General features: G+C 45.8%; 3 protein-coding genes and 1 long non-coding RNA gene across 4 annotated transcripts in view; 2 read left to right on the top strand and 2 right to left on the bottom strand.

Moving 5' to 3' along the window:
* Positions 1-20,506, top strand: part of LOC117367629 (zinc finger protein 493-like) — a 34,374-nt gene extending 13,868 nt beyond the window's left edge. The window contains exons 6-7 of the mRNA XM_033960377.1: positions 2,307-2,414; positions 16,574-20,506. Coding sequence (XP_033816268.1) covers positions 2,307-2,414; positions 16,574-18,861 — 2,396 coding nt within the window. The 3' untranslated portion in view covers positions 18,862-20,506. The remainder of the gene's footprint in view (positions 1-2,306; positions 2,415-16,573) is intronic.
* LOC117367669 (zinc finger protein 493-like) overlaps positions 1-96,964 on the bottom strand; it is a 156,069-nt gene extending 59,105 nt beyond the window's left edge. The window contains exons 1-7 of the mRNA XM_033960451.1: positions 96,589-96,964; positions 89,168-89,294; positions 88,283-88,396; positions 88,065-88,178; positions 67,217-67,345; positions 49,842-49,949; positions 43,592-45,475 (exon numbers count right to left, since the gene is read on the bottom strand). Coding sequence (XP_033816342.1) covers positions 43,592-45,475; positions 49,842-49,949; positions 67,217-67,345; positions 88,065-88,178; positions 88,283-88,396; positions 89,168-89,294; positions 96,589-96,648 — 2,536 coding nt within the window. The 5' untranslated portion in view covers positions 96,649-96,964. The remainder of the gene's footprint in view (positions 1-43,591; positions 45,476-49,841; positions 49,950-67,216; positions 67,346-88,064; positions 88,179-88,282; positions 88,397-89,167; positions 89,295-96,588) is intronic.
* Positions 96,965-132,828: 35,864 nt separating this feature from the next.
* LOC117368584 lies at positions 132,829-277,008 on the bottom strand. Its single transcript, XM_033962314.1, is given in 19 exon segments — positions 132,829-134,527; positions 134,530-137,655; positions 146,944-147,051; positions 176,397-176,525; positions 187,089-187,202; positions 187,307-187,420; positions 188,329-188,455; positions 210,150-210,219; positions 213,374-213,501; positions 224,000-224,052; positions 225,589-225,780; positions 225,886-226,006; positions 235,046-236,901; positions 247,003-247,110; positions 254,596-254,727; positions 270,656-270,766; positions 270,871-270,951; positions 271,696-271,822; positions 276,811-277,008. Coding segments are annotated over 19 exon segments (6,990 nt in total). The 5' UTR covers positions 276,871-277,008; the 3' UTR covers positions 132,829-134,294.
* LOC117367673 lies at positions 210,306-218,667 on the top strand. The gene is made up of 3 exons (XR_004540815.1): positions 210,306-210,615; positions 213,445-213,546; positions 217,592-218,667. It is a non-coding gene; the product is annotated as an uncharacterized LOC117367673 (long non-coding RNA).
* Positions 277,009-288,358: the final 11,350 nt, after the last annotated feature.

The raw sequence follows: 288,358 nt of genomic DNA, 5'->3' as shown, positions 1-288,358 counted from the left end.
CGGAATCTATCCCCTTTTAACTTTAGAGAGTGCCCTCTCGTTCTCTGTACCTTGGAGAGGGTGAACAACATGTCTCTATCTACTAAGTCTATTCCCTTCATTATCTTGAATGTTTTGATCATGTCCCCTCTCAGTCTCCTTTTTTCAAGGGAGAAAACGCCCAGTTTCTCTAATCTCATACTGTAGAGCAATTCTTCCAGTCCCTTAACCATTTTAGTCGCTCTTCTCTGGACCCTTTCGAGTAGTACCGTGCCCTTCTTCATGTAAGGCCACCAGGGCACACCATGGCCTGGTACACGACATGATAACCTTCTCCGATCTGTTCGTAATCCCCTTCCTAATCATTCCTAGCATTCTGTTCGCCCTTTTCGCAGCCGCCGCACTTTGCACAGACGACTTCATTGACTTGTCGACCAGTACTCCCAAGTCTCTTTCCTGGCGGGGTCTCTCTGAATACCGCACCGAACATCCTGTATTCTTGTATAAGATTTCTGTTACTGACATGCATCACCTTACATTTACCCACATTAAACCTCATTGGCCATGTCATGGCCCATTTCTCGAGCGTGTTTATGTCACGTTGCAGGTCCTTGCAAACCTGCGTCTTCACTACTATGAATAACTTTGTATCATCTGCAAATTTAATCATCTCGCTCGTCGTACCAATTTCCAGGTCGTTTATAAATATGTTGAAGAGCACAGGGTCCAAGCACCGAACCCTGCGGCACCCCACTTGTGACGTTTTCCCAGTCCGCATATGATCTATTTAACCCTACTCTCTGTTGCCTATCAACCAACCAGTTTTTAATCCACATGAGTATTTCCCCCTCGATTCATGGCTCACAATTTTTTGAAGTAGTTGTTCATGTGGGATCTTGTTAAACACCTTCTGAAAATCCAGAAATACAATGTCGACCGGATCGCCCTTGTCTATCCGCCTGTTTACTCCTGTGAAGAAGTGTAGCAAGTTCGTCAAGCAAGATCGTCCTTTGCTGAAGCCGTGCTGGCTGGTCCTCATCAGATTATGTCTGTCAAGGTGATCAATGATGCGGACCCAGGAGATCAAGAAATCAGATCATCTTTTTGTCCTTCTAGCAGGTCCTCGTAGGGGGAATGGCGCTTCCAAGGCTACCAATGCGCTCTGGATCAAGGAGACTATTGCTTCCGCTTATCTTCTTCAGAAAAAGACTGTTCCGGACTTTCTCAAGGCTCATTCTACTCGGGGTCAGGTAGCTTCTTGGGCTGAGTCTTTGCTGATGCCTCATGTGCATATTTGGTCTTCTCTACATTCCTTTGTCAGTCACTACCGTGTGGATGTTCAGGCTCGTCGGGACGTGGTGTTTGGTACGCGTGTTATGGTGTCGGCCTTCGGGGGTCCCACCCTTAATAGGGACTGCTTTGGTACGTCCCGCTCATAAGATTAATCCTATACCGGTCTGGAGAGTGCTAAAGATGGAAAAAATTAGGTTCTTACCTGCTAATTTACTTTCTTTTAGCTTCTCCAGACCAGTATAGGAACCCAACCTTTCTATTTTCGTGTTCTCGCATGCAGATTTTCATTTTTCGATCGGTTTCTAGTATTTTTCTAGGGCCGGGGAGATTAAGAACAGTGGCTGTGGCTTAGCTGGCGAGCTATGGGGACCTTTCCTATTTGCATTTGTTCCTTTGCATTTTCCAACAGCATTTCTGGTTTTATTTGTTGATACTCCTGTTCGGAATCTTGTTTGTTTTTCTGTATATAGTTCTTAGTTCTGCTTGGCTATTCGGCTGACTGAGGTAATTGGGGAGGGGCCACATGATATGTACAGTTCCAACGTTTTGTCTCAGTCTCCACCTGCTGGTCATGATGAGATATATACCTGCTTGTAAGATTAATCCTATACCAGACTGGAGAAGCTAAAAGAAAGTAAATTAGCAGGTAAGAACCTAATTTCTCCTTATCCAGGGACAGCACAACCCACCCACCTCCCTTGGTTGGCTTCTTAGCTGGCTATCTAAACTGAGGAGACGCGCGCCCTGCATCAGGCAGAAAGGCACTCGCACATGCGTGGTGCGGTCAGTCGTGAACTTTCTAAAGTTCTTCAAGCAAGATTGCTTGTGCAGCTTGTCCGTATTGGGGCTCTGTGGATAACGTCACCCACATGTGAGAATATCTGCCTGCTGTCCCTGGATAACACATGTTAAGGTAAGTAACTGGTTTTTCAAAGGTCATAAAAGTCCCATCGTCCAGTTTTAGCCAAGTTTTCACTTTCTTATATCTTGGGCTTTCTTTTAAATTTTGAAGTTATTTTTCATTTTTCTTACAGGCAGCCAAAGTTACCCTGCTGACCTCACAGGAAAGAACCTGAAAAAGGAAGATGATTCTGCCATTGACCATCTGGGGGGAGCAGAGGAAGATGCTGATATCAAGAGTGGTGAGCAGAAAAGTTGAAAGGGGACAGATTCAGAACGAATGCTAGGAAGTTCTTCTTTACCCAGCGTGTGGTGGACACCTGGAATGCGCTTCCAGAGGGCGTGATAGGGCAGAGTACGGTACTGGGGTTCAAGAGGGAATTGGACAACTTTCTGCTGGAAAAGGGAATAGAGGGGTATAGATAGAGGATTACTGCACAGGTCCTGGACCTGTTGGGCCACCGCGTGAGCGGACTGCTGGGCACGATGGACCTCAGGTCTGACCCAGTAGAGGCATTTCTTATGTTCTTATGTTCTTATGAGCAAATAATTGCTAAGTAATAACTTCCTTAGCGCCGGCAGCAGATGAATCCAGAAACTAATGGGATAGCATACATCTACCAGCAGGTGGAGATAGAGAACTGACTCGCAGGTGTACTGTATATCTTGGATAGAGTCCCTCCTGGCCAGTCAGTATGCTCTTTTTTGCAGCAGAATGCAAACCCGGACGGAGGGAGAGAGATCTCTGGAGGTGGCTAAGCCCAGGTGACGTTGGCCCAACCACAGTTTGGTATGGGGGGAGGTCAAAAAGGGGCCAAGAGGCGCAGAGTGCTTCCCAAGGCTGATGAATTCTCCAACCCTGAGATCTCTCTTCCTCTGTTCGGTGCCGGAGGGGGGGGGGGAGGCTGGGGTGCAGGACATGGATTTAGAGGAGGCTGAGGGGGACAATCCCTCGGCATTCCGCCTGTTCAATAGGGAGGAACCGGCGACCTTTATTTATAAGGCAATGGAATGTCTGTACAGGAGGGGGGGCAGTGCCCAATTCCCTTATGGTTGGCACTGGGAAGTCTCCTAAAACCTTTCATGTGCATGAGACCCTGCAGGAGTTAATCTCAGAGCAGTGGGCTACGCTAGTCTCAAGGTAGCTAGGGCTATGCATTTGTTGTATCCGATGGCTCAGGAGAAGCAAGACAGGTTTAGGCTTCCAAAGGTGGACGCTGGTGACGGCCATAACTAGAAAAACTCCTCTACTGGTCAATGGGTATGTGACTCTGAAGGACCCTTAGGATAGGAAGATTGAGTCGTCTTTACGGTCTTCCTTTGATGTGGCAGCCCTTACTCTGCAGGCGGCTGTGTGGAGTTCTTATATGGCACGAGCTTGTCTACAGTGGATCCAGCTGTTTACGGATAGGATGGTGGAGTCTGGCGGGGCTCTGCCACCAGAATTTCCAGATGTGGAGTCAGGGCTGGCATATCTGGCGGATGCCTTTTATGGTATTGTTAAGGCTTCAGTGAAGCTGATGGCTCTATCGGTGGTGTCCAGTTGGCACCTATGACTGAGGTATTGGACAGCGGACGCTGCCTCTAAATTGCGCCTGGTGCAGCTTCCTTTTAAAGGCCAATTATTGTTTGGAGAGGACCTGGATAGGTTGGTGAAGGATTTTGGAGACTCTAAGTCTCAGAGGTTGCTGGAGGATAGGTCTAGAGGTGCCCTTCGATCCCCTTCATCTAGGCCACGTTTTCGGGATACCAGGAGGTATAGCCCAGGGAAGTCGGCATTTAGGGCGTCCTATACTGCGGCGTACTGTGCCAGGGACAGGGTTTTACAGAAGCAGCCTTCGCGCCCTGCCAAGCCCTCGGCCTCATGGCCAGATCATTCCCAGTCCTCACAGCCTGCACAATGACGGGCTATTGGCTCCTTCCACAGGTTGAAAGGGGGGAGGGTGGGTGGCCTCATTACTGGCGGAATGGGCCAAAGTTTTGTAGGGCCAGGAGGTCCTCTTTCTAGGGCTCAAAGGTTATGAATAAGAGTTTTTCTTTCCCATTGCAGATTCTTCCTGGGCATACCTGTGTGCAGGGGCCAGACAAGAGGTAGTGGGAAGTTTGCTGGTGAGCCCTGGGAGCGGTAATTCCAGTTCCTTAAGGGCAGAGGGGCCAAGGGTGCTATTCCTTTGCCGCAATGGTCCTCAGGTGATTCAATTAATTCCTCATGAAGCTAGGCCTCAAGGTGATATGTCATTGGGTTCCCCGGTGGTGAGTTCCCTGAACTCAAACAGACGTGAGGAGCAGGCTTGGGAGTGGGGAAGGCTCCTGAAGGGGTTCCCTCTCTGGCCGGTGAGAGGACAAGTATTGTTTCGACTGGATCGCTTCCCGGGCGCAGCAGGATGGATAGATCTGGGTGGTCCGCACCCTTTATGTTAGACACCTCGGAGGAGGTGGTCACAGGACATGCCATTTCGGTTTCCGGGGGCACCCGTATGCTTCACGCAAGGTCTGGTTCAGGGGGAAAATCCCTACCGCTTTGGTCTTACTGCCTGGCTATTGAAAGGTCGAGGCTGCAGCGTAGGGGATATTCTGAGCAGGTTATCTCTACTCTGTAACAAGCAAAGAAAAGGTCTACCTCTATGACTTATGCTAGGATCTGGCGGGTGTTTGAGGCTTGGTGCGCTCAGTTAGGGATTTCTCCCTTTCAGGCTTCCCTGTCACAGATTCTTTCCTTCCTGCAAGAGGGGGTTACTAAAGGGTTGGCCTACAATTCCCTTTGGGTGCAAGTGGCCTGTTACAGAGGGAAGATGTCTAATTCGGCATTAGGGTCTCAGCCAGATGTGAACCACATTCAGCCACCTTTGCGGAGGCCATGTCCGGATTGGAGTCTGAAGGCATTGCTTGGGAGTTTGCAAGGGGCTCCTTTCGAACCTTTGAGTAATGTGATGCTCAAAGATGTTACTTTGAAGGCGATTTTTATCCCAGGACAAGCAGGCAGCCTATTCTCACATATGGGTGACGTCATCCACAGAGCCCGGATGCGGACAGCCTCACAAGTAGACTGCTTGTAGAAACTAGAAGTTTTGAGTCAGCCGCACTGCGCAGGCACGAGTGCCTTCCCGCTCAGCGCAGGGCGAGTCTCCTCAGTTCTCAGTTTTCCGCGGATCCGAGAAATCCATCTTTGACTCTCTGTGTTTAACTTTGTTATTTCGTGCCTTCTCTCACCGCGGTTTCTGTTTATTTTCTTCACAAATCGCTGTGTTCTTTTCTTTATTTCTCGTTTAAAAAAATAATAATAATTTTAATTTAGTTTCTTCCGTTCGATTGGCGGGGCAGGCTGCTCGGCCGCAGTCCATGGGCTTCAACTTTGCTGTGGCTATTTTTCCTCCTATATCCCGGCCAGCGACGGGCTTCAAGAAGTGTAGCCAGTGCCAGCGTGCGATTTCCCTCACGGACCCACACCGTTGGTGCCTCAAGTGCCTTGGGCTGGACCATCAACCGAAGTCATGCGAGCGCTGTGCTACTCTTCAACCTCGAGCCCTTAAACATTGTCGGATTTTAGTGCAGAAGCTTTTCAGGATGGATTCTTCAACCACACCCTCGACTTCGAAAGTAGCCTCTGTTCCGCCTTCAACTGAGGGTCCTCCTGCCTCCACGACTCCAACCTCGAGCCTCATCAGACCTTCCTCGTTTGCAGCGGCTCTTTCCTCGAATACACTTGCTGTCTCTTCCCCTGCATCTTCAGGTCAGATAGCTCAGCAGAAAGTTCCAGTGGTGGTAATCAAACTTGCTAAGACTTCCAAGTCAAAACACATTTCCACTGCCACTTTGGAACCTCCAGTCAAAGCAGATGGTCCGGTTTCAGACGCGGATTCATCCTTGTCGGCTTCTTTCCAGACCATGTTAGAGAAGAAATTTATTCAGTTCCTAACTAATATGGAACTGAAACTAGCTACTCTAATCCAGCCTGGGCATTCTGCAGACTCCCACGAGGTCGAGCCTCTTCCTATGCCTCCGGCTGAAGCTACACACTGTATGCAGGGAGCAGAGCACAGTGCCGGACGGAAACTCAATGCCCGACAGTATGGTGCACGACCTACTGGAGCGCTGGTCCAGGACCTGACAACTAAGTTTCAATACCGAAAAATGTAAAGTCATGCACCTTGGCAGCCAAAATCCATGCAAGACTTACACCCTTAATGGTGAGATACTAGCGAGGACTGTAGCAGAATGTGACTTAGGGGTGATCATCAGTGAGGACATGAAGACTGCCAAGCAAGTGGAGAAAGCTTCATCTAAGGCTAGACAAATCATAGGTTGTATACGTAGGAGTTTCGTCAGCCGTAAGCCCGAAGTCATTATGCCATTGTATAGATCCATGGTGAAATCCCATCTGGAATACTGTGTACAGTTCTGGAGGCCGCATTACTGCAAAGATGTGCTGAGACTTTAGTCAGTCCAGCGAATGGCCACCCGGATGTTCTCGGGACTCAAGGATCTCCCGTATGAGGAACGGCTGAAATAATTGCAGCTATACCAACACGAGGAACGCAGAGAGAGGGGAGAAATGATCGAGACGTTCAAATATCTCATGGGCCGTATCGAGGTGGAAGAAGATATCTTCTTTTTCAAAGGCCCCAAGGCAACAAGAGGACATCCGTGGAAAATCAGGGGCGGGAAACTACATGGTGACACCAGGAAATACTTCTTATAGAAACATAGAAGATGACGGTAGAAAAGGGCTACAGCCCATCAAGTCTTCCCACTCTGCTTACCCACCCCCTGTCTATGCCCTAGTGACCCAATTTCCTTATCTTGACCCTCGTAGGGATCCCACATGGGTATCCCATTTATTCTTAAAGTCTGGCACGCTGTCTGCCTCGATCACTTGCACTGGAAGCTTGTTCCAATGATCAACCACTCAGTGGCGTACCAAGGGGGGGGCGGGAGGGGCGGTCCGCCCCGGGTACCAAGCCCTGAGGGGGTGCTCCCGGTCCGGTCCAGTTCCCCCCCCCTGCGCCGGGTGTCGCGTCTGGAAACAGCCTGCAGCAAGATCGCGATGCCAGAGATCTTTGCCTGCTTCGACTGTTTCCTCCGCCACGGTCCTGCCCCTCCTCTGATGTCAGAGGAGGGGCGGGACCGCGGCGGAGGAAACAGCCGAAGCAGGCAAAGATCTCTGGCAGCGCGCGATCTTGTTGCAGGCTGTTTCCCCAGGGCAGTAGCGTACCAAGGGGGGCGAGGGGGAGGTCCATCCCGGGTGCCGCCTTAGGGGGGGGGGTGCACAGCTGGCCCGGTCCCTATCGCGCTTCTACCCTCCCAGCGAAAGCAGCATCGGCGCCATTATCGAAAAAGGTAATGGCGCCAGGCCTTGGAGCACCAAGGCAGACCGCTTCTCCCCCCTCCCAGCCGAAACCCCGCTGACCATCCTATCTCTCCCCCCCCCAAGTGAACCTTTCCGACCCTCCCAGCGAAAGCAGCAAACCTCCCTCCAGTAGCGTCGGCTTTATCCTCCCTCTGCCGCATCACTGATGACGTCATCAGTAACGCGGCAGAGGGAGGAGAAAGCCGCGAAGGAGGTTTGCTGCTCTCGCTGGGAAGGTCGGAAAGGTTCACGGGGGGGGGGGAAATAGGAGGGTCAGCGGGGGTTCGGCTGGGAGGGGAGAGAAGCGGACTGCCTCGGTGCTCCATTACCTTCTTCGGGCAGCAGCAGTGTTTACAATTCGCTGCTGTTGCCGGCTTCAGGCCTTGTTCTCTGCCGGGTCCTGCCTACTTCCAGTTTTCATGAAGACAGGACCCGACAGAGAACAAGGCCTGAAGCGGGCAACAGCAGTGAATTGTGAATGCTGCTGCTGCCCGATGAAGTTCAGGACATCGGGGAAGGAGCAGGGAGAAATCGGCTGCTGGCTTGGGGGTGAGGGTAGGGAAAGAATCGTGGAAGTGGAGAAATCGGCACGATGGCTTTGTGCGGGCTAAGGGGAGAGAGAAAGAAAGGAAAAAATAAAGAGGGGGGGCCAGGAGGAGAGAAAAAGAAAGGCAGAAATAAAGAGGGGTCAGGGGGAGAGAGAAAGAAAGGCAGAAAGAAAGAGGGGGACCAAGGGGAGAGAAAGAAAGGCAGAAATAAAGAGGGGGTCAAGGGGGAGAGAAAGAAAGGCAGAAAGAAAGAGGAGGGCCAGGGGGAGAGAGAAAGAAAGGCAGAAAGAAAGAGAGGGACCAAGGGGAGAGAAAGAAAGGCAGAAATAAAGAGGGGGGTCAAGGGGGCGAGAAAGAAAGGCAGAAAGAAAGAGGGGGGCCAGGAGGAGAGAGAAAGAAAGGCAGAAATAAAGAGGGGAGCCAGGGGGAGAGAGAAAGAAGAAGGACCAGAAGAAGGACCAGAGACTCATGAAATCACCAGACAAAAAAGTAGGAAAAATTATTTTATTTTCAACTTAGTGATCAAAATGTGTCCGTTTTGAAAATTTATATCTGCTGTCTATATTTTACACTATGGCCGCCTTTTACTAAATCGCAATAGCGTTTTTTAGCGCAGGGAGCCTATGAGCGTTGAGAGCAGCATGGGGCATTCAGCGCAGCTCCCTGCACTAAAAACCGCTATCGCGTTTTAGTAAAAAGGGAGGGGGAATATTTGTCTATTTTTGTATAGTTGTTACTGAGGTGACATTGCATAAAGTCATCTGCCTTGACCTCTTTGAAAACCCGCGGAATATAAATGATAATTAACATTTTCTCTGCGTACAGCGTGCTTTGTGTTTTTAAAATTTTATTGTTGGTAGATCATTTTGACTTGGCCACAAAGGTAAGGGGGAGGGAGGGAGGGGAACTGCTGAAAGACATCTAGTAATCCTTGCAGGCTTGACTGCAGGGAATTATTTTTGTAAAATCATGTTTTGTTATGTGACTGGCATTATCTAGACTTTAATTTCTATGAATGAATAGAATGAAAATGATATAAAATTACTTGCTTGTTTTTATGTGCGTGCGCTGAAGGAAAGTGGAGAGAGAGTGGGCTGAGGATGCTGAAGGGAAATGGGGAAGAGAGTGGGGAGAAGACGCTGATTTATAAATTGACAATTGTACAGAATATTGTTTCTTTTTATACTTTAATATAAACAATTCAAGGCTTGTGTGGATGAAATCAGGTGGTTTGCGGGGATGGGGACCGAGCTTACAGGGATTAGTCCAATAAAATGGTATTTTTTTATTTCTCATTATTTGTTTTATTTTTATTTATTAATTTATAAAGTGGTGATTGTTATGTATCAGTTTTTTCAAATTTACATCTACTGTCTTTATATTTTGCACTGTATTAGAGGACATGTGTTACTGTTTTTTGTGGTGTTGCATTGTATCCAGGGTCTGGTTTCTTGGCGGATCAGTTTAACTTTTGTCTACATATTTCTATTTTTAGTTTGTGATTATTCCATTTTGGGCGAGGGTGTATCTCTGTTCTGTGTGTATGAAAAAGACATAGTTTTCAGTTGGCATTGACTACAGGACCAATTGACTGTGCGGGATCTGGCTTGTTTAGTTTTACAATGTATGTGTTGGTGTTCTAGTGCTCACTGCAGTGTTTAAGATGCAGCCTTTTCCTAGGTACACTCTTGTGGTGCGATATGTAGATTGGTACTAAAAATCATATTTTTCATATAGATGGGGGGGGGGGTGTCAAAAAATGATGGGCCCCGGGTGCCACATACCCTAGGTACGCCACTGCAACCACTCTCTCTGTGAAGAAATACTTTCTGGTGTCGCCATGAAATTTTCTGCACCTGAGTTTGAGCGGGTGCCCTCTTGTGGCCAAGGGTCCCTTGAGAAAGAAAATATCATCTTCCACTTCGACATGTCCCGTGAGTTACTTAAATGTTTCGATCATGTCTCCCCTCTCTCTTCGTACGAGAGACCCTTGAGCCTCGAGATCATCCTGGTGGCCGTCCGCTGAACCGATTCAATTCTGCGCACATCTTTATTGTAATGTGGCCTCCAAAATTGCACACAGTACTCCAGATGAGGTCTCACCATGGCCCTGTACAACGGCATTATGACTTCAGGCTTTCAGCTGACGAAACTTCTATTGATACAACCCAATATCTGCCTTGCCTTAGATGAAGCCTTCTCCACTTGATTGGCAGTTTTCATGTCTGCACTAATGATTACTCCTAAATCTCATTCTGCTGAAGTCCTAGTTAAAAGTTTCTCCGTTCAAGAAGTACGTCTTGTATGGATTTCCGCTTCCGAGGTGCATGACCTTACATTTCTTAGCATTGAAGCCTAGCTGCCAGGTTGAGGACCACCGAAAGGGTGGTTGATCGCTGGAATAATCTTCCACTACAGGTAATCGAGGCCAGCAGCGTGCCTGATTACCTGTAGTAATGGGATCGTCAGTGGGATCTCTTCACAGAGAAAGGTAGGGGAGGGTTATTGGGGTAGGCAGACTTGATGGGCCGTGGCCCTTATCTGCCGTCTATTTCTATGTTTCTGAGTGTTTGGTCTGGCATCTATGCACTCAAAGCAAGGAGTAGATTCTTTGCAAGTGCCTCAACAGGAATCCTCACACTCCATACAAGGAGCAGAGTCTTTGGGAGTGCCTCGAGATTCCTCCACCAAGCCTTCCGAGCTTTGATCCACAGCTTCTAGCCCTATAAAATTCCTTGGTAGCAACGTCTGCTTCCATCTCCGAGGCAAAGTCTCCTTGATCTTCGAGATCTGCTTCCAAGCACTACTCTCACCGGTGATCGAGACCTTCCTCGAGGCATACCTCCAGGCATAGCTCTTTTTCCAAAGAGCATCTTTCTTCAACTAAGCCTCGCTCTACACCTTCCAGCTCTACTAGATCACTAACTCCTCGATCGAGGTTCCCGCTTTCAGACCTCGAAGACTCAGCGGCTTCTATTGCTTCGTCCAAGTTTCTTATTCTTTTGATGCTTATTTTCCTACCGAAGCTTTATCTTTAACCCAGGCTGCCTTGACGTCCTTGAGTCCTTCTCGAGGCAAGGCATTAGCGGATCAGCTATCTTTCTCTTCTTTTCTTCGTCAGATGGCTGCTGACCTGGACCTTCAATTGGATGCTAGTTCTAAATAATCTAAGGAGTACCTCGAAGTCATGCATCTTCCTCAACCTCCTGCAGAGTCACTTAAGCTTCCTCTTCACAAGCTTTTATCTCAGACTTTTACACAATGCCTGGAGACTCCTTAAGCAATTCCTGCTGTCCCAGGCAAGTTGGACTCCAGGTATAAAACTCTCCATTGCAAAGGATTTGAGAATTCGCAGTTTAGACGTCGCCTCTACCAAAATGCCATGATGTCCTCCAAAGTCCTCAATTACAATTTTCATTTTGTCACTTATTTCAAGTTCCTCATTGATCTTCTTCCTAAATTTCTCAGCTATTTAGATACTCAAAAGCACTTTGAATGTCAAGAAGTCATAGCTACTCTGTCACAACTCAGATTACATCTACTTCAGTCTTCTTATGATGCCTTCGAGTTGTCAGCCAGGGTGACTGCTTGTTCTGTAGCAATGCGCCGCCTAGCCTGGCTTCGCACCATTGACATGGACCCTAATCTTCAGGACCGCTTGGCTAATATTCCTTATGCAGGCAATGACCTCTTCGATGAATCTATTGAGGCAGCCACCAAGAAATTGTCTGAACATGAAAAATCCTTTGCTTCTATTGTCAGACCAAAGCCTAAGCTAGCTCCTGCCAAGCCTGCACACCCTCCTCCAATTTTCCAGAGGCGTTTTGCTCCGAAAGCAGCTCCTTACACTTGTCCGCCTCTCAAAAAACAGCAGAATCAGAAGCAACAGAAATCTCAACCTTCTGCTGCACCTAAGGCTGCGCAGCCTTTTTGACTGTTTAAAACAGAGCATAACCTCCACCGTTCTGTCTCTGACCTCTCTTCCCTCCATTGGAGGTCGTCTCCATCATTTTTACCACTGATGGGAGACAATCACATCCGACCTCTGGGTGCTGTCAATCATCAGGGAAGGATACTCTCTTCATTTCACTCAGGTTTCATCAGAGCTTCCTCCAAGAGAGTATCCTTCCAGTCCATCCCAGACTGTCCTTCTTATTCAGGAAGCTCAAGCTCTGCTTCGTCTCCGTGCCATCAAACCAGTTCCTTTAGAACAGCAGAACAGGGGTTTTTACTCCTTTACTTCCTTGTTCCGAAGAAGACGGGCGATCTGTGACCCATTCTGGAACTCAGGGCTCTCAACAAATTTTTAGTCAAAGAAAAATTTTGAATGTTGTCCCTGGCGTCCCTTTATCCCCTTCTGGATCTGAACAACTGGTTATGCTCTCTGAATCTCAAGGAGGCCTATACTCATAGTCCCATTCATCCGGCCTCCCGTCAATATCTCAGATTTTGGGTGGGCAATCTGCATTATCAATACAGAGTGCTGCCCTTTGGCCTGGCTTCATCTCCCAGAGTGTTCACCAAGTGCCTGGTAGTGGTAGCAGCAGCTCTAAGGAACCATGGTCTTCAGGTATTTCCCTACCTAGACGACTGGCTCATCAAGGATTCCACATCTCAGGGGGTTATTGTAGCGACCCAACGGACTTCATGGTTCCTACAGAGGTTGGGATTCAAAATCAACTTTCCCAAATCACAACTTCAGCCCTCTCAGAATCTACAATTCATCAGAGCTGTTCTGGACACTATCCAACTCAGAGCATTCCTTCCGCAACAACATCTGGAAGCTCTCCTTCAACTCTGTCATGCAGTGTCTTCCCGCTCTTCAATCTCAGCGAGACACATGATGGTACTACTAGGGCACATGGCCTCCACAGTACATGTGACTCCTTTTGCCAGACTTCATCTCAGAATTCCTCATTGGACCCTGGCATCACAGTGGACGCAGGCGTGCGACCCACTTTCGACACATTGCAGTCACTCCTTCTTTAAGACAGTCTCTCCGCTGGTGAATGCTCTCTTCCAATCTCTCCAGAGGCTTACTGTTTCAAACACCCCCTCATCAGAAGGTCTTCACAACAGATTCCTCGACCTAAGCTTGGTGCGTTCCTCTCGATGATCTCCATACTCAAAGCCACTGGACCAGTACGGATCGTCAGTGTCAAATCAATCTGTTGGAACTCAGAGCGATCTTCAATGCTCTCAAAGCTTTTCAACATCTTCTTCAACACCAGGTAGTCCTCATTCGGACGGACAACTAAGTCGCCATGTACTATGTCAACAAACAGGGAGGGATGGGATCTTCCTCTCTTTGTCAAGAAGCTCTGAAGATTTGGGACTGGGCAATCCGCCACAACACCTTCCTCAAAGCTGTCTACATTCAAGGGGCAAAAAATTGCTTGGCAGACATCTTGAGTCGTCTTCTGCAACCTCACGAATGGACAGTCCATTCCTCACCCCTTCATCACATTTTTTCGCAGTGGGGAATACCTCAGATAGATCTCTTTGCAGCTCCCCACAACCACAAACTGCCTCAGTTCTGCTCCAGGATATATTCTCCTCATCGCCTCGAGGCAGATGCTTTCTTACTGGAATGGACAAATCTCTTCCTGTATGCATTCCCTCCATTCCCTCTCATTCTCAAGACTCTTGTCAAGTTGAAGAACGCTCATGCCACCATGATTCTGATTGCTCCTCGGTGGCCGAGACAACCTTGGTACTGCCTTCTACTTCAACTCAGCAGCATGGAGCCATATCTTCTACCAGTCTTTCCGTCTCTGCTTACACAGAGTCAGGGATCTCTGCTTCATCCCAACCTGCAGTCTCTACACCTGACAGCTTGGTACCTCTCAACATAACTTCTCTTCAATTTTCCCAATCTGTACAAGATATTTTAGAGGCTTCTAGGAAGTCTACCACTAGACAATGCTACCACCAAAAATGGACTAGATTTTCTACGTGGTGCATCTTTTGCGATAAGGAGCCTCAACATTCCTCCTTATCTTCTGTTCTAGATTATCTTTTGCACTTATCCACCTCTGGCCTCAAGTCTACATTGATACGAGTCCATCTCAGTGCAATTGTTGCTTTCCATCAGCCTACTGAAGGAAAATCCCTCTCTGCTCATCCAGTAGTTTCCAGATTCATGAAAGGACTTTACAATGTCAATCCTCTCAAACCGCCTCTAGTGGTTTGGAACCTCAATGTTGTTCTTGCTCAATTGATGAAGCCTCCATTTGAACCAATGTCTACGGCTCATCTTAAGTATCTCACTTGGAAAGTGGTGTTTCTCAATGCCTTCACATCTGCTCGACGAGTCAGTGAGCTGCAAGCTTTAGTAGCTGATTCACCTTTCACTGTGTTCCATCATGACAAGGTGGTCCTCCATACTCATCCTAAATTCCTACCTAAAGTGGTTTCAAAATTTAATCTTAACCAATCCATTGTTCTTCCAGTGTTCTTTCCAAAGCCTCATTCTCACCCTGGAGAATCAGCCCTTCATGTTCTGGACTGTAAATGTGCTTTGGCCTTCTATTTGGAATGCACCAAACCACACAGAACTGCTCCTCAACTTTTTAGTCTCCTTCGATCCAAACAAGTTGGGACATCCAATCTCTAAGCGTACCATCTTCAACCTAATGGCTGCTTGCATTTCTTTCTGCTATGCCCAGGCTAGATTACAACTACAGAGTCGAGTCACAGCCCATAAAGTCAGAGCAATGGCAGCTTCAGTAGCTTTCCTCAGATCTACACCTATTGAGGAAATTTGCAAAGCTGCTACTTGATCCTCGGTTCATACTGCACCTCTCACTATTGTCTGGATACTTTCTCCAGACAGGATGGCCATTTTGGCCAGAGAGTATTACAGAATTTATTCTCCTAAATTGCCAACGCTCCCACCATCCCATTCTGGTTAGCTTGGAGGTCACCCATATGTGAGAATAGGCTGCCAGGGCTTCCAGAAAGCACAACAGGTGTTATCCAAGGACAGCAGGCAGCTATTCTCAAAACCCACCCATCTCCCCTGGTTGGCTTCTCTTCTAGCTATCTGAACTGAGGAGACTTGCCCTGTGCTGGGCGGGAAGGCACTCACGCATGCACCGTGCGGCTCACACGAAACTTCTAGTTTCTACAAGCAAGTCTGCTTGCGAGGCTGTTCGCATCTGTGCTCCGTGGATGATGTCACCCATATGTGAAAATAGCTGCCTGCTGTCCCTGGATAACGCCTGTTATAGTAAGTAACTGTGCTTTCTGGTAGCCCTGGCATAGTCCAGGTGTGTGTCTGAATTGCAGCCGTTGGCCTCCTGGGATCCGTTCTTACGTTTCTCAGAGGCTGGAGTTTTGATTTGGACGGTTCCTTCCTTTCTTCCTAAGGTAGTGTCACCTTTTTATGTCAATCAGTTCCTCTTCCTACCGTCGTTCAAAGAAGAGGATTGGGGGTTGCGGTTTCCTGCTTTGCATTTGCTTGATGTACGGAGAGTGCTCTTGCACTATCTTCAGATTACTAATGATTTTCTGTGTTTGGATCATCTTTTTGTGCTCTTTTTGGATCCTAGGAAGGGTCTAGCGGCTTCCAAGGCCTCGGTGGCTCATTGGGTCCGAGAAGCTATCGCTTCCGCATATTTGTTGGTGGGCAAATAGTTGCCGGAAGCTCTCCATTCTCACTCGACAAGGGCAATGGCTACGTCTTGGGCTGAGTCCAAGGGATTTTCTCTGGAAGAAGTTTGTAGGGCGGCCACTTGGTCATCCTCGAACACATTTTCTAAGCATTACCGCTTGGATGTGGCGGAGTTTGCAGAGGCATCCTTGGGTGCTTCAGTTATTGCACAGGTGACATGTTTGTCCCAGCCGAGTTGAGGTGGCTTTACCACATCCCACTAGTCTCTGGATTCATCTGCTGCCGGCGCAAAGGAAGGAAAAATTATGTCTTACCTGTTAATTTTCTTTCCTGTGGACGCAGCAGATGAATCCAGAGCCCCACCCGATCGGAATTGTTCAAAGATGATTTTTATCACAGGTTATGTTCATGGTTGGGGTCAAGATATTCTTTTGCTTATGGAAAAGAAGTTTGTTGAGGTTCAGCTGCTTTATCCGGATGCTTGGGCATTGAGCAATACTGACTGGCCTGGAGGGACTCCATCCAAGATATACACCTGCGAGTCAGTTCTCCATCTCCACCTGCTCGTAGATGTATGCTTTCCCACTAGTCTCTGGATTCATCTGCTGCGTCTAAAGGAAAGAAAATTAATAGGTAGGACATAATTTTTCCATCCTTGCTATGTGCTGTGGAGTATTTCTGAATTTTAACATAGACATTTTGGTTAGTGAATATAATCAAAGGGAATCATTGCAGAGACTGGAGGGGAGGATGAGATGTTCAGAATCATCAAATGAGATCAGGATGGTCTGTTTTCATGTGCCATTGCTCACCTGTCTACAAACAAATGAATTTAAAGACTGTTCTACCAGCTGTATAATTTACGTATATGCTTTCATTTTTATCTGACAGATGATGGATTTCGGAATAAGAGAATGAGAGTATGTTATGGGCAGCAGAAGGAGGAATGGACATTTAAAGACCCTTCAAGAGACAGCCCAGATTGTTCAGCTGATAATGTACCTAGCATGAAAGAAAATACCTTAACAGGAAAGAGCTTGAATGTATGTACTGAACAAGAGAGAAATTTCACCAACTGTTCAAATCTCAGACAAAATGAGAGAATCAGCAGGCAAAAAAAAATTCAGAGAGAAAACAATCTGTTCCAGTATAGGGAGTGTGAAAATTCATTTACATATAAATCACAACTTATAATTAATGAAAAAGTGCCTAAAGAAATAAAACCATCAAAATGTTCTTTACCTGATGACAACTTCAGACAGGTATTTGAATTAATCAACGTTAGCAAGAAACAAGTGCATGAAATGAACCCCAAGGCAGCAAAGCTATTTAAATGCTCTGAATGTTATAAAAGCTTCAATCAAAAAAGTGACCTCATACTTCATGAAAGAATCCACACAGGAGAAGAACGATATACATGTTCTGAATGTGGAAAATCCTTCAAAAATACAACTAGCCTCGTAACTCATAAAAGAATCCACACAGGAGAAAAACCATATACATGTTCTGAATGTGGTAAAAGCTTCAATTATAACTGTGAACTCGAAACTCATAAAAGAATCCACACAGGAGAAAAACCATATAAATGTTCTGAATGTGGTAAAAGCTTCAATTATAACTGTGAACTCGAAACTCATAAAAGAATCCACACAGGAGAAAAACCATATAAATGTTCTGAATGTGGTAAAAGCTTCAATTATAACTGTGAACTCGAAACTCATAAAAGAATCCACTCTGGAGAAAAACCATATAAATGTTCTGAATGTGGAAAATCTTTCAAAAGTACAAGTAGCCTTGTAACTCATAAAAGAATCCACACAGGAGAAAAACCATATAAATGTTCTGAATGTGGAAAATCCTTCAATAATACAGGTAGCCTCGTAACTCATAAACGAATCCACTCTGGAGAAAAACCATGTAAATGTTCTGAATGTGGTAAAAGCTTCGATTCTAAGTATAAACTCGGAACTCATAAAAGAATCCACACAGGCGAAAAACCATATCAGTGTTCTGAATGTGGGAAATCCTTCAATAATACAAGTAGCCTCAGAATTCATAAAAATATCCATACAGGAGAAAAACCATATCAATGTTCTGAATGTGGGAAATCCTTCAATAAAACAAATAGCCTCAGAACTCATAAAAGAATCCATATTGGAGAAAAACCATATAAATGTTCTGAATGTGGTAAAAGCTTCAATAATACAGGTAGCCTCGTAACTCATAAACGAATCCACTCTGGAGAAAAACCATATAAATGTTCTGAATGTGGAAAATCCTTCAATAATACAGGTAGCCTCGTAACTCATAAACGAATCCACTCTGGAGAAAAACCATATAAATGTTCTGAATGTGGAAAATCCTTCAATAATACAGGTAGCCTCGTAACTCATAAACGAATCCACTCTGGAAAAAAACCATATCAATGTTCAGAATGTGGTAAAAGCTTCAATTCTAAATATAAACTCGAAACTCATAAAAGAATCCACACTGGAGAAAAACCATATAAATGTTCTGAATGTGGAAAATCCTTAAGTAATAAAAGTAGCCTTATAATTCATACAAGAAGCCATACAGGAGAAAAACCATATAAATGTTCTGAATGTGGAAAATCCTTCACTAATAAAAGTAGCCTCAAAATTCATACAAGAATCCATACAGGAGAAAAACCATATAAATGTTCTGAATGTGGAAAATCCTTCAATAATACAGGTAGCCTGATAACTCACAAACGAATCCACACGGGAGAAAAACCATATAAATGTTCAGAATGTGGTAAATTCTTCAATAATACAGGTAGCTTCATAACTCATAAACAAATCCACTCTGGAAAAAAACCATATCAATGTTCAGAATGTGGTAAAAACTTCAATTCTAAATATAATTTTGAAACTCATAAAAAAATCCACACAGGAGAAAAACCATATCAGTGTTCTGCATGTGGGAAATCCTTCAATAATACAAGTAACCTCAGAATTCATAAAACTATCCACACAGGAGAAAAACCATATCCATGTTCTGAATGTGGGAAATCATTCAATAATACAAATAGCCTTAGAACTCATAAAAGAATCCACACAGGAGAAAAACCATATCAGTGTTCTGAATGTGGAAAATTCTTCAATAATACAGGTAGCCTCAGAACTCATAAAAGAATCCACATGGGAGAAAAATCATAAAAATGTTCAGAATGTGTTAAAAGTTTCAATAGTAAATATAAACTCGGAACTTATAAATGGATTCACACTGGATAAAAGACATATCATTGTTCTGAATGTGTTAAAAGCTTTAATGGAGCAAGTAACCTCATTACTGATAAAAGAATTCATACTGGTGAAAAACCATATAAATGTTCTGAATGTGGTAAAAATTTCAATACTAAATATAAAATCAGAACTCATGAAAGAATCCACACTGGAGAAAAACCAATGTTCTCAATATGATAAATCTTTCAGTAACACAGTTAGACTTATAGGGTCTGATTCTACAAACAGGCATCCCAACAACTCCACAAAAACCTATACCAGGTAGTGTAAGGTTTTTTGGAGAAAGAACAGAAAGAAATCACCCACAAATGTTCCCTAACCAGTAAAGAATTCAGCAAGACAACGGCCTTAATAACAACATATTAACAGACAAAGAGACAGGGGAAACAGGAGATACAAGGGAAGTGTTCAAACCCATCATAGAGATCCAGGTGAAGAAACTTCTCAGAAGATGACGCTGAGCTCACCATCCCTCGACACAAGCCCGATACACTCGATGAGCGAGCTCAAAGGCCCAGGACTCTCCTACTTCACGGACCTTATCGATGAATCATTACAGTCTAGACATGTTCCACTTAAATGAAAACTCTGTCATGAAGCCCATCCTGAAGAGTAAAGAAAATGACATAGCAGATCCTTTCAACTACAGATCAGTAGCCAACTAACTGTGGATATCTAAACTAATAGACAAACTAGCTTGCCAACAAATATCAAACTTCCTAAAAAAAAACTCATCAAAGCTGAACCAGGCTCAATCAGGGTTCAGAAGACACCTGAGCACAGAAACCATGCTAGTAACAGAACACCATCCTAAAGGAAAAGTACAGCTGGGGTTCTTGGACCTCTCAGCAGCCTTCAACCTAGTCCAACAAACACTGCTAAAATCAAGATGCATAGAATTTGGCCTCAAAGAAGTCATGGCATGGATAGAGTCCTTTTTTTTTCCAAAAGACTAACAAAGGTAGAATGGCAGGGGAGCACAAACAACTGGAAAGAAATAGACATGGGGTACCATTGGGATCCACTATGTCACCCATACTGTTCAACATCTTCCTCCAACCGCTGGGGAAATTCATCAGAAAACTGGAATGGGAATGCTACATCTATGCTGATGACGTCCAATTGATCATCCCACTGAAGAAACAGGACATGAAGACTAAACAGTGGATCAAGACAGACCTAGAGAAAATCTTCGGATGGTGCCAAGCAAATGGACTATTCTTTAGCACTCTCCAGACTGGTAGAGGTTAATCTTACAAGTGGGGTATATATCTCATCATGACCAGCAGGTGGAGACTGAAACAAAACTGTGGAATAGTACATAAGAGGTACATTCCTCTATTCCTATCAGTCTTCTTTCAGTCTCCAGCAGGTGTGAATGAGCTGTACCCATCTCCCTTGGTAGGACTGTTAGAATTTATTTAGGGTTTCTAGTTTCCATTTTTGGCCGAATTGAGCTTGGGTGGGCCCTGTTGGGTCCATTCGACCTTGGGGGTGTTAAACCCGGCAGGTCATAGAAACATAGAAATAGGTGGCAGATAAGGGCCATGGCCCATCAAGTCTGCCCACCCCAATAACCCTCCCCTACCTTTCTCTGTGAATAGATCTCACGTGACGATCCCATTTTGTCTTAAAATCAGGCACGCTGCTGGCCTCGATTACCTGTAGTGGAAGATTATTCCAGCGATCAACCAACCTTTCGGTGAAGAAGTATTTCCTGGTGTCACCGTGTAGTTTCCCGCCCCTGATTTCCACGGATGCCCTCTTGTTGCCATGGGGCCTTTGAAAAAGAAGATATCTTCTTTCACCTCGATACGGCCCATGAGATATTTGAACGTCTCGATCATAAGAACATAAGAACATAAGACTTGCCTCTGTCGGGTCAGACCGGAGGTCCATCGTGCCCGGCAGTCCGCTCACGCGGCGGCCCCTCAGGTCCAGGACCTGATAGTGCTCCTACCCTAAAACTCACATATGCTTTTCGCTTTTGTCCTGTAGTGTAACCTTCTATCTATACCCTGTAATCCCCTTCTCTTTCAGGAAGTCATCCAGTCCCTTTTTGAAACCCAGTATTGTACTCTGTCCTATTACCTCCTTTGGAAGCGTGTTCCAGGTGTCCACCACCCTCTGAGTGAAGAAAAACTTCCTTGCATTCGTTTTGAATCTGTCCCCTCTCAGTTTTTCTGAGTGACCTCTTGTTTTTGTTGTCCCCGCTAGTCTGAAGAATCTGTCCCTATCCACCCTCTCTATGCCTTTCATGATTTTATATGTCTGTATCATGTCTCCTCTCAGTCTCCGCTTTTCCAGGGTAAAGAGCCCCAGTTTGTCCAACCTTTCGGCATATGAAAGGTTCTCCATTCCCTTTATCATCCTAGTTGCTCTCCTCTGGACCCTCTCAAGTATCGCCATGTCTTTCCTAAGGTACGGCGACCAGTATTGGACACAGTATTCCAGATGCGGTTGCACCATTGCTCGATACAATGGCAGGATGACCTCCTTCGTTCTGGTAGTGATACCTTTTTTGATAATGCCCAGCATTCTGTTCGCTTTCTTTGAGGCCGCTGCACATTGCGCCGCTGGCTTTATTGTTGTATCCACCAATACCCCCAGGTCTTTTTCTAGGGTGCCTTTCCCCATCTCCCTTCCTCCCATCGTATAGCTGTACATGGGGTTCCCTTTCCCGATGTGCAAGACCTTACATTTCTCCACATTGAAGCTCATCTGCCATCTTTTTGCCCACTCGCACAGTTTGTTCAGGTCGCTCTGTAGTTCTTTGCATTCCTCAACAGTTTTGACCCTGTTGGAGAGTTTTGTATCGTCCGCGAACTTGATAACTTCACATTTCGTGCCCGTTTCCAGATCGTTAATGAATATATTGAACAGCAGCGGTCCCAACACTGACCCCTCTCTCTGCGTTAGAGAGTTGCGCGGGGACAGAAATCCCACCTGTCCCCGTGAGGAATCCCTCCATCCCCACCCGTCCCCGTGAGGAATCCCCTCCGTCCCCGCCCGTCCCTATAAACTTCAGAAATAGTTATTTCATTTAATTATGCTACTGAATTAAAGGCTCTGGTAGAAACCCATTTACAAATAAGCAAAAAGACTTCATTAATTTGGAAATATTAATTGGGAAGAATACATACTTTGTAAACGAGTTTCTACCAGAGCCTCTTTTGTTTATTAATTTTTATCAACACAACTAATATACTACTTTATCCTGAAGCAAAAAAGAAATAGAATTCTTTTCCTACCTTTGTTGCCTGGTTTCTGCTTTCCTCATTTTCTCATTCAGTTCCTTCCATCCACTGTCTCTCTTCCTTCTGCGTCTTCCATTTGCTCTGTTACTGTGCCTCTCCCTTTCTCCCCCCTTCCAAATTGGTCTGGTACCCATCTTCTTCCCTCCGCTCCCCCCATAGTCTGGCATCTCTGTCTTCTTCCCTGCCAGCGTCTTCTCCCCACTCTCTCTTCCCCATTTCCTTTCAGCGTCCTTCTCCCCCCCATCTTCCCCATGTCCTGTCAGCGTCCTTCTCCCCCCTCTGTCTTCCCCATGTCCTTTCAATGTCCTTCTCCCCCCCTCTGTCTTCCCCATGTCCTTTCAGTGTCCTCCCCATGTCCTTTCAATGTCCTTCTCCCCCCTCTGTCTGCCCCATGTCCTTTCAGCGTCCTTCTCCCTCTCTGTCTTCCCCATGGCCTTTCAGTGTCCTTCTCCACCCCTCCCCCACCCCGTCTTCCCCATGGCCTTTCAGCGTCCTTCTCCACCCACCCCCCTGTCTTCCCCATGGCCTTTCAGCGTCCTTCTCCACCCCTTTGTCTTCCCCATGTCCTATCAGCGTCCTTCTCCCCCTTCTGTCTTCCACAAATGCTTTCAGTGTCCTTCCCCCCCCCCCCCCCGTCTTACCCATGGCCTTTCAGCGTCCTTCTCCACCCCTTTGTCTTCCCCAGTGCTTTCAGCGTCCTTCTCCCCCTCCTCTCCCGCCCCGGGTGCAGCACAGCCGGCCAGGTCCCCTTACTTTTGTGCCGACAACAGCCCCGGTCTGACAAACCTCCCTGCCCTTAACCGCGAATCTAAATTTCCTTCTTACAGCTGCTATAAGAAGGTAATTTAGATTCGCGGTTAAGGGCAGGGAGGTTTGTCGGACCAGGGCTGTTGTCGATCGGTCGGGAAAACGCCACCAAAGTAAAGGGACCTGGCCGGCTGTGCTGCACCCGGGGCGGGGCGGACCGCCCCCCTCCCTTGGTAGCCACTCGAGCCGCGAGGCTACTCCTCCTTACCTACCCTGCCTTTAGCACAGAGCCGAACGGAAGTCTTCCCGACGTCAGCGCTGACGTCGGAGGGAGGGAGGGCTTTGTGTAAGCCAGTCCACATCAGGCATATTGAGGTCACCTAACAATACTGTGTCCCCATGCAAGGTGATATTCTCTATATCCGGGATTAATTCCATATCCAGGTCATCCTGTTGTCTTGGGGGTCTGTATACTACACCAAGATACAGGCATTTGTCCTTCCCCCTGGCCAAATTCACCCAAAGGGATTCCCCTGTGTACCTGACGTCTGCAATTCTGGTGACTTTAATGTCATCTTTAGTATAAAGTGCTACCCCTCCTCCCATTTTGCCCTCCGTGTCTCGGCGAAGCAAGTTGTAACCCTGTATGACCATGTCCCACTCGTGGGAATCCGTGAGCCAGGTCTTTGACTCCTTTAGTGCAATTTGTAATGTGTGTACTCCTCCTAGACCCAGAATTACAGCGTGAACTTGCCCCAGACTCGGAAATGTGTACACTCTCCCTCGACCCAGAATTACAATGTGAACCTACCCCAGATTCGGAACTGTGTGTACCCACTCCAGACCCAAACCCAGAAATGCAATGTTTACTTACCTCAGTCTCAACAAAGTATTGGCAGCTTGGCTCACCAGGTAGGTTAATGTACCATCCCCCAACTTACCTAGTTTAAAGCCCTGTGAAGTAGGCGGGCTAGTCGGTGTCCAAAGATGTTCTTTCCTCTTGTGGTCAGGTGTAGCCCGTCTGGTCCCTGTAGTCCTTGTAATGCCTCTCCATGGTGCAGGAACCCGAAGTTCATCTCCTAGCACCATCCATGCAGCCAGTCTTTAGCCCTCTGGATGCGATCATCCCTGGCTCTACCCTTGCCCCTCACTGGGAGGATCGAGCAGAAGACCACCTGTGCATCCATCCTCCTCAGCTTCTCACCCAGAGCTGGGTCCCTCCCCCCATTTCCTCCACCTCCCCACATTTTTTTTAGAGGAGCCTCAGCAGTAAGCCTTGTGCCCTAATTCAAGCAAGGCATATTGCTTTGAGAGCCTGTGGAGTCTGTTCTGTAAACGAAAAAAAAAATCCTGAGGTAGTGCTGGTCTGAAGGGTTGCTTTCCCTTTAACTATGCTGTAAATTACTGTATTTTTTGACTAACCGCATATGGAACAATTGAGAACTTCTCAGGGGAAGTGGTGTACAATTTGGTCTAGATGTGAGGCACTTGTGGCCGGCCTGAAAACAGCTGTTCGGGCCAGTGCGGTCGTGGAGCTCCGTTGGCAGAGCCTGTAGGCATCCAGGGCTCCCCGGCCTTAGTGCCTCGCAAGTCGGCAGAGAGTAGTGGGGAAGCCCGGTTTTCCCCCACTGCCCCCGGAGGGATTCCCTCTCAGCTGATTTTTGTTAACAACTGATGCCGGCTTGCCTGCTTTAGAGGCCAAACAAATGGACTAGATGCTAACAAGGACAAAACAGAACTATTTCTAATTAACAAATCGGGAGGAAATAGCCCAAGATACCAACTAATCCTGAACAGAAATACCATAAAATCATCCACGGAAGGGATGACGAACCTAGGAGTATGGCTGAACCCAAACTTAAGCATGCTACAGATCAAACGCATTATGAAAAACCCTTATGGCAAACTCTACTGGGTTAGAGGACTTAAACCCTCCTCCACCCATCAAGCAATGCCCGACGTAATAATAACCCTGGTACTCTCAATCTTTGACTACTGCAATGCAATCCTGCTGGACATTCCAAAGTACATGATCAAGCTGATTCAAATGGTACAAAATGCAGCAGCAAGATTTCTGCAGGGAAAATCGAGGCAGATGGGTGCCACCCTGCTACTGAAAGAGTTACACTGGCTCCCGATTGAAAGCAGGATGAAAATCAAGATCTTGTTGCTGACACACAGAATCGTTCATCTCTCAGAAGCGCAATATCCAGCAGCCAGACTTCATTACCATACACCAGCACATTCCCTGCTGAAAATATCCTCCTTCAAATACAAAAGAGTCAGGACAAGAATGTTCTCAGTGATGGCTCCAAGGTGGTGGAACTCCCTTCTGAAGGAATTAAACTTGAAAAGGACACTGGAAAGTTCAAGAAAGGGATAAAGAAAATCCTCTTCACAGACTACTTTAACTAATAAGGCAACATAGAGGAGATAGCTAGCTATTCCCCAAAGAACACGAAACAGGTATTATGTGTGCAAATAGGTAGGATTTAGTATGAACATAGTATACGCTACTAGTATTCTATACTTAAGATGATTTACTAGGGGATAAATGTATCTGTATTGAAAATCAACGCTGTATTGTAACACCATTGACTCCCCCCAGTCATTAGTAGTATTATAGAAGTTTACAATAAACTATATCAATGTTCTAAATATGATAAAAGCTTTGATCAGAAAAGTAATATTACATGTCATAAAGAATCTATAGTTGAGAAAACCATATAAATGTTCTGAAAGTGATAAAAGCTTTAATTATAAAAAGTCACCTTAAAATTCACTAAAGAATACACAGTGGAGAACTAAGCATATTATTTTATTAACATGATCGGGGTTAGCAAGATAATAGATTTAGTGGGGAATTAAAATGGCGGACAGGAAGATTGTTCTTTTCCTCTGTCTGTAAAATGGCTGGACTGTGTTAATAAGGTATGTCAGACCAGCAGAAGGCATTTTGCTGAGTTCGCTGATAAATTGGTAATTACCGGTAATCATGTGTTTGGTTTGGACTGGAACATAGTGTCATGTAGAATATCCAGTGGGCTGAAGCAAGAAACAGACAAGACTAGCTGAGTCATGTCCCCTCCCCCCCCCCCCAGAAGTTGGGTCGAGGTGACCTAGAACTGTGAAGAGTTCTGAAGACAGGGGAATTTACATGATGTCAAATGAACCAATTTTAAGAAGAGGGTGTAAGGGAGTTACGTATGCTATCTGATGGAGGTTGGCTGGTGTTGTGTATTTTGTTCCCCACCCTTGGAGAGGTTGTGCAAAGAAGGACATGGGCCCTGAAGACATGTATGCATGACTTTGGAACTTTCCACCCATCACATGGTCTAAAATTCATGCACAAAAGTCTATTCATGGAAGAGGGGGGAAAGGCTGCTCGGAAGAGCCTGGTTCTTGTTTTGGATCCCCTTTTTCTTCAGGGATCCTGAGCCGTTTCATAGAAAGAAAATTGGGTAATGTATGGGTTCTTTGATCTGATTTAAAAATTTAGTATAGAAAGAAACTGGTTTACTTATAGATTAGATATCCATAGGATAAGAGGTAATTATCTTAGAAAAGTTTTACTGTAATCTCAAGCCTCCAGTAATGCAAATTCTTGGTGTGTAAATTAATTTTCCTTGTAATTATCAAATGGATCTTCTCAATAAAACCAAATTGATTATTTAAGCTTACTTCTGGTTTCTGCTGTCATGTTTGGGTATATTCTTGATATTAACTCTGCAATAAACTTGACTTCTGGTGAAAAAGGTAAAGAACCTGCAATAAACTTGGTAAAGATAAAGAACCTCTCAAATTAGTGAAGACAAAATGTAGCTCATAATCAAAAGAGAAAAACGTCCAAAAACCGGCCTAAGTCGGCACTTGGACGAACATTTCTCAAAAACGTCCAAGCGCCAAAAATAAAAACGGGTTTTGGACATATTTCTAAACGACCTAGGCCTTCATAGTGCCGCTCAACGTCCAAAGCTAAACGGGGCGTTTCGGGAGGCGTGTCAAGGGCGGGACGTGGGCTGGCTTAGATTTAGTCGTACAGCATGTATAACCGAAAATTATACAGCCCAGGATCGACAGAACTTGGACGTTGTGACTTAGACCAGTGTTCTTCAACCTTTTTACACCTATGGACCGGCGGAAATAAAAGAATTATTTTGTGGACCGGCAAACTACTAAGACTGGAATTTAAAAAAACATTTTCACCCCGTCTCCACAAGTTCAATCCCCTCAAACCATCTGATCTCATCCGCACAAGCCTCAGTTATGATTTTATATTGAACATATTTTATTAAAGTATAAAAAGAAACAATATTCTGTACAATTGTCATTTTATAAATACAAATATACAGAGCAAGGACCAACCTCCCCTTCACATATATCCCCTCCACTATCAAGAAAACTGAACAAGCCAAATTATTACAGAATGCTACACAGAAATATCATGCTAACAGAATACTGCAGTCGCACATGACAGGAATAGTGTTAGGGGAGTGCTGGAAGCTAAAGAAGCACTGCCTGGGCTTTGCAGTCCCCAGTTATGTCTCTAGCAGGATATATAGTTCAAATCTGATATATTCTAATGACAAAATAGAAATAAAATTATTTTTTTCTACCTTTATTATCTGCCCATTTTGTTCTGCTTTCTTCTGTCTTTTCTTAAATTTCTTTCCAAGGTCTTCAATCTATCTGCCACTTCTGTCCCTTCCTGTCTTCTACCTATTATTCCAATATCCAGAACCTCCTTTTTCTTCTTACTGCATCCATCCTGTGTCCAGCATCTCCCACCTACTCCATCAAGTCCAACTCAGTCAAGTCTGCTTTTTTCCTTCACCCTACAACCTCCATGTCCAGCATCTTCCTGTGTTCTTTTTTTTCTTCCCGTTGTTGAGCCATCCAGCCAACCCACCATCTTTCCCCATCCCAGTGCCTCCCCTCTTTTCCCCATCTTAATCCAGCAGATACCTTCCATCACCCTACTCCCTCCATTCCTTATTCAGCATCTTCTCCTTGTCTCCCTATTCCCCCTTCACCATGTCCAGCATATCCCCTCTGTCTCCCTACTCCCTCTACCCATGTCTAATATCTGACTTCTGTCTTCATACTCCATCCTCATGTTCAGCATTTTCCATGTCTCTCTGCCCCCTTGCAAGGTCCAGCATCTATCTTTGTGTCCCTATTCTTCCAATTCCCACCTAGTTCCAATAACTATCCTCCCCCAAAGGGATCCACCATCTTCCTTCTGTCACACCAATCCCCCCTCCTGGGTCTACCATCCCCTTCCAACAACACCTATATCACATTTTCCCTCTCCTCATAATCCAGCATCTCTTATTTCCTCCATTGGCTGCTGGCCCCGATCCACTCTTCCAGCACTCGATTGCTATTAGCCCTGTCTTCGACCCCGGTCCTGCTAAACTTGGCAGCAAAAACAAAGACAAACCCTACCCTACCTTCAATTATGGTCCCGCTAAATCAGACGGCTAGAATGAAGACAGAAGCCGCGGGACCTTTCCTCTTGCCTGAATTGCTATTCGCTACAAGCTCTGCCGGTCTCAATCCTGCCCCTCAAAAACAGGAAGTCACTTCAGAAGGGGGCGGGATCAAGATTGGCAGAGCCTATAGCGATGCAGGCAAGAGCAAAAGTCCCACGGCTTCTGTCTTTTTGTCGGCCGTTTGTACCAGTACCGCAGGTGATCTTAACGCCAGCCCTGGAAGGGAAAGGGGAACAGATGCCCGACAGGAAATTTAATTTGTAGATCTCGCCGGCCCTGCACAGACCAGCAGAAATTTTCTGCGGACCAACACCGGTCCGCGGACCAGCGGTTGAAGAACTGTGTCACAAAAATCCACCTAAAGTCACCAGATAAGCACTGCAAACACATAACACAGATCCAGACATACTACCCCAGTGATCACCAACCTCCCCCCCCCCCCACACCCCCAGAAAAGTTTTATTCCCAACTTTAAATTTCAGCCTCAGACCATCATCACCTGGCCGCCTGGCATAGGAAAGCCTAGTCGTCCAGCCCAGAGGCAGCTTAAGTCATCTTGGGAGTGGGTTAGGGACCCATAGAGAGGAGGACCCATGCCCATAAGCCTCTGTAATCACTGCATTGATACTTAAACATGTGCACTGCCCTATACACCCCAAAAACCCTTTTTTACTGCCATATAAGTGGCTCCTGAAGCCATAAGGGCTATTAGGGTGGTAGATAAGTGGGTCTAGGGGATTCTGGGGGTGGTTTGAGGGGCTCATCGTCACCTATAAGGGAGCTGTAGTGAGGTAAAGACATGGCACCCTTTTTGTGAAGTTCACAGCAGTGCCCTGTAAGGTACCCCACTATTTGGGTGGCATGTCTGGGTATGCAGTCCATCATTTTGCAGACCCCTCCCACATCCAACAGGGCTTGTTCTAGGTGTTTTGGACTTGGACGGAAAGTTGGATGGAAATGTGGTATAAAGATCGACTAATTAGTGTCTGGGACGATCAGATCGGCAGGACGTATAATTAGATGATTTTCGAAAGTAAAAACAAGTTGGACGTATGTTTTGAAAATGTATCTTAGGCTCTTTTTAACTTTGGACGACTTGCGAGATGGACGTAAACAGACTTAGACATCCCTTTCGATTATGCCCCTCCACGTGTTCAAAAAATATAAATCAACCAAGAATAAACACAAAAAATTAGGGTATTAACTAGGAAGGGGAAAGACCTCAAATGTCCCCGTGCCCAAAGGTCATGGCATAGTTCAAGGGCACCTCAGGGAGCATGGGTATTATCATAGGTCTAAAAAAACTCTCCTGTGTAAAATAATATGTGCTTAAGGGACATCCAAAAATGGGGAAGCAGGTAGAGGATGATATAGGCACACCACAGGAGGGGGATGAGGACGAAACGGACATACCACAGGTGGAGGAGGAACCGAACGAGGCTCGGGGATTGGCAGCCCATGAGGGGTTCGGCAGGAGCATCAAACCACGAGGAAAACCAACAGAGAAGGTAAACAGCCGGGACTTAATTTGCCTATACACAAATGCTAGGAGCCTAAGAACCAAAATGAGAGAGCTAGAATTTATAGCCAGTAAGGAGGACCTAGACATAATTGGAGTCACAGAAACATGGTGGTCTGAAGACAACAAATGGGATGTGGTCCTACCAGAGTACAAACTCAATAGGAGGGACAGGACACACAAGAAGGGTGGAGGAATAGCGCTATATATAAAGGACTCCATCTCTTCAACCAGGATGGAAACAACAGTAAGGGCTGATGGCTTGGAATCATTATGGGTTAAGCTGACAGGAGGAAATGGAGCAGACATAAAATTGGGACTATACTATCGCCCACCAGGACAAGCGGAAGCAAACGACCAGGACCTGGAGGCTGAACTGAGGCAGGTATGCAAAAATGGAAGTGTGGTGGTAATGGGGGATTTCAACTACCCTGGAATAGACTGGAGTATTGGACACTCAAATTGCACGAGAGAAACAAAATTCCTGGAGGCGGTGAGGGACTGTTTCATGGAACAACTGGTCACAGAACCAACACGAGGAGATGCCACTCTTGACCTAATCCTCAACGGGCTAGAGGGACCTGCAAAGGAGGTGGTAGTACTAGCACCACTAGGAACCAGTGATCACAACATGATCCAGTGCAAGCTAAAAACAGGAACATCCAAGGTGAAAAGAACCACAACGACAGCACTCAATTTCAGAAAAGGAAACTACGAGGCCATGAGGAAAATGGTGGGAAAGAAGCTTAGCAACAGCTCAGGGAAGATGGTGACCGTTGAGGAAACCTGGGCCTTACTCAAGGGCACGGTGCACGAAGCACAAAACCTGTACGTCCCCAGGTTTAGGAAAGGGTGCAAAAAAAATCGAGCAAAAAACCCGGCGTGGATAACAAATGCAGTGAAAAAGGCAATAAGGGACAAAAAAGCATCTTTCAGAAAATGGAAAAAGGACCCAACAAAGGACAACCAGAAGGAGCACAAAAGGCAACAAAAAGACTGTCACCGAGTGGTTAGGAGAGCAAAAAGAGAATACGAGGAGAGACTGGCGGGGGAAGCAAGAAACTTTAAACCATTCTTCAGGTATGTGAAGGGGAAGCAACCAGCCAGGGAGGAAGTGGGACCATTGGACGACGGAGACAGGAAGAGAGTGGTAAAGGAGGAAAAAGAGATAGCTGACAGGTTAAACAAGTTCTTCTCGTCAGTCTTCACGAGAGAGGACACATCCAATATCCCAGAACCCGAGGAGATCATAAGCGGAGACCATGATGAAAAGCTGGTCCAACTAGAGGTAAGCCGAGAGGATGTCCTCCGACAGGTGGACAGACTGAAGAGCGACAAATCACCTGGACCAGACGGCATCCACCCAAGGGTACTAAAAGAACTGAGAAACGAAATAGCGGAAACACTTCGCCAAATATGTAACCTATCCTTAAAAACTGGGGTGATCCCAGAGGACTGGAAAATAGAAAACGTCACGCCCATCTTTAAGAAGGGATCAAGAGGTGACCTCAGTCCCTGGAAAGATGATGGAAGCACTGGTTAAGGACACAATCTGCACACAAAGAAAACAATGGACAACTGAAGGCGAGCCAGCACGGCTTCTGCAAGGGAAGGTCGTGCCTCACGAACCTACTGTATTTCTTTGAGGGAATAAACAGCCAGATGGATAAAGGGGAATCCATAGACATCATTTACCTTGACTTCCAAAAAGCCTTTGACAAGGTACCTCACGAACGACTACTCAAGAAGCTGTGGAACCACGGGGTGCAAGGGGATGCCACCGATGGATCAAACACTGGCTGGCAGGCAGGAAACAGAGGATTGGAATAAAGGGACATTACTCAGACTGGCAATGGGTCACGAGCGGAGTTCCACAAGGATCGGTGCTGGGGCCGCTCCTGTTCAATATATTTATTAACGACCTGGAGACGGGGACAAAATGTGAGATTATTAAATTTGCTGATGACACCAAACTCTGTGGCAGGGTTAGAACCACGGAAGACGGCGAAGATCTACAAAGGGACCTAACGAGACTGGAAGAGTGGGCAAAAAAGTGGCAAATGAGTTTTAACATTGAGAAATGCAAGGTCATGCATGTAGGGAAAAAGAACCCAATGTTCAGCTACAAAATGGGGGGATCATTGTTAGGGGTGAGCAACTTTGAAAGAGACCTGGGGGTGATGGTGGACACAACATTAAAAGCATCGTCACAGTGTGCGATAGCAGCAAAGAAAGCGAACAGAATGTTGAGTATTATTTAAAAGGGTATCACAACCAGGACGAAGGAAGTCATCATGCCGCTGTATCGTGCAATGGTGCGCCCGCACCTGGAGTACTGTGTCCAGTACTGGTCACCGTACCTCAAGAAGGACATGGCAGTACTTGAGGGGGTCCAGAGAAGAGCGACTAAATTGATAAAAGGTATGGAAAACTTTTCATACGCTGACAGGTTGAAAATGCTGGGGCTTTTCTCCCTAGAAAAGAGGAGACTTAGAGGAGACATGATAGAAACCTTCAAAATCCTGAAGGGCATAGAGAAGGTAGACAGGGACAGATTCTTCAGACTGTGGGGAACCACAAGTACTAGGGGTCACTAGGAGAAATTGAAAGGGGACAGGTTTAGGACAAATGCTAGGAAGTTCTTTTTTACCCAGAGAGTGGTGGACACATGGAACGCGCTTCCAGAGGTTCTGATAGGCCAGAGCACAGTACAGGGGTTCAAGGAAGGTTTGGATAAGTTCCTGAAGGATAAGGGGATTGAGGGGTACAGATAGAAGCAGAGGTAGGTTATATAAATGGTCAGGAACCACTTCACAGGTCATAGACCTGATGGGCCGCCGCGGGAGCGGACCGCTGGGCGCGATGGACCTCTGGTCTGACCCAGTGGAGGCAACTTCTTATGTTCTTAAGTGAAAACATTTTTTTGAAATAAAATTTAAGTAAATTTTCAAACAAGCATCAAGGCAATTCAGCCCACAAGCACACCAATCACAGTGCTGTGTTAGAAAAAACTCCCTAAAGAAAGACGGGAGATATACAAGAAAGTCTGATTGAATTCAGAGATCCAGCCATGCAATCAAATATTAGCATAAGTTAACCCACATGATCCAGCAGCAAAATGGTGAATAAAAGGCACTTATTAAGTTTCAAGTTTACAAATTTCTGCTTCAATGCCCCAAATCTTCTCCCGTGACAATTGTAAAGCTCTTTTAACCATGTCCTGCATGTCTCATTTGTCCCAAAGTCTCATGCCTTCTTCAGCAACTTTCCAAGCTTGCCAGGCATCATTTCTCATCTCCCTATTGGGCTGTAATTCTTTTCCCACTTCTGTCTGTATTCCTGTCTGCACTAGGTCACCTGTACATTTTGAAAACATACATCCAAATCTTACTGTTCTTGGATATGGAGTTCTTCCATTTGACATTACAGTTGCAACATTCCCTGCCTTGTCTCTCATTCTAGGATTGAAAGAACCTTTGTATCGTGACAAATTCCTTATCTTACCCAGTAGTTGAGCCACCTGGCCAGGGCAATAACATTTCTTGGATCTCTGGACTCAGTCCGCGTGCTAAGTCACACTACTCCACTGTCATCCGCTGGAGCTCCGCTAGAGTAGACGCCCATGCTGGATGCGGCTCACATACTTCAGTCGTTCTACACACAGTATCTGATGATAAATCTCCTGCAAGTAAAAGCCAAATTACATCAACTTTCAAATAGCCCTCTGGATCACATGATCCCCGACTAAACATCATGGTGTAATAGCGGCAATTCTGTAGAGCCAAGTCCTCCCCCAGCCGGAGCAGGTAATGTAATAGAGTCCAGCTCCTATTTTCAAGTGCTTCTGAGTGTCTAGAAACATCTAATGCTCTCAAAACTTGGTACCTCAGTGTTTCTGGAACTGCCAGTCTGATAATCATTTCAGTTTCTTTTCTGTCAAATCTTTGGCATCTCTTGTTCCCAATAAGGCTGTGAGCTCCTGTCATAGTCTTGAGAGAATAAGGGGGCTCACGGCAGCCATTTCCTATGAGTGATCTGCACAGGGCAGAAGCGTAGGAAGATCACTAGACCACCAGGTAAGGCTTAAGGGGGGTCTAAGAAAGCTTAAAAATAGCCCCAAAATGAAAATGGATCTAAAAAAAAAATTGCGAATAACCGAATCCGCAGATGCTGAAACCATGGATTTGGAGGGAGAAGTGTACTGACTTTTAAAACAAGAAACACTGGTCAGCCGGAATTTATTAATAAACTCTTGATACCGTATACTTTATCGCGTCTTCTTCATTCCTCAGATCAAAATCTATTAGCAATCCCATATAAATACTAGAAGAAACACTATCTTTTCAGTAGTTGCCCCTTCCCTCTGGAACTCAGCACCGAAGACATTAAGAGAGATAACCAACCTTGAGAAATTCAAGTCTTTTCTTAAGACATTTCTTTTGAAAGATGCTTTTCAAGTTTGAGTGTCCTTTTAAGGATTTTAAAACTTTTCTCTTTCATTAGTCCTATTGTATTGGACTTATTTGGTTTTAACCCCTTCCTTTTCTTTCCCCCTTTGTACCTCACTTTCCTTTAACTACTGTAGTTCTTCCCATCGTTCCATTTGTACCTTTTTGTCCAGTAGTGTACCTTATCTTTTGTTAAGTTAAGTTAATTGAATTACCTGTTTTACCCTATTTTTTTTTATTGTGGTATATAAAATCAATAATAAGTTAGTAAACTTGATAAGTGCCTTTTATTCACCATTTTGCTGCTGGATCATGTGGGTTAACTTATGTTAATATTTGATTGCATGGCTGGATCTCTGAATTCAATCAGACTTTCTTGTATGTCTCCTGTCTTTCTTTAGGGAGATTTTTCTAACACAGCACTGTGATTGTTTCCTTGCGGGCTGAATTGCCTTGATGCTTGTTTGAAAATTTACTTAAAAAATGTTTTCAATTAAGCACTTTCACATATTATTTTACCCAGGAGGGTTTTTTTAGACCTATGATAATACCCATGCTCCCTGAGGTGTTTGCAGTGCTTATCTGGTGAATTTAGGTGGGTTTTTGTGACTTAGACCATGTTTTACATGGTCTAAGTCACAACATCCAAGTTCCGTCGATCCTGGGCTGTATAACTTTCGGTTATACATGCTATACGACTAAGTGTAAGCCAGCCCACATCCCGCCCAACTCCCGCCCTTGACACGCCTCCCGAAACGCCCCGTTTAGCTTTGGACGTTGAACGGCACTATGAAGGCCTAGGTCGTTTAGAAATACGTCCAAAACCCGTTTTTATTTTTGGCGCTTGGACGTTTTTGAGAAATGTTCGTCCAAGTGCCGACTGAGGCCGGTTTTTGGACGTTTTTCTCTTTCGATTATGAGCCCCATATTGTCTTCACTAATTTGAGAGGTTCTTTGCCTTTACCAAATTTATTGCAGGTTCTTTACTTTTTTCACCAGAAGTCAAGTTTATTGCAGAGTTAATATCAAGAATATACCCAAACATGACAGCAGAAACTAGAAGTAAGCTTAAATAATCAATTTGTTTTTATTGAGAAGATCCATTTGATAATTACAAGGAAAATTAATTTACACACCAAGAATCTGCATTACTGGAAGCTTGAGATTACAGTAAAACTTTTCTAAGATAACTACCTCTTATCCTATGGATATCTAATCTATAAGTAAACCAGTTTCTTTCTATACTAAATTTTTAAATCAGATCAAAGAACCCATACATTACCCAATTCTCTTTCTCTTTCAGGATCCCTGAAGAAAAAGGGGATCCAAAACAAGAACCAGGCTCTTCCGAGCAGCCATTTCCCTCTCTTCCATGAATAGACTTTTATGCATGAATTTTAGACCATGTGATGGGTGGAAAGTTCCAAAGTCATGCATACATGTCTTCAGGGCCCATGTCCTTCTTTGCACAACCTCTCCAAGGGTGGGGAACAAAATACACAACAGCAGCCAACCTCCATCAGATAGCATACGTAACTCCCCTACACCCTCTTCTTACAATTGGTTAATTCGACATCATGTCAAGTCCCCTGTCCTCAGAACTCTTCACAGTTCAAGGTCACCTCGACCCAACATCTTGGGGGGAGGGGGGAACATGACTCAGCTAGTCTTGTCTGTATTGTGCTTCAACCCACTGGATATTCTACGTGACACCATGTTCCAGTCCAAACCAAACACATGATCATTTACCAATTTATCAGCAAGCTCAGCAAAATGCCTTCTGCTGGTCTGACATACCTTATTAACACAGAGTCCAGCCATTTTACAGACAGAGGAAAAGAACAATCTTCCTGTCCACCATTTTAATTCCCCACTAAATCTATTATCTTGCTAACCCCGATCATGTTAATAAAATAATATGCTTAGTTCTCCAATGTGGATTCTTTAGTGAATTTTAAGGTGACTTTTTATAATTAAAGCTTTTATCACTTTCAGAACATTTATATGGTTTTCTCAACTATAGATTCTTTATGACATGTAATATTACTTTTCTGATCAAAGCTTTTATCACATTCAGAACATTGATATAGTTTATTGAAAGCTTCTATAATACTACTAATGACTGGGGGGAGTCAATGGTGTTACAATACAGCGTTGATTTTCAATACAGACACATTTATCCCCTAGTAAATCATCTTAAGTATAGAATACTAGTATCGTATACTATATCCTAAATCCTACCTATTTGCACACATAATACCTGTTTCGTGTTGTTTATTGTGCTCCTAATGGGGAATTGCTAGCTATCTCCTCTATGTTGCCTTATTAGTTAAAGTAGTCTGTGAAGAGGATGGTCTTTATCCCTTTCTTGACCTTTCCAGTGTCCTTTTCTAGTTTAATTCCTTCAGAAGGGAGTTCCACCACCTTGGAGCCATCACTGAGAACATTCTTGTCCTGACTCTTTTGTATTTGAAGGAGGATATTTTCAGCAGGGAATGTGCTGGTGTATGGTAATGAAGTCTGGCTGCTGGATATTGCGCTTCTGAGAGATGAACGATTCTGTGTGTCAGCAACAAGATCTTGATTTTCACCCTGCTTTCAATCGGGAGCCAGTGTAACTCTTTCAGTAGCAGGGTGGCACCCATCTGCCTCGATTTTCCCAGCTGAAATCCTGCTGCTGTGTTTTGTACCATTTGAATCTGCTTGATCATGTACTTTGGTATGCCCAGTAGGATTGCATTGCAGTAGTCAAAGATTGAGAGTACCAGGGTTATTATTACGTCGGGCATTGCTTGATGGGTGGAGGAGGGTTTAAGTCCTCTAACCCAGTAGTTTGCCATAAGGGTTTTTCATAATGCATTTGATCTGTAGCATGCTTAAGTTTGGGTTCAGCCATACTCCTAGGTTCGTCATCCCTTCCGTGGATGATTTTATGGTATTTCTGTTCAGGATTAGTTGGTATCTTGGGCTATTTACTCCCGATTTGTTAATTAGAAATAGTTCTGTTTTGTCCTTGTTAGCATCTAGTCCATTTGTTTGGCCTCTAAAGCAGGCAAGCCGGCATCAGCTGTTAACAAAAATCAGCTGAGAGGGAATCCCTCCGGGGGCAGTGGGGGAAATCCGGGTTTCCCCACTACTCTCTGCCGACTTGCGAGGCACTAAGGCCGGGGAGCCCTGGATGCCTACAGCCTTTGCCAACGGAGCTCCACTACCGCACTGGCCCGAACAGCTGTTTTCAGGCTGGCGCAAGTGCCTTACATCTAGACCAAATTGTGCACCACTTCCCCTGAGAAGTTCTCAATTGCTCCATATGCGGTTAGTCAAAAAATACAGTAATTTACAGCATAGTTAAAGGGAAAGCAACCCTTCAGACGAGCACTACCTCAGGATTTTTTTTTTTTTTTTACAGAACAGACTCCATAGGCTCTCAAAGCAATATGTCTTGCTTGAATTAGGGCACAAGGCTTACTGCTGAGGCTCCTCTATAAAAATGTGGGGAGGTGGAGGAAATGGGGGGAGGGACCCAGCGCGAGACCTGCCGGGTTTGACACCCCCAAGGTCGAATGGACCCCTAACAGGGCCCACCCAAGCTCAATCCGGCCAAAAATGGAAACTAGAAACCCCAAATAAATTCTAACAGTCCTACCAAGGGAGATGGGTACAGCTCACTCACACCTGCTGAAGACTGATAGAAATAGAGGAATTACCTCTTATGTACTATTCCACAGTTTTGTTTCAGTCTCCACCTTCTGGTCATGATGAGATATATACCCCACTTGTAAGATTAACCTCTACCAGTCTGGAGAGTGCTAGTCCATTTGCTTGGCACCATCCGAAGATTTTCTCTAGGTCTGTCTTGATCCACTGTTTAGTCTTCATGTCCTGTTTCTTCAGTGGGATGATCAATTAGACATCATTAGCATATATGTAGCATTCCCATTCCAGTTTTCTGATGAATTTCCCCAACGGTTGGAGGAAGATGTTGAACAGTATGGGTGACATAGTGGATCCCAATGGTACCCCATGTCTATTTCTTTCCAGTTGTTTGTGCTCCCCTGCCATTCTACCTTTGTTAGTCTTTTGGAAAAAAAGGACTCTATCCATGCCATGACTTCTTTGAGGCCAAATTCTATGCATCTTGATTTTAGCAGTGTTTGTTGGACTAGGTCGAAGGCTGCTGAGAGGTCCAAGAACCCCAGCTGTACATCTCCTTTTGGATGGTGTTTGATGACAAACAAGTGTTTGTTGGACTAGGTCGAAGGCTGCTGAGAGGTCCAGGAACCCCAGCTGTACTTCTCCTTTTGGATGGTGTACTGTTACTAGCATGGTTTCTGTGCTCAGGTGTCTTCTGAACCTTGATTGAGCCTGGTCCAGCTTTGATGAGTTTTTTTTTAGGAAGTTTGATATTTGTTGGCAAGCTAGTTTGTCTATTAGTTTAGATATCCACAGTTAGTTGGCTACTGATCTATAGTTGGAAGGATCTGCTATGTCATTTTCTTTACTCTTCAGGATGGGCTTCATGACAGAGTTTTCATTTAAGTGGAACATGTCTAGACTGTAATGATTCATCGATAAGGTCTGTGAGGTAGGAGAATCCTGGGCCTTTGAGCTCGCTCATCGAGTGTATCGGGCATGTGTCGAGGGATGGTGAGCTCAGCTTCATTCTTCTGAGAAGTTTCTTCACCTGGATCTCTATGATGGGTTTGAACACTTCCCTTGTGTCTCCTGTTTCCCCTGTCTCTTTGTCTGTTAATATGTTGTTATTAAGGCCGTTGTCTTGCTGAATTCTTTACTGGTTAGGGAACATTTGTGGGTGATTTCTTTCTGTTCTTTCCCCAAGAAACCTTACACTACCTGGTATAGGGTTTTTGTGGAGTTCCAGCTTCAAGGATCTTTTTTGAGAGCAAATCCCTCTTTTCTTATCTTCTTGAGGTAAATTCTGTTGACTCTAAGCCAGGCTTTTCTGGCTTCTTCATCTTTGTCTGATTTTCTTTTCTTTCTTTTTAACTTCATGATTTCATCTGAGGGGTGAACCCATCTTTTCTTTTGATTGTTTTTATCATTTTAATGGGGTTACCTCCTCTAGACTACAGTCCAGTGACTCGTCCCATAGACTCACCCATTCTGTAAGGTCTTTGATCTCAGGTTTTACTTCTCTGAGATGTGTCTCCAGTCTGTTTTTGAATTTAATGCTGTCTATGAATCCTCTCCCTATTTTCAGTTTTGTTCCAGATTGTTTCCTATTTTCTGATTGTCTTATTACGAAGGGTACTAAGTAGTGGTCTATCTATAATACTTTCATAGAGATGGGGTTGCAGTCCCCTAAATCTTCCTCTCTGCCAAACAGTACATAAAAACTGCCATCTCCCCGGATCAGACTTTCAGCCCATCAAGTCCAGTGATCCGCAAACGCGGAGGCCCAGCCAGGTGCACACCTGGCGTAATTTTAGTCACCCATATCCCTCTATGTCTCTTGTAAGGAGATGTGCATCTAGCTTGCTTTTAAATCCTAGAATGGTGGATTCCACTATAACCTCCTCTGGGAGAGCATTCCAGGTGTCCACCACTTGTTGCCTTGAAGCAGAACTTCCTGATATTTGTCCTGGACTAGTCCCCCCTCAGCTTCAGTCCATATCCTCTTGTCCGTGTCACATTGGACATTGTAAATAATTTTTTTTCCTGCTCTATTTTGTTGATTCCTTTCAGTATTTTGAAAGTCTCGATCATATCCCCTCGCAGTTTCTTTTTCTCAATGGAGAACAGTCCCAGTCTTTTAAGTCGTTCCTCGTATTCCAAGTTCTCCATACCTTTTATTAGCTTCGTTGCTCGTCTCTGCACCCTCTCCAGCAGTTTTATATCCTTCTTTAGGTTGGGAGACCAATGTTGGACGCAGTATTCCAAGTGTGGTCTGACCATTGCCCTATAAAGCAGCATTATAACTTTCTCCGATCTACTCGTGATTCCCTTCTTTATCATGCCCAACATTCTATTTGTTTTCTTCGCCGCCGCCACACATTGTGTTGACGGTTTCAGGGTCCTATCTATCAGTACACCCAGGTCCTTTTCTTGTTCGCTCTTACCCAGAGTTGCACCTCACATTCTATACTCGTGTTCCTTGTTCATTCTGCCTAAATGCATTATTTTGCACTTTTCCACATTAAACTTCATCTGCCATTTCTCCGCCCATTTCTCTGACACAAGTCACTCTGGAGTTCCTCGCTATCCTTCTGCGATCTGATTGCCCGGCATAGCTTTGTGTTGTCTGCAAACTTGATGATCTCACTGGATGTTCCTTCTTCTAGGTCATTGATGAAAATATTAAATAAGATGGACCCAAGTACCAAAGCCCTGGGGCACACTGCTAGTCACTTTCTCAGAGTCTGAGAACTTCCTATTTATGCCCACTCTCTTTCTGTTCTCCAGCCATTTGCCTATCCATCTTAGTATATCTCCCTCTATTCCATGGCTTTGTAGTTTCCTGAGAAGTCTTTCATGTGGAACCTTATTGAACACTTTCTGGAAGTCCAAGTATATTATGTCTACCGGTTCTCCACTATCAATTTGTTTGTTCATGGTCTCAAAAAATTGAAGTAAATTCATCAAACATGATTTCCCTTTCCTGAAGCCGTGTGGACTGACTCTCATCAGGTCGTGTGTATCCAAGTGCCAGACTACGCTATCTTTAATCAGTGCTTCAACTATCTTTCCAGGGACAGACGTAAGACTCACAGGTCTGTAGTTGTCCGGTTCTCCTCATGATCCTTGTTTGAAAATTGGCGTGACGTTCGCTATCTTCCAATTGTCCGGTATCTGTCCAGTTCTAATCGACAGGTTGGCAAGTTTTTGCAAAAGCTCTCTGATTTCAACCTTCAGTTCTTTTAAGACTCTTGGGTGAATTCCATCAGGTCCAGGGGATTTGTCGCTTTTAAGATTGTCAATCTGGTAGTATATCTGGTCCAAGTCCACTTCTACTATGGTGAGGCTGTCCTCTATTACTCCTTTGAACACTTTCACTGCTTTTGGTATTGCTTCAGTGTCCTCCTTCGTAAAGACAGATGCAAAGAAGGAATTTAGTCTGTCTGCAATTTGTTTATCTTCCTTGATGTACCCTTTTCTTTCCTGGTCATCCTGCGGTCCCACCGCCTCTTTTGCAGGTTTTTTTCCTTTTACGTATCTAAAGAAGGGCTTGAAATTTTGGGCCTCTTGCGCTATTTTCTCCTCATAGTCCTTTTTGGCATCCCTCACCGCCTTGTGACATTTCTTCTTATCATCTTTGTGTTTGTTCGAAGCTTTGGTTGTTTTCGTGCGTTTCAATTTTTTAAAGGAGTCCTTCTTTTCTTTTATGGCTTCCTTCACCTCTCTAGTAAACCATGCCACTTCTCATTTGCTTTTAGTTTTCCGTTCTTTGGAAATCCACAGAATGTTTATCCTTTAGCGTGGGTTTTCTCATTCACTGGTTGGTGTAGTCTTAGACCTTCCAGTTGTTGGACTATTTGTTGGGTTTTTTGGCATGCAGGGTCCTCTACATGTAGATTAAAATCATCACATACTCAGAATGAGGAGATTCTTAGGTTTATTTCTGTGATGAGGTTTACAATGTTTTCCCACTCTTCTGTGTCTAAGTGTTGGATAACATATAACAACATTATGCCAACTTGCTTTTTTACTATCTATCTACAGCTTGCCACCTCTTTCCCTCACCCCTCCAGTATTTCCCTAACTCAATCCATTTCCCCCATCATGTTCCCTCCTTTTATTTATTCCCTCCTTCCATCATGTGCCCTCTACCCCTTCCATCTAGTACCTTCTCCTCTCTCTGTCCACTTCCATCGTCTGCTCCCCTCTTTCTCTCCTCCCATGTGCCCACTGTGTTTGTGTTTCCTACTCTAAGAAGTAGACATTCTGCTCCTGTTGGCTGGGTAGTTTTCATTTGTTGGAATCCCAGGTTGGATTTGTTTATTACTGCTAACCCCCCATCTATTCTATTTTGAAGCATGATGTGGTCTGGTAGGCACGCCTCACTTTTGACGACCAGGATTGAGCCAGGATTCTGTTACCAGTATGAAGTCCAGTTTTTGTTCCTCTGTTAAGTCTGCGATCTGAGTTCCCCTTCTTATTCATGGATCTTGTGTTTAGTAGGCCTCCTCTCCATGGTGTATTTTGGTTTTGTGCTTGCTGGTTGGTGTGTGTTAGTTATTTGGTTTTATTTTTCCTGTATTCCTATAATGTGGATTCTTTCATGTGTTCTGAGTTTATCTTTAGGATTGAAGCATTTACCACATTCAGAACATTTATATGGTTTTTCTACAGTGTGGACTAATTTTATGAGTGATGGGGCAGATTCTGCATAGGACGCCAGTTTTAACAGCCACCTAAGAAACTGCTGAGAATCACACACCGGCTTCCTATACAGAATCGGATCTGTCCTAACAGACAGACACCAATCCCCACCTAACTGCCCAGATTCTCTAACTGGTACCCATGTCACAGGCACCAGTTAGAGAATCATACTAGCTTGATCGATGGATCCCTTGCTATCAGCTAATCATGGAAAGGAATCCCACTGCTGCAATCAGCTGAGCAGCTGAGGCAAGGGACCCCCCACAAGTCCTGCTCAAATCGACATGAGGGATGCCAACTCCCTCCTGCCTCTGAAGCCTCAAACACCCCACAAGCAGCTGGGCAGGCGAGATGCCAACTCCCACCTGCCCTCAAAGTTCCGAATCCCTCACAAAGCAGCTGGGCCTACATTTCAGGCATCTGTTGTAGGCATAGGGAGATGCCTAGGGCCACTTAAGCTCTCCCAAGGCCGTTTTTGGGCGAAAGCATGTCCAGCCTTGAGCAAACTTAAATGTCCCAAAGCATCTCCCTCATCTGCGACAAACAATGTAGGTTCCCTGATTCAAAGTTTTTTTTTTTTTAAATGCATCCAAATTGGCTGCTAGAGAGTGGTAGGACCCCTACCACTGCCTAGTTGGGATGCCTGTTTGTAGAATCAAACCCTATAAGTCTAACTGTGTTACTGAAAGATTTATTATATTGAGAACATTGGTTTTTCTCCAGTGTGGATTCTTTCATGAGTTCTGAGTTTATATTTAGTATTGAAACTTTTACCACATTCTGAACATTTTTATGATTTTTCTCCCATGTGGATTCTTTTATGAGTTCTGAGGCTACCTGTGTTATAGAATGATTTTCCACATTCAGAACACTGATATGGTTTTTCTCCTGTGTGGATAATTTTATGAATTCTGAGGCCACTTGTATTACTGAAGGATTTCCCACATTCAGAACACTGATATGGTTTTTCTCCTGTGTGGATTCTTTTGTGAGCTCCGAGTTTATATTTAGCATTGAAGCTTTTGCCACATTCAGAACATTTATACGGTTTTTCTTCTGTGTGGATTCTTTTATGAGTTGTAAGGCTATTTGTATTATTGAATGATTTCCCACATTCAGAACATGTATATGGTTTTTCTCCTGTGTGGATAGTTTTATGAATTCTGAGGTTACTTGTATTATTGAAGGATTTCCCACATTCAGAACATTGATATGGTTTTTCTCCTGTGTGGATTTTTTTATGAGTTTCAAAATTATATTTAGAATTGAAGCTTTTATCACATTCTGAACATTGATATGGTTTTTCTCCAGAGTGGATTTGTTTATGAATTATGAAGCTACGTGTATTATTGAAGGATTTACCACATTCAGAACACTTATATGGTTTTTCACCTGTGTGGATTCGTTTATGAGTTATCAGGCTACCTGTATTATTGAAGGATTTTCCACATTCAGAACATTTATATGGTTTTTCTCCTGTGTGGATTCTTATATGAGTTGTGAGGCTACTTCTATTATTGAAGGATTTTCCACATTCAGAACATTGATATGGTTTTTCTCCTGTATGGCTTCTTGTATGAATTATGAGGCTACTTTTATTATTGAAGGATTTTCCACATTCAGAACATTTATATGGTTTTTCTCCAGTGTGGATTCTTTTATGAGTTTCGAGTTTACAGTTATAATTGAAGCTTTTACCACATTCAGAACATTTATATGGTTTTTTTCCAATATGGATTCTTTTATGAGTTCTGAGGCTATTTGTTTTATTGAAGGATTTCCCACATTCAGAACATTGATATGGTTTTTCTCCTGTGTGGATAGTTTTATGAATTCTGAGGCTGCTTGTATTATTAAAGGATTTCCCACATTCAGAACATTGATATGGTTTTTCTCCTGTGTGGATTCTTTTATGAGTTCCGAGTTTATAGTTAGAATCGAAGCTTTTACCACATTCAGAACATTTATATGGTTTTTCTCCAGAGTGGATTCGTTTATGAGTTACGAAGCTACCTGTATTATTGAAGGATTTTCCACATTCAGAACATTTATATGGTTTTTCTCCTGTGTGGATTCTTTTATGAGTTACGAGGCTACTTGTACTTTTGAAGGATTTTCCACATTCAGAACATGTATATCGTTCTTCTCCTGTGTGGATTCTTTCATGAAGTATGAGGTCACTTTTTTGATTGAAGCTTTTATAACATTTAGAGCATTTAAATAGCTTCGCTGCCTTGGGGTTCATTTCATGCACTTGTTTCTTGCTAACGCTGATTAATTCAAATACCTGTCTGAAGTTGTCATCAGGTACAGAACATTTTGATGGTTTTATTTCTTTAGGCACTTTTTCATTAATTATAAGTTGTGATTTATATGTAAATGAATTTTCACACTCCCTATACTGGAACAGATTGTTTTGTCTCTGAATTTTTTTTTGTCCAGTCAAGTTTGACTTACTGATGAACATTTCCTCACATGTAGTACTCTGACAAAGTTTCTGCCTGCTGATTCTCTCATTTTGTCTGAGATTTGAACAGTTGGTGAAATTTCTCTCTTGTTCAGTACATACATTCGAGCTCTTTCCTGTTAAGGTATTTTCATTCATGCTAGGTACGTTATCAGCTGAACAATCTGGGCTGTCTCTTGAAGGGTCTTTGAATATCCATTCCTCCTTCTGCTGCCCATAACATACTCTCATTCTCTTATTCTGAAATCCATCATCTGTCAGATAAAAATGAAAGCATATATGTAAATTATACAGCTGGTAGAACAGTCTTTAAATTCATTTGTTTGTAGACAGGTGAGCAATGGCACTGTGCTTTCAAGGCCCTAGCAGTAGCCCACAAGAGAATTTATGCCACCACCCCCTCCTACATAAAATCTAAGCTTCCCATCTACACCCCCACTCGCTCCCTCCGCTCAAAATCAGAAATACGCCTATGCATTCCCCCTGGAAGGTCCCTCCTCTCAGAAACTGCCCGCAAACGATCCTACAGCCACTTCATCCCACATCTCTGGAATAAACTCCCCCCCAACTCAGGCAACAGAACTCTTTATTGACATTCCGTAAAATGGTAAACTAAACCAAAGATCAACTAAAGATCAAACTAAAGATCTCCCTCAGTCTACACCCCCCCTTAAACCCCACCTCTCTCTTCTCTCCCCTTTAACTTCTCCTAAATTTCAGTATAGTCCTCTCTTAGTCTGTACTCTGATAAATTGTCTGTACTCTGAAAAATTGTTTGTACCCTGATAAATATTGCACAATTTTGTATGTCCAAGCACCTAAACCTATTGTACATCTTATTTGCCTAATTACTTCTACTGTGTATGTTTACTTGTAGACCGTTCTGAGCTACTGGGAGAACGGGATATAAATCTAAATAAATAAATAAATAAAATAAAAATGAAAACAGACCATCCTGATCTTATTTGCTGGTTCTGAACATCTCCTCCTCCCCTCCAATATATGCAATGATTCCCTGTACTCTGATTACATTCACTAACCAAAATGTCTATGTGATAATTTAGAAATACTCCACAGCACATAGCAAGGATGGAAAAATTATGTCCTACCTATTAATTTTCTTTCCTTTAGACGCAGCAGATGAATCCAGAGACTAGTGGGATAGCATACATCTACCAGCAGGTGGAGGTAGAGAACTGACTCCCATGTGTATATCTTGGATGGAGTCCCTCCTGGCCAGTCAGTATTGCTCAATGCACAAACATCCGGATAAAGCAGCTGAACCTCAACAAACTTCTTTCCCATAAGCAAAAGAATATCTTGACTCCAACCATGAACATAACCTGCGATAAAAATCATCTTTGAAAAATTCCGATCGGATGGGGCTCTGGATTCATCTAAAGGAAAGAAAATTAACAGGTAGGACATAATTTTTCCTTCCTTAGCGCCGGCAGCAGATGAATCCAGAGACTAGTGGGATGTAGCAAAGCCACCTCAACTCGGCTGGGACAAACATGTCACCTGTGCAATAACTGAAGTACCCAACGACGCCTCCAGGCGCTTTGCCACATCCAAGCAGAAAATGTGTTCGAGGACGACCAAGTGGCTGCCCTACAAATTTCTTCCAAAGAAAGCCCCTTGGACTCAGCACAAGACGTAGCCATTGCCCTTGTCGAGTAAGAATGGAGAGCTTCCGGCAACTGTTTGCCCACCAACAAATATGCGGAAGCGATAGCCTCTCGGACCCAATGAGCCACCGAGGCCTTGGAAGCCGCTAGACCCTTCCTAGGACCCAAAAAGAGCACAAAAAGATGATCCAAACGCCGAAAATCATTAGTAACCTGAAGATGGTGCAAGAGCTCTCTCCGTACATCAAGCAAATGCAAAGCAGGAAACCGCAACCCCCAATCCTCTTCTTTGAATGACGGTAGGAAGAGGAACTGATTGACATGAAAAGGTTACACCACCTTAGGAAGAAAGGAAGGAACCGTCTAAATCAAGACTCCAGCCTCTGAGAAATGTAAGAACGGATCCCTGGAGGACTATGCCTGCAATTCAGACACACACCTGGACTATGCCAGGGCTACCAGAAAGCACAGTTACTTACCATAACAGGTGTTATCCAGGGACAGCAGGCAGCAATTCTCACCTATGGGTGATGTCATCCACGGAGCAAGGATGTGAACAGCCTCGCAAGCAGACTTGCTTGTAGAAACTAGAAGTTTCGAGTCAGCCGCACCTGCCCAGCGCAAGGCAAGTCTCCTCAGTTCAGATAACTAGCAGAGAAGCCAACCAGGGGAAGTGGGTGGGTTGTGAGAATAGCTGCCCAGGACAAGCAGGCAGCCTATGGATGTGGACTTACGACCCCCCAGGAACCACCGAATACAAAAGATGGGGATCATCGTGGGAGACTCCCTCGTACGGCATGTGGACAGATACACCGCAGGAGGGAGAGAGGATAGAATCGTCACCTGCCTTCCGGGAGCGAGAATGAAGGACGTGGCCAACAGGATCTCCAGGATCATAGACAGCGCCAGAGGAGAGGACACTGCTGTGCTTATCCACGTGGGAACCAACGATGTGAGCAGACGGAAGTATGACAGGGAAGAAATGAAGGGCCAGCTCTGCTCACTCAGAAGAATACTGAAGATCAGGGAGGTGAAGGTGGCCTTCTCCGAGATCCTCCCGGTACCAAGAGCGGATGGAAGGAGACAAGGGGAACTGCAAGCAATCAACGCTGGATGAGACGATGGTGCGAAGAGGAAGGTTTTGACTTTGTACGCAATTGGGCAACGTTCTGGGGAAGAAGCAAGTACTACAGGAAGGATGGACTGCACCTCAACGAGGAAGGAGCAAGAATATTGGCAGGCAACATGAAGAAGGCCATTGAGAGGGCTTTAAACTAAAGGACAGGGGAAAGCCAACAGTCGACCACCAGTCGATGGCCCGGGCGACAGGATGTCCCAAAGAAGGAACTATGGACAACTATTCAGACGCAGGTGGGGACATGCACAAATCATATAAGAGAGACAACATAGGAGCAGAAAAGGATACCGTGAAAAAACCAAGGGAGACTGTTAAGCTTAAAGATTCCAAGAAGGTAACACACAGGGAACTCAAATGTATGTATACGAACGCTAGAAGTTTGAGAAACAAAATGGGGGAACTTGAAGCAATAGCAAAAAACGACGAACTGGAAATCATTGGCATAACAGAAACCTGGTGGAATGAGGAAAACAAATTGGATACAGTACTACAGGGATACAAACTGTACAGAAGAGATAGAGTGGGGCAGAAAAGTGGAGGTATTGCCCTATATGTTCGTGAAGAAGTAGAATCTGTGAGAGTGACTATGACAGAAGAGAAAAAGAAGGTGGAATCCTTCTGGATAAAGATTCCCAGACGCAACGGTGCTGACACAAAGATTGGCCTTTACTTCCGACCGCCAGGACAGGGGGAGGAAACGGACTCGAAAATGATTGAGGAAATTAAACACAAATGCAAGACAGGTAATGTTGTAATCTTAGCGGATTTCAACTTTCAGGGGATAGATTGGGACCTGGGAACCTCAACTTGTGGCAAGGAGGCAATGTTCCTGTAGGTGCTAGGGGACTGCTTCCTGGAACAATTGGTGGGGGAACCAACAAGAGAACACGCCACCTTGGACTTGGTCCTAAGCAGCATTATGGGGCCGGCTAAAGATGTAGAAGTCACAGTCCCACTGGGGACGATCAATCACAACCGGATCAACTTCAAACTCGATGTCAGGAAGGGGAAAGGCACTAAAGCCTCAACCACGACTTTAAACTTTAAAAGGGAAAGATACGATAGCATGAGAACCATGGTAAAACAACGGATCAAGGTTGGGATGAAGCAGAGATCCCTGACTCTGTGTAAGCAGAGACAGAAAGACTGGTAGAAGATATAGCTCCTTGCTACTGAGTTGAAGTAGAAGGGAGTACCAAGGATGTCTCGGCCACCGAGGAGCAATCAGAATCATGAGCGTTCTTCAACTTGACAAGAATCTTGAGAATGAGAGGGAATGCTCTGAGATTAACTCCTGCATGGTCTCATGCACATGAAAGGTTTTAGAAGACTTCCCAGTGCCAACCATAAGGGGATTGGGCACTGCCCCCTCTCCTGTGCAGACATTCCATTGCCTTAGAAATAAAGGCCGCCAGTTCCTCCCTATGGAACAGGCGCAATGCCGAGGGATTGTCCCCCTCAGCCTCCTCTAAATCCATGTCCTGCACCCCAGCCTCCCCCCCCAGCACCAAACAGAGGAAGAGAGATCTCAGGGTTGGAGAATTCATCAGTCTCGGGAAGCACTCTGCGCCTCTTGGCCCCTTTTTGACCTCCCCCCCATACCAAACTGTGGTTGGGCCAACGTCACCTGGGCTTAGCCACCTCCAGAGATCTCTCTCCCTCCGTCCGGGTTTGCCTTCTGCTGCAAAAAAGAGCACACTGACTGGCCAGGAGGGACTCCATCCAAGATATACAATACACCTGCGAGTCAGTTCTCTATCTCCATATGCTGGTAGATGTATGCTATCCCATTAGTTTCTGGATTCATCTGCTGCCGGTGCTAAGGAAATTATTACTTAGCAATTCTTTGCTCACCACTCTTGATATCAGCATCTTCCTCTTCTCCCCCCAGCTGGTCACTGGCAAAATCATCTTCCATTTTCAGGTTCTTTCCTGTGAGGTCAGCAGGGTAACTTTGGCTGCCTGTAAGAAAAATGAAAAATAACTTCAAAATTTAAAAGAAAGCCCAACATCTAAGAAAGTGAAAACTTGGCTAAGACTGGGACGATGGGACTTTTATGACCTTTGAAAAACCAGTTACTTACCTTAACATGTGTTATCCAGGGACAGCAGGCAGATATTCTCACATGTGGGTGACGTTATCCACAGAGCCCCAATACGGACAAACTGCTCAAGCAATCTTGCTTGAAGAACTTTAGAAAGTTCACGACTGACCGCATCACGCATGTGCGAGTGCCTATCTGCCTGATGCAGGGCGCACTTCTCCTCAGTTTAGATAGCCAGCTAAGAAGCCAACCAAGGGAGGTGAGTGGGTTGTGCTGTCCCTGGATAAGGAGAAATTAGGTTCTTACCTGCTAATTTACTTTCTTTTAGCTTCTCCAATCTGGTATAGGATTAATCTTACAAGCAGGTATATATCTCATCATGACCAGCAGGTGGAGACTGAGACAAAACTTTGGAACTGTACATATCATGTGGCCCCTCCCTCATTACCTCAGTCTGCCGAATAGCCAAGCAGAACTAAGAACTATATACAGAAAAACAAACAAGATTCCGAACAGGAGTATCAACAAATAAAACCAGAAAAGATGTTGGAAAATGCAAAGGAACAAATACAAATAGGAAAGGTCCCCATAGCTCGCCAGCTATGCCAGCCAAGCCACAGCCACTGTTCTTAATCTCCCCGGCCCTAGAAAAATGCTAGAAACTCATCGAAAAATGAAAATCTGCATGCGAGAACACGACAATAGAAAGGTTGGGTTCCTATACTGGTCTGGAGAAGCTAAAGGAAAGTAAATTAGCAGGTAAGAACCTAATTTTTTCCATCTTTAGCACTCTCCAGACCGGTATAGGATTAATCTTATGAGCGGGACGTACCAAAGCAGTCCCCATCATGGGTGGGATCCCCGAAGGGCCGACACCATAACATGCGCACCAAACACCGCGTCCCGACGAGCCTGAACATCCACACGGTAGTGACTGACAAAGGAATGTAAAGAAGACCAAATATCCACAGGAGGCATCAGCAAAGACCCAGCCCAAGAAGTTGCCTGACCCCGAGTAGAATGAGCCTTGAGAAAGTCCGGAACAGTCTTTTTCTGAAGAAGATAAGTAGAAGCAATAGTCTCCTTGATCCAGAGCACAATGGTAGCCTTGGAAGCGCCATTCCCCCTACGAGGACCTGCTAGAAGGACAAAAAGATGATCTGATTTCCTGATCTCCTGGGTCCGCATTATTGATCACCTTGACAGACACAATCTGATGAGGACCAGCCAGCACAGCTTCAGCAAAGGATGATCTTGCTTGACGAACTTGCTACACTTCTTCACGGGAGTAAACAGGCGGATAGATAAGGGCGATCCGGTCGACATTGTATATCTGGATTTTCAGAAGGCGTTTGACATTCATGAACAACTACTTCAAAAAATTGTGAGCCATGAAATCGAGGGGGAAATACTCATGTGGTTTAAAAACTGGTTGGTGGATAGGAAACAGAGAGTAGGGTTAAATGGATCATATGCGGACTGGAAAAACGTCACAAGTGGGGTGCCGCAGGGTTCGGTGCTTGGACCCTGTGCTCTTCAACATATTTATAAACGATCTGGAAATTGGTACGACGAGCGAGATGATTACATTTGCAGACGATACAAAGTTATTCATAGTAGTGAAGACGCAGGTTTGCAAGGACCTGCAACGTGACAAACACGCTTGAGAAATGGGCTGCGACATGGCAAATGAGGTTTAACATGGATAAATGTAAGGTGATGCATGTCGGTAACAGAAATCTTATACAAGAATACAGGATGTTCGGTGCGGTATTCAGAGAGACCCCCCAGGAAAGAGACTTGGGAGTACTGGTCGACAAGTCAATGAAGTCGTCTGCGCAATGTGCGGCAGCTGTGAAAAGGGCGAACAGAATGCTAGGAATGATTAGGAAGGGGATCACAAACAGATCGGAGAAGGTTATCATGCCGTTGTACCAGGCCATGGTACGCCCCCATCTGGAATACTGCATCCAGCACTAGTCGCCGTACATGAAGAAGGAAACGGTACTACTCGAAAGGGTCCAGAGAAGAGCGATTAAAATGGTTAAGGGGCTGGAGGAGTTGCTGTACAGTGTGAGATTAGAGAAACTGGGCGTCTTCTCCCTTGAAAAGAGGAGACTGAGAGGGGACATGATCGAAACATTCAAGATAATGAAGGGAATAGACTTAGTAGATGGAGACAGGTTGTTCACCTCTCCAGGGTAGAGAGATCGAGAGGGCACTCTCTAAAGTTAAAAGGGGATAGGGCCGAGGGAGCCGATCCAAGATGGCCGAATGCTAGTAGGTCTGAGCACACTCTCCCCAAGCTCGTCTCATTTATTTTACTTTTATTGGTAAAATTCTACCTTTAGCCATGCTGAAGAGGAGAGGAAGGAGTGCTGGTGGAGCCTCACAACGCCAACAATATCGCCAGGGAGTTCCCTGCAGGAGGCGCGCAGTGGCGGTGAGTCTGCGTTGTTCTCCATGGGGCCAGAAACATCCTTAAGCCCCGTGAGAGCACCTCCCCCACGCCCTCAGTCTACCAGTTCGCCGCAAGCGGAGGTACTCCCGGAAGTTGGAGTTTACCTCCTCCCGGAGGCTCAGGAGATCCAAGGGGGAACTGTGTTGCCGGGGCCCTTGCTGCTGCAGGGAAGCTCGAATGCAGAGACTGAGGAGGAAGCGAAGGGGGAAGCAGGAACCGAACATGACGATGGAAGAGACAGTTTGCCAGAGGGTGAGCTAAATAAACCTAAGTTACACTTTCTTCAAATAGAGAAGCCCCAGGAGGTAACATTGGACTCTTTGTGGGATTTAGTGGCTAACTTGGCAAAGTCCATAAGTCCACAATTACAACTATTTGAAAATAAAATTAATAAACATGAGACTGACATTAAAGACTTAAAAAGTGAAATTGAGGACTCTAAGACCTCAATACAGAATGTATTTCAAGATATAAAGGTTTCTAAACAAATTATTGAGACACTAATTAAAGACAATACTGATTTAAGAAGGAAAATGGAGGTAATGGAAAATTTTTCACGGAATAACAATCTTAGGCTGATTAATTTTCCTAAGGTACCTATGATAGCCCCTAGAGAAAAGCTTAAGCGTTATATGATTGAAATATTGGAGCTTTCTGAAGAAACATTACCACCATTTACAAAAGTTTATTACCTTCCAAATAAAAAATTGCAACAGCAACAACAACAACAGAATATGGGACAGGACTCTATGAACTTATCTAATATCCTGGAAACATCTGATAAAGAATTGGCGGAACCAGCAACTTTACTTATAACAGTAGCGCTCGCGCCAGATAAAAACTGGTTGCTGAGACTTTTCTTTAAGAATAAACAAAAATAATTTTTAGGTTGTAAAATACAGATGTTCCCAGATTTGGCCAAGGAGACCCAGCGGAGGAGACGTGAATTTTTGCTAAGGAAACCTGGTGTTATGGCTCTAGGGGCTACATTTTATTTGCGACATCCATGTAAATGTGTAATTAACTATCGTTCACATAAATTTGTCTTCTTTGAGCCATCTCAACTGACAACCTTTCTATCAACTTCATGTTTGGAGAAAGATGGAACATGAGTGCTTAGATTAAGGAAAGGTGTATTTTCAGTCTACTAGTTATAATTTACTTAATTTAATTTCTCTCAGTACATTCTTGTACTAAACTTACTTGTTTTATAAAGAAAAATACAAAAACAAATATTGGAATATACTCACAAAAGTTAATCCATACACACAGCTTTGAACCCTTTCTGGTAAAGTCAGCCTGCATCTTGGCTATCAGCATATGCTGAAAAGTCTTTGTTCCCTGTCAGAACAGAAGGAGGGGCTACTCCTCCCCAGAGTTCCACAAACTCTGATTTTGCCTATCTAGTCTTTTAATACATTTTCAAAGTAAAATATATATTCTAATCTACAGTTATTACCTGAAGCTGCATAAGTTTATTCCTAGTTTATAGTTTTAATGGCTTACTAAAATTTACTAAAACTTAATTCTGGATCTATACAATATTACACATGTGTATCCAATTAGTGTTTCAAGCTGCAAAATCATGGCCTCTTGGAATGTAAGGCAACCAGGTCAAAGGCCAACCCCTGTCTGCCTATAATTTCCCTAGGGATCTCCCTTCTAGGCTCTCCCTTCTAGGTTCTTTCTGCCTCCCTATCTTCATGTCTCATCTAGGTACTCCACCCCGGCCCACAAAATCTATCACCTACCGCAAAAAAATCACGAGCGAATTGTTCTGGACCCAATTTCTTAACCAACTTCCCCCTTCTCCTAAACACGCAGACCCAGAGTCCAACTGGCATAATTGGGTTACCCTTTCCAGGACTACCTACCTTGCTCTGGCCCCTTTATCTACAAAATCTATCTCCCACTCCCACAAAGCCCCCTGGTACCTTCCATACCACAGGGAACTAAAACAGAAATGTCGAGCCCTGGAACGGAAATGGAAAAAATCGAAATCCCCCTCAGACAAACAATCCTGGCAAGACAACATCAAGTACTATAACACAATACTAAAAAAAAGCAAGAAAGAACTTCTATGGAGATAAAATCACCAGATCAAAAAATCAAAATAGTACTCTGTTCCACATCTGGCGAAACTTAACCTCAAAAAACGACTCCACCTCTCCCCTCCATCCGCAAATGGACTTAGCCAAATTTTTCAATGAAAAGATTTCCACCATAAGGAGCTCTTTCCCCTCAGCAGTCTCTTACAATTCTCTTCCTCCCAATGACTCAAACCCTATCCCAGCGGATAGATCCTGGACGACATTTGAACCCATATCTGAACCCCAGATCTCTAAACTCTGTCTCAGACTGAAATCCTGCAAATGCATCTTAGATCCCTACCCATCCCACCTCTATGAAAACATTCCTGCACAGGCCATCTCCTCCCTTATGAGACTTATTAACTCTGCTCTACTATCAGGCTTGTTCTCCACAAAAATGGGCCACATTGCCTTGTCACCTATTCTGAAAAAAGCTGATCTCGACCCCTCCTTACCATCAAACTACCGCCCCATAGCAAATATCCCTCTACTTACCAAACTTCTAGAAACCATAGTTGCTACCCAGCTCTCTTCCTATCTCGAGTGATTCTCCATTCTTCACCCCTACCAACATGGCTGCAGACCGAGCTTTAGCACTGAATCCCTCCTAGTTTCCCTAATTTCAAAGGTACAACTACACTCACGTAACAAATTCGCTGTCCTATTACAATTCAATCTTTCTGCTGCTTTTGATGTCGTCCACCACGACATACTTCTTTACCAACTTTCCGAGATTGGAATCGACTCCACCGTCCTAATGTGGTTCTCAAACTTCTTACACTCCCGCTCCTATACCGTCAACACAAATGGCACCATGTCCACTCCTTGGACTCCATCTTGCGGTGTCCCTCAAGGATCACCCCTTTCCCCTATTCTCTTTAACATCTACATGTCCTCCCTGAAACTCTTTCAACTATCCCCCCTGGAAACAATCTACACTTACGTAGATGACATCCTTGTCCTCCTTGAGACTGACCAGAACCTCACAAACCTCCACGAAAACATTACAGCTTGCATAATGAGACTCCGTGCCTGGTCCCTCTCGGTACAGATGAAACTAAACGAATCAAAAACAAAACTACTTTGGCTCGGCCCAAAATTCGAACACCTGCCCACCCTTTTCGCACTACCCACAGGCGATACACTCCAGCTCGAATTCTCATGCAAGGTCCTTGGTATCATTATCGATTCTTCTCTCTCCCTCAATGACCACCTCAACTCCTTGGCAAAATCATGCTTTTTCAGCCTCCACATGCTGAGGAAAGCTAGATCCTACTTCAGCCAACAACACTTTGCCATCCTTGTCCAATCCATCATCCTCTCCAAACTAGATTACTGCAACGCCATCTACTTAAATCTATCAAAAAAAAGTCTTCTAAGACTCCAGCTAATCCAGAATACTGCAGCCAAACTGATCTTCTCAAAACGCAAATCTGACCATGCCTCCCCACTCCTTGCCAAACTTCACTGGCTCCCAATAATCCCCAGAATCCATTTCAAATGTTCCTGCCTGGCTTTTAAGATCATTCATGGTATCCTCCCTCCTCTTATCCCACTGTCTTTCAACTCCTCCAGTCCCGACTCCTCCAGAACTGCCCAAAGGTATAAACTAGCCTTCCCCTCCCTACGCGGCATCCACTATGCAGGCAAACTGGGAAAATACCTTCTCTTCAAAATCACAGGTCTTTGGAACGACCTCACCTCCCCGTTGCGGAACCTGAGCTCCCTTCAGTTATTCCGCAAACAACTGAAAACCTGGCTTTTCAGCAAATTGTAACTCTATCCTTCCCCCCCTTTCCCCCCCCCTTTTTCACATAATAAGAACATAAGAAGTTGCCCCCGCTGAGTCAGACCAGAGGTCCATCTTGCTCAGTGGTCTGCTCCCGCGGCGGCCCATCAGGCCTACTGCCTGAACAGTGGTCCCTGATTAATTTTGTAATTTACCTCTAATCCCATCCCTATAATCTACCTTTACTCTTATCTGTACCCCTCAATCCCTTTGTCTTCGAAGTACCTATCCAAAGCTTCTTTGAACCCCTGTAGTGTGCTCCTGTTTATCACATCCTCTGGTAGCGTGTTCCATGTATCTACCACCCTCTGTGTGAAAAAGAACTTCCTGGCGTTTGTTCTAAACCTCTCCCCTTTCAATTTCTCTGAGTGCCCCCTTGTACTGATTGATCCCCTTAATTTGAAAAATCTGTCCCTGTCTATTTTTTCTATGCCCTTCATGATCTTGAAGGTTTCTATCATGTCTCCTCTAAGTCTCCGCTTTTCCAGTGAGAAAAGCCCTAGCTTTTTCAGTCTGTCAGTATATGAGAGGTCCTCCATGCCCTTTATTAGCTTAGTTGCTCTTCTCTGGACCCTCTCAAGTACCTCCATGTCCTTCTTGAGGTACGGCGACCAGAACTGAACACAATACTCCAGGTGTGGGCGCACCATAGCACGATACAGTGGCAGGATGACTTCCTTTGTCCTGGTCGTGATACCCTTCTTAATGATACCCAACATTCTGTTTGCTTTCCTTGAGGCCGTGGAACACTGCGCCGACGCCTTCAATGTTGTGTCTACCATCACTCCCAGGTCTCTTTCAAGGTCGCTCACCCCTAGCGCTGATCCCCCCATTTTGTAAGTGAACATCGGGGTTTTTTTCCCTATATGCATGACCTTGCATTTCCCTATGTTGAAACTCATTTGCCACTTTTTGGCCCATTTTTCTAGTGTTGTCAGATCTTTTTGGAGATCTTCGCAGTCCTCCATGTTATTGACCTTGCGATATAGTTTGGTGTCATCCACAAATTTAATAACCTCACATTTTGTTCCTGCTTCCAGGTCGTTAATGAATATATTGAATAGGAGCGGTCCCAGCACCGACCCCTGTGGAACTCCGCTCGTGACCCATTGCCAGTCTGAGTAATGTCCCTTTACTCCAACCCTCTGTTTCCTGTCCGCCAGCCAATTTTTGATCCATCGGTGGACCTCCCCTTTAACCCCATGGTTCCATAGCTTCCTTAGTAGTCTTTCGTGTGGCACCTTGTCGAAGGCTTTTTGGAAGTCAAGGTAAATGATATCTATGGATTCCCCTTTACCCCCTCAAAGAAGTATAATAAGTTCGTGAGGCATGACCTGCCCTTGCAGAAGCCATGCTGGCTCGACTTTAGCTGCCCATAGTTGTCGATGTGTTCCCAGATGCTGTCTTTAATCAGTGCTTCCATCAGCTTTCCCGGGACCGAGGTCAAGCTCACCGGCCTGTAGTTTCCTGGGTCTCCCCTTGAGCCTTTCTTGAAGATGGGCGTGACATTTGCTATTTTCCAGTCTTCCGGAATCTCTCCAGTTTTTAGGGATAGGTTGCATATTTGTCGAAGTGGCTCAGCTATTTCGTTCCTTAGTTCCTTGAGTACCCTTGGGTGAATGCCATCCGGACCTGGCGATTTGTCGCTCTTTAGCATGTCTATCTGCCTGAGGACATCCACCTTGCTCACCTCTAGCTGGACCAGATTTTCATCCTGCTCTCCTTTTACGATCTCCTCGGGCTCCGGAATGTTGGTTGTGTCCTCCCTCGTGAAAACTGACGTGAAGAACTTATTTAGCCTGTCAGCTATCTCCTTTTCCTCTTTTACCACTCCCTTTCTGTCCCCATCATCCAAGGGTCCCACTTCCTCCCTTGCTGGTTGCTTCCCCTTAACATACCTGAAGAATGATTTGAAGTTTGTTGCTTCCCCTGCCAGTCTCTCTTCATATTCTTTTTTTTGCTTTCCTAACCACTCGATGACACTCCTTTTGGTGTTTTTTGTGTTCCTTTTGGTTCTCCTCTGTTTTGTCCTTTTTCCATTTTTTGAATGATGCTTTCTTGTCACTTTTCGCCTTTTTCACTGCATTTGTTATCCACACTGGGTTTTTTGTTCTATTTTTTCTGCACCCTTTCCTGTACTTGGGGATGCATAGGTTCTGTGCTTCTTGCACTGTGCCCTTGAGTATGGTCCAGGCATTTTCCACGGACTCCATCTTCCTTGCGCTGTCGTTGAGTTTCTTTCCCACCATTTTCCTCATGGCATCATAATTCCCTTTTTTGAAGTTAAGTGCAGTCGTTGTAGTTCTTTTCACCTTTGATGATCCAATTTCTAGCCTGTACTGGATCGTGTTGTGATCGCTGTTTCCTAGTGGGGCTTGTACCGCCACCTCCTTAGCGGGTCCCCCTAGTCCGTCGAGGATTAGGTCAAGAGTGGCATCACCCCGTGTTGGTTCCATGAACAGCTGTTCCATGAAACAATCCCTCGTGACCTCCAGAAATTTGGTCTCCCTCATGCAGTTTGAGTGCCCAATACTCCAGTTTATTCCCGGGTAGTTGAAGTCTCCCATCATCACCACACTTCATATTCTGCTCTTTTCACTGGTTTTCAGCATTATATCTGCTTAATTTCTCTTCTCCTCCCTGTTTCTTACTAAAAAAAAAATATAAAAAAGCACAAAAAAATCCTTCTCTTTCCTCTGTTAAATCTTATTTCTTCTTCCTGCAGTTTTGTTTAAAATACTGTGTTTTAGGTGGTATAGAGCCTATATTTCTGGTGTCTGTGGCTCAGGGGGACTAAAGTAGGGAAAATCCTGTTATAAATCCTGTGTTTTAGGGTAGCACTGATAGAACCTGCGTTTTTGTTTAAAATACTGTGTTTTAGGTGGTATAGAGCCTATATTTCTGGTGTCTGTGGCTCAGGGGGACTAAAGTAGGGAAAATCCTGTTATAAATCCTGTGTTTTAGGGTAGCACTGATAGAACCTGCATTTTTGTTTAAAATACTGTGTTTTAGGTGGTATAGAGCCTATATTTCTGTCTTACCAGTATTCAGCCATTGTTTTCTGCTGATTAGGTGGAGAAGGGAGGGGTTCTGTTTTACTTCTAAGGTTAATTGCATTATCTTTGGGACATTGCTGAAACAAGGCTGCCCTGTGAACTTCTAAAAGCTAAGTTACCATTTCATATTCTGCTCTTTTCACTGGTTTTCAGCATTATATCTGCTTAATTTCTCTTCTCCTCCCTGTTTCTTACTAAAAAAAAAATATAAAAAAGCACAAAAAAATCCTTCTCTTTCCTCTGTTAAATCTTATTTCTTCTTCCTGCAGTTTTGTTTAAAATACTGTGTTTTAGGTGGTATAGAGCCTATATTTCTGGTGTCTGTGGCTCAGGGGGACTAAAGTAGGGAAAATCCTGTTATAAATCCTGTGTTTTAGGGTAGCACTGATAGAACCTGCGTTTTTGTTTAAAATACTGTGTTTTAGGTGGTATAGAGCCTATATTTCTGGTGTCTGTGGCTCAGGGGGACTAAAGTAGGGAAAATCCTGTTATAAATCCTGTGTTTTAGGGTAGCACTGATAGAACCTGCATTTTTGTTTAAAATACTGTGTTTTAGGTGGTATAGAGCCTATATTTCTGTCTTACCAGTATTCAGCCATTGTTTTCTGCTGATTAGGTGGAGAAGGGAGGGGTTCTGTTTTACTTCTAAGGTTAATTGCATTATCTTTGGGACATTGCTGAAACAAGGCTGCCCTGTGAACTTCTAAAAGCTAAGTTACCATTTCATATTCTGCTCTTTTCACTGGTTTTCAGCATTATATCTGCTTAATTTCTCTTCTCCTCCCTGTTTCTTACTAAAAAAAAAATATAAAAAAGCACAAAAAAATCCTTCTCTTTCCTCTGTTAAATCTTATTTCTTCTTCCTGCAGTTTTGTTTAAAATACTGTGTTTTAGGTGGTATAGAGCCTATATTTCTGCCTTACTAGTAGTCTTACTTATAGTCCCACCAACCCCAGGGACCACTATTCATATATAGAGACCCATATAATCAGGACTTCACAACCAATCAAGATGACCTTTATTCTATGCAATCACTGTGGTGCTTTAATTCCAAGACATACTATTTGGAGGCTTAAGGCTTGCCCCATCTGTCTTCAACTTGCCAGTATTAAGGAGGAGCTCTGCAAACTTAAACAGGAATTGAATACAATTAAAGCAGCTTCCATCACTCCACAAAATCATACCAACTTACCACCTCTACCTCAAAGAATAAAACAGCCCAGGAATAAATGGGTCACAGTAGGCTCAGGAAGACTGCGACATGTAACACAGAAACATCCACCTTCACTAATATTACCTCTACAGAATTCCTTCGCTCCACTAGTGCACTGCGATACTCAGGAAAACAGAAGGGAGGTGGGACTGGAACCAATGAAGGAAACTCAAGAGAACAAGAGCACCCTAAGTACAAATAAAAAAGCCAAAAACAGAAAACTATTACTGTTGGGGGATTCCATCATCAGAGGCATTAACCTTGGAACACAGGGCGAGGAGTCCAAAATAGTGAAATGTCTTCCAGGATCCTCAGCTACCAGGAGTTCCAGGCAAATACTGACTATAGTTAAGGAAGAAACTAAGGATTTTAACACTGATGTTGTTATCCATCTGGGAACAAATGACCTGGCCAACAACTCCACACTTGCAGCACAGAAAGCTTTTCGGGAGCTTGGTGAGGGCGTGAAACCTTTTGTAAAGACTTTAGCTTTTTCTGAAATACTGCCTGCATATGGAAAAGGAGAGCAAAGAGTGAAAAACACAGAGGACTTTAATAGATGGCTCAGAGCCTGGTGTCATCAAGAAGGCTTCAGGTACATAGGAGGATGGGGAAATACATGGAAGGACAAGAAGCTATATTGCACTGATGGGCTACATATTACTACAGCAGGAAAAAGAAACCTTGCAGAGAAATTTAGACAATATTTTTCCAGGCATTTAAACTAGAAGGTGGGGGTGGTGTATGTACGAAGGACAATTATAAAGACCACCCCCGGCAAAAGAAAAGATGTGATAGTAGTAAAGGCTGCAACATAAGCAATATCAGCAACTCATTTCTTAGTATTGCAACGGAAAGTGAAACGACACAAAAATCCATACGAAGAAGGAGATTATCGCTGAAAAATAGCTGGAAAGCGATGACCACAAATGCTCGCAGTCTAAGCAACAAAGTTCATGATCTGCAAGCCCTGATATTAGAGGCAGATCTAGATATTGTTGCTATCACAGAGACATGGTTCAGTGAATCACATGGATGGGATGCAAACATACCGGGATATAATCTTTTTAGGAAGGACAGAGATGGTCATAAAGGTGGAGGAGTAGCTCTCTATGTAAAGATCAATATCCAAGCGACCGAAATGCAAGGGACCTGGGGAGAGGAAGAAGCGATATGGATTGCTCTGAAAAGAGAAGATGGAACTTCTATCTACGTGGGTGTAGTCTACAGACCTCCGACTCAATCGCAGCAAATTGATAAGGATCTGATTGTGGATATCCAAAAGTTTGGAAGGAAAGAGGAGGTTCTGCTGTTGGGAGATTTCAACCTGCCGGATGCGGACTGGAATGTTCCGTCTGCGGAATCGGAAAGAAGTAGGGAGATTGTGGATGCCTTTCAAGAGGCTCTGCTCAGACAAATGGTGACGGAACCCACAAGGGAAAAAGCGATATTGGATCTGGTCCTCACAAATGGAGAGAGTATCTCTAATGTTCGAGTGGGTGCTCACCTGGGTAGTAGCGATCATCAAACGGTTTGGTTTGATATAACGGCTAAAGTGGAGAGCGGCCGCACGATACTTAAAGTCCTAGATTTCAAACGTACGGACTTTAATGCAATGGGAAAGTACCTGAAGAAAGAGCTGTTAGGATGGGAGGACATAAGAGAAGTGGAAAGACAGTGGTCTAAGCTGGAAGGAGCGATAAAAATGGCTACAGACCTTTATGTGAAGAAAATCAATAAAAACAAAAGAAAAAGGAAGCCGATATGGTTCTCCAACCTAGTGGCTGAGAAAATAAAGACGAAAGAGTTGGCGTTCATGAAATATAAAAAAACCCAAGAAGAGGAGAGCAGAAAGGACTACAGGGTGAAACTGAAAGAAGCCAAGAGAGAGATACGTTTGGCGAAGGCACAGGCGGAAGAACAAATGGCTAAAAATGTAAAAAAGGGAGATAAAAATTTTTTCAGATATATTAGTGAAAGGAGGAAGATAAAAAATGGAATTGCTAGGCTAAAAGATGCTGGGAACAAATATGTGGAGAGTGATGAGGAGAAAGCAAATGTGCTAAACAAATACTTCTGTTCTGTGTTCACAGAAGAAAATCCTGGAGAAGGACCGAGATTGTCCGGCAAAGTTACACGAGAAAATGGAGTAGATTCTGCGCCGTTCACGGAGGAGGGTGTTTATGAGCAACTTGAAAAACTGAAGGTGGACAAAGCGATGGGACCAGACGGGATCCATCCCAGGATACTAAGGGAACTCAGAGAGGTTCTGGCGAGTCCTATTAAAGACTTGTTCAACAAATCTCTGGAGACGGGAGTGATTCCTGGGGATTGGAGGAGAGCGGATGTGGTCCCTATTCATAAAAGTGGTCACAGGGATGAAGCAGGAAACTACAGGCCGGTGAGCCTCACTTCAGTTGTTGGAAAAATAATGGAAGTGTTGCTGAAAGAAAGGATAGTGTATTTCCTTGAATCTAATGGGTTACAGGATCCGAGGCAACATGGCTTTACAAAAGGTAAATCGTGCCAAACGAACCTGATTGAATTTTTTGATTGGGTGACCAGAGAGCTGGATCGAGGACATATGCTAGATGTAATTTATTTGGATTTCAGCAAAGCCTTTGATACAGTTCCTCATAGGAGGCTGTTGAACAAACTTGAAGGGCTGAAGTTAGGACCCAAAGTGGTGAACTGGGTCAGAAACTGGCTGTCGGACAGACGCCAGAGGGTGGTGGTTAATGGAAGTCGCTCGAAGGAAGGAAAGGTGACTAGTGGAGTCCCTCAGGGTTCGGTGCTGGGGCCAATCCTGTTCAATATGTATGTAAGTGACATTGCTGAAGGGTTAGAAGGAAAAGTGTGCCTTTTTGCAGATGATACCAAGATTTGTAACAGAGTAGACACCGAAGAGGGAGTGGAAAATATGAAAAAGGATCTGCAAAAGTTAGAGGAATGGTCTAATGCCTGGCAACTAAAATTCAATGCAAAGAAATGCAGAGTAATGCATTTGGGGATTAATAATAGGAAGGAACCGTATATGCTGGGAGGAGAGAAGCTGATATGCACGGACGGGGAGAGGGACCTCGGGGTGATAGTGTCCGAAGATCTAAAGGCGAAAAAACAGTGTGACAAGGCAGTGGCTGCTGCCAGAAGGATTCTGGGCTGTATAAAGAGAGGCGTAGTCAGTAGAAGAAAGAAGGTGTTGATGCCCCTGTACAGGTCATTGGTGAGGCCCCACTTGGAGTATTGTGTTCAGTTTTGGAGACCGTATCTGGCGAAAGACGTAAGAAGACTTGAGGCGGTCCAGAGGAGGGCGACGAAAATGATAGGAGGCTTGCACCAGAAGACATATGAGGAGAGACTGGAAGCCCTGAATATGTATACCCTAGAGGAAAGGAGAGACAGGGGAGATATGATTCAGACGTTCAAATACTTAAAGGGTATTAACGTAGAACAAAATCTTTTCCAGAGAAAGGAAAATGGTAAAACCAGAGGACATAATTTGAGGTTGAGGGGTGGTAGATTCAGGGGCAATGTTAGGAAATTCTACTTTACGGAGAGGGTGGTGGATGCCTGGAATGCGCTCCCGGGAGAGGTGGTGGAGAGTAAAACTGTGACTGAGTTCAAAGAAGCGTGGGATGAACACAGAAGATTTAGAATCAGAAAATAATATTAAAGATTGAACTAGGCCAGTTACTGGGCAGACTTGTACGGTCTGTGTCTGTGTATGGCCGTTTGGAGGAGGATGGGCAGGGGAGGGCTTCAATGGCTGGGAGGGTGTAGATGGGCTGGAGTAAGTCTTAACAGAGATTTCGGCAGTTGGAACCCAAGCACAGTACCGGGTAAAGCTTTGGATTCTCGCCCAGAAATAGCTAAGAAGAAAAAAAAAAAAAAAAAAATTTTTAAATTGAATCAGGTTGGGCAGACTGGATGGACCATTTGGGTCTTTATCTGCCGTCATCTACTATGTTACTATATGTTACTATGTTACACTTCTGCTTTTGCATACCTGCCTCAGTTCAGCCTCCAGATCCTGGTCGATTTCTTCCGTTTGTCCAGGTGGGCGATAGTACAGACCCAATTTTATGTCTGCTCCAGTTCCTCCTGGTAGCTTAACCCATAGTGATTCCAAGTCGTCCGCCCTTACTGTTGTTTCCATTCTGGTTGAAGGTATGGAATCTTTTATATATAGCGCTATTCCTCCACCCTTTTTGTGTGACCTATCTCTCCTGTAGAGTTTGAATCCTGGTAAAGCCACATCCCATTCATTGTCATCAGTCCACCACGTTTCTGTGACTCCAATTATGTCTAGGCCCTTTTTGCTGGCTAGGATTTCCAGCTCTCCCATTTTAGCCCTTAGGCTCCTAGCATTAGTGTATAGGCAAAGTAAGTCCCGTTTGTTCGCCTTTCTTGCTGTTTTTCCTCGTGGTTTGGCGCTCCTGGCCCCCTCGTGAGTTGCCAGACCCCAAGCCTCGTCTCGGTCATCCTCCTCCTGTGGTGTGTCTGTTTCGTCCTCAGCCTGTTCCCCTGTTTTTGGTTGTCCCTCTGGATTCCGTTGTTCTCTATTAGTGCTGCTTGCCAGTTTTATTTGTGCACAAGACCCCTGCAATTCTCCCTTAGGTCCTTTTTCAAAAAGTTCCCACTCAGACCTGAGCCCTCTTTTACAGTGTCCTTGCTCAATACCTTTGGACCGGGTTCCCTGCATTGTGTCCTTAGGTTCTTTTTCCAAAAGTTCCCTCTTAGTCCCGATCCCTTTTTTACAATGTCCTTGCTCTATGTCCATGGCCCTGGGCCCCTGTGTTGTATCCTTAGGTCCTTTTCCCAAAAGTTCCCACTCAGTCCCCAGCCCTCTTTTACAATGTCCCTGCTCAGTATCCTTACTTGATACTTTTGTCCGATGTGTCAGATCGACTGTCGGCTTTCCCCTCTTCCTCAGTTTAAAGCCAAATCAATGATGCTCTGGACGTTGCGTGCCAGCATCCTTGTCCCAGTCGTGCTCAGGTGCAGTCATGTAATCCTTTTTTCTTCCTCTCTACCTACTATTTTAAGTTCTTGTAAACCATGTCGAGCTCCATACTCATGGAGATGATGCGGTATATAAACTTAAGGTTTAGATTAGATTAAATTAGATTAGACCAGACTGAACACACATTTGAACAATGAAACCTTATGAAACGTAAGCTTTGCCATCTGGAGTAAATTTGCTATAGCGCTTATCAATCACGCTAATGTCCTAAACTGCATTCCTTTTCCTTCAAGTACACAGCACATGTGGGTTTAGCAGTTTCCTGAGCTTTCTGAAGCCACTGTTGTTTTTGCTTCTTTTGCAGTGGTGGCCTGGAAGCAGAAGATTTAGAAGTATATCGCCTCTGATATGAACAGGAATGTTTAGCAGATTGCTTTGAAGCAAGAGGCTTAGACTTTGTTCTGCTCAAAGAATTCCAAGCCTTTTCATGTTGTGTCAATCATTCCAGGGCGCAGGACAGAATCGTGCCAAAATAGGCGGCTGAAATATAGGCCCGGAAATCCAGTCCTACATTTTAGCCACTTATCTTGGCCACTAGACCACAGCAGCTGAGAGTGACAGGGTGTTCCGGCAGGAGGGATTGGGTATCCTTCTGCCTGGGATGTTTGGGGAAGGTGCTAGCAGGAGGGAATGGGCATCATCCCTCATGCTGGGTTTGTTGTGGGGGTGGCGGCAGGAGGGATTAAGCACCCTCCTGCCAGGGATGTTAATGAGGAGAAGGGTGCCAGCAGGAAGAAGTGGGCATTTCTCCTGCCGGCTGATTTGCAGTGGAATTTGGGGGTTCCCTGCTGCAGCCGCTCTCAGACAATCATGGAAAGGGAATTACCCCCTCCCCCATCAGCTGATAGGCAGGGACTCCTCAAAGCTGCAATTCTGTAACCAGCGCCCAGAACGTGGGTGCTGGTTACAGAATCGTGGCTTTGAGGGAATCCCTGACGCTCAGTTGATGGGAGAGGGGGGAATTTCCCTGCCTTGACTGGCTGCTGCGGTCTAAGCAAAGATAGGCGGCTGAAATGTAGGCCACGGTTTCCAAGGCCTACATTTCAGCAGTCTATCTTGGTGTGATTCAAGGCTGGGAAGCCGCTTTAGATCGCCTAATGCTACTTTGAAGGTTGGCTACGCCTAGTTTGGCATTCTGCAGCCTAAAGCCATGATTCCTGTGGCCATTTTAGCCACTTTTTATTTAGGCGTCGGTAGGCATTTCAACCCAGCCTTTTCTGATCGTTGGCAGGGCGCCAACCTATGCCTATATTTAGGTGCTAGTTGTAGAATTTCACCCTAAGTGTCAATAGATGATGAAGGGAAGAGACAGATAGGAAAGTGCTGGGGGAGAATGAGAAGAAATTAAAGGCAAAAAGGCAGATCTAATAAAGAAAGGAGAAAAGTAGAAATAAGGGAGATAGAGCAAACATATTATCCTCATAACAAAGGTTAGAAGCAGGAGCAGTGATTATAGCACCTCATTCTAACAGTACCTGGGCCAGAGGAGGCGTCTTTCTTGTAGAAAAGGTTTGCATTACCCTATTTCTCGCTTTAATCTAAGTTACATCACCTGCTTCCTGCAGTTCCTCACATGTGCCTGTGGGGGTCAGATTTCCTCTTTCCTCAGGTTCCTGAGGCTCAGTCTTGAATCTCTCTTGCTCAAATCGGATTAAAATGTCAGGCGTGACATTATGGGAGCCTGTTATATGACAAAGATAATACGTTTATTTATTTATCAAGTTTCAAATTTATTTTAATTTGATGATTCGCTTAATTTTTACTAAGCGAGTTACAATATTGAAAAAAAACAACAACATTTATTTTAACATAATGTTTAAAAATTTTAAAACAATACGGATTTATTAACCACCTTTATGAAAAGATTCACCCAAGGTGGTGTACAGCAGTTATAATTCAACACAAACTTACAATTTTATTAACAGCATAACAGTAGTAAAAAGAACAAATATAAACATAAATACAATGAATGAGGTAAATTCAAAATCAGCAAAATGAAACGTAATAATTCGACTACCATGAAATTTCAAACATATACTTATTGACAGCAATGAAATTCAAATAAGAGAAAGAGGAGCAGATTCCTGAGGGCATAAAATATCTGAGAGCAGAGGCTCAGCTGTACTGTTTCCAGTTTGTATATTCTGACTTTAGCTCTCTGGCTCGTCTCTCTTTTTTTATTTTTTATTTAGAAGATTTAAAATTTACCATGAGGCACTTAGGACAGACTCCTACCCTACATCAGGGGAGCCATGGGAGTGTAAGATAAGTTTGTTTTTTCTTTGGTATACGGACTTTGTTTGTAACATAGGGAAATGAAAGGGTAAGGTAAAGATGTTTACACCTGTAGCTTCTGGACCAATGGACAGACGTTTAGTTTCTAATAATCTCATGAAACCTTCACTTGACAGAGCTGAATCGATATCGGGAGCCTCTCTTGATTTCACCCCTCCTGTTACTTCTGAGGGATTAGGATCAGAAGGCGTTCCTAAAATAGCTTCATTGGAAGCTCCCGATTCTCAGTTAACTAAGGGAGTTACAGATTTTAAACTTCCTCAAATGCTTCCTGGTATAGAGCTAACTGAGTTTTTGGAAGAAACACTTCAGGAAGTTACTTTAAAAGATATTTGGAAATTGAATTCCAGGATGGAGAATATATTAAAGTCAGTAACCAATCAAGTTTAGACCTTTTCTAAGGAAGTGGTTGAAAAGTTGAGGAATGTGGATTCTAACATACAAAAATTAGATAAGCAAATGTTACTTGCTGAAAAACAGGTTTCTAATCTCCAATTTATTCTCTGCTTCATCAACAAAAGACTCTGACGTCTTAAACGTGAAATGATGGAGAAAACCGCGAGGATTAAGAACCTGCATTTAATTAATTTAACACATACACACCTGATCTCTCCAGAAATCCTTTTTCGGAGGTTTGGAGACTGCGGGCACAATGCAATTTTGTATTATTATTTGTCTCAAAAAAAGAAAATTGTTGGTGAACAGGGTAAAGACCAGCTTGTCTCAACTGAATTTAATCTTACTGAATTTTTAGAAGATTCACTTGATGCAATCTAGGTCCACCTTACTGGTTTCATGTGTAAACGAATCAGACACTATTTTTATCTTATTGGAAGTCGACTCTGATCTCAGCAATTTGGCTTCTAGTATAGATTGCTGTATTTCTAAACTCCAAATGTGGGCATTGTTCATCCAAATGAAATTGAACGCTGCTAAAACCAAAATTGCTTTGGGTTGGACCAAGATTAGAAAAACTTCCTACTTCTGTTATACTGAATCCACATAGATTTTTCCTCTAGAGTATTGGGTATTATCCTTGATTCATCACAAACAGTTAAATTCTTTGACAAAAAAGTGTTTTTTTAGTCTATGTATGTTGAGGAAAGTTAGATTATTGTTCCATCAAGAACATTTTTCAGTATTGGTACAATCTATAGTGCTTGCCCAGCTAGACTATTGTAATTCAGTCTATTTAGGCATTAAACAGGGCATTCTAAACCGACTTCAGCTGATACAAAATATGGCAGCTAAGCTTATGGTTGAGAAAGCTTCACTGGCTTCTAGTCCGCTTCAGGATTCAATTTAAATGTGCATGTATTATCTTTAAGCTTCTCTATGGAATATTTGATCCTTTAGTTCCCTTATATTGGAACCCCTTCAGATCTTGCCATTTAATAATAATAATAATTTTATTCTTATATACCGCCAAAGCCATAGTAGTTCGAGGCAGTTTACAACGAAGAAGAGCTGGACAATCAGCGAATGTAGGTACAATGTAAAGTCATCAAAATACAGGTAAGCAGGATGCAGAGGTAAGGCATAGGAGATCTTGGGAAACAATTCGGTTAGAGTTGAATAGATGAGACTTAAGAGGTCTTAGGTTACAAATCGGTTAAACAAGTTTGTTTTACTAATTTTCTGACACTTAGGTAGGATGAGTAGTGTGTGATAATATTTTCCAGCCATTCGTTCAGTTGACCTGCTTGGAAAGCAAGTGTTCTGTTCAGGTATCTTTTGTAACAGCAGGGCTTTAGTGTTGGATGGTTAAACAGATGTACTCTGTGTGTTGGAAGAGCAATCTAAGTTGAAATGGGGAACTAAGTACATGGGGGCCGAACCAAGAATGGATTTGAAACAGAGACAGGCAAATTTGAAAAGCACTCTTGCTTCAAGGGGAAGTCAGTGGAGTTTTTGATAATAGGGCCTTATGTGTTCCCATTTTTTTAACCCGAAAATCAATCGGATTGCTGAATTTTGGATGATTCGGAGTCTTTGAAGGGTTTTATTGAAAGACCCCAAATAAATGATGTTACAGTAGTCGAGTATGCTTAGAATGGAGGATTGCACCAGTAAGCGGAATGAGATTGCATCGAAGTACTTTCTGATGGTTCTTAGTTTCCATAATATTGAGAAGCCTTTTCTGACCAGTGAGTCAGTGTGTGCTTCAAGGGTAAGGCAGCGGTCCAGAGTCACTCCCAGAATTTTTATGGAATTTGTAATAGGAAAGACTTGACCATTCAAGGAAATTGATGAATCTTTGATTTTGTCGTTTGGACTAGCCAGGAAGAATTTGTTTTTTTCTGAATTGAGTTTCTATTTGAATTTGGCCATCCATAGTTCGATTTGCTTTAAGATAGATGCAGGTGATTCTTCGTTTTGGGAGTTAGATTTGTTAGGGGAAAACTATGGTGATGTCGTCAGCATAGATGTAAAATTTGATTTTTAAACTTTGCAATAGATTTCCCAGTACGGCCAGGTAAATGTTGAAGAGTGTGGGGGAGGGGGGGAGCCCTGCGGGACTCCACATGAGTTTACCCAGCTGAAGGAATGAGTATTGGCACTGTAAACTTGGTATGATCATTAACTCAAAAAACCCTGGAACCATTTTAACACATTACCAGAGAGACCAATTGACTCCAAACAGTCCAAAAGAATAGCATGGTCAAGTCGAAGGCATTACTTAAATCAAATTGCAGGACTAGTGCACTTGAGCCCTGGCTAAATAAGCTGTGGAGGAAATCTAGCAGAGAGGCAATAATAGTTTCAGTGCTATGCCTGGGGCGAAAGCCTGACTGGCTGTCATTTAGTATGCTGAATTTATCCAGATAGGTTACTAAATCCTGGTTGACCAGAATTTCCATCAGCTTAACAAAGAAGGGAATGCTTGCGATGGGTCTGTAATTTGATGTCAGCTTGACAGATTCTTTGGGATTTTTTACAATCAGTGTGATCAGGATCTGGCCTAGGACTTCAGGAAATGTACCCGACAGAAGTAGAGAAGAGAGCCAAGTGTGTAACTTGGCTTTGAAGGAGACCGGGGCAACTTTCATAACATTTGGTGGGCAACAGTCTAATTTGCAGTAGGAATCAGCGTATTTTGAGTAAAACTTGCAGAATTGTTGCCAGGTGGGGGTGGTAAAATTGTTCCAGATCATATCTGCCCTGGGTTCGTCTTTGAGTTGAGCAACTGGGTAGTTCAAATGATTGATTGTGACGACCGATAGGGTGGATCTCAGGTTGGAGATTTTGTTGTTGAAGAACTCAGCCAGTTTTTTTATACTCTTTTAATTTTGTTCTCCAATTCACTCTCTCTTTACTATCTCCAGATTTCAGCCATTGTCTTTCAAGTTTTCGTAACTCCCGTTTCACCGTTCCTAGTTCAGCGTCAAACCAGCCATCCAAATCTTTGTTTCTAATTTTCCTTGATTTTATGGGGGCCATTTTGTTTAGAATCTGCGTGCTCGTGTTGGTCCAGGAGTCTACCGTAAATGAGTCGAGGTCTGGGTTGGAAGAGATGTCATAGTGTGACCAGAATTCCATGGGATTTACCAAGCCTCTAGTGGATACCACTTTCTTTTTCCTTTTTACCACCTTGGGATTGGATGGGGGACGTCTTGTTTGCCAGCTAAGTTGGAAATTACATAGTCGGTGGTCTGACCATAAGGAATCAGTCCAAGTGGCTTGATCCCATAGAATCTTGGGATAGACTAGTTCTTTGGAGGAGAAGGTTACTAGGTCTAGTTGATGACCTTTTTGATGGATCATTTCTGGGTTCGGCACAAAGAAGTCTAGAGAAGTGATGAAGGATAGTAAATCTTTAGGGTCACTCTGTTGTACCTGTTCTAGGTGAATGTTCAGATCGCCAGTCAATAGGTTATAGGGACCTGTAATTGAGTTTGTGAGAAGGAATTCAGAGAAGATGTATTTAGCGGTGGTCCATTTCTTAGGAGGGATGTAAAATGGCGTGATAATTAAGCCATCTTCTAACTGGTCTGACTAGAGTTTGCAGGAAAAAATTTTGAGATCCGTTGAGGATTTTGAGGCTAAGATGGTGGACTCGAATGAATCTCTTGCTATGATGGCTAGTCCTCCCTCTCATCCCCTAGTTCTGGGTTGAGATATAATTTTAAACCCAAGTGGAAGACACTCACAAATTATGATGTCATTATCGGAGATCAACCATATTTCAGTTAACAGAACAAAGTCAGGGTTGGTCTCCTCTATCCAATCTTTAACTAGCTGAGATTTGTTCCTGATAGATCGGATGTTTAAGCAGAAACCTTGACCCTTTTGGTGGAGGGGGACGACAGCAGGTACTGAGTAGGAAACTTTCCTCAACAATCAGTGTTTTAAAGAATACACAGAGAGATAAACTACCTTTCCCTTCTATAGGAAAGCTTAGTCAATCTTTTGCCTTCAATGTGGTAGAGATGTGGAATGGACTTCCTGACACCATTAGACTGATAGGCCAGCTACAACAATTTCATAAAGCCCTGAAAACTCTGTTTACACAAAACTTAAATGGTTTAACTATAGTATCAAAGAATTGACAATAATCCAGCTTTTTTTTTTATATATATATTCTCAGTAGGAGTATACTGTATATTCTTTGCAAGCTTATGAATGCTCAGTGGCAACAATACCTCAGAGAGATATGATAAAAAGGTATATGATAGAAATATTGGACCTATCGGAAGAATTGCTTCCACCACTTTCTCAGGTTTATTATCTGCCCACACAAAGGGTCCAAGGACAACACCAAGAACCACTACCATCGTCAGAGGTCCAACAGAATTTAAATGTTTCATTGATGTTGGAACAGTCGGATAAGGAAATAGCGATGCCTGCAACTTTACTTCTTACTGATGCCTTGGCACCAGACAAAAACTGGTTGCTGAGACTTTACTTCAAAAATAAGCTAAAAGAATTTTTGGGATTTAAAATACAAATATTTCCGGATCTGGCACGAGATACCCAGAAGCGTTGTCGTGAATTTCTGATTTTGAAGCCGGGAGTTATTGCCCTTGGAGCTTCCTTCTTTTTAAGACACCCATGTAAATGTGTGATATTATATCAAAAGCAAAAATATGTCTTCTTTGACCCTATACAGCTGACAACCTTTCTGTCAGCTGCACACCTGAAAGCTGGGACAATGACAACATGAATGCTCATTGTTTAATTTGATCACTTCCTCCAGCTGACTATATCCCTGTTTTTCTTCTTCTATAATATTTCAATGATTCTTTTTGGCACACTGCTTTACATCTTGGATCCATGAACTGAGGACTTGAGGAGGAGATTATGATTACCGTATTTTCGCGGATATAACGCGCGCGTTATACGCGTTTTTACCTACCGCGCATACCCCTCGCGCGTTATACGCGTGAGCGCGGTATACAAAAGTTTTTCTACATAGTTCCCACCCCGCCCGACGCCCGATTCACCCCCCCCAGCAGGACCGCTCGCACCCCCACCCCGAACGACCGCTCGCACGCGCTCCCACCCGCACCCGCGATCGGAGCAAGAGGGAGCCCAAGCCCTCTTGCCCGGCCGACTCCCCGACAATATCGGGCCAGAAGGGAGCCCAAACCCTCCTGGCCACGGTGACCCCCTACCCCCACCCCGCCCGACGCCCGATTCACCCCCCCCCCAGCAGGACCGCTCGCACCCCCCCACCGAACGACCGCTCGCACGCGCTCCCACCCGCACCCGCGATCGGAGCAAGAGGGAGCCCAAGCCCTCTTGCCCGGCCGACTCCCCGACAATATCGGGCCAGGAGGGAGCCCAAACCCTCCTGGCCACGGCGACCCCCTACCCCCACCCCGCACTACATTACGGGCAGGAGGGATCCCAGGCCCTCCTGCCCTCGACGCAAACCCCCCTCCCTCCCTCCAACGACCGCCCCCCCCAAGAGCCTCCGAACGCCCCCCCCCCCAGCCGACCCGCGACCCCCCTGGCCGACCCCCACGACACCCCCACCCCCCTTCCCCGTACCTTTGGTAGTTGGCCGGACAGACGGGAGCCAAACCCGCCTGTCCGGCAGGCAGCCAACGACGGAATGAGGCCGGATTGGCCCATCCGTCCCAAAGCTCCGCCTACTGGTGGGGCCTAAGGCGCGTGGGCCAATCAGAATAGGCCCTGGAGCCTTAGGTCCCACCTGGGGGCGCGGCCTGAGGCACATGGTCGGGTTGGGCCCATGTGCCTCAGGCCACGCCCCCAGGTGGGACCTAAGGCTCCAGGGCCTATTCTGATTGGCCCACGCGCCTTAGGCCCCACCAGTAGGCGGAGCTTTGGGACGGATGGGCCAATCCGGCCTCATTCCGTCGTTGGCTGCCTGCCGGACAGGCGGGTTTGGCTCCCGTCTGTCCGGCCAACTAGCAAAGGTACGGGGAAGGGGGGTGGGGGTGTCGTGGGGGTCGGCCAGGGGGGTCGCGGGTCGGCTGGGGGGGCGTTCGGAGGTTCTTGGGGGGGGCGGTCATTGGAGGGAGGGAGGGGGGTTTGCGTCGAGGGCAGGAGGGCCTGGGATCCCTCCTGCCCGTAATGTAGTGCGGGGTGGGGGTAGGGGGTCGCCGTGGCCAGGAGGGTTTGGGCTCCCTCCTGGCCCGATATTGTCGGGGAGTCGGCCGGGCAAGAGGGCTTGGGCTCCCTCTTGCTCCGATCGCGGGTGCGGGTGGGAGCGCGTGCGAGTGGTCGTTCGGGGTGGGGGTGCGAGCGGTCCTGCTGGGGGGGGTGAATCGGGCGTCGGGCGGGGTGGGGGTAGGGGGTCGCCGTGGCCAGGAGGGTTTGGGCTCCCTTCTGGCCCGATATTGTCGGGGAGTCGGCGGTCCTTCGGGGTGGGGGTGCGAGTGGTCCTGCCGGGGGGGGGGGGGCAGGGCAGGGCGGGTAAACGGAGAGTCGGGACAGCGCACGGAGAGTCGGGGTGGCCAGAGGAGAGTCGGGGCGGGCGAAAGGAGAGTCGGGGTGGCCAGAGGAGAGTCGGGGCGGGCGAAAGGACAGTCGGGCAGCATGCACGTTATACCCGTGAGCGCGGTATACAAAAGTTTTTATACATAATATTGTGGTTTCTGCGCGCTATACCCGTGTGCGCGTTTTACACGGGTGCGCGTTATATCCGCGAAAATACGGTACTTTTGCTGTGATAGTGATTAATGTTACTTTGGAATTTTATTTTTCTTTATTGCTTCTCCTTTCTATACAAGTGTATACTTGATATGTTTTTGAAAATTGATAAATACATAAATTAATTAAAAAAATAAAAATGAATGCTCAAAAACTGTTGCACTGAAAGAAATCACAAAAAGCACAGTTACTTACCGTAACAGGTGTTATCCAGGGACAGCAGGCATATATTCTCACATGTGGGTGACGTCATCTACGGAGCCCCGGCGCGGACAGCTTTTCAAGCAAACTTGATAGAAGTTTCAAGTTTGCACACTGCACCACGCATGTGCGTGCCTTCTCGCCCACTAGAGGGCGCATCCCACCTCGTGGTCCTCAGTTCCATAACTAGCAAGGAAGCCATCCCCGGGGAGGCGGGCGGGTTGTGAGAATATATGCCTGCTGTCCCTGGATAACACCTGTTACGGTAAGTAACTGTGCTTTATCCCAGGACAAGCAGGCATGATATTCTCACATGTGGGTGACCTCCAAGCCAACCAAAAAAGGGTAGGTGGGAGGATGGCAATTTATGAAAACAGGTTACGTAACACCGACTGGCCAAACCGGCCATCGTTTCTGGACAAGGTGTCCAGACAGTAATGAGAGGTGAATGTATGAACCGAAGACCAAGTGGCAGCCTTACATATGTCCTCCATCGGGGTGGATCGGAGGAAAGCTATCGAGGCTGCCATCGCTCGGACCTTGTGCCCCGTGACTCGACCCGGGGGAGGAAGGCCAGCCTGAGCGTAGCAAAAGGAAATGCAAGCGGCCAACCAGTTAGACAGAGTGCGCTTGGAAACTGGGTGCCCTAATCGATTGGGATCGAAGGACAAAAACAATTGAGGAACCTTCCGATGAGGCCTGGTGCGTTGAAGATAAAATGCCAACGCCCTCTTACAGTCAAGCGTGTGAAGCGCCGTCTCGCCTGGATGGGAGTGGGGCTTCGGGAAGAACACAGGAAGGACAATGGACTGATTGAGGTGGAAGTCAGAAACAACTTTAGGTACAAACTTAGGATGGGTGCGGAGGACCACCTTGTCGTGATGAAAGACAGTGAAAGGAGGGTCCGCAACCAAGGCTTGCAACTCCCCAATCCGCCTGGCGGAGGTGAGGGCAATTAGAAACACCGCCTTCCAAGTCAGAAATTTCAAGAGGGACTTGTTAAGTGGCTCAAACGGGGGTTTCATCAGTTGAGCCAGAACCACATTCAAATTCCACACGACGGGCGGAGGCTTAAGAGGGGGACAAACCCTGAGTAACCCCTTCATGAAGCGTGTCACCAAGGGATGGAGTGACAGAGGGCGTCCCTCCAGAGGTTGGTGGAAAGCAGAAATCGCACTGAGATGAACCCGCACCGAAGTGGTTTTCAAGCCGGAGCGCGACAAATGAAACAAATATTCTAAAACCGAGGATACCGGAACTGATACCGGATCCAGGTGAAAAGACGAGCACCAGGTGGAAAACCTGGTCCATTTCTGCGCATAGCAAAGCCTCGTCGAGATCTTGCGGGAGGCTTCCAACACCTCCTTCACCGATTGAGACAGGTCCGGAGGAGTCAGGGAACAAGAAACCAGGCTGTCAGGTGCAATGACTGCAGATTGGGATGTAACATGGATCCTTGACTCTGAGACAGCAGAGAAGGAGTGACAGGCAGGGGAAGAGGCTCTCTGGCACTGAGCTGGAGCAGCAGGGAGAACCAGTGCTGACGCGGCCACCGAGGTGCTATGAGAATCATCGTGGCCGAGGACGATTTTAGGTGTACCAACGTTCGCATGATCAGAGGGAACGGAGGGAATGCATACAGGAACCTCCCTTCCCAGTCGAGTAGGAAGGCATCCGCTTCCAGACGGTCCTGCGAGTACATCCGAGAACAATATAGTGGTAGTTTGTGTGTCTCCGGGGAGGCAAACAGATCCACCTGTGGCGTTCCCCAGCGAGCGAAAACCTCGCGTAGAACTGCTGAGTGTAGAGTCCACTCGTGCGGTTGCAGAAGTCGACTCAGTTTGTCCGCCAGGCAATTCCGTTCTCCTTGGATGTAGACCGCCCGGAGGAAGATGTTCCGGGAGGCCGCCCACTCCCAGAGGCGAAGAGCCTCGGAGCAGAGGGGCCATGACCCCGTTCCCCCCTGCTTGTTCACATAATACATTGCCACCTGATTGTCCGTGCGGACGAGGACCACCTGGTCCTGCAATATGTGAACGAAGGCTCGAAGTGCTAGGAAGATGGCCCGCAGCTCTAGCACGTTGATATGACACTGACGGTCTTCTGCCGACCACAGGCCCTGCGTGCGAAGACCGTCGAGATGGGCTCCCCACGCGTACTCCGAGGAGTCCGTGGTCAGGACCTTGCGAAAAGGCGGAGTGCGGAACAATAGTCCCATGGACAGATTTGAAGAGTCTGTCCACCAACGCAGCGATTTCCGCAAGGGCGGAGTCACCGAAATGAGGCGAGACACCGGGTCGCACTCCTGACGCCACTGGGACGCGAGGGTCCACTGGGGGATCCTCAGATGTAGCCTCGCAAACGGCGTGACATGTACCGTCGAGGCCATATGGCCCAGCAGCATCATCATGCGCTTGGCCGACACCCTCGATAGTTGAGAGACCTGGCGGCTCATCCGTACCAAGGCTTCCAACCGCTGGGTCGGCAGGTAGGAGCGTAGGCGCACCGTGTCCAGCACCGCACCTATGAATTGAAGAGACTGCGACGGCCTCAACTGAGACTTTGGAAAGTTTATCTCGAACCCGAGAGTTTGCAGGAAGGTAATAGACTGTCGGGTCGCTGAGATAACCCCCTCCCTGGTCGGGGCTTTGATGAGCCAATCGTCCAGGTAAGGGAACACGTGGAGTCCCCGTGACCTGAGGGCTGCTGCAACCACCACCATGCACTTCGTGAATACTCGTGGGGACGCGGCCAGGCCGAAGGGCAGTACCCTGTACTGGAGGTGGAGGTCCCCCACCTGGAATCGTAAGAATCTTCGACAGGCGGGGTGCACCGGAACATGGGTGTATGCTTCCTTCAGGTCGAGGGAGCACATCCAGTCCCCTTCCTCCAAGAGGGGATACAGAACCGGGAGAGATAGCATTCGAAACTTCTCCCGGGCCAGGAATTTGTTGAGCTTCCTGAGGTCCAATATGGGGCGCAGGTCCCCGGTCTTTTTTGGGACCAAAAAGTAGCGGGAGTAAAACCCCGTACCCCACTGGTCCTTGGGGACCGGCTCGACCGCCCGAAGCTTCAAGAGGGCTTTGGCTTCGGTTATAAGGGTCGGCAGCTGCGAACGGTTGCAGGGGACTAGACTCGGGGGACTGTCCGGCGGCGAGGACACAAAGTTGAGCGAGTAGCCCTCGGAGACGATCCGGAGCACCCAAGCGTCTGAGGTAATCCCGGTCCATGCCTCCCGGAAGGACCGGAGACGGCCCCCGATAGGAAGGGGTTCCTGTGAAAGTGCGGAGGGGAACCCGCCCCGTCCGCTCAGCCCGTCAAAAGGAAGGCGCTGGCTTAGAAGGGCCCTGCGCCGGGGCTTGGGTTTGTCCCCCTCTGCCTCGCTGAGACGGACGTCTCGGAGGCGGTCTCGAGAAAGCCGGGGTCGACTTCTGAGGGTATCGGCGCGGCGGAGGCCGAAAGGGTTTCTGAGGCGGGGGCCTAGGTTTGGGGCGGACCAGGGATGCTAGAGAGCGCTCCTGTTCCGACAAGCGTTTGGTCGCCGCATCCAACGACTCGTCGAATAACTCGGACCCCACACAAGGCAAGTCTGCCAGGCGTTCCTGCAGGTTTGGGTCCATGTCGAGGGTGCGAAGCCAGGCCAAGCGGCGCATGGCCACCGCGAGGGCCGACACCCTCGAAACCAGCTCAAAGGCGTCGTACACTGCATGGAATAGGTACAACCGCAATTGAGACAGGTTGGACATAAACTTGTCGAATCCTGCTCTTTGGGAGTCCGGTAACGAGTTTCGATATTGAGGAAGATCCTTCACCATACCCCGCAAATAGGAGGAAAAGGTGAAGGCGTAATTTAGAACCCTGGTGGCCATCAGGGAATTTGAATAGAGGCGACGGACAAACTTGTCCAGGGTCCGCCCTTCCCTGCCTGGTGGAACCGTCGCAGAAACCCGTGAGGGCTGTGATTTTTTAAGAGCTGACTCCACCAGAAGGGACTGGTGTGAGAGCTGCGCCTTATCGAACCCTTTAGGAGGAATCGTTCTATACTTCGATTCCATTTTTGAAGGTACAGACGTGACTGTAAGAGGGTTTGACAAGTTCTTCAGCCAGGTCTGCAGAAGGACGCTGTTGAGAGGGAGTCTAGGCACCTCTCTAGGAGGAGTGGGGAGGTCCTGTTCCTCCAAAAATTCTTTGGAATACCGAGAACATACCATCTGGTCAATCCCCAGGGCTTGGGCCATGTCCTGAACGAAGGATGAAAATGAGGACGGCCTAGCCTGGGGAGACGGGGTTCTCGACCGCCCCAACGAGGAGAGGGGGGAGGCCTCATGGGAATAATGAGGATCCCTAACCGATCCCGAATCCCAGGATCCCCTCTCGAGGGCCCTCGAGGGGGAAGGGGAAGTTGTCCTCCTCGCAGAGCCCTTGGGTGAGGACCCCTGGGTTCGTGGGACACTTTCCCGTTTCCTCGGCGAGGCGGCCCGGGAAGACTTCCCACGAGGTGAGCGGAGGAGCCTCGGATTGTCGAGGCGCAACTCCGACACCTGCAGCGCCTCGCCCCCGAACGACGAGGAACGGTCGCGCCGAGGCGAGCCTCGAGGTCGCTTAGACTTCCTCGATCGACGCCCTGTCCGAGGTCGCGTCGAGGGCGAGGCGTGTCTGGAAGACCCGGAGGAAGAGGAGGAAAGACGGCGCACTCTGCGCAACTTTTCTTTGGGCCTTACACTCCGCTCAGGGGGTTCCCCCGAGGTCGAGGTCCGGGGCGGGGCCGAGACCGAGGTGAACGGGGTCACTGTACCCGAGACCGAGGTCGCCGAGGCCGGGGCTCCCGCGGTCGAGGGGGCCGAGGCCGGGGCCTCCGAGACCGAAGGCGCTCCGGTCGAGGCCGCCGGGACCGCAGCACGCTGCAACACTTCCAGGGCTCCCGATAGCTCCGATGAGATCAGAGCTCGGAGGAGATCCTGGAAGGCCGGAATCCCCACGAAGGTGGGGAGTTCCGAGTCCGGGGCACACTCCCTGGAGGGCGACCTCGGTCTCGAGTATTCCCTCGGGGTGTGCGGAGTCGAGGTCCGATGCGGGGCCGGGGTCGACCCACCCGCTTTGGCCTGACTCGAGGATGGCTTCTTTGCTGAAGGGGATGGAACAGAGGACTTACCCGAAGCTTGCTTCACTGACGACGCCTTCGAGGATGAGGGTCGGGGCGAGGCCGAGGCCCCTGAGGACGCCGAGGCCGAGGTCAAGGCCGGGGCCGAAGCCGGGGCCGACGTCGAGGCCTTAGGCGGCGCGTCGACGGCGAACAAATCCGCCATTCTGGCCTTGCGGCGACGTAGGGCCCTGTTTTGGAAGGTAGAGCAGCGATCACACGACTCTGTCGGATGTTCGGGCCCCAGACAGACAATGCACCACCGGTGAGGGTCAGTGATGGAAAGCAACCTCTCGCACCGGCTGCACTTTTTGAATCCCGTAACAGGACGGGACATCCACGAAGAAAAAGAAGAAGGCCGGGAACGTACCGACGTCCCCGGCCACGGCTTCCGGGAGCCCCCGGAGCCAGACGAAAACGAAATACTTTTTTTTTTTTTTGAAAAGAACCGAAAAGAAAAAGGCAGTACCGCGAACTAATTCGATGGAAAAACAAACTAAACGCGGCAGCTAGAAGGCAAAAACACTGGAGCTCAGATCCACAGGGCTTTCTTGCTCCGCGGAAAAATTTGAACTGAGGACCACGAGGTGGGATGCGCCCTCTAGTGGGCGAGAAGGCACGCACATGCGTGGTGCAGTGTGCAAACTTGAAACTTCTATCAAGTTTGCTTGAAAAGCTGTCCGCGCCGGGGCTCCGTAGATGACGTCACCCACATGTGAGAATATCATGCCTGCTTGTCCTGGGATAATCCTTTTTTCTCTTTGTTATCTGTACCTATGAGCTCAGTGTTACAACTGCTTGTGCTGGCTTTGGAATTTCCTTCCCCCCTCCCTGCTTGCCTGTAAGATGACACCATGTATAAGAAATGAAACTTCGTTTTCCTCAGAAACGAAACTTAGCTTTCTTCAGAAAGGACACCAATAACTAGCTTGTAAATGTGCATGCACAAAGGGGGGGGACTATAAATATGTGCTTGTCTACTGAATAAACAGGACATCTCTTTGGATATGCAAACAGTCTGCAATGTGTGTTTATTCTTTCTAAGGAGACTGTCGCCAGATGCATCTGACTTACAGACAGCAGAGAGTGTGAGGCAGCATTGGGAACTGACCCTTTTCACTCTCTTTCTTATGTACTCTAATCTTAATTACATGTGAACCGAGTCGAGCTCCGTTGGGAGATGACCCAGTATATAAATTGAAGACTAGATTAGATTAAATTTTGGTTATGAAAATGTATTTCAGAAATAAAGAGGCTAAGTTTTGAGGAGAAATTAGGTTCTTACCTGCTAATTTTCTTTCTGTTAGCTTGTAGACTGGTATAGATAGTCCTTATGAATTGGTTATATGCGTCACTGCTACCAGCAGGTGGAGACTGAACACAAAGTTGTATATCAGGCTAGAATCTGCCTAGCAACTCAGTCTGCCGAATAGACAAGCAAAACCTAGGAAAGACTTCAACTGAAAACAGTACAACACACTCCGAACAGGAGTCATCACGTGCTAGATCCCAGAGAGCAGTGTCTCAGCCCAGTGGCTTTCAGTTGATAGTGCAGTCTTGGGGTCAGCCCCTCATGGACCTGATGGCCACAAGTGTCAATGTCAAAACACCCCGCTTCTTCAGTCGTCGCAGAAACGGTCAGGCTGAGGGCCTGGATGCTCTGGTTCAACCATGGCCAATGGAGGGGCTCTTGTATGTGTTCCCTCCATGGCCATTAGTGGGCAGAGTTCTTCTCCACATAATTTGCCATCTGGACCTCATGGTTCTGGTGGCTCCAAATTGGCCTCAACGACCATGGTACGGGGATCTGGTAAGGCATCTGGTGGCGGATCCTCTTCGTCTGCTCTCTTGGACAACCTAACTCAAGCAGTAGTGTACCAAGGGGGGGGAGGTCCGCCCCGGGTGCAGCCTTAGAGGGGGTGCACAGCTGGCCCGGTCCCTATCGCGCTCCCACCCACCCAGCGAAAGCAGCATCGGCGCCATTACCGAAAAAGGTAATGGCGCCAGGCCTTGGAGCACCGAGGCAGACCGCTTCTCCCCCCTCCCAGCCGAACCCCCGTTGACCCTCCTATCTCTCCCCCCCCAAGTGAACCTTTCCGACCCTCCCAGCCAGAGCAGCAAACCTCCCTCCAGTAGTGTCGGCTGCTTCGCGGCTTTCTCCTCCCTCTGCCGCATCACTGATGATGTCATCAGTGACGCGGCAGAGGGAGGGAAAGCTGCGAAGCAGCCGACGCTACTGGAAGGAGGTTTGCTGCTCTGGCTGGGAGGGTCGGAAAGGTTCACTGGGGGGGAGATAGGAGGGTCAGCGGGGGTTCGGCTGGGAGGGGTGAGAAGCGGTCTGCCTCGGTGCTCCATTACCTTCTTTGGGCAGCAGCAGCTTTTACAATTCGCTGCTGTTGCCGGCTTCAGGCCTTCCTCTCTGCCGGGTCCTGCCTACTTCCTGTTTTCATGAAGACAGGACCCGACAGAGAAGGCCTCAAGCGGGCAACAGCAGGGTCTGGTTTCTTGGCGGTTCAGTTTAACTTTTGTCTACATATTTCTATTTTTAGTTTGTGATTATTCCATATTGGGCGAGGGTGTATCTCTGTTCTGTGTGTATGAAAAGAACATAGTTTTCAGTTGGCATTGACTACAGGATCAATTGACTGTGCGGGATCTGGCTTGTTTAGTTTTACAATGTATGTGTTGGTGTTCTAGTGCTCACTGCAGTGTTTAAGATGCAGCCTTTTCCTAGGTACACTCTTATTGTGCGATATGTGGATTGTTACTAAAAATCATATTTTTCTTATAGATGGGGGGGGGGGGTCAAAAAATGATGGGCCCCGGGTGCCACATACCCTAGGTACGCCACTGAACTCAAGGTCCCTTTCCAATGTTCGATCCGGGTCCCTTTTGTCTTATGTCTTGGCTCTTGAAAGGGGTCGCCTAGGTAAGAAGGCAGATAAAGTGATATCAATTCTCTTGGGGTCCCGGAGGCTTTCCACCTCTTGGGCTTCTGTAAGGGTTTGGGGTCTATTTGAGGAGTTCTGTGATGCACGTGGTGTGGTCTCTTTTCGCGCTTCCCTTAGAGTTCTTGCAGGATGGCCTGGATTGGCAGGATGGCTACTAGCTTGGTCTTCTCTCTGGGTTCAGCTTGCGGCCTTGTCACCTTTTGGGGGTTATTGAAAGGTCAGCGTTTGACTGCCATTTGCTTCTTACGGGTGGCCATGTTGCTCAAGCCTCCCTTATGACCCTCTGTTCCATCTTGGGATCTGAATCTGGTTCTGTCAGTTCTAGTGTGCCCTCCTTTTGAACCGTTGGGCGACTGCTCTTTGACCTTACTCTTAAAGTGGTCTTCTTGATGGCTAATACTTCAGATAGACGTGTTTCTGAGCTGCAGGTTTTCTCTTGTAGGGCTCCTTTTTTGGAGTTTTCTAGGGAGCGGGTTATCTTGAGGCCTGTTTCTTCCTTTCTACCAAAGGTAATTTCTTCTTTTCATGTCAATCAAGAAGGTCCTCCCGGTGTTGGATAGCCGGGAGGGCTCTTCCGAGCAGAGACAGCTGCGCAAGTTGGATGTCACTTGGATTCTTCGCTCTGATGTGCAGAGGACCCAGGATATCAGGAAATCAGGTCATCTCTTTGTCCTTCTAGCAAGTCCTCTTAAGGGAGATAGCGCTTCTAAGGCTACTATTGCGCGCTGGATCAAGGAGACTATTGCTTCCGCTTATCTTCTGAAGACGCCTGTTCCAGAATTTCTTAAGGCTCATTTCACTAGGGGTCAGGCAGCTTCTTGGGCTGAATCTTCTCTGGTGCCTCCAGTGGATATTTGCAAGATTACAGTTTGGTCTTCTCTGCATTCCTTTGTAAGATACTACCATGTGGATGTTCAAGCGCGTCAGGACGTGGTATTCGGTGAACGTGTTCTAGTGTCGGCCTTTTGGGAGTCCCACCCTTAATGGGTACTGCTTTGGTACGTCCCATTAGTAAGGACTATACCAGTCAACCAAGCAATACAGAAGGAGAAATTAGGTTCTTACCTGCTAATTTTCTTTCTGTTAGCTTGTAGACTGGTATAGTCCCCCACCCTGTCTGGGTTTTTGTTTTGCTCACGTGCAGGTTTTGTTTTTTCTGTGGGTTCTAGAATTTTTCTAGGGCCGAGGAGAAGTAAGAGCAGCAGCTATGGCTTAGCTGGTGAGCTGTGGGGATGTTTTCTATTCCAGGATTAAGTTCTACACATGTTCCAACAGTAGTTTATAAGTATTTGTTGTTTATTCCAAAACGAAAGGGAGCTTCCGGCACCTGCTATTGTGTGAGCATAATGTCCCAAATATCCTGATGCATAGGAAAAGAGCGGGAAGCAGAGCGGATCCCCTTAAGCAAGGGGTCCACCGTACGCGGGAGCTCCGACACGGTGTCCGCAAAGTGCAAAACCGAGGAAGGCTGAAGAATTAACTCATGAAGCTCTTCCTGCTGAAAAATGTGCACCACAGAAACATCTTCGCCAGCAGGAGGGTGCTCGAACCCCTCGCTAGCAGAATCTGACCCCCATGAGGATCCTGGAAATCTTCCCAAGGATCCATGTCCTCATCAATTACATCTTGCTCCTCTGGGCAAAAATCCTCATCCCAACAGATCTTCGGGCGCTTGGATGAGAGAGGAGTAGAGTGTGTGTGTGTGGGGGGGGCAAAACCACCGCTGTATGGAGCCGCACCAGGGAAGACAGAGGGCCACCCACCCCAGAGTGGACAAGGTACCTCCAGCTGCCAGCACATAAGCTTTACAAAATGCTAACATAAATTCAGGGGGGAAAACCCCCGGCGGCCCCAAGGGACTCCCTGCCCCAGCAGGGGACCCTGCCATACCTTGCCCCTGTATGTCCAGAACAGGGGGAAAGTCACCTGAGGTAACAGAAATGAAGGATGAGGTTCCCGCCGAAATTGGACCTGAAACCACCAAAATCTGAGCTCCTAAGGCCTGTTGTGTCTGAAAAGCTTGGGACTTTTCTAATGCTGATGCCGAGAAACCGACCGACACGAAAAGAGAATCCTCAGCCACTCCGGCAGTAAGGGAATCCTTCGCAAGGTACATGCGGTGGGGTGCTATGGCTGCCGGCAACCACTGCCAATGAGACTCCCCCACTGCCCCGGCCTGCACAACGCTTGCACAGACCGGCCGCGAGTACCTTGCGTCTGGAGCACAATGAGCATTTCTTTTATTTTTCCCTTAAAAGTGCTCATTGTGCTGAAAAACGCCCTAGCTGTAATAAAAGTGCCAGTTAGATAAGAAAAACCAATACAAATGGCAGTTTTAAAGGGATTTGAGCCCTTTAGACTGGAACAACTCAGGATTTTTTTTTTCCACTTACTCAGAACAGACTCCAGGGCTCTCAAAGCTGGAGGGCTAACCAACCAGGGGGCTAGGCCTCCAGCTGAGGCACCTCTACAAAAATGGGAGGTGGAGGAAGTTGGGGGGAGGGATCCAGCACGAGACCCGCCAAGTTTAACACTCCCGAGGTCGGATGGATCCCCAAACAGGACCCTTCAAAGCTCTATCTGGCACAAAAGGGGAACCCAGGAGTCCAAAACAAAATTCTAACAGTACTAAGAGGGGAGCTGAATTAGTCTTACCATAAGAACATAAGAATTGCCGCTGCTGGGTCAGACCAGTGGTCCATCCTGCCCAGTAGTCCACTCACACGGTGGCCCTCAGGTCAAAGACCAGTGCTCTAAATAAGTCCAGCCTCACCTGCGTATATTCCAGTTTAGCAGGAACTTGTCCAACTTTGTTTTGAAACCCTGAATTGTGTTTTCCCCTATAACAGATTCCGGAAGAACGTTCCAGTTTTCCACCACTCTCTGGGTGAAGAAGAATTTCCTTATGTTTGTACGGAATCTATTCCATTTCAACTTTTAGAGAGTGCCCTATCGTTCTCCCTACCTTGGAAAGGGTACTAAGTATATTCCCTTCAGTATTTTGAACATTTCAATCAAGTCCCCTCTCAGTCTCCTCTTTTCAAGGGAGAAGAGGCCAGGTTTCTTCAATCTCTTACTGTACGGCAACTCCTCCAGCCCCTTAACCATTTTAGTTGCTCTTCTCTGGACCCTTTCAAGTAGTACCGTGTCCTTCTTCATGTACGGCGACCAGTGCTGGACGCAGTATTCCAGGTGAGTGCACACCCATGGCCTGGTACAGTGGCATGATAACCCTCTCCAATCTGTTCGTGATCCCCTTTTTAATAATTCCTAGCATTCTGTTCGTCCTTTTTGCTGCCGCCACACATTGCATAGACATGCATCACCTTACACTTATCCACGTTGAACCTCATTTGCCATGTTGCAGCCCATTTCTCAAGTATGTTTATGTCACGTTGCAGATCTTCGCAATCCTCCTGCATCTTCACTACTCTGAATAGCTTAGTATCGTCCGCAAATTTAACCACCTCGCTCGTCGTACCAATTTCCAGATCGTTTATAAAGATGTTGAAGAGCACGGATCCAAGCCCTGTGGCACCCCACGGGTGATGCTCTTCCAGTCCGAGTATTGTACATTTATCCCCACTCTCTGTTTCCTATGCTCCAGCCAGTTTTTGATCCACGTGAGTATTTCACCCTCGATTCCATTACTTGCAATCTTCCGAAGTAGTCGTTCATATGGAACCTTGTCGAACGCCTTCTGAAAATCCAAATAAACAATGTCGACTGGATCGCCCTTGTCTATCTGCCTGTTTTAACAGAGACTGAGGAAGAATGAGTTGCTGGGCAGATTCTAGCCTGATATACAAGTTTATGCTCAGTCTCCACCTGCTGGTAGCAGTGAGGCATATAACCCATTCGTAAGGACTATACCAGTCTACCAAGCAATACAGAAAGAGCGATTGTTCACGCTCTCCGAGATGGAGAGAAAGAGAGGGCACTCTCTAAAGTTAAAAGGGGATAGATTCCGTACAAACGAAAGGAAGTTCTTCATCAAGAGAGTGGTAGAAATCTGGAACACTCTTCCAGAAGCTGTTATAGTCGAAAGCACCCTCCAGGGATTCAAGAAAAGGTTAGATAAGTTCCTGCTGAACCAAAACGTACGCAGGTAAGGCTAGATTCATATAAGGCACTGGTCTTTGACCTAAGGGCCGCCACGTGAGTGGACTGCTGGGCACGAAGGACCACTGGTCTGACTCAGCAGCAGCAATTCTTATGTTCTTATGGTATTTTGATCTTTTCATATTTTTTGGTTCATAATAAAAGTTTGTCTCAGTTCTCATTAACTTTAATGCAGACTTACAGTAAATTAACTAAAAAGTTAATGAACTGCATTGCATGCAAACTTGTACAAATCAATCTATTAATATTAAAATGCATTAGTGTAAACTGCATTATGCACTGTGATTTACACTAATCCACCACCAATACAAAAACTCCTTCAACCTGCATCCTGTTCCCTCCATAACAGAGCAGTCTCCTCATCACCACCATTTCTTTTAACAATACAGATTTCTCAGTCCCATGACATTAAGATGAAGGATTTTGCCTGTCAGTTGCCTCCTCCATCTCCAGGGCAGCCTACACCATTGAAAGTAGGGAAAAAACCAATGAGAAGAAGAGAGGATAATGACCTTTTATCCCTCCAGCATTAAATTACTGAATGGTCCAGGCTGGAGGAATTTTATACTTACTTGTTACAGGAAGGTGAATTTGTTCAGATGTTTCCGATTCAGGAGGATCCATGAAGGGGAGATCTTCCTCTTGCTTAACACTCAGTGAGAACACAGACGTTACAACAGGAAGGCCTGTAATGAGGAAATACATTTACAAGGATTCACCAAGGATATACATTTAAGTCTCCAAATGATATGAAAATACAGAGGCCTTTAAATCCTAAACATTTACTTACCCTTCATGGAGTCATGTTGGTTTTCTTTTCCTTCCCACTCAAAGTCTTGAGTGAAATATTTCTCATCTTCCTTTTTAATCTTAAATATAACATCAGGATTAACAATTGAGTAACCTGTTAATAAGGAGGAGGAAAATGACATTTAATTGTATATAGAAACCCTATGGAAGTATCATCTGTTTCCTGTTCTGAAGAAGTACTGCATGAAAGTGTGCACGGAGGAGTGTGTGGGTGGAGGAAGATGTGAGTATTTGTCTGATAAAACTTCGAGAGAAGAGGCAGCTACAACCCGACACTTGATTATGCATAAACCTTGGAGATGTGATGCAGACATTTCTCTTCATAGTCCTCCTAGATGGAGGCATTGCAGATGTTAGTCTTCTCGTTGATATCTACTACCATTCAAAAAGGGTTACACATTGGACAGTACGGTTGACTAGTGTGCAGATGACATGTGATGTCCTCACACAGAATTTGAGTTCACAGGAAGAACTCTGAATGGTAAATCCTCCTCCTGGTCTTCTGTACCAAACTTTTGTTCTATAGCAGGGGTTCTCATTCCAGTCATGGGGACATACCAACCACTCTGGTTTTCAAAGTATCCACAATGGATATGCATAAGAAAGATGTAGGCAGAGCATGCAAATTTATCTCATGTATATTCATTGTGGGTATCCTGAAAACCTGACTGGCTTGGGGGTGACCCGAGCTGGTCATGGATGAAGCCTCTATTTTAAGGTCTTTCACTGGCTCCTGTTAGACATTGGATGGCATCAGAAGCTAAGTTCTAAATGTCAGATGCCCATGGAACCAGGTACTTGTGATTTCTATCTCACTGATTTCCTAATGAGCCTGTGTGGTAGATGATAGAGAAGAGATATTTACCTCGTGACAAGAGGATCCCATGAACCTCCTTGATGACTTTCTTGTAAAGCTCCTTCTGCCATTCTCCCAGAATGTTCCACTCCACTTCCCAGAAATAAGCAGCGACATCTTTGAATGTGACCAATTTCTAGAAAAGGAAATAGGACACCCTCAGCCACAGTTTCACTGGGTTTATTAGACTGTTATGTGAGTTCTGTCAGTGAGATCAGATCGCACTGAACGGCGGGGATGATGGAAACACAGCCTTTTGTAATTTATACCCAAATGTGTGAACTTCTTCTCTTTTGCTCTGCTTTCACCCATAGGTCTGTGTTCATATAAAACTATTGTCAGGGAAACTAGTCCCAATACCCAAGAAATTTCCTTTATCAAGCAAAATGTACCCAAAATAACAACAGAAACCACAAATAAACTTAAATAATCAAATTAGTTTATTGAAAGAATTTTTTTAATATAACTCTATATCAATCGCAATTACAAACCCAGAAAGTAGAGTCAAGAGAGTACAATCAGACCAGAAGTCCACATAACATAGATCAACATACCCTTTGCAGTAAAATGCCCACCACCTTCCCAGGTTGCTATCAAAATATCCCACAACACAAACATCCCCTAGGTCCCACCGTACACTTCCCCCTCCTCCCTTCCCCCACATCCAACTCCCACCCCCCCAAAGCAAAACAAGTGTCAACACTAGTCAATTCCTGTCCCCCCACAACAAAAGAGGCTAGGCCAACATCATATCCATACAAACACTGCCTTAACCTACCCTAACAGTACCCTCCTCATTTCTATTATCTACCTACCCCCCACCTCTAAATACCTACCTCAAATATCTAGAAATTGTTGCCATCTGCACATCAACAAAGCAGAAAGTCTATATTGCTCATCCCCCCCCCCCCCACACACACATTTTTCGCGTATAGCGTGAGTGCCATGGTGAAACAACAGATCAAGAAAAAGATGGGCAAAGTCAAAACAGTAGAACAGGCATGGTCCCTTCTGAAAAATACTATCATGGAAGAACAAAGCCTCTACATTCCGCGGTTGTCCAAAGCAAAGAAAACCAAAGGCAAAAGAGAACCAGCGTGGCTTACTAAAGAGGTGAAGGAAGACATAAAAGAAAAGAAGGACTCCTTTAAAACATGGAAACGCACGAAAACATCCAAAACTTGGAACAAATACAAAGATGATCAGAAGAAATGTCACAGGGCGGTGAGGGATGCCAAAAAGGACTATGAGGAGAAAATAGCGCAGGAGGCCAAAAACTTCAAGCCCTTCTTTAGGTACGTGAAAGGGAGAAAACCCGCAAAAGAGGCGGTGGGACCACTGGACGACCAGGGAAGGAAAGGGTACATCGAGGAAGACAAACTAATTGCAGACAGACTAAATTCCTTCTTTGCGTCTGTCTTTACGAAGGAGGACACTGCAACAATTCCAGAAGCAGTGAAAGTGTTCAAAGGAGTAACAGAGGACAGCCTTACCACAGTAGAAGTGGACTTGGACCAGATTTACCGCCAGATTGACAAAGTCAAAAGTGACAAATCTCCTGGACCAGACGGAATTCATCCAAGAGTCTTGAAAGATGTAAAAGTGGAAATCGGAGAACTATTGCAAAAACTTGCCAACCTGTCAATCAAAACAGGACAGATACTGGACGACTGGAAGATAGTGAACGTCACGCCGATATTTAAAAATGGATTGAGAGGAGTGCCAGGCAACTATAGACCTGTGAGTCTCAACGTCAGTCCCTGGGAAGATGGTTGAGGTGCTGATTAAGGATAGCATAATCCGGCACTTAGACGCACACGACCTGATGAGAGCCAGCCAACATGGATTCAGGAAAGGGAAGTCATGTTTGATGAACCTACTTCAATTTTTGAGACAGTGAACAGACAAATTGATAATGGAGAACCAGTGGATATTATATACTTGGATTTTCAGAAAGCGTTCGACAAGGTTCCACGTGTAAGACTTCTCAGGAAACTGCAAGACCATGGAATAGAAGGAGATATACTAAGATGGTTAGGCAAATGACTGGAGAACAGAAGGCAGAGAGTGGGCTGGGCATAAATGGGAAGTTCTCAGACTGGGAGAATGTGACTAGCGGTATGCCCCAGAAAGCACGCTCCTACCATCTCATACACCACTGGACCACCAGGTTTAAGGGGTGTTTAAAAAGGTACTGCGGGGAAGATTGCATGCAATCGCTGCTGCCAGAGTAGTAAGGCGGAACATGGGGATTGGGAAAAGCAGGTGGAGAGGAAAGAAAGGGACTGCATTGGAGGAGGGAAAGAGGGGAAAAGATGCCAGCATCGAGGGGGTGGGGGCAGGCCAGGAAGATATGTGGCCTTGAGGTGAGGTGAAATGGGGTGGGGGAGGGAATCTTTAGAAGAAGGGAAGAGACAGGGGAGAAGCTGAACATGGGGAGAGATAAAAACATAAAAGAGAGATGCTGGGCGAGGAAAGATCACAGGGTCAGGGATGCAGACTGTCAGTGGTAGACAGGGAGAGGGTAGGAACAGTGGAACATAGAGGCAATGCTAGAAAATGGAGATTAGGACACCGAGGGACAATGCTGGAAAAGGGGCAGATGGGGACATGGAGGTAGGATAGGGACAGGGACAGAGAAGGAAGATGCTGGGTAGGGCAAATAGGGGTGCAGAAGGAGCAAGGATGATGGACCTTGGAATAGAAGAAATGTCAGAGGGACAGGAGACCCTGCACAAACAGAAGAAACAGATAAAAACAGAAGAGAGACACATGGAGAAAGTAAATTACCAAAAAAAAGTTCAAACAACAAAGGTAGAAAAAAAGTATTTTATTTTGCATTTATTAATTTAAATGTTAGCTTTTGGAAATAAATATCTCTGCTATCTTGCATTTTTTTTTTTTTTTTAAAGGTACTGCAGGGCAGGGGTGTTTTAAAAGGAAGGGCGGGCGGATGCGGTGTATGTATGTGTTTTAAAAAAAAGGGTATTTTAAAACGGTACCGGGGGGAGGAGGAAATAATTGTTAGTCGGCTGGGACAGATCCCTCCTGTCCTAGCTTACCACTAGACCACCAGAGGTGAGGGGGGTGGCAGGTTACATTTCAGGCATTAGGACGGGGTACAGAGCCTGGCAGGGAAGGGGAGACAGGATGCAGAGCCTAGCAGGGAAGGGGGGACATGGTGCAGTGCCTGAGTGTGGGGTTGGGTGAAGAGCCTGGCAGGGAGTGAGGGAGGCTGGGTGCACAATTTGGTTCAGAATGTTTTTTTCTTGTTTTCCTCCTCTAAATCTAGGGTGCGTCTTATGGTTAGGTGCGTCTTATGGAGCAAAAAATACATAGAAACATAGAGTATGATGGCAGAAAAGGGCAGGCGGCCCAACAAGTCTGCCCACTCAAGAACCCTCCCTCAGTAAGTCTGACCTCCCTCAACAAATCTGCCCACTCAAGAGTCCTCCCTCCCATGAGAATCCATCTTATAAGCATAGCTCTGTAGCGACCCCACTTGTCTGTCCCATCGTCTCTTGAATTCAAGCACGCTACTGGCCTCGACCACCTGGCGTGGTAGACCATTCCATTAATCAATCACCCTTTCTGTGAAGAAGTATTTCCTGGTGTCTCCCTTAAATCTTCACCCTTTAAGTTTTAGCGGTCACTGTGGGACCTGTAAGAGAAAAGATTTCTTCCTCCACTTCAATGCGGTCCGTGATGTATTTGAATGTTTCTATCATGTCCCCCCTTTTTCTGCGCTCTTGAGAGAATATAAGCGCAGTCTATTCAGACGTTCTTTATATGGGAGATCTTTAACTCCTGAGACCATCCTAGTAGCCATTCTCTGGATCGATTCCATTCTCTTCACATCCTTTTGATAATGCGGCCTCCAGAACTGGACACAGTACTCCAGGTGCGGTCTCACCATGGACCTGTACAATGGCAGTATGACTTCAGGCTTTCGGCTGATAAAGCTCCTTCTGATGCAACCCAGCATTTGTCTAGTCTTTGCCAAAGCTTTTTCCACCTAATTTGCAGCTTTCATGTCTTCCTGGATGAGTACTCCCAAGTCCCTTTCTGCAGTACCTAGTCCCTTTCGGGGTTTTTTCAAAGAGGTCAAGGCAGATGACTTTAAAATATGCAATGCCACTTCAGTAACTACTATAGAAAACTAGACAAATATAATGCAACATATAGACAGCAGATATAAATTCTCAAAACTGACACGTTTTGATCACTAAATTGAAAATAAAATCATTTTTCCTGCCTTTGTTGTCTGGTGATTTCATGAGTCTTTGATTGCACTGCCTATCTTTCCCCTCGTTAAAAGGCGTCATGTATGCAGGTAAATTAGGGAAATCCCTTTTCTTCATATTCACTGAGCTTTGGAATAACTTCCCTGACCCGCTGCGGAACCTAGGCTCATTCCAATTATTCCGAAAGCAATGGAAACCTGGCTTTTCTCCAAAATGTAAAGCTATCTATTTAAAATGTAAAGCTAGCTATCCTCTTCATAACCTCTAATTTCTTATTATGTCCTTCCCTCATTTATTGAATTATCTGTAAACCGTGCCAAGCTCTATCTTTATAGAGATGGTGCGGTATACAAACTTAAGGTTTAGTTTAGTGTTGCCAATATTTCTTTCTGTCTCCTGCATGCTTCCTCTCCTCCGGACCTCATTCCATTCCCCAACCAACATCTTTCTCTGTCCCTCCACGAGTCCAACTTTTCTTCCTCTCTCCTCCACCCCTATTGGCAACATGTCTCCCTCTCTCTCACTGTCCATCTGTCTTGAGAGATCCAGGCATCTCTCCCACCCTCTACTGCCATATCCAACATTTCTCTCTCTCTTATCCCCTGGATCATGCGCAGCATTTCTCACCACTGCCCACCAGCCCCATGCCCATTTCTCCTTCTATCACCCCTCTTCAGCACAATGCTACATCTCTCCCTCCATCACTATGTCCAATATTCCTCCCCCTTGCATCTCTTTCAATCTGTCCGTTCCGTCTCCACCACCAAATCCAACATTTCTCCCTCTCATCCTTCTATTCCCCATGCATTTCTACCTCACTCCTTTCTGTGTGCCCGATTTTCCTCTTTCTTCCTTTCCCCATGTGCCACCATCTTTCCCTCTCACATACTCATGCTCAATAGTTCTCCCTTTCTATTCCCTCCCTCCTATGTCCCATGTTAGTGCCCCCTTCCTACCTCCCTTGTGTCCCATGTTCATGCCCCCTCCCTTCCTTCTGTGTAGGGGTAGGCCCCGCTGTGACACGAAATAAAAAAGAGACAAAATTTTAAAATTATAACTTCTGGTGGAATTTGATATGTCATATTTACAAAATGGAGAGAACAATAGCTGTACAAAAAATGGAATTCTAATAAATTTAAAGAGATATGGGGGCCATTAACAAAATATTGCAATGAGTAGATACCATTTTACATTATAAATACAATTTAAGGTAGAAGGGATGGGAGGGGGGAATTTGAATTTATGAAATGATTAGATCACTAGGAAAGATTATTGGTGTGATATATTTGATTGAATGTAAGACTGAAGGAGGGAGGGATGGGATAAAATTTTTATCTATTAGTATCATAAATGATAAAATTTCAAATCTTATTTAATATCTTCATCAATGACCTAGAGGATGGAACATCCAGTGAGATCATCAAGTTTGCAGATGACACAAAGCTATGCCGGGCCATCAAATCGCAGAAGGACAGTGAAGAACTCCAGAGTGACTTGAGCCGATTGGAGAATTGGGCAGATAAATGGCAAATGAAGTTTAATGTGGAAAAATGCAAAGTGATGCACTTAGGCAGAAAAAATAAGGAACACAAGTATAGTATGTCAGGTGCAACTCTGGGAAAATATGAACAGGAAAAGGACCTGGGAGTATTAATCGATAGGACACTGAAGCCGTCGGTGCAATGTGCGGCAGCAGCAAAGAACGCAAATAGAATGCTAGGCATGATAAAGAAGGGAATCACGAGTAGATCGGAGAAAGTCATAATGCCGCTTTATAGAGCGATGGTCAGACCACACTTGGAATACTGCGTCCAGCATTGGTCTCCATACCTAAAGAAGGATATCATACTGCTAGAGAGGGTGCAGAGAAGAACAACAAAGCTAGTGAAAGGTATGGAGAACCTGGATTACGAAGAAGGACTTAAGAGACTGGGGTTGTTCTCCCTTGAGAAAACGAAACTACGAGGGGATATGATCGAGACATTCAAAATACTGAAAGGAATCGACAAAATAGAGCAGGAAAAAACGTTATTTACAAAGTCCAATGTGGCAAGGACAAGAGAACATGGGCTGAAGGTAAGGGGGGACAAGTTCAAGACAAATATCAGGAAGTTCTGCTTCACGCAACGAGTGGTGGACACCTGGAATGCCCTCCCAGAAGAGGTAATTGTGGAATCCACCATTCTAGGATTTAAGGGTAAGTTAGATGTACATCTCCTTATGAGTGGCATGAAGTGACATAGATAGGGGTAGGCTAGATGCACTTCTTTTTACGAGAAGCTTGGAGCGATATGGGGACCAAAACTATGCCAGGGTACACCTGGCGGGGCCTCCGCGTATGCAGATCACTGGACTTGATGGACCTAGGGTCTGTTCCGGAGATGGCGCTTCTTATGTTCTTAAATGATGTATTTATTGGCAAATGTTTAATATATATGTATTTGTTGTAAGATGAAAAATGAATAAAGAATTTAAAAAAAAGAAAAAAAAGAAAATGTGCAAATAACACAGCGACCCTGGAAGAAAAAAATACAGAAGCCGCAGTGAGAGAAGGCATGAAGTAGAACTAAGTCTAGCGCAGAGTGTCGAAAGAGGACTTCTCGGCTCCGTGGAAAACAGAACTGAGGAGACGCTGAGGAGGCACGACCTACGTTGGGCATGAAGGCACTTGTGCATGCGCGGTGCGGCAGTTATGAACTTTTTTAAGTTTTACAAGCAAGTATGCTTGCAAGGCTGTCCACATCGGGGCTCCGTGGATAACGTCACCCACATGTGAGAATATGCTTCCTGCTTGTCCTGGGATAATATTGGGGGATTTTCTACTTTAATAAAACAAGTTCAGTATAAAACTATTTGAGGCTTGTGCGGATAGGATCAGATGGTTTGCGGGAACGGGGCAGAGACGGGGACTGAGCTGACGGAGACAGGGACAAAATTTTTCCCTGTGTCATTCTCTAGTCATTAGCGTGTGCCAATGCAGTTAGCGTCCCTTGATAAATTCTCCTTAAATGAAGTAAACCTGGAAGTTCTAGGTGGTCCACAGCAATCAAGCATAGTCATACAATACAAATCATCAATCTGCCTCCAATAGGTTAAAGTCTAATACCAATAACCAAAAGGGACCAAAAAGGAAAGAGAAGGAAAGGCTGGAAGAGCTGCACAAGAGGAGAAACAAGAATTTCTTACCTGATCAGAAACCAGGGCAGCCATTTCCTCTGAATTTTGCAGCTGCTGGGATGGATTCATTTCCCTGTTCCTGGAATGACGAGTAAAACAGGAAGAGGCTGAGCCAATTCTTGAATCTTCTCGTCTGAGTCTCCCAGGGATTTCCAGTTGCAAGACACAAATTTCTCTGCTTTGTCTTCGGAATCTTTTCTGTTCTTTGTAGCTCTGCAGACACTAGAGGAAGAAGCAGCCACAGAGCATGTGCAGAGCTCTTCACCCCACCCCTCCTGCCGAGGTCATCCTGGAATATCCCTCCTTAAGGTGGTTGTGTAGAGAAAACACAGCACATCTGCTGCCTGTTATCTGCTATTTGTACAGTTCTACCTTACGGAGGTGGGACATTCCAGGATGATCTGTGCAAGGGCCCAGGAGTAGTTGAAGAGCTTTGAGCATGCTCAGTTCCTTTCTTTGTCCTAAGTTTAACTTTGTTCATGTGGAGATCACGTGATGCACTGAGCCAAGGCAGAAGCAGGCTGCCTGAGCTCCCGGGCCCCGAGTCCTGAAGCGCCCTGTTACTAGCCTTTGGAGGTGAGCCGGGAGACAGTGCTTTGCAGCGCTTGCTGTGCACAATATATGGACAGATTTCTGTCCTCTCCTGCGTCGCCAATGTCCACCCGCACTCAAAAAAAGGATCGGGACCGCCCGCAGCACGGCGCTGACAAAATGGCGCCGGTCACCTCCACAGCTGCGAGTCAGCAAATAGCGCCGGAAGCGCTGACGGCCCTTACTCAAGCAGTAACCGTGGCAATGCAGCCCAGCATAGAAAAACTTTCTGAACAGCTCCAAAAGCTTGAAAATCTACTTATGGAGACTACTAGCCGCACCACAGCGCTGGAGACTCGGGTTTCCAGCGTCGAGGATACACAGCAGGCACATGACACCATGTTACAGGAAGTGCAGGCTCTGACTCAAAAACAAGCAGAAAGACTGGATGATCTTGAAAATAGATCCAGAAGATCTAACTTACGTTTTTTTGGGGATTCCGGAAACAGTACCCGGTCCTAAGCTCCTGCAGGTGCTGGAGGCCTGGCTGACCAGTTCCTTCCCTTGAAGGAGGGCCTGGGGCCTATTCGATTGAAGAGAGCACACCGGCTAGGCCGAGAACAAGCAAGAGAGGCGAGGCCTCGCATGGTAATAGCCAAACTTTTAAACTATAACCATAAAGTGGAAATCTTGCGCAAATATAAACAACTTCGGGAGACTTTAGCATTTGAGGAGTCTGAGGTGCGCATTTTCCAGGACTACTCTGTGGCCCTAACGGAGCGCAGGAAGCAATTCTACCCACTTTGCTCTTCTTTGGCTGAAAAAAAAATACGCTTTCTCTTTTTATATCCAGCCACTTTAAAAATTTACCATCAGGGACGCTGGCAGGTATTTGAGGCCGTGGCTGAGGCGGCCCTTTATGTGAACACTCAGGTGTTGCCCCACATGAAAGAGCACATGGTGTGCTTCCTTGTTTGTCACATGCTCCTGTGTGCCTGTGGCATTGTAGATGCACCGGGATCTCCTGGTTTGGGGGAAGCCTGGATCTCAGATAATATGGCTGTTACTTGCTATTCTGGTTTAAGTTTGTTTACAATTTTGTGTTTTTTCCTGTTCTAGTTCAGAAATTGATAAACTGTATATTTGAGCTCATCCTAACGTTCATTTGCTCTGCAGACTGCTCTTATGACTATTGTATTTACTGTATGGGAACTCGGGGCCCGGAGTGGCATTGTTTTGTGATCTTTCACACCTTTGGGACCGCCTAGGGCGAACCTGAGGCTGTGATCACAGCCATGCAATTGGGGAGAAGGTTGGGAAGGGAGGGGGGTTGGGGTTCCAGGGGGGGGAGTCCTTGGCCTACGTGGTTGCTGGTATTCTTTCGATTATTGGGAAGGGTGGGATTAGACCCTGCTGCGAGACTCCTGCACCTGACATTTACCATGGTACTGGTGCTGCTCGGGCAGGTCCTGAGCGTCATGTGGCTGCCCTGGGTATGGCTGGGAACCCGGGGTGGATTTTTTCCGCACTTAGCATTTTATATGTTTGTACTAGCCCCTTTTATATCTTCTGGCTAACACTTTGAGAATAGTATCCTGGAATGTTTCGGGCATTACCTCTCCCATAAAACGAACAAAAATTTTAACACAGCTCAAATGACATAAGGTCGACATAGCCTATCTGCAAGAAACCCGACTTACAGACTTGGAACATCAGAAATTGAGGAGGTCCTGGGTAGCCACAGTGCATGCAGCATCTTCAACTCATAAGCGGGCAGGGGTGGCGATACTGATTAGTAAGACATTGCCTTACACTGCGAAAGTAGTAGCCTCGGACCCACAGGGCCGCTACCTCTTGCTGCAGCTGTCAGTAGGCACATATTCCTTTTACTTGATGAATGTATATGCACCTAATACCTATGACCATTCCTTCTTTGAGGGTCTAACTGCCATGCTTCTTGGGCGGGTTACTGATCCGGTATACATTGCAGGGGATTTCAATCAGGTGTTTGATCGTTCTCAGCCGGGACCTGGTGCGCGTATATCTCATACCAGAGGCCTGCCCTATCTTTGCGCCACTTTAGATCTGGTGGACCTGTGGAGAATTCTCCATACCACTGAACAGGATTACACACACCGCTCCAGAGCACATAACACACAATCTAGGATAGATTACATCCTTACAACGCGCAGAGCATTTCTAAATGTAGATGCAGCGGTAATAGGCCCGGTGGTGATTTCAGATCACGCAATGATCTGGCTAGATGTGAATGTGGGCTTTGGTTTACACGGACCTGTACGTTGGCGCTTCCCTCGTTATCTATTTTCTGATGACCATTTCAAAACATACCTAACGACTAAATGGGGTGAATTCCTAGACTTTAATGGTCAGCAATAGCAATAGCAATGATCCGACACTGTTTTGGAGCACGGCTAAGATGGTGCTCAGAGGAGATTGTATAGCTTATATAGCTTATGTAATAGCGTGTAATCGCTGTTTGTCCCGGGGAATACTGCGGTTGGAAAAAGAACTAGCAAGCGCTAAGTGTCAGTACACCCTGTTCCCGACCTGCCACGCTAGGGAACACTTAGCTTCCGTGGAAACGACCCTCAACTCCTATATACATGAGCGCACGGTGAAAATGCTCTTGTATCAAAAATTTTGCTACCATCGCTATGGAAATCGGGCAGGGAAGTTATTAGCCCGCTTGACTTCCCAGGTGCGGGGTCACCGTTATGTTTTGGGATTGAGGGATAGTACGGGCCAATTTCAACACACTACTGAACACATTGCACAAATTTTTCAGTCCCACTTCGGGAAGATATATGGGTGCCGGGACTCGGGAGCTGAACCCCTTAAGGACTATTTTACGGATTCTGGTTTACAGCTGCTCTCTGACTCGGATGTTAGGTTTCTTAATGCACCCATCACCCCTAAAGAACTACATAAAGCTATCCACAATCAACAAAATTTTTCAGCTCCAGGGCCAGATGGCTTTACGGCAGAATTTTATAAACTGCTCTCAGGGCAGCTTAGTCCTTTTTTAAGGGACTATTACTCCCAGGTAATCCAGGATGAACATTTCCCAGGAGAAGCGAATGAGGCTTTAATCACGTTGATATCGATGCCTGGCAAAGACAGTTCTGCTCCCGAGTCCTATCGCCCAATTTCTTTGCTGAATGTAGACCTCAAAATTCTGTCCAAAATCTTAGCTGATAGATTAGCGACCTTCTCCCCGATGTGATTGCATCCACACAAGTCGGCTTTGCACAGGGTAGACAAGCAGTACACAACGTACGTAAAGCATTGATAGCCTTAGCGCACACGCAATTCCATCACACTCCTATGCTTCTACTCAGTTTGGATGCGGCACAGGCGTTCGACCAGGTCAACTGGACGTACCTCTTTGAAGTGCTAAATTGTATGGGGATATCTGGCTGGTTCATCTCGACATTACGCACTTTATATTCCACTCCAACAGCAAGACTACTTGTCAATGACATTATTACTGACCCAATACCTATTGAGAGGGGAACTCGACAGGGCTGTCCCCTGTCACCCCTCTTATTTCTATTGTACCTCGAACCCTTTCTTCGCACAGTGTCTCAGGACCCCGACATAGTGGGTGTGGACTTTGGGACTCATTCACTCAAAGTGTTGGCCTTTGCGGATGACCTATTATTTTTGCTAACTGACCCCGCTCACTCTGTTCGATATTTATAGCACTAAGCCGGAAGGTTTCAAAAGACACCAGGACCCCCTTTTGAAGCACATCTCGAAAAGTATGCAACCCCAATTGTGCCCACCGCACAAAAGTAGAACTCTCCCCTCCAGCTGGGAACATGGGCTCCTCCCGCACCGCACCAAAAATCGACGGGACCCCCCCCCCCAACGTCGACGGATATCACACCACACTTTCAAAAGATGTTCCAGAAATGGGTTCCCCGGAACCGCTAACCTCCTAGCACCAATGGAAGAAGACCAAAGCAAATATTTCAAACAGGGGCGACCCACAAACTGTTGTTCCATGCGCACCGCCAACTTATAATCTGCAATCTTCCAATCAAGTAAAAGCCGTAATTGAGAGGCCCGGAAATACCAAAACAAATTCGGCACCGCAAGCCCCCCACTGGACCTGGCCGCCCACAAAATGACCCTAGAGATACGAGGAGGTCTCCCCTGCCAAATAAAACGAAAAAACAGAGTATGCAACTGTTTCAAAACTAGAGAAGGGACCGAAATCGGTAACGTTTGGAAAAGAAAAAGCAAGCGGGGTAGAACATTCATTTTAAGAACTGCTATGCGACCCCACCAGGACAACCAAAACCCATTCCAGCGTTGAATATCATTCCGGATCTGTTGAATAATCCGCGCATAGTTAACTGTATACAATTGGGATAAATCCGCAGGTAAACGAATCCCCAAGTAGCGGATAACCCCAGGAGCCCAGCGGAAAGGAAACCGGACAGCCAAACGACATTGGTCCTCTTCCCCCAAATTAACACTCAACATTTCAGATTTATCCATATTCACCGTAAATCCCGAAACCCGCCCATACTCCAAAAAAAGATCAACAAGAATCGGCAATGAAACCTCCGGGTCCCGAACATACAGCAACACATCATCGGCGAACATTGCTAAACGATGTTCAAAATCTCCAACCGTCACCCCCAATAAATCCCCATGTTCCCGAATACGAATGGCCAAGGGTTCCATAGAAAGAGCAAACAACAGAGGAGATAAGGGACAACCCTGTCGAGTGCCTCTCTCTATGGAAAAAAATTCGCTATAAATCCCATTAATACGCACGGTAGCCCTAGGAGCCCTATAAAAGGCTTGCACCCAAGCCAAGAAGAAAGAGCCCAACCCCATCCGATGCATCACCTGCCATAAAAATTCCCACGCAACTTGATCAAAAGCCTTCTCTGCATCAATCACCAAAAAGGCAATTTTTGCAGAAGTCCGCTGTGTGGCCCACAAAAGATGTAACGTTCGTCTAATATTATCACAAACCTGCCGCCTTTGAACAAAACCAGATTGATCCAAATGTACCAGAGAGGGTAGTACCCTACCCAAACGAAGAGCCAAAACTTTCGCTAAAATTTTTGCATCAGTATTCAATAACGAAATCGGTCTATACGACCCACACCCAATAGGATCTCTGCCCGGCTTAAGCAAGACCGAAATCCCGGCCTCCCCCATCGAGTTGGGCAACGGGGAACCACCCCGTACCCCATTCGCCACGCGGACCAACAATGGAGCCAGAATCTCACGAAAAAGTTTATAAAACTGATTAGTATACCCATCTAGCCCAGGTGATTTACCCAACTTCAAATTAGTAATGACTCCCAGAACTTCCCCTAATTCAATAGGCTCATTAAGCAAATCTCTATCAGTGTCCGAAAGCTGTGGCAGCCATAACGCAGAAAGATACCCCTCAATGGCAATGGAATCTCACCCCACCGAAGTCCGATACAAATCAGAATAATAATCGAGGAAAACGGAGCTAATAGCCGAATCAGTACAATGCACAGTGCCCGCAGAATCCCGAATCTTTGTAATAGTCGCTCTTGCCTGCTTCAGCTTAATAAGTTGAGCCAATCGAGATCCAGGTGTGTTTTTTTTTTTTTTTTTTTTTTTGATTTATAATTTTTATTCATTTTCAAATTTTACATAAAGTGTACAAAATATTAAAATACAATTGATGAATACACAATATCACTTTTATATCTAATACATCATATTTTAAATATATTTTATCCCCTCTCCCTCCCCCCACCCTTCTAGTACTTTCCAATCATACATTACATATTGTATATCATATTATATCATATTATGTAAAAATTATTTTCACTACCCTCCCCTTCATGTGTGTCACAAAGAAGATATTATTATACAGGTGTGTTATTATACTCATTAACAGTTTGGCGTAAGCGCAACCGCAAGAACTCATACTCCTCCATCTGCAGTAAGGAAAGTTCCACACATACCTTAACAAGATGTTCATATACTAAGGGGTCCTGGTGTCTCTGATGCAACTTCGTCAACCGCTCCAGCTGTTCATGAAGTGCCAAAGAACGCTGCGCCCGCAGACGCTTTCGGCGAGCACCCCATTTAATAAAAACACCCCGTACTACCACCTTCAGTGCATCCCACAAAGTCGCATCAGTGACCGTATTGTTATCATTATTTTGAAGGTACTGATCCACGGTCGCACCCACCTCTCGAATTACAGCCGGATCTTTCAATAAAGACTCATTAAGTCTCCAAAAATGATGGCCCTCCCCATCCCAGTAACCTGCACAGGCTACCCACACCGGCGCGTGATCAGAAATTTGGATAGCGCCAATTTCGGCCTGTCGAATCCCGTCCCATGAATTACGATGAACCCATACCCCATCAATTCGCGCATATGATCTATGTGCATGAGAGTAATGAGTGTAAGAGCGCTGCGCTGGATGAGACAACCTCCAACTGTCTACCAAGCCCAGAGAAGAAAACAAAGACAGAAGAGCCTTTCTAGAGGCCCTAGTCGGAGAACGAGTCCCACCCACAGAATGATCCAGATGAACATCCGGTGTAACATTAAAATCCCCACCAAGATAAACAGAGCCTTTCACAAAACCTACCAATTCAGCTCTAAGGGACCCAAAATATTTTGCTTGACCTGTGTTGGGACCATACAGATTTATAATAGTGATGGGACGGCCCTGTAAGGTAGCCACTATAGCCAAACATCTCCCCGCCCCATCACGAAAGACTTGTTGAACCACTAGACCCAGTTCCTTTCTAACCAATATGGCTACTCCTCCCACCCTCTTCCCCGGTACCGACCCCTGGTGGGTCCAGATTTGATCAAAATAGGGAGATTGTAGAACTGCCACATCATGAGGCCTCAAATGTGTTTCCTGGAGTAAACAAACATCCCATTTCAAGCGTACCAACTCTTTATATACAATACTGCGCTTACCCGGACTATTAAGTCCATTAACATTCCACGAACCTACAGTGAAGAGCTTATCACCCTCCTTCCTCTTCCCACCCCCCACCCTAACCCCCCCAGAACCCACCCCCTCCCCTGCACTGCATCGAACCCTGAGCCACAGGATTCGCCAGCGTGTAGAAAGTGCAATCCTCCCCCAAAGGCAATCCCCCAAAGTCAATGAAACTCCCAAAGAATGCATCCACCAACAGTCACAATATGCCACTCCACCCCCCTCCACCCTGCACTCAACTTCCAAGCACTCCCCCAACCCACCACACCCCATACTTGCAAACCATGAATCCCACCAAAGCCCAAACCCAAACAACCAGATAACCATACAACCTTAAACTCGCACTTTGGTAATAGTGTGTAATAAACAAAAAAGCACCAGTCCAAGGGAGCATTTATTGAACCAATGTCTCCAACACCATCAGGTAGTTCCATGGGGCCTGCTCTCAACAGGCCCAGTCAAAGCCCGGTAGCAAGGCAGACCAAAAAAGTTTTACCAGTGTCCAAACACCTTCAGGTCTGGGGCTTCGCAGATTTCTTGCCAGAGCGCAACGCGGTACTCCAAGTCTCGCCTTGCGCGGAGGTTGATGCAACAGCCGGAGGCCTTTCCCCTTCCATCAGAGTCCCGCAGCCCAGGGCTCTCATCTCCGCCCAAGCTTCAGACACTGTGCTCACTCGCCGAGATGTGCCATTAATGGTCATCCACATGCCGAAGGGGAATAGCCAACGGTATTTATGGCCCCCAGAGCGCAACACTTGCGTGACATCTTAAAACGCTCTGCGCTTCTGCAAAGTAGACCATGCCAAATCCTGGAAAACTCCCACGGCCAGATCTTTCCATCGGAGAGCTGCTTGTCTGTGGCCAGCCAACAAAATCCGTTCCTTCAACGTAAACTTCCCAAAGCAGGCAATTATATTTCGTGTGCCCTGGGCCCTGACAGCTCCCAGACTGCAGTGGGCCCGCACCAGAATGATAGAATCAGGGACTTCAGCTCCATCAGCTCTCAGCAGATGTGCACAAAAGGCTCTTACTACCTCTTTACTGCCCCGAAAAGTTTCCTTTTCAGGGATGCCTTTGAACCGCAGATTGCATCTCCGAGAGCGGTTCTCCAAGTCTTCAACTTGTGTCTGAAGGTCCCGGAGCTCAGTCGATAGGCGGCCTGTAACATCAGTGGTAGTGGATACCGCTGTAGTAAGAGTAGCCACGTGGTCCTCTGAAGCTGAAACACGAGCTCCCAGCTCACTGACCTCTGTCTGAAGCTCTGCAATCGCCGCTCTCACATCTCCCCGTACCCCAATGATTTCAGCTTTCAGCTCCTTAAACCAGTCAGCCATAGACTTTCTCGGTACCTCTCCAGCCTCCCCCCGCTGATCTGATATGCCTTCGTCTTCCGACTCAGACTGAGTCGCCGGTCCGGCCGCCATCTTTTTTTTCTCCCCCATGCCACTCATCGCCTCCGGGCCCGATTTCTCCGGTGGATCGCCGAAAAATTTTAACTTGTCCAGGCGTTTACGAGTCGCCATTAGTAGGGGGACTCTGGCAGCCTAAAATAGTGGCAAATAAACGACACCTTGGAAGCGTCAATCGCAATCTGCAATAAAAGCCCGACGGAGCTTCTGCTTCACGCTGCCATTCAGTGAGATGACGTCACTTCCGTCCTTCAATATTTGATACTTTTAGCCGCCCATTTAAAAGGAAACCTGTGTTTCAACCAAATCTTATCACCAAGAGGCACCGACAGATTAAGAATCTCAGATTTATCCATATTCGCCTTAAAACCAGATATCTGGCCAAAGCAGTCAAGCTCCTCCACAATCCCCGGGAGAGAACTCACTGGGCACTTGATAGTAAGCATAATATCATCTGCAAAAAGCAGCAACTCAGTAGAGACCGCACCGTGAGTAAAACCCCTGATGTCCTGACGGAGACGAATATGATTGGCGAAAGACTCCACTGCCAAAGCAAAAAGAAGAGGTGACAAGGCACAACCCTGTCTAGTCCCTTGTCCTAATTCAAAAGACTCCGTATAGCCACCCTTAATCAACAAAGAAGCCAACGGTTTAGTATATAATAATTGCACCCTCTATACCCATAGTTGACAGAGTACTCAATAAATACGGCCAATACACCCTATCAAAGGCCTTCTCTGCGTCAATTCCCAACAACAATGTTGAAGGGCCACCCTGCTACACCGACCAAATTAAGTGCAACAAACGGCGAATATTATCAAAAGACTGTCGCCCAGCTATAAATCCAGTTTGGTCATCACAAACCAGGCGCGGCATATGATGTTGCAACCTGCAAGCTAAGATCTTAGTAAAAAGCTTATAGTCCGTGCTCAACAGCGAAATAGCTCTATACGAGCCACAGCTAGCCGGATCCTTACCAGGCTTCAATATTAAAGTCACCCCAGCCAAACGCCACGAGTGCGGCAGCTCATCAGCCTCCCCAAGGCCATTGAACATTGTGGTGAGAGGGCCCACCAAAATATGTTTAAACTGCTTATAAAAGCGATTAGAAAACTCATCCAAACCGGGAGCTTTACCATTAGCCAAAGTCGAGATTGCCCAAAGGGTCTCTTCCTCTGTTATCGGAGCCGAAAGCTCCTCGGCCTCTTCCACTGTCAAGCTTTGCACTTGGGCCCGCTCTAAATAGTCATCTATAGAACCTTGTGCCACCCAGGGTTCTATAGATGACTATTTAGAGCGGGCCCAAGCTTTGCACTTGGGCCCGCTCTAAATAGTCATCTATAGAACTCTGGGTGGCACAAGACTCCAGAGTATACAAAGCCTTATAAATAGCCTCTGAAGAGTGACAAAAAGCCCCATCCCCAGAGCGAACCCCAGGAATAAAGTTCCGCAGCCTCTTCTTTTTTAACTTAAAAGCCAACAATCTGCTTGCCCGATTACCATGTTCAAAATTACCATGTTTTTGCTGCAAACATTGCAGCTAGGTAGAAATCTCCTTCAATTGCAACTGTCGCAAATCCTGTCTTGTCTGTTCTAAGCGAGTCAACAGCGAAGTACTCCCAGAGGCCTGTTTATGGGCACGCTTCAGAAAAAGAAGCTGTTTATGCAAAGCTTCCAATTTCCGACCCTTTTCCATCCTCTGAAAAGATCCAATGGAAATAACCTGACCCCTCAACACCACCTTCAAGGCCTCCCAAAAGGTATTCGGGGAAACCTCCCCAGTCCCATTGAGTCGAATATAATGGCATAACTCTGTCTCAACTCTAAGCGCTGTGACAGGATCGGTCAACAAGCCATCCCAAAAACGCCAATATCTTTGACCAAAGGGAGACGAAGTGGGAAGCAAATCAAAACAGACCGGGGAATGATCGGACCAGACTCTCGGCTCGATGGTGGCCTGAGAAATTTGAGAAAGCAAACACTTGCTTACCCCCAAAAAATCAATGCGGGAATAGGAGTTATGCACCCCAGAAAAATAAGAATAATCACTAGTGGAAGGATTAAGATGTCTCCACGGGTCTACCAAATCCCAAGCCTCCCACAAAGCTGTCAACCGCTTTCGATCTGCCTTACCATATTGGACTATGGTGGTTGAATTATCCAGGGAGGGCTCCATGGTCACATTAAAATCACCCCCCAAGATCAAATGCCCCTCAACTTCCTCTCGAAGGGCAAGATCCAAAGCATCAAAAAAAACTGGCTTGCTCCAAATTAGGAGCATAAACAGTACACAGCGTATAGAGAACATTTGCAATTTCAACCTTTACCAACAGATAGCGGCCATGAGCATCACGAATCACATGTTTAACCAGGGGATTCAAGCTGTCAGCAAGTATAATACCCACCCCATGTTCCTTAGCACCTGAGGTTTCGGAAGCAAAATAAACATGTGAATACTTCGGATGTTGCAGCAGAGATTCAGCTTGTGGTTTGAAGTGGGATTCCTGAAAGAACCCTACCCCAGCCTGAAGCCACTCAGCCTCCCTAAACAATAGCTCTCATTTTCGTGGCACATTAAGACCACGGACATTTAAAGAGAAAAAAGTAAGCCCCCTAGCAGTCATCACCCAGCATCAATACTCAAGCCCACTATCACACCAGCCCTCAAAGAGCAAAGAATACCACCCACAGTCCCCAAAACCCCCAATCTCCCTTTCCCCCACCCAACCACCCATCCCCAAGTAAAAGGCCACCAACCATAGGGCAAACAGAGGAAGCATGTCACCTGTAGGCAGCTAACACCACATCCCCACCTCACACTGTGCACATAACCCCCCCCCCCAAAAAAAAAAAAAAAACCCAGAGTTGTAGCCACGCTGTAGCCCAGACCAGGGCTCTACAGCACCCCAAGTGGCAACACCAAAATAGAACATCAACATGTGACCCGAAATGGAGTCACCCTGCAGGACTGGATTCCAAACAGGAACCAAAAATCAAAGATATCACAATTAGAGTTCATAGAAAAATAATACAATTTTATTCATTCCTTCATAAGAGGTAAGTAATTCTTCAATACAGTTGCAAAATTGTCAGTATTCTCCCAAACAGCAGCAAAACAAAAATGCCAAAAGAAGCAAGAAAATAAATAGCACAAAATAAAGTCCACACTTGCTCTCAGTACTATTTTAGTCCCAGCTGTAGCTGAGGTTTCAGCTCTCCTCCGAGCTAACCCTGCCTGCTCCCAAGCAGGTAGTTCCATAAACAAAATAAAGCTCAGGGTACTGGTTCTTCAAATCACAGTGTTTAAAGTTAAAGCCTCCGGCAGACTCCAATATTACTGCTGGGTAAAGGAGAGTGTCACAGGTTCTGCAAAGTAAAGCCTAAGGACAGGCTTTCAAAATTCCCTCCCTGGGTGTTAGCAAAACCTCTCCCCACTATGACACTCTTAGCTTTGCAAAAACTCAAAAATAGGTCAACACAGGCAAACAGTCCAAACACTCACTTTTTGTGACTAGCAATCAGGTTCACCTGCATGGGCTCAGGAGAGTCAGGAACACATTCTGCAAAACTTTCTTGATAATCCATGGGTTGTTCCTCCTCAGAAACAGGCAGCTCCTCAGCTTGTCCAGCTTCTAATAGCTCCATGGGTATGGGTCTATTGCTCCTGCTTGGCTCGGGGAACTCCTTAGGGAGGAAAGGTTTGAACCTTCTCCCTAACTGTCTTCCATGTCTGCTCTCAACTGCTGGTTTAAATACTCTGGGGCAACGCCCTATTCTGGTTGAGTCAGCAGTGTTCCAGGGTCCTCTTGGGCTCCCCCGGTGGCAACTTGGGTATAGTTCACCTAACTCCTCCTTAGGCAATTCCAGTTCCCTCTGGTGGTCAAAGGAGATATTGTCAGTCTCCGGCACCTGAGGGACCTTGGAGTTCCCCTTCCGGGTTTTCATTTTTACTTTTCCCCCGGACCTAACAGGGACCTTGGCAGGCATCGTGTCTGACTGGTCACAGAGTGCAGAGAAGAGAAGTTCCACACAACGCAACAAATAGTACATAGGAGCAATGTCCTACTGCTGCTCAGAACCAAAGTCCAAGGCTAACAAAAGAATCAGCCAGAGGGCCCGGGGTCAGACCCCGAATGACTTTGCAAGCGCCTGCCATTGCGAGGGATCCGGCGTCAGTGCTGAGAAGATGCCACAGAAACCACCTCCGACATTTCCAGCACAGGGTCCGCAGGCTCACCAATCAACCTAGCTGCTCGAAGCACTTGAGTGGCCTCCTCCACCTTGACCACAGAATGCTGTTGATTAGCCACTTGGAAGGAGAGGCCAAAGGGGTAACGCCAACGATAGTGGATATGGTGAGATTGCAGACATTTTGTGACCTCATGGAAATCACGCCATTTTTGTAGCGTAAGGGCCGATAAATCAGCAAACAATTCCACCTTTGAATTGTCCTGCATAATGTGCCCCATTTGCCTGGCAGCCTGCAACACCTAGGACTTCACAGGAAAGAGTAAAAAACAGGCCACAATATCACGGGGTCGATCTCCCACCCGGGGCCCCAAAGCCCGATGAATCCTTTCAAAGTCCAGGGAAGGGACCTCCGTTTTAGGGCACACTGCTTGCCAAAATTTAGTGCAAATCTCCACCAACAGTTGTTGGATATCCTGAGCCTGCGCAGTTTCCGGGACTCCGCAGGCGCGAATATTATTGCGCCTGCTACGGTTCTCTCCATCTTCCAACCTACCTCTAGTGAATCCATGTTGACTCCGGTCCTGTAATCCATGGGATTCCAGAAACTTGACCATTCTCTGTTTTAAAAGCATTTCCATTAATTTGCTTACCACAGAAGTCAGACTTACCGGCCTGTAATTCCCTACTTCGTCCTTACTTCCACTTTTATGGAGAGGGACCACATCCGCCTTTCTCCAGTCCTCCGTTACTACTCCCGACTCTAGAGACTCAGTGAAAAGGTCAACAGAGCTATCAGAACTTCCCTAAGTTCCTTCAGCACCCTCGGATGTACACCATGTGGCCCATCGCTTTGTCTGGCTTTGTTTTAGCTAGTTCCTCACGAACACAACCTTCTAAAAATCGATCAGGGTCTATTACTTCTCCATCCCTATTCACGTTTGTCTTCTGCAGTCCTGCTCCTGGCGCTTCAGCCATGAACACAGAACAGAAATATTTGTTTAAGCAATTCAGCCTTTTCTTTATTAGCTTCTACATATTTCTCCCCTTCACCTTTGAGTCTCATAATGCCACTTTTGTACTTCCTATCACTGATATATCTAAAAAATGTCTTGTCTCCCCTTTTTACCATGTCAGCTAGTTTTTCTTCCATTTGCATCTTTGCTTTCCTGACTACACAACCAGCCTCTCTTAACTTTTCCAGATATTTTTGCCTATCTTCCTCTTTCTGCGATCTTTTGTAGTTTATGAAAGCTAACCTCTTATTCCTTACCTTCTTAGCTACTACTTTTGAGAACCAAAGTGGCCTTCTTTTCCTCTTACTTTTACTTACATGCCTCACAAAAAGGTTTGTCACCCTTACAATTGCTCCTTTCAGTTTTGCCCACTACATTTCTACTCCTTCCAGACGTTCCCATCCAGACAATAATTCCATGACGTAAACCCCCATCCGAACAAAGTTAGTTTTTTTTAAAGTCCAGAACCTTTACTTTTGAATGAGCCCTGTCTATACCCATCTTAATATTAAACCGTACCATGCAGTGATCACTGGATGCCAGATGATCACCCACTGTAACATCAGAAACACTTTCCCCGTTTGTAAGCACTAAGTCCAGTACGACCCCATCCTATGTGGGTTCTATTACCAACTGCTGGAACAGTTCTCCTTGTAGAGAATTCAGGATCTCCCCACTTGTAGAGAACACTGAAATAGGGATACCCCAATCAACATCCGGCATGTTAAAATCACCTTTTAGCAAGACTTCCCCTTTTTTAGATATGACCTGAATGTCTACTATTAAATCTCTATCTACTTCTTCCATCTGTGAAGGAGGCCTTTATATCACACCAATGTAAATATATTCACCATTCCCTCTTTCCAAATTGATCCACAGTGCCTCTTCCTTGCCCTGAAGATTGTGCATTTGTGTGGCTTTAATATGATCTTTGCCAGGGAATTTGGTATTCAGTTCCACTCTATCCTCTTCTCCTTTGGAGTGTGTGTTTTTGTTAGTAGAAGGGAGTTGTATTATTATTTTAATATGATCTTTAACATATAACGCTACTCCCTTTCCTTTTCTCCCTTCCCTGTTTTTCCTGAACAGATTATAGCCTGGTATAACTACATCCCAGTCATGGTTTTCCGTGAACCACGTCTCTGTGATCGCCACTATATCCAACTCCTTTTCTTCCACCACAGCTTCTAGATCCAGAATCTTGTTTCCCATACTTCGACATTAGTATATACTGCTTTCCATGCATTGCCTCCTTTTCCCATCCATGTAGAGGCATTCGGTAATTTACTTATCTGAGGACTTATACTCACCCAGGAGCTTTGATCACCCTGTCCCATCACTTCTAGTTTAAAGCCCTCTTCAGTAGATTAGCCAGCCTGCCACTGAAGACACTTCTTGTCTTCTTTGATAGATACACACCAAACTTGTGTGAAAGGAATGAGAATTGATGAGTGGGCATTCTAATGGCCTCTAAACTTCTGCTCAATGCCCCAAATCTTCTCCCGTGACAATTGTAAAGCTCTTTTAACCATGTCCTGCATGTCTCATTTGTCTCAAAGTCTCATGCCTTCTTCAGCAACTTTCCAAGCTTGCCAGGCATCATTTCTCATCTCCCTATTGGGCTGTAATTCTTTTCCCACTTCTGTCTGTATTCCTGTCTACACTAGGTCACCTGTACATTTTGAAAACATACATCCAAATCTTACTGTTCTTGGATATGGAGTTCTTCCATTTGACATTAGTCGCAACATTCCCTGCCCTGTTCTCATTCTAGGATTGAAAGAACCTTTGTATCGTGACAAATTCCTTATATTACCCAGTAGTTGAGCCACCTGGCCAGGGCAATAACAGCATGTGGATTGAGTCCAGAGATCCAAGAAATAAGTCACACTACTCCGCTGTCATCCGCTGGAGCTCCGCTAGAGTAGACGCCCATGCTGGATGCGGCTCACATACTTCAGTCATTCTACACACAGTATCTGATGATAAATCTCCTGCAAGTAAATGCCAAATTACATCAACTTTCAAATAGCCCTCTGGATCACATGATCCCCGACTAAACATCATGGCATAATAGCGGCAATTCTGTATAGCCAAGTCCTCCCCCAGCCGGAACAGGTAATTTAATAGAGTCCAGCTCCTATTTTCAAGTGCTTCTGAGTGTCTTGAAACATCTAATGCTCTCTCAACTTGGTACCTCAGTGTTTCTGGAACTGCCAGTTTAATAATCATTTCAGTTTCTTTTCTGTCAAATCTTTGGCATCTCTTGTTCCCAATAAGGCTGTGAGCTCCTGTCATAGTCTCGAGAGACTACGGGAGCTCACGGCAGCCATTTCCTATGAGTGATCTGCACAGGGCAGAAGCGTAGGAAGATCGCTAGACCACCAGGTAAGGCTTAAGGGGGGTCTAAGAGGGCTTAAAAATGGATTAAAAAAAAAAATTGCGAACAACCGAACCCGCAGATGCTGAAACCACGGATTCGGAGGGAGAAGTGTACTGACTTTTAAAACAAGAAACACTGGTCAGCCAGAATTTATTAATAAACTCTTGATACCGTATACTTCATTCCTCAGATCAAAATCTATTAGCAATCCCATATAAATACTAGAAGAAACACTATCTTTTCAGTAGTTGCCCCTTCCCTCTGGAACTCAGCACCGAAGACATTAAGAGACATAACTAAACTTGAGAAATTCAAGTCTTTTCTTAAGACATTTCTTTTGAAAGATGCTTTTCAAGTTTGAGTGTCCTTTTAAGGATTTTAAAACTTTTCTCTTTCATTAGTTCTTTTGTATTGGACTTATTTGGTTTTAACCCTGTCCTTTTCTTTCCCCCTTTGTACCTCACTTTCCTTTAACTACTGTAGTTCTTCCCATCGTTCCATTTGTACCTTTTTGTCCAGTAGTGTACCTTATTTTTTGTTAAGTTAATTGAATTACCTGTTTTACCCTATAACTTGATAAGTGCCTTTTATTCACCATTTTGATGCTGGATCATGTGGGTTAACTTATGCTAATATTTGATTGCATGGCTGGATCTCTGAATTCAATCAGACTTTCTTGTATGTCTCCCGTTTTTCTTTAGGGAATTTTTTCTAACACAGCACTGTGATTGGTGTCCTTGCGGGCTAAATTGCCTTTATGCTTTTTTGAAAATTTACTTAAAAAATGTTTTCACTTAAGCACTTTCACATATTATTTTACCCAGGAGGGTTTTTTTAGACCTATGATAATACCCATGCTCCCTGAGGTGTTTGCAGTGCTTATCTGGTGACTTTAGGTGGATTTTTGTGACTTAGACCATGTTTTATATGGTCTAAGTCACAACGTCCAAGTTCCGTCGATCCTGGGCTGTATAACTTTCGGTTATACATGCTGTACGACTAAGTCTAAGCCAGCCCACGTCCCGTCCTCGACACGCCTCCCGAAACGCCCCGTTTAGCTTTGGACGTTGAGCGGCACTATGAAGGCCTAGGTCGTTTAGAAATACGTCCAAAACCCATTTTTATTTTTGGCGCTTGGACGTTTTTGAGAAATGTTCGTCCAAGTGCCGACTTAGGCCGGTTTTTGGACGTTTTTCTCTTTCGATTATGAGCCCCGTATTGTCTTCACTAATTTGAGAGGTTCTTTACCTTTACCAAGTTTATTGCAGGTTCTTTACCTTTTTTACCAGAAGTCAAGTTTATTGCAGAGTTAATATCAAGAATATACCCAAACATGACAGCAGAAACCAGAAGTAAGCTTAAATAATCAATTTGGTTTTATTGAGAAGATCAATTTGATAATTACAAGGAAAATTAATTTACACACCAAGAATCTGCATTACTGGAGGCTTGAGAATACAGTAAAACTTTTCTAAGATAACTACCTCTTATCCTATGGATATCTAATCTATAAGTAAACTACCGGTTGTTTCTTTCTATACTAAATTTTTAAATCAGATCAAAGAACCCATACATTACCCAATTCTCTTTCTATGAAACGGCTCAGGATCCCTGAAGAAAAAAAGGGGATCCAAAACAAGAACCATGCTCTTCCGAGCAGCCTTTTCCCCCTCTTCCATGAATAGACTTTTATGCATAAATTTTAGACCATGTGATGGGTGGAAAGTTCCAAAGTCATGCATACATGTCTTCAGGGCCCATGTCCTTCTTTGCACAACCTCTCCAAGGGTGGGGAACAAAATACACAACAGCAGCCAACCTCCATCAGATAGCATATGTAACTCCCCTACACCCTCTTCTTACAATTGGTTCATTCGACATCATGCCAATTCACCTGTCCTCAGAACTCTTCACAGTTCAAGGTCACCTCGACCCAACATCTTGGGGGGGGGGGACATGACTCAGCTAGTCTTGTCTGTTTTTTGCTTCAACCCACTGGATATTCTACATGACACCATGTTCCAGTCCAAACCAAACACATGATTACCGGTAATTACCAATTTATCAGCGAACTCAGCAAAATGCCTTCTGCTGGTCTGACATACCTTATTAACACAGAGTCCAGCCATTTTACAGACAGAGGAAAATAAAAATCTTCCTGTCCTCCATTTTAATTCCCCACTAAGTCTATTATCTTGCTAACCCCGATCATGTTACTAAAATAATATGCTTAGTTCTCCACTGTGTATTCTTTAGTGAATTTTAAGGTGACTTTTTAAAATTAAAGCTTTTATCACTTTCAGAACATTTATATGGTTTTCTCCACTATAGATTCTTTTATGACATCTAAAATTACTTTTCTGATCACAGCTTTTATCACATTCAGAACACTGATATAGTTTATTGAAAGCTTCTATACCGCTACTAATGACTGGGAGGAGTCGATTCAGAGCGGTTTACATGAGCTTCTGTAATGGTGTTACAATACAGAGTTAGCGTTTTCTGAGATGGTCACATTTGTACTATAATCAATCATCCTATGTATTTGCATACATTTATAACATAATCATCCTACATATATACACATACCAGTATCTTGTACTGTGTTCATACTAAATCCTACTTATTTGCACACATAATTCCTGTATCATGCTCCAAGTCAGGGATCTCAAAGTCCCTCCTTGAGGGCCGCAATCCAGTCGGGTTTTCAGGATTTCCCCAATGAATATGCATTGAAAGCAGTGTATGCACATAGATCTCATGCATATTCATTGGGGAAATCCTGAAAACCCGACTGGATTGCGGCCCTCAAGGAGGGACTTTGAGACCCCTGCTCCAAGTCATGTTCCTAGTGGGGACCAGCCAGCTATCTCCTCTGTTGATTTATTAGTTAAAGTTGTCTGTGAAGAAGGTGGTCTTTATCCCTTTCTAGAACTTTCCAGTGTCCTTTCCAAGTTTAATTCCTTCAGAAGGAAGTTCCACCACCTTGGAGCCATCACTGAGAACATTCTTGTCCTGACTCTTTTGTATTTGAAGGAGAGTATTTTCAGCAGGGAATGTGCTGGTGTATGGTAATGAAGTCTGGCTGCTGGATATTGCGCTTCTGAGAAATGAACGATTCTATCAGCAACAAGATATTGAATTTCACCCTGCTTTCAATCGGGAGCCAGTGTAACTCTTTCAGTAGCAGGGTAGCACCCATCTGCCTCGATTTTCCCTGCAGAAATCCTGTTGCTGTGTTTTGTACCATTTGAATCTGCTTGATCATGTATTATCCCAGGACAAGCAGGCAGCATATTCTTGACTGATGGGTGACGGCACCGATGGAGCCCCGGTACGGACAATTTTAGAGTGATTGCACTCTAAGAACTTGGAAAGTTCTAGCAGGCCGCACCGCGCACGCGCGAGTGCCTTCCCGCCCGACAGAGGCGCGCGGTCCCCAGTTTCTTAGTTTCCGCGGAGCTAAGAAGACGCACGTTTCAACGGCTGTTGAAAACTTTTTTCTATTTTCGCCTTCCCGCTCGCGTAAACTCGTTGGGAAATATTGTTTCCCTCATTTTATTTTATTTTCTTTGTTAAAAAAAAAACAAAACTTAATTCATTCTTCTTTCATTTTTTCGGTTTCGCCCCAGCGGGGCCTGTTGCCACCATCGAGGCCTCGGCGTTCGATTTGGCTGAAGCCGTTTTTACATTCATGCCCCCTCAACCCGGGTTTAAGAAGTGCCAGCGGTGCGCTTGACCAATTTCACTCACAGACCCGTACAACTGGTGTCTACAGTGTCTTGGTCCTGACCATCGAGCGTCTACCTGCACCCGCTGTGCGACTTTAAAAAAGAGAACTCTGAAAAATCGGCAGATCCAGCAGCAGTTATTGTTTGGTGCCGAGATGTCTGACTCTGCGGCACCGGCACCGACATCAGCCCCGTCTCAGTCGGCACCCACCTCGTCGACACCGCGCGATACCGCGCCGGCGTCGCATCCCTCAGGTAAGCCGGCTAAGAAGCCTTCCCCGTTGGAGCGTCCTCTGGTCTCAGTAGCAGCGAGCCCAGTCCTGCTGACCTCGAGGCGACCTCGAGGCTCCGCCCCAATAGAGGTGAGCCCCTCGACCTCGGGTTCCTCATCCTCGGGGCGTAGAGCGGCATCACAGGTACCGCAGAAGAAAAAGGCGGTACCAGTGCCTTCGCTGGACGAGCGGATCGCCGCTGTCCTCCAGGTGCAGCTTAAGGAACAGTTACAACAACTCCTTCCTGCACTTTTGGCACCGAGCCTTCCGGTCCCGGTCCGGTCTGAGCCACCGGTACCGACAGTGGAGCAGCCCCTTCTTTCGGCATCCACTTTGTCGGTACCGCTACATTCTACTTCCTCGGTCTCCATGCCAGTCCTCGCACCGGAACCGAGAGCTCAACACCAGGCTGTTCAGATTTCGGCACCGATGCAGCCCTTAATGTCTCCCGGTACCGTGTCTATGAGGTCAGGTAAGTCGACACGCAAATCCCGACACCTGGAACCCTCCACACCGGAATCTCGAGACCGCAGTTTTCAGGTTCGGGATCCTGATCTGTGGGGTGACTCAGAGGACCCTCTTCTCTCTGAAGGGGAATGTTCATCTGGTGATGAGGATCCTTCTGCTTTAGACCCATCCTCTAGACCAGATGTAACCTCTTTCTCATCTTTTTTAAAAGAGATGTGTGACTCTCTCTCTATTCCCTTGGAGGCTGAGTCAAAGAAATCCAAAGCTTTTCTTGATGCACTGGATTTTGACCAACCTCCAAGGGAATATCTCAAATTACCTCTCCATGACATCTTGAGAGAGACGTTTTACAAGAATTTAGAGACACCTTTGACCATACCTGGAGCCCCCCGCAAGTTAGACTCCTTATATAAAGTCATCCCGATTCCTGGGTTTGACAAACCACAGCTCCCACATGAGTCTCTTTTAGTGGAATCCACTCTAAAGAAATCCACGGGAGCTAGTGTATACGCCTCAGTCCCTCCTGGCAGAGAAGGTAAAGCCATGGACAAATTTGGCAAGAGGTTGTACCAGAATGCGATGTTAGCCAACAGGTCAGGGAATTACGCTTTCCACTTCTCATTCTATCTCAAGCATCTCGTACAAAATCTGACTGCTTTTGAGAAGTACCTCCCTGACCGTAAAAAATCTGCCTTTCGTCAAACTTCTTCATCGCTCTTACAACTTCGAAAGTTCATGGTCAGGTCGATCTATGACACCTTTGAGCTGACCTCTCGGGCCACAGCTATGTCGGTGGCCATGCGCCGACTGGCATGGCTCAGAGTGTCAGAACTTGATGTCAATCATCAGGATCGACTGGCTAATGCATCTTGCCTGGGGGATGAGCTGTTTGGAGAATCCATGTACTCCACTACTCAAAAGCTTTCGGCTCATGAAACTAAGTGGGATACTCTCCTCAAAACAAAAAAGAAGACCCCACCTACCAGGCCTTTTCGTCAGCAATCGACCTACCAGCGTCGATTTGTGGCTCGTCCTTTGCCACCGGCAGCTCAACAACCCAGGCGTCAGAGGCAACAACAAAGGCAAAACACTAGACCTGCACAACAGCAACAACAGGTGAAGCCTCCTCCTCCACAAAAACCTTCACAACCCTTTTGACTTGGTTCTCCAGGACATAGCCAGTATCCCTCCATCTGCCCATCTTCCGCTGCCTATAGGAGGACGCCTTACCCATTTCATAAGCCGTTGGGAAACCATCACCTCGGACCAGTGGGTCCTCAACATCATCCACCACGGCTATCTCTCAACTTTCAAACTCTTCCTGCCCAAGGTCTACCAAAAGAGTCTGCTTTGAACACTCCTCAGTCTTCCCTCCTTCTTCAAGAGGTTCAATCCCTCCTCCTTCTGAACGCCATAGAGGAAGTTCCTCTAGATCAAAAGGGGCAAGGATTCTACTCCCGTTATTTTCTAGTTCCCAAAAAGACAGGAGATCTCAGACCCATCCTAGATCTTCGCGATCTAAACAAATGCTTGGTCAAAGAGAAATTCAGAATGCTTTCTCTGGCCACTCTTTACCCTCTTCTCAATCAAGGCGACTGGCTATGTTCCCTCAATCTCAAAGAAGCATACACTCATATACCGGTCAATCTGGCCTCCAGACAATACCTACGCTTCATGATCAATCGTTGTCATTACCAATACAAGGTGCTGCCCTTCGGTCTTGCCTCCTCTCCAAGAGTGTTCACCAAATGTCTGATTGTGGTGGCTGCCTTTCTACGCTCTCACCACCTTCAGGTCTTTCCTTACCTGGACGACTGGTTAATCAAGGCCAATTCATCTCAGACTGTTCTCCTGGCCACCAACCAAACCGTTCTGTTTCTTTAACTTCTGGGGTTCGAGATCAATCTACCCAAATCTCATCTCATCCCCACTCAGAGACTTCAATTCATCGGAGCTGTCTTGGACACAGTCCTCATGAGAGCGTTCCTGCCATCCAACCATCTTCAAACGCTTCAATCTCTATGTCAGCAGGTGCTTCCACAACGTTCCATCTCTGCCAAGCAAATGATGATACTCTTGGGTCACATGGCCTCCACAGTTCATGTCACACCCTTCGCACGTCTTCACCTGCGCGCTCCTCAATGGACCCTAGCTACCCAGTGGTCCCAAGCGATGGATCCTTGCTCACGTCACATATCTGTGACATCATCTCTTCGTCAGTCTCTACAATGGTGGTTGATATCCTCAAATCTCTCCAGAGGTCTTCTCTTCCATCTACCTCCTCATCAACTTATCATCACCACCGATGCCTCCCCTTACGCCTGGGGAGCTCATTTGAACGAGTTCCAAACTCAAGGACTTTGGACAGCTCAGGAAATGAAGCATCACATCAATTTCCTAGAACTCATAGCGATGTTTTATGCCCTCAAGGCCTTCCAACATCTTCTCTTTCCTCAAGTCCTCCTGCTGTGCACAGACAATCAAGTTGCGATGTACTACATCAACAAACAGGGTGGGACAGGCTCTCGCCTCTTGTGCCAGGAAGCCCAGAAGATCTGGATTTGGGCCATAAATCACCATCTATTCCTGAAAGCTATCTACATTCAGGGAGAAAAGAATTCCGTAGCGGACAAGCTCAGCAGAATTCTCCAGCCTCACGAGTGGACACTCGATCCTTTCACTCTACAGTCCATCTTCGCTCAATGGGGCACTCCTCAGATAGACCTTTTTGCAGCTCCTCACAATCACCAGCTGCCCCTTTTTTGCTCCAGACTTTACTCTCCTCACCGTCTGGCAGCGGATGCATTTCTCCTCGACTGGTCCAATCTGTTCCTGTACGCTTTCCCTCCTCTGCCTCTCATGTTGAGAACCTTGTTCAAGCTCAAGAGGGAACGAGCCACCATGATTCTGATTGCTCCGAGGTGGCCCAGGCAACATTGGTTCTCCCTTCTACTTCAACTCAGTTCCAGAGAAACCTTTTCTTCTTCCACTGTTTCCTTCTCTGCTTACACAGCATCAGGAGACCCTTCTACATCCCAACCTCCAGTCTCTGCACCTGACAGCTTGGTATCTCTCGGGCTGACTTCTCATGATATTCTTTTGTCTCAGCCCGTTCATTCCATTCTAGATGCCTCCAGGAAACCAGCCACTCTGCAATGTTACCATCAGAAATGGACACGATTTTCTTCCTGGTGTCTTCTTCATCATCTTGATCCCACTTCCCTGGCAGTGGAGACATTGTTGGATTATCTGCTTTCTTTGTCTGACTCTGGCCTTAAGTCTACTTCCATCAGAGTCCACCTCAGTGCCATTGCTGCTTTTCATGAGCCGGTTCATGGAAAACTTCTCTCAGCTCATCCCCTGGTGTCCAAGTTCATGCGGGGTCTTTTCAATGTGAAACCACCTCTTAAAGCCCCTCCTGTTATCTGGGATCTCAATGTGGTTCTTTCCGCCTTAATGAAGCCTCCATTTGAACCTTTGGCTACCACTCCTTTCAAGTTTCTCACTTGGAAAGTTATTTTCCTTATTGCTCTTACCTCTGCCAGGAGGGTCAGTGAGCTACATGCACTAGTTGCAGATCCACCCTTTACGGTCTTTCATCATGACAAGGTGGTTCTGCGTACACATCCAAAGTTTCTCCCTAAGGTTGTCTCTGAATTCCATCTCAACCAATCCATTGTTCTGCCTGTCTTCTTTCCGAAACCTCACTCTCATTCTGGGGAACAGGCTCTGCAGACTTTGGATTGTAAGAGGGCTCTAGCTTACTATCTAGAGCGTACGAAACCCCACAGATCAGTTCCCCAACTCTTTCTGTCCTTTGATCCAAATAAATTGGGACGTCCTGTTTCTAAACGTACGTTGTCTAATTGGCTAGCAGCGTGCATTTCATTCTGTTATGCTCAGACCGGACTGACACTGGAAGGTTCTGTCACGGCCCATAGAGTCCGAGCGATGGCAGCATCTGTAGCTTTCCTCCGTTCCACTCCTATTCAGGAAATCTGCAAGGCTGCTACTTGGTCCTCAGTTCATACTTTTACATCTCATTATTGTCTGGATGCATTCTCCAGACGGGATGGACACTTCGGCCAATCTGTTTTGCAAAATTTGTTTTCCTAATGGCCAACCTACCCTCCATCCCTCTTTTTGTTAGCTTGGAGGTCACCCATCAGTCAAGAATATGCTGCCTGCTTGTCCTGGGATAAAGCACAGTTACTTACCGTAACAGGTGTTATCCAGGGACAGCAGGCAGATATTCTTGCGTCCCACCCACCTCCCCGGGTTGGCTTCTTAGCTGGCTTATCCTAACTGGGGACCGCGCGCCTGTCGGGCGGGAAGGCACTCGCGCGTGCGCGGTGCGGCCTGCTAGAACTTTCCAAGTTCTTAGAGTGCAATCACTCTAAAATTGTCCGTACCGGGGCTCTGTCGGTGCCGTCACCCATCAGTCAAGAATATTTGCCTGCTGTCCCTGGATAACACCTGTTACGGTAAGTAACTGTGCTCTTTTGAATGTCCAGCAGGATTGCATTGCAGTAGTCAAAGATTGAGAGTACCAGGGTTATTATTACATTGGACATTGCTTGATGGATGGAGGAGGGTTTAAGTCCTCTAACTCAGTAGAGTTTGCCATAAGGGTTTTTCACGATGCGTTTGATCTGTAACATTATGCTTAAGTTTGGGTTCAGCCATACTCCTAGGTTCGTCATCCCTTCCGTGGATGATTTTATGGTATTTCTGTTCAGGATTAGTTGGTATCTTGGGCTATTTCCTCCCGATTTGTTAATTAGAAATAGTTCTGTTTTGTCCTAGTTAGCTACTAGTCCATTTGCTTAGCCGCTAAAGCAGGCAAGCCGGCATCAGCTGTTAACAAAAATCAGCTGAGAGGGAATCCCTCCGGGGGCAGTGGGGGAAAACCGGGCTTCCCCACTATTCTCTGCCGACTTGCGAGGCACTAAGGCCGGGGAGCCCTGGATGCCTACAGCCTCTGCCAACGGAGCTCCACGACCGCACTGGCCCGAACAGCTGTTTTCAGGCCGGCCACAAGTGCCTCACATCTAGACCAAATTGTGCACCACTTCCCCTGAGAAGTTCTCAATTGCTCCATATGCGGTTAGTCAAAAAATACAGTAATTTACAGCATAGTTAAAGGGAAAGCAACCCTTCAGACCGGCACTACCTCAGGATTTTTTTTTTCGTTTACAGAACAGACTCCATAGGCTCTCAAAGCAATATGCCTTGCTTGAATTCGGGCACAAGGCGTACTGCTGAGGCTCCTCTAAAAAAATGTGGGGAGGTGGAGGAAATGGGGGGAGGGACCCAACACGAGACCTGCCGGGGTTGACACCACCAAGGTCAAAAGGACCCCAAACAGGGCCCACCCAAGCTCACTCCGGCCAAAAATGGAAACTAGAAACCCTAAATAAATTCTAACAGTCCTATCAAGGGAGATGGGTACTGCTCACTCACACCTGCTGGAGACTAAAAAGCACAGTTACTTACCGTAACAGGTGTTATCCAGGGACAGCAGGCATATATTCTCACATGTGGGTGACGTCATCTACGGAGCCCCAGCGCGGACAGCTTTTCAAGCAAACTTGCTAGAAGTTTCAAGTTTGCACACTGCACCACGCATGTGCATGCCTTCTGCCCACTAGAGGGCGCATCCCACCTCGTGGTCCTCAGTTCCATAACTAGCATAGAAACCATCCCCGGGGAGGCGGGCGGGTTGTGAGAATATATGCCTGCTGTCCCTGGATAACACCTGTTACAGTAAGTAACTGTGCTTTATCCCAGGACAAGCAGGCATGATATTCTCACATGTGGGTGACCTCCAAGCCAACCAAAAAAGGGCAGGTGGGAGGATGGCAATTTAGGAAAACAGATTTTGCAAAACTGACTGGCCAAACCGGCCGTCACTCCTGGATAAAGTGTCCAGACAGTAATGAGAGGTGAATGTATGAACCGAAGACCAAGTGGCAGCCTTACATATGTCCTCCATCGGAGTGGATCGGAGGAAAGCTATCGAAGCTGCCATCGCTCGGACCTTGTGCCCCGTGACTCGACCCGGGGGAGGAAGGCCAGCCTGAGCATAGCAAAAGGAAATGCAAGCAGCCAACCAGTTAGACAGAGTGCGCTTGGAAACTGGATGTCCTAATCGATTGGGATCGAAGGACAAAAACAATTGAGGGACCTTCCGATGAGACCTGGTGCGTTGAAGGTAATACGCCAACGCCCTCTTACAGTCAAGCGTGTGAAGCGCCGCCTCGCCAGGATGGGAGTGGGGCTTAGGAAAGAACACAGGAAGGACAATGGACTGATTGAGGTGGAAATCAGAAACAACCTTAGGGACAAACTTAGGATGGGTGCGGAGAACCACCTTGTCATGATGGAAGACGGTGAAAGGGGGATCCGCAACCAAGGCTTGCAACTCCCCAATCCGCCTAGCGGAGGTGAGGGCAATCAGAAACACCACCTTCCAAGTCAGAAATTTCAAGAGGGACTTGTTGAGTGGCTCAAAAGGGGGTTTCATCAGTTGAGCTAAAACCACATTCAAATTCCACACGACAGAAGGAGGCCTAAGAGGGGGACAAACCCTGAGTAACCCTTTCATGAAGCGTGTCACCAAGGGATGGAGTGACAGAGGGCGTCCATCCAGATGTTGGTGGAAAGCAGAAATCGCACTAAGATGAACACGCACCGAAGTGGTTTTCAAGCCAGAGCGCGACAAATGGAATAAATAGTCCAAAACCGAGGATACCGGAACCGATACCGGATCCAGGTGAAAAGACGAACACCAGGTGGAAAACCTGGTCCATTTCTGCGAATAGCAAAGCCTCGTCGAGATCTTGCGGGAGGCTTCCAACACCTCCCTCACCGATTGAGACAGATCCGGAGGAGTCAGGGAACAAGAAACCAAGCTGTCAGGTGCAATGACTGCAGATTGGGATGTAACATGGATCCTTGACTCTGAGACAGCAGAGAAGGAAAGACAGGCAGAAGAAGAGGCTCCCTGGCACTGAGCTGAAGCAGCAGGGAGAACCAGTGCTGACGCGGCCACCGAGGTGCTATGAGAATCATCGTGGCCGTGGACGATTTTAGATGTACTAACGTTCGCATGATCAGAGGGAAAGGAGGGAATGCATACAGGAACCTCCCTTCCCAATCGAGAAGGAAGGCATCCGCCTCCAGACGATCCCTCGAGTACATCCGAGAACAATACAGTGGTAGTTTGTGTGTCTCCGGAGAGGCAAACAGATCCACCTGTGGCGTTCCCCAGCGAGCGAAAACCTCGCGCAGAACTGCTGAGTGTAGAGTCCACTCGTGCGGTTGCAGAAGTCGACTGAGTTTGTCCGCCAGACAATTCAGTTCTCCTTGGATGTAGACCGCCCGGAGGAAGATGTTCCGGGAGACCGCCCACTCCCAAAGGCGGAGAGCCTCGGAACAGAGGGGCCAAGACCCCGTTCCCCCCTGCTTGTTCACATAGTACATTGCCACCTGATTGTCCGTGCGGACGAGGACCACCTGGTCCTGCAATATGTGAACGAAGGCTCGAAGTGCTAGGAAGATGGCCCGAAGCTCTAGCACGTTGATATGACACCGACGGTCTTCTGCCGACCACAGGCCCTGCGTGCGAAGACCGTCGAGGTGGGCTCCCCACGCGTACTCCGAGGAGTCCGTGGTCAGGACCTTGCGAAAAGGAGGAGTGCGAAACAGTAGCCCCATGGACAGATTTGAAGAGTCTGTCCACCAACGCAGCGATTTCCGCAAAAGCGGAGTCACCGAAATGAGGCGAGACACCGGATCGCACTCCTGACGCCACTGGGACGCGAGGGTCCACTGAGGGATCCTCAGATGCAGCCTCGCAAACGGCGTGACGTGTACCGTCGAGGCCATATGACCGAGCAGCATCATCATGCGCTTGGCCGACACCATCGACAGTTGAGAGACCTGGCGGCCCATCCGTACCAAGGCTTCCAACCGCTGGGTCGGAAGGTAGGAGCGCAGGCGCACCGTGTCCAGCACCGCACCTATGAATTGAAGAGACTGAGCCGGCCTCAACTGAGACTTTGGAAAGTTTATCTCGAACCCGAGAGTTTGCAGGAAGGCAATAGACTGTCGGGTCGCTGAGATAACCCCCTCCCTGGTCGGGGCTTTGATGAGCCAATCGTCCAGGTAAGGGAACACATGGAGCCCACGAGACCTCAGGGCTGCCGCAACCACCACCATGCACTTCGTGAAAACTCGTGGGGACGCGGCCAGGCCGAAGGGCAATACCCTGTACTGGAGGTGGAGGTCCCCCACCTGGAATCGTAAAAATCTTCGGCAGGCGGGGTGCACCGGAACATGGGTATATGCTTCCTTCAAGTCGAGGGAGCACATCCAGTCCCCTTCCTCTAAGAGAGGATACAAAACCGGGAGAGATAGCATTCGAAACTTCTCCCGGACCAGGAATTTGTTGAGCTTCCTGAGGTCCAGTATGGGGCGCAGGTCCCCGGTCTTTTTTGGGACCAAAAAGTAACGGGAGTAAAACCCCGTACCCCACTGGTCCTTGGGGACCGGCTCGACCGCCCGAAGCTTCAAGAGGGTTTTGGCTTCGGTCAGAAGGGTCGGTAGCTGCAAACGGTTGCAAGAGACGAAACTTGGGGGACTGTCCGGCGGCGAGGACACAAAGTTGAGCGAGTAGCCCTCGGAGACGATCCGGAGCACCCAAGCGTCTGAGGTAATCCCGGTCCATGCCTCCCGGAAGGACCGAAGACGCCCCCCGATAGGAAGGGGTTCCTGTGAAAGTGCGGAGGGGAACCCGCCCCGTCCGCTCAGCCCGTCAAAAGGAAGGCACGGGCTTAGAAGGGCCCTGCGCCGGGGCTTGGGTTTGTCCCCCTCTGCCTCGCTGAGACGGACGTCTCGGAGGCGGTCTCGAGAAAGCCGGGGTCGACTTCTGAGGGTATCGGCGCGGCGGCGGCCGGAAAGGTTTCTGCGGCGGGGGCCTAGGTTTGGGGCGGACCAGGGATGCTAAAGAGCGCTCCTGCTCCGACAACTGCTTGGTCGCCGCATCCAATGACTCGTCAAATAACTCGGACCCCACACAAGGCAAGTCTGCAAGACGTTCCTGCAGGTTTGGGTCCATGTCGAGGGTGCGAAGCCAGGCCAAGCGGCGCATGGCCACCGCGAAGGCCGACACCCTCGAAACCAGCTCAAAGGCGTCGTACACTGCATGGAATAGGTACAACCGCAATTGAGACAGGTTGGACATAAACTTATCGAATCCTGCTCTTTGGGAGTCCGGTAACGAGTTTCGATATTGAGGAAGGTCCTTCACCATACCACGCAAATAGGAGGAAAAGGTGAAGGCGTAATTTAGAACCCTGGTGGCCATCAGGGAATTTGAATAGAGGCGACGGCCAAACTTGTCCAGGGTCCGCCCCTCCCTGCCGGGTGGAACCGCCGCAGAAACCCGTGAGGGCTGTGATTTTTTAAGAGCAGACTCCACCAGAAGAGACTGGTGGGAGAGCTGCGCCTTATCGAACCCTTTAGGGGGAATCGTCCTATACTTCGATTCCATTTTTGAAGGCACAGACGTGACTGTAAGAGGGTTTGACAAGTTCTTCAGCCAGGTCTGCAGAAGGACACTGTTGAGAGGGAGTCTAGGCACCTCTCTAGGAGGAGTGGGAAGGTCCTGTTCCTCCAAAAATTCTTTGGAATACTGAGAACCTACCATCAGGTCAATCCCCAGGGCTCGGGCCATGTCCTGAACAAAGGATGAAAAAGAGGACGGCCTAGCCTGGGGAGACGGGGTTCTCGACCGCCCCACCGAGGAGAGGGGGGAGGCCTCATGTGAATAATGAGGATCCCTAACAGATCCCGAATCCCAGGATCCCCTCTCCAAGGCCCTCGAGGGGGAAGGGGAAATTATCCTCCTCGCAGAACCCTTGGGCGAGGACCCCGGGGTCCGTGGAACACTCTCCCATTTCCTCGGCGAGGCGGCACGGGAAGACTTCCCACGAGGTGAGCGGAGGAGCCTCGGGTTGTCGAGGCGCAACTCCGACACCTGCAGCGCCTCGCCCCCGAACGACGAGGAACGATCGCGCCGAGGCGAGCCTCGGGGCCGCTTAGACTTCCTCGATCGGCGCCTCGTCCGAGGTCGCGTCGAGGGCGAGGCGTCCCGGGAAGACCCGGAGGAAGAGGAGGAAAGACGGCGCACTCTGCGCAACTTTTCTTTGGGCCTCACACTTCGCTCAGGAGGCTCCCCCGAGGTCGAGGTCAGGGGCGGGGCCGAGACCGAGGTGAACGGGGCCACAGTACCCGAGACCGAGGTCGCCGAGGCCGGGGCTCCCGAGGTCGAGGGAGCCGAGGCCGGGGCCTCCGAGACCGAAGGCGCCCCGGCCGAGGTCGAGGCCGCCGGAACCGCAGCACGCTGCAACACTTCCAGGGCTCCCGACAGCTCCGATGAGATCAGGGCTCGAAGGAGATCCTGGAAGGCCGGAATCCCCACGAAGGTGGGGAGTTCCGAGTCCGGGGCACACTCCCTGGAGGGCGACCTCGGTCTCGAGTATTCCCTCGGGGTGTGCGAAGTCGAGGTCCGATGCGGGGCCGGGGTCGACCCACCCGCCTTAGCCTGAGTCGAGGATGGCTTCTTTGCTGAAGGGGATGGAACAGAGGACTTACCCGAAGCTGGCTTCGCTGACGACGCCTTCGAAGACGAGGGCCGAGGCGAAGCCGAGGCCCCCGAGGCCGAGGTCAAGGCCGGGGCCGAAGCCGAGGCCGACGTCGAGGCCTTAGGCGGCGCGTCGACGGCGAACAATTCAGCCATTCTGGCCTTACGGCGACGGAGGGCCCTGTTTTGGAAAGTTGCACAGCGATCACACGACGCTGTTGGATGTTCGGGCCCAAGACAGACAATGCACCACCGGTGAGGGTCAGTGATGGAAAGTAACCTCTCACACCGGCTGCACTTTTTGAATCCCGTAACAGGACGGGACATCAACGAAGAAAAAGAAGAAGGCCGGGAACGACCGACGTCCCGCGGCCACGGCTTCCGGGAGCCCCCGGAGCCCAACGAAAAACAAAATATATATTTTTTTTTTTTAAAGAAAAGAACAGAAAAGAAAGCAGCACCGCGAACTAATTCGATGAAAGAAGAAACTAAACGCGGCAGCTAGAAGGCAAAACACTGGAGCTCAGATCCACAGGGCTTTCTGGCTCCGCGGAAAAAATTGAACTGAGGACCATGAGGTGGGATGCGCCCTCTAGTGGGCAGAAGGCATGCACATGCGTGGTGCAGTGTGCAAACTTGAAACTTCTAGCAAGTTTGCTTGAAAAGCTGTCCGCGCTGGGGCTCCGTAGATGACGTCACCCACATGTGAGAATATCATGCCTGCTTGTCCTGGGATAAGAAGACTGATAGGAATAGAGGAAGGTACCTCTTATGTACTATTCCACAGTTTTGTTTCGGTCTCCACCTGCTGGTCATGATGAGATATATACCCCACTTGTAAGATTAACCTCTACCAGTCTGGAGAGTGCTAAAGAATAGTCCATTTGCTTGGCACCATCCGAAGATTTTCGCTAGGTCTGTCTTGATCCACTGTTTAGTCTTCATGTCCTGTTTCTTCCGTGGGATGATCAATTGGACGTCATCAGCATAGATGTAGCATTCCCATTCCATTTTTCTGATAAATTTCCCCAGCGGTTGGAAGAAGATGTTGAACAGTATGGGTGACATAGTGGATCCCTATGGTACCCCATGTCTATTTCTTTCCAGTTGTTTATGCTCCCCTGCCATTCTACCTTTGTTAGTCTTTTGGAAAGAAAGGACTTTATCCATGCCATGACTTCTTTGAGGCCAAATTCTATGCATCTTGATTTTAGTAGTGTTTGTTGGACTATGTCGAAGGCTGCTGAGAGGTCCAAGAACCCCAGCTGTACATCTCCTTTTGGATGGTGTTTGATGACAAACAAGTGTTTGTTGGACTAGGTCGAAGGCTGCTGAGAGGTCCAGGAACCCCAGCTGTACTTCTCCTTTTGGATGGTGTACTGTTACTAGCATGGTTTTTGTGCTCAGGTGTCTTCTGAACCCTGATTGAGCCTGGTCCAGCTTTGATGAGTTTTTATTTTTTGGAAGTTTGATATTTGTTGGCAAGCTAGTTTGTCTATTAGTTTAGATATCCACAGTTAGTTGGCTACTGATCTATAGTTGGAAGGATCTGCTATGTCATTTTCTTTACTCTTCAGGATGGGCTTCATGACAGAGTTTTCATTTAAGTGGAACATGTCTAGACTGTAATGATTCATCGATAAGGTCTGTGAGGTAGGAGAGTCCTGGGCCTTTGAGCTCGCTCATCGAGTGTATTGGGCATGTGTCGAGGGATGGTGAGCTCAGCTTCATTCTTCTGAGAAGTTTCTTCACCTGGATCTCTATGATGGGTTTGAACACTTCCCTTGTGTCTCCTGTTTCCCCTGTCTCTTTGTCTGTTAATATGTTGTTATTAAGGCCGTTGTCTTGCTGAATTCTTTACTGGTTAGGGAACATTTGTGGGTGATTTCTTTCTGTTCTTTCCCCAAGAAACCTTACACTACCCGATATAGGGTTTTTGTGGAATTTCCAGCTTCAAGGATCTTTTTTGAGAGCAAGTCCCTTTTTTCTTATCTTCTTGAGGTAAATTCTGTTGACTCTAAGCCAGTCTTTTCTGGCTTCTTCATCTTTGTCCGATTTCCTTTTGAGTTTTCTTTTCTTTCTTTTTAACTTCATGATTTCATCCGAGGGGTGAACCCATCTTTTCTTTTGATTGGTTTGTATCATTTTAATGGGGTTACCTCCTCTAGACTACAGTCCAGTGACTCGTCCCATAGACTCACCCATTCTGTAAGGTCTTTGATCTCAGGTTTTACTTCTCTGAGATGTGTCTCCAGTCTGTTTTTGAATGTAATACTGTCTATGAATCCTCTCCCTATTTTCAGTTTTGTTCCAGATTGTTTCATATGTTCTGATTGTCTTATTCCAAAGTGTACTAAGTGGTTGTCTGTCTATAATACTTTCATAGAGGTGTGGTTGCAGTCCCCTAAATTTTCCTCTCTGCCAAACAGTACATAAGAACATAAGAACTGCCATCTCCAGATCAGACCTTCAGTCCATCAATTCCAGCGATCTACACACGCAGAGGCCCAGCCAGGTGTATACCTGGCGTAATTTTAGTCACTCATATCCCTCTATGCCTCTTGTAAGGAGATGTGCATCTAGTTTGCTTTTAAATCCTAGAATGGTGGATTCCACTATTACCTCCTCTGGGACAGCATTCCAGTTGTCCACCACTCGTTGCGTGAAGCAGAACTTCCTGATATTTGTCCTGGACTTGTCCCCCCTTAACTTCAGCCCGTATCCTCTTGTCCGTGTCACATTGGACATTGTAAATAATTTTTTTTTCCTGCTATATTTGTCGATTCCTTTCAGTATTTTGAAAGTCTCGATCATATCCCCTCACAGTCTCCTTTTCTCAAGGGAGAACAATCCCAGTCTCTTAAGTCGTTCCTCATATTCCAAGTTCTCCATACCTTTTATTAGCTTTGTTGCTCATCTCTGCACCCTCTCCAGCAGTTTTATATCCTTCTTTAGGTTGGGAGACCAATGTTGGACACAGTATTCCAAGTATGGTCTGACCATTGCCCTATAAAGCAGCATTATAACTTTCTCCGATCTACTCATGATTCCTTTCTTTATCATGCCTAACATTCTATTTGCTTTCTTTGCTGCTGCCGCGCATTGTGCCGACAGTTTCTGGGTCCTATCTATCAGTATACCCAGGTCCTTTTCTTGTTCGCTCTTACCCAGAGTTACACCTGACAATCTATACTCGTGTTCCTTGTTCTTTCTGCCTAAATGCATTACTTTGCACTTTTCCACATTAAACTTCATTTGCCATTTCTCCGCCCATTTCTCTGACCCAAGTCACTCTGGAGTTCCTCGCTATCCTTCTGCGATTTCACTGGATGTTCCTTCTTCTAGGTCATTGATGAAAATATTAAAAAAGATGTGCCCAAGTACCGAGCCCTGGGGCACACTGCTAGTCACTTTCTCCCAGTCTGAGAACTTCCCATTTATGTCCACTCTCTTTCTGTTCTCCAGCCATTTGCCTATCCGTCTTAGTATATCTCCCTTTATTCCATGGCTTTGTAGTTTCCTGAGAAGTCTTTCAAGTGGATCTTTGTTGAACGCTTTCTGGAAGTTGAAGTATATTATGTCCACCGGTTCTCCACTATCAATTTGTTTGTTCACGGTCTCAAAAAATTGAAGTAAATTCATCAAACATGATTTCTCTTTCCTGAAGCCATGTGGACTGGCTCTCATCAGGTCATGTGTATCCAAGTGCCGGACTATGTTATCTTTAATCAGTGCTTCAACCATCTTTCCAGGGACAGACGTAAGACTCACAGGTCTGTAGTTGCCCGGTTCTCCTCTTGATCCTTGTTTGAAAATTGTTTATCTTCCTTGATGTACCCTTTTCTTCCCTGGTCATCCAGCGGTCCCACCGCCTCTTTTGCAGGTTTTTTCCTTTTACGTATCTAAAGAAGGGCTTGAAATTTTGGGCCTCTTGCGCTATTTTCTCCTCATCGTCCTTTTTGGCATCCCTCACCGCCTTGTGACATCTTTGTGTTTGTTCCAAGCTTCGGTTGTTTTCGTGTGTTTCCATTTTTTAAGAGTCCTTATTTTCATTCATGGCTTCCTTCACCTCTCTAGTAAGCCATGCCAGTTCTCTTTTGCCTTTAGTTTTCCTTTGTTTGGAAATCTGTGGAATGTTTGTCCTTTAGCGTGGGTTTTCTCATTCACTGGTTGGTGTAGTCTTAGACCTTCCAGTTATTGGACTATTTGTTGGGCTTTTTGGCATGCAGGGTCATCTACATGTAGATTAAAGTCATCACATACCCAGAATGAGGAGATTCTTAGGTTTATTTCTGTGATGAGGTTTACAATGTTTTTCCACTTTTCTGTGTCTAAGTGGGGGATAACATATAAAAGGTGGTGGAGAGTAAAACTGTGACTGAGTTCAAAGAAGTATGGGATGAACACAGAGGATTTAGAATCAGAAAATAATATTAAATATTGAACTAAGGCCAGTACTGGGCAGACTTGCACGGTCTGTGTCTGTATATGGCCGTTTGGTGGAGTATGGGCTGGGGAGGGCTTCAATGGCTGGAAGGGTGTAGATGGGCTGGAGTAAGTTTTAACAGAGATTTCGGCAGTTGGAACCCAAGCACAGTAGCTTTGGATTCTTGCCCAGAAATAGCTAAGAAGAAAAAATAAAAGAATTTAAATTGAATCAGGTTGGGCAGACTGGATGGACCATTCGGGTCTTTATCTGCCGTCATCTACTATGTTACTATGCCCACTGTGTTTGTATTTCCTACTCTAAGAAGTAGACATTCTGCTCCTGTTGGCTGAGTAGTTTTTATTTATTGGAATCCCAGGTTGGATTTGTATATTACTGCTAACCCCCGATCTATTTTATTTTGGAGCATGATGTGGTCTGGTAGGCACGCCTCACTTTTGACAACCGCACTATTGAGCCAGGATTCTGTTACCAGTAGAAAGTCCAGTGTTTGTTCCTCTATTAAGTCTGCGATCTGATTTCCCCTTCTTATTCATGGATCTTGTGTTTAGTAGGCCTCCTCTCCATGGTGTATTTTGGTTTTGTGCTTGCTGGTTGGTGTGTTAGTTGTTTGGTTTTACTTTTTCTATATTCCTATAATGTGGATTCTTTCATGTGTTCTGAATTTATCTTTAGGATTGAAGCATTTACCACATTCAGAACATTTATATGGTTTTTCTACAGTGTGGACTAATTTTATGAGTGATGGGGCAGATTCTGCATAGGACGCCAGTTTCAACAGCCACCTAAGAAGCTGCTGAGAATCGCACACCGGCTTCCTATACAGAATCGGATCTGTCCTAACAGACAGACACCAAACCCCACCTAACTGCCCAGATTCTCTAACTGGCACCCATGTCACAGACACCGGTTAGAGAATCATACTAGCCTGATCGATGGATCCCTTGCTATCAGCTAATCATGGCAAGGGAATCCCACTGATGCGATCAGCTGAGCAGCTGAGGCAAGGGACCCCCCACAACTCCCGCTCAAATCGACATGAGGGATGCTAACTCCCTCCTGCCTCTGAAGCTGGGCAGGCGAGATGCCAACTCCCTCCTGCCATCAAAGTCCCGAACCACTCACAAAGCAGCTGCGCCTACATTTCAGGCATCTGTTGTAGGCATAGGGAGACGCCTAGGGCCACTTAAGCTCGCCCAAGGCCCTGTCAAGTTTCAAGTTTATTAAAATTTTGATTTGAACGCAATATCAAATAATTCAATGCGTTTAACAATAGTAATTATGGGGGGACAAATAACAACCATTAGAACAATAAACATACAATCTTATCTATAGTTATTTGAAGATACATAAGAAATACAAGGATAAACTACATTTGTTTAAAATAAAATAACCAAAAAGAAAAAACATTTAGGGAAGAACAACATCAGGAGAGATATTAAAAAGTTTTAAAGAAACTTGGTGTAAAAGTAACTGGGTGAAAGCATGGCCAGCCTTCAGCAAACTTAAATGTCCCAATGCGTCTCCCTCAACTGCAACAAACGCCTAAAGTGTAGGTGTCCCAGAGTTTGTTGTTTAAAAAAAATGCATCCAAATTGGCTGCTAGACAGTGGTAAGGAAAGATTTATCATATTGAGAACATTGGTTTTTCTCCAGTGTGGATTCTTTCATGAGTTCTGAGTTTATATTTAGTATTGAAATTTTTACTACATTCAGAACATTTATATGGTTTTTCACCAGTATGGATTCTTTTATCAGTAATGAGGTTACTTGCTCCACTGAAGCTTTTAACACATTCAGAACAATGATATCCAGTGTGTATCCTTTTATAAGTTCCAAGTTTATATTTACTATTGAAACTTTGCCACATTCTGAACATTTTTATGATTTTTCTCCCATGTGGATTCTTTTATGAGTTCTGAGACTACCTGTATTATTGAAAGATTTTCCACATTCAGAACACTGATATGGTTTTTCTCCTGTGTGGATTTTTTTATGAGTTCTGAGGCTACCTGTATTATTGAAAGATTTTCCACATTCAGAACACTGATATGGTTTTTCTCCTGTGTGGATTCTTTTGTGAGTTCCGAGTTTATATTTAGAATTGAAGCTTTTATCACATTCAGAACATTTATATGGTTTTTCTCCAGAGTGGATTCGTTTATGAGCTATGAAGCTACCAGAATTATTGAAGGATTTTCCACACTCAGAACATTTATATGGTTTTTCGCCCGTGTGAATTCTTTTATGAGTTATCAGGCTACTTGTATTATTGAAGGATTTTCCACATTCAGAACATTGATATGGTTTTTCTCCTGTGTGGCTTCTTGTATGAATTATGAGACTACTTGTATTACTGAAGGATTTTCCACATTCAGGACATTGATATGGTTTTTCTCCAGAGTGGATTCTTTTATGAGTTGTGAGGGTACTTGTATTATTGAAGGATTTTCCACATTCAGAACATTTATATGGTTTTTCTCCTGTGTGGATTCTTTTATGAGTTGTGAGGTTACTAGTATTATTGAAACATTTTCCACATTCAGAACACTGATATGGTTTTTCTCCTGTGTGGATTCTTTTATGAGCTCCGAGTTTATATTTAGAATTGAAGCTTTTGCCACATTCAGAACATTTATACGGTTTTGCTGCAATATGGATTCTTTTATGAGTTCTGAGGCTATTTGTATTATTGAATGATTTCCCACATTCAGAACATGGATATGGTTTTTCTCCTGTGTGGATAGTTTTATGAATTCTGAGCTTACTTGTATAATTGAAGGATTTTCCACATTCAGAACACTGATATGGTTTTTCTCCTGTGTGGATTTTTTTATGAGTTTCAAAATTATATTTAGAATTGAAGCTTTTACCACATTCTGAACATTGATATGGTTTTTCTCCAGAGTGGATTTGTTTATGAGTTATGAAGCTACCTGCATTATTGAAGGATTTTCCACATTCAGAACATTTATATGATTTTTCTCCAATATGGATTCTTTTATGAGTTCTGAGGCTACTTGAAGTATTCAACGATTTTCCACATTCAGAACACTTATATGGTTTTTCTCCTGTGTGGATTCTTTTATGAGTTATCAGGCTACTTGTATGATTGAAGGATTTTCCACATTCAGAACATTTATAGGATTTTTCTCCAATATGGATTCTTTTATGAGTTTTGAGGCTACCTGTATTATTAAAGGTTTTCCCACATTCAGAACACTCATATGGTTTTTCTCCTGTGTGGATTCTTTTATGAGTTCTGAGTGTAGATTTAGAATTGAAGCTTTTACCACATTCAGAACATTTATATGGTTTTTCTCCCGTGTGGATCCGTTTATGAGTTATCAGGCTACCTGTATTATTGAAGGATTTTCCACATTCAGAACATTTATATGGTTTTTCTCCTGTATGGATTCTTTTATGAGTTACGAGGCTACTTGTATTATTGAAGGATTTTCCACATTCAGTACATTGATATGGCTTTTCTCCCGTATGGCTTCTTGTATGAATTATGAGGCTACTTTTATTATTGAAGGATTTTCCACATTCAGAACATTTATATGGTTTTTCTCCAGTGTGGATTCTTATATGAGTTTCGAGTTTATAGTTAGAATTGAAGCTTTTATCACATTCAGAACATTTATATGGTTTTTCTCCAATATGGATTCTTTTATGAGTTCTGAGGCTATTTGTTTTATTGAAGGATTTCCCACATTCAGAACATTGATATGGTTTTTCTCCTGTGTGGATATTTTTATGAATTCTGAGGCCACTTGTATTATTGAAGGATTTCCCACATTCAGAACACTGATATGGTTTTTCTCCTGTGTGGATTCTTTTATGAGTTCTGAGCTTATAGTTAGAATTGAAGCTTTTACCACATTCTGAACATTTATATGGTTTTTCTCCTGTGTGGATATTTTTATGAATTCTGAGGCTACTTGTATTATTGAAGGATTTTCCACATTCAGAACATTGATATGGTTTTTCTCCTGTGTGGATTCTTTTATGAGTTCCGAGTTTATAGTTAGAATCGAAGCTTTTACCACATTCAGAACATTGATATGGTTTTTCTCCAGAGTGGATTCGTTTATGAATTATGAAGCTACCTGTATTATTGAAGGATTTTCCACATTCAGAACAATTATATGGTTTTTCTCCTGTGTGGATCCTTTTATGAGTTACGAGGCTACTTGTATTATTGAAGGATTTCCCACATTCAGAACACTGATATGGTTTTTCTCCTGTGTGGATTCTTTTATGAGTTTCGAGTTTTGAGTTAGAATTGAAGCTTTTACCACATTCAGAACATTGATATGGTTTTTCTTCAGAGTGGATTCGTTTATGAATTATGAAGCTACCTGTATTATTGAAGGATTTTCCACATTCAGAACAATTATATTGTTTTTCCCCTATGTGGATTATTTCATGAAGTATGAGGTCACTTTTTTGATTGAAGCTTTTATAACATTCAGAGCATTTAAATAGCTTCGCTGCCTTGGGGTTCATTTCATGCACTTGTTTCTTGCTAACGCTGATTAATTCAAATACCTGTCTGAAGTTGTCATCAGGTACAGAACATTTTGATGGTTTTATTTCTTTAGGCACTTTTTCATTAATTATAAGTTGTGATTTATATGTAAATGAATTTTCACACTCCCTATACTGGAACAGATTGTTTTGTCTCTGAATTTTTTTTTGTCCAGTCAAGTTTGACTTACTGATGAACATTTCCTCACATGTAGTACTCTGACAAAGTTTCTGCCTGCTGATTCTCTCATTTTGTCTGAGATTTGGACAGTTGGTGAAATTTCTCTCTTGTTCAGTACATACATTTGAGCTCTTTCCTGTTAAGGTATTTTCTTTCATGCTAGGTACATTATCAGCTGAACAATCTGGGCTGTCTCTTGAAGTGTCTTTGAATGTCCATTCCTCTTTCTGCTGCCCATAACATACTCTCATTCTCTTATTCCCAAATCCATCATCTGTCAGATAAAAATGAAAGCATATATGTAAATTATACAGCTGGTAGAACAGTCTTTAAATTCATTTGTTTGTAGACAGGTGCGCAATGGCACATGAAAACAGACCATCCTGATCTTATTTGCTGGTTCTGAACATCTCCTCCTCCCCTCCAGTCTCTGCAATGATTCCCTTTACTCTGATTACATTCACTAACCAAAATGTCTATTTGAAAATGTAGAAATACTCCACAGCACATAGCAAGGATGGAAAAATTATGTCCTACCTATTAATTTTCTTTCCTTTAGACGCAGCAGATGAATCCAGAGACTAGTGGGATAGCATACATCTACCAGCAGGTGGAGATAGAGAACTGACTCCCATGTGTATATCTTGGATGGAGTCCCTCCTGGCCAGACAGAATTGCTCAATGCCCAAGCATCCAGATAAAGTAGCTGAACCTCAACAAACTTGTTTCCCATAAGCAAAAGAATATCTTGACTCCAACCATGAACATAACCTGCGATAAAAATCATCTTTGAACAATTCCGATCGGGTGGGGCTCTGAATTCATCTGCTGCATCTAAAGGAAAGAAAATTAACAGGTAGGACATAATTTTTCCTTCCTTAGCGCCGGCAGCAGATGAATCCAGAGACTAGTGGGATGTAGCAAAGCCACCTCAACTCGGCTGGGACAAACATGTCACCTGTGCAATAACTGAAGCACCCAAGGACGCCTCTAGGCGCTCTGCCACATCCAAGCGGTAATGCTTAGAAAATGTGTTTGAGGACGACCAAGTGGCCGCCCTACAAAATTCTTCCAGATAAAACCCCTTGGACTCAGCCCAAGACGTAGCCATTGCCCTTGTCGAGTGAGAATGGAGAGCTTCCAGCAACTATTTGCCCACCAACAAATATGCGGAAGCGATAGCCTCTCGGACCCAATGAGCCACCGAGGCCTTGGAAGCCGCTAGACCCTTCCTAGGACCCAAAAAGAGCACAAAAAGATGATCCAAACGCCGAAAATCATTAGTAACCTGAAGATAGTGCAAGAGCACTCTCCGTACATCAAGCAAATGCAAAGCAGGAAACCGCAACTTCCAATCCTCTTCTTTGAACGACGGTACGAAGAGGAACTGATTGAAATGAAAAGGTGACACCACCTTAGGAAGAAAGGAATGAACCGTCCAAATCAAAACTCCAGTCTCTGAGAAACGTAAGAACGGATCTCTGGAGGACAACGCCTGCAATTCAGACACACACCTGGACTATGCCAGGGCTACCAGAAAGCACAGTTACTTACCATAACAGGTGTTATCCAGGGACAGCAGGCAGCTTTTCTCACATATGGGTGACATCATCCACGGAGCCTGGATGCGAACAGCCTCGCAAGCAGACTTGCTTGTAGAAACTAGAAGTTTCGAGTCAGCCACACCGTGATTGCGCGAGTGCCTTCCCACCCAGCGCAGGACGAGTCTCCTCAGTTCAGATAGCTAGTAGAGAAGCCAACCAGGGGAGGTGGGTGGGTTGTGAGAATAGCTGCCTGCTGTCCCTGGATAACACCTGTTACGGTAAGTAACTGTGCTTTATCCCAGGCAGCTTATTCTCACATATAGATGACCTCCAAGCTAACCAGAATGGGATGGTGGGAGCATTGGCAATTTAGGAGAATAAATTTTGTAATGCTCTCTGGCCAAAATGGCCATCCTGTCTGGATAAAGTATCCAGATAATAGTGAGAGGTGCAAGTATGAACTGAGAATCAAGTAGCAGCTTTGCAAATTTCCTCAATAGGTGTAGATCTGAGGAAAGCTACTGAAGCTGCCATTGCTCTGACTTTATGGGCTGTGACTCGACTCTGTAGTTGTAATCTAGCCTGGGCATAGCAGAAAGAAATACAAGCAGCCATCCAGTTGGAGATGGTATGTTTAGAGATTGGATGTCCCAACTTGTTTGGATTGAAGGAGACAAAAAGTTGAGGAGCAGTTCTGTGTGAGAATGAGGCTTTGGAAAGAACACTGGAAGAACAATGGATTGGCTAAGATTAAATTTTGAAACCACTTTAGGTAAGAATTTAGGATGAGTATGGAGGACCACCTTGTCATGATGGAACACAGTGAAAGGTGGATCAGCTACTAAAGCTTGCAGCTTACTGACTCATCGAGCAGATGTGAGGGCAATGAGAAACACCACTTTCCAAGTGAGATACTTAAGATGAGCAGTAGACATTGGTTCAAATGGAGGCTTCATCAATTGAGCAAGAACAACATTGAGGTCCTAAATCACTGGAGGAGGTTTGACATTGAAAAGTCCTTTCATGAATCTGGAAACCACCGGATGAGCAGAGAGGGATTTCCCTTCAATAAGCTGATGGAAAGCAGCAATTGCACTGAATGGACTCATATCAATGTAGACTTGAGGCCAGAGGTGGATAAGTGCAAAAGATAATCTAGAACAGAAGATAAGAAGGAATGTTGAGGCTCCTTATCGCGAGAGATGCACCACGTAGAAAATCTAGTCCATTTTTGGTGGTAGCATTGTCTAGTGGTAGACTTCCTAGAAGCCTCTAAAATATCTCTTACAGATTGGGAAAATTGAAGAGAAGTTATGTTGAGAGGTACCAGCTGTCAGGTGTAGAGACTGCAGGTTGGGATGAAGCAGAGATCCCTGACTCTGTGTAAGCAGAGACGGAAAGACTGGTAGAAGATATGGCTCCTTGCTGCTGAGTTGAAGTAGAAGGGAGTACCAAGGTTGTCTCAGCCACTGAGGAGCAATCAGAATCATGATGGCATGAGCGTTATTCAACTTGACAAGAGTCTTGAGAATGAGAGGGAATGGAGGGAATGCATACAGGAAGAGATTTGTCCATTCCAGTAAGAAAGCATCTGCCTTGAGGCGATGAGGAGAATATATCCTGGAGCAGAACTGAGGCAGTTTGTAGTTGTGGGGAGCTGCAAAGAGATCTATCAGAGGCATTCCCCACTGCGAAAAAATGTGATGAAGGAGCGAGGAATGGAGTGTCCGTTCGTGAGGTTGCAGAAGACGACTCAAGTTGTCCGCCAAGCAATTTTTCACCCCTTGGATGTAGACAGCTTTGAGGAAGGTGTTGTGGCGGATTGCCCAGTCCCGATTCTTCAGAGCTTCTTGACAAAGGGAGGAAGATCCCGTCCCTCTCTGTTTGTTGACATAGTACATGGCGACTTCGTTGTCCGTCCGAATGAGGACTAGCTGGTCGTGAAGAAGATGTTGAAAAGCTTTGAGAGCGTTGAAGATCTCTCTGAGTTCCAACAGATTGATGTGACACTGATGATCCGTACTGGTCCAGTGGCCTGGAGTACGGAGACCATCGAGATGAGCGCACCAAGCTTAGGTCGAGGAATCTGTTGTGAGGACCTTCTGATGAGGGGGTGTTTGAAACAGTAAGCCTCTGGAGAGATTGGAAGAGAGCATCCACCAGCGGAGAGACTGTCTCAAGGAAGGAGTACCTGCAATGTGTCGATAAAGTGGGTCGCAAGCCTGCATCCACTGAGATGCCAAGGTCCACTGAGGAATTCTGAGATGAAGTCTGGCAAAAGGAGTCACATGTACTGTGGAAGCCATGTGCCCTAGTAGTACCATCATGTGTCTCGCTGAGATTGAAGAGCGGAAAGACACTGCATGACAGAGTTGAAGGAGAGCTTCCAGATGTTGTTGCGGAAGGAATGCTCTGAGTTGGATAGTGTCCAGAACAGCTCCGATGAATTGTAGATTCTGAGAGGGCTGAAGTTGTGATTTGAGAAAGTTGATTTCGAATCACAAACTCTGTAGGAACCACGAAGTCCGTTGGGTCGCTACAATAACCCCCTGTGATGTGGAATCCTTGATGAGCCAGTCGTCTAGGTAGGGAAATACCTGAAGACCATGGTTCCTTAGAGCTGCTGCTACCACTACCAGGCACTTGGTGAACATTCTGGGAGATGAAGCCAGGCCAAAGGGCAGCACTCTGTATTGATAATGCAGATTCCCCACCCGAAATCTGAGATATTGACGGGAGGCCGGATGAATGGGACTATGAGTATAGGCCTCCTTGAGGTCCAGAGAGCATAACCAGTCGTTCTGATCCAGAAGGGGATAAAGGGAAGCCAGGGACAACATTCAAAATTTTTCTTTGACTAAAAATTTGTTGAGAGCCTATGGTGAGACCTCATTTGGAATATTGTGTGCAATTCTTGATGCCACACTACCAAAAAGATGTCCTGAGAGTAGAGTCGGTGCAACAGATAGCCACCAGGATGGCCTCGGGGCTCAAGGATCTATCGTATGAGGAAAGGCTGAAAAATTTACGGCTGTACTCACTCGAGGAACGTAGGGAGAGAGGAGACATGATTGAGACTTTTAAGTATATTACCGGCCGTATCGAGATGGAAGAAGAGATTCTCTTTCTCAAAGGACCCTCAGCCACAAGAGGGCATCCGCTCAAACTTAGGGGCGGGAAATTTCATGGCGACACCAGGAAATATTTATTCACCGAGAGAGTGGTTGATCCTTGGAACGAGCTCCCGGTGCAGGTGATCGAGGCAAACAGCGTGCAAGAATTTAAGAGCAAATGGGATGCCCATGTGGGATCCCTTAGAGGGTTAAGCCAAGGGAACCTGTCACCAGGAGTGGGATCCCTAGGATAGTAGACTTGGGGGTAGGTCAGTAGAGTGGGCAGACCTGATGGGCTATGGCCCTTATCTGCCGCCATCTTCTATTTTTCTGTTTCTATCATAAGAAGACTGAAGTAGATGTAATCTGAGTTGTGACAGAGTAGCTATGACTTCTTGAAATTCAAAGTGCTTTTGAGTGTCTAAATAGCTGAGAAATTTAGGAAGATGATCAATGAGGAACTTGAAATAAGAAACAAAATGAAAATTGTAATTGAGGACTTTGGAGGACATCATGGCATTTTGGTAAAGGCGACGTCTAAACTTGTCCATGGTTTTCCCTTCCCTTCCAGGAGGAACGGTAGCATAAACTTTGGAAGGATGGGATCTTTTCAAGGAGGACTCCACAAGCAGGGACTGATGAGACAACTGCAAATTCTCAAATCCTTTGCAATCCAGAGTTTTATACCTGGAGTCCAACTTGCCTGGGACAGCAGGAATTGAATAAGGAGTCTCCAGGCATCGTGTAAAAGTCTGAGACAAAAGCTTGTGAAGAGGAAGCTTAAGTGACTCTGCAGGAGGTTGAGGAAGATGCATGACTTCGAGGTACTCCTTAGAGTATTTAGAACCAGCATCCAATTGAAGGTCCAGGTCAGCAGCCATCTGACCAAGAAAAGAAGAAAAAGATAGCTGATCTGCTAATGCCTTGCCTCGAGATGGACTCACGTCGAGGCAGCCTGGGTTGAAGATAAAGCTTCGGTAGGAAAATAAGCATCAAAAGAGTAAGGAGACTTGGACGAAGCAATAGAAGCCGCTGAGTTCTCAAGGTCTGGAAGCGGGGACCTCTATCCAGCTCTAATAGAGCTGGAAGGTGTAGAGCGAGGCTTAGAAGGACACTCTTTGGAAGAAGAGCTATGCCTGGAGGTATGCCTCGAGGAAGGTCTCGATTGCCAGTGAGAGTAGTGCTTGGAAGCAGATCAAGGAGACTTCTCCCCGGAGATGGAAGCAGACGTTGCTACCAAGGAATGGATAGGGCTAGAAGCTGTGGATTGAAACTCAGAAGGCTTGGTGGAGGAATCTCGAGGCACTCCCAAAGACTCTGCTCCTTGTATGGAGTGTGAGGATTCCTGTCGAGGCACTTGCAAAGAATCTACTCCTTTCTTCGAGTGCATAGATGCCAGACCAGACACTCGCAGAGACTCTGCTACATGCATAGAGTGTGTAGCTTCAGCCGGAGGCATAGGAAGAGGCTCGACCTTGCGGGAGTCTGCAGAATGCCCAGGCTGGATTAGAGTAGCTAGTTTTGGTTCCATATTAGTTAGGAACTGAATAAACTGCTTCTCTAACATGGTCTGGAAAGAAGCCGACAAGGATGGATCCGCATCTGAAACCGGACCATCTGCTTTGGCTGGAGGTTCCAAAGTGGCAGTGGAAATGTGCTTTGACTTGGAAGTCTTAGCAAGCTTGATTACCACCGCTGGAATTTTCTGCTGAATTATCTGACCTGAGGATGCATGGGAAGAGACAGCAGGTGTATTCGAGGAAAGAGCCACTGCAAACGAGGAAAGTCTGATGAGGCTCGAGGTCGGAGTCGTGGAGACAGGAGGACCCTCGGTCGAAGGCGGAACCGAGGCCACTTTCAAAGTCGAGGGTGTGGTTGAAGAATCCATCCTGAAAAGCTTCTCCAATAAAATCCGACGATGTTTAAGGGCTCGAGGTTGAAGAGTAGCACAGTGCTCGCATGACTTCTGTTGATGGTCCAGCCCAAGGCACGCTGGCACTGGCTACACTTCTTGAAGCCCATTGCTGGCCGGGACATAGGAGGAAAAATAGCCGCCGCAAAGTTGAAGTCCATGGGCTGCGGCCGAGTGGCCTGCCCCGCCAATCAAACGGAAGAAACTAAATAAAATTTTTTTTTTTTTTTAAACGAGAAATAAAGAAAAGAACACAGCGATTTGTAAAGAAAATAAACACAAACCGCGGTGAGAGAAGGCACGAAGTAACAAAGTTAAACGCAGAGAGTCAAAGATGGACTTCTCGGCTCCATGGAAAACTGAGAACTGAGGAGACTCGCCCTGCGCTGAGCGCAAAGGCACTCACGCATGCGCGGTGCGGCTGACTCGAAACTTCTAGTTTCTACAAGCAAGTCTGCTTGTGAGGCTGTCCGCATCCGGGCTCCGTGGATGACGTCACCTATATGTGAGAATAGGCTGCCTGCTTGTCCTGGGATAAAAATCGCCTTCAAAGTAACATCTTTGAGCATCATGTTACTCAAAGGTTCGAAAGGAGCCCCTTGCAAACCCCCAAGGAATGCCTTCAGACTCCAATCTGGACATGGCCTCCGCAAAGGTGGCTGAATGTGGTTCATCCCCTTAAGGAACCTGACCACATCTGGCTGAGACTCTAATGCCGAATTAGACACCTTCCCTCTGTAACAGGCGATAGCCGCCACTTGCACTCAAAGGGAATTGTAGGCCAACCCTTTAGCAACCCCCTCTTGCAGGAAGGAAAAAATCTGTGACAGAGAAGCCTGAAAGGGAGAAATCCCTAACTGAGCGCACCAAGTCTCAAACACCCACCAGATCCTAGCATAAGTCATAGAGGTAGACCTTTTCTTTGCCTGTAACAGAGTAGAGATAACCTGCTCAGAATATCCCCTACGCTGCAGCCTCGACCTTTCAATAGACAGGCAGTAAGACCAAAGCGGTAGGGATTTTCCCCCTGAACCAGACCTTGCGTGAAGCAGATGGGTGCCCCCGGAAACCGCAGTGGCATGTCCTGTGACCACCTCCTCCGAGGTGTCTAACATAAAGGGCGCGGACTACCCGGATCTATCCATCCTACTGCACCCGGGAAGCGATCCAGTCGAAGCAATACTCGTCCCCTCACCGGCCGAGTGGGGACGAGGGATCCCCTTCAGGAGCCTTCCCCCCTGCCAAGCCTGCTCCTCACGTCTGTTTGAGTTCCAGGGAACTTATCACCGGGGAACCCAATGACATATCCCCTTGAGGCCTAGCTCCATGAGGAATTAATTGAATCACCTGAGGACCATTGCGGCAAAGGAATAGCACCCTTGGCCCCTCTGCCCTTAAGGAACTGGAATTACCGCTCCCAGGGCTCACCAGCAAACTCCCCACTACCTCTTGTCTGGCCCCTGCACACAGGTATGCCCAGGAAGAATCTGCAATGGGAAAGAAAAACTCTTATTCGTAACCTTTGAGCCCTATAAAGAGGACCTCCTGGCCCTACAAAACTTTGGCCCATTCCGCCAGTAATGATGCCAGCCGCCCTCCCCCCTTTCAACCTGTGGAAGGAGACAATATCCCGTCATTGTGCAGGCTGTGAGGACTGGGGATGATCTGGCCATGAGGCCGAGGGCTTGGCAGGGCGCGAAGGCTGCTTCTGCAAAACCCTGGACCTGGCACTGTACGCCGCAGTATAGGATGCTCTTTATGCCGACTTCCCTGGGCTATACCTCCTGGAATCCTGAAAACATGGCCTAGATGAAGGGGATCGAGGGGCACCTCTAGACCTATCCTCCAGCAACCTCTGAGACTTAAGAATCTCCAAAATCCTTCACCAACCTATCCAGGTCCTCTCCAAACAATAATTAGCCTCTAAAAGGAAGCTGCACCAGGCGCAATTTAGAGGCAGCGTCCGCTGTCCAATACCTCAGTCAAAGGTGCCAACTGGACACCACCGATAGAGCCATCAGCTTCACTGAAGCACTAACAATACCATAAAAGGCATCCGCCAGATATGTCAGCCCTGAGTCCACATCTGGAAATTCTGGTGGCAGAGCCCCGCCAAACTCCACCATCCTATCCGTAAACAGCTGGATCCACTGTAGACAAGCTTGTGCCGTATAAGAACTCCACACAGCCGCCTGCAGAGTAAGGGTTGCCACATCAAAGGAAGACCGTAAAGATGACTCAATCTTCCTATCCTGAGGGTCCTTCAGAGTCACATATCCCTTGACCAGTAGAGGAGTCTTTCTAGTTATGGCCGTCACCAGCGTCCACCTTTGGAAGCCAAAACCTGTCTTGCTCCTCCTGAGCCATCAGATACAACAAACGCATAGCCCTTGCTACCTTGAGACCTGACTCTGGTGTAGCCCACTGCTCTGAGATTAACTCCTGCATGGTCTCATGCACATGAAAGGTTTTAGGAGACTTCCTAGTGCCAACCATAAGGGAATTGGGCACTGCCACCCCTCCTGTGCAGATATTCCATTGCCTTAGAAATAAAGGCCGCCAGTTTCTCCCTATGGAACAGGCGCAATGCCGAGGGATTGTCCCCCTCAGCCTCCTCTAAATCCATGTCCTGCACCCCAGCCTCCCCTCCCCAGCACCAAACAGAGGAAGAGAGATCTCAGGGTTGGAGAATTCATCAGCCTCTGGCAGCCTCTTGGCCCCTTTTTGACCTCCCCCCGATACCAAAATGTTGTTGGGCCAACGTCACCTGGGCTAGCCACCTCCGGAGATCCCTCCCCCTCCGTCCGGGTTTGCCTTCTGCTGCAAAAAAGAGCATACTGACTGGCCAGGAGGGACTCCATCCTAGATATACAGTACACCTGCGAGTCAGTTCTCTATCTCCACCTGCTGGTAGATGTATGCTATCCCATTAGTTTCTGGATTCATCTGCTGCCGGCGCTAAGGAAGTTATTACTTAGCAATTCTTTGCTCACCACTCTTGATATCAGCATCTTCCTCTTCTCCCCCCAGCTGGTCACTGGCAGAATCATCTTCCATTTTCAGGTTCTTTCCTGTGATGTCAGCAGGGTAACTTTGGCTGCCTGTAAGAAAAATGGAAAATAACTTCAAGATTTAAAAGAAAGCCCAACATCTAAGAAAGTGAAAATTTGGTTAAGACTGGGACAATGGGACTTTTATGAATTCTGAAAAACCAGTTACTTACCTTACATGTGTTATCCAGGGACAGCAGGCAGATATTCTCACATGTGGGTGATGTTATCCGCAGAGCCCCAATGCTGACAGCTGCACAAGCAATCTTGCTTGAAGAACTTTAGAAAGTTCACAACTGACCACACCACGCATGAGCGAGTGCCTTTCTGCCTGATGCAGGGCGCGTGTTTCCTCAGTTTAGATAGACAGCTAAGAAGCCAATCAAGGGAGGTGGGTGGGTTGTGCTGTCCCTGGATAAGGAGAAATTAGGTTCTTACCTGCTAATTTACTTTCTTTTAGCTTCTCCAGTCTGGTATAGAGAGTTGCGCGGGGACAGAAATCCCACCCGTCCCCCACCCGTCCCCGTGAGGAATCCTACCCGTCCCCACCTGTCCCCGCGAGGAATCACCTCCGTCCCCACCCGTCCCCTCGAGGAATCCCCTCTGTTCCCACCCATCCCTACAGAAATAGTTATTTCATTTAATTATGCTACTGAATTAAAGGGTCTGGTAGAAACCCATTTACAAATAAGCAAAAAGACTTTATTAATTTGGAAATATTAATTGGGAAGAATACATACTTTGTAAACGGGTTTCTACCAGAGCCTCTAATGTTTATAAATTTTTATCAACACAAGTAATATACTACTTTATCCTAAAGAAAAAATAAATAAATAAATAGAATTTTTTTCCTACCTTTGTTGCCTGGTTTCTGCATTCCTCATGTTCTCATTCAATTCCTTCCATCCACTATCTCTCTTCTCTCTGCGTCTTCCATTTGCTCTGTTACTGTGCCTCTCCCTTTCTCCCCCCTTCCAAATTGGTCTGGCACCCATCTTCTTCCCTCCGCGCCCCCCATAGTCTGGCTTCTCTGTCTTCTTCCCTGCCAGCGTCTTCTCCCCACTCTCTCTTCCCCATTTTCTTTCAGCGTCCTTCTCCCCCCTCTGTCTTCCCCATGTGCTTTCAGCATCCTTCTCCCCCCGTCTTCCCCATGTCCTTTCAGCGTCCTTCTCCCCCTCCGTCTTCCCCATGTCCTTTCAGCGTCCTTCTCCACCCCTTTGTCTTCCCCATGTCCTTTCAGTGTCCTTCTCCACCCCTTTGTCTTCCCAATGTGCTTTCAGCGTCCTTCTCCCCCCTCAGTTTTACCTTAAGCGTCTTTTCCTCTCCACTCCACCTTTCCTCCCTTTCTTCTTCCCTGCCCCTTACCTTTGTGGCGCTTCCCCTCCCGACTGACAACAGAACAGGCCAGGTTCGACAAACCTCCCTGCCCTGTAGCCACAAATCTAAATTACCTTTTGACAGCAGCTGGAGTATTGAAGCTGCTGTAAGAAAGTAATTTAGATTCGCAGCTACAGGGCAGGGAGGTTTATCGGACCGGGCCTGATGTTGGTCGGTCGGAGGAAGAGCCACAAAAGTAAGAGGACCTGGCCGGCTGTGCACTCCCCCCCCATGGCTGTGCCTGGGGCGGACCGTCCTCCCCGCCCCCCCTTGGTACACCACTGCCGATCGCAGCACACAGCCAATCGGAACAGAAGTCTTCCTGATGTCAGCGTTGACGTCGGAGGGAGGGACGGCTTTGCTTAAGCCCTCCCTCCGACGTCAGCGCTGACATCGTGAAAGACTTCCGTTCCGATCGGCTGTGTGCTGCGGTAGGGCAGGTAAGGAGAAGATGAGCCTCGCATCCAAGCCCGCAGGAACCCTGCGCCCCTCGGAGGCATCCCCACGGGATCCCCACGACCCTAGGGGGCGTCCCCACAGGATCCCCACGACCCTAGGGGGCATCCCCATGGGATCCCCGCGACACGAAGGGGGAATCAGCGGGGACAAGACGATCTGGTCGACATTGTATATCTGGATTTTCTCTCTGCCTTTACAGCTGTATTTTTATGCTAAGTTAAGTTGTGTGTCGCCTGTATAGGGAAGTGTGCTTTGTAAATGCTTCCTGGGGTTCCTTTGTTTCTTAATGAGTTTTTCTGAATTTTGCTTGTTTTCTAAGTGGAAATAGTATTTAAAAAAAGTTGTGTCATTTGCCCCAGGGGATCTAGGAGATTATAATGTGTAATTGTGAATAAAATGCTGCCGATAGAGGCAAAAAGAAGGCTAATCCATTATTATCTAATGGTATACAGCATTTTCATGATAAATAGAATCGAAAAGCAGTAATTAAAAATGAATCATGGACATGGCCCAGAGAAGGGTCTTTATTATGGTCAGACTTACGCACTGCTCGGGGGAGTCTACGAGATTTCTGCAGGTACTGCCCTGAGCGTGGGACTGCTCACTACCTGACCTCTGATTTTGCCAGGGGTCGTTTCTTTCAGTGAATGTAATCCTGTCGGGCCCGTTAGGAGGCTGAGAATCCCTCCGCCGGTTCCCCCGCTGTCCGTCCTGCCCAATGACTCTGTGCCCGCGCCCCCTCTGGTTCTGGTTGGTGCTCAGCTGGAGGTGATCCAGGACAGTTCTGCTCTGCAGTTTGCCCATTCCCTGCCAGATCATTTTCTAGCTTCTCCTTGTCATGCACTGTGAAAGAAGCAGGTTTTTAGTCAGATCCTTAAAAGATTTCTAGATCTCAAAGCTGTGGTTCCAGTGCCCCCTCTGGAGTCAGGCACCGGCAGATAATCGATTTACTTTGTGGTGCCCAAGAAAGAGGGGACTTTTCGACCCATCTTAGTTTTGAAGGGGGTCAACAGAGCTCTCACAGTTCCATCTCTTTGCATGGAGACTCTGCAATCGGTGATTCTGGCGGTTGAGCTGGGGGAGTATCTAATCTTTCTTGACCTACTTATACATTCCAATCCGGATCTCCCATCAGCGCTTCCTTCGTTTTGTGATCTTGACCCAGCACTTTCAGTTCTGTGCGCTCCCTTTTGGTCTGGCCACAGCTCCCCGGACGTTCACCAAGTTATGGTGGTCGTTGCGGCGGCCTTGCAGACAGAGGGCATTCTCGTGCATCCTTCCATGAGAGCACCTGGGTCACGGCTCAGGTGGTGGAGTTCCTGCAGTCACTTGGATGGGTTGTCAACCTTGCCAAGAACCGGCTGGCCCCCTTGCAGGACCTGGAGTATCTTGGGGTGGTGTTCAACACCTCCTTGGGGAATGTCTTCTTCCCAGTGGCCTAGGTATGCAAATTACACTCTCAAATGCGCCTGCTTATGACTTTCCGGTGTCCTCAGGCGCAGGATTTCCTCAACGTGCTGAGGTGGGCTTGGGTCCACATGTGCTGAGGTGGGCTTGGGCCCACATTGGGGTCAGCCCCTAATGGACCTGATGGCCACAGGAATCAATGCCAAATCTCCCCGCTTCTTTGGTTGTCACAGAAATGGTCAGGCCTAGGATCTGGATGCTCTGCTTCAATTATGGCCAACAGAGGGACTGTTGAATGTATTCCCTCCATGGCCATTAGTGGGTAGAGTTCTATTCTGCATTATTTGTCACCGGGCCTGGTGGTTCTGGTGGCTCCAGAATGTCCCAGGAGACCGTGGTACACGGATCTGGTAAGACATCTGGTGTCGGATCCTCTTCCTCTGACTCTTTAGCATGATCTTCTGACTCAGGGCCCCATTCCCATGTTTGATCAGAGTCCCTTTTGTCTTATGGCTTGGCTCTTAAAAGGTATCACCTAGATAAGAAGGGGTATTCAGACAAAGTGATCTCCACTCTCTTGAGGTCCCGCAGACTTTCTACTTCTCGGGCTTATGTGCGAGTTTGGCGTATATTTGAGGAGTGGTGTATGGCACGAGGAGTGGTTGCTTTTCATGCTTCCCTGCCTAACATCTTAGAGTTCTTGCAGGATGGCCTGGACAGGGGCCTGGCTTTGTCTTTTCTCCAGGTTCAGCTTGTGGCCCTTTCACCCTTTTGTGTGTTATTACGGGGTCATCGTCTAATTGCCATAAGAACATAAGAATTGCCGCTGCTGGGTCAGACCAGTGGTCCATCATGCCCAACAGTCCGCTCCTGCAGCGGCCTTTAGGTCAAAGACCAGTGCCCCAACTGAGACTACCCTTACCTGCGTACGTTTTGGTTCAGCAGGATCTTGTCTAACTTTGTCTTGAATCCCTGGAGGGAGTTTTCCCCTATAAAAGACGTGGTCGCACTACGAAGAAATCGGTTTTGGACGGCATAAGTAAAAATCGCATACAAATTTCAGTGAGCTTTCACCTCCAGTTTAACTGCTTCTGTTTGTCGGTTCCCTGACGCAGGTCCAAAACGTGGCATGTCGGAACCAGCTACTTCTTTAAGTTAAGTGAAAGTTTTTTCAACACTTTACATTTTCCATCAAAGGCTAAGTATAGCTGTAGTAGCTAGCAAAACAACAGTTAAACTCAAACCTGGAGCAATTTGTTTGAACACTGCAATGATTGGGTGGTGAGGAGGAATATTATGCCTTCATGTCTCTGAGCAGAGTTTCATTTAATATACATATTGACAAGTATTATGTTTAAAATTTCATGATTGTCTTTCATGAAGTGATTTTTTTATGAAGTGACTTTTTCATATTCAAGCATATATTTTGTGGTCGCAAATTAAGCAGGGTAATCTGACCTAAGCGCGCCCTAAAGCGATAGTCCCATCTGGGGTGCCACTTGAGCAGCTAGACCTGCTCTTAGGTGTGCAGGAACAATGACAATGGTGCAAATATTTCCAACCAGATATTTTTTATTAACATTATCAGATCAACGTTCAAGAGGCCTTTGCATCAGGAGTCATTGCAGACGCGCAAATATGGCATTTCTGTCAACGAACTCGACTCTATACTAGTTTGTGCATTCATATATACCTTACATGATGACATCCCATCACTAACATCTAACTGGTCAAAAATATTTGATTCCATATAAGGCTTGCTTTATACCTTCATGTGGGGGTGTCACAAAAGCATTCCTTAAAAATTATATTCTTATACCTAACAAGTTACATTCTTGTACTAAGCTTACATGTTTTATAAAGAAAAGTACAAACACAAATAATGGAATATACTCACAAAAGATAATCCTTACACACAGCTGTGAACCCTTTCTGTTAAAGTCAGCCTGCACAGTGGCGTACCTAGGGTATGTGGCACCCGGGGCCCATCATTTTTTGACACCCCCCCCCCATCTATATGAAAAATATGATTTTTAGTACCAATCTACATATCGCACCACAAGAGTGTACCTAGGAAAAGGCTGCATCTTAAACACTGCAGTGAGCACTAGAACACCAACACATACATTGTAAAACTAAACAAGCCAGATCCCGCACAGTCAATTGGTCCTGTAGTCAATGCCAACTGAAAACTATGTCTTTTTCATACACACAGAACAGAGATACACCCTCGCCCAAAATGGAATAATCACAAACTAAAAATAGGAATATGTAGACAAAAGTTAAACTGATCCGCCAAGAAACCAGACCCTGGATACAATGCAACACCACAAAAAACAGTAACACATGTCCTCTAATACAGTGCAAAATATAAAGACAGTAGATGTAAATTTGAAAAAACTGATACATAACAATCACCACTTTATAAATTAACAAATAAAAATAAAACAAATAATGAGAAATAAAAAAATACCATTTTATTGGACTAATCCCCGTAAGCTCGGTCCCCATCCCCGCAAACCACCTGATTCCATCCACACAAGCCTTGAATTGTTTATATTAAAGTATAAAAAGAAACAATATTCTGTACAATTGTCAATTTGTAAATCAGCGTCTTCTCCCCACTCTCTTCCCCATTTCCCTTCAGCATCCTCAGCCCACTCTCTCTCCACTTTCCTTCAGCGCACGCACATAAAAACAAGCAAGTAATTTTATATCATTTTCATTCTATTCATTCATAGAAATTAAAGTCTAGATAATGCCAGTCACATAACAAAACATGATTTTACAAAAATAATTCCCTGCAGTCAAGCCTGCAAGGATTACTAGATGTCTTTCAGCAGTTCCCCTCCCTCCCTCCCCCTTACCTTTGTGGCCAAGTCAAAATGATCTACCAACAATAAAATTTTAAAAACACAAAGCACGCTGTACGCAGAGAAAATGTTAATTATCATTTATATTCCGCGGGTTTTCAAAGAGGTCAAGGCAGATGACTTTATGCAATGTCACCTCAGTAACAACTATACAAAAATAGACAAATATTCCCCCTCCCTTTTTACTAAACTGCGATAGCGGTTTTTAGCGTAGGGAGCTGCGCTGAATGCCCCACGCTGCTCTCGACGCTCATAGGCTCCCTGCGCTAAAAAACTCTATTGCGGTTTAGTAAAAGGGGGCCATAGTGCAAAATATAGACAGCAGATATAAATTTTCAAAACGGACACATTTTGATCACTAAGTTGAAAATAAAATCATTTTTCCTACTTTTTTGTCTGGTGATTTCATGAGTCTCTGGTCCTTCTTCTGGTCCTTCTTCTTTCTCTCTCCCCCTGGCTCCCTTCTTTATTTCTGCCTTTCTTTCTCTCTCCTCCTGGCCCCCCTCTTTCTTTCTGCCTTTCTTTCTCTCTCCCCCTGGCCCTCCTCTTTCTTTCTGCCTTTCTTTCTCTCCCCCTTGACCCCCTCTTTATTTCTGCCTTTTTCTCTCCCCTTGGTCCCCCTCTTTCTTTCTGCCTTTCTTTCTCTCTCCCCCTGACCCCTCTTTATTTCTGCCTTTCTTTCTCTCTCCTCCTGGCCCCCCCTCTTTATTTTTTCCTTTCTTTCTCTCTCCCCCTAGCCCGCACAAAGCCATCGTGCCGATTTCTCCACTTCCACGATTCTTTCCCTACCCTCACCCCCAAGCCAGCAGCCGATTTCTCCCTGCTCCTTCCCCGATGTCCTGATGTCCTGAACTTCATCGGGCAGCAGCAGCATTTACAATTCACTGCTGTTGCCCGCTTCAGGCCTTGTTCTCTGTCGGGTCCTGTCTTCATGAAAACTGGAAGTAGGCAGGACCCGGCAGAGAACAAGGCCTGAAGCCGGCAACAGCAGCGAATTGTAAACGCTGCTGCTGCCCGAAGAAGGTAATGGAGCACCGAGGCAGTCCGCTTCTCCCCCCTCCCAGCCGAACCCCCGCTGACCCTCCTATCTCCCCCCCCCCCGTGAACCTTTCCGACCTTCCCAGCGAGAGCAGCAAACCTCCTTCGCGGCTTTCTCCTCCCTCTGCCGCGTTACTGATGACGTCATCAGTGATGCGGCAGAGGGAGGATAAAGCCGACGCTACTGGAGGGAGGTTTGCTGCTTTCGCTGGGAAGGTCGGAAAGGTTTACTTGGGGGGGGGAGAGATAGGATGGTCAGCGGGGTTTCGGCTGGGAGGGGGGAGAAGCGGTCTGCCTTGGTGCTCCAAGGCCTGGCGCCATTACCTTTTTCGATAATGGCGCCGATGCTGCTTTCGCTGGGAGGGTAGGAGCGCGATAGGGACCTGGCCAGCTGTGCACCCCCCCCCCCCCTAAGGCGGCACCCGGGATGGACCTCCCCCTCGCCCCCCTTGGTACGCTACTGCCCTGGGGAAACAGCCTACAACAAGATCGCGCGATGCCAGAGATCTTTGCCTGCTTCGGCTGTTTCCTCCGCCGCGGTCCCGCCCCTCCTCTGACATCAGAGGAGGGGCAGGACCGTGGCGGAGGAAACAGTCGAAGCAGGCAAATATCTCTGGCATCGCGATCTTGCTGCAGGCTGTTTCCAGACGCGACACCCGGCGCAGGGGGGGGGAAACTGGACTGGACCGGGAGCACCCCCTCAGGGCTTGGTACCCGGGGCGGACCGCCCCCCCCGCTCCCCCCTTGGTACGCCACTGAGCCTGCATCTTGGCTATCAGCATATGCTGAAAAGTCTTTGTTCCCTGTCAGAACAGAAGGAGGGGCTACTCCTCCCCAGAGTTCCACAAACTCTGATTTTGCCTAACTAGTCTTTTAATACATTTTCAAAGTAAAATACATATTCTAATCTACAGTTATTACCTGAAGCTGCATAAGTAAATTCCTAGTTTATAGTTTTAATGACTTACTAAAATTTATTAAAACTTAATTCTGGAGCTATACAATAATACACATGTGTATCCAATTAGTGTTTCATGCTGCAAAATCATGGCCTCTTGGAATGTAAGGCAACCAGGTCAAAGGCCAACCCCTGTCTGCCTATAACTTCCCTAGGGATCTCCCTAGACCAGGCTGGACACACATTTGAACAATGAAACCTTATGAAACTTAAGCTTTGCCATCTGGAGTAAATTTGCTATGGCGCTTATCAATCACGCTAATGTCCTAAACTACATTCCTTTTCCTTCAAGCACACAGCACATGTGGGGTTTTTCCAAATCAATATGATACAGGTCTTTTCCCCTTGTCTTTTGGTTCTATACACCTAGTTTTATCCAATTTTCTGATTATATATTCTCACCTGCTCTTGGATTAGGCCCTATCTATCAACAAGTTTTTCTAACTAGTGAATCCTATGCAATGTGAGAAAGCGTAATGGCTAAATTTTGATTTCATGTTTGCTCATTTCACCAAAACCACCTGTCCATCTTAATAAGCTGCCCCCCCCCCCCCCGACTATTTAAGGCACAGAACCACTTCAGCGGCAGGAAAAGACCGAGCTTCCGTGCAAAGGTTTGCCGGTCGCATGGCACTAGCAGCTGGGAGTCTTGGACACCAGCAACCGCTGCTAAGACTTTCACAACCGCACCGGCCCGAACAGCTGTTTTCAGGCCGGCCGCAAGTGCCTTGCATCTGGACTAAATTGTGCACCTCTCATAACATCATACTTCTTAACCATGAGTTCTACGCGGTTTACGAAAGATTATAAACTAAAAACATTTTAAGAATGACAGAAAGAAATTACTATTTGACCAAGTTTTCAGATGAGTTCTGAAATGTTTATAAGAACAGGCTCCAAGCAATAACAATCGAAATTCTCTGTCGTGTGAAGCTGCTTAGAATGCTAAAGTATGGTCCTGAAATTTCTTACTTTTACAGCCCTGTAATGACGGAAAGGTGAATAGAGCATGAAACTTTCTATTATTTTTATATGATGCTAGAGAGAATCTGTTAATCATATAAAACGGAGCGGTACCATACATGATCTTATAGCAAAAACAACCCAACTTAAACAAAACACGAACCTCCATTGGCAGCCAATGCAATTCACAATAAACTGGAGTCACATGATCATATTTTTAAAGACCATAGATCATTCTAACCGCTGTATTCTGAACCAGTATGAGTCGTACCATGTCTTTCTTGGGAATTGTTAAATACACAATATTACAATAATCCAAAAGACTCAATAATAAAGATTGTACCAGAAGTTTAAAAGCAGAAAACTCAAAAAAAGGTTTAATGGTACGCTCCATACATGACCTAGCTGAAAGAAAAGTGTCAGTTAGTTGAAAAATACAGTAATTTACAGCATATTTAAAGGGAAAGCAACCCTTTAGACTGGCACTGCCTCAGGATTTTTTTCCCCCCCACAGAAAGCAATGTTACTTATCGTAACAGTTGTTATCCAGGGACAGCAGGCAGCTATTCTCACTAGTGGGTGACGTCATCCAACGGAGCCCCGATGCGGACGTCTCACAAGCACACTTGCTTGTAGAAAACTTTAGAAGTTTCCAGTCGCCCGCACCACGCATGCGCGAGTGCCTTCCCGCCCGATGCACCGGGCGCGTCTCCTCAGTTCAAATAGCTAGCAGAGAAGCCAACCCAGGGGAGGTGGGTGGGACGTGAGAATAGCTGCCTGCTGTCCCTGGATAACAACTGTTACGGTAAGTAACATTGCTTTATCCCAGGACAAGCAGGCAGGTATTCTCACTAGTGGGTGACCTCCAAGCTAACCACAATGGGATGGAGGGAAAGTTGGCAACTTAGGAGAATAAATTTTGCAATACTGTTTGGCCAAACTGTCCATCCCGTCTGGAGAAAGTATCCAGACAATAATGAGAAGTGAAAGTATGAACCGAGGACCAAGTGGCAGCTTTACAAATTTCCTCAATTGGTGTCGATCTGAGGAAAGCTACAGAGGCTGCCATTGCTCTGACCTTATGGGCTGTAACTTTACTGTGAAGGGGTAATCCAGCCTGGGCATAGCAGAAAGAGATACAAGCCGCCATCCAGTTGGAGATGGTACGCTTCGAGATAGGACGTCCCAACTTGTTCGGATCAAAGGATATGAAAAGTTGAGAAGCAGTTCTATGTGGCTTGGTGCGCTCCAGGTAGAAAGCCAAAGCACGTTTACAGTCCAGAGTGTGAAGGGCCGATTCCCCAGGATGAGAATGAGGCTTTGGAAAAAACACTGGAAGAACAATGGATTGATTGAGATGAAATTCCGAGACCACTTTAGGAAGGAATTTTGGATGTGTGCGCAGCACCACCTTGTCATGATGGAACACAGTGAAAGGAGGATCCGCAACCAATGCTTGAAGCTCACTGATTCGACGAGCAGAAGTGAGGCCAATGAGAAACACCACTTTCCAAATGAAATACTTCAGAGGGGCCTTGTTAAGAGGTTCAAATGGAGGCTTCATAAGTTGAGAAAGAACAACATTGAGGTCCCAAACCACTGGAGGAGGTTTGAGGGGAGGATTGACATGGAACAGTCCTTTCATGAATCTGGAAACCACAGGATGAGCAGAAAGAGGTTTCCCCTGAAGAGGCTGATGAAAAGCAGCAATTGCACTCAGATGGACTCGGATCGATGCAGACTTGAGGCCAGAAGACAGGTGCAAAAGATAGTCCAAAAGAGAGGACAAGGGGGCATGTTGAGGCACCTCGTGATGAGAAAAGCACCAAGTAGAAAATCTAGTCCATTTTTGGGAATAGCATTGTCTAGTAGCAGGCTTCCTCGAAGCTTCCAAAACATCCCACACAGCTTGTGAAAACTGAAGGGGAGCAATGTTGAGAGGAACCAAGCTGTCAGGTGGAGAGACTGCAGGTTGGGATGAAGCAGAGACCCCTGATGCTGTGTAAGCAGCGATGGAAACACTGGTAGAGGGAAGGGCTCCCTGCTGCTGAGTTGAAGTAGAAAGGAGTACCAAGGTTGTCTGGGCCACCGAGGAGCAATCAGAATCATGGTGGCACGGTCGGACTTTAGCTTGACTAGAGTCTTTTGAATGAGAGGAAACGGAGGAAACGCATACAGAAAGAGATTCCTCCAGTCCAGAAGAAAAGCATCCGCCTCGAGGCGATGAGGAGTGTAGATCCTGGAGCAGAACTGAGGCAGTTTGAAGTTGTGGGGAGCTGCAAAGAGGTCTATCTGAGGCGTTCCCCACAGAGAGAAGATGTGATGAAGGGGTGTGGAATGGAGGGTCCATTCGTGAGGCTATAGAAGACGACTCAAGTTGTCCGCCAAGGCATTGTCCACCCCCTGAATGTAGACAGCTTTGAGGAAGGCGTTGTGTTGAATCGCCCAATCCCAAACTTTCAGCGCTTCCTGACAGAGGGAGGCCGAGCCCGTGTCCCCCTGCTTGTTGACATAATACATGGCGACTTGGTTGTCCGTGCGAATGAGCACCACCATGTCGTGAAGGAGATGCTGAAAAGCATGGAGAGCATTGAAAATCGCCCTGAGTTCTAGCAGAGTGATGTGACACAGTCGGTCCGTACTCGTCCAATAGCCCTGAGTGCGCAGACCATCCAGATGAGCCCCACAAGCATAAGTTGAGGAATCGGTCGTGAGAACCTTCAGATGGGGAGGCGTGTGAAACAGCAAACCTCTGGATAGATTGGAACAGGTCATCCACCAGCGAAGAGAATGGGCGAGGGCAGGAATGACCTGAATGTGGGAAGACAGAGGGTCGGAGATCTGCGACCACTGCGAAGCCAGGGTCCACTGAGGGATTCGGAGGTGAAGTCTGGCACAAGGAGTCACGTGTACTATAGAGGCCATGTGGCCCAGCAGGACCATCATGCGTCTCATTGAAATGGACGGCCGAGAGGCCACCGCACGACAGAGGCGGAGGAGAGCTTCCAGACGTTGTGGAAGAAGAAAGGCTCTGAGCTGAATGGTGTCCAGTACAGCTCCGATAAAGGGAAGAGTATGGGAAGGCTGCAGATGAGACTTTGGAAAGTTGATCTCGAACCCCAGACTCTGTAGGAACCAGATAGTCTTCTGGGTCGCCTGGATGACCCCTTGAGGCGTGGAAGCCTTGATGAGCCAGTCGTCGAGGTAGGGGATCACCTGGAGACCATGGTTCCTGAGTGCTGCAGCCACCACAACCAGGCACTTGGTGAAGACTCTGGGAGACGATGACAGGCCGAAAGGAAGCACTCGGTATTGAAGATGAAGATGTCCCACCCGAAATCTGAGGTACTGACGGGAGGCCGGATGGATGAGAATATGAGTGTAGGCCTCCTTGAGATCCAGAGAGCATAACCAGTCATTCTGCTCGAGGAGGGGGTAGAGAGAAGCCAGGGTCAGCATGCGAAACTTCTCTTTGACCAGAAATTTGTTGAGGACCCGGAGGTCCAAAATAGGACGTAGGTCGCCCGTCTTTTTCGAAACAAGGAAGTACCGGGAGTAAAAACCCTTGTTCCGTTGGTCCACAGGGACCGGCTCGACGGCCCAAAGCCGGAGCAAAGCCTGAGCTTCCTGAAGAAGAAGGGCGATCTGGGTCAAGTTGGAAGGATACTCTCTTGAAGGATGTTCCGGAGGAACTCGATGGAATTGAAGAGAGTTTCCTTCTCTTATGATGGAAAGGACCCAGAGGTCGGTTGTAACAGCCGTCCATCGATGATAAAAATGATGGAGGCGACCCCCCGATGGGAAAAAGAGGGGAGGGCAGAACGATGGTAGTTATGCTCCCTACGAGACAGTCAAAAAGGCTGAGGAGCCTTGGGAACAGCGGAAGGCTGTGGCTTTTGCTGTAGTTTCTGCTGATGTGGCCTCTTCACAGGCTGGCGGATTGTGGGTGCCTGCTTCGGAGGGTAGCGCCGCTGATAGATCATAGGCGGGCGAGATGGACGAGAAATAGCAGGCTTAGGTTTCTGACGGAGAATGGATTGGAAAGACTTCTCGTGCTTCGACAGCTTCTCCGTCGCTGCCTCAATGGACTAGTCAAAGAGGTCAGCTCCCACACAGGGAATGTTGGCAAGCCTGTCCTGTAGATTCGGGTCCATATCAATGATCCGAAGCCACGCCAGGCGGCGCATGGCCACCGAACAAGCCGCTGATCTTGCAGCAAGGTCAAAGGCGTCGTAAGACGATTGCATCATCTGCAGACGAAGTTGGAACAACGACACCAGAACCTCCGAGTACTCGAAGTGAGCATGAGAGTCCAGGTATGGCAGAAACCTCTGGAGAACAGATAGAAAAAACTCGAAGTAGGTTGTAAAATGAAAACTATAATTGAGGACTCGAGAGGCCATCATGGAATTCTGGTAGATTCGTCTGCCAAATTTGTCCATGGTCCTACCCTCCCGGCCAGGTGGAACGGAGGCATAGACCTGGGAGGGATGAGACCGCTTCAGGGAAGACTCCACCAGAAGGGACTGGTGGGAGAGTTGTGCACCGTCGAAACCCTTATGGTGCACCGTGCAGTACCTGGCCTCCAACTTCCCGGGAACAGCTGGGATGGAGTAGGGAGTCTCGAAGCACCTCATGAAGGTCTGATCCGCAGACGAAGAGACTCAGCTGGAGGACGGAGAAGATGCATCGTTTCCAAATACTCCTTGGAATACTTGGACACCAAGTCCAGGGTAATATCAAGGTCCACCGCCATCTGGCGCAGGAAGGATGAGAAGGACAACTGGTCAGCCAGAGCCGGGCCTCGAGAAGGACTCGATGAAGTCGAGGCGTCCTGGTCCACAGAGGCCGAGGAATGGCAGGGTGAGAACGATCCCATGGCGTCCTCGAGCTCCGGCATAGGAGGCGGCGAGTAAGCTGGTGGAGAGTAGTCTCGAAAAGAGTGCTTCGGATGAGGCGAGGCGTGCCTCGATGAATACCTCGAGGAATGTCTCGATCGACGACCAGAGCTGTGTCTAGAAGCGGGTCTGGAGCGTCGAGGCGATCGCTGTTCAGACGAGGCATCCATCGAATAGATGGCACTCGAAGCTGTAGAGCGAAGCAGAGGATGCTGAGACGAAGCCTCGCGAGGAACCGGCCAGGGCTCGAGGTTCGGCATCAAGGACGAAGGATCCACTCCAGATGGGGAGTAGTCGAAGCCAGGTCTCGAGGGCCTCAAAGGCAGCACGGGCAAAGACTCTACTCCCCCTGAAGCATGCCCCGAAGCCAGACTTGACACTTGCCGAGACTCTGCTCCCAGCAATGAGAGTGTACATCGAGGGGGTACTGGAGGCAGCTCGACCTCGCGGGAGGCCTCCGCTTGCCCAGGCTGGATTTTAGAGAGGAGCGTCGGCCCAATTTTTGTAAGAGCTCGACAAATCTCTGCTCCATCAGGGCATGGAATGATGCCGGCAAAGAGGGATCCGCATCTGCAATGGGACCTCCTGCACGGACATCGTGGGCTCGGCCGCGAAGGGGCTTGGGCTTAGACGCCTTGGGCACCCGAAGCACCAGCGGAGTAATAGGAGGCTGTGCTACCTGACCTGAGGAAACATCGGGAGGCACCGCAGGCGTCATCGGGGTCGAAGCCGGGATGAACGAGGCAGGCTTGAGAAGACCCGAGGTGGAAGTCGAGGCAGAAGTCGAAGGAGTGGCACCCTGCGACGAGGGCAGCTCCGCGGAGGCCTCCATGTTGAACAGCTTCTCCCACAAAATACAGCGACACTTGAAAGCACGTGCTGTAAGTGTGGAGCAAGGCCGGCACGATTTCGGAAGGTGTTGAGGCCCGAGACACTGGATGCAGCGGTGGTGCGGGTCCGTCAACGAAATCGCGCGCTGGCACTTGACACACTTTTTAAAACCGGTGACAGGCCGGGACATAGGCCGAAAAAGCTCCGCCGCAAGATTGAAGTAAGAAATTTAAAATGAGCCAAGTCAATAGGTTCAAAAGGAGGTTTCATCAGTTGAGCCAGAACCACATTAAGATCCCATACAACAGGAGGCGGTTTGACAGGTGGATGGAGATTAAAAAGACCCTCCATAAAACGAGAAACCAGAGGGTGTGCCGAGAGCGGTTTCCCATCCAAAGGCTGATGAAAAGCAGCAATTGCACTAAGATGAACTCTAATAGATGTGGATTGAAGACCCGACTGAGATAAATGAAGCAAATAATCCAGAACGGAAGCCAAAGGAGAAGATTTTGGCTGCAGACTATGAGTGGAACACCAAGTCGAGAATCTGGTCCACTTTTGACCATAACATTGACGAGTGGACGGTTTTCTAGAGGCCAGAAATACATCCTGAACAGACTGAAAAAATTTAGCAGAATCTGTCAAGTAGAAAGGAACCATGCTGTCAAATGAAGAGACTGCAGGTTTGGATGAAGTAAAGACCCCTGACTCTGAGTGAGCAGAGAAGGAAAAACTGGCAGAAGAAGAGGTTCCTTGATGCTGAGTTGAAGAAGAAGAGAAAACCAAGGTTGACGGGGCCACCGAGGCGCTATGAGAATCATCGTGGCATGGTCCGACTTCAGCTTGACAAGGGTTTTGAGAATCAGAGGGAAAGGAGGAAAGGCATAGAGGAACTGACCCCTCCAATCCAGAAGAAAAGCATCCGCCTCGAGACGAAGAGGCGAGAAAATGCGGGAACAAAACAGAGGTAGTTTGAAGTTGTTGGGTGACGCAAAGAGATCCACCCGAGGAGTCCCCCATCGAGTGAATACTTGACGAAGTGTGGGGGAGTTGAGCGTCCATTCGTGAGGCTGAAGCAGACGACTCAATTTGTCTGCAAGGCAATTCTGAAGGCCCTGAATATATACAGCGCGAAGAAGGATGTTGTGAGAAATCGCCCAATGCCACAACCTCAGAGCTTCCTGACAAAGGGAGTGTGAACCCGTCCCGCCCTGTTTGTTGACATAATACATCGCTACTTGATTGTCCGTCCGAACAAGGACTACTTGGTCGTGAAGGAGGTGAAGAAAAGCTTTGAGAGCAAGAAATATCGCTCTGAGTTCCAACAGATTGATGTGACATCGACGATCTGTGGCAGTCCATAACCCTTGCGTACGGAGACCATCTACGTGGGCTCCCCATGCGTACTCGGACGAATCTGTTGTGAGAACTTTCTGATGAGGAAGATGGTGAAACTGCAAACCTCTGGAAAGATTTGAAGAGAGCATCCACCAGCGGAGAGACTTCTTTAATGAAGGCGTCACCGCTATATGACGAGAAGGTGGATCCAGGGCTTGTTGCCACTGGGACGCCAGTGTCCACTGAGGGATGCGAAGGTGGAGTCTTGCAAAGGGAGTCACATGCACCGTAGATGCCATATGTCCTAGAAGGACCATCATTTGTCGAGCCGTGAGAGTCGACAGGGAAGTTACGTGATGACAAAGACGCAAGAGAGTGTCCTGACGATTGAGGGGGAGGAAAGCTCTCATGCAAACAGAATCCAATACGGCGCCAATAAATTGGATCGATTGGGTTGGAACCAACTGAGATTTGGGAAAGTTGATATGGAACCCCAGACTTTGAAGAAAAGAGATAGTCTGAAGGGTCGCTTGAGTAACCTCTGGAAGAGAAGAAGCTTTGATAAGCCAATCGTCGAGGTAAGGAAAAACTTGAAGTCCCCGCGCACGAAGGGACGCAGCTACCACGACTAGACACTTGGTGAAGACCCGGGGAGAGGTTGCCAAGCCAAACGGAAGAACCCTGTATTGAAGGTGAAGGTTCCCCACCTTGAACCGGAGATATTTGCGAAAATTTGGATGGATAGGAATGTGAGTATAAGCCTCTTTGAGGTCCAGTGAGCACATCCAATCTCCCTGATCCATGAGGGAGTACAGAACCGGAAGAGAGAGCATGGGAAATTTCTCTTTGACTAGAAATTTGTTTAGAGCTCGGAGATCCAGAATGGGTCGCAAATCCCCCATCTTCTTTGGAACTAGAAAGTATCTGGAGTAAAACCCCAGGTTGTGTTCGGAAGGAGGAATCTCCTCCACCGCTCGAAGGCGAAGAAGCGCCTGAGCCTCCTGAAGAAGAAGGGGGAGTTGCGAGAAACTGGAAAGATACTCTCCTTGAGGGTGATCTGGGGGCACCTAAAGTAGGCGCAGATAGTTTCCCTCGCGGATGACCGTAAGGACCCAAAGGTCCGATGTAATGGTTTCCCAGACAGAAGAAAAAAGGGAAAGGCGACCTCCGATGGGTAGGGAGGAGTTTGGATGCAAGGAGGTTGAAATGCTCACCACTGGACCGTCAAAAAGACGGAGCTGTTTTGGTTGGAGCAGGCGTCTGGGACTTTTGAGGACGTTGTTGCTGGGGCCGTCTAGGTGGAGGCCTAGAGAAAGCCGGCGTGGACTTCATCGGGTAGCGACGAGCTGGAGGTTTGTAAGCTCTAGTCGCAGAAGGTTTTGGTTTTGGACGAAGAAGAGAGGCGAAGGAGCGTTCATGCTCAGAGAGCCTTTTAGTAGCCGCCTCAATAGAGTCATCAAAAAGCTCAGAACCTAGGCACGGCAGGTTCGCTAAACGATCCTGTAAATTGGGATCCATGTCCACTATTCTGAGCCATGCAAGACGTCGCATGGCTACTGCAAATGCCGAGACCCTGGAAGAAAGCTCAAAAGCATCATAAGATGCATGCAACATGAAGAGACGCAATTGAGATAGAGATTGAATAATGTGTTTATATTCAGAAAGGCGTTCTTTGGGCCAGTCTGGGCAAAAGGATGACAACTGCTTCAAAAAATAATTAAAATATGAAGTAAAGACATAGTTGTAATTCAAAATTCGATTTGTCATCATTGAATTTTGATAAAGTCTGCGCCCAAACTTGTCCATAGTTCGCCCTTCGCGCCCCGGTGGGACTGTTGCAGACACCTTAGAAGGATGAGCCTTCTTCAGGGACGATTCCACCACTAGAGACTGATGAGAAAGTTGAGATTTCTCGAAACCTTTGCAGGGAACAGTGCGATACCGAGACTCCAACTTCGATGGAATCGCAGTCTCGAAGATCGAGACCGATGCTTCGATCGAGACAATGAATGTTTAGCAACCCGTTCAGGAGAGGAATCCTGACGAGGAAACCTTAGATCGAGACCTGCGACGAGGAGACCGTCAACGAGGTGCAGACTGCTGTTCAGGCTGGAGTTGCGAAGACAGAATCGAGGCCGGGACCAACTGAGCCACTATCGAGGAAATCTGCGTAGTCAAAATTGACTTAAGCATGTCCTCAAACATGGGGACGGAGACCAAGGGACTTGGAGTCACAGGTGGTCTCATGCGTTCCAAGGAGGGCGACCTCGAATGAGAGTATTCCCTGGACTTGGAAGCACGTTTTGAAGATGGTCGAAAAGACGGAGTCGAACCTGGAGCCCCAGGTTGCGTGGACGCAGACTCCGTCGGCTTCTTAGGTATGGTACCTGAAAAGGAAGCAGGAGACTTACCCCCTAATCCAGGCTTCGAGGACACCGCCGAGGCCTTCGAGGCCGAGGACCCGGAGGTCTTCGAGGCCGAGGCCTGTCGAGGCGGCGAGGTCGAGGTTTTAGCACTCGAGGATTGTCCCGAAGTCGAGGGTTTAACAGATGCCTCGACCGAGGCCACAGCTTTTTCAGGCTCCATGCGAGGGAAAAGTTCTAAGAACCTGTCGCAGCGGCGCTTGAAGGCACGAGGTTGATGAGTGAGGCAGCGAAGACAATCTTCGGGGCGATGAATCGACCCGAGACAGATCATACACCGACTATGGGGATCAGTGATGGAGATAGTCCTGCCACACTGATAACACCTTTTAAACCCGGTAACAGGCCGGGACATAGATAGGACAAAGTCCGTGTCGAGAACGAGGAAGAGAGGCCTAGGCCTCAATCTCCCAACTCGACGTCAAATAAAACACAAAAGGATTTTTTTTTTTTTAAAAGAAAAGAAAAGAAGGAGAACACAGCGACCGAAAACAACAAAAAGTACTCAGCCGCGGTGAAGAGAAGGCACAACGCTACGGGAACCAAGTCGACAAGTCTTCTCAGCTCCGCGGAAAACGTTGAACTGAGGATCCTCACAGGAGATGCGCCCCCTAGTTCGGGCGGGAAGGCACGCGCGCATGCGCGATGCAGCACTCGAAAGCTCGAGATCTTCAAGCAAGTTTGCTTTCGAGGCTGTCCGCTGCGGGGCTCCGTCGGTGACGTCACCCATGTGTGGGAATATGCTGCCTGCTTGTCCTGGGATAATGTCCTGTTTTTGCTGAGATAGGAACGCCCTGAGTTGAATCGTGTCGAGCAGGGCCCTTATAAATTGTAGAGTTTGAGAGGGTTGAAGTTGTGATTTCGGAAAATCGACGTCAAACCCTAACTGCTGAAGAAACAGGATTGTTGACTGAGTTGCTGAGAGCACCCCTTGAGGAGAGGCGTCTTTATGAGCCAATTGTCGTGTCCAAGCCAGGCTGGAAGACTTGAATAGCGGGGCCAAAAGAATTACCAGAATGGAATCTCTCTCCCAACATAAAACTAGGCTAGAGACTCCGTTCTGTAAATTCAAATAACAGACATGAGGAAAAGCCATGTAATAAGCCAGTGGCGTACCTAGGGTATGTGGCACCCGGGGCCCATCATTTTTTGACACCCCCCCAAGTAAAAAAATATTTTTTGTAATGACCATGAAACGGAATAAATGGTCAGAATAGAAACAGGCAGTGAAAATTTTCTTATATTCCAAACATAACATAACATAAATTATGTCTGAATTGTCATGACATCAGAAGTACATATGGAGTAGTTGCAGGTGATGCTTGGGACAGTTCTGATTGTGTAAGTTCGGTTTTATGTGTTTTTTGAATAGAAGGGTTTTTATTTCTTTTTTGAAGGTTTTGTAGTTTGTGGTCGAGGTCAATAGGTTGTAGAGTTGGGGGTCGAGTGTTGCAGCTCGAATGGCTAGGAGGTTGTCGAACTGTTTTTTTCTTTTGACGTTTTTGGTTGGAGGGTGTGTGAATGGTGCGTGAGTTCTCCTATGTCTGTTTGAGATGGATTGAATTATTTAGCTGAAGAAATTAGTTACCCCCTCATCCCACACACATTAATTCTCTTCCATTTTTGTTCCCATTATAAAAAACACTGATAAGTTCTCAGAAAAAAAATACATTAAAATAAGAAGTGAAAACAAAGGCTCTTACAGATGAGAACATAACATAAGAATAACCTAACTGGGTCAGACCAATGGTCCATCATGCCCAGTAGCCCATTCTCATGGTAGCCAATCCAGGACCCTAATACCTGGTCAAAACCCAAAGAGTAGCAACATTCCATGCTACCGATCCAGGGCAAGCAGACACTTCCCCCATGTCTTAATAACAGATTATGGACTTTTCCTCCAGGAATTTGTCCAAATCTTTCTTAAAACCAGCTACACTATCTGCTTTTACCATAACTTCTGGCCACTTCATTTTTAAGTTTAGATCTTTCCTTTCAAACAGAGACCTTGCTAGATGTCAAATACAGCACAAGGTAACTTCACATGGACTAAGTTGTGCAGGAAATGTGAATCTCCTCATACACCCACCATATAGTGCAAAAATGTGCAAAGGTCTGTTTTTTTTCTTTCGATCACTACATAGCCTAATGCCACACAAGCAGCGCTGTTACAAACATATTCTGTAGGTCAATGCTAAGGATAACAAAGTTTCCTTCCTTGGACCAGAAGGAGATACTGATAAACCACTGGAAGAGATCCCAAAACAACACCCAAAGACCCACTCAGTGTGTGAACCAGTTGAGTGGAGTGGACTAACTGGGGGGGTGGAAATGGGCTCGGAGTTTGCTCAGCAGAATTTCCCAGACCACCTCTTCCTCTCAACACATTGACATGCTGCCACCACCACCACTAGGAACACCTCACTGGGTAGGCCAGCTATGCTATAAACTTTATAAAACACATTATTATATTTTCTTACTAGCTGATGCCCCGGCGTTGCACGGGTATTTAATAATAGCAATAACACTGTAAATGGATTCAAATAAAGATACTTTATAGTGGTGAATGAAAGTATTTTTTTACAGCTTAATAAAAAGTACAATATTCAAATTATAAAGTGAAATATTTGACAAAATGAATACAATACAACTAACGCAAAACGTGATTATAAACAACAATTTTAGTTTCACCTCCTGGAGCAAGAACATATAAATTCTTGGGTGAACCCACCCTTGAGCAAGCAAAATAGAGTTGTGGGCCGTGAGACCCCCAGAACATATCACCCCAGGTAGTGAGGGATCTGCATACCAAGTTTCGTCCAAATCGGTCAAGCCGTTTTTGAATTACAGTGAGAATGGCAGCTTTTTACATATTTTCCATTGACATGAATGGGTGAAACCAGATTTTCTGTTTGTAGCTCCGCCCACGTGTGCAGGAGGGCTGCGAAACCCCCAGAACATATCAACCCAGGTAGTGAGGGATCTGCATACCAAGTTTCGTTCAAATCGGTCAAGCCGGTTTTGAATTACTGTGAGAATGGCAGTGTTTTACATTTTTTCCATTGACATGAATGGGTGAAATCTGATTTTGTTTGTAGCTCCGCCCACGTGTGCAGGGGGGCCGGGAGACACCCAGAACATATCACCCCAGGTAGTGAGGGATCTGCATACCAAGTTTCGTTCAAATCGGTCAAGCCGTTTTTGAATTACTGTGAGAATGGCAGCTTTTTACATTTTTTCCATTGACATGAATGGGTGAAATCTGATTTTATGTTTGTAGCTCCGCCCACATGTGCAGGTGGGCCACGAGACCCCCAGAACATATCATCCCAGGTAGTGAGGGATCTGCATACCAAGTTTCGTTCAAATCGGTCAAGCCGTTTTTGCGTGATCGCAGCACATACACACACACATACATACACACATACATACCTCCAATTTTATATATATAGATAAAGCACATATTTTAACTGAACTCTCTGACATCCTCAGCCTTTCCATTCACAAAAATAGAAGGAAGAAAAGTTCCCATTTCCTGCTGTCTCATGTCCCCGGCCTATACAATATTTTTTTTCTGCAGACCCTTCAAAAGTCTGACCAAATCCTCGTTTCACTTGCATTATAAAGTACTGAGGATGCCATCTCTCCCCAATCCCAGATCCTAAAGTCTAAGACAGTAGCGCAAACTAATGCTGCCAGATTCAGGAAAAAAAATTTCGATTCGATTCAGCCTATTGAATTGGTTTTTCAAATCGATTTTCCTGCCCAGTTGGGTGATTTTTTTCAAAACTCCTGGTGGGTTTTATAGCTTTTTCACCCCCTTTGGCTTCTCCTAACCACACTGGCGCTGTGGTGTAAATAAAATTAAGAAACAAAAAGGACTTTTCCTCTCTCTGTTAAATCCTAGCTCACGTTTGCAGTCCAACACCAGCTCTGGCAGGATACACATTTCAAATCTGACATATTGTAATCACAAAACAGAAAATAAAATTAATTTTTCTACCTTTTGTTGTCTGGTTATATTTCAAATCTTGTTGGTCCAAGGCTCTGGTTTTCTTCTGATAACTTGCTTGCCAGGGTCTCCTTCTTTCTGCATGCTAACCATCCATCTGCCAACTCTGTCCTCCCTTTCCATTTCCCTTCCCTCCCCAGGAAGTCTGGTATCTTTCCTTTTTTTCATCTCCCTCCACAGATCCACCTTTTCTTAACTACCCTTTCATCCGGCAACTCTCCCTCCTTCCCCACCACCCCAGAGTCTACCATCTCTCCCTTTCTTTTCCCAATTACCCTCCTATCCAGTATCTCTATCCCTCCTCCACACCATCCCTTGTATCCAATTTCTCTCCCTTTCTGTTCCTTCTCTCCCTCCCTAAATACCATGGTCCATCATCTCTCTCCCTCTCCTCTATTTTCAGACCCATTATTTCTTCCCCCCCCCAAAGTTTGGCATATGCACGTCTCTTTGAACACCCCCTTCCCTCCGTGTACTTCTAAACCAGGGTCCCCCCCCCAAAGGCCTGTCCCCCCTTAAAGGTCTGCCTGTCCCCCTTGAAGGCCTGTCCCCCCCCTTGAAGGCCTGTCCCCCCTCCTTGTAGGCTTGTCCCCCTCTTGAAGGCCTGCCTGCCTGTTCCCCCCCTTGAAGGTCTGTCCCCCCCTTGAAGGCCTGCACCCCTTTGAAGGTCTGCACCCCCCCAAAGGCCTGTCCCACCCCCTTGAAGGCCTGTCCCACCCCCTTGTAGACCTGTCCCCCCCTTGTAGGCCTGTCCCCCCGAAGGCCTGCACCCCCCCCCGAAGGCCTGCACCCCCCCGAAGGCCTACACCCCCTGAAGGCCTGTCCCCCCCTTGAAGGCCTGTCCCACCCCCTTGTAGGCCTGTCCCCCCCTTGAAGGCCTGCCTGCCCCCCCCTTGAAGGCCTGCACCCCTTGAAGGTCTGCACCCCCCCCGAAGGCCTGTCCCCCCCTTTGAAGGCCTGCCTCCCCCCTTGAAGGCCTGTACCCCTTGAAGGTCTGCACCCCCCCGAAGGCCTGTCCCCCCCCTTGAAGGCCTGCCTCCCCCCTTGAAGGCCTGCCTGTCCCCCCCTTGAAAGCCTGCCTGCCTGCCCACCCCACCCTGAAGGCCTGATGCCCTGACCCACCCCGAAGGACCGCTCGCTCCCCTGGCCTCCCCGCACCACCTATGAAGCAGCCGCAGCAGGATCGCGACGTCAGCGATCCCTGCGCTGCTTAGGCGCTGCTTCCTGCGCCGCGGTCCCGCCCCTCCTCTGGGACCGCGGCGCAGGAAGCAGCGCTCAAGCAGCGCAGGGATCGCTGACATCTCGATCCTGCTGCAGGCTGCTTCATAGGTGGTGCAGGAAGGTCAGTGGGGCGAGCGGTCCTTCGGGGGGGGGGAACTGAACGGCAAGGCCGGGAGCACCCCCTTAGGGCTGGCACCCGGGCGGACCGCACCCCCCGCCTCCCCCTTGGTACACCACTGTAATAAGCAAATAGGTTTTATTAATAGTTCTCCTATGTCTGGGGAGAGCCAATACAGGCCATCACAATTTCAGTGCTCTCCAAAGGGAGAAAGCAAGGACAAACAGATTTATACCCTATGTGACATCATTTGTAGTAATTATCATGCTTTAGAATACAATGGCACAGTTGATCACATGACTTCCTTTCCAAGAATGCCTTATGTCAATGTTACATTTAAATCCTTAATTTTAATGTTAAGTCCATTCTAATGTTAAGTTTTTAAACCCAGCAGGTGGCAGTGTTTCACTTTTTCTCCATATAACTTCTAAATCACTTTTGATCTCTGACCTTTTCAGACACCAATCATATCAGTAAAAGGCCTGCATCCTGCAGACACATCCTAACTTTTGTATGACCTCCCAATTAGCATTGTATGTTCCACTCCATTCCACTCCACTCCACAAGAAAGGCTCAAAGATGGAGACAGCAAACTACAGACCAGTGAGTCTAACATCGATAGTGAGCAAACTAATGGAAACTCTAATCAAACACCAATTAGATAAGATCCTGGATGAGGAGAATCTACGGGATCCCCGACAACATGGATTTACTAAGGGGAGATCCTGCCAATCCAACCTGATCAGCTTCTTTGACTGGGTGACAGGGAAGCTGGATATTGGGGAGTCCCTGGACATCGTGTACCTGGACTTTAGCAAAGCATTCGATAGCGTACCACACCGCAGATTACTGAGCAAGATGAGTTCTATAGGATTAGGTGACACATTGACGAAATGGGTTGGGAGCTGGCTTGGAGGTAGGCTCCAAAGGGTGGTGGTGAACGGCACCCCCTCCGAAATGACGGAGGTGATTAGTGTAGTACCACAGGGCTCAGTCTTGGGCCCAATCCTATTCAACATCTTTATAAGAGACTTGGCAGAAGGGCTTCGAGGTAAAATAACATTATTCGCCGATGACGCCAAACTGAGTAATGTAGTGGGCAAATGCACAACAGACGAAGATTCAATGCCCGACAACATGATGCACGACCTACTCCTACTGGAGCGATGGTCTAGGACATGGCAACTCAACTTCAATGCCAAAAAATGCAAAGTTATGCACCTGGGCAACCAGAATCCATGCAAGTCTTATACCCTTAATGGCGAGATCCTAGCAAAAACGGTAGCAGAACGAGACTTGGTGGTAATCGTCAGTGAGGACATGAAGTCTGCCAATCAAGTGGAGCAGGCTTCGTCCAAGGCAAGACAAATCATGGGCTGCATACGAAGGGGTTTCGTCAGTCGTAAGGCGGAAGTCATTATGCCATTGTATAGATCCATGGTGAGGCCCCACCTGGAATACTGTGTGCAATTCTGGAGGCCGCATTATCGCAAGGATGTGCTGAGACTGGAGTCGGTGCAAAGAATGGCCACCCGGATGGTCTCGGGACTCAAGGATCTTCCATACGAAAAACGGCTTGACAAATTACAGCTATACTCGCTCGAGGAGCGCAGAGAGAGGGGAGACATGATCGAGACGTTCAAGTATCTTACGGGCCGCATTGAGGCGGAGGAAGATATCTTCTTTTTCAAGGGTCCCACGACAACAAGAGGGCATCTGTTGAAAATCAGGGGCGGGAAACTACGAGGTGACACCAGGAAATTCTTTTTCACTGAGAGAGTGGTTGATCGCTGGAATAATCTTCCACTACAGGTGATTGAGGCCAGCAGCGTGCCTGATTTTAAGACCAAATGGGATCGGCACTTGGGATCTATTCACATGGCAAAGGTAGGGGAGGGACATTAGGGTGGGCAGACTAGATGGGCCGTGGGCCCTTATCTGCCGTCTATTTCTATGTTTCTATGTTTCTAATTTATAAGGAACAGATTCTCTCTGTAAAACTCCAAGTTTCCTGCTCCTCTGTGAACCTTATCTTTAGATCTCATGGATGTATATGAACAATGTGACTCTTAAGACATAGGCAAATTTATGTACCAAAGTCAAACTTAGCTAGAATACAGATCCAGCAATTTAAACATCAATCTTTAATTACAATGCCTCGGACTTTTCCACTAGAGCTCATTTTAATTCCCTAAACTTTAATATATTCACTTAATTTTGATTCATTCATAACCTCAGTTTTCATATCATCTGTGACACCTATCACACCTGTAAATTTCAGGAAATCTTCAAAAGTTGAGATAGGGAAAAACTTGTAACCCTTGATCTCTTAAGCTGCTGCCACTACTGTCAAACACTTGGTTAGAGTATATCAGATGTCCAGATTTTCTCAGATGTCTTTTCAAAACCCGGCACTTTGTCCAGGTTTTGAAAAGCTTCCGACATTGGGACGGCATCTGGGAATGCGCGGATGCGTCCCGACACACGAACGAGTTAAGGGGAGTGGGGATGGGGGCAGGACCAGGCGTGGCACGGGCAGAACTGGGTGGGCCTAGGGGTGTGGCCATGGGTCCGGATTTTCCTTCAGGAAAATCTGATAACCCTACACTTGGTGAACACTTTTGGAGAGGAGGCCAGGTCAAAGGGCAGAACTTTTGTATTGAAAATGTTGATGGGCTATCTGAAATCATAGAAATTTTCTGTGAGCAGGATGAATCGGTATCTATAATAATAAAACCCTAGCCGTGCATGCGCACTTGAAACTCCATGCCTCTGCATGCGCAATAGAATAGAACTGCCGAGCAAGGGAAGCATCTCAGTGCAGTGGTGGCAGGAATCGCCGAGCAGGCCAACCCCCCATTCATTACCCAAAGCAGCAGTGGCAACGCTGTAAACAGGCTGTTCATGGCAAGCCCTGGCAGGGCCATTCCTCAGCCGCAGCACTTCGAACAGCTTTTTTACAGTGCTGTCACTGCTGCTTTGGGTAAGGAATGGGGGCTTGGCGGGTCAGGATTACTGCCGCTGCTACTCTTTAGGGGCACAGAGGGAGGGAGGAGGGGTTGGTAGGTCAGGACCGCAGCTGCCACCTCGGGTATGTAATGGGGGTCCAGGAGGCCAGACCGGTGGGGGCAGTGGACCAGATGTGTGTGAAGGGTTCATCTGGGTGAAGGGCTGGGGAGGGGCAGCCTGCCCAAAGATTCAGTGCAGTGGCCGGGGAGGAGGTAGATGGGGGAGTCAGGAGCTGGAGAGAGTGGTTTGAGGATACCATTGAGGGGTGGGGTTTGAATTGGTGCAGGCTCTGGTGTTGGGGTGCGGTTGGGTGAAAAGGGTTAAAGTGGCAGATGTTGGAATGGAGAGGGAGAGAGTTGCAGTACCGTGGGGAGGGGCAGGGGAGAGATGAGAAATTGGTCTTGGGGTGGGGTATAAGAGTAAGGGTAAAAAAGGAAGAGAAGCTGTGTGGGGGTGGAATATAGGGACAGGAAGAATGGCCTTGGAGGCAATGGAAGGAAAGATAGATAGGAATGGAGCAGGGACTGAAAGGGTGATAAATGCAGTAGAGGATTGATGAGGGCCAAAAGGGTACAGAGGACTAAGGAAATGGTGATGGATAGCGCCGGGAGCCAATAGAAGAAAGAAAGACATACATAAAGACAGGGGACAGGGAGAGAGACAGAAAGAAAGACAGGGGGCAGGGAGAAAGACAGAAAGAAAGCTGGAAAGAAAGAAAGACAGAAAGAAAGGAGGCAGGGAGAGAAAGAAAGAAAGATAGATGGGGGCAGGGAGAGAGACAGGAAGAAAGATAGACAGCGGGAGGGAGACAGAAAGAAAGAAATTAAAGGTCGAGAACTGGATGTAGACCTCCCATCTTCTTTAGGATGAGAAAATACCTGGAGTAGAACCCCTGACTTTTTTCACATTTAGTTGAAGAAGAAACTCTATTTCCTGAAGAAGGGATGTCTGCTGAGTGTTGAAAGAGAACTCTCTTGAAGGATGATTTGGAGATATTTTGACAAAATGAAAAGAATAACCCTCCTTGATGACTTTGAGAACCCGCAGGTTGGTTGTTATGAAAGTCCAAAGTTGATGGTAGAATTAGAGACAACCTCCGATTGGTGAGGAAAAGGCTGAGAGAGAGGAACAGCAGCTAAGCTTTCTCAAAGCACAGGAAAAGGATTTAGCAGTTTCCTGAGCTTTCTGAAGCCACTGTTGTTTTTGCTTCTTTTGCAGTGGTGGCCTGGAAGCAAAAGATTTAGAAGTATATTGCCTCTGATATGAACAGGAATGTTTAGAAGATTGCTTTGAAGCGTGAGGCTTAGACTTTGTTCTGTTCAAAGAATTCCAAGCCTTTTTGTGTTGTGTCAATCATTCCAGGGCGCCGGACAGAAATGTACCAAAATAGGCGGCTGAAATGTAGGCCCGGAAATCCAGGCCTACATTTTAGCCACTTATCTTGGTCACTAGACCGCAGCAGCTGAGAGTGACAGGGTGTTCCGGCAGGAGGGATTGGGTATCCTCCTGCCTGGGATGTTCGGGGTGGTGCTGGCAGGAGGGATTGGGCATCATTCCTCATGATGGGTTTGTGGTGGGGGTGGCGGCAGGAGGGATCGGGCATCCTCCTGCCAGGGATGTAAACGAGAAGGATGCCAGCAGGAAGAAGTGGGCATCTCTCCTGCCAGCTGATTTGCAGTGGAATTTGGGGTTCCCTGCTGCAGCTGCTCTCAGACAATCATGGAAAGGAAATTACCCCCTCCCCCATCAGCTGATAGGCAGGGACTCCTCAAAGCTGCAATTCTGTAACCAGCACCCAGGACCTGGGTGCTGGTTACAGAATCGCAGCTTTGAGGGAATCCCTGACGCTTAGCTGATGGGAGAGGGGGGAATTTCCCTGCCTTGACTGGCAGCTGCGGTCTAAGCAAAGATAGGTAGCTGAAATGTAGGCCACGGTTTCCAAGGCCTACATTTCAGCTGCCTATCTTGGTGTGATTCAAGGCTGGGAAGCCGCTTTAGATCGCCTAATGTTACTTTGAAGGTTGGCTACGCCTAGTTTGGCATTCCGCAGCCTAAAGTAGCTTCCTAGCCATGATTCCAGTGGTCATTTTGGCCACCTTTTATTTAGGCGTCGGTAGGCGTTTCAAGCCTGCCTTTTCTGATCGTTGGCAGGACGACAACCTATGCCTAAATTTAGGCACTGGTTGTAGAATTTCACCCTAGGTGTCAATAGATGATGAAGGGAAGAGACAGATAGGAAAGTGCTGGGGGAGAATGAGAAGAAATTAAAGGCAAAAAGGCAGATCTAATAAAAAAAGTAGAAAAGTAGAAATAAGGGAGATAGAGCAAATATATTATCCTCATAACAAAGGTTAGAAACAGGAGCAGGGATTATAGCACATCATTCTAACAGTGCCTGGGCCAGAGAGGCGTCTTTCTTGTAGAAAATATTTGCATTACCCTATTTCTCGCTTGAATCTAAGTTACATCACCTGCTTCCTGCAGTTCCTCACATGTGCCTGTGGGGGTCAGATTTCCTCTTTCCTCAGGTTCCTGAGGCTCAGTCTTGAATCTCTCTTGCTCAAATCGGATTAAAACGTCAGGCGTGACATTATGGGAGCCTGTTATATGACAAAGATAATACGTTTATTTATTTATCAAGTTTCAAGTTTATTTTAATTTGATGAGTCACTTAATTTAATTTTTAATAAGCGAGTTACAACATTGAAAAAAAAAACCAAAACCATTTATTTTAACATAACATTTAAAAATTTTAAAACAATAGGGATTTATTAACCACCTTTATGAAGAGATTCACCCAAGGTGGTGTACAGCAGTTATAATTCAACACAAACTTATAATTTTATTAACAGCATAACAGTAGTAAAAAGAACAAATATAAACATAAATACAATGAATGAGGTAAACTCAAAATCAGCAAAATTAAACTTAATAATTCGACTACCATGAAATTTCAAACATATACTTATTGACAGCATTGAAATTAAAATAAGAGAAAGAGAAGCAGATTCCTGAAGGCATAAAATATCTGAGAGCAGAGGCTCAGCTGTACTGTTTCCAGTTTGTATATTCTGACTTTAGCTCTCTGGCTCTTCTCTCTTTTTTTATTTTTTATTTAGAAGATTTAAAATTTCACTGGTTTTTCTAAGTGCCGTTCTTACCATGAGGCACTTAGGACAGACTCCTACCCTACATCAGGGGAGCCATGGGAGTGTAAGATAAGTTTGTTTTTTCTTTGGTATATGGACTTTGTTTGTAACATAGGGAAACGAAAGGGTAAGGTAAAGATGTTTACACCTGTAGCTTCTGGACCAATGGACAGACATTTAGTTTCTAATGATCCCATGAAACCTTCACTTGACAGAGCTGAATCGATATCGGGAGCCTCTCTTGATTGCACCCCTCCTGTTACTTCTGAGGGATTAGGATCGGAAGGCGTTTCTAAAATTGCTTCGTTGGAAGCTCCCGATTCTCAGTTAACTGAGGGAGTTACAGATTTTAAACTTCCTCAAATGCTTCCTGGTATAGAGCTAACTGAGTTTTTGGAAGAAACACTTCAGGAAGTTACTTTAAAAGATATTTGGAAATTGAATTCCAGGATGGAGAATATATTAAAGTCAGTAACCAATCAAGTTTAGACCTTTTCTAAGGAAGTGGTTGAAAAGTTGAGGAATGTGGATTCTAACATACAAAAATTAGATAAGCAAATGTTACTTGCTGAAAAACAGGTTTCTAATCTCCAATTTATTCTCTGCGTCATCAACAAAAGACTCTTTGAATATTCATCTTAAACGTGAAATGATGGAGAATACTGCAAGGATTAAGAACCTGCGTTTAATTAATTTAACACATACACACCTGATCTCTCCAGAAATCCTCTTTCGGAGGTTTCTCAAGGAGATTTTAGGTTAACTGCGGACACAATGCAGTTTTGTAATTACTGTATTATTATTTGTCTCAAAAAAAGAAAATTGTTGGTGAACAGGTTTAAGACCAGCTTGTCTCAACTGAATTTAATCTTACTGAATTTTTAGAAGATTCACTTGATACAATCTAGGTCCATCTTACTTGTTTCATGTGTAAACGAATCAGACACTATTTTTATCTTATTGGAAGTTAACTCTGATCTCAGCAATTTGGCTTCTAGTATAGATTGCTGTATTTCTAAACTCCAAATGTGGGCATTGTCCATCCAAATGAAATTGAACGCTGCTAAAACCAAAATTGCTTTGGGTTGGACCAAGATTAGAAAAACTTCCTACTTCTGTTATACTGAATACACATAGATTTTTCCTCTAGAGTATTGGGCATTATCCTTGATTCATCACAAACAGTTAAATTCTTTGACAAAAAAGTGTTTTTTTAGTCTATGTATGTTGAGGAAAGTTAGATTATTGTTCCATCAAGAACATTTTTCAGTATTGGTACAATCTATAGTGCTTGCCCAGCTAGACTATTGTAATTCAGTCTATCTAGGCATTAAGCAGGGCAGTCTAAACCGACTTCAGCTGATACAAAATATGGCAGCTAAGCTTATGGTTGAGAAAGCTTCACTGGCTTCCAGTCCGATTCAGGATTCAATTTAAATGTGCATGTATTATCTTTAAGCTTTTCTATGGAATATTTGATCCTTTAGTTCCCTTATATTGGAACCCCTTCAGATCTTGCCATTTAATAATAATAATAATTTTATTCTTATATACCGCCAAAGCCATAGTAGTTCGAGGCGGTTTACAATGAAGAAGAGCTGGACAATTAGCGAATGTAGGTACAATGTAAAGTCATCCAAATACAGGTAAGCAGGATACAGAGGTGAGGCATAGGAGATCTTGGGAAACAATTCGGTTAGAGTTGAAGAGATGAGGCTTAAGAGGTCTTGGGATACAAATCGGTTAAACAAGTTTGTTTTTACTAATTTTCTGACACTTAGGTAGGATGAGTAGTGTGTGATAATATTGCCCAGCCATTCGTTCAGTTGACGTGCTTGGAAAGCAAGTGTTCTGTTCAGGTATCTTTTGTAACAGCAGGGCTTTAGTGTTGGATGGTTAAACAGATGTACTCTGCGTGTTGGAAGAGCAATCTAAGTTGAAATGGGGAACCAAGTACATGGGGGCCGAAGCAAGAATGGATTTGAAACAGAGACAGGCAAATTTGAAAAGCACTTTTGCTTCAAGGGGCAGCCAGTGGAGTTTTTGGTAATAGGGTGTATGTGTTCCCATTTTTTAAACCCGAAAATCAATCAGGTTGCCAAATTTTGGATGATTCGGAGTCTTTGAAGGGTTTTTTTGAAAGACCCCAAATAAATGATGTTACAGTAGTCGAGAATGGAGGATTGTACCAGTAAGCGGAATGAGATTGCATCGAAGTACTTTCTGATGGTTCTTAGTTTCCATAATATTGAGAAGCCTTTTCTGACCAGTGAGTCAGTGTGTGCTTCAAGGGTAAGGTAGCGGTCCAGAGTCACTCCCAGAATTTTTATGGAATTTGTAATAGGAAAGACTTGACCATTCAAAGAAATTGATGAATCTTTGATTTTGTCGTTCGGAATAGCCAGGAAGAATTTGGTTTTTTCTGAATTGAGTTTCAATTTGAATTTGGCCATCCATAGTTCAATTGGCTTTAAGATAGATGCCAGGTGATCCTTCGTCTTGGAAGTTAGATTTGTTAGGGAAAAGACTATAGTGAGGTCATCAGCATAGATGTAAAATTTGATTTTTAAACTGCAATAGATTGCCCAGTATGGCCATGTAGATGTTGAAGAGTGTGGGGGATGGGGGGAGCCCTGCGGGACTCCACACGAGTTTACCCAGCTGAAGGAATGAGTATTGTCACTGTAAACTTGGTATGATCATTTACTCAAAAAACACTGGAACCATTTTAACATATTACCAGAGAGACCAATTGACTCCAAACAGTCCAAAAGAATAGCATGATCAAGTCAAAGGCATTACTTAAATCAAATTGCAGGACTAGTGCACTTGAGCCCTGGCTAAATAAGCTGTGGAGGGAATCTAGCAAAGAGGCAATAATAGTTTCAGTGCTATGCCCGGGGCGAAAGCCTGACTGGCTGTCATTTAGTATGCTGAATTTATCCAGATAGGTTACTAAATCCTGGTTGACCAGAACTTCCATCAGCTTAACAAAGAAGGGAATGCTCGTGATGGATCTGTAATTTGATGTCAGCTTGACAGATTCTTTGGGATTTTTTATAATCGGTGTGATCAGGATCTGGCCTAGAACTTCAGGAAATGTACCCGACAGAAGTAGGGAAGAGAGCCAAGTGTGTAACTTGGCTTTGAAGGAGACCGGGGCAACTTTCATAACATTTGGTGGGCAACAGTCTAATTTGCAGTAGGAATCAGCGTATTTTGAGTAAAACTTGCAGAATTGTTGCCAGGTGGGGGTGGTAAAATTGTTCCAAATCATATCTGCCCTGGGTTCGTCTTTGAGTTGAGGAACTGGGTAGCTCAAATGATTGGTTGTGACGACCGATAGGGTGGATCTCAGGTTGGAGATTTTGTTGTTGAAGAACTCAGCCAGTTTTTTTATACTCTTTTAATTTTGTTCTCCAATTCACTCTCTCTTTACTATCTCCAGATTTCAGCCATTGTCTTTCAAGTTTTCTTAACTCCCATTTCACCGTTCCTAGTTGAGTGTCAAATCAGCCATCCAAATTTTTGTTTCTCATTTTCCTTGATTTTATGGGGGCCATTTTTGTTTAGGCTCTGCGTGCTCGTGTTGGTCCAGGAGTCTACTGTAAATGAGTCGGGGTCAGGGTTGGAAGAGATATCATAGTGTGACCAGAATTCCACGGGATTTACCAAGCCTCTAGAGGATATCACTTTCTTTTTCCTTTTTGCCACCTTGGGATTGGATGGGGGATGTCTTGTTTGCCAGCTAAGTTGGAAATTACATAGTCGGTAGTCTGACTATAAGGAATCAGTCCAAGTGGCTTGATCCCAGAGAATCTTGGGATAGACTAGTTCTTTGGAGAAGGTTACTAGGTCTAGTTGATGACCTTTTTGATGGGTCATTTCTGGGTTCGGCACAAAGAAGTCTAGAGAAGTGATGAAGGATAGTAAATCTTTAGAGTCACTCTGTTGTACCTGTTCTAGGTGAATGTTCAGATCGCCGGTCAATAGGTTGTAGGGACCTGTAATTGAGTTTGTGAGAAGGAATTCAGAGAAGATGTCTTTAGCGGTGGTCCATTTCTTAGGAGGGATGTAAACTAGCGTGATAATTAAGCCATCTTCTAACTGGTCTGACTGGAGTTTGCAGGAAAAAATTTTGAGATCCGTTGAGGATTTTGAGGTTAAGATGATGGACTCGAATGAATCTCTTGCTATGATGGCTAGTCCTCCCTCTCATCCCCTAGTTCTGGGTTGAGATATAATTTTAAACCCAGGTGGAAGACACTCACAAATTATGATGTCATTATCGGAGATCAACCATGTTTCAGTTAACAGAACAAAGTCAGGGTTGGTCTCCTCTAGCCAATCTCTAACCAGCTGAGATTTGTTCCTGATAGATCGGATGTTTAAGTAGAAACCTTGAACCTTTTGGTGGAAGGGGACATCAGCAGGTACTGAGTAGGAAACTTTCCTCAACAATCGGTGTTTTAAAGAATACACAGAGATATAAACTATCATTCCCTTCTTTTAAGGGTAGTAAATCTATAGGAAAGCTTAGTCAATCTTTTGCCTTCAATCTGGTAGAGATGTGGAATGGACTTCCTGACGCCATTAGACTGATAGGCCAGCTACAACAATTTCATAAAGTCCTGAAAACTCTGCTGTTTACACAAAACTTAAATGGTTTAACTAAAGTATCAAAGAACTGACAATAATCCAGCTTTTTTTTTCTATATACTCTTTGTAGGAGTATACTGTATATTCTTTGCAAGCTTATGAATGCTCAAAAACTGTTGCACTGAAAGAAATCACAAAATCCTTTTTTTCTCTTTGTTATCTGTACCTATGAGCTCAGTGTTACAACTGCTTGTGCTGGCTTTGGAATTTCCTTCCCCCCTCCCTGCTTGCCTGTAAGATGACACCATATATAAGAAATGAAACTTCGTTTTCCTCAGAAACGAAACTTAGCTTTCTTCAGAAAGGACACCCATAACTAGCTTGTAAATGTGCATGCACAAAGGGGGGGGGGGACTATAAATATGTGCTTGTCTACTGAATAAACGGGACATCTCTTTGGATATGCAAACAGTCTGCATGTGTGTTTATTCTATCTAAGGAGACTGTCCCCAGATGCATCTGACTTACAGACGGCGGAGAATGTGAGGCAGCATTGGGACCTGACCCTTTTCACTCTCTTTCTTATGTACTCTGGTCTTAATTACATGTGAATCGAGTCGAGCTCCATTGGGAGATGACCCTGTATATAAATTGAAGACTAGATTAGATTAGATAAATTTTGGTTATGAAAATGTGTTTCAGAAATAAAGAGGCTAAGTTTTGTGGAGAAATTAGGTTCTTACCTGCTAATTTTCTTTCAGTTAGCTTGTAGACTGGTATAGATAGTCCTTATGAATGGGTTATATGCCTCACTGCTACCAGCAGGTGGAAACTGAACACAAAGTTTTATATCAGGCTAGAATCTGCCTAGCAACTCAGTCTGCCGAATAGACAAGCAGAACCTAGGAAAGACTTCAACTGAAAACAGTACAACACACTCCGAACAGGAGTGAAATAAACAACAAATACTTATAAACTACTGTTGGAAATGTGTAGAACTTAATCCTGGTATAGAAAACATCCCCACAGCTCACCAGCTAAGTCATAGCCACTGTTCTTACTTCTCCTCGGGTCTAGAAAAATTCTAGAACCCACAGAAAAAACAAAATCTGCACGCGAGCAAAACAAAAACCCAGGCAGGGTGGGGGACTATACAGGTAAGAACCACTGCCGATGAGACTCCCCCACCGCTCCGACCTGCACAACGCTTGCACAGGCCGGCTGCGAGTACCTTGCGTCTGGAGCACAATGAGCATTTTTTAAATTTTTCCCTTAAAAGTGCTCATTGTGCTGAAAAACGCCTTAGCTGTAATAAAAGTGCCAGTTAGATGAGAAAAACCAATCCAAATGGCAGTTTTAAAGGGAATTGAGCCCTTTAGACCGGCACACCTCAGGATTTTTTTTTTCCACTTACTCAGAGACTGAGGAAGACTGAGTTGCTGGGCAGATTCTAGCCTGATATACAAGTTTATGCTCAGTCTCCACCTCCTGGTAGCAGTGAGGCATATAACCTATTCGTAAGGACTATACCAGTCTACCAAACGATACAGAAAGAGAGATTGTTCACCCTCTCCGAGGTGGAGAGAATGAGAGGGCACTCTCTAAAATTAAAAGGGGATAGATTCCGTACAAACGAAAGGAAGTTCTTCTTCACCAAGAGAGTGGTAGAAATCTGGAACACTCTTCCAGAAGCTGTTATAGGCGAAAGCACCCTCCAGGGATTCAAGAAAAGGTTAGATAAGTTCCTGCTGAACCAGAACGTACGCAGGTAAGGCTAGACTCAAATAAGGCACTGGTCTTTGACCTAAGGGCCACCACGTGAGCGGACTGCTGGGCTCGAAGGACCACTGGTCTGACTCAGCAGCAGCAATTCTTATGTTCTTATGGTATTTTGATCTTTTCATATTCTTTGGTTCATAATAAAAGTTTGTCTCAGTTCTCATTAACTTTAATGCAGACTTACAGTAAATTAACTAAAAAGTTAATAAACTGCATTGCATGCAAACCTGTTCAAATCAATCCATTAATATTAAAATGCATTAGTGTAAACTGCATTATGTACTGTGATTTACACTAATCCACCACCAATACAAAAACTCCTTCAACATGCATCCTGTTCCCTCCATAACAGAGCAGTCTCCTCATCACCACCATTTCTTTTAACAATACAGATTTCTCAGCCCCATGACATTAAGATGAAGGATTTTGCCTGTCAGTTGCCTCCTCCATCTCCAGGGCAGCCTACACCATTGAAAGTAGGGAAAAAACATAGAGTTTTATGGACCCCTACGAGATTACAAAAATTAGATAGTAGTAGATCTAATAGATGCTGGCATTGTAGGATAGAAGTGGGGACATTGGACCATTTACTATTCTTTTGTCCCTGCATTAATTCCTTTTGGAAATTAATTTGGCTCCAAATTAATAATTTATTAGAAAATCATGTTGGACTATCATATGATACAATATTATTTGGAACAGCAATGAGAACACAAAGTCCGATTTCAGCTAACAATAATAAACTTTTATTAATTTTAACAGGGGTCGCTATAAAGCAAATTACTCAGAACTGGAAGGATTACACTAAATTGAATTCCACTTTTTGGTGGAATTCAATTTGTCATATATATAAAATGGAAAAAGTATTGGCATTACAACAAGGTTATATTAAAAAATTTAATAAAATATGGGGACCATTGACAAATTATTCTATTGATCAGATATAATAACACATGTATAGAACATATAGAAGGGGTAGGGAGGGAAAACTATTGTAATATTAATATGATATAAAATTCTGATAAAGGGTTTATTTAATTCACATTGTAAGAACATTTAATAATAATTTCAAGTGTTTTTTCATAATTGAATGTATTACATGTATTTCACTTGATGTAAGAATTTAAAAAAAGAATAAAAAATATTTAAAAAAAAAAAAAGAAAGTAGGGAAAAAACCAATGAGAAGAAGAGAGGATAATGACCTTTTATCCCTCTAGCAGAATGTAGATGCTAAATTAATTGCTAAAGTGCTAGCTATAAGATTAGCAAAAGCTCTTCCTTTTATTATTGATATACACCAAACAGGATTTGTTGCTAAAAGACACTCTTCACATAACACTAGATTAGCATTTCATTCTCTAAATTTAGCAAAAAATTTGAATGATCCAGCTTTTCTAATATCATTAGATGCAGAAAAAGCATTTGATAGAGTAGAATGGAAGTTTATGTATCAAGCTCTAGAATGGTTTGGTATAGGACCTGGTTTTATTAAAATGATTCAAACATTATATAGCTCCCCTGGAGCAAGATTAAATATAAACAATAACTTATCTGATAAATTTAACTTGCTAAGGGGAGTTAGACAAGGTTGTCCTTTATCTCCCTTACTTTTTGATATCGTTCTAGAACCCTTATTAATTGCAATAAATCAAACTAAGGGAATAAAGGGAATCACATTTTCTAATTGGGAATTTAAATTATCTGCATATGCAGATGATATATTATTATATTTAAGAGAACCAGAAGACACCATTCCACATCTACTTAATTTAATAGAAAAGTTTGGAAAGTTTTCTGGATATAAAATCAATTGGGAAAAATCTGAAGTTCTTCCAATTAATATCCATTGCACCAAAGGATTATTTGATTCATATTCATTTAAATGGAAAGAGGAAGGACTAAAATATTTAGGTATTCTTATAAAAAATATAATTGATGACACAGTTAAAGAGAATGAAAAACATTAAAGAAAATAACAGAAATGTGCGAGCAATGGAATCCTTTACATCTTTCTTGGTGGGGAAGAATCCAAACAATTAAAATGATGATTTTACCTGTGGTTTGTTATCAAATGAGTATGATTCCAATATTTTTTCAGGGGTCATTTTATAAAAAATTAAACAGTATACTAACAAAATTTGTTTGGTTTGGGAAAAGACCAAGAATCGCTTTAGCATCATTACAAAAAACAATTAAGGAAGGAGTGGTAAATTTTCCAAATTTCTATAGGTACCATCAAGCCTATATTTTAAGACAGGGAATGTATTGGATCCTCCCAGATCTCATGGAAAATGTACCCGACTGGTTATATTTAGAATGGCGCCTCATGTTCCCTTTACATCCAGAACATTTCATTAGTATAACAATACCTAGGAGATATAAAGATCATAGAATTCTAATAGATACATGGAAAACATTAAGATTTATAAGCAATTTATCAACAGATCCATTGGCTAAATCTTTAAATCAATCTATTTGGGTAAACTCCAGGATCAAAATTGGTGGATTTAAAATAGTATGGAAACAATGGATAAAAGCAGGTATACGTACTTTAAAAGATGTAATAGTAAATGGATCACTGCTTAGTTTTTCACAATTGCAACAAAAATTTGGATTAGAAAAAACACAATATTTTAAATGGATGCAATTGAAGCAGGCCATTCAGGAAGGGTTCCTTGAATGGAAGAATCTTAACACTCAATATAGTTTACCAATCCTTTGTTTTCAAGCGGATTTTCTAGGACACCAAGCCGCAAAATGGTATAAGAAAATAAACGAATTTTTAAACAAAAAAAAGAGATCAGGACTTAGGGATATTTGGAGTATTGAGATAGGACAGATAATTTTTCCATCTCAATGGCAAAAATTTTGGTCCTGGAGAATACATACTACAAGATCAGCATCTATGAGTCAAACATGGTTGTTTTTATTACATAGAGTTTTATGGACCCCTACGAGATTACAAAAATTAGATAGTAATAGATCTAATAGATGCTGGCATTGTAGGATAGAAGTGGGGACATTGGACCATTTACTATTCTTTTGTCCCTGCATTAATTCCTTTTGGAAATTAATTTGGCCCCAAATTAATAATTTATTAGAAAATCATGTTGGACTATCATATGATACAATATTATTTTGAACAGCAATGAGAACACAAAGTCCGATTTCAGCTAATAATAATAAACTTTTATTAATTTTAACAGGGGTCGCCATACAGCAAATTACTCAGAACTGGAAGGATTACACTAAATTGAATTACACTTTTTGGTGGAATTCAATTTGTCATATATATAAAATGGAAAAAGTATTGGCATTACAACAAGGTTATATTAAAAAATTTAATAAAATATGGGGACCATTGACAAATTATTCTACTGATCAGATATAATAACACATGTATAGAACATATAGAAGGGGTAGGGAGGGAAAACTATTGTAATATTAATATGATATAAAATTCTGATAAAGGGTTTATTTAATTCACATTGTAAGAACATTTAATAATAATTTCAAGTGTTTTTTCATAATTGAATGTATTACATGTATTTCACTTGATGTAAGAATTTAAAAAAAGAATAAAAAATATTTATTAAATTACTGAATGGTCCAGGCTGGAGGAATTTTATACTTACTTGTTACAGGAAGGTGAATTTGTTCAGATGTTTCCGATTCAGGAGGATCCATGAAGGGGAGATCTTCCTCTTGCTTAACACTCAGTGAGAACACAGACGTTACAACAGGAAGGCCTGTGATGAGGAAACACATTTACAAGGATTCACCAAGCATATACATTTAAGTCTCCAAATGATATGGAAATACAGAGCCCTTTAAATCCTAAACATTTACTTACCCTTCATGGAGTCATGTGGGTTTTCTTTTCCTTCCCACTTAAAGTCTTGAGTGAAATGTTTCTCATCTTCCTTTTTAATCTTAAATATAACATCAGGATTAACAATTGAGTAACCTGTTAATAAGGAGGAGGAAAATGACATTTAATTGTATATAGAAATCCTATGGAAGTACCATCTGTTTCCTGTTCTGAAGAAGTACTGCATGAAAGTGTGCACGGAGGAGTGTGTGGGTGGAGGAAGATCTGAGTATTTGTCTGATAAAACTTTGAGAGTTGAGGCAGCTACAACCCGCCACTTGATTATGCATAAACCTTGGAGATGTGATGCAGACATTTCTCTTCATAGTCCTCCTAGATGGAGGCATTGCAGATGTCAGTCTTCTCGTTGATATCTACTGCCTTTCAAAAAGGGTTACACATTGGACAGTACGGTTGACTAGAGTGCAGTTGACATGTGATGTCCTCATACAGAATTTGAGTTCCCAGGAAGAACTCTGAATGGTAAATCCTCCTCCTGGTCTTCTGTACTAAACTTTTGTTCTATAGCAAGGGTTCTCATTCCAGTCATGGGGACACACCAACCACTCTGGTTTTTCCAAAGTATCCACAATGGATATGTATAAGATAGATGTAGGCAGAGCATGCACATTTATCTCATATATATTTATTGTGGGTATCCTGAAAACCTGACTGGCTTGGGGTGTCCCGAGCTGGTCATGGATGAAGCCTCTATTTTAAGGTCTTTCATTGGCTCCTGTTAAACATAGAAACATAGAAGATGACGGCAGATAAGGGACATAGCCCATCAGGTCTGCCCACTCTACTGACCCATCGCCAAGTCTACTATCCTAGGGATCCCACTCCTGGTGAGAGGTTCCCTTGGCTTAACCCTCTAAGGGATCCCACTGGGCATCCCATTTGCTCTAAATGTCAAGATGCCCATGGGACTCAGTATCTGTGATTTTTATCCCATCAATTTCCTAATGAGGCTGTGAAGTAGATGATACAGAAGAGATATTTACCTCGTGACAAGAGGATCCCATGAACCTCCTTGATGACTTTCTTGTAAAGCTCCTTCTGCCATTCTCCCAGAATGTTCCACTCCACTTCCCAGAAATAAGCAGCGACATCTTTAAATGTGACCAACGCCTGGAAAAGGAAATAGGACACCCTCAGCCACAGTTTCACTGGGTTTATTAGACTGTTATAGAAGTTCTGTCAGTGAGATCAGATCGCACTGAACAGCGGGATTGATGGGTAAACACTGCCTTTTCTAATTTATACCCAAATGTGTGAAATTCTTCTCTTTTGCTCCGCTTTCACCCAGAGGTCTGTATTCATATAAAACTATTGTCAGGGAAACTAGTCCCAATACCCAAGAAATTTCCCTTATCAAGCAAAATGTACCCAAATACTTAAATAATCTTAAAAAAAATACTTAAATGTACTTAAATAATCAAATTAGTTTATTGAAATAATTTTTTTAATATAACTCTGAAAAAGCATTTGATAGGGTAGAATGGAATTTTATGTATCAGGCTTTAGAATGGTTTGGTATAGGTTCTGGATTTATACAAATGGTAAAAACATTGTATAGCTTCCCGATTGCAAGATTAAATATTAATAATAAGATATCTGATGGTTTTCAATTGCAGAGGGGAGTTAGACAAGGTTGTCCTTTATCTCCTTTGTTATTTGATGTTGTATTAGAACCCTTATTGTTAGCAATACAGCAAACGAGGGAGATACAAGGAATTCCATATTCAGATATGGAATATAAAATTTCGGCTTATGCTGATGATATTTTGCTTTATTTGAGAAATCCAGAGTCTACCTTATCTTCTTTATTGGAATTAATTGATAAATTTGGCAAATTTTCAGGTTATAAAATTAATTGGAATAAATCTGAAATTATACCCTTGAATGTTTACTGTGTAAAAGGATTATTTGATATTTTTCCATTCATATGGAAAGAAGAAGGATTTAAATATCTAGGCATTCAAGTTAAAAAAACAATTGAAGATACTGTAAAAGAAAATGAAAAATATGTATTAAAAAAAGTAACGGAGTTATGTGAGCAATGGAACCCATTACATATATCTTGGTGGGGCAGAGTTCAAACTATTAAAATGATGATGTTGCCTGTGGTTTGCTACCAAATGAGTATGATACCTATTTATTTTCAGGGGTCCTTTTATAAGAAGCTTAATAGAATTTTAACAAAATTTCTTTGGCTTGGTAAAACACCTAGAATAGCTTTAGTAACCTTACAAAAATCAATTAAGGAGGGAGGGGTAAATTTCCAAATTTCTATAGGTACCATCAAGCCTATATTCTACATCAGGGTATGTATTGGATCCTCCCAGAACTTATAGATAATGCACCAGATTGGTTATATTTGGAATGGCGCCTTATGTTTCCCCTAAATTTAGTTCATTTACCAAGTATTAATATACCTAAAAGATACAGAGAAAATAAAATAATAATGGATACTTGGAAAACATTGAGATTTATTGATAAATTAACACCCATCCCAATATATAAATCAACTAATCAATCCATATGGATAAACTCCAAGATCAAAATTGGCGGAGCTCAAATCCTTTGGAAGAACTGGATTATTGCAGGAATTAGATCTCTAGATGATATTATTTCAGAAGGTAAACTGCTGGATTTTTCACAATTGCAACATAGATTTGGTCTTAATAAAACACAAAGTTTTAAATGGTTGCAATTGAAGCAGGCCATTCAGGTTGGGTTCCCTGAATGGAAATCATTAAACAATCAATATAGTTTAAAGTTCTTATGCTTTAAAGCAGACTTCCTAGGACATCAAGCCGCATTGTGGTATAAATTAATATCTGGATATTTGAATAAAAAACCAAAAAATGGTCTAAGAGACATTTGGAGCATTGAGATTGGACATCAAATTAATGCATCTCAATGGCCACTAATTTGGTCTTGGAGAATGGGATGTACAGTGTCAGCGTCTATGAGACAAACATGGTTCTTTTTATTACATAGAGCTTTTTGGACCCCTACTCGTTTACAAAAACTAGACAGTTCTAAGTCTAATAGATGCTGGCACTGTAATCTAGAACCAGGGACATTAGATCATTTATTATATCATTGTCCTTATATTAAAATTTTTTGGAATTCAATTTGGCCACAAATTAATAAATTAATGGAAAATCATATTGCAATATCATATGATACAATTTTATTTGGAACAATGATGAGAAAAAAAAGTCAAATTTCACCAGAAAATAATAAGCTTTTATTAATTATGACAGGGGTTGCCATTCAACATATAACTAACAATTGGAAAAATTACAACAACCTAAATTACACATTTTGGTGGAATACAATATGCCATATTTTTAAAATGGAAAGAACAATAGCAATACAAAAGGGGACATATAATAAATTTATAAAAATATGGGGGCCATTGACAAAATACTGTAATGATTAAATAATAGAATACTTTTTCTTCTTTTCTTCTTTTAGAGATTTTTTTTTTTTTTTTTTATGACACACATATAGGGGGGGTAAGGAAAACAATTTATATATAATATATTATAATATATGATACAAAATGTAACATATGATTAAAAAATAATAGAAGGGTGGGGGGAGGGAAAATGAACAAAATTTATCCAGAATATATTGTATTAGATATAAATATGTTATTGAATAATTATCAATTATATTCTAATATGTTGTATACTTTTATAAAATTTGAAAATTAAAAATATTATATTAAAGCAATAAAAGGGTGGGGGGAGGGTGAAGGGGAAAATCAAATTCAGACATACATTGTGTTAGATATAAAAGTGATACCATGCATTTATCAACTGTATTTTATTATTATGTACACTTTTTGTAAAATTTGAAAATAAAAATATAATGAAAAAAAAAAATATAACTCTATTTATATCAATCGCAATTACAAACCCAGAAAGTAGAGTCAAGAGAGTACAATAAGACCAGAAGTCCACATAACATAGATCAAAATACTCTATGCAGTAAAATGCCCACCACCTTCCCAGGTTGCTATCAAAATATCCCACAACACAAACATCCCCTAGGTCCCACCGTACCCTTCCCCCTCCTCCCTTCCCCCACATCCAACTCCCACCCTCCCAAAGCAAAACAAGTGTCAACACTAGTCAATTCCTGTCCCCCACAACAAAAGAGGCTATTTATTTATTTATTTGGATTTTTATCCCATCCTCCCAGTAGCTCAGAACGGTCTACAAGTAAACATTTACAATGGAGAGTAATTGGACATACAAGAGTATACAGTAGATTTAAATGTTTGGACATACACAACTGTGCAGCAGTTTAAATACAGGGACTATACAGCAAATTAAGAGCAGTAGTTTAAATATAAGAAGTTTAGTTTAAATACAAGTTATCTGAGTACAGGCTGAGAGAGGACTATATAGAAATTAGGGGGAAGATTAGAAAGGAGAAGGAAGAGTAGAGGTGGGGCTTAAGGGGAGGGGTGTAGACTGAGGGTGACCTTTAGTTGAAGAGGAGGGTCTTTACCATTTTTTGGAATGTCATTAAAGAGTTCTGTAGTCTGAGTTGAGGGGGGAGTTGGTTCCAGAGATGGGGAATGAAGTGGCTGTAGGAGCGTTTGCGGGCAGTTTATGAGAGGAGGGACCTTCCGGGAGGAATGCATAGGCATGTCTCTGATTCTGAGCGGAGGGTGCGGGTGGGGATGTAGATGAGTAGCTTGGATTTTATGTAGGAAGGGGTGGTGGCATAAATTATTTTATGCGCTATTGCCAGGGCCTTGAATGCACAGCGCTGGCTAATTGGGAGCCAGTGTTCAGCGCGGAGTGCTGGGGAGATGGGATCATGGTAGTTGAGGCTGTGTAGGAGGTGGATAGCTGCATTTTGGACCCGTTGGAGACGCTTGAAATTTTTTTTGGTTAGTCCATTAAATAGGGAGTTGCAGTAATCCATTCTGGAGAGGACATATGCGTAGAACAGTTGGGCCAGGTCAGGCTAGGCCAACATCATATCCATACAAACACTGCCTTAACCTACCCTAACAGTACCCTCCTCATTCCTATTATCTACCTCCCCCCACCTCTAAATACCTACCCCAAATATCTAGAAATTGTTGCCATCTGCACGTCAACAAAGCAGATAGTCTATATCGCTCATCCCCCCCCACACACACATTTTTCATTTATAAGTATTGAGGTTTGTACAACAGGGCTTTTCCAATGATATGCCAATATTAACTGGGCTGCCGTGAAAGCCAGCCAAGCCAGTTTGTCCTGAGTATCCTCCACACCTCCTGGTATTACCCCCAATAATGCAGTTTCTGCCCTCACTGCCACCGGAATCTGGAGAAGCTAACTCACATATCCAAAGACCTATTCCCAATATCTCTTGATCCTTAAGCATCCCCACCATATATGGTAAAATGTACCCTGCTGTCCACAGCCTCTCCAGCATTTATCCAAACAACTTGTATACATTTTGCTAAGAAGGGCTGGTGTTATGTTCCATCGCACCAACATCTTGAGCCCATTCTCCACCAATAGTGGGGCCACCGCTACATGGTGAATTCATCATAAAATACTTTCCCATTCCTCCATCGTATAAGTCAGCCCGAGATCTCCCTCCCAAGCCTTCATATAAGATGTCTTCTGGTCTTTATCTGAATGTAATAATTTATACAAATAGGAAATACATCCTCTGCGCACCAGGAACCTTAAAATTAGTTCATCAAATGGTGAACATTGGAATACTCAAGGTTCCACGGCCCTCATAAGATAATTTTTTATCTGCAGGTAAGGAACTGAGCCTGAACCTCAGGAATAGCTTTAATAGTGTCCCCATCCAGGAGCTGCCAAAAACAAAATCATTGTGGAGAAGATGTCCAAGATGCAGGCTTTATTGAATATACAGTCATAAAATCCACATAATAAAATCTCCAGGACCCATAAGATGGGAACTGTGGACCCAACACAGTCCGTGTTTCGTGGGAGCCAGTAAGGAAGCCGGCTCAGTGCTGAGAAGCAGCACCAAATCGTGCTGTTGCTTGTGCAGCTCATATGAAGGAATTGGATTGCGCAGCCGGTTAGCAGTGGGGCAGAAGTTTGGAAAGCTTGCTCCTGCCCGCTGCATCTCCACCAGATCGGCAGAGGTATGAAGATAGGGCAGGGAGGTGGGGACAGAGGGCAGAGCCTGGGAGGGAGAGTGCAGAGTCTGACAGGGGAAGGAAGGAAGGGTGCAGAGCCTGACAGGGGAGGGGAGGATGGAAGGGTGCTGAGTACAGAGCCTGACAGGGGAGGGGAGAATGGAGAGAGTACTGGGTGCAGTGCCTAACAGGGAAGGGATGGAGGGAAGGGGGCTGAGTGCAGAATCTGACAGGGCAGGACATTTGAATATTAAGTCACCCGTTCGAGTCAACCATTTTTCCTCCCGGGGGGGGGGGGTGTCTCAACTTATATTCGGATCGACTTATATTCGAGTATAGCGTGAGTGTCATGGTGAAAGAACGGATCAAGAAAAAGATGGGCAAAGTCAAAACGGTAGAACAGGCATGGTCCCTTCTGAAAAATACTATCATGGAAGCACAAAGCCTCTACATTCCGCGGTTGTCCAAAACAAAGAAAACCAAAGGCAAAAGAGAGCCAGCGTGGCTTACTAAAGAGGTGAAGGAAGCCATAAAAGAAAAGAAGGACTCCTTTAAAACATGGAAATGCACGAAAACATCCAAAACTTGGAACAAACACAAAGATGATCAGAAGAAATGTCACAGGGCGGTGAGGGATGCCAAAAAGGACTATGAGGAGAAAATAGCGCAGGAGGCCAAAAACTTCAAGCCCTTCTTTAGGTACGTGAAAGGGAGAAAACCCGCAAAAGAGGCGGTGGGACCGCTGGACGACCAGGGAAGGAAAGGGTAAATCGAGAAAGACAAACAAATTACAGACAGACTAAATTCCTTCTTTGCGTCTGTCTTTATGAAGGAGGACACTGCAGCAATTCCAGAAGCAGTGAAAGTGTTCAAAGGAGTAACAGAAGACAGCCTCACCACAGTAGAAGTGGACTTGGACCAGATTTACCGCCAGATTGACAAACTCAAAAGTGACAAATCTCCTGGACCAGACGGAATTCATCCGAGAGTCTTGAAAGGTGTAAAAGTGGAAATCGGAGAACTATTGCAAAAACTTGCCAACCTGTCAATCAAAACAGGACAGATACCGGACGACTGGAAGATAGTGAACGTCATGCCGATATTTAAAAAAGGATTGAGGGGAGCGTGGCCATGCTGTGAGCAGGGAAGCTGTGTTTTTCCTGAGCTCTGTAGCTCTCCCTTCCCTCTGCTTATTTTGAACTATTTCCAGCTTTGATTTGCGACCCGATTTGGAGCGAGTGACCTTGCTTCACTTTATGGACAAGTTTGTCTGAAAAAACAGAGCCGTTATGTCTTCCAAAAGTGCTAAGAAGGACGGGACACATGGGAAGGCCCAGGCATCAGCAGAGGAAAAAATGGCAGGCGGGGCCGAGGACTCAGACCCTGTTACTGAACCGCTGGTGTCCAAAATCACAGCGGCAGTGGTCTCAGCATTGGGCACGAGATTGGACACGGTTACAGAGACTTTAGCGACTTTGTCCACGGCAGTGCATGCGTTTAACAGCAGAGTGACGGAGGTGGAACAGCGGGTGAGCTCAGCGGAGGACTCTCTGAACGCAGTGCAATGTGAGCTAGCTACACTGCGCACCCAGGTGTCCGCTTGCATGGACAAGATTGATGATCTGGAGAACCGTTCACGTCGAAACAACTTGCGCCTCGTGGGCATACCTGAAGTGGTGCCTGATGCTACTCTGGCTACTGTCCTGGAGAAGTGGCTCTCGTCTGAGCTCTTGGATACAGCTGCTTAGGGCCCTGAGCGGATTGAGCGGGCCCACCGGCTGGGTAGGAAGGTAGATGGTGCTGCCAGACCGCGCATTGTCATCCTGCGCCTGCTTAACTTTGCCATCAAAGACCAGATTATGAAATCCTACCGCAAGAAGAAAGATCTTACGTTCCAGAATCAGAGGATCCTTGTTTTCCAAGATTACTCCGTCAAGGTGGTGTCCCTCAGGAGAGGGTTCTCTCCTGTTTGCAAGAAGCTGATGGACAGGGATGTTCGTTTTACTCTACAGTTCCCGGCCAGGCTTCGTGTGCTTTACCAGGGACAGCCGCATGTGTTCGACACGTGTGAAGCGGCTCAGGCACAATTGCTGCAGTGGTTCCTGTCCCCGGATGGCGTGGCCTGAATTGCCCGGTGGACTGTGCCTGTGTGTTCTTCATTTTCCCGGATCTTGCCCTCCTACTACCTGGGAGTTTCTGTTCCACGGGTGGCATAGGGGGGACTGGAGACTTGTAGGGGACACGAGGCTGGCACCTTCCTAGCCTGGGCATTCCTGGACATGGAACATAGGTCTGCCCACTGTTACCCTGTACATTTGCTGTTCTGTTTCTGGTTTTTTCACTGTTCTGTTTTATTTGGTTCCTGGTATGCCGGGTTTGCATATGTGGGGGGGAGGGGGTGCTATTGGCATGGGGGCACCCTCGATCTGTTTGGTATAGTGGATGGTGATTTGACTCAGGGGGGGTGATGGGTGGGGAGAGGTTGGGGTCTGTGGGGGGGGGATGTAGATGTGTTTGATTCTTGGGTGAGTGAGTGTTTGTGGTGTGTCTGCTGGGGTGAGAGCTGGGCGCCCTGGCAGCAGTTTTTGTTTATTCTGCTTGCTAATCCTTTCTGTAGGGGCCCGTGAGAGCTAAGAGGGGACTTCGCTGTGTCTTATGGAATGTTTCCGGGATAAATTCCCCGGTTAAACGAGCACAGATCCTTCAGTGTCTAGCCCGTCATCACGCAGACATTGCTGGTTTACAGGAGACGAAACTCTCTGCGCTTGAGCATGCTAAACTGAAGCATTCATGGGTTGGTCAGTGTTATCATGCCTCCTCATCCAAAGCTAAGGCAGGGGTGGCTCTTCTTATTCATAAGTCTGTACCTTTTACTATGACTAAGGTCATTTCTGACCCAGAGGGACGTTATGTGCTAGTTCAGGGTATGCTCCATCAACAGCGGGTACTCCTAGCTTTTGTCTATGCTCCTAATGTGGCACAGCGTTCCTATTTCAAAAGGCTTTTGGGTACTCTTCTCCCTTTACAATCTCAGTTCTCTGCTCCCCTGGTTCTTTTGGGGGACTTTAACTCTGTACTTGACTCCAGTCTGGATTGTTCTGGGGGATCTACACGCACTTCCCCTAGATCTGATAATGGACTGCAGTCTTTTATACAAACCCTGGATCTGGTGGATGTGTGGCGTACTCTGCATCCTGGGGACCATGATTACACTCATATTTCTAAGGTACATCACACATCTGCTAGGATTGACTATACTCTCCTTTCCCGTTCTTCTTTTCACTGTGTCTCTGGGGCGTCTATTGGGGCCTTGGCTATTTCGGACCATGCTCCGATATGGCTTGACCTGCTGCTGGGTGGGGGGGGGGAATCGGGGTGGTGGATATGGAGATTTCCTGCAGCTCTTTATCATGACCCCGATTTTTCCTCCTTTCTGATCAAGTCCTGGAGAGATTTTGTTTCATTCAATGGGGAGCATGTGGAGGATGGGGACCTTTTTTGGAGTACAGCTAAGGCGGTGTTGCGGGGGGCCATTATAGAATATAGCTCCCGTAAGCGTAAGATTTTAGCTTCTAAGATTTTGGATTTGGAAAAGAGGGTTAAACTCAGCCATCAGTTGTTTATTCGTTCTCCCACCACACAACATTGGCATGACTTCTATACTGCCCAGACAGCTTTAATACCTTATTGCATGAGCGGGCGCGTAATTCTTTATTTTATTCCAAATATAAATTTCATAGGTTTGGTAATAGGCCTGGTCGAATGCTTGCCAATTTGACTAAGGGGTAGAAAGGTCCTACTTTGATCTCTTCACTGCGCTCTGCTCCGGGACAGCTTGTGACTCAGCAATCGCAGCTGGAGGCCCTTTTTGTTCAATATTACCAAACACTTTACACGGCAGAGGTCGTGGATAAGGCTCAGTTGATTGAGGACTTCCTTGACTCTCTGGCATTACCCATCTTTCCGGATGCCGCTAGTGAGGTTTTGAACCTCCCTATTTCTCGGGAAGAGGTTCTAGGTGTTGTGAAGAGGCTTCCCCTGGGTAACTCTCCGGGACCTGATGGGTTCAGTGGTGAATTTTTCAGGCTTCTTAGTGGCTACATTGCGGACCCGCTTTGTCGCTATTTTAATCAGGCCATTGAACATGGCTCCTTTCCCGAGCTGGCAAATCAGGCTCTTATTACAGTTCTGCCTAAGCCGGGAAAGGACCATAGCCTGGTCGAATCCTACCGCCCTATTTCCCTTATTAATGTGGACTTAAAAATATTGGCCAAATTGTTAGCGGACCGCCTGGCTCCTTATTTGCCCACCTTGATACAGGAGGATCAGGTCGGTTTTGTGCCAGGCAAGCAGGCGGGTCATAATGTACGCAAACTTTTGTTGGCTATGGCACATTGTGACTACCATCGAATTCCTTCTCTGGCCATTAGTTTTGATTCGGAGAAGGCATTTGATCGGGTCGAATGGGCCTTTCTTTTTCCGTTATTGGCTAGATATGGGATTTCGGGGTTCTTCCTGCAGGCCTTACGAACCTTGTATTCCAACCCGGTGGCAGCGGTGCTAGTTAATGGCTGTCCCTCCTCAGTATTTCGACTGGAGAGGGGGAATAGGCAGGGTTGCCCGTTGTCCCCACTTTTATACATCTTGTTTTTGGAGCCTTTATTGATCCGGCTTCGGCATCATCCGGATCTCTCAGGGGTGGAGGTGGGCGGCTCGTCGATCCGCTGCATGGCTTTTGCTGACGACATTATGGTTATTCTTACAGACCTGAAGAAGGCTCTAGGTCCTTTATTGGATCTCTTTCATAGTTTTGGGGAGCTCTCTGGATTGAAGCTTAATGTCTCTAAATAGGAGGCTATGGCTTTACATCTTGATATTGATGTGGTGTGGCCTCTTTTCCCACTGAGAGCGACACCTCTCCAGGTTAAATATTTAGGGGTCTATGTACCTTCCGCTCTGAATCAGTTGTATGAGGCTAATGTGGGGCCCTTAATTAAAAAAACGGTATCTGGGGTGCACTCCCTCTCTCTTTGTCTGGGCGTATCTATTTGTATAATATGATGCTGGTGCCTCGATGGTTGTATCTTCTGCAGACCTTACCCTTATGGCTGAAACGTAGGGATTTTGATGTTTTATATAAAGCGTTGCGGACCTTTCTGTGGGGTGGCAGAAGGCCTCGCCTACCACTTCATGTGTTAATGTTACCGCTCTCTATGGGTGGATTTGGTCTGCTTGACCTTCAGCTCTATAATTTGGCCTGTGGGCTGAGGGTTCTCCGTGATTGGTGTCTTGAAAGTTTGGTTGCCCTAAATTATCCACTAGAAAAGGATTTGTTGGGACCGGTGGCGCGGTTGTATGTTCTTCATGCTCCTTCTATCCGCTTGCCCCTGCCTATACGGACTCATGTTGTCTGGGCCTATATGCGCTGGGGCTGGAAACTCTTGTGTAGGAAGTTTTCTTTGAACTTTAGTGAGACACCGTTTCTTCCCTTGGTAGGAAATCTGGACTTTACTCCGGGTTCAGAGACTCGCACTTTTAGTATTTGGCATTCCCGGGGCATTAAAAGAGTGGGGGACCTTCTACATGAGCGGGGGCGCCTGCTTACCCCCTCGGAACTTCAGTCCTTATACGACCTCGACATTGTTGATATGTTCGGGTATTTTCAGGTGCGTCATTATATCTCTGGCCTAGACGCATTGGGGGTGTCAGCTCACAGTGCTGATCGCTTGGGTAGGTGTCTGGCTTTATGGGAACCGGTGGCCCCTAAGCTGAGCTATTATATCTCGACCTTACTGACCTTGTGTCCTGATACTCAGACTGGTCACTTGGCACGCGCCTGGAGCCAGGACTTGCAGAGTGCCATCTCACCGGATGTGCTTTCCCATGGTTTTGGCAGCATTGCGGCTGTTTCTTGGAGTATGATTCATCGGGAGCAGGAATATAAGTTCTTGCATAGAGCTTTCATTTCCCCAGTCCGAGCCTTTCGAGCAGGTTTCGCTGACAGGGATACTTGCCCTAAATGTGCCTCTCCTGGAGTCACGTTGGGGCATATGTTTTGGACCTGCTCCCGTATACAGCGGTTCTGGTCTCGGGTTTGGTCTTATCTTTGCTCTTTCGTGCCGAATTTGCCAGCTTGTTCTCCTTTGATTGTTCTTTTTTATGTTCTGGATGGGATGGGTTCTATGTCCGGAGGGCACCGTTTGTTTGTGCAGAAAGCCTTCTTACTGGCCAAATGGGCGATTTTGGTGTGCTGGCGGGAGCAGGCTATCCCAACGGTGGTACAATAGCAACGTTCACTCTTTGAATTGGCCTTGCTGGAGCGCCGGGCTGTGTCCGGTAGGGTTCCACGTAGTTGGGATCATTTTCAGGAGATTTGGGAGGCTTATTAGACGGCTTTACTGCATCGTTCTAGGAGTTTACCGCTTAACTCATAGGATATGGGGAACTGCACCTCTTTCTTTTCTGCTCTCTGGAGCTTGTTGCTTGTTTCCTCACTCACTCATACATATACATACCTGTGTTTCTCTGACATCTTTCTTCTTGTTGTGCCATCCACGTGGGAGGGGGGGGGCTGGGTGGGGAGGTTGGGTATCTTTGGGGTGATATTTGTAAAATCATTTCTGAGCACTTGATTCTTTATGGCACTGTGTGACTGTTGTATTCTTTGTTGATGCCTTGTACTTAGGGTTTGCCGTGGTATATTATTGCTCTTTTGGCACGACTCTCTTTTGTTGTGTTCTGTGTTTTTTCTTGATTTGCTCAATAAAATATATTAAAAAAAAAAAAAAGGATTGAGAGGAGTGCCAGGCAACTATGGACCTGTGAGTCTCACGTCTGTCCCTGGGAAGATGGTTGAGGCGCTGATTAAGGATAGCATAATCCAGAACTTAGAAGCACACGACCTGATGAGAGCCAGACAACATGGATTCAGGAAAAGGAAGTCATGTTTGACGAACCTACTTCAATTTTTTGAGACAGTGAACAGACAAATTGATAATGGAGAACCAGTGGATGTTATATACTTGGATTTTCAGAAAGCGTTCGACAAGGTTCCACATGTAAGACTTCTCAGGAAACTGAAAGGCCATGGAATAGAAGGAGATATACTAAGATGGATAGGCAAATGACTGGAGAACAGAAGGCAGAAAGTGGGCATAAATGGGAAGTTCTCAGACTGGGAGAATGTGACTAGCGGTGTGCCCCAGAAAGCACGCTCCTACCGGCCCATACACCATTGGACCACCAGGTTTAAGGGGTGTTTAAAAAGGTACTGCGGGGAAGATTGCATGCAATCGCTGCTGCCAGAGTAGTAAGGCGGACCATGGGGATTGGGAAGAGCAGGTGGAGAGGAAAGAAAGGGGCTGCATTGGAGGAGGGAAAGAGGGGAAAATATGCCAGCATCGGGGGGCGGGCAGGGCAGGCCAGGAAGATATTTGGCCTTGAAGTGAGGTGAAATGGGGTGGAGGAGGGGATCTTTAGAAGAAGGGAAGAGACAGGGGAGAAGCTGAACATGGGGAGAGATAAGAACATAGAAGAGAGATGCTGGGCGAGGAAAGATCACAGGGTCAGGAATGTAGACTATCAGTGGTAGACAGGGAGAGGGTAGGAACAGTGGAACATAGAGGCAATGTTAGAAAATGGAGGAGATTAGGACACCGAGGGACAATGCTGGAAAAGGGGCAGATGGAGACATGGAGGTAGGATAGGGACAGGGACAGAGACAGAGAAGGAAGATGCTGGGTAGAGCAAATAGGGGTGCAGAAGGAACAAGGATGATGGACCTTGGAATAGAAGAAATGTCAGAGGGACAGGAGACCCTGCACAAACAGAAGAAGCAGATAAAAACAGAAGAGAGACACATGGAGAAAGTAAATTACAAAAAAAAAAGTTCAAACAACAAAGGTAGAAAAAAAGTGTTTTATTTTGCATTTATTAATTTAAATGTTAGCTTTTGGAAACAAACATCTCTGCTATCTTGCTTTTTTTTTTTTTTAAAAAAAAGAAGGTACTGTGGGGCAGGGGTTTTTAAAAGGAAGGGCGGGCGGGTGCGGTGTATGTATGTGTTGTAAAAGAAAGGACAGGGTGTTTTAAAACAGTACCGGGGGGAGGAGGAAATAATTGTTAGTCGGCTGGGACAGATCCCTCCTGTCCTAGCCTACCACTAGACCACCAGAGGTGAGGGGGGGCAGGTTACATTTCAGGCAGCAGGACGGGGTACAGAGCCTGGCAGGGAGGAGAGCCTGGCAGGGAGAGGGGACAGGGTACAGAGCCTGGCAGGGAAGGGAGGAGAGCCTGGCAGGGAGAGGGGACAGGGTGCAGAGCCTGGCAGGGAAGGGAGGACAGGGTGCAGAGCCTAGCAGGGAAGGGGGGACATGGCGCAGTGCCTGAGTGTGGGGTTGGGTGCAGAGCCTGGCAGGGAGTGAGGGAGGCTGGGTGCAAAATTTGGTTCAGAATGTTTTTTTCTTGTTTTCCTCCTCTAAATCTAGGGTGCGTCTTATGGTCAGGTGCGTCTTATGGAGCAAAAAATACATAGAAACATAGAGTGTGATGGCAGAAAAGGACTGGCGCCCCAACAAGTCTGCCCACTCAAGAACCCTCCCTCAGTAAGTCCGACCTCCCTCAACAAATCTGCCCACTTAAGAGTCCCCCCTCCCATGAGAATCCATCTTATAAACATAGCTCTGTAGCGACCCCACTTGTCTGTCCCATCCTCTCTTGAATTCAAGCACGCTACTGGACTCGATCACCTGGCGTAGTAGACTATTCCATTGATCAATCACCCTTTCCGTGAAGAAGTATTTCTTGGTGTCTTCCAATTATTCCGAAAGCATCTGAAAACCTGGCTTTTCTCCAAAACGTAAAGCTATCTATTTAAAATGTAAAGCTAGCTATCCTCTTCATAACCTCTAATTTCTTATTATGTCCTTCCCTCATTTATTGAATTATCTGTAAACCGTGCCAAGCTCTATCTTTATGGAGATGGTGCGGTATACAAACTTAAGGTTTAGTTTAGTGTTGCCAATATTTCTTTCTGCCTCCTGCATGCTTCCTCTCCTCCGGACCTCATTCCATTTCCCAACCAACATCTTTCTCTGTCCCTCCACGAGTCCAACTTTTCTTCCTCTCTCCTCCACCCCTATTGGCAACACGTTTCCCTCTCTCTCACCGTCCATCTGTCTTGAGAGATCCAGGCATCTCTCCCACCCTCTACTACAATATCCAACATTTCTCCCTCTCTTCTCCCCTGGATCATGTGTAGCATTTCTCACCACTGCCCACCAGCCCCATGCCCATTTCTCCTTCTATCATCCCTCTTCAGCACAATGCCACATCTCTCCCTCCATCACTATGTCCAACATTCCTCCCCCTTGCATCTCTTTCAATCTGTCCATTCCCTCTCCACCACCAAATCCAACATTTCTCCCTCTCATCCTTCTATTCCCCATGCATTTCTACCTCACTCCTTTCTGTGTGCCCAATTTTCCTCTTTTTTCCTTTCCCCATGTGCCACCATCTTTCCCTCTCACATACTCATGCTCAACAGTTCTCCCTTTCTATTCCCTCCCTCCTATGTCCCAAGTTAGTGCCGCCTTCCTCCCTCCCTTGTGTCCCATGTTCATGCCCCCTCCCTTCCTTCTGTGTAGGGGTAGGCCCCGATGTGACACAAAATAAAAAAAAGAGACAAAATTTTAAAATTATAACTTCTGGTAGAATTCAATGTGTCATATTTACAAAATGGAGAGAACAATAGCTGTACAAAAAAGGGAATTTTAATAAATTTAAAGAGATATGTGGGCCATTAACAAAATATTGCAATGAGTAGATACCATTTTACATTATAAATACAATTTAAGGTAGAAGGGATGGGAGGGGGGAATTTGAATTTATGAAATGATTAGATCACTAGGAAAGATTATTGGTGTGATATATTTGATTGAATGTAAGACTGAAAGGGAGGGAGGGATGGGATAAAATTTTTATCTATTAGTATCATAAATGATAGAATTTCAAATGATGTATTTATTGACAAATGTTTAATATATATGTATTTGTTGTAAGATGAAAAATAAATAAAGAATTTAAAAAAAATGAAAATAAAAATGAAAATGCGCAAGAACAGCGACCCTGGAAGAAAAAATACAGAAGCCGCAGTGAGAGAAGGAATGAAGTAGAACTAAGTCTAGCGCAGAGCGTTGAAAGAGGACTTCTTGGCTCTGTGGAAAACTGAGAACTGAGGAGACGCTGAGGAGGCACGACCTACGTTGGGCATGAAGGCACTCGTGCATGCGCGGTGCGGCAGTTGTGAACTTTCTAAAGTTTTACAAGCAAGTATGCTTGCTTGTAAGGCTGTCCACAATCGGGGCTCCGTGGATGACGTCACCCACATGTGAGAATATGCTTCCTGCTTGTCCTGGGATAATATTGGGGGTTTTTCTACTTTAATAAAACAAGTTCAGTATGGAGAAATTAGGTTCTTACCTGCTAATTTACTTTCTTTTAGCTTCTCCAGACCAGTAGAGGTTAACTTTACGATTGGGTATATATCTAATCATGACCAGCAGGTGGAGACTGAAAACAAAACTTTGGGACAGTATATCCTAGCCCCTCCTCTCTATTTCCCTCAGTCTGCCGAATAGCCAAGCAGAACCAAGAACTGGAAAAACACAGAGAGAAAAAACAATACTCCGAAAGGAGTAACAAATAACATACCCAAAAATGCTGTTGGAAAATGCAGAGGAGAAATTCCCGAAGGAAGAAGGTCCCCACAGCTCGCCAGCTAAGCCAGCCGAGCCACAGCCGCTGTTCTTCAATTCTCCCCGGCCCTAGAAAAATACTAGAACCCGCAGCAAAAACCAAAAACTGCCCGCGCAACAGCCCCAACAACAACAACAACAACAACAGACAGGGTGGGGACCTCTACTGGTCTGGAGAAGCTAAAAGAAAGTAAATTAGCAGGTAAGAACCTAATTTCTCCTTCTTTAGCACTCTCCAGACCAGTAGAGGTTAACTTTACGATTGGGACGTACCAAAGCAGTCCCTCTCACGGGCGGGACCCCCGAAGGGCCGATACCAGAACACGCTCACCGAACACCGCGTCCCGACGCGCCTGAACATCTACCCGATAATGCCGAACAAATGAATGCAAGGAGGACCAAACCGCAGCCTTACAAATATCCACCGGAGGCACGAGCGACGACTCAGCCCAAGAAGCCGCCTGACCCCTAGTGGAATGAGCCTTGAGAAACTCCGGAACCGGCTTCTGACTCAGAAGATAAGCGGAAGCAATCATCTCCTTGATCCAGCGCGCAATAGTAGCCTTAGAAGCGCCAGCCCCCCGACGAGGACCCGCCAGAAGCACAAAGAGATGATCGGAGCTCCGAAAATCCCGGGTCCGCTGCACATAAGCATGGAGGACCCGACCGACATCCAACTTGCGCAGCTGTCGTTGCTCAGAAGAACCCTCCCGACTACCCAAGACCGGGAGGACCACCGATTGATTGACATGAAAAGGAGAAACTACCTTCGGCAGAAAGGAAGGAACAGGCCGCAAAACAACCCGCTCCTTCGAAAACTCCAGGAAGGGAGCCCTACAAGAGAAAGCCTGTAGCTCAGACACCCGTCTAGCGGAAGTAATGGCCACCAAAAAGACCGACTTCAGCGTAAGGTCCTTCAACGAACAGCCATCCAACGGCTCGAAAGGAGGGCGCACTAGAACAGAGAGAACCAGATTGAGATCCCAAGAGGGAATCGAGGGCCTTATGGGGGGCCTGATCAACTTGGCCGCCCTAAGAAAGCGAATCACATCAGGAATGGCTGACAAACGCTGACCTGTCACCAGCCCCCGAAAAGCCGACAGGGCCGCCAGATGAACCCGAAGAGAAGACCAGGCCAGGCCCCTATCCAGGCCATCCTGCAAAAACTCTAGAATGTTAGGCAGAGAAGCGCGAAGGGAGACCACTCCCCGCGCTCGGCACCATTCCTCAAAAAGACGCCAAACCCGTACATAAGCCCGAGAGGTAGAAAGCCTCCGGGACCCCAAAAGTGTAGAGATCACCTTGTCGGAATATCCCTTCTTACTCAGGCGGCCCCTTTCAAGAGCCAAGCCGTAAGACAAAAGGGAGACGGGTCGAACATGGGAATGGGACCCTGCGTCAGAAGATCGCACCCGAGAGGCAGAGGAAGAGGATCCGCTACCAGATGCCTCACCAGATCCGCATACCACGGACGACGAGGCCAATCCGGAGACACCAAGACCACCAGCCCCGGATGGCGAACAATGCGAAGCAGTACTCTGCCCACTAACGGCCAAGGAGGGAACACATACAACAGCCCCTCCGTTGGCCACGGTTGGACCAGAGCATCCAGACCCTCGGCCAGACCGTCCCTGCGACGACTGAAGAAGCGGGGTACTTTGGCGTTGCCACTGGTAGCCATCAGATCCATCAGGGGCTGCCCCCAAGCACGCACTAGCAACTGAAACGCCTCGGCGCCGAGACACCACTCTCCCGGATCCAAGAAGTGACGACTGAGGAAGTCCGCCTGAACGTTTTCTACCCCGGCAATGTGAGAGGCCGAGAGGTCCAGAAGATGCGACTCCGCCCAAACCATGAGCCGAGCCGCCTCCTGCGCCACCAGAGTGCTCTTGGTGCCCCCCTGACGATTGACATAAGCCACCGCCGTGGCATTGTCCGACAGGACTCTGACCGACTTGCCCAACAAAAGGGAGTGGAAAGCCAACAGCGCCAGCCGGACCGCCCTGGTCTCCAACACGTTGATCGACCAGGAGGCCTCCTCCGTGGACCAGGTTCCCTGAGCTGAGTGACCCAGGCACTGGGCCCCCCAACCCAGGAGACTCGCATCCGTAAGGAGCACCGTCCACTGCGGAAGATCCAGACCCACCCCCTGAACTAGGTGAGGGGTCCGGAGCCACCAACGCAGACTGCAGCGCGCCAAGCCTCGCAGGGGAACCGGAACATCCATCCCGTGCCTCTGGGGAGACCACCTCCGGAGCAGAGCATACTGGAGAGGACGCATGTGGGCCCGCGCCCACCTCACCACGTCCAGGGACGCCGCCATCGACCCCAGGACCTGGAGGAAATCTCGCGCCCGAGGACACCGGGACGCCAAAAGCAGGCGAATCTGAGACTGCAATTTGCTCACCCGGGCCTCTGGGAGGAAGACCTTCCCCAAGGAGGTGTCGAACAGCACCCCGAGGTACTCCAGACGCTGAGCCGGAACCAACCGACTCTTGGAAAGGTTGACCACCCAGCCCAGCGACCGGAGAAACTCCACCACCCGAGCCGTAACCCGGGAGCTTTCCTGCAACGACTTGGCCCGAATTAACCAGTCGTCCAGGTAGGGGTGTACCAGGATGCCCTCCGACCGCAAGGCTGCCGCGACGACCACCATCACCTTGGTGAACGTCCGGGGAGCCGTGGCCAGCCCAAAGGGAAGCGCACAGAACTGATAGTGCCGACCCAAGATCGCAAAGCGCAGGAAACGCTGATGAGAGGCCCGAATGGGAACATGCAAGTAGGCCTCCGTCAGATCGAGAGAAGTGAGAAACTCCCCCGGCTGAACCGCCAGAATGACCGACCGCAGAGTTTCCATACGGAAAGAGGGAATCTTGAGAGCCCTGTTGACCCCTTTCAAATCGAGGATGGGCCGAAAGGTCCCCTCCTTCTTGGGCACCACAAAGTAAATGGAGTACCTGCCCGTGCCCCACTCCGGGGGGGGCACTGGAACTACTGCCCTGAGATCTAGCAAGCGCTGAAGGGTCTGGCGAAACGCCTGCGTCTTTACAGGAGTCTGACATGGAGAAGCGAGGAAAAAATCCGGCAGAGAGCGGGCGAACTCCAGGGCATAACCGTCCCGCACCACCTCCAGGACCCACTGATCGGACGTGATCTCGGCCCATTTGGGAAAAAAGTCGCGCAGCCGGGCCCCCACCGGAACCAAGGGGGGCGCCGGCAAGGCGTCATTGTGCAGGACGGGAAGCGGGGGAACCGGCGGAGGGATTCCCTGCCCCCCGACGGGCCCCCCGAAAGGGCTGCATGCGCTGGAAGAACCGACCCCGGGAAAACCCCGGAGACTGGAAAGAAGCAGCCCCACGCCCAGGGCGATACTTGCGAAATTCCCGCAAACGCCCCCGGGCCGCACCACCCCGAGACGCCGGGCGGGCACGGTCCTCCGGCAAACGGGGAACTTTCGAGTCCGACAGAGTCTGAATCAACTTATCCAAGTCCTCTCCAAATAAAAACGACCCCCGAAAGGGAAATTTAGTAAGCTTAGCTTTGGACGCAGCATCCGCCGCCCAAGCGCGCAGCCACAACACACGCCTTGCGGCCACGCCAAAAGCCATGGACTTAGCCGAGATCCGCACCAAGTCATACAGAGCATCCGAGAGGAATGAGGCAGCCATCTCAATCTTCGCTACCTCCTGATCCACCAGAGACCAGTCGTCAGACTCTCGATCCAAGACCCGCTCCGCCCACCGAAACACGGCGCGAGCGACCAGTCCCCCACAAATAGCCGCCTGGACCCCAAAGGCAGAGACCTGAAAATTTTGCTTAAGGATGGTCTCCAATTTGCGCTCCTCAGAGTCCCGCAAGGCAGAACCGCCCTCAACAGGCACGGTATGCCGCTTGGAAATAGCCGAGACCACCGCATCCACGACTGGCGAAGCTAACGTAGCCCGATCCCCTTCAGGAATGGGATACAGGCGAGCCATGCTGCGCGCCAGCCGAAACGGCGTCTCCGGCGTTTTCCACTGCTCAAGAATAATATCCCGAATATCCTGATGCATAGGAAAAGAGCGGGAAACGGAACGGATCCCTCGTAACAGAGGGTCCCCCACACGCGGAGTCTCCGGCGGCGCGTCCTCAAAACGCAAAGCCGAAGAAACCTGTTGAATAAGGTCAGGCAGCTCATCTCTCTGAAAAAGGCGCACCACGGACGCCTCGTCACTGGAGAACGGGAAACCCGACAACCCGCCGCCAGCTTCCGTCCCCTCCAGAGGGTCCTGGAATTCCTCAGAAGGGTCCAGGTCCTCCTCCAGACCGACACGTTCCTCCGACCACAAATCCTCGTCCCACGACACCCGCGGACGCTTGGACAAGAGAGGCGGCGGAGGGGACGTCACGTCAGACGAGAGAGGCAAAGCCGCAGGGAGCGCGGAGGAAACCCCACCCCCCGAGACCCCCTGGGCGCAACCGGGACCCCCAGCCGCCTGAAAATAGGCTTTGCATAATGAAAAGAAAAAATCAGGGGAAAAACCCCCCGAGGGTCCCAAGGGACTCCCTGCCACAGCAGGGGACCCAGCAGAAACCTGCCCCTGCTTAGCCAAAACAGGGGGAAGGTCACCTGAGGTGGAAGACAAAATGGAGGGGCCAGACAGAGAAGATGGCGTCTTTCCCGCCAAAACAGCTCCCTCCATAGCCTGCAGCGGCTGAGAGACCTGAATAGTCTCAGCCGCTAAAACAGGCAAGCCGGCATCAGCTGTCAAAATATCAGCTGAGAGGGAATCCTCTAAAACCCGACCGTCGGCGGCTCGGGGAATCCCTCCGTGGGCGGACGGAGAAGACCGGGCTTCTCCACCGGTCCCTGCCGACTCGCGAGGCACCATCGGCGGGGAGCTCTGGGCGCCTGCAGCCGCTGCCGACGGAGCTCCTCCACCGCACCGGCCTGAACACCGCTTGCACAGGCCGGCCGCGAGTGCCTCGCGTCTGGAGCACAATGAGCACTTTTTCCCTTTAGAAGTGCTCATTGCTCCATACGCGACCTAGCTGTAAAAAAAGTGCCGGTTAGTTGAAAAAATACAGTAAAATACAGTTTTCTTAAAGGGATACAACCCTCCAGACCAGCACTACCTCAGGATTTTTTTTTTTTTTTTTTTTTTTTTTTTTTACAGAACAGACTCCACAGGCTCTCGAAGCAATATGCCTTGCTTGATTTAGGGGGCAAGGCTTACTGCTGAGGCTCCTCTAAAAAAATATGGGGAGGTGGAGGAAGTGGGGGGAGGGACCCCGCTCGTGACCCGCCGGGTTTGACACCCCCGAGGTCGGACGAACCCCCAAACAGAGTCCGTCCAAGCTCCGTCCGGCTAAAAACAGGGACAATAAACCCCTAAACAAATTCCAACAGCCCTACCAAGGGAGATGGGTACAGATCACTCAACACCTGCTGGAGACTGAAAGAAGACTGAGGGAAATAGAGAGGAGGGGCTAGGATATACTGTCCCAAAGTTTTGTTTTCAGTCTCCACCTGCTGGTCATGATTAGATATATACCCAATCGTAAAGTTAACCTCTACTGGTCTGGAGAGTGCTAAAGAAGAAACTATTTGAGGCTTGTGCGGATGGGATCAGATGGTTTGTGGGAATGGGGCAGAGACGGGGACTGAGCTCACGGGGATGGAGACAGGGACAAAATTTTTCCCTGTGTCATTCTCTAGTCATTAGCGTGCGCCAATGCAGTTAACATCCCTTGATAAATTCTCCTTAAATGAAGTAAACCTGGAAGTTCTAGGCGGTCCACAGCAATCAAGCATAGTCATACAATACAAATCATCAATCTGCCTCCAATAGGTTAAAGTCTAATACCAATAACCAAAAGGGACCAAAAAGGAAAGAGAAGGAAAGGCTGGAAGAGCTGCACAAGAGGAGAAACAAGAATTTCTTACCTGATCAGAAACCAGGGCAGCCATTTCCTCTGAATTTTGCAGCTGCTGGGATGGATTCATTTCCCTGTTCCTGGAATGATGAGTAAAACAGGAAGAGGCTGAGCCAATTCTTGAATCTTCTCAGGTATAATCTCTCGTCTGAGTCTCCCAGGGATTTCCAGTTGCAAGACACAAATTTCTCTGCTTTGTCTTCTGAATCTTTTCTGTTCTTTGTAGCCCTGCAGACACTAGAGGAAGAAGCAGCCACAGAGCATGTGCAGAGCTCTTCACCCCGCCCCTCCTGCCGAGGTCATCCTGGAATATCCCTCCTTAAGGTGGTTGTGTAGAGAAAACACAGCACATCTGCTGCCTGTTATCTGCTATTTGTACAGTTCTACCTTACGGAGGTGGGACATTCCAGGATGATCTGTGCAAGGGCCCAGGAGTAGTTGAAGAGCTTTGAGCATGCTCAGTTCCTTTCTTTGTCGTAAGTTTAACTTTGTTTATGTTTAGCACATTTGATTTTTCTTCATAATTGTGATAACAAAACTTGTTATATTAATTTTGATGTTTATATTGTTTTTGTTTAAAACTTATATATTATAATACCCTTAGCGTGCATGCGCACTTCAATCTTCGTGGCTCTGTGAGTCCGTAGCTCTGTGGCCGGCAGAAAAATGTTGGAGAGTGCGGCATATGCACATGCGCAAGTTCTGAACTGACATCGGGGAGAGAAGGAGGTGGCGGCAACCGAGCTATGGAAGGGAAGGCCACAACCACTACTGCTCCCTGGTCGCACGGCCTTCTCCTCTGCCTCCACTCTCTCCTCTGGGTGAATTTCAGTTCGTTGAGCAGGTCGAGGATGAGGATTTGTTGGAGGCTGGTCGTGCTGCTGCAGAGGGGGTGGGGGGGCTGGGGGGCGGCCAAAGGAAGGGGAGCAGTGCGCAGGCGGGGAACGGGAGGGAGAGAAAGAGACAGAAAGATAGATAGACACATAGACGGCGGCCAAGGAGCAAGAGAGAGAGAAAGAGACAGAAAGACAGACAGAGAGACAGAAAGACAGACAGTGGCCAACGAGAGAGAGAGAAAAAGACAGAAAGACACACAGACAGCGGCCAAGGAGAGAGAGAGAAAGAGACAGAGAGACACACAGACAGCGGCCCAGGAGAGAAAGAGACAGAAAGAAAGAGACAGAAAGACACACAGACAGCGGCCAAGGAGAGAGAGAGAGAAAGAGACCGAAAGACAGACAGACAAGGACGGCGGCCAAGGAGAGAGAGAAAGAGACAGAAAGACAGACAGACAGTGGCCAACAAGAGAGAGAGAGAAAAAGAAAGAAAGACACACAGACAGCGGCCAAGGAAAGAAAGAGACAGAAAGACATACAGACAGCGGCCAAGGAGAGGGAGAGAGAGAGAAAGAGACAGAAAGACAGACAGATAGAGAGACAGAAAGACAGACAGACAGACAGTGGCCAACAAGAGAGAGAGAAAAAGACAGAAAGACACACAGACAGCGGCCATAGAGAGAGAAAGAGAGAAAGAGACAGAAAGACACACAGACAGCAGCCAAGGAGAGAGAGAGAGAAAGAGAAAGACAGACAGACACACAGACAGCGGCCAAGGAGAGAGAGACAGACAGACAGTGGCCAAGGAGAGAGAGAGAAATAAAAAGGCAGACAGACAGACAGACAGCGGCCAAGGAGAGAGGGAGAGACAGAAAGACAGACAGCAGCCAAGGAGAGAGAGAAAGAGACAGAAAGACAGACACACACAGAGAACGACAGGGGGAAACAGAAAGACAGTCAGCAGCCAAAAAGAGAGACAGAAAAACATACAGACACACAGACAGTGGTCAAGGAGAGACACAGAAAGAAAGAAAGACAGATAGACACATCTATTCTAGCACTCGTTAATGTAATGTACATAGAGCTTTTTGGACCCCTACACGTTTACAAAAATTAGATAGTACTAAGTCCAATAAATGCTGGCACTGTAATCTGGAACCAGGGACATTAGATCACTTACTATATCATTGTCCCTACATTAAAAGTTTTTGGAATTCAATTTGGCCACAAATTAATAAATTGATGGAAAATCATATAGCAATATCATATGATACAGTATTATTTGGAATGATGATGAGGAAAAAAAATCAAATTTCACCAGAAAATAACAAGCTTTTATTAATTATGACAGGGGTTGCCATTCAGCACATAACCAATAATTGGAAGAATTATAATAACCTAAATTATACATTTTGGTGGAATACAATATGTCATATATTTAAAATGGAAAGAACAATAGCAACACAAAGAGGGACATATACTAAATTTATAAAAATATGGGGGCCATTGACAAAATATTGCAATGAATAAATAGTAGAATTTTTCTTCTTCTTTTCTTCTTTTAAATATCTTTTTTGTGACACACATAGAGGGAGGGTAGTAAAAATAATTTTACATAACAGACTATAATATGATATACAATATGTAATATATGATTGAAAAGTAATAGAAGGGTGGGGGGAGGGAGGGGGGATAAAATACATTTAGAATATAATGTATTAGATATAAAAGTGAAATTGTGCATTTATCAATTGTAATTTAATATGTTGTACACTTTATGTAAAATTTGAAAATAAAAAATAATATGGAAAAAAAAAATGTAATGGGCTTAAAGACTAGTTTTCTCAATAAAAATACAAAGATTAAAAAAAGCCTTTCCTTCTCTTTCCTTTTTGGTCTCTTTTGGTTATTGGAATTAGGCTTTAATAGCAGTATTCTGTCCTTTTTGTGCAATCCCACTTTATTGTGGGACGATTGGGTTAATTCCATCTCCCCTCCAGGACTTCATAGGAAGCCTCATATGTCAGAGACTTGAGCTGCACCCCTCTCACCTCAGCCCTGGCTTCTCCTAAATCAGTTTTCCTTCCTAAGTGATCAGACTTTAAAATTCATTGTTTGCCTCCAGTATATATATATTTCTTGTAATTATCAAATTAATTCTTACATTTAACTAATTTGATTATTTAAGTTTATGTCTGGTTTCTGTTATTTTGGGAACAGTGCTTGATAAAGGAAATTTCTTGGGTATTAGGACTGGTTTCCCTGACAATAGTTTTATATGAATACAGACCTCTGGGTGAAAGTAGAGCAAAAGAGAAAAAGTTCACACATTTGGGTATAAATTATAAAAGACAGTGTTTACCCATTATCCCCGCTGTCCAGTGCGATCTGACCTCACTGACAGAGCTCATATAACAGTCTATTAAACCCATTGAAACTGTGGCTGAGGGTGTCCTTTTCCTTTTCCAGACATTGGTCACATTCAAGGATGTTGCTGCCTATTTCTGGGAAGTGGAGTGGAACATTCTGGGAGAACAGCAGAAGGAGCTTTACAAGAAAGTCATCAAGGAGGTTCATGGGATCCTTTTGTCAAGAGATAAATATCTCTTCTCTATCATCTATCACACACAGACCTATTAGGAAATCAGTGGAATAAAAGTCACAAGTACCTGGTCCCTTGGGCATCTGACATTTAGAACCTGGTTTCTGATGCCATCCAATAGGAGCCAGTGAAAGACCTTAAAATAAAGGCTTCATCCATGACCAGCTTGGGACACCAAGATTTCAGGATACCCACAATGAATATGCATGAGATAAATTTGCATGCTCTGTCTACATCTATCTAATGCATATCCATTGTGGATACCTTGAAAACCAGTGATTGGTGTGTCCCATGGACTGGACTGAGAACCCCTGCTATAGAATAAAGGTTTGGTATAGAAGACCAGGAGAAGGATTTATTTTTATGCTTATTAAAAATTTGATATACTGCTCCTGCATTTTCATGACCTAAGCGGTTTACAGAAAGGAACTCCATTGAACATATTCTGATAGGAAAAGAAGAGAGAGAAAGATACAAGATATATCTTTCTCTCTCTTCTTTTCCTATCAGAATATGTTCAATGGAGTTCCTTTCTGTAAACCGCTTAGGTCATGAAAATGCAGGAGCAGTGTATATATATATATATATATATATAATCCTATATAATATATATATATCCTATATAATAAAACGCTAGACACGCATGCGCACTCCTATCAGCATGCTTCCATGATCAGTATGTCTGTGGCCGCAGGAGTGCGCATGCGCGCTTATGTCACCAACCGCCGATGCCTCCACAAGCCGGGACCACAGCCAGCCGCCGATCTCCGTTTCTCTAGCGGGCGAGTCTCAGAGGAGAGGGATCGCTGCTGCTCAGCGCCCCCACCGAGGAGCCCAGCAACTTTCCGCCTCAGCTCTTAAATGACCCTGCTGCCTGGGACCCGAGTCCTTTGCCGCCCCCCCTTCCCTTCCCGCGGGCCCGACTACAAACCTCGCGATTTAAGCAGCATGTGCAGCAGTCTTCATATGCTGCTTCGGGCCCTTCTACTGCCCTGATTTGCTCTGCCGCATCTCTGATGATGTCATCAGGGACGTGCCAGAGTACATCAGGGCAGTAGAAGGACCCAAAGCAGCGTGTGAAGACTGCTGCACACGCTGCTTAAATTGCGAGGTTTGTAGTCGGGCCCACGGGAAGGGAAGGGGGGCAGCAAAGGACTCGGGACCGCGGGAAGGAAAAGGGGGGGTAGAGGAAACGCTAATGCTGCTGCACAGGGAACTGGTGTGGGGAGAGTGAAATGGAGGGGGAGGGAATGCTGCTTTGAACAGACAGAAAACTAGCAAAACCCGAAAAGAATGGGAGCTGAAATCGGTAAGAAAGAAAAAATCTCCCAAGCCCCAAGAAGGAAACTGAGATCAGGGGGAGAGACCAGCTGTAGTGCCAGAGGAACGGAAAGAAAACCACTTCACCTGGACGAATATTTATAAATTTTTATGTATAGAGAGCCCTCAGTCACACAGCCTCCTCTGAACCCGGAGGTAACGGCTGCCACTGGCTTACACCCAGAAAAGTGTCAACTGTGAAACATCCCCGGGCTCTCTGTGAGTTTTAGTGCTAAATAACACAAAAGTGCTCAAGAGTGCAAACAAAATCAAAACACACTCACTACAGGTAGTCTCTACCCCTGATCCAGGGGGGCTAACAAGAAAGTACAAGTGTCCAATTTCGACCAAATAATGCCAAAAGAAGGTACTTAGCTTCTCTAAAAAAGCAGCCAGCAGATCACCAAACGTCCTACGGGACTCCGTTTCGGGGGAGCACTCCCCCTTCTTCAGGAACGACTGACTGAGCAGAAGCCTCGGAATCATCAGGCTACGGCGGATTGGCAATAGAAGAAAATGGCGCTTGAACCAGAACAGACGCCTCTGATTTAAGCTGCAGACCAGGAAACGTCACTGAAGTAACTGATCACATGACTGAACAGCTGCGAGCGGGAGAAAAATTAACCGGCCCACATAAGTTGTAAAAGTTACCAGAAAAAACAAATAAGAACAAAAACCACATGAAATAAGAGAACCAGATAATTAAAAAACTGAAAAAAATAAAAATGAAAGATTGGAGTTCGTAAATCCAATACTGTTCCCTTTTCACACATTTCAGGATTTACGATGGACTATTATTGAGCAAATTTATGAAGACTACCAGGGGGATAAATCATCTCTGCTGCAGAAAAGGGAACAGTATTGGATTTACGAACTCCAATCTCTCTCTCCCACGGGACATAATGAATACATTGAGTGGCAGCATACCTTTTGATCTTTTACTGTGTCAGCTTTTTACTTTATTTTATTTCATTTCATTTTATTTTCATTTTTATTTTTTTCAGTTTTTTAGTTATCTGGTTCTCTTATTTCATGTGTGCCAGATTTTAAGGCCAGATGGGATAGACATGTGGGATCTATCCGCAAAGATAGATAGGGAGGGTCACTGGAGTGGGCAGACTTGATGGGCCGTGGCCCTTATCTGCCGTCTATTTCTAAGTTTCTAATGGGGGGATCTCTGAGCCTTTTTCTCTTGGTCGGGGCACCCGGCAGGGTTGCCCACTATCTCCCCTGCTTTTCCTTCTTTCTCTTGAGCCCCTGGCTATCCGAATCCGTCAGAACCAGGATCTTCAGGGCCTGGGCATAGGGGGGGCATGATTTTCGTATTAGTATGTTTGCAGACGATATGCTGCTTTATGTTAAGCATGCTGATGTCAACCTTTCTCGCTTGATGCATATTATTAACTCGTTTGGCCTTTTTACCGGTTTAAAAATTAACTATGATAAAATCGAAGCTTTGCTGTTGCATGACTCCCCGGGTGATAACTGGTTTGAACGGCTGGGAGTAGGCATTGCGCCTGGGAAATTGAAATATTTGGGGATCTTTCTATATCAGAATCCAAAAAAGCTTTACAAGGCTAATATCTCTGCAACTATTGGCCAGATTCACTCCCTTTGTCACAAATGGAGATCCCTCCCATTATCCCTGATGGGCCGGGTGGCCCTAGTGAAGATGGTTCTCTTCCCCAAACTTTTGTATGCAATGCAGTCGGTGCCCTTTTGGGTTAGTTGAGAGGATGAGCGACACTATAATTTTATTGTCCGCAAGTTTATCTGGAATGCTAAACAAGCGCGCATTGGCTTCCCTAAATTGTCTAGAGCTAAAGCGCAGGGGGGGGGGGGGCTTGGTTTTCCGGACATCCGCCTCTACAATGTCGCCTCCCTTTTCCGTTGGATTCATGAACATCTGACCTTACATCGGCGATATTCTCCGTTGGATCTTTTAGCTACTTGCTGTTCCCCTTTGTCTTTTGTTTCATTCATACATGGGATCCCGGGTTTGTCAGTCTCTCTAAGATAAGTCTCTTTGCTTTTTCTTCATGCTTTTCGAAAGGCTTGGGCTTGGTGTAGGGGGCTTCAACATAGAGTGCCTCACCCGTCCCCCTTTCTGTCTTTGATTGGCAATCCCAGTTTTGTACCTGGCTTTTGGGGTCTGCCTGGCTTGAGGGGTCGTGCTGAGCGTGAGTCCACCATACTTGACTTGTTATACTTGGGGGGTGGACGGTTCCCCTCTTTCTCTTTACTATGTACCCATTGGGGGCTCCCCGCACACAGGTTTACCTCTATTTCCAAATTAAACACTATTATGATTCTCTCACCGCTGTTCCTACTGACACCTGGGATTGCAGCACTTTGGATGAGCGGGCTCTTACTATTCCGCCCCACAAGAACAAGATTGCTACCTGGTACACAGAGGGTCGGGAGGGTCAGGGGACGCAATGCCTTCAACCCATAGTGTTTGACTGGTCCAGGGACCTGGGTTTGATGGTGTCTATTCATGATATGCATGTCTTTTTTCAGAATATATACTTGTTTGTTAAAAATGTTTCTTTACAGGAAACCCAATTTCGTATACTACATAGAGCCTACCTTACCAGATCTAGAGGTTTCCTCATAGGGTTGTGGCCTGATAATCTTTGTGTTAAATGTCATATCTCCCCTGGAACCTATCTGCACTCCTTTTTTCTTTGTCAGGACCTCTCTTTCTGGGACCCGGTACGTAAATGCCTAGAGGATATCTTCGGCTGTACCCTCCAATGGAATCCGCCTGCCTTACTGTTAGGCGATGTGCAGGACTTGTCTCAACAGAATCTCAGCGTGTCTTCACAGAAATTTGTCCTCCATGCCATTTTGGTGGGGAAGAAGCTTATTCTGCAACATTGGGCCTCCCCTGAGGTGCCCTCTTTTCCCATATGGTCGAATCGCATGAGAACTTTGGCATTATATGAGCTGCAAACTTATTCTAAGCGCTCACAAGAACACTGGAAAGAATACTGTGTAGTTTGGGACAAATTTTTGTTGCATTGCACTGTATCTTCACCCTAGCTGCTGTTTCTTGGGCTTGCCTCTTAGTTTTGAGATTCTTCCACCTCAATATATGCTTGCTGCTATCTGTGGGTTTGTCATCTGACCCTGCTATTTGCCGCCATGCCTAGTGTCTCCTAGTCTTTATGTGGGGCGTGTGTGTGAAGGGGGGGTGAGTGATGTTTGGTTATGTGTTGCGTGGGCTGTGTTGGTTTGACTGCGGGGTGTGTATTTGGGCTGTTCTATAGTTTGCAGGGTGTTTTAGTCTTCTCTTATAAAACACTGGGTATTTGAGATGGCGATATTCTGGTATCTCTTGTGTCTGTTTTCTTATACATGCTTTGCTACTTGCTTGATATTCCTGATACTTATGTACCGCACTTGATGCTTGCTATTCTTGTATTGTTGTCTCATTTTGCTCAATAAAGATGATTATACAAAAAAAAAAAAAAATTCTATGTCATCAATTATTCTATTCCTTTTAATTTGAATGTAATTCTTGTTTTTAGTTTGAATGTAATCCGTCTTGAACAGCAAGGTAATGGCGGAATAGAAATCACTAATGTAATGTAATGTAACAGTCTGCTAGCTACAAACACATGAAAAGCCAAGGTCTGACAGGAGCTTGGCAACGCCCCATGCGGCATATGCAATAAAGCACTGCCCATAGATTTCCGAACAGGTCTATGAAAAATTTTGGTGAGAATTTCGAACACCATAGTCCAATAGGGAGCCACTTTAGAGCAATCCCACCAAATGTGCAAAAACGTACCTCTTTGCCCACACTGTCGCCAACACAAATCAGAGATGTGCAAGTAAATACGATGCAAGCGAACTGGTGTAAGATACCATTGGTAAAGCATCTTATATCCATTTTCCACCAAAAAGCTAGCAATTGAGGGGCGCAGCAAGCATTGGAAAAGAATGGCCCACCATCGAGCAGGAAAAGTCCGCCCCAACAAAGTCTCCCAAACCTGAATATATTTAATTGGGGGGCATTTTGGGTAGTAAGTGCCTTATAAAAGCAAGTAACACATCCCCTACCACACCTGCCACTCATGGCCCATTCCAACAAAGTTTCCGGGATCATTAACTTGCCCAAGGTTCTACGCCGAAGAAAATCACCTGGTGATAACGAAAGAAATCCAACTCCCCAAGTCGTAGGCCTCCCGTAAGTCCGAGTAGGAAACAATCTGACCCTCCTCAATAAAATCCCCCAGATCCACAAGGCCATGAAGGGCCCAGGTTTTAAATCGCGGATCCAAGCGACCAGGCACAAACCCCTCTGCCACCGTAAGTGGCGTTAATAAAAAATAACACCTCCCCGGAAGCAATCGAGCCCGAGTACGAGCCCATAAATTAAAGGTAAGGGCGAAAAAAGGATTAGAGCCACGGAGCAAGGTCCTGGCTTCCGGCAAAGTCAGCCAAGGAAGCCCAACACAAAGATCATCATCAATATGCGGGTGTTCAATCTGAACCCAATTTTTAATGCGAGCTTTACACCAAGTCAGAAATGCCTTCAATTGGGCAGCTACATAAAAGCGCTTCAAACAAGGGACACCCATCCCACCATGGTCCCGAAATTGATACAGTACACTCCATAAAACCCTCGGAGGTTTACTTTTCCAAATGTACTGAAACAATTTCCTAGAGACCCGGCGAAAAAAGACATCCGAAAGCGGAATCGGCAAGGCTTGGAAAAGATATAAAAGTTTCGGTAACACCATCATTTTCACACTCTGAATGCAGCCAAACCAAGAAAGAGAAGAGGCCTCCCATCTATCAAGATCCGCCCACAAAGATTTAAGCAAGGAGGAAAATTCAAATCATAGAGCGACTGAGGACTAGAAGGAATATTAATCCCTAAATATTTGATACTTTTAGCCGCCCATTTAAAAGGAAACCTGTGTTTCAACCAAATCTTATCACCAAGAGGCACCGACATAGAAACATAGAAACATAGAAAGATGACGGCAGAAAAGGGCCACAGCCCATCAAGTCTGCCCACTCCATTTACCCACCCTATTAAGTCTGAGTGCTAATGACTTAGTTCCTTAACTAGACCATCGTAGGGATCCCACGTGGATGTCCCATTTATTCTTAAAGTCGAGCACACTGGTGGCCTTGATCACCTGCATCGGAAGTTTGTTCCAGTGATCTATCACCCTTTCTGTGAAGAAATACTTCCTGATGTCACCACTAAATTTCCCTCCTCTGAGTTTGAGCCGGTGCCCCCTTGTGACCGAGGGTCCCTTGGGAAAGAATATATCGTTTTCCACCTCTACACGACCTGTGACGTACTTGAATGTCTCGATCATGTCACCCCTTTCCCTGCGCTCCTCTAGGGTATAGAGCTGCAGCTTGCCCAGTCTCTCTTCGTATGAGAGACCCTTGAGTCCAGCGACCATCCTAGTGGCCATTCGCTGGACCGACTCAGCTCGAAGCACATCTTTCCGGTAATGTGGCCTCCAGAATTGCACACAGTATTCCAGATGAGGTCTCACCATGGTTCTGTAGAGTGGCATTATGACTTCAGGTTTGCGGCTGACGAAGCTTCTATTGATACATCCCATCATTTGTCTTGCCTTGGATGAGGCCTTCTCTACTTGTTTGGCAGCCTTCATGTCTGCGCTGATGATCACTCCCAAGTCCCGTTCTTCTGAAGTCTTAGCTAGTATTTCTCCATTCAAGGTGTATGTTCTACATGGATTTCTGCTACCGAGATGCATGACCTTACACTTCTTAGCGTTGAAGCCCAGCTGCCATGTTGAGGACCAGTTTTCCAATGTGATCAGATCTTGCATCATACTATCTTTGAGATTGCTTTCACCTACTATATTACACAGTTTGGCGTCGTCGGCAAACAGTGCTACTTTACCCTGAAGCCCTCGGGTCAAGTCTCTTATGAATATGTTGAAAAGGGATGGTCCCAGGACTGAGCCCTGCGGCACTCCGCTAGTCACTTCCGATGTCTCAGAGAGGGTGCCATTGACCACCACCCTCTGAAGTCTTCCACTCAGCCACTCCTTGACCCATGCAGTTAGTTTCTCACCTAACCCCATTGATTTCATCTTGTTTAATAGTCTACGGTGTGGGACACTGTCAAAGGCTTTACTGAAATCCAAGTACACTATGTCCAGAGACTCTCCCAAGTCCAGCTTTCCTGTCACCCAGTCAAAGAAGCTGATAAGATTGGACTGGCATGACCTGCCCCTAGTGAATCCATGTTGGCAGGGATCCCTCAGATTCCCCTCATCCAGTATTGTGTCCAGTTTGCCTTTAAGTAGGGTTTCCATGAGTTTACACACTATTGATGTGAGACTCATTGGTCTGTAATTCGCAGCCTCCGCTCTGCAACCCTTCTTGTGCAGAGGAACAACGTTGGCAGTTTTCCAGTCCAGGAGGACTCTCCCCGTTCTCAGGGAGAGATTGAAGAGCACGGCTAACGGTTCCGCCAAAATATCACATAGCTCTCTGAGCACTCTTGGGTGCAAATTGTCCGGTCCCATGGCTTTGTTCACCTTGAGTCCTGACAGTTCTCTGTAAACATCAGCTGGTGTGAACTCAAAATTCTGAAATAGGTCTTCCATGCTTTGCTTTGCTTCCAGCTGTGGCCCGTGGCCCGGTGCCTCGCATGTAAAGACTGAACAGAAGTAATCATTCAGTATTTTGGCTTTATCGGAATCTGTTTCCGCATAATTCCCGTCTGGCATTCTAAGGCGTACTATCCCGTTTGCGTTCTTTTTCCTGTCGCTAATGTATCTGAAGAAAGATTTGTCCCCTTTCTTAATGTTCTTCGCTAGAGTTTCTTCCGTTCGAAGTTTGGCCTCCCTGACTGCTGTTTTGACCGCTGCAGACTTTGTCCTGTATTCAATGTTAGCTTCTTCTTCCCTGGTGCGTTTGTATGAGAGAAATGCTTTTTTCTTCTCCTTGACTAGGTATGAGACCTCATCTGTGAACCATTGGGGTTTCTTTTTCCTTTGTTGTTTGGTTACCGATTTTATGTAGCGGATAGTTGCCTCATGAAGGGTTGATTTCAAGGTTGACCACATAGCTTCCACGTTATCAGTCACTTTTTGAACCTGCAGTGTCTGATAGATGAAATCTCCCATGCGTGTGAAGTCAGTGCCCCAGAAATTGAGTACCCTTGTTTTTGTTTGTGATCTAGGGAAGCCTTTCTTAAGGTTAAACCATACCATGTTATGGTCACTGGTGGCTAGTATTTCTCCCACCGAGACCTCCGAGACGCTTTCCCCGTTCGTAAGTACCAGGTCCAGGATGGCCTGGGCCCTTGTGGGCTCTAGTACCAGTTGTTTGAGCCATACTCCCTTCATGGACGTTAATATCCTTCTGCTATCACAAGTTGTCGCTGAGAGTGTGTTCCAGTCTACATCAGGCATGTTGAAGTCTCCTAACAGAACTACGTCCCCCCCGTAAGGTGATATTCTCCATGTCTTCAATTAATTCTGTGTCCTTGTCCTCCGATTGTCTTGGGGGTCTGTATACCACACCAAGGTATAGGCATTTTTCTCTGCCTCTGGCCAGGTTTACCCAGATGGATTCCCCAGTATACTTGACATCCGTGATCCTGGTTGTCTTGATGTTCTCTTTGATGTAAAGTGCTACCCCACCTCCTAACTTACCCTCTCTGTCTTGCCGAAGCAGGTTGTATCCTGGTATAGTTATATCCCACCCATGAGAGTCTGTGAACCATGTTTCGGATATTGCTACTACGTCTAGATCTGCATTAACTATTTCTGTTTCTAGTTCTAAAAATTTATTCCCTAGGCTGCGTGCGTTAACATACATAGCTCTCCACTCTTTCTGATTTTTAAGCTCCTGTAGTGAGCCACCCTTTGGAGTTAAAGTGTCTCTTAGCGATTCTTTTGCATTAAGGGTACTTACCTCAGACTTGAAAGCGGAGTTTTGGTTTGCCACATCAGGATTGTTACTTACTGCTCCGGTGTAAAAATGGGTACCCTCCCCCGACTTACCTAGTTTAAAGCCCTTCGAAGTAGGCGGGCTAGTCTGTGTCCGAAGACATTCTTACCTCTGTTGGTCAGGTGGAGTCCGTCTGGTCCCTGTAGTCCCTGTAATGCCTCTCCGTGATTCAGGAATCCGAAGTTCATTTCCTGGCACCATCGTTGCAGCCACTCATTCGTCTTCTGGATGCGTTCGTCCCTGCCCCTTCCTCTGCCCCTAACAGGAAGAATGGAAGAGAATACTACCTGTGCTCCTGTCTGTTTCAGTCTCTTTCCCAGTGCTCCGAAGTCTGTAGTTATGTCCTCCAGGGTGTTCTTGGCAGTGTCATTCGTTCCTACGTGGATGAGCAGCATGGGGAAGTGGTCCTGGGGCCTGAGAAGTCTATCGAGACAGGTGGTCACATCTCTTATTCTGGCTCCGGGCAGACAGCAGACCTCCCTCGACTGCATATCCGGTCTGCATATTGGTCCCTCGGTGCCCCTCAACATGGAGTCCCCAATGACTATTACTCTACGCTTCTTTTGGGGGTGTCGATCCATTGTGCCCAGAGATGGAGATGTGTGCTGATCCTGGTCCATCTCTGCGTCGGTAGTCTGTTCCTGCAAGACCTGGAATCTGTTCTTCAGGCTCAGATGTGGAGTCGATGTGGAGTTGCCCTGGTGAGAGAAAGAGTGAGAAGGTGAAGAGATTGTGAATGGGGGGGGGTCTCCTACGTTTACCTGTGGAGGAGGTCACTAACTGCCAGGAGTCAGTGTCTCCATCCATCTCCTGAACTGCAACAGTTGGTTTCTTTGACGACGGCCCTGGAGTCATCATGGGAGATCCGTCACGGGCTCGTTCTGAGATTTGGGATAGTTCCTGCACTATCCCTTCTATATAGGCCTCATCCTCTCTGATGCCTCTCAGACGTTTCACCTCCTCCCTGAGGCTTCTTAGTTCCTGCACGATGTCGTCATCCTGCTGGCCGATCTCCTCTGTCTGTGTAGAGGCCGTAATGTACTGCTGTGGGATGGCCTCGGTCTGCAAGGAGACGTCCTTTCCCGGTGCTGTGTTCTCCTCCGTCTGTGCGTAGGCTGAGGTCATCTCCCGGATTACCTCCATGCAGGGGATGCCGACCTTGTTTGTAGGTTTCATACTCCTTGTTCGCCCTGCCATAACAACAAAAAGGGAGAGAGTAAATGTGAGAGTGTGAGAGGTAGTATGAGAGATAGTAGTAGTGTGAGAGTATGAGAGAGAGTAAATGTGAGAGTATGAGAGATAGTATGAGAGGTAGTATAAGAGTATGTGAGCTTAGGGCCTCTGAGAAATAAAGTTGAAAAGTTAGGTTATTAGAGAGATCTGAGCAGTAGAGTGTCTGGAATAAAGGATTTGCCCTACAGTGTCCTGTTGCCCTGGATTGGGCTCTTCTTAAGGCTCTTCGCTCGCCTTCGCCGCGCGCTGAATGGCTGCGCGCCGTTGGCTCGCCTCCTTTTATGGAGGAACCCGGTCGCAAGCTGCTGACGCGATGGGGGTGGGCGGAGCTACTCTCGCCGCTACCCCGATGCCTCCTTCAGCTGTGCTGGCGCTTCTCCGCTCCCCTAGCGCCTCGCACAGCTCACCCTTGCCTCCTTTCTGCTCTCCCCTCCTCTCCGATGCCTGCCTCTGCCTCGTGCAGTGCTAGCAGCAGCGCCCGTTGGCTCGCCTCCTTTTATGGAGGAGCCCGGTCGCAAGCTGCTGACGCGATGGGGGTGGGCGGAGCTACTCTCGCCGCTACCCCGATGCCTCCTTCAGCTGTGCTGGCGTGTCTCTGCTCCCCTAGCGCCTCGCACAGCTCACCCTTGCCTCCTTTCTGCTCTCCCCTCCTCTCCGATGCCTGCCTCTGCCTCGTGCAGTGCTAGCAGATTAAGAATCTCAGATTTATCCATATTCGCCTTAAAACCAGATTCCTGGCCAAAGCAGTCAAGCTCCTCCACTATCCCTGGGAGAGAACTCACTGGGAGCGTGACAGTAAGCATAATATCATCTGCAAAAAGCAGCAACTTAGTAGAGACTGCACCGTGAGTAAAACCCCCGATGTCCTGACGGAGACGAATATGATTGGCGAAAGGCTCCACTGCCAAAGCAAAAAGAAGAGGTGACAAGGCACAACCCTGTCTAGTCCCTTGTCCTAATTCAAAAGACTCTGTATAGCCACTGTTAATCAACAAAGAAGCCAATGGCTTAGTATATAACAATTGCACCCTCTATACCCATAGTTGACAGAGTACTCAATAAATACGGCCAATACACCCTATCGAAGGCCTTCTCTTCGTCAATTCCCAACAACAATGTTGAAGGGCCACCCTGCTACGCCGACCAAATTAAGTGCAACAAACGGCGAATATTATCAAAAGACTGTCGCCCAGCTATAAATCCAGCTTGGCCATCATGAACCAAGCGCGGCATATGATGTTGCAACCTGCGAGCTAAGATCTTAGTAAAAAGCTTATAGTCCGTGCCCAACAGCGAAATAGGTCTATACGAGCCACAGCTAGCCGGATCCTTTCCAGGCTTCAATATTAAAGTCACCCCAGCCAAACGCCATGAGTGCGGCAGCTCACCAGCCTCCCCAAGGCCATTGAACATTGCAGTGAGAGGGCCCACCAAAATATGTTTAAACTGCTTATAAAAGCGATTAGAAAACCCATCCAAACCGGGAGCTTTACCATTACCCAAAGTTGAGATTGTCCAAAGGGTCTCTTCCTCTGTTATCGGAGCCGAAAGCTTCTCGGCCTCTTCCGCTGTCAAGCTTTGCACTTGGGCCTGTTCTAAATAGTCATCTATAGAACCCTGGGTGGCACAAGACTCCGGGGCATACAAAGCCTTATAAAAAGCCAAAAAGGCCCGCGCAATAGCCTCTGAAGAGTGACAAAAAGCCCCATTTCCAGAGCGAACCCCAGGAATAAAGATCCGCAGCCTCTTCTATTTTAACTTAAAAGCCAACAACCCTCTTGCCCGATTACCATGTTCAAAATGTTTTTGCTGCAAACATTGCAGCTTGGTAGAAATCTCCTCCAATTGCAACTGTCGCAAATCCTGTCTCATCTGTTCTAAGCGAGTCAACAGCGAAGTACTCCCAGAAGCCTGTTTATGGGCACGTTCCAGATAAAGAAGCTGTTTCCGCAAAGCTTCCAATTTCCGACCCTTTTCCTTCCTACGAAAAGATCCAATGGAAATAACCTGTCCCCTCAACACCGCCTTCAAGGCCTCCCAAAAGGTAATCGGGGAAACCTCCCCAGTCCCATTGAGTTGAATATAATGGCGTAACTCTGTCTCAACCCTAAGCGCTGTGACAGGATCGGTCAACAAGCCATCCCAAAAACGCCAATATCTTTGACCAAAGGGAGACGAAGTGGGAAGCAAATCAAAACAGACTGGGGAATGATCGGACCAGACTCTCTGCTTGATGGTGGCCTGAGAAATTTGAGAAAGCAAACACTTGCTTACCCCCCAAAAATCAATGCGAAAATAGGAGTTATGCACCCCAGAAAAATAAGAATAATCTCTAGTGGAAGGATTAAGATGTCTCCAAAGGTCTACCAAATCCCAAGCTTCCCACAAAGCTGTCAACCGCTTACGATCTGCCTTACCATACTGGACTATGGTGGTCGAATTATCCAGGGAGGGCTCCATGGCCACATTAAAATCACCCCCCAAGATCAAATGCCCCTCAACTTCCTCTCAAAGGACAAGATCCAAAGCATCAAAAAAACTGGCTTGCTCCACATTAGGAGTATAAACAGTACACAGCATATAGAGAACATTTGCAATTTTAACCTTTACCAAAAGATAGCAGCCATGAGCATCACAAGCCACATGTTTAACCAGGGGATTCAGGCTGTCAGCAAGTATAATACCCACCCCATGTTCCTTAGCACTGAGGTATTGGAAGCAAAATAAACATATGAATACTTCGGATGTTGCAGCAGAGATTCAGCTTGTGGTTTGAAGTGGGATTCCTAAAAGAACCCCACCCCAGACTGAAGCCGCTCGGCCTCCCTAAACAATAGCTGTCGTTTTTGTGGCATATTGAGACCACGAACATTTAAAGAGAAAAAAGTAAGCCCCCTAGCAGTCATCACCCAGCATCAATACTCAAACCCACTATCACACCAGCCCTCAAAGAGCAAAGAATACCACACACAGTCCCCAAAACCCCCAATCCCCCTTCCCCCCACCCAACCAACCATCCCCAAGAAAAAGGCCCACCAACCATAGGGCAAACAGAGGAAGCATGTCACCCATAGGCAGCTAACACCACATCCCCACCTCACACTGTGCACACAACCCCCCCCAAAACCCCCCCCCCAGAGTGCAGAGAAGAGAAGTCCCACACAATGTAACGCAACAAATAGTACATAGCAGCAATGTCCTACTGCCGCTCAGAACAAAAATCCAAGGTCCACAAAAGAATCAGCCAGAGGGCCCGGGGTCAGACCCCGAATGCCGTTTCAAGCGCCTGCCATTGCGAGGGATCCGCCGTCAGCGCTGAAAAGATGCCACAGAAACCACCTCCGATGTTTCCAGCACAGGGTTCGCAGGCTCATCCATCAAGCTAGCTGCTTGAAGCACTTGAGTGGCCTCCTCCACCTTGACCACATAGCCACTTGGAAGGAGAGGCCAAAGGGGTAAAGCCAACGACAGCAGATATGGTGAGATTACAGACATTTTGTGACCTCATGGAAATCACGCCGTTTTCACAGCGTAAGGCCCGATAAATCAGCAAACAATTCAACCTTTGAATTGTCCCACATAATGTGCCCCATTTGCCTGGCAGCCTGCAACACCCGGGACTTCACAGGAAAGCGTAAAAAGCAGGCCACAATATCACGGTGTCGATCTCCCACCCGGGGCCCCTAAGCCCGATGAACCCTTTCAAAGTCCAGGGAAGGGACCTCAGTGTCAGGGTATGCTGCTTGCCAAAATTTAGAGCAAATCTCCACCAACAGTTGTTGGATATCCTGAGCCTACGCGGCTTCCGGGACTCCGCGGGCGCGAATATTATTGCGCCTGCTACGGTTCTCTCCATCTTCCAACCTACCTCTAGTGAATCCATGTTGACTCCGGTCTTGTAATCTATGGGATTCCAGAAACTTGACCATTCTCTGTTTTAAAAGCGTTTCCATTAATTTGTTTACCACAGAAGTCAGACTTACCGGCCTCTAATTCCCTACTTCTTCCTTACTTCTACTTTTATGGAAAGGGACTACATCCGCCTTTTTCCAGTCCTCCGGTACCACTACCAACTCTAGAGACTCGGTGAAAAGGTCAACAGAGCTACCAGAACTTCCCTAAGTTCCTTCAGCACCCTCGGAGGTACACCATGTGGCCCATCGCTTTGTCTGCCTTTATTTTAGCTAGCTCCTCACCAATACAACCTTCTAAAAATCGATCAGGGTCTATTACTTCTCCATCCCTATTCACGTTTTCTCCCCTTCACCTTTGAGTCTCATAATGCCACTTTTGTACTTCCTATCACTGATATATCTAAAAAATGTCTTGTCTCCACTTTTTACCATGTCAGCTATTTTTTCTTCCATTTGCTTCTTTGCTTTCCTGACTACACAACCAGCCTCTCTTAACTTTTCCAGATATTTTTGCCTATCTTCCTCTTTCTGCGATCTTTTGAAGTTTATGAAAGCTATCCTCTTATTCCTTACCTTCTCAGCTACTACTTTTGAGAACCAAAGTGGCCTTCTTTTCCTCTTACTTTTACTTACATGCCTCACAAAAAGGTTTGTCACCCTTACAATCGCTCCTTTCAGTTTTGCCCACTGCATTTCTACTCCTTCCAGACGTTCCCATCCAGACAATAATTCCATGACGTAAACCCCCATCCGAACAAAGTTAGTTTTTTAAAAGTCTAGAACCTTTACTTTTGAATGAGCCCTGTCTAAACCCGTCTTAATATTAAACCGTACCATGCAGTGATCACTGAATGCCAGATGATCACCCACTCTAACATCAGAAACACTTTCACCGTTTGTAAGCACTAAATCCAGTACGACCCCATCCTATGTGGGTTCTATTACCAACTGCTGGAACAGTTCTCCTTGTAGAGAATTCAGGATCTCCCCACTTGTAGAGAACCCCGAAATAGGGATACCCCAATCAACATCTGACATGTTAAAATCACCTATTAGCAAGACTTCCACTTTTTTAGATATGATCTGAATGTCTATTATTAAATCTCTATCTATTTCTTCCGTCTGTGAAGGAGGCCTGTATATCACACCAATGTAAATATATTCACCATTCCCTCTTTCCAAATTGATCCACAGTGCCTCTTCCTTGCCCTGCAGATCATGCATTTGTGTGGCTTTAATATGATCTTTGCCAGGGAATTTGGAATTCGGTTCCACTCTATCCTCTTCTCCTTTGGAGTGTGTATTTTTGTTAGTAGAATGGAGTTGTATTATTATTTTAATATGATCTTTAACATATAACGCTACTCCCTTTCCTTTTCTCCCTTCCCTGTTTTTCCTGAACAGATTATAGCCTGGTATAACTACATCCCAGTCATGGTTTTCCGTGAACCACGTCTCTGTGATCGCCACTATATCCAACTCCTCTTCTTCCATCACAGCTTCTAGATCCAGAACCTTGTTTCCCATACTTCGAGCATTAGTATATACTGCTTTACAGACATTACCCTCTTTCCATATCTGTGTAGAGGTATTCAGTGATTTACTAATCCGAGGGCTTAGACTCACCCAGGAGCTTTGATCACCCTTCTAGTTTAAAGCCCTCTTCAGTAGATTAACCAGCCTGCTGGCAAAGACACTTCTTCCATTCTTTGATAGATACACACCAAACTTGTGTGAAAGAAATGAGAATCGATGAGTCGGCATTCTAATGGCCTCCAAATTTCTGCTCAATGCCCCAAATCTTCTCTTTTGTCCACTCTGGTAATCTTCCCAAAGCACGTTTACTTTGCTCACTTAAAGATCTCTCCCGTGACAATTGTAAAGCTCTTTTAACCATGTCCTGCATGTCTCATTTGTCCCAAAGTCTCATGCCTTCTTCAGCAACTTTCCAAGCTTGCCAGGCATCATTTCTCATCTCCCTATTGGGCTGTAATTCTTTTCCCACTTCTGTCTGTATTCCTGTCTGCACTAGGTCACCTGTATATTTTGAAAACGTACCTCCAAATCTTACTGTTCTTGGATATGGAGTTCTTCCATTTGACATTACAGTCGCAACATTCCCTGCCCTGTCTCTCAATCTAGGATTGATAGAACCTTTGTATCGTGCAAATTCCCAGTATCTTACCCAGTAGTTGAGCCACCTGGCCAGGGCAATAACATTTCTTGGATCTCTGGACTCAATCTGCATGCTAAGTCACACTACTCCGCTGTTATCCGCTGGAGCTCCGCCAGAGTAGACGCCCATGCTGGTTGCGGCTCACAGTCTTTAGTCGTTCTACACACAGTATCTGATGATAAATCTCCTGCAAGTAAATGCCAAATTACATCAACTTTCAGATAGCCCTCTGGATCACATGATCCCTGACTAAACATCATGGTGTAATAGCAGCAATTCTGTAGAGCCAAGTCCTCCCCCAGCCGGAATAGGTAATGTAATAGAGTCCAGCTCCTATTTTCAAGTGCTTCTGAGTGTCTAGAAACATCTAATGCTCTCAAAACTTGGTACCTCAGTGTTTCTGGAACTGACAGTCTGATAATCATTTCAGTTTCTTATCTGTCAAATCTTTGGCATCTCTAGTTCCCAATAAGGCTGTTTGCTCCTGTCATAGTCTCGAGAGACTATGGGAGCTCACGGCAGCCATTTCCTATGAGTGATCTGCACAGGGCAGAAGGGTAGGAAAATCGTCTAAGAGGGCTTAAAAATAGCCCCAAAATGAAAATGGATCTAAAAAAAAAATTGCGAATAACCGAATCCGCAGATGCTGAAACCACGGATTTGGAGGGAGAACTGTACTGACTTTTAAAACAAGAAACACTGGTCAGCCGGAATTTATTAATAAACTCTTGATACCGTATACTTCATCACGTCTTCTTCATTCCTCAAATCAAAATCTATTAGCAATCCCATATAAATACTAGAAGAAACACTATCTTTTCAGTAGTTGCCCCTTCCCTCTGGAACTCAGCACCGAAGACATTAAGAGAGATAACTAACCTTGAGAAATTCAAGTCTTTTCTTAAGACATTTCTTTTGAAAGATGCATTTCAAGTTTGAATGTCCTTTTAAGGATTTTAAAACTTTTCTCTTTCATTAGTCCTTTTGTATTGGACTTATTTGGTTTTAATCCCGTCCTTTTCTTTTCCCCTTTGTACCTAACTTTTCTTTAACTACTGTAGTTTTACATGGTCTAAGTAACAACATCCAAGTTCCGTCGATCCTGGGCTTTATAACTTTCGGTTATACATGCTGTACGACTAAGTCTATGCCAGCCCATGTCCCGCCCAGCTCCCGCCCTCGACACTCCTCCTGAAACGCCCAGTTTAGCTTTGGACATTGAGCGGCACTAAGAAGGCCTAGGTCGTTTAGAAATACGTCCAAAACCTGTTTTTATTTTCGGCGCTTGGACGTTTTTGAGAAATGTTTGTCCAAGTGCCGACTTAGGCCGGTTTTTGGATGTTTTTCTCTTTCGATTATGAGCCCCATATTGTCTTCACTAATTTGAGAGGTTCTTTACCTTTACCAAGTTTATTGCAGGTTATTTACCTTTTTCACCAGAAGTCAAGTTTATTGCAGAGTTAATATCAAGAATATCAAACATGACAGCAGAAACCAGAAGTAAGCTTAAATAATCAATTTGGTTTATTGAGAAGATCAACTTGATAATTACAAGGAAAAATAATTTACACACTAAGAATCTGCATTACTGGAGGCTTACCAATACCTTCAGCTTGTGATTACAGTAAAACTTTTCTAAGATAACTACCTATTATCCTATGGATATCTAATCTATAAGTAAACCAGTTTCTTTCTATACTAAATTTTTAAATCAGATCAAAGAACCCATACATTATCCAATTCTCTTTCTATGAAACGGCTCAGGATCCCTGAAGAAAAAGGGGATCCAAAACAAGAACCAGGCTCTTCTAAGCAGCCTTTTCCCTCTCTTCCATGAATAGACTTTTATGCATAAATTTTAGACCATGTGATGGTTGGAAAGTTCCAAAGTCATGCATACATGTCTTCAGGGCCCCTGTCCTTCTTTGCACAACCTCTCCAAGGGTGGGGAACAAAATACACAACATCAGCCAACCTCCATCAGATAGCATACGTAACTCCCTTACACTCTCTTCTTAAAATTGGTTCATTCGACATCATGTCAATTCCCCTGTCCTCAGAACTCTTCACAGTTCTAGGTCACCTCGACCCAACATCTTGAGGGGGGAGGGGGGGACATGACTCCGCTAGTCTTGTCTGTTTTTTGCTTCAGCCCACTGGATATTCTACATGACACCATGTTCCAGTCCAAACCAAACACATGATTACCGGTAATTACCAATTTATCAGCGAACTCAGCAAAATGCCTGCTGGTCTGACATACCTTATTAACACAGAGTCCAGCCATTTTACAGACAGAGGAAAAGAAAAATCTTCCTGTCCTCCATTTTAATTCTCCACTAAATTTATTATCTTGCTAACCCCGATCATGTTAATAAAATAATATGCTTAGTTCTCCACTGTGTATTTTTTAGTGAATTTTAAGGTGACTTTTTAAAATTAAAGCTTTTATCAACTATGGATTCTTTTATGACATGTAATATTACTTTTCTGATCAAAGCTTTTATCACATTCAGAACATTGATATAGTTTATTGAAAGCTTCTATAATACTACTAATGATTGGGGGGAGTCAATGGTGTTACAATACAGTGTTGATTTTCAATACAGACACATTTATCCCCTAGTAAATCATCTTAAGTATAGAATACTAGTATCGTATACTATGTTCATACTAAATCCTACCTATTTGCACACATAATACCTGTTTCGTGTTCTTTGGGGAATAGCTAGCTATCTCCTCTATGTTGCCTTATTAGTTAAAATAGTCTGTGAAGATGATGGTCTTTATCCCTTTCTTGACCTTTCCAGTGTCCTTTTCAAGTTTAATTCCTTCAGAAGGGAGTTCCACCACCTTGGAGCCATCACTGAGAACATTCTTGTCCTGACTCTTTTGTATTTGAAGGAGGGTATTTTCAGCAGGGAATGTAATGGTGTATGGTAATGAAGTCTGGCTGCTGGATATTGCGCTTCTGAGAGATGAACGATTCTGTGTGTCAGCAACAAGATCTTGAATTTCACCCTGCTTTCAATCGGGAGCCAGTGTAACTTTTTCAGTAGCAGGGTGGCATTCATCTGCCTCGATTTTCCCTGCAGAAATCCTGTTGCTGTGTTTTATACCATTTGAATCTGCTTGATCATGTACTTTGGTATGCCCAGTAGGATTGCATTGCAGTAGTCAAAGATTGAGAGTACCAGGGTTATTATTACGTCGGGCATTGCTTGATGGGTGGAGGAGGTTTTAAGTCCTCTAACTCAGTAGAGTTTGCCATAAGGGTTTTTCACGATGCGTTTGATCTGTAACATCATGCTTAAGTTTGGGTTCAGCCATACTCCTAGGTTTGTCATCCCTTCCGTGGATGATTTTATGATATTTCTGTTCAGGATTAGTTGGTATCTTGGGCTATTTCCTCCCGATTTCTTAATTAGAAATAGTTCTGTTTTGTCCTTGTTAGCTTCTAGTCCATTTGTTTGGCTTCTAAAGCAGGCAAGCCGGCATCAGCTGTTAACAAAAATCAGCTGAGAGAGAATCCCTCCGGGGGCAGTGGGGGAAAACCGGGCTTCCCGAACAGCTGTTTTCAAGCCGGCCGCAAGTGCCTCATATCTAGACCAAATTGTGCACCACTTCCCCTGAGAAGTTCTCAATTGCTCCATATGCGGTTAGTCAAAAAATACAGTAATTTACAGCATAGTTAAAGGGAAAGCAACCCTTCAGACCAGCACTACCTCAGGATTTTTTTTTTTTACAGAACAGACTCCATAGGCTCTCAAAGCAATATGTCTTGCTTGAATTAGGGCACAAGGCTTACTGCTGAGGCTCCTCTAAAAAATGTGGGGAGGTTGAGGAAATGGGGGGAGGGACCCAGCGCGAGACCTGCCAGGTTTGACACCCCCAAGGTCGAATGGAACCCAAACAGGGCCCACCCAAGTTCAATCCGGCCAAAAATGGAAACTAGAAACCCTAAATAAATTATAACAGTCCTACCAAGGGAGATGGGTACAGCTCACTCACACCTGCTGAAGACTGAAAGAAGACTGATAGGAATAGAGGAAGGTACCTCTTATGTACTATTCCACAGTTTTGTTTCAGTATCCACCTGCTGGTCATTATGAGATATATACCCCACTTGTAAGATTAACCTCTACCAGTCTGGAAAGTGCTAAAGAATAGTCCATTTGCTTGGCACCATCCGAAGATTTTCTCTAGGTCTGTCTTGATCCACTGTTTAGTCTTCATATCCTGTTTCTTCAGTGGGATGATCAATTGGACATCATCAGCATAGATGTAGCATTCCCATTCCAGTTTACTGATGAATTTCCCCAGCGGTTGGAGGAAGATGTTGAACAGTATGGGTGACATAGCGGAACCCTATGGTACTCCATGTCTATTTCTTTCCAGTTGTTTGTGCTCCCCTGCCATTCCACCTTTGTTAGTCTTTTGGAAAGAAAGGACTCTATCCATGCCATGACTTCTTTGAGGCCAAATTGGCTGCTAGGCAGTGGTAGGACCCCTACTGCTGCCTAGTTGGGATACCTGTTTGTAGAATCAAACTCTATAAGCCTAACTGTGTTATTGAAAGATTTATCATATTGAGAACATTGGTTTTTCTCCAGTGTGGATTCTTTCATGAGTTCTGAGTTTATATTTAGTATTGAAATTTTTACCACATTCAGAACATTTATATGGTTTTTTACCAGTATGGATCCTTTTATCAGTAATGAGGTTACTTGCTCCATTGAAGATTTTAAAACATTCAGAACAATGATATGTCTTTTATCCAGTGTGGATCCTTTTATAAGTTCCGAGTTTATATTTACTATTGAAACTTTTACCACATTCTGAACATTTTTATGATTTTTCTCCCATGTGGATTCTTTTATGAGTTCTGAGGCTACCTGTGTTATTGAAGGATTTTCCACATTCAGAACACTGATATGGTTTTTCTGCAGTGTGGATTTTTTTGTGAGCTCTGAGGCTACCTGTATTATTGAAGGATTTTCCACATTCAGAACACTGATATGGTTTTTCTCCTGTGTGGATTCTTTTGTGAGTTCCGAGTTTATATTTATAATTGAAGCTTTTGCCACATTCAGAACATTTATACGGTTTTGCTCCAATATGGATTTTTTTATGAATTCTAAGGCTATTTGTATATTTGAATGATTTCCCACATTCAGAACATGGATATGGTTTTTCTCCTGTGTGGACAGTTTTATGAATTCTGAGGCTACTTGTATTATTGAAGGATTTTCCACATTGAGAACATGGATATGGTTTCTCTCCTGTGTGGTTTTTTTTATGAGTTTCAAAATAAGATTTAGAATTGAAGCTTTTACCACATTCTGAACATTGATATGGTTTTTCTCCAGAGTGGATTTGTTTATGAGTTATGAAGCTACGTGTATTATTGAAGGACTTACCACATTCAGAACATTTATATGGTTTTTCTCCTGTGTGGATTCGTTTATGAGCAATTAGACTACCTGTATTATTAAAGGATTTTCCACATTCAGAACATTTATATGGTTTTTCTCCTGTGTGGATTCTTGTATGAGTTATGAGGCTACTTCTATTATTGAAGGATTTTCCACATTCAGAACATGGATATGGTTTTTCTCCCGTGTGGATTCTTTCATGATCTCTAAGATTATCTTTTCGATTGAAGCCTTTACCACATTCAGAACATTTATATGGTTTTTCTCCAGTGTGGATTCTTTTATGAGTTTCAAGTTTATAGTTAGAATTTAAGGTTTTACCACATTCAGAACATTGATATGGTTTTCCTCCAATATGGATTCTTTTATGAGTTCTCAGGCTATTTGTTTTATTGAAGGATTTCCCACATTCAGAACATTGATATGGTTTTTCTCCTGTGTGGATATTTTTATGAATTCTGAGGCCACTTGTATTATTGAATGATTTCCCACATTCAGAACAATCATATGGTTTTTCTCCTGTGTGGATTCTTTTATGAGTTCCGAGTTTATAGTTAGAATCAAAGCTTTTACCACATTCAGAACATTTATATGGTCTTTCTCCAGAGTGGATTCGTTTATGAGTTACGAAGCTACCTGAATTATTGAAGCATTTTCCACATTCAGAACATTTATATGGTTTTTCTCCTGTGTGGATTCTTTGATGAGTTACGAGGCTACTTGTTTTTTTGAAGGATTTTCCACATTCAGAACATGTATATCGTTTTTCCCCTGTGTGGATTCTTTCATGAAGTATGAGGTCACTTTTTTGATTGAAGCTTTTATAACATTTAGAGCATTTAAATAGCTTCGCTGCCTTGGGGTTCATTTCATGCACTTGTTTCTTGCTAACGCTGATTAATTCAAATACCTGTCTGAAGTTGTCATCAGGTACAGAACATTTTGATGGTTTTATTTCTTTTGGCACTTTTTCATTAATTATAAGTTGTGATTTATATGTAAATGAATTTTCACAATCCCTATACTGGAACAGATTGTTTTGTCTCTGAATTTTTTTCTGCCTGCCGATTCTCTCATTTTGTCTGAGATTTGAACAGTTGGTGAAATTTCTCTCTTGTTCAGTACATACATTCGAGCTCTTTCCTGTTAAGGTATTTTCTTTCATGCTAGGTACATTATCAGCTGAACAATCTGGGCTGTCTCTTGAAGGGTCTTTGAATGTCCATTCCTCCTTCTGCTGCCCATAACATACTCTCATTCTCTTATTCCCAAATCCATCATCTGTCCGATAAAAATGAAAGCATATATGTAAATTATACAGCTGGTAGAACAGTCTTTAAATTCATTTGTTTGTAGACAGGTGAGCAATGGCACATGAAAACAGACCATCCTGATCTTATTTGCTGGTTCTGAACATCTCCTCCTCCCCTCCGGTCTCTGCAATGATTCTCTTTACTCTGATTATATTCACTAACCAAAATGTCTATGTGAAAATGTAGAAATACTCTCCAACGTCAGAATTGACGCGGGTGGCGAGAGTTGGTCGGCCCCACAGGGAAGAGAAACAGGGCAAACTCGGTGCCGGCTTGTTCCCGATAGCGGCAGTGGCAGCCAATTCCCCAGTGGCGGTGGCAGCATTTTCCCAATGGTGGTGGCATAGGGGAGGGCAAGGAGAAAGAAAGAAAGGGGGGGACAGGGAGCCAGAAAAAAAAAAAAAAAGGGGGCTGGGTGAAACAAAGAAAAATGGGGCACCGAGAGAGAGAGAAAGACAGACATACAGAATGAAAGGGGGTATGCATTCCCTCCCCCACCTCAGCATCTCTTTCCCTCCCTTCCTCTCTCCCAAGTTCATGCCTTGTGTCCAAAACGCACTCCCTCCCCCTTTTGTGTTCCCCATTTGCCTCCCAGCCCATCTTAGCAACTTTCTCAGCAATATGTAGCTCGAGCCGCGTTGGCTTGTCTTCTATTTCCTGCCTGTCCTGCCGCGCACACATAGCCAACCAGAAGTCTTCCCCGACTTCAGCGCTGACGTCGGAGGGTGGGCTTTGCTTAAGCCCTCCCTCCGAAGTCAGCGCTGACATTGGGGAAGACTTTCGATCGGCTGTGTGAGCGGCAGGGCAGTCGGAGTAGAAGACGAGCCTCGCGGCTTGAGTTATATTTAACCCCGCGGGTCCCCCATCGTCCCCGTTCAGCTCTCTCTCCTATGCACTCCCTTGGGGCATGCACCAGGAGCGCACCGCTCCCCCTAGGTACACTACTGGCCCGGGCCCCCTGTCAGCTCCGGGCCCCTGAATGCAGGACTGGTAGTACTGCCCTGATGGCGGCCCTGATCTACCAGCAGGTGGAGATAGAGAACTGACTCGCAGGTGTATATCTTGGATGGAGTCCCTCCTGGCCAGTCAGTATTGCTCAATGCCCAAGCATCCGGATAAAGCAGCTGAACCTCAACAAACTTCTTTCCCATAAGCAAAAGAATATCTTGACCCCAACCATGAACATAACCTGCGATAAAAATCATCTTTGAACAATTTCGATCGGGTGGGGCTCTGGATTCATCTGCTGCGTCTAAAGGAAAGAAAATTAACAGGTAGGACATAATTTTTCCTTCCTTAGCGCCGGCAGCAGATGAATCCAGAGACTAGTGGGATGTAGCAAAGCCACCTCAACTCGGCTGGGACAAACATGTCGCCTGTGCAATAACTGAAGCACCCAAGGATGCCTCCACGCGCTCTGCCACATCCAAGCGGTAATGCTTAGAAAATGTGTTCGAGGACGACCAAGTGGCCGCCCTACAAACTTCTTCCAGAGAAAACCCCTTGGACTCAGCCCAAGACGTAGCAAAAAGATGATCCAAACGCTGAAAATCATTAGTAACCTGAAGATAGTGCAAGAGCACTCTCCGTACATCAAGCAAATGCAAAGCAGGAAACCGCAACCTCCAATCCTCTTCTTTCAACGACGGTACGAAGAGGAACTGATTGAAATGAAAAGGTGACACTACCTTAGGAAGAAAGGAAGGAACTGTCCAAATCAAAACTCCAGTCTCTGAGAAACGTAAGAACGGATCTCTGGAGGACAACGCCTGCAATTCAGACACACACCTGGACTATGCCAGGGCTACCAGAAAGCACAGTTACTTACCATAACAGGTGTTATCCAGGGACAGCAGGCAGCTATTCTCACATATGGGTGACGTCATCCACGGAGCCCGGATGCGAACAGCCTCGCAAGCAGACTTGCTTGTAGAAACTAGAAGTTTCGAGTCAGCCACACTGTGCTTGCGCGAGTGCCTTCCCGCCCAGCGCAGGGCGAGTCTCCTCAGTTCAGATAGCTAGCAGAGAAGCCAACCAGGGGAGGTGAGTGGGTTGTGAGAATAGCTGCCTGCTGTCCCTGGATAACACCTGTTACGGTAAGTAACTGTGTTATCCAGGGACAACACAGGCAGCCTATTCTCACATATGGGGGACTTCCAATCTAACCAGAATGGGATGGTGGGAGCGTTGGCAATTTAGGAGAATAAATTTTGTAATACTCTCTGGCCAAAATGGCCATCCTGTCAGAAGAAAGTATCCAGACAATAGTGAGAGGTGCAAGTATGAACCGAGGATCAAGTAGCAGCTTTGCAAATTTCCTCAATAGGTGTAGATCTGAGGAAAGCTACTGAAGCTGCCATTGCTCTGACTTTATGGGCTGTGAGTCGACTCTGTAGTTGTAATCCAGCCTGGGAATAGCAGAAAGAAATACAAGCAGCCATCCAGTTGGAGATGGTACGCTTAGAGATTGGATGTCCCAACTTGTTTGGATCGAAGGAGACAAAAAGTTGAGGAGCAGTTCTGTGTGGTTTGGCGCATTCCAAATAGAAGGCCAAAGCACATTTACAGTCCAGAGTATGAAGGGCTGATTCTCTAGAGTGAGAATGAGGCTTTGGAAAGAACAATGGATTGGTTAAGATTAAATTTTGAAACCACTTTAGGTAGGAATTTAGGATGAGTATGGAGGACCACCTTGTCATGATGGAACACAGTGAAAGGTGGATCAGCTACAAAAGCTTGCAGCTCACTGACTCATCGAGCAGATGTGAGGGCAATGAGAAACACCACTTTCCAAGTGCGATAGTTAAGATGAGCCGTAGACATTGGTTCAAATGGAGGCTTCATCAATTGAGCAAGAACAACATTGAGGTCCCAAACCACTGGAGGCAGTTTGAGAGGAGGTTTGACATTGAAAAGTCCTTTCATGAATCTGGAAACCACCGAATGAGCAGAGAGGGGTTTCCCTTCAATAGGCTGATGGAAAGCAGCAATTGCACTGAGATGGACTTTTATTGATGTAGACTTGAGGCCAGAGGTGGATAAGTGCAAAAGATAATCTAGAATAGAAGATAAGGAGGAATGTTGAGGCTCCTTATCGCGAGAGATACACCATGTAGAAAATCTAGTCCATTTTTGGTGGTAGCATTGTCTAGTGGTAGACTTCCTAAAAGCCTCTAAAATATCTCGTACAGATTGGGAAAATTGAAGAGAAGTTATGTTGAGAGGTACCAAGCTGTCAGGTGTAGAGACTGCAGGTTGGGATGAAGCAGAGATCCCTGACTCTGTGTAAGGAGAGCCAGAAAGACTGGTAGAAGATATGGCTCCATGCTGCTGAGTTGAAATAAAAGGGAGTACCAAGGTTGTCTCGGCCACTGAGGAGCAATCAGAATCATGGTGGCATGAGCGTTTTTCAACTTGACAAGAGTCTTGAGAATGAAAGGGAATGGAGGGAATGCATACAGGAAGAGATTTGTCCATTCCAGTAAGAAAGCATCTGCCTCGAGGCAATGAGGAGAATATATCCTGGAGCAGAACTGAGGCAGTTTGTAGTTGTGGGGAGCTGTAAAGAGATCTATCTGAGGCATTCCCCACTGCGAAAAAATGTGATGAAGGGGGTAGGAATAGAGTGTCATTCGTGAGGTTGCAGAAGACAACTCAAGTTGTCCGCCAAGCAATTTTTCGCCCCTTGGATGTAGACAGCTTTGAGGAAGGTGTTGTGGCGGATTGCCCAGTCCAAAATCTTCAGAGCTTCTTGACAAAGGGAGGAAGATCCCGTCCCTCCCTGTTTGTTGACATAGTACATGGCGACTTGGTTGTACGTCCGAATGAGGACTACCTGATTGTGAAGAAGATGTTGAAAAGATTTGAGAGCGTTGAAGATCGCTCTGAGTTCCAACAGATTGATGTGACACTGACGATCTGTACTGGTCCAGTGGCCTTGAGTACGGAGACCATCGAGATGAGCGCACCAAGCTTAGGTCGAGGAATCTGTTGTGAGGACCTTCTGATGAGGGGGCATTTGAAACAGTAAGCCTCTGGAGAGATTGGAAGAGAGCATCCACCAGCGGAGAGACTGTCTCAAGGAAGGAGTGACTGCAATGTTTCGAGAAAGTGGGTCGCAAGCCTGCGTCCACTGAGGAATTCTGAGATGAAGTCTGGCAAAAGGAGTCACATGTACTGTGGAGGCCATGTGCCCTAGTAGTACCATCATGTGTCTCGCTCAGATTGAAGAGCAGGAAGACACTGCATGACCGAGTTGAAGGAGAGCTTCCAGACGTTGTTGCGGAAGGAATGCTCTGAGTTGGATAGTGTCCAGAACAGCTCCGATGAATTGTAGATTCCGAGAGGGCTGAAGTTGTGATTTGGGAAAGTTGATTTCGAATCCCAAACTCTGTAGGAACCACATAGTCCGTTGGGTCGCTACAATAACCCCCTAAGATGTGGAATCCTTGATGAGCTAGTCGTCTAGGTAGGGAAATACTTGAAGACCATGGTTCCTTAGAGCTGCTGCTACCACTACCAGGCACTTGGTGAACACTCTGGGAGATGAAGCCAGGCCAAAGGGCAGCACTCTGTATTGATAATGCAGATTCCCCACCCGAAATCTGAGACATTGACGGGAGGCCAGATGAATGGGACTATGAGTATAGGCCTCCTTGAGATTCAGAGAGCATAACCAGTCGTTCAGATCCAGAAGGGGATAAAGGGACGCCAGGGACAACTTTCAAAATTTTTCTTTGACTAAAAATTTGTTGAGAGCCTGAGTTCCAGAATGGGTCACAGATCGCCCGTCTTCTTCGGAACAAGGAAGTAAAGGAGTAAAACCCCCTGTTCTGCTGTTCTAAAGGAACTGGTTTGATGGCACGGAGATGAAGCAGAACATGAGCTTCCTAAAGAAGAAGGTATGGACTGGAAGAATACTCTCTTGGAGGAAGCTCTGGTGGAACCTGAGTGAAATGAAGAGAGTATCCTTCCCTGATGATTGACAGCACCCAGAGGTTGGATGTGATTGTTTCCCATCAGTAGTAAAAATGTTGGAGATGACCTCCAATGGGGGAAGAGACAGAACGGTTTAGGTTATGCTCTGTTTTAAACAGTCAAAAAGGCTGCGCAGCCTTAGGTGCAGCAGAAGATTGAGATTTCTGTTGCTTCTGATTCTGCTGTTTTTTGAGAGGTGGATGAGTGTAAGGAGCTGCATTCGGAGCAAAACGCCTCTGGAAAATTGGAAGAGGGTGTGTAGGCTTGGCAGGAGCTGGCTTAGGCTTTGGTCTGAGAATAGAAGCAAAGGATTTTTCATGTTCAGACAATTTCTTGATGGCTGCCTCGATAAATTCATCGAAGAAGTCATTGCCTGTGCATAAGGAATATTAGCCAAATGGTCCTGAAGATTAGGGTCCATGTCAATGGTGCGAAGCCAGGCTAGGCGGCGCATTGCTACAGAACAAGCAGTCACCCTGGCTGACAACTCAAAGCCATCATAAGAAGACTGAAGTAGATGTAATCTGAGTTGTGACAGAGTAGCTATGACTTCTTGAAATTCAAAGTGCTTTTGAGTGTCTAAATAGCTGAGAAATTTAGGAAGAAAATCAATGAGAAACTTGAAATAAGTGACAAAATGAAAATTGTAATTGAGGACTTTGGAGGACATCATGGCATTTTGGTAGAGGCGACGTCTAAACTTGTCCATGGTTTTCCCTTCCCTTCCAAGAGGAACGGTAGCATAAACTTTGGAAGGATGGGATCTTTTCAGGGAGGACTCCACAAGCAGGGACTGGTGAGGCAACTGCAAATTCTCAAATCCTTTGCAATCCAGAGTTTTATACCTGAAGTCCAACTTGCCTGGGACAGCAGGAATTGCATAAGGAGTCTCCAGGCATCGTGTAAACGTCTTGAGACAAAAGCTTGTGAAGAGGAAGCTTAAGTGACTCTGCAGGAGGTTGAGGAAGATGCATGACTTCGAGATACTCCTTAGAGTATTTAGCACCAGCATCCAATTGAAGGCCCAGGTCAGCAGCCATCTGACGAAGAAAAGAAGAGAAAGATAGCTGATCCGCTAATGCCTTGCCTCGAGAAAGACTCATGTCGAGGCAGCCTGGGTTGAAGATAAAGCTTCGGTAGGAAAATAAGCATCAAAAGAATAAGGAGTCTTGGACGAAGCAATAGAAGCCGCTGAGTCCTCGAGGTCTGGAAGCGGGGATCTCGATCAAGGAGTCGGTGATCTAGTAGAGCTGGAAGGTGTAGAGCGAGGCTTAGTTGAAGAAGGACGCTCTTTGGAAGAAGAGCTATGCCTGGAAGAAGGTCTCGATTGACGATGAGAGTAGTGCTTGGAAGCTGATCTCGAAGATCAAGGAGACTTCGCCCCGGAGATAGAAGCAGACGTTGCTACCAAGGAATGGATAGGGCTAGAAGCTGTGGATCGAAACTTAGGAGGCTAGCTGGAGGAATCTCGAGGCACTCCCAAAGACTCTGCTCCTTGTATGGAGTGTGAGGATTCCTGTCGAGGCAAAGAATCTACTCCTTGCTTCGAGTGCATAGATGCCAGACCAGACACTCGCAGAGACTCTGCTCCCTGCATAGAGTATGTAGTTTCAGCCGGAGGCATAGTAAGAGGCTTGACCTCACGGGAGTCTGCAGAATGCCCAGGCTGGATTAGAGTAGCTAGTTTTGGTCCCATATTAGTTAGGAACTGAATAAACTGCTTCTCTAACATGGTCTGGAAAGAAGCCGATAAGGATGGATCCGTGACTGAAACCGGATCATCTGCTTTGGCTGGAGGTTCCAAAGTGGCAGTGGAAATGTGCTTTGACTTGGAAGTCTTAGCAAGTTTGATTACCACCGCTGGAACTTTCTGCTGAGCTATCTGACCTGAGGATGCAGGGGAAGAGACAGCAAATGTATTCGAGAAAAGAGCCGCTGCAAACGAGGAAGGTCTGGTGGGCTCAAGGTCGGAGTCGTGGAGGCAGGAGGACCTTCGATCGAAGGCGGAACCGAGGCCACTTTCAAAGTCGAGGGTGTGGTTGAAGAATCCATCTCGAAAAGCTTCTCCACTAAAATCCGACGACGTTTAAGGACTCGAGGTTGAAGAGTAGCACAGCGGTCGCATGACTTAGGTTGATGGTCCAGCCCAAGGCACTTGAGGCACCAACGGTGTGGGTCCGTTAGGGAAATCGCATGCTGGCACTGGCTACACTTGAAGCCCGTTGCTGGCCGGGACATAGGAGGAAAATTAAGCCACCGCAAAGTCAAAGCCCACGGGTTGCGGCCGAGCAGCTTGCCCCGCCAATCGAACGGAAGAAACTAAATTAAATTTTTTTTTTAAAACGAGAAATAAAGAAATAAACACAGCGATTTGTGAAAAAATTAAACACAAACCGCGGTGAGAGAAGGCACAAAGTAACAAAGTTAAACGCAGAGAGTCAAAGATGGACTTCTCGGCTCCGTGGAAAACTGAGAACTGAGGAGACTCGCCCTGTGCTGAGCGGGAAGGCACTCATGCATGCACGGTGCGGCTGACTCGAAACTTCTAGTTTCTACAAGCAGGCCTGCTTGTGAGGCTGTTCACATCTGGGCTCCGTGGATGACGTCACCCATATGTGAGAATAGGCTGCCTGCTTGTCCTGGGATAAAAATCGCCTTCAGAGTAACATCTTTGAGCATCACGTTACTCAAAGGTTCGAAAGGAGCCCATTGCAAACCCCCAAGGAATGCCTTCAGACTCCAATCTGGACATGGCCTCCGCAAAGGTGGCTGAATGTGGTTCATCCCCTTAAGGAACCTGACCACATCTGGCTGAGACTCTAATGCCGAATTAGACACCTTCCCTCTGTAACAGGCGATAGCCGCCACTTGCACTCAAAGGGAATTGTAGGCCAACCCTTTAGCAACCCCCTCTTGCAGGAAGGAAAGAATCTGTGACAGAGAAGCCTGAAAAGGAGAAATCTCTAACTGAGCGCACCAAGCCTCAAACACCCGCCAGATCCTAGCATAAGTCATAGAGGTAGACCTTTTCTTTGCCTGTAACAGAGTAGAGATAACCTGCTCAGAATATCCCCTACGCTGCAGCCTCGACCTTTCAATAGCCAGGCAGTAAGACCAAAGCGGTAGGGATTTTCCCCCTGAACCAGACCTTGCGTGAAGCACATGGGTGCTCCCAGAAACCACAGTGGCATGTCCTGTGACCACCTCCTCCGAGGTGTCTAACATAAAGGACGCGGACCACCCTGATCTGTCCATCCTGCTGCACCGGGGAAGCAAGCCAGTCGAAGCAATACTCGTCCCCTCAGCGGCCAGAGAGGAAACCCCTTCAGGAGCCTTCCCCCCTCCAAGCCTGCTCCTCACATCTGTTTGAGCTACAGGGAACTCACCATCGGGGAACCCAATGACATATCCCCTTGAGGCCTAGTTCCATGAGGAATTAATTGAGTCACCTGAGGACCATTGCGGCAAAGGAATAGCACCCTTGGCCCCGCTGCCCTTAAGGAACTGGAATTACCGCTCCCAGGGCTCACCTGCACACAGGTATGCCCAGGAAGAATCTGCAATGGGAAAGAAAAACTCTTATTCGTAACCTTTGAGCCCTATAAAGAGGACCTCCTGGCCCTACAAAACTTTGGCCCATTCCGCCAGTAATGAGGCCAGCCACCCTCCCCCCTTTCAACCTGTGGAAGGAGCCAATAGCCCGTCATTGTGCAGGCTGTGAGGACTGGAGATGATCTGGCCATGAGGCCGAGGGCTTGGCAGGGCGCGAAGGCTGCTTCTGCAAAACCCTGGACCTGGCACTGTACGCCACAGTATAGGACGCCCTATATGCCGACTTCCCTGGGCTATACCTCCTGGTATCCCGAAAACATGGCCTAGATGAAGGGGATCGAGGGGCACCTCTAGACCTATCCTCCAGCAACCTCTGAGACTTAAGAGTCTCCAAAATCCTTCACCAACCTATCCAGGTCCTCTCCAAACAATAATTGGCCTCTAAAAGGAAGCTGCACCAGGCGCAATTTAGAGGCAGCGTCCGCTGTCCAATACCTCAGCCATAGGTGCCAACTGGACACCACCGATAGAGCCATCAGCTTCACTGAAGCCCTAACAATACCATAAAAGGCATCCACCAGATATGCCAGCCCTGACTCCACATCTGGAAATTCTGGTGGCAGAGCCCCGCCAGACTCCACCATCCTATCCGTAAACAGCTGGATCCACTGTAGACAAGCTCGTGCCATATAAGAACTCCACACAGCCACCTGCAGAGTAAGGGCTGCCACATCAAAGGAAGACCGTAAAGACGACTCAATCTTCCTATCCTGAGGGTTCTTCAGAGTCACATACCCCTTGACCAGTAGAGGAGTCTTTCTAGTTATAGCCATCACCAAAGCGTCCACCTTTGGAAGCCTAAACCTGTCTTGCTCCTCCTGAGCCATCAGATACAACAAACGCATAGCCCTTGCTACCTTGAGACCCGACTCTGGCGTAGCCCACTGCTCTGAGATTAACTCCTGCATGGTCTCATGCACATGAAAGGTTTTAGGAGACTTCCCAGTGCCAACCATAAGGGGATTGGGCACTGCTCCCCCTCCTGTATCAGGCAGGGAAATGTGCAGACATTCCATTGCCTTAGAAATAAAGGCCGCCAGTTCCTCCCTATGGAAAAGGCGCAATACCGTGGGATTGTCCCCCTCAGCCTCTTCTAAATCCATGACCTGCACCCCAGCCTCCCCCCCCCGGCATCGAACAGAGGAAGAGAGATCTCAGGGTTGGAGAATTCATCAGCCTCGGGAAGCACTCTGCGCCTCTTGGCCCCTTTTTGACCTCCCCCCCATACCAAACGATGGTTGTGCCAACGTCATCTGGGCTAAGCCACTTCCGGAGATCCCTCCCCCTCCGTCCGGGTTTGCCTTCTGCTGCAAAAAAGAGCATACTGACTGACCAGGAGGGACTCCATCCAAGATATACAATACACCTGCGAGTCAGTTCTCTATCTCCACATGCTGGTAGATGTATGCTATCCCATTAGTTTCTGGATTCATCTGCTGCCGGCGCTAAGGAAATTATTCCTTAGCAATTATTTGCTCACCACTCTTGATATCAGCATTCTCCTCTTCTCCCCCCAGCTGGTCACTGGCAGAATCATCTTCTATTTTCAGGTTCTTTCCTGTGAGGTCAGCAGGGTAACTTTGGCTGCCTGTAAGAAAAATGGAAAATAACTTCAAGATTTAAAAGAAAGCTTAAGATCTAAGAAAGTGAAAACTTGGCTAAGACTGGGACGATGGGACTTTTATGACCTCTGAAAAACCAGTTACTTACCTTAACATGTGTTATCCAGGGACAGCAGGCAGATATTCTCACATGTGGGTGACGTTATCCGCAGAGCCCCAATGCGGACAGCTGCACAAGCAATCTTGCTTGAAGAACTTTAGAAAGTTCATGACTGACCGCACCACGCATGTGCGAGTGCCTTCCTGCCTGATGCAGGGCATGCGTCTCCTCAGTTTAAATAGCCAGCTAAGAAGCCAACCAAGGTAGGTGGGTGGGTTGTGCTGTCCCTGGATAAGGAGAAATTAGGTTCTTACCTTACTTTCTTTTAGCTTCTCCAGTCTGGTATAGGATTAATCTTACAAGCAGGTATATATCTCATCATGACCAGCAGGTGGAGACTGAGACAAAACTTTGGAACTGTACATATCATGTGGCCCCTCCCTGATTACCTCAGTCTGCCGAACAGCCAAGCAGAACTAAGAACTATATACAGAAAAACAAACAAGATTCCGAACAGGAGTATCAACAAATAAAACCAGAAATGATGTTGGAAAATGCAAATAGGAAAGGTCCCCATAGCTCGCCAGCTATGCCAGCCAAGCCACAGCCCCTGTTCTTAATCTCCCCGGCCCTAGAAAAATACTAGAAACCGATCGAAAAATGAAAATCTGCATGTGAAAACACGACAATAGAAAGGGTGGGTTCCTATACTGGTCTGGAGAAGCTAAAAGAAAGTAAATTAACAGGTAAGAACCTAATTTTTTCCATCTTTAGCACTCTCCAGACCGGTATAGGATTAATCTTATGAACGGGACGTACCAAAGCAGTCCCCATCATGGGTGGGACCCCCAAAGGGCCGACACCATAACAAGCGCACCAAACACTGCGTCCCGACGAGCCTGAACATCCACACGGTAGTGACTGACAAAGGAATGTAGAGAAGACCAAATATCCACAGGAGGCATCAGGAAAGACTCAGCCCAAGAAGCTGCCTGACCCCGAGTAGAATGAGCCTTGAGAAAGTCCGGAACAGTCTTTTTCTGAAGAAAATAAGTGGAAGCAATAGTCTCCTTGATCCAGAGCACAATGGTAGCCTTGGAAGCACCATTCCCCCTACGAGAAGGACCTACTAGAAGGACAAAAAGATGATCTGATTTCCTGATCTCCTGGGTCCACATCATTGATCACCTTGACAGACACAATCTGATGAGGATCAGCCAGCACAGCTTCAGCAAAGGACGAATAGCGGCTATACTCTCTCAAAGAACGTAGGGAGAGAGGGGACATGATTGAGACGTTTAAGTATGTCACTGGTCGCATCAAGGTAGAAGATGATGTTTTCCTTCTTAGGGGACCCCGCTGAAAATAAAGGGCAGGAAGTTTCATGGCGACACCAGGAAGTACTTCTTCACTGAAAGAGTGGTGGACAGCTGGAATAAGCTCCCAGTACAGGTGGTTGAGACCAGCAGCGTGCCAGTTTTTAAGAACAGTTGGGATGCTCATGTCGGATCTCTACGAGGGAAAAGGTCATCAGAGAGTGATTAACTAGGGGGGTGGATCAATGAAGTGGGCAGACTCGATGGGCCTTGGCCCTTTTCTGCCTTCACTTTCTATGTTTCTATGATCTTGTTTGACGAACTTGCTACACTTCTTCACGGGAGTAAACAGGCGGATAGACAAGGGTGATCCGGTCGACATTGTATATCTGGATTTTCAGAAGGCGTTTGACAAGGTCCCACATGAACAACTATTTCAAAAAATTATGAGCCATGAAATTGAGGGGGAAATACTCATGTGGATTAAAAACTGGTTGGTGGATAGGAAATAGAGAGTAGGGTTAAATGGATCATATGCGGACTGGAAAAGCGTCACAAGTGGGGTGCTGCAGGGTTCGGTGCTTGGACCCTGTGCTCTTCAACATATTTATAAACGACCAGGAAATTGGTACGATGAGCGAGGTGATTAAATTTGCAGACAATACGAAGTTATTCAGAGTAGTGAAGACACAGGATTGCAAGGACCTGCAACGTGACATAAACACGCTCGAGAAATGGGCTGCGACATGGCAAATGAGGTTTAACGTGGATAAATGTAAGGTGATGCATGTCTGTAACAGAAATCTTATACAAGAATACAGGATGTTCAGTGCGGTATTCAGAGAGACCCCCCAGGAAAGAGACTTGGGAGTATTGGTCGACAAGTCAATGAAGTCGTCTGTGCAATGTGCGGGGGCTGCGAAAAGGGCGAACAGAATGCTAGGAATGATTAGGAAGGGGATCAAGAACAGATCGGAGAAGGTTATCATGCCTTTGTACTAGGCCATGGTATGCCCCCATCTGGAATACTGCGTCCAGCACTAGTCGCCGTACATGAAGAAGGACACGATACTATTCGAAAGGGTCCAGAGAAGAGCGACTAAAATGGTTAAGGGGCTGGAGGAGTTGCTGTACAGTGTGAGATTAGAGAAATTGGGTGTCTTCTCCCCTGAAAAGAGGAGACTGAGAGGGGACATGATCGAAACATTCAAGATAATGAAGGGAATAGACTTAGTAGATAGAGACAGGTTGTTCACACTCTCCAAGGTAGAGAGAACGAGAGGGCACTCTCTAAAGTTAAAAGGGGATAGATTCCGTACAAAGGTAAGGAAGTTCTTCTTCACCCAGAGTGGTAAAAAAATGGAATGCTCTTCCGGAGGCTATTATAGGGGAAAACAACCTCCAGGGATTCAAGACAAAGTTAGACAAGTTCCTGCTGAACCAAAACTTACGCAGGTAAGGTTAGTCTCAGTTAGGGCACTGGTCTTTGACCTAAAGGCCGCTGCTGGAGCAGACTGTTGGGCATGATGGACCACTGGTCTGACCCAGCAGCGGCAATTCTTATGTTCTTATGGCAGTCAGACGATGACCCCGTAATAACACACAAAAGGGTGAAAGGGCCACAAGCTGAACCCGGAGAGAAGACCAAGCCAGGCCCCTGTCCAGGCCATCCTGCAAGAACTCTAAGATGTTAGGCAGGGAAGCACGAAAAGCAACCACTCCTCGTGCCATACACCACTCCTCAAATATACGCCAAACTCGCACATAAGCCCGAGAAGTAGAAAGTCTGCAGGACCTCAAGAGAGTGGAGATCACTTTGTCTGAATACCCCTTCTTACCTAGGTGAGACCTTTCAAGAGCCAAGCCGTAAGACAAAAGGGACTCTGATCGAACATGGGAATGGGGCCCTGAGACAGAAGATCATGCTAAAGAGTCAGAGGAAGAGGATCCGACACCAGATGTCTTACCAGATCCACGTACCACGGTCACCTGGGCCATTCTGGAGCCACCACAACCACCAGGCCCGGGTGACAAATAATGCAGAATAGAACTCTGCCCACTAATGGCCACGGAGGGAATACATTCAACAGTCCCTCTGTTGGCCATAATTAAACCAGAACATCCAGATCCTAGGCCTGACCGTTTCTGTGATGACCGAAGAAGCGGGGAGATTTGGCATTGACTCTTGTGGCCATCAGGTCCATTAGGGGCTGACCCCAAGACTGCACTATCAACTGAAGGCCACGTGGCTTAGACACCACTCTCCAAGATCTAATGTGTGACAACTGAGGAAGTCCACTCCGGCTATGTGGGAGGCCAAGATGTCCTGAAGATGTGACTCTGCCCAGAACATGAGCAGAGCCGCCTTCTGTGCCACCTGAGGCTCTTAGTGCCCCCCTGACAAGTGACTTAGGCCACTGCCTTGGCAATGTCTGACAGAACCCGGATCGATTTTCCCGACAAGAAGGAGTGGAAAGCTAACAGCGGCAGACGGATGGCTCTGGTTTCCAGAACATTGATTGGCCAGGACGCTTCCTCCGTGGACTGGGTGCCCTGAGCTAAGTGATTAGACACTGAGCTCCCCATCCAAGAAGACTGGCATCCATGTGATGCACCGTCCACTGTGGCTGATCCAGACTTATCCCTTGAAAAAGATGGGAGGTCTGGAGCCACCAACGAAGACTGGAGCGAGCCAAGCCCCTCAGAGGAACAGGGTAATCTAAACTGAGGGTCTGGGACGACCACCTCCAAAGAAGGGCATATTGAAGAGGACACATGTGGGCCCAAGCCCACCTCAGCACGTTGAGGGAAGCCGCCAATGACCCCAACACTTGGAGGAAATCCTGCGCCCGAGGACACCAGGAAGTCATAAGCAGGCGCATTTGAGAGTGTAATTTGCATACCTGGGCCTCTGGGAAGAAGACCTTCCCCAAGGAAGTGTCAAACACCACCACAAGATACTCCAGGTCCTGCAAGGGGGCCGGCCGGTTCTTGGCAAGGTTGACAACCCATCCCAGTGACTGCAGGAACTCCATCACCTGAGCCGTGACCCAGGTGCTCTCATGGAAGGATGCACCAGAATGCCCTCTGTCTGCAAGGCCTCTGCGATGACCACCATAACTTGGTGAACGTCCGGGGAGCCGTGGCCAGACCAAAAGGGAGCGCACAGAACTGAAAGTGCTGGCTCATGAGGAAATTGAGTCTGTTAAGGATGGAGAAACAGAAGCTAATGATAAACTAGAGTCCCTCTGGATGAAGATTCCTGGACAAAAGGAAGCGGACATACGAATTGGCCTCTATTATCGACCCCCGGGACAAATTGAGGAAACAGACAAAGAATTGATGGAGGAAATTAATCGTAGATGTAGATCAGGAAATGTAACGATCATGGGAGACTTCAACTTTCCGGGGATAAACTGGAAATTAGGAACGTCAAGCTGCGGCAGGGAGGTAAAATTCCTAGAATTGATAGAAGATTGCTTCCTTGAACAAATGGTAAGAGAACCGACAAGAGGAAACGCAATCCTAGACTTGGTCATAAATGGCATTACTGGGAGGACAGCAGATGTAGAAGTTACGGCCCCGCTGGGGACAAGTGATCACAATATGATCCAATTTACCATTGGCACTGGAAGGGGGAAACCAATCAAGACTAAAGCCACGACCTTTAACTTCAAAAAAGGGAATTACGACAGTATGAGAACCATGGTTAGAAAACGGCTCAAGAAGGGCAAAGCAGAAATCCAAACAGTTGAGCAAGCATGGTCTCTACTGAAAAACACCATCACAGAAGCACAGAATATCCACATACCAAAGATAGCCAAAGGAAGGCGAAAGAAGAAAAAAGGAGAACCAGCTTGGTTATCTAAAGAGGTTAAGGATGCAGTAAGGGAAAAGAGGAACTCGTTTAAAAAATGGAAACGGGAAAAAACGGAGGAGGCCTGGAATTGTCACAAAATCGATCAGAAAAAGTGTCATAAAGTGGTAAGGGATGCCAAAAAAGTCTATGAAGAAAAGATAGCGCAAGAAGCCAAAAACTTCAAGCCCTTTTTTAGATACATAAAAGGAAAGAAATCAACAAGAGAGGCAGTGGGCCCTCTCGATGACCAAGGAAGGAAAGGGTCAATCAAAGAAGACAAACAAGTTGCCGATAAGTTAAATGCATTCTTTGCCTCTGTCTTCACAAATGAGGACACAACAGCAATGCCAGACATAGGGAAGATATTCACTGGAGACATAGAGGAAAACCTCATAACAGTAAATGTGGAGTTGGACATGATATACTTTCAGATTGATAAACTAAAAAGTGACAAATCCCCTGGACCGGATGGAATTCACCCGAGAGTATTAAAGGAACTTAAGGTAGAAATTGGCGAACTATTGCAATCCTTAGCTAACATGTCAATTAGAACCGGGCAAATACCAGAGGACTGGAGGATAACAAACGTCATACCAATATTCAAAAAAGGATCAAGAGGTGAACCAGGAAATTACAGACCTGTGAGCCTCACATCAGTTCCTGAGAAGATAATTGAAGCACTAATTAAAGACAACATTGTACAACACTTGGAAGATCACAACTTAATAAGGGCTAGTCAACACGGCTTTAGGAAAGGGAAGTCATGTCTGACAAATTTGCTTCAATTCTTCGAGAAGGTGAACAAACAATTGGATAGTGGAGATCCAGTGGACATAGTTTACTTGGATTTCCAGAAAGCGTTCGACAAGGTTCCACATGAAAGGCTTATGAGAAAACTACTGAACCATGGAATAGGAGGAGAAGTGCACAGATGGATTGGCAAATGGCTAGAGAACAGAAGGCAAAGGGTGAGCATAAATGGGCAATTCTCGGACTGGGAGAGAGTGACTAGCGGCGTGCCCCAGGGTCCGATCGCCTCTGATAAGAACAGGAATGTTTAGCAGATTGCTTTGAAGCGTGAGGCTTAGACTTTGTTCTGTTCAAAGAATTCCAAGCCTTTTCATGTTGTGTCAATCATTCCAGGGCACCGGACAGAATCGTACCAAAATAGGCGGCTGAAATGTAGGCCTGGAAATCCAGGCCTACATTTTAGCTACTTATCTTGGCCAATAGACCGCAGCAGCTGAGAGTGACAGGGTGTTCCGGCAGGAGGGATTGGGTATCCTCCTGCCTGGGATGTTTGGGGGAGGTGCTGACAGGAGGGATTGGGCATCATCCCTCATGCTGGGTTTGTTGTGGGGGTGGAAACAGGAGGGATTGGGCACCCTCCTGCCGGGGATGTTAACGAGGAGAAGGGTGCCATCAGGAAGAAGTGGGCATCTCTCCTGCCGGCTGATTTGCAGTGGAATTTGGGGGTTCCCTGCTGCAGCCGCTCTCAGACAATCATGGAAAGGGAATTACCCCCTCCCCCATCAGCTGATAGGCAGGGACTCCTCAAAGCTGCAATTCTGTAATCAGCGCCCAGAACTTGGGTGCTGGTTACAGAATCGCGGCTTTGAGGGAATCCCTGATGCTCAGCTGATGGGAGAGGGGGGATTTCCCTGCCTTGACTGGCTGCTGCGGTCTAAGCAAAGATAGGCAGCTGAAATGTAGGCCACGGTTTCCAAGGCCTACATTTCAGCCGCCTATCTTGGTGTGATTCAAGGCTGAAAGCTACTTTGAAGGTTGGCTATGCCTAGTTTGGCATTCCACAGCCTAAAGCAGCTTCCTAGCCATGATTCCAGTGGCCATTTTAGCCACTTTTTATTTAGGCGTCGGTAGGCGTTTCAAGCCTGCCTTTTCTGATCGTTGGCAGGACGCCAACCTATGCCTATATTTAGGCACTGGTTGTAGAATTTCACCCTAAGTGTCAATAGATGATGAAGGGAAGAGACAGATAGGAAAGTGCTGGGGGAGAATGAGAAGAAATTAAAGGCAAAAAGGCAGATCTAATAAAGAAAGGAGAAAAGTAGAAATAAGGGAGATAGAGCAAACATATTAACCTCATAACAAAGGTTAGAAGCAGGAGCAGTGATTATAGCACCTCATTCTAACAGTGCCTGGGCCAGAGGAGGCGTCTTTCTTGTAGAAAAGGTTTGTATTACCCTATTTCTCGCTTTAATCTAAGTTACATCACCTGCTTCCTGCAGTTTCTCACATGTGGCCATGGGGGTCAGATTTCCTCTTTCTTCAGGTTCCTGAGGCTCAGTCTTGAATCTCTCTTGCTCAAATCGGATTAAAATGTCAGGCATGACATTATGGGAGCCTGCTGTATGACAAAGATATTACGTTTATTTATTTATCAAATTTCAAGTTATTTTAATTTGATGAGTCACTTAATTTAATTTTTACTAAGCGAGTTACAACATTGAAAAAAAAAATAACATTTATTTTAACATAACGTTTAAAAATTTTAAAATAGGGATTTATTAACCACCTTTATGAAGAGATTCACCCAAGGTGGTGTACAGCAGTTATAATGCAACACAAACTTACAATTTTATTAACAGCATAACAGTAGTAAAAAGAACAAATATAAATATAAATACAATGAATGAGGTAAACTCAAAATCAGCAAAATTAAACTTAATAATAGGACTACCATGAAATTTCAAACATATACTTATTGACAGCATTGAAATTCAAATAAGAGAAAGAGGAGCAGATTCCTGAGGGCATAAAGTATCTGTTTCCAGTTTGTATATTCTGACTTTAGGTCTCTGGCTCTTCTTTCTTTTTTTATTTAGAAGATTTAAAATTTCACTGGCTCTTCTAAGTGCCGTTTTTACCATGAGGCACTTAGGACAGACTCCTACCCTACATCAGGGGAGCCATGGGAGTGTAAGATAAGTTTGTCTTTTCTTTGGTATACGGGCTTTGTTTGTAACATAGGGAAATGAAATGGTAAGGTAAAGATGTTTACACCTGTAGCTTCTGGACCAATGGACAGACGTTTAGTTTCTAATGATCCCATGAAACCTTCACTTGACAGAGCTGAATCGATATCGGGAGCCTCTCTTGATTGCACCCCTCCTGTTACTTCTGAGGGATTAGGATCGGAAGGCGTTCCTAAAATTGCTTCGTTGGAAGCTCCCGATTCTCAGTTAACTGAGGGAGTTACAGATTTTAAACTTCCTCAAATGCTTCCTGGTATAGAGCTAACTGAGTTTTTGGAAGAAACACTTAAGGAAGTTACTTTAAAAGATATTTGGAAATTGAATTCCAGGATGGAGAATATATTAAAGTCAGTAACCAATCAAGTTTAGACCTTTTCTAAGGAAGTGGTTGAAAAGTTGAGGAATGTGGATTCTAACATACAAAAATTAGATAAGCAAATGTTACTTGCTGAAAAACAGGTTTCTAATCTCCAATTTATTCTCTGCTTCTTCAACAAAAGACTCTTTGAATATTCATCTTAAACGTGAAATGATGGAGAATACTGCAAGGATTAAGAACCTGCGTTTAATTAATTTAACACATACACACCTGATCTCTCCAGAAATCCTCTTTCGGAGGTATCTCAAGGAGATTTTAGGTTTGGAGATTGCGGACACAATGCAATTTTGTATTATTATTTGTCTCAAAAAAAGAAAATTGTTGGTGAACAGGTTTAAGACCAGCTTGTCTCAACTGAATTTAATCTTACTGAATTTTTAGAAGATTCACTTGATACAATCTAGGTCCATCTTACTTGTTTCATGTGTAAACGAATCAGACACTATTTTTATCTTATTGGAAGTTAACTCTGATCTCAGCAATTTGGCTTCTAGTATAGATTGCTGTATTTCTAAACTCCAAATGTGGGCATTGTCCATCCAAATGAAATTGAACGCTGCTAAAACCAAAATTGCTTTGGGTTGGACCAAGATTAGAAAAACTTCCTACTTCTGTTATACTGAATCCACATAGATTTTTCCTCTTGAGTATTGGGTATTATCCTTGATTCATCACAAACAGTTAAATTATTTGACAAAAAAGTGTTTTTTTAGTCTATGTATGTTGAGGAAAGTTAGATTATTGCTCCATCAAGAACATTTTTCAGTATTGGTACAATCTATAGTGCTTGCCCAGCTAGACTATTGTAATTCAGTCTATTTAGGCATTAAACAGGGCATTCTAAACCGACTTCAGCTGATACAAAATATGGCAGCTAAGCTTATGGTTGAGAAAGCTTCACTGGCTTCCAGTCCGCTTCAGAATTCAATTTAAATGTGCATGTATTATCTTTAAGCTTCTCTATGGAATATATGATCCATTAGTTCCCTTATATTGGAACCCCTTCAGATCTTGCCGTTTAATAATAATAATAATTTTATTCTTATATACCGCCAAAGCCATAGTAGTTCGAGGCTGTTTACAACGAAGAACAGCTGGACAATCAGCGAATGTAGGTACAATGTAAAGTCATCCAAATACAGGTAAGCAGGATACAGAGGTAAGGCATAGGAGATCTTGGGAAACAATTCGGTTAGAGTTGAAGAGATGAGGCTTAAGAGGTCTTGGGATACAAATCGGTTAAACAAGTTTGTTTTTACTAATTTTCTGACACTTAGGTAGGATGAGTAATGTGTGATAATATTGCCCAGCCATTCGTTCAGTTGACCTGCTTGGAAAGCAAGTGTTCTGTTCAGGTATCTTTTGTAAAAGCAGGGCTTTAGTGTTGGATGGTTAAATAGATGTACTCTGCGTGAGGGTCTGGAAGAGCAATCTAAGTTGAAATGGTTAACCAAGTACATGGGGGCTGAACCAAGAATGGATTTGAAACAGAGACAGGCAAATTTGAACAGCACTCTTGCTTCAAGGGGCAGCCAGTGGAGTTTTTGGTAATAGGGCGTTATGTGTTCCCATTTTTTTAACCTGAAAATCAATCAGATTGCTGAATTTTGGATGATTCGGAGTCTTTGAAGGTTGTTTTTGAAAGACCCCAAATAAATGATGTTACAGTAGTCGAGAATGGAGGATTGTACCAGTAAGCGGAATGAGATTGCATCGAAGTACTTTCTGATGGTTCTTAGTTTCCATAATATTGAGAAGCCTTTTCTGACCAGTGAGTCAGTGTGTGCTTCAAGGGTAAGGTAGTGGTCCAGAGTCATTCCCAGAATTTTTAATAGGAAAGACTTGACCATTCAAAGAAATTGATGAATCTTTGATTTTGTCATTCGGACTAGCCAGGAAGAATTTGTTTTTTTCTGAATTGAGTTTCAATTTGATTTCGGCCATCCATAGTTCGATTTGCTTTAAGATAGATGCCAGGTGATTCTTCGTCTCGGGAGTTAGATTTGTTAGGGGAAAGACTATAGTGATGTCGTCAGCATAGGTGTAAAATTTGATTTTTAAACTTTGCAATAGATTCCCCAGTATGGCCAGGTAAATGTTGAAGAGTGTGGGGGATAGGGGGAGCCCTGCGGGACTCCACACGAGTTTACCCAGCTGAAGGAATGAGTATTGTCACTGTAAACTTGGTATGATCGTTTACTCAAAAAACCCTGGAACCATTTTAACACATTACCAGAGAGACCAATTGACTCCAAACAGTCCAAAAGAATAGCATGATCAAGTCAAAGGCATTACTTAAATCAAATCGCAGGACTAGTGCACTTGAGCCCTGGCTAAATAAGCTGTGGAGGGAATCTAGCAGAGAGGCAACAATAGTTTCAGTGTTATGCCCGGGGCGAAAGCCTGACTGGCTGTCATTTAGTATGCTGAATTTATCCAGATAGGTTACTAAATCCTGGTTGACCAGAAATTCCATCAGCTTAACGAAGAAGGAAATGCTTGCGATGGGTCTGTAATTTGATGTCAGCTTGACAGATTCTTTGGGATTTTTTATAATCGGTGTGATCAGGATCTGGCCTAGGACTTCAGGAAATGTACCCGACAAAAGTAGGGAAGAGAGCCAAGTGTGTAACTTGGCTTTGAAGGAGACCGGGGCAACTTTCATAACATTTGGTGGGCAACAGTCTAATTAACAGTAGGAATCAGCGTATTTTGAGTAAAACTTGCAGAATTGTTGCCAGGTGGGGGTGGTAAAATTGTTCCAGATCATATCTGCCCTGGGTTCGTCTTTGAGTTGAGCAACTGTGTAGTTCAAATGATTGGTTGTTACGACTGATAGGGTGGATCTCAGGTTGGAGATTTTGTTGTTGAAGAACTCAGCCAGTTTTTTTATACTCTTAATTTTGTTCTCCAATTCACTCTCTCTTTACTATCTCCAAATTTCAGCCATTGTCTTTCAAGTTTTCGTAACTCCCATTTCACCGTTCCTAGTTCAGCGTCAAACCAGCCATCCAAATTTTTGTTTCTCATTTTCCTTGATTTTATGGGGGCCATTTTGTTTAGGATCTGCGTGCTCGTGTTGGTCCAGGAGTCTACCGTAAATGAGTCGAGGTCTGGGTTGGAAGAGATGTCATTGTGTGACCAGAATTCCACGGGATTTACCAAGCCTCTAGTGGATACCACTTTCTTTTTCCTTTTTGCCACCTTGGGATTGGATGGGGGATGTCTTGTTTGCCAGCTAAGTTGGAAATTACATAGTCAGTGGTCTGACCATAAGGAATCAGTCCAAGTGGCTTGATCCCAGAGAATCTTGGAATAGACTAGTTCTTTGGAGGAGAAGGTTACTAGGTCTAGTTGATGACCTTTTAGATGGGTCATTTCTGGGTTCGGCACAAAGAAGTCTAGAGAAGTGATGAAGGATAGTAAATCTTTAGAGTCACTCTGTTGTACCTGTTCTAGGTGAATGTTCAGATCGCCGGTCAATAGGTTGTAGGGACCTGTAATTGAGTTTGTGAGAAGGAATTCAGAGAAGGTGTCTTAATCGGTGGTCCATTTCTTAGGAAGGATGTAAAATGGCATGATAATTAAGCCATCTTCTAACTGGTCTGACTGGAGTTTGCAGGAAAAAATTTTGAGATCCGTTGAGGATTTTGAGGCTAAGATGGTGGACTCGAATGAATTTCTTGCTATGATGGCTCATCCCCTAATTCTGGGTTGAGATATAATTTTAAACCCAGGTGGAAGACACTCACAAATTATGATGTCATTATCGGAGATCAACCATATTTCAGTTAAGAGAACAAAGTCAGGGTTGGTCTCCTCTAGCCAATCTTTAACCAGCTGAGATTTGTTCCTGATAGATCGGATGTTTAAGCAGAAACCTTGACTCTTTTGGTGGAGGGGGACGTCAGCAGGTACTGAGTAGGAAACTTTCCTCAACAATCGGTGTTTTAAAGAATACACAGAGATATAAACTATCTTTCCCTTCTTTTTAAGGGTAGTAAATCTATAGGAAAGCTTAGTCAATCTTTTGCCTTCAATCTGATAGAGATGTGGAATGGACTTCCTGACACCATTAGACTGATAGGCCAGCTACAACAATTTCATAAAGTCCTGAAAACTCTGCTGTTTACACAAAACTTAAATGGTTTAACTAAAGTATCAAAGAACTGACAATAATCCAGCTTTTTTTTTCTATATACTCTCTGTAGGAGTATACTGTATATTCTTTGCAAGCTTATGAATGCTCAAAAACTGTTGCACTGAAAGAAATCACAAAATCCTTTTTTTCTCTTTGTTATCTGTACCTATGAGCTCAGTGTTACAACTGCTTGTGCTGGCTTTGGAATTTCCTTCCCCCCTCCCTGCTTGCCTGTAAGATGACACCATATATAAGAAATGAAACTTCGTTTTCCTCAGAAACGAAACTTAGCTTTCTTCAGAAAGGACACCCATAACTAGCTTGTAAATGCGCATGCACAAAGGGGGGACTGACTATAAATATGTGCTTGTCTACTGAATAAACGGGACATCTCTTTGGATATGCAAACAGTCTGCAAGTGTGTTTATTCTTTCTAAGGAGACTGTCCCCAGATGCATCTGACTTACAGACGGCGGATAGTGTGAGGCAGCATTGGGACCTGACCCTTTTCACTCTCTTTCTTATGTACTCTAGTCTTAATTACATGTGAATCGAGTCGAGCTCCATTGGGAGATGACCCTGTATATAAATTGAAGACTAGATTAGATTAGATAAATTTTGGTTATGAAAATGTATTTCAGAAATAAAGAGGCTAAGTTTTGTGGAGAAATTAGGTTCTTACCTGCTAATTTTTTTTCTGTTAGCTTGTAGATTGGTATAGTCCTTACGAATGGTATAGTCCTTATGAATGGTATAGTCCTTATGAATGGGTTATATGCCTCACTGCTACCAGCAGGTGGAAACTGAACACAAAGTTTTATATCAGGCTAGAATCTGCCTAGCAACTCAGTCTGCCGAATAGACAAGCAGAACCTAGGAAAGACTTCAACTGAAAACAGTACAACACACTCCGGTATAGAAAACATTCCCACAGCTCACCAGCTAAGCCAGGGCTGCCCAAGTCCAGTCCTCGAGATCTACTGGCATGCCAGGTTTTCAGGCTATCCACAATGAATACACATGAGAGAGATTTGCCTGCACTACCTTCTTGGTATGCAATTATCTCTCTCATGCATATTCATTGTGGATATCCTGAAAACCTGGCCTGCTAGTAGATCTCGAGGACCAGACTTGGGCAGCCCTGAGCTAAGCCATAGCCGCTGTTCTTACTTCTCCCCGGCCCTAGAAAAATTCTAGAACCCACAGAAAAAAACAAACCTGCACGCGAGCAAAACAAAAACCCAGACAGGGTGGGGGACTATACCAGTCTACAAGCTAACAGAAAGAAAATTAGCAGGTAAGAACCTAATTTCTCCTTCTGTATTGCTTAGTTGACTGGTATAGTCCTTACGAATGTGACGTACCAAAGCAGTACCTATTAAGGGTGGGACTCCCAAAGAGCCGACACTAAAACACGTTCACCGAATACCACGTCCTGACGCACTTGAACATCCACATGGTAGTATCTTACAAAGGAATGCAGAGAAGACCAAGCTGTAACCTTGCAAATATCCACTGGAGGCACCAGAGAAGATTCAGCCCAAGAAGCTGCCTGACCCCTAGTGGAATGAGCCTTAAGAAATTCTGGAACAGGCATCTTCTTCAGAAGATAAGTGGAAGCAATAGTCTCCTTGATCCAGCGTGCAATAGTAGCCTTAGAAGCACTATCTCCCTTACGAGGACTTGCTAGAAGGACAAAGAGATGATCTGATTTCCTGATCTCTTGGGTCCTCTGTACATCAGAGCGAAGAACCCAATTGACATCCAACTTGCGCAGCTGACTCTGCTTGGAAGAGCCCTCCCGGCTACCCAACACCGGGAGGACCACTGCTTGATTGACATGAAAAGGAGAAACTACCTTTGGTAGAAAGGAAGGAACAGGCCTCAAAATAACCCACTCCCTAGAAAACTCCAAAAAAGGAGTCCTACAAGAGAAAGCCTGCAGCTCAGAAGCACATCTATCTGAAGTAATAGCCATCAAGAAGATCACTTTAAGAGTAAGGTCCTTCAAAGAGCAGTCGCCCAACGGTTCAAAAGGAGGGCTCACTAGAACTGACAGAACCAGATTCAGATCCCAAGATGGAACAGAGGGTCATAAGGGAGGCTTGAGCAACATGGCCACCCGCAAGAAGCGAATCACATCAGGAATGGCAGTCAAACGCTGACCTTTCAATAACCCCCAAAAGGCTGTCAAGGCCGCAAGCTGAACCCAGAGAGAAGACCAAGCCAGTCCCCTATCCTAAACTAAACTAAACTAAACCTTAAATTTATATACTGCATCATCTCCATGGAAGTAGAGCTCGGCACGGTTTACAAGAACTTAAAAATGAGAAAGGGTAGATAAAGGTTTACATAAGTTTTTAAATCGAGTGGAAAAGTAAGGGAAAAGAAATTACATGTTAGAGAAGAGCCAGGTTTTTTGTTGCTTGCGGAATAAATGGAGGGAGCTATCCAGGCCATCCTGCAAGAACTCTAAGATGTTAGGCAGGGAAGCGCGAAAAGAGACCACTTCACACGCATCACACCACTCCTCAAATAGACGCCAAACCCTTACAGAAGCCCGAGAGGTGGAAAGCCTCCGGGACTCCAAGAAAGTTGATATTGCTTTATCTGCATACTCCTTCTTACCTAAGTGAAAAGGATTAGGTCCCAATTCCTGCCCCATACTTTCTCTCTGTCATTTGTAAGACAGATGCATCTGGGGACATATCTTAGAGACAAGAAATTATCTTCCAAAAACATGTCCAGTTTATTGTCAGCTTTACCACTCTTTTATATCATTTTACATGAGTCAATGTCGTCAGCATGTGACGTAAATGCAAACCATATATGGACACAGGTCACATAAGAACATAAGAAATGCCTGCACCGGATCAGACCCGGGGTCCATCTAGTCCGGCGTTCTGCACACGCGGAGGTCCAGCCAGGCACACCCTGGCGAATACAATTTCACTCGTATCCCTCAATGTCTTCTGCAAGAAGATGTGCGTCCAATTTTCCCTTAAATCCTAGAACGGTGGTTTCCTCCACCAGCTCTTTCGGGAGAGAGTTCCAGGCGTTCACCACTCGCTGTGTGAAGCAGAACTTTCTGACGTTTGTCTTGGCCGTGTCCCCTCTCAGCTTCAGGCCATGACCTCTGGTCCGAGACTGGGTTACATTTGCCAATGTGAATAACGCTGTTTCTTGCTCACCATCCTTTCCCCCTGTTGGTGAGTGAGCTTGCTCCATTATGTCAATTCCTTTTAGCAATTTAAAAGTCTCTATCAGATCCCCTCTCAGTTTTCTCTTCTCAAGGGTGAATAGTCCCAGTTTTCTGAGGCGATCTTTGTAGCTCAAGTTCTCCATACCTTTTACTAGCTTCGTCGCTCTCCTCTGCACCCTCTCCAGTAGTGTTATATCCTTCTTCAGGTATGGAGACCAGTGTTGGACACAGTATTCCAGGTGTGGTCTGACCATTGCTCTATAAAGCGGCATTATGACCTCCCTTGATCTACTCGTGATTCCTTTCTTTATCATGCCTAACATCCTGTTGGCTTTCTTTGCCGCCGCTGCACATTGAGCCAATGGCTTCAGGGTTCTATCTATCAGTACTCCCAGGTCTTTTTCTTGATCGCTCTTCCCCAATGTTATACCTAACAGTTTGTACCCATGCTCCTTGTTTTTACTGCCCAGGTGCATCACTTTGCATTTTTCTACATTAAAACTCATCTGCCAATTTTCTGCCCATCTCTCAAGTTGCTTCAAATCTCTCTGGAGTTCTTCGCTGTCTTTTTGTGACCTGATTGCTCGGCATAGTTTTGTGTCATCTGCAAACTTGATGATAGCACTGGTCGTTTCTTCTTCCAGGTCATTTACGAAGATATTGAATAAGATAGGCCCAAGAACTGAGCCCTGAGGCACACCGCTAGTTACTTTCTTCCAGTCTGAGTACTTCCCATTTATGCCCACTCTTTGTCTTCTGTTTTCTAGCCATTTTCCTATCCATCTCAGTATATCCCCTTCTATTCCATGACTTTGTAGTTTCTTGAGAAGTCTCGCATGAGGTACTTTGTCGAACGCTTTCTGGAAGTCCAAGTATATTATGTCAACCGGTTCTCCGCTATCGACTTGTTTGTTCACTCCCTCGAAAAACTGAAGTAAGTTTGTCAAGCATGACTTCCCTTTCCTGAAGCCATGCTGACTACCTCTCAGCAGGTCATGGTTATCCAGGTGCTGTATAATGCTGTCTTTAATCAAAGCCTCAACCATTTTCCCAGGGACCGATGTGAGACTCACTGGTCTATAGTTTCCCGGTTCTCCCCTTGATCCTTTTTTGAAGATTGGTATTACGTTCGCTATCTTCCAGTCTTCTGGTATCTGTCCGGTTATAACTGACAAGTTAGCAAGGGTTTGCAGTAGTTCTCCGATTTCCACCTTTAGTTCTTTTAATACTCTCGGGTGAATTCCGTCTGGGCCAGGGGATTTGTCACTTTTTAGTTTGTCAATCTGATAGTATACCTGGTCCAGATCCACCTTCACTGTGGTGAGGCTCTCCTCTATTTCCCCCTTGAATACTTTCACTGTTTTGGGTATCGATGTGGTGTCTTCCTTGGTAAAGACAGAAGCAAAGAAGGAATTTAATCTGTCTGCAATCTGTTTGTCCTCTTTGATGTATCCTTTTCTTCCTTGGTCGTCGAGAGGGCCCACTGTCTCCTTTGCAGGTTTTTTCCCTTTAACATATCTAAAAAATGGTTTGAAGTTTTTGGCCTCTTGGGCTATCTTTTCCTCATAGGCCCTTTTGGCTTCTCTCACAGCCTTGTGGCACTTCTTCTGGTCGTCTTTATGACTGTTTCAAGCCTCAGTTGTTTTCTCGCGCTTCCATTTTTTGAACGAGTCTTTCTTTTCCCTAACTGCATCCTTCACCTCTTTGGTTAGCCAAGCTGGTTCTCTTTTGGCTTTAGTTTTCCTTCCTTTGGCTATCTGCGGGATGTATAGATTCTGTGCTTCGGTGATAGTTTTTTTTAGTAGGGACCATGCTTGTTCTACCGTTTCGATTTTGGATGTCCTTTTCTTGATCCGTTTTCTTACCATGGCTCTCATGCTATCGTATCTTCCTTTTTTAAAGTTGAAGGTCTTGGTTAGGGTCTTAGTTCGCTTCCCCTTCCCGATGTCGAGTTTAAAGTAGATCATACTGTGGTCGCTCGTTCCTAGCGGGACCGTGACTTCTACATCTTTGGTTTGCCCAGTTATGCCATCTAGGACTAAGTCCAAGGTGGCGTTTCCTCTTGTCGGTTCTCCTACCATTTGTTCTAGGAAGCAGTCTCCCATCATTTCCAGGAACTTTATTTCTTTGCCGCAGCTTGAGGTTACTAGGTTCCAGTCTATTCCAGTCTATTCCATGAAACTTTAAAAGAAATAACAAGCATTTTACTATCTAAAGACTGAAGTCCAAAGGGTGCCTTGGTCAGCAGAGCCTCTTATCTAAAGCTGCTTGCAAATACAGCTATGAAAACAATTAAATTCACTTCACAACAAGATAACACACATCTTCTCAAACATAAAATGGCCTTGTAGTATTTCAGAGAATGAAAAACAAACAGGGTCTGGTTTTCTTACAGCTTCAAACATAGCCTAAGGAAAACTGCAAGACACATGAAAAGTATCCCTTCACTAAGCGACCCCTTTCAAGAGTCAAGCGGTAAGACAAAAAGGACCCGGATCGAACACTGGAAAGGGACCTTGAGTTAGGTCATCCAAGAGAGGCAGACGAAGAGGATCCGCCACCAGATGCCTCACCAGATCCACATATCACGGTCATCGAGGCCAATCCAGAGCCACCAGAACCACGAGGTCCAGATGGCAAATTATGTGGAGAAGAACTCTGCCCACTAATGGCCACGGAGGGAACACATACAACAGCCCCTCCATTGGCCATGGTTGAACCAGAGCATCCAGGCCCTCGGCCTGACCGTTTCTGCGACGACCGAAGAAGGGGGGTGTTTTGACGTTGACACTTGTGGCCATCAGGTCCATGAGGGGCTGACCCCAAGACTGCACTATCAACTGAAAAGCCACTGGGCTGAGACACTACTCTCTGGAATCTAGCACGTGATGAATGAGGAAGTCTGCTTGAACATTCTCCACTCTGGCTATGTGGGAAGCTGATAGTTCTTGAAGGTGTGACTCCACTCAGACCATGAGCAGAGTCACCTCCTGTGCCACCAAAGTGCTCCTGGTGCCCCTCTGAAAATTGACATAGACCACAGTCGTGGCATTGTCCGACAGAACCCTGACTGACTTGCCCATGAAAAAGGACTAGAAGGCTAGCAACGTTAGATGGATGGCTCTGGTCTCCAAGACATTGATTGACCAAGAGGCCTCCTCTGTGATCCAGATGCCCTGAGCTGAGTAACCTAGACACGGAGCCCCCCAACCGAGAAGACTGGCATCCGTGAGCAGCACCGTCCACTACAGCTGATCCAGACTTGCCCCTTGTACAAGATGGGGGGTCTGGAGCCACCAACAAAGACTGCCCCGAGCTAAGCCCAGAAGTGGAACAGGGTGATCCATACTGTGCCTCTGAGGTGACCTCCTCCGAAAAAAAGCATACTGAAGAGGACAAATGTGGACCCACAACCACCTCACTACATCGAGGGAAGCCGCCATCGACCCCAAGACTTGGGAGGAAATCCTGTACCTGAGAACTACGGGACGCCATAAGCAGGCAAATCTGAGATTGCAATTTGTTTATCTGGGCCTCCAGAAGGAAGACCTTCCCTAATTAGGTGTTGAACACAAACCCAAGATACTCCAGGTGCTGCATGTGCTGGAAGAACTTGCCTCTATAGAGCCCAGGGGAATGAAAAAAGGCAGCCTCTCGACCAGGGCGGAAACCATGCCCACGAGAAGCGCCACCTCGAACCAGCGGCCTAGGCCTACCCTCAGGCACATAATGCACTTTAGAATCAGTGAGAGTCTGAACCAACCTGTCCAGGTCCTCACCAAACAAGAAAGATCCCTTAAAAGAGAACTTTGTCAACTTAACTCTGGATGCCGAGTCTGCCGACCAAGTGCGAAGCCAAAAGGTACGGCGAGCTGCCACTGCAAATGCCAACGACTTGGCAGAAGCTCGCAAGAGGTCATACATGGCATCTGAAAGATAAGCACCAAATTCAATCTTTGCCACCTCGCGCTTGAGTACTTCCCAATCCTCAGTTTTACAGTCAAGGACATGCTCGGCCCAGTGAAAACTCGCCCAAGCCATCAGCCTGCCACACATCACCGCATGGACCGCCAGAGCTGTCACATCAAAACTATGTTTAAGGAGGGACTCCAACTTACTCTCCTCTGGGTCCTTCAAGGCCACACCGCCCTCAACAGGCACGGTATGACTCTTAGAGATGGCTGAGACCACCGCATCCACAACAGGCTACTTCAGTGTGTCCCTATCCCGTTCAGGAATGGGATACAGGTGGGTCATGGAGCGCGCAAAACGAAAGGGAGCTTCCGGCACCTGCTACTGTGTGAGCATAATGTTCGCCAATAATGGAGAGAAAATCTATATTCTTCTGTGATAATGACGTAACATGTATTAACAATAATCACAGCTCTAATTAAGAAAATTTCATGATAAATATTTATGTGAAAAACTCAGACCCTGAACCCTTGAATTAGTGTAACAACACCAACTGAGGTTCAATAGGGGACCATCATAGTTTTCACTGTCCCCTAATACCTGGTGATTATTATTAATACATGAGCATAATGTCCCAAATATCCTGATGCATATGTAAAGAGCAGGAAGCAGAGCGGATCCCCTTAAGCAAGGGGTCCACCGTACGGGGGAGCTCCAACACGGTGTCCGCAAAGTGCAAAACTGAGGAAGCCTGAAGAATTAACTCATGAAGCTCTTCCTGCTGAAAAATGCGCACCACAGAAACATCTTCGCCAGCAGGGGGGTGCTCGAACCCCTCACTGGCGGAATCCGACCCCCCATGAGAATCCTGGTAATCTCCTCAAGGATCTATGTCCTCATCAATTACATCTTGCTCCTCTGTGCAAAAATCCTCATCCCAACAGACCCTCGGGCGCTTGGATGAGAGAGGAGCAGAGGGGGGGGCAAAACCGCCGCTGTATGGGGCCGCACCAGGGAAGACATAGAGGGCACCCCCCCCCTAGAGTGGACATAGTATCTCCAGCTGCCAGCACATAAGCTTTACAAAATGCTAACATAAATTCAGGGTGAAAAACCCCTGGTGGCCCCAAGGGACTCCCTCCCATACCTTGCCCCTGTATGTCCAGAACAGGGGGAAGGTCACCTGAGGTAACCGAAATGAAGGAAGAAGTTCCCGCCGAAATTGGACCTGAAACCACCAAAATCTGAGCTCCTAAGGCCTGTCGTGTCTGAAAAGCTTGGGACTTTTCTAATGCTGATGCCGAGAAACCGACCGATACGAAAAGAGAATCCTCAGCCACTCCGGCAGTAAGGGAATCCTTCGCAAGGTACATGCGGTGGGGTGCTATGGCTGCTGGCAACCACTGCCAATGAGACTCCCCCACTGCCCTGGCCTGCACAACGCTTGCACAGGCCGGCCGCGAGTACCTTGCGTCTGGAGCACAATGAGCATTTTTTTAATTTTTCCCTTAAAAGTGCTCATTGTGCTGAAAAACGCCCTAGCTGTAATAAAAGTGCCAGTTAGATGAGAAAAACCAATACAAATGGCAGTTTTAAAGGGAATTGAGCCCTTTAGACCGGCACACCTCAGGATTTTTTTTTCCCATTTACTCAGAACAGACTCCAGGGCTCTCAAAGCTGGAGGGCTAACCAACCAGGGGGCTAGGCCTTCAGCTGAGGCACCTCTACAAAAATGTGGGGAGGTGGAGGAAGGTGGGGGGAGGGATCCAGCATGAGACCCGCCAAGTTTAACACTCCCGAGGTCGGACGGATCCCCAAACAGGCTCTATCTGGCACAAAAGGGGAACCCAGGAGTCCAAAACATAATTCCAACAGTATTAAGAGGGGAGCTGAATTAGTCTTACCATACGAATATAAGAATTGCCGCTGCTGGGTCAGACCAGTGGTCCATCCTGCCCAGTAGTCCGCTCACGCGATGGCCCTCAGGTGAAAGACCAGTGCTCTAAATGAGTCCAGCCTCACCTGCGTACATTCCAGTTTAGCAGGAACTTGTCCAACTTTGTTTTGAAACCCTGAAGTGTATTTTCCCCTATAACAGATTCCGGAAGAGCGTTCCAGTTTTCCACCACTCTCTGGGTGAAGAAGAATTTCCTTATGTTTGTATGGAATCTATTCCCTTTCAATTTTAGAGAGTGCCCTCTCGTTTTCCCTACCTTGGAAAGGGTGACCAACCTGTCTTTATCTACTAAGTCTATTCCCTTCAGTATTTTAAACGTTTCAATCAAGTCCCCTCTCAGTCTCCTCTTTTCAAGGGAGAAGAGGCCCAGTTTCTTCAATCTCTCACTGTACGGCAACTCCTTCAGCCCCTTAACCATTTTACTCGCTCTTCTCTGGACCCTTTCGAGTAGTACCGTGTCCTTCTTCATGTATGGCGACCAGTCCGCAGTATTCCAGGTGAGTGCGCACCATGACCCGGTACAGTGGCATGATAACCCTCTCCGATCTGTTCGTGATCCCCTTTTTAATAATTCCTAGCATTCTGATCGCCCTTTTTGCCGCCGCCACACATTGTATAGACGCCTTATCGACATGTTGATCAGAACTCCCAAGTCTCTTTCCTGGGAGGTCTCTTCAAGTACAGCCCCGGACATTCTCTATTCGTGCATGAGATTTTTGTTACCGACATGCATCACCTTACACTTATCTACGTTGAACCTCATTTGCCATGTCATAGCCCATTTCTCAAGCATGTTTATGTCACGTTGCAGATCTTCGCAATCCTCCTGCATCTTCACTACTCTGAATAGCTTAGTATCGTCCGCAAATTTAATCACCTCGCTCGTCGTACCAATTTCCAGATCATTTAGAAAGATGTTGAAGAGCATGGATCCAAGCCCTGCGGCACCCCACTGGTGACGTTCTTCTAGTCCAATTATTGTCCATTTATCCCCACTCTCTGTTTCCTATGCTCCAGCCAGTTTATGATCCACGTGAGTATTTCACCCTCGATTCCATTACTCGCAATTTTCTGACGTAGTCGTTCAAGTGGAACCTTGTCGAACGCCTTCTGAAAATCCAGATAAACAATGTCGACTGGATCGCCCTAGTCTATCCGCCTGCTTTAACAGAGACTGAGGAAGACTGAGTTGCTGGGCAGATTCTAGCCTGATATACAAGTTTATGCTCAGTCTCCACCTGCTGGTAGCAGTGAGGCATATAACCCATTCATAAGGACTATACCAGTCTACCAAGCGATACAGAAAGAGAGATTGTTCACCCTCTCCGAGGTGGAGAGAATGAGAGGGCACTATCTAAAGTTAAAAGGGGATAGATTCCGTACAAACGAAAGGAAGTTCTTCTTCACCCAGAGAGTGGTAGAAATCTGGAAAATCTTCCAGAGGCTGTTATAGGGGAAAGCACACTCCAGGGATTCAAGAAAAGGTTAGATAAGTTATGTACTGTGATTTACACTAATCCACCACCAATACAAAAACTCATTCATCCTGCATCCTGTTCCCTCCGTAATAGAGCAGTCTCTTCAACACCAACATTTCTTTTAACAATACAGATTTCTCAGTCCCATGACATTGAAGAGAGGATAATGACCTTTTATCCCTCCAGCATTAAATTACTGAATGGTCCAGGCTGGAGGAATTTTATACTTACTTGTTACAGGAGTGTGAATCTGTTCAGATGTCTCAAATTCAGGATCAATGAAAGGGAGATCTTCCTCTTGCTTAACACTCAGTGAGAACACAGACGTTACAACAGGAAGGCCTGTGATGAGGAAATACATTTACAAGGATTCACCAAGGATATACATTTAAGTCTCCAAATGATATGAAAATACAGAGCCCTTTAAATCTTAAACATTTACTTACCCTTCATGGAGTCATGAGTGAAATGTTTCTCATCTTCCTTTTTAATCTTAAATATAACATCAGGATTAACAATTGAGTAACCTGTTAATAAGGAGGAGGAAAATGACATTTAATTGTATATAGAAATCCTATGTTTCCTGTTCTGAAGAAGTAGTGCATGAAAGTGTGCATGGAGAAGTGTGTGGGTGGAGGAAGATGTGAGTATTTGTCTGATAAAACTTCGAGAGAAGAGGCAGCTACAACCCGCCACTTGATTATGCATAAACCTTGGAGATGTGATGCAGACATTTCTCTTCATAGTCCTCCTAGATGGAGGCATTGCAGATGTCAGTCTTCTCGTTGATATCTACTACCATTCAAAAAGGGTTACACATTGGACAGTACGGTTGTCTAGTGTGCAGTTGACATGTGATGTCCTCACACAGAATTTGAGTTCACAGGAAGAACTCTGAATGGTAAATCCTCCTTCTGGTCTTCTGTACCAAACTTTTGTTCTCATTCCAGACATGGGGACATACCAACCACTCTGGTTTTCAAAGTATCCACAATGGATATGCATAAGATAGATGTAGGCAGAGCATGCAAATTTATCTCATGTATATTCATTGTGGGTATCCTGAAAACCTGACTGGCTTGGGGTGTCCCGAGCTGGTCATGGATGAAGCCTCTATTTTAAGGTGTTTCACTGGCTTCTGTTAGACATTGAATGGCATCAGAAGCCAGGTTCTAAATGTCAAGATGCCCACGGGACCCAGTATCTGTGATTTTTATCCCACCAATTTCCTAATGAGGCTGTGAAGTAGATGATACAGAAAAGATATTTACCTTGTGACAAGAGGTTCCCATGAACCTCCTTGATGACTTTCTTGTAAAGCTCCTTCTGCCATTCTCCCAGAATGTTCCACTCCACTTCCCAGAAATAAGCAGCGACATCTTTGAATGTGACCAATTTCTAGAAAAGGAAATAGGACACCCTCAGCCACAGTTTCACTGGGTTTATTAGACTGTTATATGAGCTCTGTCAGTGAAGTCAGATCGCACTGGACAGCAGGGTTGATGGGTAAACACTGCCTTTTGTAATTTATACCCAAATGTGTGAAATTCTTCTTTTGCTCTGCTTTCACCCAGAGGTCTGTGTTCATATAAAACTATTGTCAGGGAAACTAGTCCCAATACCCAAGAAATTTCCCTTATCAAGCAAAATGTGCCCAAAATAACAACAGAAACCACAAATAAACTTAAATAATCAAATCAGTTTATTGAAATAATTTTTTTAATATAACTCTATTTATATCAATCGCAATTACAAACCCAGAAAGTAGAGTCAAGAGAGTACAAACAGACCAGAAATCCACATAACATAGATCAACATACCCTATGCAGTAAAATGCCCACCACCTTCCTAGGTTGCTATCAAAATATCCCACAACACAAACATCCCCTAGGTGCCACCATACCCTTCCCCCTCCTCCCTTCCCCCACATCCAACTCCCACCCCCCCAAAGCAAAACAAGTGTCAACATTTGTCAATTCCTGTCCCCCCACAACAAAAGAGGCTAGGCCAACATCATATCCATACAAACACTGCCTTAACCTACCCTAACAGTACCCTCCTCATTCCTATTATTTACCTCCCCCACCTCTAAATACCTACCCCAAATATCTAGAAAATGTTGCCATCTGCACGTCAACAAAGCAAATAGTCTATATTGCTCATCCCTCCCACACACACATTTTTCATTTATAAGTATCGAGGTTGGTACAACAGGGCTTTTCCAATGATATGCCAATATTAACTGGGCTGCCGTGAAAGCCAGCCAAGCCAGTTTGTCCTGAGTATCCTCCACCCCTCCTGGTATTACCCCCAATAATGCAGTTTCTGCCCTCACTGCCACCGGAATCTGGAGAAGCTAACTCACATATCCAAAGACCTGTTCCCAATATCTCTTGATCCTTAAGCATCCCTAACACATATGGTAAAATGTACCCTGCTGTCCACAGCCTCTCCAGCATTTATCCGAACAACTTGTATACATTTTGCTAAGAAGGGCTGGTGTTATGTACCATCGCACCAACATCTTGAGTCCATTCTCCACCAAGACTTCAATTTTTTGAGACAGTGAACAGACAAATTGATAATGGAGAACCAGTGGATGTTATATACTTGGATTTTCAGAAAGCGTTCAACAAAGTTCCACATGTAAGCTTCTCAGAAAACTGCAAGCCAATGGAATAGAACGAGATATACTAAGATGGATAGGCAAATGACTGGAGAACAGAAGGCAGAGAGTGGGCATAAATGGGAAGTTTTCAGACTGGAAGAATGTGACTAGTGATGTGCCCCAGAAAGCAAGCTCCTACCGGCCCATACACCACTGGACCACCAGGTTTAAGGGGCGTTTAAAAAGGTACTGCGGGGAAGATTGCATGCAATCGCTGCTGCCAGAGTAGTAAGGAGGAACATGGGGATTGGGAAGAGCAGGTGGAGAGGAAAGAAAGGGACTGCATTGGAGGAGGGAAAGAGGGGAAAAGATGCCAGCACCGGGGGGGGGGGGGGGTGAGGAGCAGGCCAGGAAGATATGTGGCCTTGAGGTGAGGTGAAATGGGGTGGGGGAGGGGATCTTTAGAAGGGAAGAGACAGGGGAAAAGCTGAACATGGGGAGATATAAGAACATAGAAGAGAGATGTTGAGCGAGGAAAGATCACAGGGTCAGGAATGCAGATTGTCAGTGGTAGACAGGGAGAGGGTAGGAACAGTGGAACATAGAGGCAATGCTAGAAAATGGAGAAGATTAGGACACTGAGGGACAATGCTGGAAAAGGGGCAGATGGGGACATGGAGGTAAGATAGGGGCAGGGACAGAGAAGGAAGATGCTGGGTAGGGCAAATAGGGGTGCAGAAGGAACAATGATGATGGACCTTGGAATAGAAAAAATGTCAGAGGGACAGGAGACCCTGCACAAACAGAAGAAACAGATAAAAACAGAAGAGAGACACATGGAGAAAGTAAATTACCAAAAAAAAAAAAAAAATGTTCAAACAACAAAGGTAGAAAAAAAGTATTTTATTTTGCATTTATTAAATTAAATGTTAGCTTTTTGAAATAAACATCTCTGCTATCTTGCTTTTTTTTTTTTTTTTAAAAGGTACTGCAGGGCAGGGGTGTTTTAAAAGAAAGGGCGGGCGGGTGCAGTGTATGTATGTGTTTTAAAAGAAAGGACAGGATGTTTTAAAACGGTACTGGGGGTGGAGGAAATAATTGTTAGTCGGCTGGGACCGATCCCTCCTGTCCCAACCTACCACTAGACCACCAGAGATGAGGGGGGGGCAGGTTACATTTCAGGCAATAGGATGGGGTACAGAGCCTGGCAGGGATGGGGGGACAGGATGCAGAGCCTGGCAGGGAGGAGAGCCTGGCAGGGAGAGGGGACAGGGTGCAGAGCCTGGCAGGGAAGGGAGGACAGGGTGCAGAGCCTGGAAGGGAGGAGAGCCTGGCAGGGAGAGGGGACAGGCTGCAGAGCCTGGCAGGGAAGGGGGGACATGGTGCAGTGCCTGAGTGTGGGGTTGGGTGCAGAGCCTGGCATGGAGTGAGGGAGGTTTGGTGCACAATTTAGTTCAGAATGTTTTTTTCTTGTTTTCCTCCTCTAAATCTAGGGTGCGTCTTATGGTCAGGTGCATCTTATGGAGCAAAAAAAAAATACATAGAAACATAGAGTATGATGGCAGAAAAGGGCTGGCGGCCCAACAAGTCTGCCCACTCAAGAACCCTCCCTCAGTAAGTCTGACCTCTCTCAACAAATCTGCCCACTCAAGAGTCCCCCCTCCCATGAGAATCCATCTTATAAGCATAGCTCTGTAGCGACCCCACTTGTCTGTCCCATCGTCTCTTGAATTCAAGCACGCTACTGGCCTCGACCACCTGGATGGTAAACCATTCCATTGATCAATCACCCTTTCTGTGAAGAAGTATTTCCTGGTGTCTCCCTTAAATCTTCACCCTTTAAGTTTTAGCGGTCATTGTGGGACCTGTAAGAGAAAAGATTTCTTCCTCCACTTCAATGCGGCCCGTGATGTATTTGAATGTTACTATCATGTCCCCCCTTTTTCTGCGCTCTTGAGAGAATATAAGCGCAGTCTATTCAGATGTTCTTTATATGGGAGATCTTTAAGTCCTGAGATCATCCTAGTGGCCATTCTCTGGATCGATTCCATTCTCTTCACATCCTTTTGATAATGCGGCCTCCAGAACTAGACACAGTACTCCAGGTGCGGTCTCACCATGGATCTGTACAACGGCAGTATGACTTCAGGCTTTCGGCTGATAAAGCTCCTTCTGATGCAATCCAGCATTTGTCTAGCCTTTGCTGAAGCTTTTTCCACCTGATTTGCAGCTTTCATGTCTTCCCGGATGAGTACTCCCAAGTCCCTTTCTGCAGTACCTAGTCCCTTTCGGGGTTTTTTCAAAGAGGTCAAGGCAGATGACTTTAAAATATGCAATGCCACTTCAGTAAGTACTATAGAAAAATAGACAAATATAGTGCAACACATAGACAGCAGATATAAATTCTCAAAACTGATACGTTTTGATCACTAAATTGAAAATAAAATCATTTTTCCTGCCTTTGTTGTGTGGTGATTTCATGAGTCTCTGATTGCACTGCCTATCTTTCCCCTCGTTAAAAGGCATCATGTATGCAGGTAAATTAGGGAAATCCCTTTTCTTCAAATTCACTGAGCTTTGGAAAACTTCCCTGCCCCGCTGCGGATCCTAGGCTCATTCCAATTATTCCGAAAGCATCTGAAAACCTGGCTTTTCTCCAAAACGTAAAGCTATCTATTTAAAATGTAAAGCTAGCTATCCTCTTCATAACTTCTAATTTCTTATTATGTCCTTCCCTCATTTATTGAATTACCTGTAAACCGTGCCGAGCTCTATCTTTATGGAGATGGTGCGGTATACACTAAACTTAAGGTTTAGTTTAGTGTAACCAATATTTCTTTCTGCCTCCTGCATGCTTCCTCTCCTCCGGACCTCATTCCATTTCCCAACCAACATCTTTCTCTGTCCCTCCACGAGTCCAACTTTTCTTCCTGTCTCCTCCACCCCTATTGGTAACACGTCTCTCTCTCTCTCTCACTGTCCATCTGTCTTGAGAGATCCAGGCATCTCTCCCACCCTCTACTGCCATATCCTACATTTCTCCCTCTCTTATCCCCTGGATCATGTGCAGCATTTCTCATCACTGCCCACCAGCCCCATGCCCATTTCTCCTTCTATCATCCCTCTTCAGCACAATGCCACATCTCTCCCTCCATCACTATGTCCAACATTCCTCCCCCTTGCATCTCTTTCAATCTGTCCGTTCCCTTTCCACCACCAAATCCAACATTTCTCCCTCTCATCCTTCTATTCCCCATGCATTTCTACCTCACTCCTTTCTGTGTGCCCAATTTTCCTCTTTCTTCCTTTCTCCATGTGCCACCATCTTTCCCTCTCACATACCCATGCTCAACAGTTCTCCTTTTCTATTCCCTCCCTCCTATGTCCCAAGTTAGTGCCCCCTTCCTCCCTCCCTTGTGTCCCATGTTCATGCCCTCTCCCTTCCTTCTGTGTAGGGGTAGGCCCCGCTGTGACATGAAATAAAAAAAGAGACAAAATTTTAAAATTATAACTTCTGGTGGACAAAATTTTTCCCTGTGTCATTCTCTAGTCATTAGCGTGTGCCAATGCAGTTAGCATCCCTTGATAAATTCTCCTTAAATGAAGTAAACCTGTAAGTTCTAGGCGGTCCACAGCAATCAAGCAGAGTCATACAATACAAATCATCAATCTGCCTCCAATAGGTTAAAGTCTAATACCAATAACCAAAAGGGACCAAAAAGGAAAGAGAAGGAAAGGCTGGAAGAGCTGCACAAGAGGAGAAACAAGAATTTCTGACCTGATCAGAAACCAGGGCAGCCATTTCCTCTGAATTTTGCAGCTGCTGGGATGGATTCATTTCCCTGTTCCTGGAATGACGAGTAAAACAGGAAGAGGCTGAGCCAATTCTTGAATCTTCTCGTCTGAGTCTCCCAGGTATTTCCAGTTGCAGGACACAAATTTCTCTGCTTTGTACCCCTGCAGACACTAGAGGAAGAAGCAGCCACAGAGCATGTGCAGAGCTCTTCACCCCGCCCCTCCTGCCGAGGTCATCCTGGAATATCCCTCCTTAAGGTGGTTATCTAGAGAAAACACAGCACATCTGCTGCCTGTTATCTGCTATTTGTACAGTTCTACCTTACGGAGGTGGGACATTCCAGGATGATCTGTGCAAGGGCCCAGGAGTAGTTGAAGAGCTTCGAGCATGCTCAGTTCCTTTCTTTGTCCTAAGTTTAACTTTGTTCATGTTTAGCACTTTTGATTTTTCTTCATAATCGTTGTGATAACAAAACTTGTTATATTAATTTTGATGTTTATATTGTTTTTGTTTAAAACTTATCATATTCCTGTTCAGCTTCGGAGGCAGCCAGGAGAGTCGGGGGGCGGCTGGGCTGAAGAAGCAGGCACACGTGGTGAGCTGAGGGAGAACGGAGGAGGGAGAAAGCCAAGGCAGGCAGAGCTGAGGCAAGGCAGAGAGAGGGGCAGAGGCGAGAGATAGCTCCGCCTACCCCTCTGACATCAGCAGCACCCGGCAGCCGATCTTCCCCTTAAAAGGGGAAGAGCCAGCGGCGCGAGCCGCTCGGCGCGCAGCAAAGGCGCTCGCCTTAGCGAGAGCGACTTTGCGAAGAGCCTTAAGAAGAGCCAAATCCTTGACAACAGGACACCTTTTCTTTCTTTTTCTCTTTTTGTTTAATTGTCTCATTTACTCACTAACAGGCAGACCTTAAATACAACTTGGATATGGCAGGGAGAACAAGAAGCACGAAGTCTACATTCAAGACCGGCACTCCTTCCACCGGGGGGATCCAGGAGGCAACCACGGCTTGCGTACAGAAGGAGAGGACCCAGGACGGCAGACGGAGGCCTCCGTGCAGACCGAGACCATCCCCCAGCAGTTCACTACAGTCTACACAGACAGAGGAGGTCGGTCAGCTGAATGAGGACATCATGCAGGAACTAAGGAGCCTCAGGGAGGAGGTCAAACGCCTGAGAAGCATCAGAGAGGATGAGGCCTACATCGATGAAGTAGTGCAGGAGCTGTCCCAAATCACCGAGCAGGCCCGTGACGGATCCTTCCTTGAGACGCCCAGACCGTCGGCCTTGAAACCAACCACAGGGGTCCAGGAGGTGGCTGGAGATAATGACTCCTGGCAGCTGGTGACATCCTCCACGGGTAAGCGTAGGAAACCCTCCCCCCCTCTTTCAATCTCTTCACCTTCTTCTTCTTCTTTTTCTTACCAGGGTAGCTCCACATTGACCCCTCAACTTATCCTGATGAACAGATTCCAGGCCTTGCAGGAAGAGACTACCGACGAGGAACAGGAGCGGGTCCAACACAAGGCTCCATCTCCAGGGACAACGGATCGACCCCCCCCCCCCAGAAGAAGCGTAGAGTAATAATCATCGGGGACTCCATGCTGAGGGGCACCGAGGGACCTATTTGCAGACCAGACATGCAATCGAGGGAGGTCTGCTGTCTACCTGGAGCCAGAATCCGAGATGTGACCGCCTGTCTTGATAGGCTGCTCAAGCCCCAAGATCACTACCCCATGCTGCTCATCCATGTCGGAACAAATGACACTGCCAGGAACACACCGAAGGACACCACCAGAGACTTCAGAGCTCTGGGGGACAGGCTAAAGCGGACAGGAACGCAGGTGGTCTTCCCTTCAATCCTTCCAGTTAGAGGTAGCGAGGCAGCGGGGCACGGTCCACACTTACAGACGAAGCAAGGAGCGAAAGACCCGTTTTGGAATTTCGAGTTCACACCCGGAGACGTCTACTGCGAACTTACAACACTCAAGGTGAATAAAGCCATGGGTCCGGACAATCTAAACCACAGAGTACTCAGGGAGTTGTGTGATGTCCTGGCAGAACCGCTATCCATACTCTTTAATCTCTCACTCAGTACGGGGAGAGTACCCATGGACTGGAAAACGGCTAACGTTGTTCCACTGCACAAAAAAGTTTGCAGAGCGGAGGCTGCGAATTACAGACCGGTGAGTCTAACATCAATAGTGTGTAAACGCATGGAAACACTAATCAAACGTAAAATAGACACGTTCCTGAATGAGGAGAATCTACAGGATCCCAGTCAACATGGATTCACCAAGGGTAGGTCCTGTCAATCCAATCTCATTAGCTTCTTTGACTAGGTAACAAGAAAGCTGGACTTGGGAGAATCCCTAGATGTAGTGTACCTAGACTTCAGTAAAGCCTTCGATAGCGTCCCTCACCGTAGGCTGTTGAGCAAGATGAAATCGATGGGGTTGGGAGAAACGCTAACTGCATGGGTCAAGGATTGGCTAAGTGGTAGACTTCAGAGGGTGGTGGTTAACGGTACCCTCTCTAAAACGTCAGAAGTGACAAGTGGAGTTCCGCAGGGCTCAGTCTTGGGCCCGCTCCTTTTCAACTTATTCATAGGGGACCTGACTCAGGGGCTTCAAGGTAAAATAACACTATTTGCCGATGACGCCAAACTATGTAACATAGTGAGCGGCTCTGATTTACACGATAGTATGACGCATGACCTTTTTTTGTTGGAACGTTGGTCATCTACCTGGCAGCTGGGCTTCAACGCCAAGAAATGCAAGGTCATGCACCTCGGCAGTAGGAATCCGTGCAGAACTTACACCTTAAATGGTGAAACCTTAGCTAGGACTGTAACAGAACGAGATTTGGAAGTTATCATCAGTGCAGATATGAAAGCTGCCAATCAAGTGGAGAAGGCTTCATCCAAGGCAAGACAAATGTTAGGTTGTATCCGCAGACGTTTTGTCAGCCGGAAGCCTGAGGTCATCATGCCGTTATACAGAACCATGGTGAGACCATATCTGGAATACTGTGTGCAATTCTGGAGGCCACATTACCGTAAAGATGTGCTAAGAGCAGAGTCAGTTCAGCGGATGGCCACCAGGATGATCTCGGAGCTCAAGGATCTCTCATACGAAGAGAGGCTGAACAAGCTGCGGCTCTACTCTCTCGAGGAACGTAGGGAGAGGGGAGACATGATTGAGACATTTAAATACATCTCCGGACGTATCGAGGTGGAAGAAGATATTTTCTTTCTCCAGGGACCCTCATCCACAAGAGAGCATCCGCTTAAACTCAGGGGCGGGAAATTTCATGGGGACACCAGAAAGTATTTCTTCACCGAAAGAGTGGTTGATCATTGGAACAAGCTTCCAATACAGGTAATCGAGGCCAACAGCATGCCAGATTTTAAGGGTAAATGGGATGCTCATGTGGGATCCTTAAGAGGGTGGAGTTAAGGATGGGTCATTAGGAGAGGGATCTCCAGGAGAGCAGACTCAGGGGGGTGGGTCTGTGAAGTGGGCAGACTTGATGGGCTATGGTCCTTATCTGCCGTCATTTTTCTATGTTTCTATATATTATAATACCCTTAGCGCGCATGCACACTTCAATCTTCGTGGCTCTGTGAGTCCGTAGCTCTGTGGCCGGCAAAAAAATGTTGGAAAGTGCGGCACATGCGCACATTCTGAGCTGACATCGGGGAGAGAAGGAGGCAGCGGCAACCGAGCTACGGAGCTAGGGGAGGGAAGGCCACAACCACTGCCGCTCCCTGGTCGCACGGCCTTCTCCTCTGCCTCCACTCTCCCCTCTGGGTGAATTTCAGTTCGTTGGGCAGGATGAGGATTTGTTGGAGGCTGGTGGTGCTGCTGCAGAAGGGGTGGGAGGGCTGGGGGGCGGCCAAAGGAAGGAGAGCAGTGTGCAGGTGGGGAACGAGAGGAAGGGAAAGAGACAGAAAGACAGACAGACACATAGACGGCGGCCAAGGAGCGAGAGAGAGAGAAAGAGACAGAAAGATAGACAGATAGAGAGACAGAAAGACAGACAGACAGATAGTGGCCAATGAGAGAGAGAGAATAAGACAGAAAGACACACAGACAGCGGCCAAGGAGAGAGAGAGAGAGAGAGAGAGAGAAAGAGGCAGAAAGACACACAGACAGCGGCCAAGGAGAGAGAGAGAAAGAGACAGAAAGACACACAGACAGCGGCCAAGAAGAGAAAGAGACAGAAAGACATACAGACAGCGGCCAAGGAGAGAGAGAGAGAAAGAGACAGAAAGACAGACAGACAGACACACAGACGGCAGCCAAGGAGAGAGAGAGAAAGAGACAGAAAGACAGACAGAGAGACAGAAAGACAGACAGATAGATAGTGTCCAAGGAGAAAGAGAGAGAAAGACAGAAAGATACACAGACAGCGGCCAAGGAGAGAGAGAGAGAAAGAGACAGAAAGACACACAGACAGCGGACTCACATGGGTGGGATATGGCTATACCAGGTTACAACTTACTTCGTCGAAACAGAGAGGGCAGGATAGGGGGAGGAGTAGCACTGTACACTAGAGAAGACATCAAAGCTACCAGAATCATGGATGTCAAGTACACCGGGGAATCACTCTGGGTGAACCTGGCCAGAGGAAACGAAAAATGCCTGTATCTTGGAGTGGTATACAGACCTCCAAAACAACAGGAAGACAAGAATATGGAATTAATCGAAGACATAGAGAACATCACTTTGTGAGGGGACATGGTACTGTTAGGGGACTTCAACATGCCCGATGCTGATTGGAACACACTTTCCGCTACAACCAGCGGCAGGAGAAGGCTATTAGCCTCCATAAAGGGAGCGCGACTCAAACAAATGGTACTGGAGCCCACTAGAGATCAGGCAACACTGGACCTGATACTCACTAACGGAGAAAGCGTGTCAGAGGTTTCAGTAGGCGATACGCTGGCCTCCAGCGACCACAACATGGTATGGTTCACCCTCAAGAAAGGTTTCACTAGATCAAACACAGCAACAAGGGTCCTCAACTTTTGGGGCACCGACTTTCAACGCATGGGAGACTTCGTCCATCGGGCACTGAAAACCAAGCTGAAACCGATGATGTAGAGGCTATGTGGTCAACCCTGAAATGTACCCTGCATGAGGCAACAAACCGCTATATAAAAACAGTAAGCAAACGACGGAGAAAGAACAAACCCCAGTGGTTCACTGCAGAGATCTCGGATCTCGTTAAAGAAAAGAAAAAAGCTTTTATTTCCTACAAGCAATCAGGAAACAGGGTGACAAAAGAAGACTATCTGGTCTGGTCTAAAGCAGTCAAAACAGCAGTCAGAGAGGCCAAGCTTCAAATAGAAGAAAATCTAACAAAGAACATTAAAAAAGGGGATAAATCCTTCTTCAGATACATTAGCGACAGGAAACATAACACGGATGGGATAGTACGCCTTAGGAAAATAGACGGGAATTATGTAGAATCAGATTCAGATAAAGCCGAACTACTAAATGAATACTTCTGCTCAGTTCTGCGAAGCGCCAGGGACCGGTCCACAGTTGCAGGCAAGGCAAAGCTCGGAAGACCCGTTTCAGAGCTTCGAGATTACACCCAGTAGCGTCTACTGCGAACTATCAAGACTCAAAGTGAACAAAGCCATGGGACCGGACAATCTACACCCCAGGATCCTTAGGGAGTTGTGCGCTGTCCTGGCGGAACCGTTATCCGTGTTCTTCAATCTTTCCCTGAGCATGGGAAGAGTCCCCGTGGACTGGAAAACAGCTAACGTCATTCCGCTGCACAAAAAGGGTTGCAGGACGGAGGCTGCGAATTACAGACCGGTGAGTCTCACATCAATAGTGAGTAAACTCATGGAAACACAAATTAGATACGATCCTGATCGAGGAGAATCTACGGGATCCCCACCAGCATGGATTCACAAAGGGAAGGTCCTGCCAATCCAATCTAATTAGCTTCTTTGACTGGGTAACAAGAAAACTGGATATGGGGAAGTCCCTAGACGTCGTGTACTTGGACTTCAGTAAAGCTTTTGATAGCGTCCCACACCGCAGGTTGTTGAGCAAGATGACATAGATGGGATTAGGAAAAACATTAACTGCATGGGTCAATGACTGGCTAAGCGGTAGACACCAGAGGGTAGTGGTTAACGGTACCCTCTCTAATACGTCAGAGGTGACTAGTGGAGTGCCACAGGGCTCGGTCTTGGGACCAATCCTTTTCAACATATTCATAAGAGACCTGACTCAGGGGCTTCAAGGCAAAATAATATTATTCGCCGATGACACCAAACTATGCAACATAGTAGATAACAGCACTTTGCCCGACAGTATGATGCAGGACCTACTCTTATTGGAACATTGGTCCTCGACTTGGCAGCTAAGCTTCAATGCTAAAAAATGTAAGGTCATGCACCTTGGCAGCAGAAATCCGTGCAGAACTTATACTCTAAATGGTGAGACCTTAGCTAGGACTAAAGCAGAACGTGATTTGATTTAGGAGTGATCATTAATGAAGACATGAAAACTGCCAATCAAGTGGAGAAAGCTTCATCCAAGGCTAGACAAATGATGGGTTGTATCCGTAGAAGTTTCGTCAGCCGGAAGCCCGAAGTCATGATGCCTTTGTACAGATCCATAGTGAGACCTCATCTGGAATATTGTGGACAATTCTGGAGGCCATAATATCAAAAAGATGTGCTGAGAATTGAGTCGGTTCAATGAATGGCCACCAGGATGGTCTCAGGGCTCAAGAATCTCCCATATGAGGAAAGACTGAATAAATTGCAACTGTACTCACTCGAAGAACATAGAGAGATTGGGGACATGATTGAGACGTTTAAATATATCATGGGCCGTATCGAGGTGGAAGACGATATCTTCTTTCTTAAAGGACCTTCGACCATAAGAGGGCATCCGCTGAGAATCAGGGGCGGGCAATTTCATGGCGACACCAAGAAGTATTTCTTCACCGAAAGGGTGGTCGATCATTGGAATGAACTTCTACTGCAGGTGATTAAGGCCAGCAGCGTGCCAGATTTTAAGAAAAAATGGGATACGCATGTGGGATCTCTAGCGGGGTGAAGTTATGAGGGTGGGTCATTAGGGTGGGCAGACTTGATGGGCTGTGGCCCTTTTCTGCCATCATTTTCTATGTTTCTAAGGAGAGAAAGAGACAGAAAGACAGAAAGATACACAGACAGCGGCTAAGGAGAGAGAGACAGACAGACAGACAGTGGCCAAGGAGAGAGAGAGAGACAAAAAGGCAGACACACAGACAGCGGCCAAGGAGAGACAGATAGACAGACAGACAGTGGCCAAGGAGAGAGAGAAAGAGACAGAAAGACAGACAAACACAGGGAGCGACAGGGGGAGACAGAAAGACAGACAGACAGCAGCCAAGGAGAGAGAGAGAGTGACAGAAAGACATACAGACACACAGACAGTGGTCAAGGAGAAACACAGAAAGAAAGAAAGACAGACAAGACACATCTATTCTAGCACCTGTTAATGTAACAGGCTTAAAGACTAGTTTTCTCAATAAAAATACAAAGATTAAAAAAAGAAAATAAACTTTATGTGTCCTGCAAGTGGAAATCACTGAGAGACCCAGTACCCTTTCTGCAGAGAGGGAAAAGAGGGATTATATCTGAGATTCAGGAATCAACCCAGCTCATCTTTCCAGGAAGAGGGAAATCTCCAGTCTGAATTCATCTCAGCAGCTGCAGAATTCAGAGGAAATGTCTGACCTGTGGTTCTGATCTAGTCTAATAAAAAAGGTGTTGTTTTATTTTATTTTTCTTTTTTTGCCTTATATCAAATAAGAAATTCTTCTCTCTAGTGTTGTAAAAGGAAAACCTTTCCCTGTGCATCTCTTCCAGCTTTCCCTTCTCTTTTCTTCTTCATCTGTTTTGGAGGGAAGACTAACTTGCTGGAGGTAGATTGCAATATTCTATATACAAGGATTGGGGTCCAGCCCTAGGGGGCTTTGAGATAGGCAAAGGGAAAGCGAGCTGCCTCTCTTATTTTACCCATGCATGGTCTATTTAATACATGGTAGGCTCAGGACTGGGGTCCACTAGAGCCTGGGATCTCTCTCTGCCTGCCCCCTCCCCCGCTGAAGCCACCGCTGCTGCAGAAACCCCTTTTCAGGACCCCCCAAAATCGCTAAACCAGGCAAGCAAACAGCTACTCACTGCTCTGTGCTGTAAGGGAGAAATGGCAGACAAACTGGAATGAATCGATCATACATCCCATCGTTAAAGATCACAAAACAAGTTCACTAGAATTATCCAATTACAGACCCATAGCCAATATCCCTTTCTTAGCAAAACTTACTGAAAAAATTGTGTTCTCTCAATTAACAGACTTCATCGAAAAAACTAACAGCCTGTTTTACAAATCCACGCAGCAACAGCCCCGAAGCCTTTTAAAATAAATCACTATGGGTTTCAGGGCCGTTATCGCGCAGCTTTCTAAAACAGGCCCCACGACTCTGCATCCTAATCAGACCAGATTTTGCCAACATCATTCATGTATTTGCGGGAGAGTTTGCAATATACTAAAGTGGAGACCTTTGTGCCTGATAATCTCTACTACATTCCAAGGGCTTCTAGGGAGGTGGTAAATGAGGGGGAAATAGATAAATTAGCTTCACCAGACAGTTTGGATCTATCTCAGTTTCTTGAGTCATCTAAGGACACAATAACAAAACGAGCCACTCTGTTGGTCGTGTTCAAATCAGACCTAGAGAAACAAGCTATTTTAAAGTTGTATTTCATGAAGAAACAAGTTCTGTTTTGCGGCCAACGAGTTTCTATTTTTCCTAATGTATCTAAACAGACTCAGTTAAAGAGGAAGCAATTGCTACTACTTAAAGCTAGGGTTTTAGTGGTGGGTGCAACCTTTTTTTCTAAAATTTCCTTGCAAATGCCTTATATCATATGCAAGTGATAGATATGTGTTTCTAGACCCAGTCCAGTTGGAAGACTTTCTTAAGGACAACCCAATACAAGGAATTTCTTAATTTACTTCTACAAGTCTGGGAGGATGTTTAGTTGACAATTAATAGTATGCCACATGTTTTTCTGTCTGCCACATGTTATATATTTGGTTTAGTTACTTGGAAGGGCATAATCGAAAAGAACGTCTAAGTCTGTTTTTGTCTAAAGTTGCAAGTCATCCAAAGTGAAAAACAGCCTAGGACACATTTTCGAAAAATACGTCCAAAAATTTTTTTGTTTCGAAAACCGTCTAACTGTACGTCCTGCTGATCTGATCATCCAAGCCGCTAAATCGTTCATCTTTATACCACATTTTCATCCAACTTTTCGTCTAATTCAAAAACGCCTAGAACAAGCCCTGTTGGACGTGGGAGGGGTCAGCAAAGTGATGGACTGCACACCAGACATGGCACCTAAATAGTAGGGTACCTTACAGGGCACTGCTGTGAACTTCACAAAAAGGGTGCCATGTCTTCTCATCACTACAGCTTCCTTATAGGTCATGATGAACCCCCAAACCACCTCCAGAATTCCCTAGACCCACTTATCTACCACCCTAATAGCTCTTATGGCTGCAGGAGCCACTCATATGCGAGTAAAAAAGGGGCTTGGGGGGTGTATAGAGGAGTGCACATGTTTAAGTATCAATGCAGTGATTACAGGGGCTTATGGGCATGGGTCTTCCTCTCCACGAGTCCCTAACCCACCCCCAAGACGGCTTAAGCTGCCTCTGTGCTGGACGACTAGGCTTTCCTATGCCTGGCGATGATGGTCTGGAGGCTGAATTTTAAAGGTGTGATTAATATTTTTATGGGGGTGGGGGGGTCGGTAATCACTGGGGTAGTGTGTGGGGGTCTGTATTATGTATTTGCAGTGCTTATTTGGTGACTTTAGGTGGATTTTTGTGACTTAGACCATGTTTTACATGGCCTAAGTCACAACATCCAAGTTCCGTCGATCCTGGGCTGTATAACTTTCGGTTATACATGCTGTATGACGAAGTCTAAGCCGGCCCACGTCCCACCCAAATCCCGCGCTCGACGCTCCTCCTGAAACGCCCCTTTTAACTATGGTCATTCAGCGGCACTATGAAGGCCTAGGTCATTTAAAAATACATCCAAAACCCGTTTTTATTATTGGCACTTGGATGTATTTTGACAATGTTTTGTCCAAGTGCCGACTTAGGCTGGTTTTTGGACGTTTTTCTTTTTCGATTATGAGCCTCTTGTTCTTTAGCGGCAGCACTAGCAGGCTAAATGATGAGGACTAGATCATTGATATCATTTTCTTTGTACTTTTTTTATGAGCATTTTATGCTGATGATGAAATGGATATTCCTTTATGTTTGTTATTCAAATTGTAACAAATGTATAAATAAAGAAAAATAAATGAATAAATAATAAATTAGGAAATAGATTTTAAGTCTCTAAAGGGCCCTTTTACTAAAGCTTAGTGCATACTAGTGGAATTACTGGATGTGAAATACTAAGAAACTCATACATATAAAATGTACCAGTTCCATTAACATATTCTAAGCTTTAGTAAAGGGCCCCTAAATGTTCAAGGTCAATTTTGTGCTCTGAAAATGGAAAGCCTTTTAAATGCAATGCAGCTGCTTATTCTCAGTGGGCTCATTTGGGTTTCCTTTTCCCTCCAATTCACAGTGTTGTGCAAAATATTTCTCATCTTTTTAAATCTTGAATACAACATCAGGATTAATAAGAAATAGGAAAATGATATTTACATCATATTTGTAGAATCTCATCTGTTTCTGTGTCTCGGTGGCAATTTCGAGAGCAGAGCCAGCTAGGGGAGGATCACTTTTGTCCTCACTACACCCCATTAGACTGTCAGGGATTGTAAAAATAAGCCCAAGAGGACACCTACAAGTGGGAAGGAAGTAAAGGCAACTCCTGTTTAGAGGGGAGGGAAACAAACAAGATGAAGCACAAATTTTCAGCTTCCACCAAAAACACACAGTTTCTGCCAAAACCAAAACAAAATGCTGTTCCTTGTGACTTTGGGCAAGTCAATTAATCCCCCCCCCCCCATTGCCCCAGGTACATTAGATAGATAGTGAGTTCACCAGGACAGACAGAGACAAATGCTTGACAACCTGAATAAATTCATGTAAACCATTCTGAGCTGACCTGGGAGAACGGTATAGAAAATTAAATATTTATTTATGTATTCATCCATTAATTCAATTTTCTATACCGTTCTCCCAGGTCAGCTCAGAATGGTTTACATGAATTTATTCAGGTTGTCAAGCATTTGTCTCTGTCTGTCAGGTCAGCAGAAATTAAAACTATCCTACCCCTCCTTAAAAGGCATCTCCCTTGTTGGTAAACTTGGCTCTTCCCTCCCTTTCAGAATCACTCAGCTCTGGAACAGTCTCCCTTCCCCTCTCCGCAATTTGAGCCCCCTTCTACCATTCCGTAAGCATCTGAAGACCTGGCTCTTCTCCAGAACGTAACCCCGTCCCGCTCCTGGCACTCTCACACCAACCTCTCTTCTCTCA

This window comes from Geotrypetes seraphini, chromosome 10, assembly GCF_902459505.1.
Source record: "Geotrypetes seraphini chromosome 10, aGeoSer1.1, whole genome shotgun sequence".
NCBI classification, from domain to species: domain Eukaryota; kingdom Metazoa; phylum Chordata; class Amphibia; order Gymnophiona; family Dermophiidae; genus Geotrypetes; species Geotrypetes seraphini.
The sequence above is the reverse complement of the archived record's forward strand: the minus strand, read 5'-3'. Positions and strand labels throughout refer to the sequence as shown.